This window comes from Homo sapiens, chromosome 20 (genome assembly GCF_000001405.40).
Source record: "Homo sapiens chromosome 20, GRCh38.p14 Primary Assembly".
In the NCBI taxonomy this organism is placed as follows: Eukaryota; Metazoa; Chordata; class Mammalia; order Primates; family Hominidae; genus Homo; species Homo sapiens.
The window spans coordinates 39340577-39628934 of NC_000020.11; the positions used below are offsets into that span (position 1 = coordinate 39340577).

The 288358-nt window shown below is 39.7% G+C and overlaps 1 pseudogene; it reads right to left on the reverse strand.

The window, feature by feature from the left end:
* Window positions 8518–8816, reverse strand: RN7SL680P (RNA, 7SL, cytoplasmic 680, pseudogene; annotated as a pseudogene).

A 288358-nucleotide genomic window follows, 5' to 3' on the forward strand; every position in this document is an offset into this window, starting at 1 on the left:
AGCAACATGGATGCAGCTGGAGGCCATTATTTTGAGTGAACTAATGCAGGAACAGAAAACCAATACCGCACGTTCTTACTTATAAGTGAGAGCTGAACATTGCATTGGGTACTCATGGACATAAAGGTGGAGGAAACAAGAAACACTGGAGACTACTAAAGGGTGCAGAGAAAAAGGAGGAAAGGGCCGAAAAACTACCTAGTGGATACTATGCTCACTACCTGCATGACGGGATCATTCATACCCCAAACCTCAGCATCACACAACATACCCATGTAACAAACCTGCACATGTACCCTTGAATCTAAAATAAAAGTGGAAATTATAAAAAACTTAAAAATTAAAACCTTCAGGCAAAAACTCTAGGGATAATGACACAGAAAAGGTTGCTGCCTGGGCATTAGAAGAACACCACACCCAAATAGCTCAAGCCTGTGGCCAAAGATAAGAACTTGGAGGCATCTCTCCTTCCTAGTAGGGCTCCTCACTTTCCCACCACTTCTTTTTAGGCATTTAGCTGAGAACTTAAAAGGACCCACACCATATTCCCTTATATATATTGTTAGTTGCCACGTGTGCTCTCTGTCTGCCTGGCTCTTCCTTCTTGCGTTGTGTGACCTGGGGATGGAGGAGGAATGCTGTGTGCTCCTCTCTGGCCACCTTGCATAGCTTTAGGATCCAAAAGTAATTTAGGAACAATGCTTGAATTTCACATTGTGGTTGTGTCATTGAAGCTGTGCTCACAATCTAACCCCTGATGGTGAGGTAAGGATCTCACATAGGTGGATTTGTTGCTGGGGCTCTTCTGTTTGGACCTCCGTCAGCTGCTGGAGATGGTAGCTACCAGCTAAGTAACAGAGAAACTCAAAGACTTTTGTCTAAAAGCCTACTGCAAAAAGAAAGTTTGATGATTTAAAAAATTATTTATTTATTTTTTGAGACAGAGTTTCACTCTTGTCGCCCAGGATGGGGTGCAATGGCGCGACCTTGGCTCATTGCAACCTCCGCCTCCCAGGTTCAAGCAATTCTCCTGCCTCAGCCTCCCAAGTAGATGGGATTACAGGTGCCTGCCACCATGCCTGGCTAATTTTTGTATTTTTAGTAGCGACGGGGTTTCACCATGTTGGCCAGGCTGGTCTCAAACTCTTGACCTCAGGTGATCTGCCCACCTCGACCTCCCAAAGTGCTGGGATTACAGGCATGAGCCACCCATGCCTGGCCTAAAAATTGTTTAATTTTAATCATACAAGTAAACATAAATATATTCTTATGGCCAAAAAAAAAATCATACTTTATGGATACTGTCAAAGTCCCCATTGACCATTCTTCCTAGTACCTTTCCTGAACAGAAATGACCATTGTCATTATTTTGGCATTTCTCTTTCCAGATACTTTCTATACATTCATGTGTGTGTGTACATGTGCAGCACCCCAACACTCAATCCACTCTACATTTTGACCCACAATGTACTTTTTTTTTTTTTTTTTTGAGAGTCTTGCTCTCTCACCTAGGCTGGAGTGCAGTGGCACGATATTGGCTCACTGCAACCTCCACTTCCCAGGTTCAAGCGATTCTCCTGCCTCAGCCTCCTGAGTAGCTGGGATAACAGGTGTGCACCATCATGCCTGGCTAATTTTTGTATTTTTAGTAGAGACGGGGTTTCACCATGTTGGTCAGGATGGTCTCGAACTGCTGACCTCATGATCCACCCACCTCGGCCTCCCAAAGTACTGGCTTCACAAGATATTTGAGAGTTCTTTCCATGTGAGTACATAAAATTTTACCTCACTTCTGTTAAATGCTGCATAATATTGCATTGTGTGAATTTAGTTTAGTTTAACTACTCCCCTACTGAAGGATATTTAGGTTGTTTCCAATCTATGATGGCTTCAGTTGTGGGGGCTTCCTCCTTTGAGCATGGGCTGTCTCCCTGAGGGTCAGTTCCCCCAAATTAAGGGCTCTCTTTGCAGTAACTTTCTTGTAAATCCTGAAACAGCCACAAGCTAGTTATAAAATGAAGATGTTATGAAAACCAGTTAGAATTGCTGGGGAATTCCAGACAACATCACGTGACTCCTCCAAGTCCCTAGAGAACTAGAATGAGACTCTGAAGAGGTGGGTTGGGACAGGATGCTGGAGAGAGAAGAGGGGCAGGGGAGAGAGCAGGGGGCATAAGGGCTGAGGAAGAGGAGTCTTTTTTGCTCCTAAACACTTGAGGTTCCATTTGCTAATTTATTGTCAGACCACAGAAAAATTGATCCCTCCTGCTCCAGCCAGATGTTGCTTTCTTGAGTTCTGGCCTTGCCCCCATAGCTCTCACCACATCAAGGAGAGGACTAGCAATAAGAAATATATTTTTCTTCAGTAGGATTGAAATCCCCCCTATTGTGTTCTTCTTCACCATCTCAGTCAGGGAGCCTGCTCTGGGAATCATAAATTATCAGGTTAAACCATGTGAAGGTAACACTTTTCAAAGTCAAAAATGGTCAAATACCATCAGTTTCATATGGTTCAACTGAATAAATTTTCGGAGCAATTCCAATTTATCTTTTAAGTGATGGGGTTAAGATGACAGTTTGGGGACTTTGCCTGTGACCCTTCAAAATTCCGGGGTAGGACTTAGGATGCTAATTGTTGCATAAGGTAGGGTTGCAATTTGAGATTAGGTTGGTTAGAGGTAAGGTTGGGAATAGATTTGACAAACATGTGATGTAATTTCTGCCCCTTGCCAATCCTTTTTCCATTGCAGCCGTCACTAATTGATTAAAGTAGTAATGCTTACTAAACCCAGATGTGAATATAAGATAACTTTCAATACATCACTCTAAATAGGCACAGCCTGTTGACCAGAACCAGTACTAATGATGGAGCCCACAGCCATCTGTCGTGGGAGGGAGAGCTTGGTTTGATGAAGGGATAGATTTAAGGTGATGTTTAGGTTTGCTTCGGGATTATGGCCAGTTTAAGTTTGTTTTGATTTTAGGATAAGCTTAGTCAAGGAAAACTCTTGACTCTGGCTTAGAAGCAAGATTAATTTTGAGTTTCGAGTATGAATGGTTTAGTACTATGTTTAGTTTGTTAATTTATAGTTAAGGTTAGGCTGGATTCAGAGTGATGCTCAGATTTGTGTTTCGTCTAACTTGGAGGTCAGGGTTGTGTTCAGAATTAGATTGAGTGAATTAGGAGAACTCAATATTCAGCCCTTAAAACTTCCACTTTTTTAACTGTCCTGTGGTGTTAAAAGTAGCAGCAGTAGTCCAAAAAGTATTATACTTGGATGATATCTCTAATATGCATGCAGACAGATAAGCAACTTTGGTAAATTACTTAGCAATTCTGGGAACATTTTTAGCATTTGGAAAGAGCAATATTAATGGTACTGCACTGTGTTTTATTTTAAATGAAACTTATGTAAAGTGTTTAGCCAGTGTTTGTTAGACAATAGGCAGTCAGTAAATAATAAGTCTCTTTATCTTTTTTTTTTTTGTGCTGGCATCTTATTGCTTCATAAAACTGATGACAATGGTAGTTACAATTTATTAAGCATTTACTGTGAGAGACACAATGATTTTAAGCCTTTGACACATATTACAGTCACACACTGCATAACAACATTTTGGTCAATAGCAGATGGCATATATGATGGCAGTCCCATAAGATTATAATAGAGCTGAAAAGTTCCTGTCACTTAGTGATGTTATAGCCATTGTAAGGTCATAGTGCAATGCATTGTTCATGTGTTTTTGGTGATATAAGAATAAACACACCTACTATGCTACCATTCATATAAAAGTACAACATATACAATTATGTACAGTACATAATACTTGATAGTGATAATAAATGATCATGTTACTGGTTTATGTATTTATTATACTATACATTTTATTATTTTAGAGTGTACTCCTATTTTAAAAAAATGTTGATTGGTGGCTCACGCCTGTAATCCGAGCCCTTTAGGAGGCCAGGTTGGGCAGATCACTTGAGGTCAGGAGTTCAAGACCAGCCTGGCCAACATAGTGAAACCCCGTCTCTACTAAAAATACAAAAATTAGCTGGGCATGGTGGCATGCACCTATAATCCCAGCTACTCAGGAGTCTGAGGCAGGAGAATTTTTGAACCCAAGAGGTGGGGGTTGCAGTGAGCCGAGATTACACCACTGCATTCCAGCCTGGGCGATGGAGTGAGACTATGTCTAAAAAAAAAAAAAAAAAATGTTGATTGTAAAACAGCCTCAGGCAGATCTTTCAGGTGGTATTCCAGAAGAAGGCATTGTTATCATAGCAGATGACAGCTTCAGGTGTGTTTTTGCCCCTGAATACCTTCTAGTAGGGCAAGATGTGGAGGTGGAAGACAGTGTTATTAAATGATCCTCACCCTGTGTAGGCCTAGGCTAATGTATGTTTCTTAGTTTTTAACAAAAAAGTTTAAAAAGTAAAACAAAATTAAAATTTTATAGAGTAAGAATATAAAGAAAGAAAATACTTTTGTACAGCTGTAAAAAAGTATTTGCTTTAATTCTAAGGGTATATACAAAAAAATAAAAAGCAAAAGGATACAATAACAAACCAGAAGATAATAACCGGGGTAATTATCCTTAGATAAAACAAAGCCTACTTTAAGAAAAGCAGGATTATCAGAGATAAAAATAGACATTTTATAATGATGAGAGGGTCAATCCACTAGGAATATGCAATAATTCTAAATTCATGTGTACCTAATTAACATAGTTTCAAAACTTATCAAGTAGATATATGGACAACCATAGTGGAGCTATAATTTTCTCAGAGCTGACAGAACAAACAGATAAAACGTCAGTAAAGATAGAGAAGATCTGGTTCCAATTGACGTAATTTTCATAAATAGATCTGATTTACTGAATTGAACAAAACTAGCTGACTTAATTGAATACTAATTTAGTGTTGATAAAATATTTTTTAACACCACACATGGACTATTAAGTAAAATTGATTATATTTTGGAAAAGAACTCAGGTTTCACCAAATTTAAAGCATTAAAACTGTTCAGCATATATTCTCTGACAGCCATGGAACTGAGAAACAAATAACAAAAATAAAATTAGAAATGCTTAAATATTTGGATATTAAACATTTCATTTCTAAATAACCTGTGAGTCAAAAATAAATTACAGTAAAAATTAGATAGCATTTTGGACGATAAAATCATGAAATATGAAAACATTCGGATGCAGCTAATGTTGTGTTAGAGGGAAATGTATAGTCCCATATTTTTATATGCATAAAGAAGAGAAGCTAGAAATTGACCACCTAAGTATTAATCTCAAGAAGTTAGAAAATATTAAACACAAAGAATATGCAAAGAATATGCAAACACAAAGAAATAAAATAACAAAAATCAATTAATAATACAAAATTAATAAATGATAAAACAAATATATGATAAAGACAAAAAAACCAAAATGTTGATTATTAGAGAGGCTAAATAAACATATAGCAAGACTAATCAGACAAAAATTAGAGATGGCAAAAATTACAAAATGAGAAAAGAGATTAATATAGATTATATAAATATCAAGGATATAATGTAAAATTTTACACTGATTCATTAAAAAATGAAGATTAATGATAAAAATTCCATAAAAAACATGATTTGTCAAATTTGACCTATAACAAGAAAGAGACTATCTGAATAGTCATATGTTACCAAATATATTAAACTGAAATTTATAATCCTCCCTCACAAAAATCTTTAGGTGCAAATTACTTTGCCAGTGAAATTTTAAAGAAATTTATGTAAGAAATAATACAAATATTATGCAAACTTTTAAAAAAATTACAAATAAAAAAATCAGGATACTATTCTTTGGTCAGTGAGTCCCAAACAAGGACATTACACAAAAGGAAACTTATAAAAACAGTCACATTATTTATTATATTGATGACATTAAAGAAAAAATGTCAACATCTCAATACATACAGTAAAAACATTGGAAAAATTCAAGACCTGATCATTGTAAAATTGTGAAGATATCTAAAAATAAAAGGAAATTTACTAAATCTGATAATATCTATGAAAAGTCACAGAGCAAGCATCACATAATATTTAATAGTGATATATTAAAAATTTTCTCTGAAGTTGGTAATGACCTAAGGATGACCACTATTGACATTTCTAATGAAAATTATAGTAGAGGACTTATCCAATGCAGTAAGTCAAGGAAAAAAAAATGAAATGCGTAAAGATTGAGTAGAAAGAAATAAAACTATCATTTTTTGTAAATGACATGAATGTATATGTAGAAAATTTATATATACTATAAAATTAATAGGGGAAATTTGCATGGCTCAGTAAGTTAACATGAAAATGAATTTTATTTCTATTATGAACAAGCAAGATATAAAAAATGATGTTATTATTTAAAATGCCATCAAACTTCTCAATTACCTAAGAATAAATTGAAAATGGCACAAGATGTATGCACAAAAAACCATTAAACGTTGTTGAGAAAAATTAAGATATAAAAATCCTGAGGGATATAGCATGTTCATACCTTGAAAGATTCAATATTGTAAAGATGCCAACCCTCTTCAAATCATTGAATGATTCAATGTGATCCCTTTCAAATATCAGCAGGTTTTTTGTGTATATCTACTTGTGTGTGTATTGTATGTGTGTATCCATGCAGACATAACATGTTTACCTGGAAATATAAAGGACCCATAATTGCCAAGATGATTTTTAAGAAGAGCAAAATTGGAGGACTTGCGCTTATGATATCATTTATTTTGAATGAGTGATATCAGCAATATCTCAGAATAGGACTTTCCAACACTTGTCTCCTTAGAGAAACATCAATCTGAACACCTATGCAAGCACAAAAGTATCTTCAGAAGAGTTAAGAAATCTAGGTGAGAGATTATGGCATCTGAGTGGAGCACAGAAGTAAGAAAAGATGCATTGAAAACGGTAGAAAGGACAGTTTTACATTACTTGCATCACCACTCCCCCAAGCCAAGGCAGTGCAATGTGGAGAGAGATTTCCTGTATATGAGAGAAGGAGAATGCAGTCAGCACCTGATTTCACAGTGGACACCAGCACTAGACCCATTTCAGTGAACTTCAGTGCCAAGCTAGCCTATATGGCTCCAGTTTCCAGGTTCAGCCCTGCAGACCCAGGCACCAGGCCTAGGCCTAAGGGCCCACGTGCTCGACCTACTCCAGTGAACACTGGCCTCAAGCCAACCCCTATGAACACAGGACCAAGAACATTCTCATGAACAAAGTACAAGCCTGCCCCAGCATCATTTAGTTCCTATGGACTCAGGCTCAAGGCCAATCCAATGTTGGCTCTCACATACCCAAGCTTCAGTCTAGGCCTTGTGGACGCAGACTCCAGGCCTGTCCAGTAGACTCAGTTCACCCCTGTGGACCTTGGCACCAAGCCGATCTCCGCAGACCCAGGATCCAGGTCCATCCTTGCCTAAGCATGAGGTTTATGTTTTAACTCCAATTGCTCTAACCCCAGTGGATCCAGGCTCCAGGATTGCTTTCATGTACTCAGGCACCAGTTCAGCCCCTGTGGGTCCAGATGTCAGGCCAGCCCACCTGCTGACCAAGACACCAGGTCAGCCTACCCAGGAACTCTAAGCAATAAGGCTGACTGTACTCTGCCACCAGATGGCCTGCACAGAATCTCTGGATAGGTTGACTGGTAAAGGGATTTCCTTGCCAAAGCCAGTCTGTAAAGAATGTAAGAGGCGCCTGCTTCAAATGCACAGACACCAATGCAAGGCCACAGGGATCATTAGTAATCAGTGAAATACGGCACCACTAAAGGAACGAAATAAAGCAAGAGTAAGTGACTCAAAGGAATGGAGATGGAGGAGCTGCCTGACAAAAAATTAAAAATAATGATCTTAAGCAAATTCAGTGAGCTACAAGAGAACACAGACAGCTGAACAAAATTAAGAAATACATTTACAAAATGAGAAGTTCAACACAGAGGTAGAAATTATAAAAAAGAACTAAGCAGAAATTCTGGAGCTGAAGAATACAATGACTAAACCGAAAAATTCCATAGACAGCTTCGATAGTAGACTTGCTCAAGCAAAATAAAGAATTAGTGAGCTTGAAGATAGATCATTTGAAATTAACCAGTTACCAATTACTCAAATTCAGAATATTGAAGAGAATCTAAAAGGAAAGATAATGAGAAAGAGTGAAGAAAGCCTGTGGAACTTCTCAAACACCATCAAGCAAACTGATATATGCAGTATGGGTGTCCTAGAAGGGGCAGAGAAAGAAAAAGAAGCAGAAAGCTTATCTAAAGAAATGATGACAGAAACTTTCCAAATCTGGAGAGGAAAATGAATGCTCAAATTTATGAATCCCAAATAACCTCAAATACATTAAACATAAAGAGGTTTCACTAAGATACATTATAATCATATTCTCAAAAGTAAAAGGCAAAGAGAATTTTAAAAGCAGCAAGAAGAAAGTTTCCTTAGGTGCAAGGAAACCTTTTTGGTTTTTTAGAGATGGATTCTTGTTAGGTTGCTCATGCTGGAATGCAGTGGCTATTCACAGGTGTGATTCCACTACTGATCAGCATGGGAATTTTGACCTGCTCTATTTCCAACCTGGGCCAGTTCACTCCTCTTTAGGCAACCTGGTGGTCCCCCACTTCCAGGAGGTCACCATATTGATGCCGTACTTAGTGCAGACACCTAATTGGCATATCATATAACACCCCAGAACTCCTTTGCTCAAGCGATCCTCCTACCTCAGCCTCTTGAGTAGCTGGAACTACGGGCATGCACCACCATGCCTAGCACATACAAGGGAACTTTTGCAAGACTATCAGTGGATTTCTCAGCAGAAACTTTGATGGCCAGGAGACAGTGGGATAATATATGCAAAGTGCTTAAAGAAAAAACCTGCCAGCTAAGAATACTATATCTGAAAGGCTGTCCTTCAGAAATGAAGCAAAATAAAGACTTCTCCAGAAAAACAAAAGCTGTGGGAATTCGTAGCCACTAGATTTTCCTTACAAGAAACACTGAATGGAATTCTTCAAGTCGAAACAAAAGGACATAACTAATGACATAAAATATGTGAAAGTGGCTGGGCGTGGTGGCTCCCTGTAACCCCCAGCACTTTGGGAGGCTGAGGTGGGTAGATTACAAGGTCAGGAGATCGAGACCATCCTGGCTAACATGGTGAAACCCCGTCTCTACACACCTAGCCAGGCGTGGTGGCACACGCCTGTAGTCCCAGCTACTGGAGAGGCTGAAGCAGGAGAATCACTTGAACCTGGGAGGCGGAGGTTACAGTGAGCCAAGATTGCACCACCATACTCCAGCCTGGGTGACAGAGCGAGACTCTGTCTCAAAAAAAAAAAAATAAATAAATGAAAAAAATAAATAACAAAACAAAAACAAGATGTGATAGTACAAAACTCACTGTAAATATAAGAAAATAGTCAAATTCAGAATACTCTAATATTGTAATGGTGGTGTGAAAGTCATTTTGAATTCTATATAAAGCTTACAAGATGAAAGTATTAAAACAACTAAAGCTATAATAATTTGTTAATGGATACACAATATACAAATGATATAATTTATAGCACCAATAACAAAATGTCAGAGGAGGGAAGTTAAAATGTAGAATTTTTGTACGTGGTCAAAGTTAAGTACTTAAACAGCTTAAAATAGACTGTTATAACTGTAAGATATTTTTTGTTAGACTCATGGTAATCACATAGAAAAAACATGTAGTAGATAAACAAAAAAATGAAGAGAAAGGAATCAAAATATACCACTACAAAAAAATCCCATCATAAAGGAAGACCACCAGGGAGGAAGAATGAAACAAAGAAACTACAAAACAGTCAGAAAATAATTAAAAATGGCAGTAGCCAGTCCTTAACCTGTCAATAATTCCTTTAAATATAAATGGATTAAATTCTCCAACAAAAGACATAGAGTTGATAAGTTGATGAAACCCACAATCCAACTATATGATAAGAGACTCATTTTAGCTGTAAAGACACACATAGGCTAAAAGTGAAGGGATGGAAAAAGATATCCCATGCAAATAGTAACCAAATGAGAGCAGGGTTGGCTACACTTACATCAGACGAAATACACTTTAAGTGAAAATTGTCATAAGAGACCAAAAAGGTCATTATGTAATAGTAAGGGGTTTAATATATCAAGAGGATATAACAACTGTAAAAATATGTGCACAAGCAATAGAGCTCTTAAATATATAAAGCAAATATTAACAGCTGAAACTAGAAATATACAGCAATACAATAATAATAAGAGGCTTCAATACTCCACTTTCAAAAATTGATAGATTATTCAGACAGAACATCAATAGGAAAACAGTGGACTTGAACATGATAGACCAAATGGACCTAACAGACATATAGCATATTCTGTTCAACAGTAGCAGAATACACAATCTTTTCAAGAACACATGGAACATTCTCCAGGACAGATCATACATTAGGCCACAAAACAAATCTTAACAAGTTTTAGAAGATTGAAATTATAGCAAGTGTCTTTTCTGACTACAGTGGAATAGAACTAGAAATCATTAACGGAGGAAAATTGGAAAATTTAGAAATATGTAGAAATTAAGTAATGCATTAATTTCCAAACAACTAATAGGTCAAAGAAGAAAAGTATCTCAAGCCAAATGAAAATAGAAACATATCATACTAAAATATATGGGATGCAACAAAAGCAGTCCTAAAAGTTTATAGCAGTAAAGTCTTACATTAAGATAAAAGAAAAATCTCAAATAAATTATGTAATTTTACACCTCAAGGAACTAGATAAAGAAGAGCAAACTAAGCCGAAGGTTAACACGAAAAGAAAGCAATAAAAATTAGAGTAGACATAAATGGAGACTAGAAAAACAATAAGACCAACAAAAATAAAAGTTTGTTTTTTGAATGCGATAAAATAGACAAGTCTTAAGCTAATCATAACTAAGAATAAAAGAGATAAAACAAATAAATAAAATTATAAGTGGAAGAGAAGACATAACTGATACCACAGAAATACAAATGATTGTGACACTATTTCCAGTAATTACATGCTAACAAACTGGCAAACCTAAAAGTAGTGGGTACATTCCTAGAAACATACAACCTTCTGAGATTTGATAATGAAGAAATAGAAAATCTAAATAGACCAATAACAAGTGACATGGTTTGGCTGTGTCCCCATCCAAATCTCATCTTGAATTGTCATTCCCATAATCCCCACGTGTTGTGGGAGAGACCCAGTGGGAGGTAATTTAATCATGGGGGCAGTTACCTTCATGCTATTCTCATGATAGTGAGTGAGTTCTTGCAAGATCTGATGGTTTTAGAAGGGCTTTTCCCCCTTCTGCTCGGCACTTCTCCTTGCTGCCTCCATGTGAAGGATGTGTTTGCTTCCTCTTCTGTCATGATTGTTAAGTTTCCTAAGGCCTCCCCAGCCATGCGGAACTGTGAATCAATTAAACCTCTTTCCTTTATAAATTACTCAGTCGGAGGTACGTCTATTAGCAGTGTGAGAAGGGACAAATACAACGAGTAACAAGATTGAATCAGTAATAAAAAATCTCCCAACAAAGGCAAGCTTGGGACCCAATGACTTTACTGATGAATTCCATCAAACACTTAAAGAGAAACTAATGCCAATCGTTTTCAAACTCTTCCAAAATGTTGAAGAGGAGGAAACACTTCCATACTTACTCTATGAGGCCAATATTACTCTGATATCCAAACCAGACAAGAATGCTTTAAGAAAATAAATTACAAGCCAATATTTCTGATGAACATAGGTGCAAGAATTCTCAACAACATATTAGCAAACTGAACTCAACAGCCCATTAAAAACATCACACACCATGATCAAGTGAGATTTATCAGTAGGTTGCAAGGATGGCTTAACATATGTAACTCAGTACATGTGATACATCATGTTAACAAAATGAAGGACAAAAACCACAATATCTTCTTAATAGATGCGGAGAAAGCATTTAACAAAATTAATCATCCATTCATGATAAAAACTCTCAAAAAATAAGTATAGAGAGAATGTACCTCAACCTAATTATTTTGATAAACCCATAGCTAACATCATATTCAGCAGTGAAAACCTGAAAGCTTTTCCTCTAAGATCAGGAACAAGACAGGAATGCTCATTCTTATCACTTCTATTCAATATAATACTGAAATTCCTAGACAGAGCAATTAGGTAAGACAAAAAAAAGGCATCCAGCCTGGAATGGTGTCTACACTAAGCTTGGCATCAATATGGTGACCTTCTGGAAGTGGAGTACCACCAGGTTGCCTAAGGAGGGGTGAACTGACCCGGGTTGGAAATCGAGCAGGTCATAACTCCCATGCTGATCAGTAGTAGAATCACTGCACTGTTCCTTTTTGCAGGTGACATAATTTTATATATCAAAAATCCTAAACACTTCATCAAAAAACTTTTAGAACTAATAAAGTCAGTAAATTTGCAGGACACAAAATCAAAGTGCAAAATCAGTAGCATTTCTATACACTGACAGTGAACTATCAGAACAAGAAATCAAGAAAATTATCTCTTGTACAATAGCATCAAAAAATTAAATACTTAAGAATAAACTTAAACAAGGAAGTGAAATATCTTTACACTGAAAATTATAAAACATTGATGAAAGTATAGAAGAATAAGTGGCAATATGTCCCACATTCATGGTTTGAAAAAAGTAATATCATTAAAATGTTCGTACTACACAAAACTATCTACAGATTCAATGTAATCCCTATCAAAATTACAATGACATTTTCACAAACATTAGAAAAAAATCCTAAAATTCATATAGAACTACAAAAGACCCTGAGTAGCCAAAGCAATCTTGAATAAAAATAACAAAGGTGGAGGCATCACTACCTGATTTCAAAATCTACTATGAAGTTATAGCAATATAAAAAGCACTGACAAAAAAAACAAACATGTGGACCAACGGAAGAGAACAGAGAGCCCAGAAATAAATCCAGACATTTACAGTCAATTGGTCTTTTACAAAGATGCTGAAAACCACCAATGGGAGAAATGACAGCCTCTTCAATAAATAGTGTTGGCAAAACTAGATGTGTTAGTTCATTTTGCATTGCTATAAAGGAATACCTAAGACTGGGTAATTTATAAAGAAAAAGGCTTACTTAGGTCATTATTCTGCAGGCTGTACAGGCATGGTGCCAGTATCTTCTTGACTTCTGTGAGATCTCAGGAAGTTTTAACTCATGATAGAAGGCATAAGGGGAGCAGGCATGTCACAGTGAAAGAGCAAGAGAGAGAGGGGAGAGGTTCCAGAGTCTTTCTAACAACCAGATTTTGCATGAACTCATTACCATGGGAGAGCACCAAGTCATTCATGAGGGATTTACCCCTCATGATCTGAACACCTCTCACTAAGCCCCACTTCCAACATTGCAAATCACATTTAAACATGAGGTTTGGAGGGGACTAACATCCAAACCATATTGCTAGATATCCACATGCAAGAGAATGGAATTGAACCCTTATCTTAAACCATATAAAAATCAACTCAAAATGGATGAAAGGCTTAAATAAAAGACCTGAAACTGTAAAACTACACATAGAAAACACAGGTAAAAGCATTTTGATATTGGACTGGGCAATGATTTTTTGGATATGATCACAAAAGCACAGGCAATGAAAGCAAAAATAGGCATTGCATCAAACTAAAATTTTTCTGCACAACAAAGGAAACAATCAGCAGAGTGAAGAGATAACCTACAGAATTGGAAAAATATCTGCAAACCATACATCTGATCAGGGGATCATATCCAAGATATGTAAGAAACTACAACAACTTAACAGAAAGGAAACAAAGAACCCAATTTAAGTGTGGGTGAAGGACCCAAATAGACATTTTTCAAAAAAAGAAATACAAATGGCCAAAATGTTCATGAAAAAAAGTCCAGCATCACTAATCTTTAGAGATATGCAAATCAAAAACACAACGAGAAATCACCTCACACCTGTTAAAATAGCTATAATCAAAAAGAGAAAAGACAAAAGTTGGCAAGACCGTGGAGGAAAAGGGAACATATACTGTTTGATGGGAATGTGAATTAGCACAGTCATTATGGAAAACATGAATGTTTCTCAAAAAATTAAAAATAAAACTACCATATCATCCCATAGTCTCACTTCTGGGTATATATCTAAAGGCAATGAAATTAATATCTGAAAAGATATCTTTACCCTCATGAATATTGTAGCATTATTTGCAATAGCCAAGAAATGGAATCAACCTAAGTGTCCATCAATGGATGATAAAAAATGAAAATGTGCAGGGTATGCGCACACACACACACACACACACACACACACACACACTCATATACACGATGAAATATTCAGCTTTAAAAAGAAAATATTTGTGACAATATGGATCTGGAAGGCATTATGCTAAGTGAAAGAAGCTAGCCACAGAAAGAAATATTGCATGATCTCACTTACATGTGGACTTTACAAATGTCAAACTCATAGAAACAGAGTAGAATGGTAATTTCGAGGGGTTGGATGTTGAAGGATATGGGGAGACTTGGTCAAAGGGTACAAAGTTTCAGTTTGGCAGGGTGAATATGTTCTGGAGATCTACTGTACAGCATGATAATTCTAGTTAACAATACTGTACTGTATGTTAAATTTGCTGAGAGAATAGATCATAAATATTCTATCACATACACATGCACACACGATAACTATGTCAGGTGATGGATATGTTAATTAGCTTGATTGTGGTAATTATTTCAAAATGTATACATAATATATAGCATGAAAGCATCATGTTGTATGCCATAAATATATACCTTTTTTTATCAATTATACCTCGAGACTGGAAGAAAGGGAAAAATATTTATTTCAAAGTTGTAATAATTAATACAGTATGATATTGGCACAAGACAAAATATGCATGGAACAAATAGAGAACCAGAAATAGATCCAAACGTGTGTATCCACTTGGCTTGTGACAATGGTGACACCGCATTGCAGTGCAGAGAGGTCATTCCTTCAATAAGAGGAAGTCATATTGGGTCGATTGGATAGTCACATGGAAAAAAACGAATCTGGAGCTGTATCACACATCCTACACAAAAATAAATTCCAGATACATTATAGTTTTAAATGTAAACAGTAAAAACAACAAAATGTTGTAAAGATAAATTTGGGAATATTTTCATTACTTTAGAGTAGTTTAATATTTCCCAGGAAAGATACAATACTGCCCATAAAAAGATTGTTAAGTTGATCTTAATTAAAATTAAGAATTTGTATTTATCAAAATACACCATTAGGAGAATAAAAATGCAAGCAACAGAGTGGGAGGTATTTAAGATACATTTATTCAACAAGGGGATATTATCCACAAAATATTTAGGAAGTGTTTCTACAAATCTGTAACAACCCAATTGGAGATGGGCTTAAAACCTGAATAGGCTCTTCACAAAAGAGGATAAAAATAGCCGATAAGCATATGAAACAATTTTAACCTCATTAGTAATTAGTAAAATGCAAATTGAAGTCACAATAAGGTGCCAAGTGTTGGTAAGAATGTATTTAGAACTTTCATACTCTTGCCTTATGCAATGAATCCCTCAATCATAATACTGAATGAAAGCAAACACAAAGATATCTTTTACATGAAGTTTTAAAACAGGTAAAACTAATGGTGGAATATGTAAAAATGGCTGTTAATTTTTATAGAGAGCTTGAGAGAGAACACAAAGAAGCTTCAGGGGTGCTGGCTATATTTTGTTTCTTGATCTGGATAGTAATTACATGGGTTTATATAATTTTTTTTTGCATGGTCACATTTTTACATGCTTGCTATTCTATATTAAGCGTTCATTTAAAATAAAATCACTGGCCCGGTATGGTGGCTCATGCCTGTAATCCTAGCACTTTGGAAGCCCAAGATGGGCAGATCACCTGAGGTCAGGAGTTTGAGACCAGCCTGGCCAACATGGCAAAACCTCTTCTCTACTAAAAATACAAAAATTAACCAGGTGTGGTGGCACACACCTGTAGTCCCAGCTACTTGGGAGGCTGAGGCAGGAAAATAGCTTAAACCCGGGAGGCAGAGGTTGCAGTGAGTGGAGATCACGCCACTGTACTCTAGCTTGGGCGACAGAGTGAGACTCTGTCTCAAAAAAACAAAAAATATATATGTATATATAATTAAATCACTATTAAGAACTTCAGACAGTTGTTGGGAGAAAACTGCCTTAGTCTTCCAAAGCTCAGGTTTTTGCCTAGTATGTGTAATCCAGGGGACATCCAACAGTGTGTCTGGGGAGGGACAGTCTTGTCCCCAGATCTGTCAACATTTTTTCATTATAACAAAGCCCATATGACTCATGTATAAAACTCTGAATGCAATGTTCTTGGAAATATGACAAGGTCCAACTGCCTAGTTCTCCCAAGCAGCAGCATTACTTGTGTATGTGAGAGAGGGATGAGGAAGTGGGGAGGAGGGAGATTCTGTTTGCCAATCTAGACCAGTGTTCCTCCAACTTTTTTGAAATAGAGTTTCACTCTTTTTGCCCAGGCTGCAGTGCAGTGATGCAATCTTGGCTCACTGCAACCTCCACCTCCCAGGTTCAAGTGATTCTCCTGTCTCAGCCTCCCGAGTAGCTGGGATTACAGGTGCACACCACTATGCCTGGCTAAATTTTGTATTTTTACTGGAGATAGGGTTTCACCATGTTGGCCAGGCTGGTCTCAAACTCCTGGCCTCAAGAGATCTGCCTGCCTCGGCCTCCCAAAGTGCTGGGATTGCAGGCGTGAGCCACTGTGCACAACTTTTTAGTATACAGTGCAGTCACATGGAGGGTTTGATAAGACAAATGGAGTGGAACCACTTTCAAAGTTTCTGATTCAGTAGGTTGAGATGGGCCCCCGAATTTTGCATCTCTACATTCCCAGGTGATGCTGATGAGAATGCTACTGGTATCATACTTTGAGATCAACTGATCTAGAGCACTTATTGATGAGCACTTTACGGAGACAGCAAGGTGGCACTGGTGGTGGGGTGATGGTAACTGGATCATAGGTCAGAGATTCAGCCATTAGGCTCAGATTTTATTGTTCACAGCAGGTTCTATGTAAAGACTCTCCTTTTCCCAGAACTGGATTTCATGAGTTTATTGCATGAGTTTTTACAAGAGAGTTCAATTACAATACACCAATGCCTTATTCTTGCACATGGCAAGTCAATATGGGCAATATGTTCATTGAACATCCTTCCCCACTCATGATCTCATTAGGACTTTGGCATTTTAAATAGTTCAGCTTGTAAACCCAGGGCCATCTGTGCAGGTGACCTAATCCATGTCTCTGATGATAACTAGCACCCATAGTAAAATGAATGCAAACTGATTTCAATTTCTGTTTAAAAAACAAACGAAACCTTACTTTATACTTGGCATTAGCACCAGTGTTGGAGGCAGGGAGTGTGGTGGAAATGGGGAGGGAACAAAGAAGCAGCAGATACAGCTGCCTGCTTTCCTGTCATGAGGTTTACTTTACAGTACATCATGTGTCTCAAGACCAGCTGAGTGTTACATTTTCCATCCTTAAATGACACTTGCTTTGCACATGTATTTCAAAGGCTTAGAGTTGTTTGCAGAACTCTGTCCCAACCACAGGACTTCCCATCCTGCAGCTGGAGAGTCTTACATGCAGAAGGGCCTGGGACTTTCCAAGTGTGGGGTGTCATATCTAGCAGCTCTCCTTTCTCATCTCTTGGGTTTGACTTGTCCTGAACTACCCCTTGCTATAGACTAGCCACAGTGGCGTCATCTGTTTAGTCTGGACACTGCTATCATCTTTGGCACCCCAGTGCTCCCTGGTCTGTTTACCTTAGGCAGTATTGCCAGCTAAAGAATTGCTTTCCCCTGCTCTCATATCCATCCACAGTCACCAATAGGGTTCGCTTTCCCATAGACCTGCTCTATGTTGGTTTTTATCAGCTAAGATAATCCACCTTACGGGCTGGCAGCAGAGGCCACTGGTGCCCTGGCTACATCCTCACCTTCCAGTGTGCTCTGACTGGTTTCCAGTTGCATCTGCATCTCTGTGCCTGAGGATTCCCCCATTTCAACCCTGAACCCTGAAAGATTGCTCTGCCTGTTTGTACAACAGGCCAGATGTTCCAGGAAGATCCCTTAATCAATGGCTTTCAGGCACTGATATATGAATATCCCAGATTATTTGCTTCTAGGCTGATGTAATTCTGGTATGATTAGCATTATTTCCCAGAATTTTCCCATGGTAGCTGGCTTAAAAACACATGTATTGGCTTCCTTCCAAGGAATTTTTATATTTGACAGCTATTTACTGAGTGCCTACTGTTTGCCAGGCACTGTGCTAGATTTGGGATATAAATGATGAGTAAAGCAGATGTGGATCTTGTGATATCGTGGGAGAAACAGATAATAAACAATCACTCACTCACAAATGTATCATTTTAAAATTGTGATAAGTGCCATTAGGACTCACACAAAGTATATGATGAAGGAACTGAGTGTCTTACCTACATGATGCAGTGACTGGGTAAGGCTGCATTGAGGAGGTGATTTGAACTGGAGGCCTAGAGGATGAAAATCAGCCATATGCAGAGCTGGGGAATAAAATGTGCAGATATTGGAACGGGAAATAATTTAGGATGTTCTTGGAATGGAAGGAGAGCTGACAGAAGAGGGGACAGTGGTACTCAGGTTGGATAGGCAGGTAGGCACCAGATCATCCATGGCCTTGTGAAGCGCCTAGGTGGGTGGTATGTGTGGGCATGTGTATATGTTTCTGTATGCGTGTGAATGCTGTAACATATATGTGCCTTCTTCTCTGTGTTTGTGTTCACCCAGTGGTATGTTAGTGAATGGGATGTGTTTGCATCTTGACTATGTGTGTATCTGTCCGACTGTGCCACTGCATGTGTGGGTTTTTGTGTGTATGAAGGCCTGTATATTGATGTTTTCAAATAGACTTTTTTGATATGTATCTATAAGTATGTATTAATATATTTTTACTATGGTGATATCTAGGTCTGTAGGCCTAATTATTTATGAGTATGTCTATAAAGATATATAGATAAATGTGTCATTGTGCATGAAAGCATGCACACTGATATGTATATTTGAGTGTAAATATATTTGTATTATGGTATTGTATAGGTGAATTTATAGGTGCCTGTATATGTGTGTTTTATGTGTATATGATTAAACTAGAACTAGATTGAACAATATTCTGAAATTAGTGTCTGTGTCTCTGTATGAAGCTCAGGAAATAGTCTTTCCCTCAACCAGACCACAAAAACTTGGAATTTTTATAGCTCACATTTGCTAGCAAGATGCAAACTTTACTTGCAGTTACAGTTATGGCTTGCTTTATTTTACATTTTCAATATTCCTGGCCTTTAAGAATCTGAATTCTAAATACTTTATGTGAATGAGTGAATATGTGTGCATGTGTTTAATTCTCTTGGTTTCAGTAAGTCAGCTTCAGTTAGGCCAAAATCCTTACCCTTGTCTTTATGCGTTAATATCTTTATTTAGAAATGAACTTTAGACCTGGAGTCGAGTGGTTGCCTCAGGCAGCTTTTTTTTTTTTCTCCATTAATATCTTAGTTGTAAGATGATCCAGCAGTTTGATTGTCGGGGAATCAAATACAAGGAGGCCATCCTTGAGCCCCATGGATGTTCTTATAGACTGATGTTGTCAGAGAAATGGAGACAGCAACTTCCAGGGAAAGACAATGAGCAGCTAGAGTCTGAGCTACTATCTCCATATAGAGTAAGTGGGCCCAGTCCTTTGAATAGATTTTCCTTCAATTCCCGATTCTGGCAGCACACAAAAAAAGATTGTTGCCTAGTCATGGGACACAGGCTTTGGCATGACTATTTTTATCCAGGCAATATCTCATGTTTGGTGCTCTATTTATTCTTCCAACTAGAATTGTGGTGTGTGATGATGCCCTTAAAGATCATCCATTCTAGTCTACTTTACAAACTCTTCTTTCATGGGTGGACATTAGGCTGCTCCTTCAACACCTCTGTGGTAGATTGTGTTGATGATAGGCCCAATTAATGGCCTCTCTGTATCCATGCTCATTGTATTTTAACTTTGTAGTTCCCTCCCACTTTGCCTCTGGGATTAGTTCTGTGACTTGCTTTGGCCAATACGATGTTAGCAAACTTGATGCAAGCAGAAGTGCGAAAAAACACCTGTGAGTTTTTACTTCCTCTCCCTCTCTTTTCTGTGATCACCCTAAAAATAAGCCCACACTAGCCTAGTGGAAGATATGAGACCACGTGGAGAAGAGCTGAGTTACCCCAGCTAAGGCCATCTTGGATTAGTTATCCTTTAGCAAGCCTAAAGGCTAAGGATAGATGCGTAGTGTGAGCACAGCCAAGGTCAATTCAACTAACCCATAGATTCAAAAGAGTTAATAAATGGTTGTTACTTTAAGCCACTCAGTTTGGAGATGGTTTGATATACAGCTGTAGCTAACTGATATAACCTCAATGGTAGGGTGCTTATTATCACTGGAGGCAGTCCATTTCATTGTGTATCAATTCTAATTGTTATGCGGTGGAGCTGGACTCTGCATTATAACTTCTGACTATGCCCTGTGAGTGTCAGTGGAAAAAGCTCGTATCTTCTCCCACAATGACCTTCAAGTATTTGATGATAGTGATCATGCCAGATGACTAGAGCAGCTTCCAAACTAAATTATCCACACAGAAGTTATCCTTGTTAAACAAACTGGATTATGTTATACCTTGCTAAAAACCTTTCCATAGTTTCTCATTACACTTAGATTAAAACCCAAACTTCTTTCCATTGTTCTGCATCATCCATATCTGTTTGTCTCAACCTCATCCTGAACCACTCTTGCCTTTGCTCATGATGCTCTCATCATATCGACATTCTTTATGTTGACAGTGCTAAGCTTTTTCTCACTTGATGGTCTTTTCTCATGCTATTCCCTCCTGCCTAGGAATAAATATGTGTTGACATTCCTGAATCTTCTCTTCTCTGAACCAAACATCTTCTGTGTCTGCCATTATTCTTCAATTGATATAAATGTAGGTCTTCTCACTAATCTGATTGCATGCTTTAGTGTCTTGTTGCCTCATTTTGAATATGATACCCAGAAATGACCATACTTCTTGGGCATGACTACAGCAAGAAAGTTATCTTGTTCTTTCTGAAAGAAGTCTACATGCACCCAAGGTATCGTGCCACCAGGATAGAAAGAACCATGCACATTCACTTATGATGGATTGGCTAGGTGGATAGGATGACGAATGCTTGGAAAACAGACTATCTGGCTTCTACCAGGTCAATGGCAAAGACCTTGTAGCCTCCTAATATATAAGAGGTTGATGTGTACACAGATTGACAGGACAGACAGGAATAGTCACCAAGGATTTGTCAGTGGTTTCCCTTGAGCCTTGCCCTAGAGATCAGCTCAATCTAGAGTGGGTTGGAGTAAGCTATTGTGTGTCTATTAGCACAGAGGCCAAAGCCCTTCTCAGCTCCTCAGTTCTATGTGAATCTCTCACCTTCAATCTCATCCTGAAATTAGTTTATCTTTAAGTCATAGATAAATACAAAGTCTAACAATAGGCTAGTAAAAGTCAAGTAATAGTAACTCATAATTGTGGAGCATGTACTCTGACACAGGTTCTTTCTAAGCACTTAATTTGCTTTAACCAATCAAATTCTTAAAACAACCCTTTTAGGTAGAACTAGATTAAACCAGTTGTTTCCTAACCAACTGCACAGTAGAATCACCAGAGGAGTTTGTTGAAAAATGGAAAAATAAAAACAAAGCAAGAAAAGATTACCTGACTCTACCCAATATTGTTTGCTAAATCACACTTTCTTGGGGTGGGGTGGGGGCAGGGGGCCAAGATAATCTGTGTTTTAAAAACAGCTCTCTGCTTGCTCCTTCAGCAATTAACCTGGCATCTGTGAGCTGGCATTTGGGAACTAATAAATTATGTCAGCCTTTCCCATAGTATGCCTCACAAGATGATCATAGGTGGCATACAGAACATTTTTTAATTAGATTTTAATAATTACATATTTATTTTTAAATATGTGCATGAGAAAAAGGTAGCATATTGAATCTGTGTTTTTATAGATATTGCTGAGGAAAGGCTTAAAGTGGGTATTTAAGTTAAAAAAAAAAAGTGAGTTGATTTAGAGAAAATTAAGTAGTGAAACAGGTATACTGATAAGGTTAACACTCAAAGGTGGCAAATGAATGGCCAAAGTTTAGGATACTCTGAGAAAATTCTGAGATCCCTTTGATTCAGTGATTCTTTCATTCTATGTGGCATGTGGCTTTGGGTAAATATGCAACTTTGCATTTGAATTTGCTTATATGAACACTTTATCAGTAGTTTTCAAACTTTCAGTAGCAGAACTTTTTCAAATGGAATCTCTCTTACCCCTGAACTCCCCAAGCTATCTCACCCCAAGATTTCCTTCAGTCTCAGCTCCTGAAACCTGACCTAAATTAAATCCTAGCTCTTGTCTTACACAAGGAAATGGAAGCAAGGGCTAACATTGATGCAGCTTTGCCATTCAAAATGTGCTCGACAGTAAATCAGCTTTCTAAGGGCATGAGCGCAGATTTGCATTTTGGATGTTGAAATGAAATGAAGATGACCTGTAGAAAGACAGGAATTGGAGTTCAGGTGGGGATAGGATGGGCCTAGAAGACTTTATTCTCTTTCTAATAGCAATTCACCTCTTTTTCTTCCAACCTTAGTCATGCGCTTCTAGTTCTACCTTTATCAGCAGTGAGATTTCCTCAACTTCCTTAATCTCAGTATGATTCCACCTATAAATAAACATTATTATGGGGGCCAGCTCATAGGGTTGCTGTGTGTATTAAATAATATATATTCTTACCTCCAGGTCTGGCATATGGTGTTTGCTAAGTACTAGTTACTACCATCTCCAAAGTCATTTTAGCATCAAAGATAAATGCATGTTAATTGTTTAACCTCCAGTAAATATAATTTAAAACAAGTAAAATATAATCAATTATCTATTTCATGTATAGCTTTGAGTGTTTCATTTTTTTGAATACAAAAATGTATATGACCTTCAATGGGTTTAATAATATTCTTACTTTCCTTAACTCCTTAACCTTATTTGCCTCATGAGGCATTCAGTTCTGTCATGAAATCTCTGACCACAGATATATTTCAGGAGGCCAATCTTAGCACTTGGAGAAAGCTTCTTTTAAAATTCATCACGTTTATTGAGCAATTTTCCATTCTCTCACAAAGCTCCCTACTACTTAATCTCACTTGAGCAAGAAAATATTCCTGTGAAGTGGGTAGGGCTGAACTTATTCCCATTTTACAGATGATTAAACTGAATAAGCTTTGGAACCATCTCCTTTGGAAGCAAAGTAACTCACTATGGTCTAAACACTTTGAGAAAAGAGAGAAGAAAATTGAGATGAATTCATGCTTTGCCTCAATTCCCTGTATCTTTCATGTTAAATTACCTTGCTTCATGTTATTGCTGCAAATTTGGCTTTGTTAGTGCAGACCTGACCTGGATCTGTCTATATTTCTGCATAGAGAGATGACCTTAATGTATTTGCAGAATCTACATGCTGTCCACTAAAGGCCACCCAGCAAATGCAAATGTAGCAAATGGAAAATGCATTTCAGGTGCAGGTCAAAAACTGTCCCAGCAAGAAAAATAACTGCAATGACGGGGACTCTGGCTGTCCAGATACCTTCTGAAAGTCTCTTTGAATTAAAAGCAGAGCGTCTGACAATTTCATGACTACCCCATCTGAAAATGCAGTCTTCCCTGAGGTGGAGGGGGTGATCTAGGTCACTGACTTGCCCTGCCAGAATCTTACCAACAAAAAGGTATCAGTTGACTGAGTGGAAGTGACAGGGACTTTGGGAAAGGTGACAGAGTGAGAAGTTAGGAACTGGGCACAGTTAGAAGACAGGAATATGGATTGCAAACAAGTGAAAGAAAAAACACAGCTCAAATTTGTAGGGTGGTGCTTCAAAAAGTAGTGTGACTATGACTGGAAATCTCCTCAAAGTGCCGTTCTGCCTGTGCATATTTTCCCAGTGACAAAGGTCATGGAGTGGTAACCAGAGAAATCCATGCAGTGAGCCAGGGAACTCTGTGATGAAAGTGAATGCAAAAATGGCACCTGAGAGATGGAAAGAAGGACTCAGAATTAAGAACAAAATAGAAGAGGTGGAAGGGACCAAGAAGACTGTGTCGTGGCAGGGGGTAAAGCTCACCCCTATGCTGAGGGTTAAAATATGTTAAGGAAAGAAAAACAAACAAGCTTCTAAAAATCATCCGGGTCCAGTGTGGTGACTCACACCTGTAATCCCAGCACTTTGGGAGGCCAAGGTGGTAGGATCACTTGAGCCCAGGAGCTTGAGACCAGCCTGGGCCGTATAACGAGACCCTGTCTCTATGAAAAATATAAAAAAAGCTGGGCATGGTGGTACATGCCTCTAGTTCCAGCTGCTAAGGAGGTCGAGGCTGCAGTGGGCCAAGATTGCACCACTGCACTCCAGGCCTGGGGAACAGAGTGAGACCGTGTCTCAAAAAATAAATAAAATGAAAGTCATGTGTCAGAGAAGCAGATCTAGATCTAGATCCTAGATCTCTGAAGGAATAAATAGGTTTTCTGGTACTGAGGAGGGAGCTGGAAAAAGAGAATTTAAGCCTGAAAAGTGTGGAGGGGGCTTTAATGAGGGAGAGGAGGTACAACCTCTCAATAGGAGGAAGAACTAGACGAGAGAATCTTACTTCTCTTGCGAGCTCACTTCTCATAGTCTCCTCAGGTTCTGAGAGGACTTAGGGTTGGGATCCTTGAGTATCGCTAACGAACTGACAGAATTGATGGAGAAGAGGTGAGAGTGGTAGAAGATGGGAGAAAAATGTCATCCCAAATTTCAACAGAGGAGGAACATAGCTTCCATGAACCACTAGGTGAGTAGTTTGCTGTAGATCCAAAAGGAGGTTATGGAATGGATTATTAAAGGAGTTTGTTTGTGAACACATGGAGAAGGAAATAATAATCACAGGGACTCAGCATGTGTTTTCCCAGAAGTCATATCAGGTCAATCTCATTTTTCCTTTTACCCCATTATGTAATGACAGACAGATTAAGGAAGTGAGACTGTTGCTAGGATCTAGGAGATCAGCTAGACATTTGACAAAGTATCACATAAAACCTTTTTGGACAACATGGATAAATATAGGTAAGAAGACAAATAGTAATAGTTATAGTAATAATAATAATAATAATAATAACAACAACAACAAACACTTACTGAGTTTTTACTATGTTAGACCATGTCAGGATTTTGGTATTCTTTGAACTATCAATCACAAAATAGGCTGCTGTCAACTAGAAGAGAGGTCTCCAGTGGTGAACCCAGCATTGTGTGTTTTTGATCCTATTCAGGTCAGCACATTGATTCCTCCCTCTTCTAATACCTTGGCCTTATCCATGGTTTCAATTTGGTTGATGAACATTTATTGCCAATCGAAAATAGTCAACTCCCACGGTACTCTTGGCACTCGGGTACAGTTGAGTGCTAGAGGTAGGCTGATAGGTTCAAATAACCAGTTTGGTTATTTACCGTCTATGTGACCTTAGTCAAGTTACTCATTGATATGGTTAGGTTTTGTGTTCCCACCCAAATCTTATCTTTAATTGTAACCCCCATACTCCCCATGTATCAAGGAAGAGAACAGGTGGAGGTAATTGAATGATGGGGGTAGTTCCCCCATGCTGTTTTCATGATAGTGAGTGATTTCTCACGAGATCTGATGGTTTTATAAGGGGCTCTTCCCTCTTCGCTCAGCACTCCTTTCCCTGCTGCCTTCACCTTCTACCATGATTATAAGTTTCCTGAGGCCTTCCCAGCCATGCAGAACTGTGAGTCAATTAAACCACTTTCCTTTGTAAATTACCCAGCTTCACGTATTTCCTTACAGCAGTGTGAGAATGTACTAATACACTCACTGTCTCCATTTTTTCATTTCCCTATCTGTATGATGTGTGAAGATATTAGAGATGTTATGAAAATTAAAGGAGACAACAAAAGGGAAGTAAGTGCCTGACAAGGGTAAGTGTGACAACTGGCATGGTGTTTGCCTTTTTGGAAAAATATAATATAACCTGGAGGTTGATCACCTGCAGAGAATACAGAGGACAATGAATGACAAATGGCTGGGAGGGAGGGAAAACAAACACAATGGGGACAGTCAGAAATGAACAAAGAGCTTGACAGGAAGGAATGGTGGGCTGAATCCAGTATGATAGAAAGTACCAGGAGACCAGCCTGACCAACATGGAGAAACCCTGTCTCTACTAAAAAAGAATACAAAATTAGCCGGGTGTGGTGGCATATGCCGGTAATCCCAGCTATTTGGAAGACTGAGGCAGGAGAATCACTTGAACCTGGGAGGCGGAGGTTGAGGTGAGCTGAGATGGCGCCATTTCACTCCAGCCTGGGCAACAAGAGCGAAACTCCATCTCAAAAAAACTACCAGGAATAAATGTTTAGCTAAAAAATTCCTTCCATTTCAAAGTAGAATATGGGAGATTGGTTAAGCAGTTACTCAGATAAAGAGGATTGTGATTTCAGAAGATGGCACAGTTTGAGTCAAAAATGAGAAATTCCCCTGGCCAAAATGTGGTAATGAGATTTCAGGTTATATTAATAGAAGTATGGTATCTTCACTGTGGAGGTGCTGGTCCTCTCTGGGGCACCAATCATCCCATAGCTAGAGTATTGTGTTTGGGTTTTAGTAACATTACAAATATGGGTGGGGTTATCATCTGTCCAAATCAGTTCTCTGGTGTCAGTTATTTAATGGTTTCCCATCACACTTAAAAATCATATCCAGGCTGGGCGCAGTGGCTCACGCCTGTTATCTCAGTGCTTTGAGAGGCCGAGGCGGGTGGATCACGAGGTCAGGAGATCGAGACCATCCTGGCTAACAGGGTGAAGCCCCGTCTCTACTAAAAATACAAAAAAAATTAGCCGGGTATGGTGGCGGGCACCTGTAGTCCCAGCTACTCGGGAGGCTGAGGCAGGAGAATGGTGTGAATCCGGGAGGCGGAGCTTGCAGTGAGTGGAGATCGCGCCACTGCACTCCAGCCTGGGTGACAGAGCGAGACTCCATCTCAAAAAAAAAAAAAAAAAAAAAAAATCATATCCAAAATCCTTTCCATGGTCTACAAGGTGCTTTTAGTCTCTCTCCTCCCCATCCCCCATCTGCTACCTCATTTCTTACTACTTCATCCATTAGCTTCTGTTGCTGATCTTCAAGCAGGCTAAGTGTGTTCTCATCTGAAGGCTTTCTCACTTACTGTCTCCTCTACCTAAACACATTTTCCCCAGAAAGTTCTTTGGCTTGATCCTTCACTTAATTCAGGTCTCTGTTCAATGCTACCTTCTCAAAAAGAGACATTTCTAATACTTTATCTAAAAAATGACTCAATCACTGTTTCTTCATGCTGTTTCATTTTTAAACAAAACGGTATTCTAGACGGCAGGGTACTCCAACAGACCTGCAGCTGAGGGTCCTCTCTGTTAGAAGGAAAACTAACAAACAGAAAGGACATCCACACCAAAAACCCATCTGTACATCACCATCATCAAAGACCAAAAGTAGATAAAAACCACAAAGATGGGGAAAAAACAGAACAGAAAAACTGGAAACTCTCAAAAGCAGAGCGCCTCTCCTCCTCCAAGGGAAGCAGTTCCTCACCAGCAACGGAACAAAGCTGGATGGAGAATGACTTTGACGAGCTGAGAGAAGAAGGCTTCAGACGATCAAATTACTCTGAGCTATGGGAGGACATTCAAACCAAAGGCGAAGAAGTTGAAAACTTTGAAAAAAATTTAGAAGAATGTATAACTAGAATAACCAATACAGAGAAGTGCTTAAAGGAGCTGATGGAGCTGAAAACCAAGGCTCGAGAACTACGTGAAGAATGCAGAAGCCTCAGGAGCCGATGCGATCAACTGGAAGAAAGGGTATCAGCGATAGAAGATGAAATGAATGAAATGAAGCGAGAAGGGAAGTCTAGAGAAAAAAGAATAAAAAGAAATGAGCAAAGCCTCCAAGAAATATGGGACTATGTGAAAAGACCAAATCTACGTCTGATTGGTGTACCTGAAAGTGATGGGGAGAATGGAACCAAGTTGGAAAACACTCTGCAGGATATTATCCAGGAGAACTTCCCCAATCTAGCAAGGCAGGCCAACGTTCAGATTCAGGAAATACAGAGAACGCCACAAAGATACTCCTCGAGAAGAGCAACTCCAAGACACATAATTGTCAGATTCACCAAAGTTGAAATGAAGGAAAAAATGTTAAGGGCAGCCAGAGAGAAAGGTCGGGTTACCCTCAAAGGGAAGCCCATCAGACTAACAGCGGATCTCTCGGCAGAAACCCTACAAGCCAGAAGAGAGTGGGGGCCAATATTCAACACTCTTAAAGAAAAGAATTTTCAACCCAGAATTTCATATCCAGCCAAACTAAGCTTCATAAGTGAAGGAGAAATAAAATACTTTACAGACAAGCAAATGCTGAGAGATTTTGTCACCACCAGGTCTGCCTTACAAGAGCTCCTGAAGGAAGCACTAAACATGGAAAGGAACAACTGGTACCAGCCGCTGCAAAATCATGCCAAAATGTAAAGACCATGGAGACTAGGAAGAAACTGCATCAACTAACGAGCAAAATAACCAGCTAACATCATAATGACAGGATCAAATTCACACATAACAATATTAACTTTAAATGTAAATGGACTGAATGCTCCAATTAAAAGACACAGACTGGCAAATTGGATAAAGAGTCAAGACCCATCAGTGTGCTGTATTCAGGAAACCCATCTCACGTGCAGAGACACACATAGGCTCAAAATAAAAGGATGGAGGAAGATCTACCAAGCCAATGGGAAACAAAAAAAGGCAGGGGTTGCAATCCTAGTCTCTGATAAAACAGACTTTAAACCAACAAAGATCAAAAGAGACAAAGAAGGACATTACATAATGGTAAAGGGATCAATTCAACAAGAAGAGCTAACTATCCTAAATATATATGCACCCAATACAGGAGCACCAAGATTCATAAAGCAAGTCCTGAGTGACCTACAAAGAGACTTAGACTCCCACACATTAATAATGGGAGACTTTAACACCCCACTGTCAACATTAGACAGATCAACGAGACAGAAAGTCAACAAGGATACCCAGGAATTGAACTCAGCTCTGCACCAAGCAGACCTAATAGACATCTACAGAACTCTCCACCCCAAATCAACGGAATATACATTTTTTTCAGCACCACACCACACCTATTCCAAAATTGACCACATACTGGGAAGTAAAGCTCTCCTCAGCAAATGTAAAAGAACAGAAATTATAACAAACTATCTCTCAGACCACAGTGCAATCAAACTAGAACTCAGGATTAAGAATCTCACTCAAAACCGCTCAACTACATGGAAACTGAACAACCTGCTCCTGAATGACTACTGGGTACATAACGAAATGAAGGCAGAAATAAAGATGTTCTTTGAAACCAACGAGAACAAAGACACAACATACCAGAATCTCTGGGACGCATTCAAAGCAGTGTGTAGAGGGAAATTTATAGCACTAAATGCCCACAAGAGAAAGCAGGAAAGATCCAAAATTGACACCCTAACATCACAATTGAAAGAACTAGAAAAGCAAGAGCAAACACATTCAAAAGCTAGCAGAAGGCAAGAAATAACTAAAATCAGAGCAGAACTGAAGGAAATAGAGACACAAAAAACCCTTCAAAAAATTAATGAATCCAGGAGCTGGTTTTTTGAAAGGATCAACAAAATTGATAGACCGCTAGCAAGACTAATAAAGAAAAAAAGAGAGAAGAATCAAATAGATGCAATAAAAAATGATAAAGGGGATATCACCACCGATCCCACAGAAATACAAACTACCATCAGGGAATACTACAAACACCTCTACGCAAATAAACTAGAAAATCTAAAAGAAATGGATAAATTCCTGGACACATACACTCTCCCAAGACTAAACCAGGAAGAAGTTGAATCTCTGAATAGACCAATAACAGGAGCTGAAATTGTGGCAATAATCAATAGCTTACCAACCAAAAAGAGTCCAGGACCAGATGGATTCACAGCCGAATTCTACCAGAGGTACAAGGAGGAACTGGTACCATTCCTTCTGAAACTATTCCAATCAATAGAAAAAGAGGGAATCCTCCCTAACTCATTTTATGAGGCCAGCATCATTCTGATACCAAAGCCAGGCAGAGACACAACCAAAAAAGAGAATTTTAGACCAATATCCTTGATGAATATTGATGCAAAAATCCTCAATAAAATACTGGCAAACCAAATCCAGCAGCACATCAAAAAGCTTATCCACCATGATCAAGTGGGCTTCATCCCTGGGATGCAAGGCTGGTTCAATATATGCAAATCAATAAATGTAATCCAGCATATAAACAGAGCCAAAGACAAAAACCACATGATTATCTCAATAGATGCAGAAAAAGCCTTTGACAAAATTCAACAACCCTTCATGCTAAAAACTCTCAATAAATTAGGTATTGATGGGACGTATTTCAAAATAATAAGAGCTATCTATGACAAACCCACAGCCAATATCATACTGAAGGGGCAAAAACTGGAAGCATTCCCTTTGAAAACTGGCACAAGACAGGGATGCCCTCTCTCACCACTCCTATTCAACATAGTGTTGGAAGTTCTGGCCAGGGCAATTAGGCAGGAGGAGGAAATAAAGGGTATTCAATTAGGAAAAGAGGAAGTCAAATTGTCCCTGTTTGCAGATGACATGATTGTATATCTAGAAAACCCCATTGTCTCAGCCCAAAATCTCCTTAAGCTGATAAGCAACTTCAGCAAAGTCTCAGGATACAAAATCAATGTACAAAAATCATAAGCATTCTTATACACCAACAACAGACAAACAGAGAGCCAAATCATGAGTGAACTCCCATTCACAAATGCTTCAAAGAGAATAAAATACCTAGGAATCCAACTTACAAGGGATGTGAAGGACCTCTTCAAGGAGAACTACAAACCACTGCTCAAGGAAATAAAAGAGGATACAAACAAATGGAAGAACATTCCATGCTCATGGGTAGGAAGAATCAATATCGTGAAAATGGCCATACTGCCCAAGGTAATTTACAGATTCAATGCCATCCCCATCAAGCTACCAATGACTTTCTTCACAGAATTGGAAAAAACTACTTTAAAGTTCATATGGAACCAAAAAAGAGCCCGCATCGCCAAGTCAATCCTCAGCCAAAAGAACAAAGCTGGAGGCATCACACTACCTGACTTCAAACTATACTACAAGGCTACAGTAACCAAAACAGCATGGTACTGGTACCAAAACAGAGAGATAGATCAATGGAACAGAACAGAGCCCTCAGAAATAATGCTGCATATCTACAACTATCTGATCTTTGACAAACCTGAGAAAAACAAGCAATGGGGAAAGCATTCCCTATTTAATAAATGGTGCTGGGAAAACTGGCTAGCCATATGTAGAAAGCTGAAACTGGATCCCTTCCTTACACCTTATACAAAAATCAATTCAAGATGGATTAAAGACTTAAATGTTAGACCTAAAACCATAAAAACCCTAGAAGAAAACCTAGGCATTACCATTCAGGACATAGGCATGGGCAAGGACTTCATGACTAAAACACCAAAAGCAATGGCAACAAAAGACAAAATTGACAAATGGGATCTAATTAAACTAAAGAGCTTCTGCACAGCAAAAGAAACTACCATCAGAGTGAACAGGCAACCTACAAAATGGGAGAAAATTTTCGCAACCTACTCATCTGACAAAGGGCTAATATCCAGAATCTACAATGAACTCAAACAAATTTACAAGAAAAAAACAACCCCATCAAAAAGTGGGCGAAGGACATGAACAGACACTTCAGAAGAAGACATTTATGCAGCCAAAAAACACATGAAAAAATGCTCATCATCACTGGCCATCAGAGAAATGCAAATCAAAACCACAATGAGATACCATCTCACACCAGTTAGAATGGCAATCGTTAAAAAGTCAGGAAACAACAGGTGCTGGAGAGGATGTGGAGAAATAGGAACACTTTTACACTGTTGGTGGGACTGTAAACTAGTTCAACCATGTGGAAGTCGGTGTGGCGACTCCTCAGGGATCTAGAACTGGAAATACCATTTGACCCAGCCATCCCATTACTGGGTATATACCCAAAGGACTATAAATCATGCTGCTATAAAGACACATGCACCCATATGTTTATTGCGGCATTATTCACAATAGCAAAGACTCGGAACCAACCCAAATGTCCAACAATGATAGACTGGATTAAGAAAATGTGGCACATATACACCATGGAATACTATGCAGCCATAAAAAATGATGAGTTCATGTCCTTTGTAGGGACATGGATGAAATTGGAAATCATCATTCTCAGTAAACTATCGCAAGAACAAAAAACCAAACACCGCATATTCTCACTCATAGGTGGGAACTGAACAATGAGATCACATGGACACAGGAAGGGGAATATCACACTCTGGGGACTGTTGTGGGGTGGTGGGAGGGGGGAGGGATAGCACTGGGAGATATACCTAATGCTAGATGACGAGTTAGTGGGTGCAGCGCACCAGCATGGTACATGTATACATATGTAACTAACCTGCACAATGTGCACATGTACCCTAAAACTTAAAAGTATAATAAAAAAAAAGTTGTATTTAGATATCATTACTGCTTTAATACCTAAAAAAAAAAAAAAAAACAACGGTATTCTACATATCTATGTGTCTTTTATTATCTGGTTCCCTCATTAGAGGAGGCACTATGAAGGGTAGGGACTTAACTGTTCCGGTCACAGTCTAGCACAGTATCTGGTACAAGGAAGGCTCATAGTAGGTGCTCAGTGAAAAAATTGTTGAACGATGAATGAATAATTAAATAAATGAATGAATTAATAAACACTCTGTAGAACTCACATTTCATAGAAGACATTTTGGCAAAAGTTATATGAAGTTTTTAACTTGTCTATTCTGGAAATAAGGCAGAAGAAAAAGTAGGGAAGTAGCAAAGATATGGGACATTTGTCTAAATTTTGTAATGGCTATAGTTTTTAATCTCTTTTTTTTAAGATGGAATCTCGCTCTGTCACCCAGGCTGGAGTGCAGGGGTGCGATCTCAGCTCACTGCAACCTCTGCCTCCTGGGTTCAAGTGATTCTTCTGCCTCAGCCTCTCAAGTAGCTAGGATTACAGGCGTACACCACCACGCCTGGCTAATTTTTTGTATTTTTAGTAGAGACGGGGTTTCACCATGTTACCCAGGATGGTCTCAAACTCCTGACCTTGTGATTCCCTGTCTTAAGATATTCCTAAAATTCCTCCTTCTTAGGAGTTCTCTTTCCTTGGAACCTAGAGATAAGTCGTCCTCTTATCTTTGGGACACTTCTAGGATGAAGACACTCTTATGTGATGTTGCTCACTTTCCTGCACCTCCTCTGAGCCCTGACCCCATAAGGCTGATTGTCCCCCACATCCCCTTCTCTCTGTTCTTTGGGGTTCTTCAGGATTGCATTTACTATCTGGTTGTCCTTTGGGAGAAGTGGCAGATTATTGTCTATCCACCCTTGCATATATGTCTCCCAGTTTTACAATGCCAATAAATTTCTTAAATACATTTTAAAATACAACTCTTTTATTGTAAGAATTATGGCTGTCTTGTGTGTGTGTGTGTGTGTGTGTGTATGTGTGCGTGTGTGCACACGCACATGTGTTTATCTCACAGCATTTAACACAAAGCCTGGACTGTAACAAGAACTGAGAATATATTTGAAGGTTTTAAGAATGGTTTGAGAAGACTTTTTGGTTAAAAAGGTAATTCAGATATACAGAAGTGTTTTTTTTTTTTTTTTGAGACACCCATTCACAAATGTGCCTTTCTTCCAGAGGCATTCATTTATTCATCCATCCGTTCATTTAACACATATTTACTGCATGTCCCTATGTGCTTTCATGCCCTGGTCTCAGCACATCCTGACTTGAGCCCTGCCCTCACACAGTTTCTTCACATCAGCTTGGCAAGAAAAAGGGGCAATTCTTGAAGAATCACATGTTTTACTCATTGTTCCATTGAACACTGCTCAGAGAAAGTGTGATTAGAATTATGGAGAAGGGGTAACTGAACTGAGCAAGTATTAAGTGTCTCCTCTTCTAATCCCTGGACCTCATCCATGGTTTCAATTTGGTTGATGAACATTTATTGCCAATCAAAAATAGTCAACTTCCACAGTGCTCTTGGCACTCAGGGTTAGAGTTGAGTGCTAGAGGTAGACTGATGGATTCAAATCCCAGTTTGTCTATTTACCGTCCTGTGACCTAAGTCGAGTTATTCACGTTCTCCAGTTTTTCATTTCTCTATCTATGCTCTGTTACCCCCACCCTCCAATCTTTGGGTCTAGCAACACCCCCCTTGAGGCTTTTTCTAATGCTCAATGAACAACAGAATTTCATGCCCTGACCCAACTCTCCCCTGCTCAAAATTAACTTAAATAATAAACAATCAAAAATCATAGACCATGAGAAAACAAGAAGTGGGAAGATGTTAGAGATGTTATGAAAATTAAAGGGGATAACATATGGGAAGTGCCTGACAAGAATAAGTGTGACAATTGGCATGGCTCTTGTCTGTTTGGAACAATATAATATAACCTGGAGGTTAGTCAGCTGCAGGTAGGAGATAATTTTGAATAGAAAAAAATCTTCAATGTATAGTAAATTTACTTTTTCATAGTCCTAAGTATAAAGGCACTCAGATGAAGGGTATTGAGAACTCTTTCTCCACCATCAAAACCCACAAGATCTGCTATCATTTTAACCAGTGTGTTTGTGTGTGTGTGTGCATGTGTGTGTGTGTAGAGGAGGAGGACAGTACTTTCTTAACCTCCTCATTCTTCAAAGTCTTTATCCAATTAATCCAGAAGGTATGTTGCTTCTATATAGCAGGCACATGTTGGAAACCAAGTCTCAAGAATTGGAAGGAATTCCTACATACTCAGTAATTCCTTCTCTTCCTTCCTTTCTTCCCTCCTTCTTTCCTCCTTTCCTTTGTCTCTCCCTTTCTCCCTTCTCTCATTATTTAATTAATGGTTAATGGATAACAACTTGGCAGCAGGCATCTTTACTGTCCTCCTTGGGCTCTTACGTTCATACATGTGGGTCATGGATTATCTAAAACAGCGTCCACAGGAGTGCTGCCTTTTTCCATATGACCGAATCCCTTGCCATCACCTCTTGCTCAGCACCTCAGCCCTTTCAGATGTGCAACCCTACTTTGAATTTCTATCCTTTGGGAAAGAGGAACCATTATGGATTTTAAGCAGAGGAGTTATTTCTGAAGATTAACTGGGGAAGGAAAGAGGACTAAGACAGGAGGCAGGAAGAGAGACCAGTCCAAGTTTCTAATCCTAGTTCTTTCCCTACACAGGTGTGTAGCCTTGGAGAAGTTACTTAACCTTACAACTTTATTTACTTATCTTTAAAATGGGGGGTAAGAAACCCCATCTCACAAAATTATTACCTGAGTTCAGTGCGAAAACAAGAAGGTGATTTTGGTGCCTAGTATGAATGGAGTGTTCAATAATGATTTCACAGTTCTTTCCTTTTCTAACACTTTGTCTTTAAGATGAGAAATGAGAATTGAGCCTCACTGTTGTTCACATAAGATCAAAATGGCTTTATTGCAAGTAAGCTTCTAACTAGATAGAACCCATTGTTTTCTCAGGGTCTATGATTCTTGGTTATTATTTGATTTAATTTCGAGCAGGGGAGAGTTGGGTCAGGACATGAAATTCTGTTGTTGAGCATTGGGAAAAGCCTCAAGGAGGGTGTTGCTAGACCTGAAGGTTGGAGAGTGAGGGCAAGAGAGCAGCTGAAACACAAGGAGAAGCTGGGTGCTCTGAACCCAGCAATTTCACTGTCAGTAATTCTAGCTGAAGCCCTGTTCTTGGCCTGGTCCCACCTGCCCATCTATAATTAAGGTCGTGTCTACAGTTATACAGATTATAAGGAAAGAGAAGAAGGATGTCATCAAGTCATAATTTCCAGAATCAAGGCTCCTATTTTCTCCATCTTTTTTTTTCCTCCCTATTTTGGATTTGGCAGCAGGTTTCCTAAAAAGTAGGCCATCATGTCCTTTTTTACAGTTCATTACGAGTGGGCAAGGAGGGCCCCCTCAGGCTGCCAAGGCCTTGATGCTGGTTTTCTCAGGCAGCGAGAAGGGAGCGTTTCCTGGATGCTCACCTCTGGCCAGGAGGCAAACATTGGTTATGGAAGAATTTTTCCTTTTATTTCTAAACAAGAGGTTGTAATAAATAAGGAATCATTTGCAAATGTTTGCATATCCAGCCCAATTTTATTTTTAATTCTACAGTGCATGTGTGCTGATGCATTTTTGATGTAGGAAATTGTTACAGATGTAAAGTTGGAAAATTTATTTGAGGGTCTTGGGATTTGAAGATTGCATTGGAACTGTCAGTGTCAGCCCTTTTGTGACAGAGTTCATAGAAGGAGAACATTTGAGAACAAAAGAGTAAATGAAAAGTATTTGATCTAGGCTGTGACTCTGTTGTTAACATTATTTTCATAAAAATAACCATAGACCTGACCTGGCAGTCTGTGAACACAGAATTGTTTCCTTGATGGAGGGTAGCACAGTTAAGAAAGAGGATGCCTAAATCGTGGGTCAAGGAGGTGAAAAATCAGTACCCCAGGTGACACAGTGCTGAGTGTGGATGCTATGTTGGCTATGTATTCCTGGTTTTGTTTGTGTTAAGACTCAGGCTTAAAAGTTATAAAGCAAGTTTTGAGCTATATATAGATGATAAGTAGATATTCCCTGAATTGTGAAGGTTTCCTTTATATAGCCCAATAATTGTATATTTGCGTTCTCTCCCATGTCCCCTTTGATTGACTAGTCTTGGCTGCCTGAAGGAGATCTTTTAGGGATGTCTGATTTGGAGATGGACAGGGACAGAAGTGGCTCATGTATTGTGTGCTTGACCTTCTAACCCAAGAGAGTCCTCAATTGCAGGCTTACATCCTTCTTGGTTCTTGTGGGGTCCCCACATCAACCAAAGGATGTTCTTTCTACTGCTGCCTCTTAGACATCTTCTTCTCCTCCTTCTCCTCCTCTTTTCTTTCCTCTTCCTCCTCCTTTTCTGTCATTTCCCCCTTTCTTTTCCTCTTTCACCTGCTTTTCCTTTTTCTCTACCCTCTCTTTCTCTTTCTCCTTTCCTCTCTTTCTTGTCCTAGAAAGGAAACTCACTTGTGCCAAACACCTGCTAAGTCCTTTTACATATGTATCATCTTATTTAATTCTCAACCAATTCTTATATTTAGAATTCCATTTGGTTACATGGATGAATTGTATAGTTGAGTCTAGGATTTTAGTGTACCTGTCACCTGAATAGTATACATTGAACCCAATAGGTAACTTTTCATTCCTCACTCACCCCTAGCCTCCCTGCTTCTGAGCCTCCAGTGTCCATTATGCCACTCTGTGTGCCTTTGCATACCCATAGCTTAGCTTCCACTTAAGTGAGAACATGTGATATTTGGTTGTTCCATTCCTGGGTTACTTCACTTAGGATAATGGCCTCCAGTTCCATCCAAGTTGCTACAGAAAAACATTATTTTATAGAATCCCACTTTTAGAGATTAGGGAACAGAAGCACAGAGAGACCCATCAAGGTGACACATCTCAGAGCAGGACGAGGACCCAAGACTCTCTGGAATGGTAGCTCCCGCCATCCACTGTGATGGCCTTGGTCCTGCCGGCTATCGTCTCCTCACCCCCACGGCTGCTCCTTTCCCCTGTCCCAGAGTTGTCAGTAGCGTCTTTTGGTGCTTGAGTGCCTTGGCTAATCATGAAAGACTGAATTGGCTAGTGAGAACTGTGGGAGTGAAGGTTTATTTCTTTTTTTAAATTAGAAAAAGAAGTCCCCTCTTGTATCATCTTTGCTTCTCTATAAACAGTCTTTGAAAGGTACAGTTTTGACCAAATAGCCCTCTGGTGGGAACTTCCAAGAAGAATATTCTGGAGCAGCATCTGAGTATCTGACAATTTCTCAGTTAGTGCAGCTGGATCATGACGTTAACCGGAACCACCAGAGCTCGGATTCCCAAAACCTAATCCTTGGGGAAGGTTGGGGGAGGTGTCTGGGACAGAGCCGACATTTGAGCTGATCTTTTGCAGGCACTGCTGATGGGGCAGAGACCTGCCCTTACTTAAGCTTGCTCAGTGTCAGGGTAAATGTGGGGCCAGGGTGTGAGGGCTCTGCCTGCCAGGAAGAGGAAGGGCAGATTGGCTGAGGCTCTGTAGAGGCTTCGTGGCAACAGCAGTTCCATCTCCCGGTTCTGCATTGGCCCATGGCAGCTTGATTTCCAGCTGCCCCAGGTGGAGCTAAGTTACTGCATGAGTTGAGTTTCCTCCAAGGGTAGAAAGGACACATCATGTCCTCCTTCTTCCCAGCATTCTGATTTTTAAGGGGCACTAACCCAGCATCTGAGCCATGTGCCATGTGCAAATACACACACACAAGTACATTTCCATGTCTACTTACTCAGTTGGCAGGACATCAAAGTTCCTTTCCAGAGGTTAGATAAAGGGGCTGCAGGACAAGAGGGCAGGAAGGATTTAAATAATTGATCAAGATGTGCATGTCAGAGCCTTGTCATTTATTTGCTTGTTTGTATGTTTGATTCTGTTGTTTTGATTTTTAACCACAAATCAATGGTTTCTTTGCCAACGCTCTTGCTCTAAGAAGGTAGACTAATAGAGAAGAAACTTTTAGAAACGAGTTTCCTGAGTCTATTTTAAGTGATTCTTAATCTTAGGTGCATATAGAAATTACCTGGGGAACTTTAAAGAATATTGATACTGGAGTCACATGCCTAGAGTTTCTGATTTAATTGTCTAGGTTGCAAAATGTACATAATAATATCTAAAAGCTCTATAGGTGATTATAAGTGTCAACTACGTTTGAGAATCACTGGCCTATCTGACACCTTATATTTGTATGCAGGCAGAAGGCTTTATTACCACGGCAAGATATTCCCATCTGTAATCATAACAAAACCTAAATAGCTAATCTTTGGGTACTCATGGGCTGGCCAGTGTGTGAGGTGTTTTGCCTCCATCAGCTCATTGAATCCTTATACAATGTATACCTGAATTACCTGGAGGACTGTTAAAACACAGGTGTCTGGTGTCCACCCCCAGCTTCTGATTCACTGGGTGTGGTAGCCGCCTCTAAGATGGTCCTTCCTCCTGCTGGCCATGATCTTGTGTAATGTCCTCCCCTTGAGTGTGAACTAGTCTTATTGGCTTAATTATAAATAATAGAATAGGGTGGAAGAGAGGGAATGTCATTTTTGACACCAAGTTATAGAAAATGGCATAATACTGTGGGCCGGGCATGGTGGCTCACACCTGTAATCCCAGCATTTTGGGAGGCAGAGGCGGGTGGATCTTTTGAGGTCAGGAGTTCGAGACCAGCCTGGCCAACATGGTGAAACCCCGTCTCTACTAAAAATACAAAAATTAGCTGGACATGGTAGTGGGCGCCTGTAATCCCAGCTACGCAGGAGGCTGAGGCAGGAGAGTCACTTGAACCTGGGAGGCAGAGGTTACAATGAGCTGAGATGGTGCCACCGCACTCCATCCTGGGCAAAAGAGCAAGACTGTGATTAAAAAAAAAAAAAAAGAAAAAGAAAAAAGTACTGTGGCTTCCATCTTGGGCACACTCTCTCTTGCTCTTTGTTGGATCATTTGCCCTGGGATAAGTAGCTGCCATGCCATGAGGCAGCCCTGCAGAGAGGCCCATACAGCAAAGAATGGAGGTGTGCCCACAGCCATGGGAATGAGCTTGGAGGCAGACCTTGCCCCGATTGAGACTTTACATGAGCCCACAGCCCCATCTGACTACTTGATAGCAGCCTCAGGAGAGACCTGGAGCCAAAGCCACTTAGCTAAGTAGTGTTCAAATTTCTAACATGGAAACTGAGATAACAAATGTTTGTTATTTTTAGCTGCTGCAATTTGAGATAATTTGTAATGCAGCAATAGATAATCCAGTAAATCTGGGGTGAGGCCTTAGAATCTGCATTTCTAACAAGTGCCTAAATAATGCTGATGATACTGGTCTGCTGCTTTGAAAACCACTGCTTTACCCTAATACTGAGAGGCTATCATTAGTATACCTTTACCCATTACACAGATGGAGAAACAGCTTTAGAAGTTTTAAGTACCTTTCTGAAGGTCACATACAAGGTGGGTGGTGCTGGGATTCAAACACAGGCAATCTGTTCCCCAGAGTTCATGCCCATAACTCCCTTGCTATGCTGCCTCTTCGTCTCATCATGAAGTGTGTCTATTCCTTCTGTGTTAGATTATGTTGATTGAATTGTATCTAATGGTGATGGCTGCTAATGAGGGATTTTGGTCTGGAACTTTATTGAGGATTATAATTGAAGTGGCTTTCCTCCATGACACAAATGCTCCCCCAAATTAGGATTACTACTGGGATAGTAATAATTTGTCTTTGGATATAGTGTTTTTCAAACCTTGGCATGCAGTAGAATTACTTGGAAGGCCTGTTAAAATACAGATTGATGGGACCCATCTTCAGTGTTTCTGATGTAGCAAGTTTGGGGTAGAACCTGAGAATTTGCATTTCTGACAATCTCCCAGTCAAGGCTGAGGGACCACACTTAGAGAACCACTGCTTTTGTCAAAGGGTTATGATGCTCATCCTATGTTGAGAAGTGCTATTTTGGCTGAATACTCTGAGCTGTTTAGTGCAGAGAGAAGCACAGGAAAATGAAGGGCCCTAATGCTCCTCCTGGTGCATATTTTTACCCCATGTGCCTTCCTGCTAGGGCTAGAACATATGGTTGGAGGAACCATGCAGCTGGGCTCTTTCTGCACGTCCCATGCATTCCAGGATGAGCTCAGATTCCATTCTAATTATCGAAGGCAGAGTGTGGTTGCAGGCACCCAACAGTGCTGCTTTGTGGGAGGTGTTGCTGTTTGTGTTAGATCTTGAGAAACTGAAATGGGAATGTTGACAAGCGACTGCTTGGGCAAGTCTATCTATATTATCAGTTGTACAAACAGAGTAAGGATGGGGCGCAGCCTTGACAGGTGGAGGTATGAATGAATACAGGTTAAGCCAAGGCTGGCCTTTTTTTTTTTTTCAAGCCAAACTATGGAAGAACTGTTTTACATTTTGGATGCCCAGCAACATTTCCCTTGCCAATGGAACCTGTGTTTTCTTTCTTTTTTTCTCCATCTCTGATCAACTCCTTCATTCAACCTGCAGCTGTATGGCCAATTCTTGCCTGGCCAGAATGGGCCTTGGTGTTGGCATATGGTGGTTGAGCCTTGGCCATATTGGAGAGTAGAGCTGGTTCGAAGCCTGGAGCAAGGACACCTTGCCTTCCTTTGCACCAGTACTGAATGTATGTAAGAACCACAGCTGGCAGATTAACTTGGGGTTGCCGACAGAAAGTTTGCCCTTTTCTACTGTCCAACACTTCCGGGAGACTCACAGTGGATATTAAGCTCAATTGTAGAACTATCTTTAACAAATATATACCCAACTCTACCTCTGTTTAGTAGCACTAAACAGATAGCACTAAACAGACCCATGGTCATGTGGTATGAGAGAAGAGGTGCTGTGGTAGAATCTATTTGCTTACAATTTTTCATTCCCTTTTTGCCCTTGTCATCCTTCCCTGTAGACAAAATACTCTCTTCATTCTACGGAGTTTGGGGCTATTTTGTGACTTGCTTTGCCTAGTGGCCTATTTGCCATACAAGCTTTTACAGATATTACAAGTTTCTATCATTCTCTTATTCTGATTCTCCATGATAAGATGAGCATGTTCCAACCCGATAGACATTGCTCCTCAGCCTGGTCATATAGTGATCAGACCTGCAATTCACCCACAACTTGAAGTAGTGTCTTAGAGCCACAGTTGACCTGTAGCTGATGTGTAATGTGCGTGACAAATAAATATGTGTTTTGTAAGCTAAGATTTGGGAGTTGTTTATCACACAGAAGAAGCTGCAAAAAGCTGACTAACACAGAGCTAGAGCCAAATCCTCATGTAGATTGCCTGATTTCTCAAGGAGGAGGTGTTTGACATACAGAGCCGAGCTTTGTTTCACAAATTCAGAAACTCTTACTAGAGTGGCCACTTGGAAATGTTGCCTAAATATTAAAAGCAAAATTTGTATATCTTCAAGAGAAAATACAGAACATCTGTATGAGCCAGCAGTAGAAAATATTTTTGTGAATAAAACATAAAAGATTGATAAGTTGAGTAAAATGAAATAAGATTTTTGTACAACAAAGGACTCATAAGCAAAAAGAAAAGAAACCTCAGAGGTGAAGATATATATGCACACAATGGTTGTGTAGTAAAATCAGAATATGTAATGAATTCCTACAAATCAGTAAGAAGACAAGGAAAGCAATAGGAAAAATGGCAAGGCTATTGTCAAAAATTCATAGAAGAGGTAACAAGAATGGCCAAAACCAGGTAGACTATCCTAGTAATTAGAGAAACATGAATTAAACAATGAGCCATTCTTTAACAAACATCAGACTTGCAAAATTTAGAAACTCTGCCAATATGAAGACTATGTTGGTGAAAATATACTCTGTGTCTGTGCTAAGAATGGCTGAGACACAAATCTTGTTCTTGGGGGACTTAGCATCTAATGGAGAAAGCAGACATGTGAAGAGGTAATTGTAAAACCTTACGATTAGGCATTGTAGTGATGAGGCATGCTCAGGGTAGAGTAGGATCTGAGGAGGGATCCTGACTCACTAAGCCCATGGGAGACAAGGAAGACCTCACAGAGAAAGTGACATGAAAGGGAAAAAGAGAATTCCAGACAGAGGGAGATGGAGGGATTGAAAGAGAATGGGTCTGATTAGGGAAAATGGCATAGAATTGAAAAATGTGCAATAGAAGAATTGACACAGAATAATTGATTCCATATTGTGAAGAAATGAGTCAGTGATATAGAGGAAAGGCTGGCAAAACTCTTTCATAATATGGGGGCAAAAGACAAAGAGATAAACATTTGCAGAGAGAAGATCGTGACTGTGGAGGAAATACAGTATTCATATAACTGATATTGCTGAAATAATGGAAATGATAATCAAATGGCTTGATTTAGCCATTCTAAAACACATACATATATTAAAACATCATGTTGTATACCATAAATAGATGTAATTTTTACCTGTCAACTAAAAATAAATTTTAAAAGGATATAATGGAAGAAAATTTGAGGAGGCGAAGAAATATTGAAGAAGTTCCATTTGGCAAATACTAGAAATAAAAAAAAAAGGGAAAACAACTAAAATCTAGACATATGCTGCTCTTTCAAAAAAATTTCAAGGACCTTTTTTTCCTAATTAGTAATGTTGTTTTTATCTTTTTAATTATAAAATTAATGTATATTTATTTTCAAAAATTAGAGAAATACACAATAAAAAATTACATGACATGATAATATTACTACCAAGAGGTGCCATTACTATTATTTATGTTCTTTAGTGATTCTCTTTGCTATTTATACAAAACAGCGATTGTATTGTGTGCATGTATATACTTTTATGCGTACATATATGTATACATGTAGGTATATACATGTACATGTGTATACACACAAGCATGTGTGCATATGTATATATATATTTGTACAAATAATTTATTTCTTTTTTAACTGAATTTTTAGATGTATATAGAAAGAAGGATCAATGGAACAGCATAGAAAACATAGGTAGTTGAAGTCTCAACATTTTTAGTTATTTTTGCAAGTTTTGTTATTTTCATTATGATGATTTTCAAAATATTCTGAATTTGCAGTTTTGATTTTTTTTACTCAACCTAATTATTACTTTGGAGAGGTTTTGTATATTATATATTCTCCTGAAAGATTTTACATTTTGCCTTTCATATTTAGGTCACATTTCCAAGTGGCTGTTTTCTTGGTTCATATTCTAGAAACAAATCCCTGGTTTTTCTCTGCTGTGGTCAGAGAATAGGCCTGAAGAGACTTTTCCTCTTTGGAACATTTTGAGGTTTTCATCAGGGCCTAATTATGTAATCATATTTTTGTAAATATTCTAGGGCTCTGGAAAAGAAGACTGTTTTTTTTTTGGTTTGTTTTTAAAGTAAAGCATCTTCACTAACACTTGGTTTTGGCAGACTTTTCTAATTTGTGTAAATCTGATAGTTGTAAAACAATATTTCGTTGTGGTTTATTTCACATTTCTCTAATGGCTTGAGGAATTGATCATCTTTTCATATTTTTTAGCCATTCTTGCTTTCTTGTCCTTGATTTTCTGATTATAGCCTTTGCCTTTTTCTTATTGGTTTATCTTTTATTGATTATTTTATAAGGATTTATTATATTTTCTAATATATGAGTTAGAAGTAACTTCTACATGTCTGTAGCTTCTCTTTTCTTTTGCTTATGTTGTCCTTTGTCATGCAAAAGACTTTTAATTTAATTTGTGTCAATTTTTGTTTTCGTGTTTTGTGCTTTTAATATTTTGCTTAAGAAAATCTTCCCCTATGTTAGATTATGAGGATATTTTCCTCTATGTTTCTCTTGAAGGATTTATAATTTTGCTTCTCACAATCAAGTTTTAAACTCATATGGAATTTCTCCATATATATAGTGAGAGGTAGGCAGTCTATTTATTTATTTTTTCACTTTATATGGCCAGTTGCTACAACATTATTAAATAAATTCTTTCTTCTCTAAGTTTTTATTGCCACCATATATTTGTAGACCTGTCTTGGAGCTTTTTACTTAGTGCTGCAGGTAAATTTATCTTTGCCTATACTGATGCCACACTGTTTTAGTTACTGTGGCTTCCTAATAATTTCAGACAAATAGTAGGGCAGATCACCCATCCTTATTCTTCAAAATTGTTTTGACTAATTTTGGCCCTTTACTCTTCCACATGAATTTTAACATCAGCTTATCAATTGCCATGGAATACCCTGTTATGATATTCAATGGAAACATGTATTTATATATGAATTTAGAAGCTCTTGCTTTATTTATGATACTGAGTTTTTTAAACCAGTGGCATGGTGTATCTATCTCTGTATTTAGAATTATGTTCTTACATATAGTTTTATAACTATCTTGATAAATTCCTGCCTGTTTGCATTTCCTTTTTGCATTTATTCTTAGATATTTTACACTTTGTGCTGTTCTTAACAATGAGATTTATAAATTTTATTATAGTTTACAGTTTTTATAGGAATAATATTGAATTTAATATACTGCTCTTATATTCAAAAATAATGGTAAATATTTTTTAGTAGTTCTAGCAACTTTCTATATTGTCTTTTATTTTCAGTATTGTCTATGGGACTAACAGTGATGATTTTTTCTTTCTAATCCTTCATACCTCTTCTTGCTTGCCCGCATTGACTAGGACCTATATGATGCAGAATAGGTGCAATGATAACAGCATTCCCTATTCTTTGTCCTGACTTTAAAGAGAATGCTGCTAAACTCTTACCATTTCACATAATGTGTGCTGGACCTTTTAGCTAAATATGCTGTATATATTGTATCAGGAAGTTCTCACTACTTTCCCCAGTTTGCTAAGACCATTTTTTTTCAAAATCAAGAAAGGTTATTAAATTTTATCAAATGCTTTTATTGGCATCTTTTGAGATGCTCATATGCTCGTATAATTTCTCTCCTTTAATATGTTAATAAGGTGAATTTCATTAATAGATTTTTTTTAACATTTAATTATGCTGGGATCCCTGGCATATTTCCGACTTGATCATTATGTGTTTGTGTGTGTGTGTGTGTGTGTGTGTGTGTATACACATATATATTTTACAAAATTATATATAATACATATATATTAAAAATACATATATATACATGAATCCGTATACTATATCTCCAGAATTTATTCATTCTGTAAAATTGAAACTTTGTACCTTTGACCAATATCTCCCCATTTCCCTCACCCCCTAAATTTTATACATATATTATATATAACATATATAATACATATATACACACATACACATATATAAACACATGTACATATACATACATTGTTGCATTCAGTTTGCTAATATTTTAATTAAGAGGCTATTGTAAAATTTGCTGTCTATATTTTTAAAACCTAGAGGTAAACTTGGAGGGAATTATGCTAAGTGAAATAAGCCAGGCAGAAGAAGACAAATACTGCACAATCTCACTTATATGTGGAATACAACAAAGTTGAACTCATAGAAGCAGGGAGTAGAATGATGGTTGCTAGTGGCTGGGGGTTGGGGGTGGAGAAAATTGGGAGATATTGGTCAAAGAGTACAAAGTTACAATTTTGCAGGATGAATAATTTCAGGAGATCTATTGTACAGTATGGTGACTACAGTTAATAAAAATTTATTGTATACTTGAAAATTGCTGAGAGTAGACCTTAAATATTCTTACCACAAAAATAATAAATACGTAAAGTGGTAAAAATGTTAATCATCTTTATTCAATCATTTCACAGTGTATGCACCTATCAAAAATCATGTTGTACACCCTAAATATATACAATTTTAATTTGTCAATTATACCTTAATAAAGCTGAGAAAAATTAAAAACATTCTAGAAGTATTTTTCAAATTTGCCTCCTCTATTTTTCATTACCATTTTCTTTAATCATTTTTAAAATCTCTTCCATAAATCAAGGTATTACTTCTTAATTTTCCTATTTGTTATGCCTGGTGACTCTCCATAGTTGTGGTTCATTTTCTTATTTGGTTTGTAATTTCTGATTCTGAACTCATCTTCAGCAGTGATTGATTGCTCTGGTAGAATCCAGTAGTTCTGTCTAGCAGAATCTTCTTTTGTGAATCTTCATGCTAATACCTGGGATTTTTCTGGTTCCCCTTCAAAGCCTAAACAGTTCTTTGAGGATTTCATGTTTATATACATTTCTAATTCGACCCTTGCTTTATACAGACCTTGGGTTGTATATTCCTATCCTTCTGTGGACAGTGAAACCCCTGCCATCTGTTCCTGACTCTGAAAGCATCCTGAACCATTGCAGTGTCAGCTCATACATTTCCTGCCTTTATCTTAGCATCTTGAGATATATTTTTCTTTCTTTCAAGAGCTTCTATGAATTTTTACATAAAAATTTATATCTTGGATTTTACTCAGGATTTCTGTCAGTTTGTTATGGGAGGGAGTACTTTTTTCAGAACTCCTGGTATGTCATTTTTCTAGAAATTCAAAATCTCTTCATTTTATTTTTAACTTTTATAATTATATTATCTCTGCAATTTTTCTTGATCTTAAATTACCTTTGTGTCTGACTGCAGTAGTTTTAGTAGTTTGATTCTTTTCCCTAATACTTTTTTGCCCTTTTACTTATTTAATCTGATTCTTCTGAATGCCCATTTTTTTTTTAATTGAAGTATCTCTTTTTAGATTCAGGGTCTTTTGACTCTTGACAAAACATAAAACCCTTTAGAGCAGTGCTTCTCAACCTGCTGTCTAGAGGCTACCAGCATTAGAACCATCTTGATTCTTTCTTAGAATTGAAAATTCCCTGGCGTTCCTCTCATTCAAGATGATCAAAATCATGGAGGCAGGATCCTAGAATCTATATTTCAAACAAAGATTCTATACACTTGGAGAATTGCTATTAAATGAAAAGATCAATCTTATCCAGTATCAGTTCATAGTTAAATAAGGTTTAAGTTTTCTTATTTGTGTTTCTACATGTTTTTACACAGTCCTCTAGCCCGAAAGTAGGAAGACAAATGTCCAGGTTTTCTCTGAATTCCAGTTCCCAACTTGGACATCCAGAAGCCTCTGGTGAGTCAGGAAGGAGCTAAGGCTAGAAACCCTGGTGGATCTGGTGGTGGCACAGAGGAGGCCTTCATCAGTGGGACATCCAACATCTTCTCCACATTTGACATGGTGTCCAGAATTGTCCCATTCTTTTTTTTTTTTTTCTGAGATGGAGTCTTGCTCTGTTGCCCAGGCTTCAGTAGAGTGGCACAATCTCAGCTCACTGCAACCTCTGCCTCCCGGGTTCAAATGATTGCTGGGCCTCAGCCTCCTGAGTAGCTGGGATTACAGGAGTACACCACCATGCTCGGCTAATTTTTGTATTTTTAGTAATGATGGAGTTTTGCTATGTTGGCCAGTCTGGTCTTGAAATTCTGACTTCAAGTGATTCTCCCACCTTGGCCTCCCAAAACGCTAGATTACAGGCATGAGTGAGCCACCGTACCTGGCCCAGGAGTGTCCCATTCTCAGGCCTTACATACTAGTAGGTCCTTTATCTGCCCTTGGTGGCTGATGAAGCTGGAAGATGTAGAGGACCACCAAGAGCCATGGTGGAAACAAGATGCTATTGACCTCCAGTGGTGAGATGGACCCCACATAGGCTGGCCCCATTGCCCTCAGATTGACTTATCAGCAGCTCAACCCTATGAGTCAATTTCTGCTGGGGGCCTTCTTCTCTCTCTCTAGACAGGCTATCCTTTAAAAGAGGAAGTCAGGCTTGTGCCATCCTTCTTTCCCCTCCCATCTGAATATTTTGGGGGGCTGGTCAAGATTTTGGTCCCTGTGTATGGTCTTTTGGGCATTTTAGTGGGACTCTGAGAAGGCAGAGGCTTTATCAGTTTCCTTTATGTATATTAATGAGTTTCTTGGAATATTTTCACAGCATGGGTGTGAGGATGAGCTACAAGAATTTTCAATGTGAAGTTGAGTGATTTTGCAGTTGAGTCGGACAACAACTCTGAAGGTTGCTCTTATTTCCCCATATTTATGGCCTCTCAAGTATTAGTAAATCTAAAGTATGTGATCCAATAATTTAGCAAAGTTTAACTTGATGGGTTCAATAATTTAAAAATTTTAAAGAAGCAATGGGTTAGTAAATTTGTAGTTATTTTCTAGGTAAAATAGTAAATGATATTATTTTAAGATTAAATAAAATTTTCACATTGTTTCATTTATACTGAAAAAAAGGATAGTAGAATTTCAAAAGACTGAAAAAATTTATCTATAGGTGGGTTGAAAAATAAATATTACAGCTATTTAATTTCCCAATTTCTTTTTTTGTGTGTGTATTTTTACTTCTTTTCTCATGGCATCAACATTTCTGAGCCTTTTGCTGCTAGTTGTCTAAAAGCCATTTGGCCTTTCAGCTCAAATCACAAACCCCAATCTCTAACTTCCTTGAGGTTGCAACTTGAGCACCTGAAAATGTGGCCAGCTTCAAGCCAGAGTGAAAATGTTTTTTTCTTTCATCCCTTTTGACAGCATCCCAACTAACACCACTGCAAGAGGGAAATGTCAAATTGAGGTGAACACCCAGCTCAGGTCTGATCTCTGAGCCATACTGCCTCGTTTGAATAGGGAAACTAGGAAAGGAGGGGTGATAACTCAGCCATTTCTAAAAAAGGAAAATGATAACAACCTTTGGAGGGCCAGCCATAGAAAACAGCCCTGTGAGTGCATGTCAAAGCAGCCAATCTGCTTCTGCTTAGGCAGATGTCATGGGCCTGGATCAAAGGAAGGCCTGCTCCGTGCCATGTGCTCCTATGAAAGAGAAAGTGGGTGGAAACTGGAGGCTTTTGTTGGTCTTTGGTGTTTTCTTAACAAGAGAACAGCCTCCTAGAGAAACAGCGAAAGAGCCAGGTTTCTGCAGGAGAGGATCCCACGGAGCAGCGTTGGCTGAGGTCCCTTCAGTGTGGCAAGATGCTGCTCTCTCTGGTGGAGGGATTTGGGTTCACTTCCTCGACGGAGGTGGTTCCCTGAGGCCACCCAACATTCACCAGGCTCACTGCCCCATCCTTGCTCTTCCATGCTGCCTCTGTGCTCCTGGTCAGGATGTTTGTCAGTGCTTGAGAAGGGAATTACCATGCCCATTTTAGAATGGAAGAAAATTAGGTTCAATAGAGTGCCCTAGGGCACAAAGCTTATATACCCGAGTCTGGATTAAAATTTAGGCCTGCCTGATGCTAAATAGCATGATGTTGGGCAATCCACTCACTGTCTCTGGTTCTTACTTTTCTCTCTGACATGGGTGATTGTTAAGGTCAGATGGCATTCATTCATTCAACAAACATTGTGTGCTAACTCTGTGCCAGAAACTCTTCCAGGTGCTACAGATGTAGCAACAAACATCCCTGCCTTCACGGAACTTCCCATTTGGTAAGGGAACACAGACAGTAAACAAAGATAATGTCATATGCAGTATTTCAGAGAGTGTCAGGTGCTACATGGGAGGCGGGTAGGGATGGAGGGGTAAAGAACGCTGGTGGGAGGTATAAGATTTTTAGCTGGGGACTTCAGGGGAAGCCTCATGGATAAAGTGACATTTGAGTAAGGAGATGGGAGACTGAGCTACATGGATAATTAGGGGACAATATTACAGGACGAGTGAGTATGTGCCAAGTCTCTGATGCAGGAGTGAATGTGGCACATGCAAGGAAAAACAAGAAGTCACTGTGGCTGGAGTGGATCGAAGGAGAGGGTGTCTTGGTCCTTTCGCGCTGTTTTAACAAAATACTGTAAGGTGCCAGCAGATCCAGTATCCGCTTTCTGGTTCAGAGACAGCACCTCCTTGCTATAATATCCTTATGTAGCAGAAGGGGCAAAGCAGCTCTATGTGGTCCCTTTTTTATAAGGGCACTTATTTCAGTTATTAGGACTCTTCCTTTATGACCTAATCATCTCCCAACAGTCCCATCTTCTAACAGCATCACGTTGGGGGTAAAGATTTCAACTTAGGTATTTTTGGAGACACAAATATTCAGACCATAGCAGAGGGAAAGTAGAACAGGATGCCATAGAGGTAATGTTGTGGTGCATGGGAGGGGGAAGGTTGTCACACACAGCAATCTGTAGGCCTTTATAAGAGATGATGTATATAAAAACATTTTTGATGGTCAAAGGGCTGTCTAAATATATATGCAATAATGTATACATATCTGTTTTGGGATTTGGGTTCTAGACTCAGTCTGCATAGTAGGTTTTAGTGTCTCACTCTCAGTTCTGAAATTCTGGCTCTTGGAAAGTCATTGTTCTCAAATGGGATGCCATGATTTGTAGGTGTAATCTATCCCATTGCAGGCATTAAATTCTTGATAAACACATAACATACGTTCTTTTCTGAAATTGAATTTGTGGCTACTATGGCTGTGCATGGATTTTTAAGTTGACTGGGGTTATTATGGGGTGCAATGTCTTAAGATTATAAAAGCTGAGTTGTAGCTTAATGCCAAGCCAATATCAAGTAAAGACCTAATTCTCCTGAAATGCATAAGAAGGTCACCTAGTGAGGATGGAAGTGAGGAAGATCAGAATGGTGAACTGACAACTCCATCAGCATCCCAGCAATAAAGGGAGAGAAAATGTATTATTCAGTAACTGTGGATGCTTTTATAGACACTGCAAGACATTGTTATTATATAGTAGTGCTTGTGCTTTCATTATGGTTGACCTGTTACAATCTGTTATTCGGATATTTTAATTCTGCTAAGCATGAACTTCAAATATTCAAAAACGTGTGGCAAAGATATACAAGTAAAAAAGAAGGTTGAGAATGAATATTTTAGAACTTAGAGACTGTACGTGCTGTGTTACTGTTGGGTGGATCACTTTTGGCTAATTATGAAATTTAGATACACTGATTAGTCAGGTTTGACTCTTGCATTAAATAAATTATTTTGCTTTGACATTGGGTACTTGGTTTACAAAGTACTCTACCTTTCATCATCAGATTTTATCCTCACAAAACTCTTGTGGAGGAGGTAGTATGGAATTGTCACCTTCATACTACAAATGAGAAAATAGGGAAATGGCATGGTTTTCCCAGTCACACTAGTATATAGTGGCAGCAAAGATGGAATGTGAGTTCAAAGGATCAACAAACTCATAGGTTCTTTCTGTCCTAGACTGACTTGTGAATAATAGCACAATAGAGGAAGACAGTTGGGTCAAATTAGTTATATGTTGTGTGTAGAAAAACAGCCTTCCAATAATGGCACTTCCCATGTTAATTATTTTGCATGGTGTGTAAAAAGAGCTTGACACCTATGTAGGAGGTTCAAAGCAGCTCCCAAACTATATTGTCTTCATGCAGCCCAGCTACCGACTGAGTATGGCTAGATTGTCAGTACACTGCTAACTTCTGTGTTCTCTCCTGTAATAGCAGACTGGACTCTGCAGGCCTGATCAAGTAGGAATGGGTGGGTTGAAAGTCGTGATCATTATAAATCAATTATCTGCAGTTTGCTCAAGTAAGGGTCCTTGTCATTATGCATTATAGCTTAATTTTCCCAACTAAATTGACCTTTCAGTGGCCCATGCCCATTATTGTTTATTTTAGAAAACTTCTACCATTGCCCATTCTTTAGAGCAGAGCTGCCCAATAGAACTTTATAGAATGATGGATATATTCTGTATCTGCACTGTCTCCTATAGTAGCCACTAGACATGCACAGCTATTGAGTGATTGAAATGTGGCTGGTGCAACTAAAGAACTGATTTGTTAATTTATTGGGAATTTTAATTAATTTAAATATATATAGCCATGTGTGGCTGGTATCGACTACATGGACAGTGCAGCTCTAGGAATGCTGTGATTCCCATGTCTCATTCTCACAGCTGCTGGGTGGCACTGGCAGTTGACAGCCCTCAAGAGAGTCCTCTGGAAATTTCTGTCAGCCAAAGAAAGCCCCTTGGCCCAGGGTCACACTTCTTTCTGGGACAGCCCACATTCAGTGACTGGTCTGGGCAGGATATAATGGTCTGGCCCCCTCATCCCAATTTGGAACAGCTCTGAAGGGATATTCTAACTTCAGAACTCCTTATGGGACTGGCAAGGCTTCTATTGCAACTGTATCCCAGTTCTGTTTCTCCCCTGCCTTGTGTTCTTCCTGCACCCCTCACAGATGTTGACCCCAAGAGCATGCCCCAGTAACTGGCTGCATGTGAATGTCTGTCTCAGAGTTGGCTTCTTGGGAGCCTGATTTATGACACTGTCCCTGGCCTCCCACCCAATTCTGCACATCTCAGATATAAACTGTTAAAACAAGAAAGCAAATGCATTGTTAATTTTTTCATAACTTGCATTTTACATCAGCCTGGGCCCATATCACACCGGGAAAAGGAAATAAAGTCATCTGAATAAAGGATACATTTCTGCAAGAAGTTCTCTGTCCAAGGAGTCAGTAGAAGGAAACACTATGAATGACACTGTATTCTAAATTTTGTCACTGTCACTTTCTCTTCCCCCCACAAGGTCATTTTCTTAATTCAACAAACACTGACTGTGCATGCACCTCCTATATTCTAGACCAACATTAGGGTTCTAGGTGCACAGAGATGACAAATGCAGTATGGTTCTTGTTCTCAGTGGCTCATTGTGTGGGTGCAGAAGGAGATGTTCAGGAGGCATTAGATAATCCAGTGCCAAAAGTGCCACATTTAAGGTACCAGGGTACACTGAAGATATGCAGGAGGAGGAGGGACTCTTCTGTGGGGATCAGGAAACTGTGACTCTCAGACTAGTTTTGTATGGGTCATGAGTTAAAAATGTTTTCCAAATTTTATATTGTTGAAAAATACTCAAAAGTAGAATCATATTTCATGATACATGGAAATCACATGAAATTCAAATTTCAGTGTCTATACAGAAAATCTTATTGGACCACAGCCATGCTCATTAGTTTACATATCATCTATGGCTGCTTTCACACACCACCACCAGGGTTGAGTAGTTGCAGCAGAAAGTGTATACCACCTGTAAGGCAGAAAGTAAGATATTTACTCTCTGGCCCTCTACAGGAAGTTTGCCGACTCTTGGGTTAGTGCAATCAAGGAGGTCTATCTGTAAAGAGTTGCCTCTGAACTGGGTTTTAAAGCATGAAAGGGAATTTTCCAGGCAGAAAAGGACCAGATGAAGGTAACTCTGGTAGAAGAAACAGCATGTGCGGAGGCATACAGGCAAGAGGCAGGAGGCAAGAAAGGAATAGTATGCATAAATAATAAGTATTTCAGGCTGGGAGAGGTGGCTTACACCGGTAATCTCAGAGATTTGGGAGGCCAAGATAGGAAGGTCACTTGAAGCTAGGAGTTAGAGACCAGACTGGGCAACAAAGTGAGACCCCATCGATAAAATAAATAAATAAATAAATTAGCTGTTTGGGAGGCTGAAGTTAGAGGATCACTTGAGCCCAGGAGTTCAAGGTTGTAGTAAGCTGTGAATGCACCACTACATTCCAGCTTGGGCAGCAGAGGGAAACCCTATCTCTTACAAAAAAAAAAAAAAAATGTTGGTGCATTTGGGACATTTTGTTTGGAGTGAGGTAGGAAGCAAGTATGAAAAACTGGATTTTCATGCTAAGGAATTTATTCTTCATTTCTTAAACAGTGAGGAGTCATTGAAGTGTTTTAAGCAGAGGAGTAGTTTGGCCAGTTTGGGGTTTCAAGGAGATCATTCTGGTGGCCCTTACGGAGGAAGCTTTGGAGGAGGCGAGACCAACGCAGGGAGTATTTCAACAATGAAGACACCAAGAGCTTGACGTGGAGTAGCAGCGGTGGGGATTCCAGTTCCTATGTGAGCTCAAGAACCCAGAGTGTAGGAAGTTCATTTTGACAGACTGGTGGGATGAAGCCAGGACATGGGGCGGGAAAAGGTTAGGAAAGGAAAGAGTGAATCAGAGGCGGGGGTTCTGTGGGTGGACAGGCAGCTGGACAGGCAGCAGCAGAAGCGATGTAGGACGCAGCTTGGGGGACAGCTGAAGGGCTTTGGGGTTACAGCAGCGGAAGTGACTTGAGCAGAGGAGGGACTCTGGACATCATGGACAATGGGGCACTGGGAAGTGAGGAGCTGGCGGCAGGGTGGGCACAGGATGATGACGATGATAACAGTAATGATGATAATAGCAATAATAACAGTGGAAGGTCAAAGGCAGCTTCCTCTGAGATGGCCAGATGAGGGAGGGGGCTAGTGTCCAGCTCACTTTCATAAGGTCGGGCTGTAAGTGGTGAAAAGCAAGCTTTGTGTGGTAGAAACAGAGGCCAGCTGCTGCCAGAGGGGAAAGGAAGGTGGAGGCTGAGGTGGGATATTTTCCAAACCCAAGAACCAAAGTAAATAGGAAATGGAATCTTTAATGCTATTTGAGCTCAAACAAAAGATCACCACAGCTACTTCAGTTGAGTTCCAGTGATCCCTTTCACTTGGCCAGGAATTAGCGAGAGGCCTCCCCAGCTGTGCATCTCTCCTCTAAGCCTTCACCTGAGAATGAGCTGAGGTTTGAATGAGGCCTTTATCCTGAGAGTTCAGGGGGCTGTTCTGGCTCCCTGATCAAATTCAAACCTCTGTTTTGGGAGACAGACATGGGAAAAATATTTACCCCTTTCATGTTGACACATGGATATACAGGGCAATTCTGTCAGAATCTACACGAAGCCAGAGCTGCATTTTAAGCCAGTATCAGGGGCCACTGTTTTTGGGGTTGCTTAGGTGACCGTGTTTGGGGTCAGTTGCCTGATATAGAGGGAGTGCTAAACAGGGGCTTGTACAGAAGATGACTTGGGGAGTTTGAGTCCACTTACCCTTCTCTACACTGTGAGAAGCAATAACATTCTTGTTAACCAGTAGTATATAACATTATCTCACTTAATCCTTCCAGCAACAGCTCTCTTAAGTTAAAACTAATATTAGCCTTATTGTACGGATGGAGAAACTGATACCAAGAGGAGGCTAGAATAGTTGTGCAAGTCAGAGTCAGTGGGAAAACCAGATTCAAGCTGAGCAACAAAACAGAAGAGACTCTGATCTTGTATATCACTGGAGGATTGAGGAATTGGAGGAGCATCTTCCAGGGAACGTCTCTGTTGACTGTGGACCAGAATGCTCTTCATCTGTCCTCCTGGCTATCTCCTTCTCAACTGTCATGTGTCCTCCCCAGGGTGGCCTTCTCTGATCACTCAAGCCAAAGGATATCTCAGCATCCTGTACGGTTTTTTCAAGGTACTGGATATAATTGTATTTATTTATTACCATGCCCCCTCATTTATTTTGCTTGTTTTCTTCAGTAGAATATAAGCTTTGTGTAGTCCAGGGCTGCGTCTGTATTGCTCACTCTTAAATCCTGGTACCAACTAAAGTGCTTGGTGCACAGTATGAATGATGCATATTCTGTTGAATGAATGACCATTTCAGCTCCCCAGGAATGGGGCCTGGCCAGGAGGCTGGGTTTCCTTGGGAGCCCGAGGTGGATAGTGTCCCTTTGGTAGGCTAGTTTGAAAGGCAGCAGGGTAGAAAATGACAGCTCAACTTGTGAAAGTAAAGAAGAAAATGTCTCACTTTTCCATTTATTTTCTGTATTTCAATATGGAAGAGTATAACTGGAGATGGGTGATGCAGTTGTAAGAGAAATGAACCGGTACCTGTTGTAGTGTTGAAAAACAGAATTAGATGCGGAGGTGAATATTTGTTGTGTATTAGCAGCTGTGATGGCTATCGGCTTTACAGACTTGATCTAATTTTTCCCTCACAATGATGCTGTAATGTAATGCTCTAATGCTTTTTGCAAGCTTTTCCATTTTACAGGTGATAAAATAGAGGCTCAAAAAGGGTAAATCAGCCACCATCTGTTCAACATTCAGACAGATGGTGAAGATGAGATTCTAATGCAGTTGTGTCAAACTTCATAACTCTTTTCATTAGTGATATGAGTGCAAGAACTTGAGACAGACTGCCTGGGTTCATATTCCTGGTCTGTCAATTACTGGGGTGTGTGATTTTAGGAAAATTTCTTACCATTTTGTGCCTTAGTTTCCTCATCTAAAAAATTAGGATAATACTGGTGCCTATCTTATAAGGTTGTAGGGGGACTAAATAGGTCAATACTGTTCAAGTAAAAAATCTAAAACAATACCTGGCGCTATTGTATATTATTTTATCATCATCATCATCATCATCATCATCATCATCAATTATCTTCCTCCTCCTCATCATCATTTTATTGGACTAAATACTCTGCTTTTGGCTTCCTACTTTATGATTAATTTTGTATGTCAATTTGACTGGGTAAAGTGATGGCTAGATAGCCAGTAAGACATTATTTCTGTGTGTTTCTATAAGGGTGTTTCTAGAAGAGATCGGCATTTGAATTAGTAGACTGAGTAACAAAGTTTACTCGCATCATGCTGGTGCGCCCCATTCAATCCATTGAGGGCCTGAATAGGACAAGAAGGCAGAGGAAAGGCAAAATAGTTCTCTGCTTGAACTGGGACGTCATCTTTTCTTATTACTAGACATTAGTGTTTCTAGTTCTTGGGGCTTTGGACTTGGACTTAGATTATTGGCTTCCCTGGTTCTCAGGCCATCACATTTGGAATGAAACTCTATCGCTGGATTCCTTGGGCCTTCAGCTTATAGATAGCAGATAGTGGGACTTCTCAGCTTCCATAATCATGTGAGCCAATCCCTAATCCCTCGTGAGAAATATCTTCCTATATATTTCTATTTATCCTATTAATTCTGTTTTTCTGAAGAACGCTGACTAATATACTCCTTCTAAGCTGAGGTTGTGCAGAGGCTGTAACTAGGAAGGGGAACCATCTAGGAAGATTTGAGTGAAAGTTCCAGTTCATGGGGGCCCTGGAAGCAGCAAGAAATAGATCATATCTGGTTCTTATGAAAATTATCTTTTTCCTCTGCTGCTTCTTTCAGAGGCTAAGAGGTTCCATTTCAGGTTTCCTGAGTTTCTGCACAGTGATTGTGACCTTTCTTTCCTTTCATCTTTCACTTCTGGTAGAAAGGGAGAGTAACGAGATGAAGACTTTATTAGGAAATGAACACAGCAAAGTAACACTACTTGGCCATTTGAGATAGCACATTGGCAAGAGTGTCAGGGATGCTGCTAAGGATGGTGCAAGGCCAGGCTGGACTCAGACCCTGAGCTCAGACACAGGAGTCTCAGGGTGATCTTTTAGAAGCTCCAGGGTCCCTCTAGGGGTAGTAGAGAAGACAGAAGGAGCTATGTGACGGAGGGAATTCCTAGGCATGTATCTGAAAGGTGTCTTTGAAAAAGTAATAATTTGTACCAACTGAGAGCATCATGGATGTTCCATGACTATCAACACAGGAATGTTTTTCTATTAATGGACTGGACTGGTATGTTTTCCATTTGGAGGATAACCCAGGGGTTCCACAGTGAGCTAATCATTCTTGAGAGGTTGGGATATATTTCTTTGATTTTGCCCCAAAGAAGAGGATGTTTTTAGGAGTCTTGAGAGCCCGTGCATCTATCACTGCAAGCTCTTTTCGTTCTAGGATGCTCAGTTCTCTCTTTAACTTGACCCCCATTGGGGCTGCCCCCCCATATCAGAAATGTAGACAGAGCTAGGTCCCTACTAGGCTGTAAGTACCATGACCAAAGGAGCCATGGCTCTAGATCTGGCCAAAGATGATTTGGGAAGTGTAATTATCTCTTGGCTTTCTCAGCTAACTTCGGACTCTGTGCTTCTCTAAGCTCAGGATGTCCTAAACCCATCTTCTCTGGAGAAATCAGGTAGACAAGAGATGAGAGGACTCTGGTCTCCCTACAAGTTTCCTTGGCCTCTCCCAGAACCCTCAAAAACCCAGAATGTGAGTTCCAGTGTAATCCATCAGTGCAGAAAAGAATGTGTGTGGTTTGTTTAAGAAGAAGCACACCCTATGTGGAAACACACATCTGCTGGGTTTTTGGTGGGATGTGCTCTGCTCAGCCTAGAGAGTCAGGCAGTGGAGAATGTGTCTGCCCATAGGTGGCAGTACCCAGGTGAGTTCTACAGAAACTAGAATGCAATGAGGTCCTAAACTTACAGCAAATCAATAAAAATCCTAAGTAGGCCCTGATCTATCTATGAAAATATCTCCCTCCCCTAATTTCCACTCTTTCACCTAACTGGGGACAAGGGAAGTAAAAACTCCTTAGGAAAATGGGAGAAATTTTGGCACTATATTCTAGTATAAATGGTTAATTTTCTGAAGTTCAAAAAATTGGTTAAAGGTCATAAAAGAAGAAGAGGATTCATTTGCTTGTTTAATAACTTACTAAACAACATCTTTGGCAAGAACTTATGCTCAGTTAAGGGAAATAACAACAGAGTCTCAATGCTAGCTTTGAGTTTGGAGTTTGCTCTGAAAGATAATACTTCCTGTTGCCTCTTTATTGTTATATCACAAGTGTATAACAAAGTGGTTGAACTTGATTAGGATGTTTATATAGCTGATTACAAAAAAAAGGAAATGGACATTTATTGAGTGTTTACTATGTGCCCAACACTTTCTCATCTAATAAATATTGTAGTGTAATGCTGGTCACACTCAAACACTCAGTGGATTGTAGCTGTCAATCCACTGATTATTGGATTGACAGTAATTGATAAATTACTGGATTGACAATCCACTGATCATTGGATGGACAACTACAAGCCAAAAAATGCCTGGAGCCACCAGAAGCTGGAAGAGGTGATGAGTTTTCTCCCAAAAGCCGTTAGAAGGAGCATGGTTCTGCAGACCCCTTGATTTCAAACTTCTGACTTCCAGACTAGTGAGGAAATAAATTTTTGTTGTTTTAAGCCACCAATTTTATAGTAGTTTTTTGTGGCAGGCCTAGAAAAGTAGTACAACCACCTAATATAAGTATGACCTTAAACTTATCCTCCCTCAGCTTGGATTCCCTGTATCAGAAAATTGGAAAAATACTAAGGGTTGTTGTAAAGGTTCCACAAGAAACACATTGGAATTATTGCTCATAGAATGGGAACTGGAGATAAAGGAGATTAATTAAACAATTATTGTCTTTGCCTGAACCAGTGACAATACCATGCTAGGAACTATATCTAAGGTTCAAAGACTGTGTGGGATCCAAATTTTGCCACTTAATGTCTGTGATCCTGGGAATCTTAGGTGGGTGTAAGTAAACTGTGACAGAATTTATCTATGAGGATAAAAATGGTGCTGGCTTATTGAGTGGTTGTGAGCTTTGAATAGATAATGCAAACACAATCAGTCCTTCTCTCGTGTTTATTTTGAAAATGGGATTTGTTCCAAAGTAATTGATATATTAGAGAATAATCTGAGCATAATGTGAATTCTGTGTCTGCTTATATTGAATTTCATCCACAAGAAACACTAGGTGAATACAGAAAATTATAACCCAATGAACTGAGCTGTGTAGGAATACAGAAAACACACGTTGATATGGTTTGGCTCCGTGTCCCCACCCAAATCTCATGTAGAATTGTAATCCTCAGTGTTGGAGGGGAGGGGTCGGGTGAGAGGTGTGGATCATGGAGGCAGACTTCCTCCTTGCTGTTCTCATAATAGTGAGTGAGTTCTCACGAGATCTGGTTAACAATGCCCTTTGTGCTCTCTCTCCTCCACCATGTAAAGAGGTACCTACTTCTCCTTCTCCTTCTACCATGATTGTAAGTTTCCTGAGGCCTCCCCAGCCATGCTTCCTGGAGAGCCTATGGAACTGTGAGCCAATTAAACTTATTTTGTTTATAAATTACCCAGTCTCAGGTAGTTCTTTATAGCAATGCGAAAATGGACTAATATGCACATGTACACATCTCAAACATCTACCATCTCCTCAGCCACATGTGTTAAGAGTCACATTCATCCACTCTTAGTGTTACAACCTTCCATCTGATTTCAGACGACTCTCCTTCATAACAACTGACAAGCTGCAACCCAATGCCCAGGAAACTTATTTCGCAAGTAATCCTCAGATCTATTTAAAGGTAAAGTGCCATATTTATGGTGATATTTATGTATGTCTGACCCTGGAAGCACTGACTGGAATCCCTGCTTCCATCTCCACATGACCTTCTTCCTTGGCTCTCTGTGTCTCAAATCTCTCTCTTCTCTCTCTTTTAAAATGACCTCATCTCCAGATTTATAACTTAGTTACATTTGCAGAGACTCTATTTCCAAATAAGGTCGCATTCACTGGTACCAGGGTTTGTATACAGGACACATATTTTTGGGGGGGACGTCCTTCAACCCAGTACAGTGGTATGATGGCCAGTTGTACCTTGGTCCTTTGAAAAGAAGCACATTGCTATTTCTGCTAGACCATAAAGCCACCCAGCATTTGAAGTGCAGAGACATATACTCCATTCCCTACAGATACAGTAAGATTTTAAAATACTGAAGCTGATAAGCTCTATCTTTGGCAGAACTTAGTTTTGCATCCTTCTGCCAATTGCCTTCCCCCACTCTTGGGGGATATCTATAGAGGATCACTTCAGTATCTAAGTGGAAAGCTTTATGGGAAGAGGATCTATAGGTTCTTCTAGGTGCTAGGAAGAGCTTTGTGTTGCAGGTGAGCACACCTGGGGCCTGTAGATGTGCTTGGGGGATAGAATTCAAGTCTTTCTGAAGCAGACCTTCCTTCTGGACTCAGGGATGAAACTCTTGCAGCCTCTAGTCAGGACACCAAATTACCTAGATCAGTGCTTCTCTGACTTTAATGTATGAAAGAATAACCTGGAATATTTGTTAAAATACAGAATCCTGGACTTTACCTGCAGAGATTCTCCTTTAGTAGGTCTGAGCTGGGCCCAAGATTTTGCATTTCTAACAAAGTTTTAGGTGATGCTTTTGCCACTGATTAGGAGAACCACTATCTGAGCAACACTGATCTAGGCGGATTGTACAAAAAGCCATGTGGGTCAGTCTTTGTATGTATCATAGTGAAAAATGGTACAAAAAGAGCAGTTCAAAGTATTTAAAAGTAATTCTTATTTGGACTCTTGCTTCTTAAGAAACATTAAAAAGGATTGAATTTATAAGCTAGAGCAATAGCTCTCAAAAACTTTTCTGTGCTTTCCCAATTCTTTCACCCCTATGGCAGAACAGATTTTTTTAATTCAAATCCTGAACTCTTCCTCATTAAGCTCTGGACTTTCCTCTTTTTCTGCCTCTTGAGTCCTCTGACTCTGATTCTCAAAATTCTAGAATCTAAGTTGTTAAAGAAAAAATTCTCCCAGAGGCAGAAGTGAAGGGTGGAGCTGGCAAGGCAGATAACACTCCCAAGTTGATAAATCTTGTATCTCCCAAAGTTATTAATATTTCACATCTAAACTCCAAAGGGAAACCTCACTGATCCAAAGTGACCTGCAACCACTCAAGATAATGTTTCTTTTTTAAATAATTTAACTTTTTGTGACAGAAAAGCAAGGGCAAGTGTGTCTTTAGTAGCTCCATTAACCTATAATTTTCCCTATAATGCCACTGAGATTGGAAGTGTTGTTACTTTAAAAAAAAGTCTACTTGAGACAAACTTGTTGATTATATTATCAGAATTTCTTTATACAGGCTGATTTTTGGTCTTCTGCAGAAAGTGGTATGTTAAATTTTTCCTTATAATTGTGTTTTCATCAAATCCTTTGTACATTTAGAACTATTTGCCTTATGTAACATGCTGCTATGTTGTTTGCAGCATAAACATTTTGGGTTGCTAAAAAGATGGATTTATATTTACCCATTTTCATCTGTCACTTATGTGAGGGATTAGTCTATAAATATTATTTTTAAAGCAATAGAACTCTTTTCTCAAAGTGAATCTAAAGCAAAACCCCAATATATAAAACATTAGCTGCTTAGACCTAGAGGAGATGGGTCTGGTCCAGCAGTTTTCAACCAGGCTCTGCAAATAAATAAATAAATAAATAAACCCCATGGATCACAATTTGAGTAAATATTTTCCAGGCTATCCTTAGGATAGTACATAGAAAATGGGTTAGGGCTGTAGGGCTTCCCTAGAACCTGGGTTGAGAGGGTTGTGAGGTCTGTGGCCTGGTAGAGAGGCACTTTCAACAAATTAGCGTTATTGTGCTTCCTTCAGACAATGCTTCCCCCAAAATGCATATGGTTAATTGGGATTATGCACTCTGATAGTGATTGAAAAAATCTCTCCATCCAGTCTATGGTTAGTGATGATCCCAGATACAGGTGAAAGAGGACAGGAGCCCAGCTACAGGAAAAGTCATCAGGTCAAGGAAATTCATGATGTATGCACAGAGTAATTATTAAGATATTTTTCTGATATTTCATATCTCTTTCCTTCTCCTTTTTTCTACCTCCACCGCCTCCTTTGGTGGGACTTACTAGAGTATGGAGTGAGAATTAGAGATGAAATGTGTCCCTCTCGCAGAATCCGCAGAATCTGCTTAGCTGGAAGTTAGCCCCTGGAGGGCAGCAACTTGTCTGACCTGCTCTCGGCTACATCCCTAGCACCTAGGATCGTTCCTTGGTGGGTGCATGAGTGGGTGACTGACTAGTGGGTGACTAGTCCTTGACAGAGTGGGTGTCATGGACTAATTGGAGAGACAGATATGAACAAATACTTTTGAAATGATATGATACATGATGACATAGATATACCCTGACTCCTAATGAAGCACAAGAGAAGGATGGATGAAACCTATGTGTGGAAATTAGACCAGGGAAAGTATCACGAAGGACAGATGTTATTACCTAGGACTCTTTCCCCATCTCTGAGTTGGCCATGCACAGGGGTAAATGGGACAGCTGGATGCTGCAACTGGTGGAGGAAGGCTAACACAGAGTTGCATGGTGTTATTAAATGTCCCAGTTTCCAGTCTGAGAGTCAGGATTAGTCTCATTTAAGAAACATGATCTGGCCGGATGCTGCAGTGGCTCACACCTGTAATCCCAGCAATTTGGGAGGGCGAGGTGGGTGGATCACTTGAGGCCAGGAGTTCAAGACCAGGCTGGCCAACATGATGAAACCCCATCTCCACTAAAAATAAGAAAATTAGCCAGGTGTGGTGGCACACACCTGTAATCCCAGTTACTCTGGAGGCTGAGGTAGAAGAATCGCTTGAACCCTGGGAGGTGGAGGTTGCAGTGAGCTGAGATCACACCACTGCACTCCAGCCTGAGTGACAGAGTGAGACCCTGTCTCAAAAAAAAAAATTATCCTTGTGACACAGGTATGATACTTCCTTTGTTATTGGTTGAGTAATCGATAGAGTTGAATAGTATGTTCATTTTAGGTCACTGGGGTCTGGCAGGCAATAAGTGGTCTAATGGGTTGCTGGCTCCTTTTTGCTGATCCACTAAGGCAGTGTTGTTACAGGATTTTTCAATGAAAAAAAGAATCCAATGGGAGGAAGGTCACTGAAGCTATACCTGCTTTGTTTCATGGGACAAATATTATGCCTTGCCTTACCCAGGAATTCTAATATGCACTCCTATCTTGTGGATCACATCTAAAAGTAGAAGTCACTGTATTTTTTTTCCTTATGAACCATCTTCAAGAAGATTTAGTTGAGCTTTACCTCTGAAAAGAATCAACATTTTTCAATTCCCAAATATAAAATTTCATTTGAAACTTCCATGTGCTTTTTTGAATGTACCCCACCCCTGAAAACCTGCTCGAGAGGCCAGTGCACCCCTCTAGATAGGGATTATTGGGTGAGATGATGGAAATAAAAAACGAAAATGGGTTCTTTTTCTCAGATAGCTACTGTCTTACTCAAAAGGAGATTAAAAGTAAATTAAGAAAAAATAAAAGTAACTTCAAGTATAAAACCATTAAGAACAATGCTTAAAGGAATTGCAGGAACAAAATCAAACAAAGCAAAACAGAAATGCCTACAAAAAAGAGCTGTAAATATTAGTCTCAAGGAAAAAATAAGAGCAAAAGTTATATATATTCTCTGTATATATATATGTATATGTATAGTATATATATATGTATATGTATATGTATAGTATATGTATATATTTCTATAGACTAATATATTACACATATATACATATATAGACTATATGTATACACACAAATACAATATACACACATACACATGTACACACACTAAGGTCTACTAAAACACACACAAGGCTTCCTATGCACCTGTCTGTGTCTCCCTGCCCAAGGACTTTACCTGGCCCCTTCAGCAGTGTGAGGTTACTGAAGTTCACTCTCCAGGAGCTCTATAACCAGTGATGGACAAGAGTTTCTGGAAAAATATCCAGCTTCCCATCTCTCCATGGGAGAACTCTAGGGTATGTTCAGCATTTTTTAGTGGGCCCCAGTGGGATCCAGCTCCAAGTGCTCACAGGGATAGCAGGTATATTATACCACCCTTTTGCTGGCTTTCTTCACTTCCACACTTTTTCACTCTGCTGCTCTGGATCCAGAATAATCATTTCTCACCTAAATCCTCAGGGGCTGCTTTTGGGAGAATTCAGACTAAGGCAGTACACCATAGACACACCTTTCAAGTTTGTCAAAAATTTATTCAGGTATTTTAAAAAAATGATGCAGTTCAAAGAGATACTTCTATTTCTTTATCTAGATATATCCTTCTTATTTATATTAATGTTATTAGATTTATCTACATCTCTATTCAGTGCTATTGAAATAAAATAATTGAAAATAATTTCTATGCTAAATTCCCATTTGTAATTATTTATAACTTTCAAGAGACTTTGAGTCCAATAGATTTTTAGTCACTTTATGTAAAATCTCACTTTTTTTTCTTTTAAATTTTATTTGGCAGAAGACTTGGCCTGTCCCATATGGTGAGTGCATGTGAAGTCCCTTGGTGGAAAGTGATTCTTTATATTTGTTTTCCTGAAAATTTATTGTCAGAACATTGTTTTGGAATATGTGTAATTCCTCTAGGGGGTTAAATGTGGGTGGTGAGCTGTGTAGAGAAATATTACTTATGACCCATCCTGGGCAGTGATATTCTCTTACATATTTAGTCTGGCTTTGAGTACCTAGTTGATGTTAAACAAATGCTAATTAATAATAACCTAATAGAAAATGGATTTAGGGCAAACAAATGCAATGCCTAATGACATCCTAGATTTTTCAAACAACATTCATCACATTTATTTTAGTCTTCTCAAACTGAAGCCATTATTTCAAGTCAGTTCTGCAGAAAAGAGGAGGTTAGGTTTGAGTGTGTTTTTTTTTTTTCCCAGAATATTCCATTCTGTAGGTGCCTGTAATTCCTGGGCTGAGATGAGGTAGCTGTGTGCAGTGGGGATGTATAGGATGAGCTGTAAGTTTCCTCTATAAGCCTGAGGTTCTTTCTTCTCCAAAGAGGACACTCACTGAAATTTAGTGCATCATCCAGGAAACTGTGTTATTCCAAAAGAAGATAAAAGTTTTATTTAATTAATAGCATGGCTGAAACCACAGACTCCCCCATTTATAACCTGGATTGGCGCCAAGATCAGGATCAATAAGAATGCAAATGTGGTGTTAACACCTTCTTCCTCTCAAGAACTGTTTTATCCCTCACTTATCCCCATTCTTCCATAGAGACCATCTAGAGTTAGTTATTCATGTTCTGGACCCACACGCTTTCCAACTTTTCTTCCTCATTCTGGACCTGCCATATCTTTCAGCCACGGTTCGTCCAAGATGAACAAATAAACACGTGATGAAATATTATTCCACCTTAAAAGTGAAGGGAGTCCTACTGTATGTAGGATGAACATGGATAAACCTGGAGGACATTAATCTAAGTGAATAAGCTAGTCACAGAATGACAAGTATTACGTGATTCCACTTACATGAGGTATACAAAATAGTCAGACACACAGAGAGTAAATAGTGGTTGCCAAAACCTGGAGGGAGGGGGAAATCGGGGAGTTGCTATTCAATCAGCTTTAAGTTATAGTTTTGAAAGATACTTCTAGAGATTTTCCTGTACAACACTATGTTTATAATTAACATTGCATTGTACACTTAAAATTTTAAGCAGATCTCATGTTAAGTGTTCTTACACAATAAAAAATAAGAATAATTAAGAAGACATATTTAGGTTTCCATTTCTACCACGTTCTTCTCTGAGCTTCAGTTTACTTCTCTGGAAGTAGTGATAATACCAACCTAGTGTCATTATGAGAACTAAATGTGATAATGTTTATTGGATGTCTGGCACGTCAGTGACAGAAAATGGATGCCAGTTTTATGCCCATTAGAGAGGTGTGCAAGGCTTAGTGTAAGCAAAGGCTCTAGAGCTGAATTCTGCCTTTGTTACTTGTGTGGTTTTGAGGAAGTCTTTTAATCTCTTGCTCTTTGACTCAGTTTCCCCATCAGTTAAATAGGGGCAATAATATTATCTAAAATAGAGGGTTATTTTGAGAATTAAATAAGGCAGTGTGTGTAAAGTGTTCTATGGATGTTTGCCATATTATTATTATTCGTTTCCTAGGGAAATGAGTAGTCCTTCTTCATTATCTCTTAATACAGTTCTATTATTCTGTGATTCTCCCTTCCTATGTAGGAAAAATGGGTTCTCATTGCTAAAACTTACTAAGGAAAATGCTGATCTCCCAAAATAGCTATTGAGCAGTAATTTTCAAAATACATAGTAAACCCAAGCTATACATGAAAGGCTCTTAAACTAGGTCATTGCCGCGGGCTGCTTAGAGAGGGTGCCACTGGGGTGATTTATGTCTGGGGGGATTATTAATTAAACAAGAGGGTCTGTGTTTTTGAAAAATGCCTCTGCCACAGAAGAACTGTGCCTGAAGAGACATAAAGGAAGAGATGTGATTAGAGTGTATCTGTATCTCTCTCTATCTCTATATATATTCAAAAGATTATGCATTAAACATATTTTTTTTTCCCTGCATTTAATGCTTTCAAAGTTTTCATACATCTCTGTCCTGAGTTTGGACTGCTTTGGCAAACTCGCTGCCTTAAAGGAAATGATATGTGCACATGAAATTGCTGTGTCAATAAGAGATCGGTTCTTGTTTCTGAGGAACAGATGAAGATATTGGTGTGTGCGATATGTGTGTGCCAGTTCTAGCAGTGTTTGTTTAAAGGCATATGACCACCTGGTATTTTTCTGTATCAGATTTATTTGGAGAAACTTTTTTTTTTCAGATGGAGTCTCGCTCTGTCACCCAAGCTGGAGTGCAGTGGCGCGATTTTGGCTCACTGCAACCTCTGCTTCCCGGATTCAAGCGATTCTCCCACCTCAGCCTGCCAAGTAGCTGGGACTACAGGCATGGGCTACCATGCCTGGCTAATTTTTGTATTTTTATTAGAGATGGAGTTTCGCCATGCTGGCCAGGCTAGTCTTGAACTCCTGACCTCAGGTGATCCAACTGCCTTGGCCTCCCAAAGTACTGGGATTATAGGTGTGAGCCACCATACCTGGCATATTTTGGGGAACTTGACAAGGACAGGGACTTGGAGGTTCACCTTCAGTAGGTGAAAGTCTCTTGTAAGAATGTTGAAGGTTTTTTTTGTTTGTTTTCTTTTTTTTTTTTTTTTTGAAAAATTATTGTCAAGGACTCTCCCTGCATTCCTTCCATCCTCTTTCTCAGTGACCTCTTCTTTGTCATTGCATTCTTGGGTTTTCTTTTACTTCATTACCCTAAAAAATTATCCTTCTTAATTTTGTCCTCTATTTGATGAAAATATCTTTGTTGATTTTTTTCTGGTTATAAAGCACAGGACAATGGAACAGAATAGGAAACGCAAAAATAAAGCTGCACACCTATAGCTATCTGATCCTTGACAAGGCTGAAAAAAAAAAAAAGCAATGGGAAAGGGCTCCCTATTCAATTAATGGTGTGTGATAACCTGCCTAGCCATATGTAGGATGAAACTGGATGCCCAACTTTCACCATATACAAAAATTAACTCACAATTAAATATTTTAATGTAAGACCTCAAACAGTAAGAATCCTAGAAGAAAACCTAGGAAATGGTATTCTGGACATCAACCTTGGGAAAGAATTTATGAGTAAGTCCTCAAAAGCAATTGCAACAAAAAACAGACTTGACAAGTGGAAACTAAACCAAAGAGCTTCTATACAGTAAAAGAAACTATCAACAGGGTAAACAGATATGCTACAGAATAGGAGAAAAGATTCACAAACGATGCAGCTGGAAAAGGTCTAATATCCAGAATGTATAAGAGAAACAAACAATTCAATAAACGAAAAGCAAATAACCCCATTAAAAACTGAGCAAAAGATATGAACAGACACTTCTCAAAAGAAGGTATACAAGCAGCCAACAAACATGAAAAAAATGCTCCACATCATTAATCATCAGAGAAATGCAAATCAAAACCACAATGAAATACCATCTCACACCAGTTAGAATGGCTACTATTAAAAGTCAAAACAACAATAGCAACAACAACAACAGATGCTGGGGAGGCTGTGGAGAAATGGTAGCACTTACACATTGTTGGTGGGAGAGTAAATGAGTTTAACCACTGTGGAAAGCAATTTGGAGATTTCTCAGAGAACTTAAAATGGAAGTACCATTTGACTCAGCAATCCCATTACTGGGTATATTCCCAAAGAGAAATAAAACATTTTGCCAAAAAGACACATGCACTCGTACGTTCATCATAGTATTACCCATAATAGCAAAGACACGCAGTCTATCTAGGTGACCATAAATGGTGTATTGGACTATCTCCTTGTTGGTCAACCTAAAATAAAAACCTTTTCTGTTCTCAAAAAACAAACAAACAAACAAACAAAAAAAAAGTTGCACATATACACCATGGAATACTATGTAGCCATAAAAAGAATGAAATCATGTCCTTTGCAGCAACATAAATGCAGCTAGAGGCCATTATCCTAAACTAATTAATGCAAGATCAGAAAACCAAATACTGCATGTTCTCACTTGTAAGTGGGAAATTAGCACTGGGTACACATGGACATAAAGATGAAAACAAGAGACACTGGGGACTACGGAGCAGGTAGAGAGAGCGGGGGACAAGGGCTTCAAATGATCTATTGGGTACTATGCTCACTACCCGGGTGACAGGATCATTTGTACCTCAAACCTCAGCACCATGCAATATACCCATGTAGCAAACCTGCATATGTAACCTCTGGATCTAAAATAAAAAGTTGAAATTATTTAAAAGGGCATAATTGTAAAAATTCAAGTAATACGGGTATGTAAAAATAATCACATCTAAGAGCAAAATGCCCTATTAATATTTTGGGATTCAGCCTTCCAGATTTTTTCTGTGCCTGCATATACATGCTCACATACATGAAGTGTTTTGTAACCGGACTATATTATTCATGGTACAACATTAATATAGCTCTGTGTCTATTTGTCTTTAAATACAGCTCTATTGCATTTGTTTTTAAAAGCTGCATAATATTTTTTAAATGTAGTAATTCATTTACCAGTTCTATAGGTAGGACCCCAGGTTTTTATCAACTTTGCTTAACAACCCTGATTCATGTATGTAATATCTTTACACAATTGCCTGGTCATTGCCTTAGAATGAAGTCCTAGAAGGTTAATGGCTGAAGTTAGGTATATGAACATTTAGTTTTGATGCATATTGATAAATTTTTCTCCAGAAAGATTGTTCAAGGCCAAATTCTCACAATAGTTTACGAGTGCATAGTTCTCCATGTCCCCAACAACAGGGGATAACATTGATCTTTATACTCTTTGACAATTTGATGGGCACAAAAAGACATATTGATGTTTAAATATGTATTTCTTTGAATATCTGAGGTTGAGCATCTTTTTCCTCTGTATATTATATCCCATTGTATATACCTTTTGAGAATTGCTTGTTCATGTTCTTTCCCATGTTTTCCATTGGAATTTTCATTTTAAGATTAATTTGTATGATCTGCATTGATTGAGAATATTAACCATTTTTATGTCATATATTGTGTAAAGATTACTCCAAGTTTTATTTAACACTGTATGTATCTTTGATTACAGTGTTTTTGTCCATATGAAGTTTTATTTTTTATGAATAAATTTGTTAATTATTTCCTTTAAGATTTTTGGCCTTGATGACAAGCTAATAATGGCCATCTTCACTCCATAATGGTAAAATTAAATATACACAAATTTGATATTACACATATAGGGAAAATATAAAGTTTACATTCATAAGTAATGTGTGAAGGAGAAGCATCTTGAGTTCAGCAGCTGGGAAGATATTTTAATATTTCAAGGTTTGGGGTGATAGTATCAGTTACCTATGTGATTGCCAGAGCAAGTACGAGTGTCAGAGAAAGTACTCTCAACCTTAGGATGCATTAATGAGGTGCAGAGGCTGGAGGGTGAGGGTAAGAGTTCAATTTTATTCTGGTGATTTGGGACACCGTCTATATTTAGATATGGTGGAGAACTTCAAAAATTAGGTTATGTGAGACTTGATTGAAAGAAACAGAGGACTTTTCCAGAAAATAAATTACTCTTTGGAAACATGATAATCACTTTTAAATTTTTTTTGAAAAATTTTTATGTGAAACACAGATCAGATTGATTCTAAATTTCCTCCAGGGATAAAATCAATGTGTCTAAGATATAGAGAGATAGGCTTCTATGCAATCTAAGGTAGACTTTTCTAACAGCAGAGGTCCCACTAGGCTGGGTTGGGTGTTGTCAGTCCTTTGTCACTGGGTGTATGTAAGTAAAGATTGAATTGCCTCTAAGATAGGTTACAACTTCATCATCTGTCACCTAGATTGGTTTAAAAAACAAGCCTTTTAATGGGATTCCCTTTCTCCAGTTCACCCTTCTTCAAACCTATCCTCTATACAGTTATCAGACAGATACAGTTAAAAAGCAAAACTACTTCTTCCACTTGTCTTCCTGAAATTATTCAATGGTTTTTCATAAATTTCAATCCAAACAGCCTAATCATGTCTCCAAAGCCTCCTGTGAACCACTGATGGTTTTCCCTTATCTCCCCAGTTCACTATTTATTCTCCTGCAACAATAAACTATCTATAGGTCATCCTGTACACCATGTTGTTTCTTATCTTGATGCTGGGATGCACTGCTTTGCTTCTTTACCTGGCTAATTTCTATTTTTCATTTAAGTGTTGGCATTAAACATTTAAGTTCCCTCTCCTCCAGGACTTTCTCCTTAATCACTACCCCTCCATTAAAAGAAGGGTTAGTATCAACATCTCCAGTGTGGTATGTAGTTTGAAAGGGATATTCTATATGCTTAATTGTTTTATTACACCTAATAAAAACAAAAGGAGAAAATATTTATACACCTATTCAATGTCTGTTTATTGAGAACCTACTAAATGCTATATGCTGTGTAAAGTGTATTTTATATGATTTTTAATTCTCCCAACAGTTCTATGAAGTGGTCATTGTTATTATCCACATTTTATAGGTGAGGAGATAGAGGTTTAGTAAAAGTAAGAAACTTGGTCAGTTAGGACCATATAGCTAATAAGTAGTGGATACAGTTTTCAAATCTAAGACTTTTCAACCTACTCTTCCTCCCTCTCTCTTTTGTCTTTCATAAACATTGCCCCTAACAACTGTTTTGCATGTCTGTCTGTGTTCGTTCTTAAGAGGACCTGAAATGCCGCAATTGGTACCAATACTGTGTGAAACAGTAAGAGGTAAGAAGTTTTGAGCCTGGGTTACTCATCACCAAGCTGTCAAGGAGGTGCACATGTCAAATGGAAAAAGGGGTGGGGAAGGGGTGTAGTCCCTGGAACAAGACGATGCTCTAGTCACTCACAGTCTCACTGGTGGTAACCTGGGAACATACTCTGTATGGTGGATCATTCTTGCTGGTGTAATAAATCAGGCATTTAAAAGTTGTGGGAGGAACAGTGTCTACAAAAATGTGGAGGGGAAAAAGCATCTCAAAGGGTGGGGCTTTGAATGGGAAGAGAAGTGGCCTGAGAGTATATACAGATTTCCGGAAATGGTCAGGGAGCTGACTCATAGGTGGGAATTGAACAATGAGAACACTTGGATACAAGAAGGGGAACATCACACACCGGGGCCTGTTGTGGGGTGGGGGGAGATGGGAGGGATAGCATTAGGAGATATACCTAATGTAAATGACGAGTTAATGGGTGCAGCACACCACCATGGCACATGTATATATATATGTAACAAACCTGCACGTTGTGCACATGTACCCTAGAACTTAAAGTATAAAAAAAAATCAGAGATGAAGACGTCTGGGATAGAGGCATGTAGGTGAATACAAGGCAGTGGGCACAAAGTTGAATATTTTTGCATCACATGCCAGTGTTCACATTTGTTAATGCATTCACCATGAGATAAGCTCTAAGCAGCCAAGTAGACAAAACAACTTGACCAGTTCGCATCAGCCAGCCTTCATCACTGGCCATCCCAGAACTGGCATAGATGTGAATAAGGGATCATGGTGGCACAGATGGAGGCTACACATTGGCTTAACGGTGTGGACTTTCAGTTATTAAGGCTGATCTGGCTACTGCCACCTCTGAATGCCCAACCTACCGGCAACCAAGATGAACACTGAGGACATATTATATCATTATCTATCATGGAACCTAACAGGCTTCTTTGTGCAAGTGTCCCCATGACCAGGAGACCCACTGGTCATATCACATACCACAGTATCCAGAATCAGTGATCGTATTTCACTTCTTACATCCTCCAGAGACTACAGTTCATCCTCAAGGGACAGATATTTATTTTGCGTATGGTTTTGACTTTTTAGTGTACAGAGCCTCGGTCAGCACCATTATCTTGGAGATTAGGGAATGTCTCATCCATGGTCATGGTGTTATTTTCTCCATGAAACTGAGACCTACAAAGGTTTCATAACTTGTTCAAGGTTGCACATCCATAAAGGCTGAGAACTGCAATTTCAACTCAGATCTTGGGTCTCCAAAGCCCATTCTTGCTCTACCCTAGCAGGGCCAGTATAGTTTTCTGCAGAAGGTACATTGACTCAGGTCCAGGGTACTTGATTTGGCCACTGTGTAAGTAAACCTGAACCTGAAGACCCTCATAAATCCTCCTTCTGAGACACAGGGGTATCTTGGGAAAAGCCTCCATAGATGTTTAGTTCAAAGCAAAACATGAAAATAAAGGAACATCCACTTTCACTACATCATGAATTTGAATTTCAATTGAATTCAATTGTGATGTTGGTGACTTTTTCTTCAACTGCTTCATGGGGGTTTGTCTTTAAGTTTTAGGCCAGAGATGGGTGATTAGGTGGAAAAATCTGTACCAGCGCCAGGCTTGGTCCAGCTCCCAAGCTTCTAATCACCTCTTTCAGGCCCAATCCTTATCTGAGAAATGAAGTTACAATTTAAACAGAGTCAGGTGTGTGTGTGTGTGTGTGTGTGTGTGTGTGTGTATCAACAAATCTCACTTCTTGTCTTTTCTTTCTAACCTCTGATGCTTATGTCTTAGAAACAGCCTTCTGTGCTGGGTCCTTTTGGGTCATCTGCCTTGAGTTCATCTTGTGTTAGGCTTGTATTAGAGGGCACTCTTTTTATGGTGACAGAAGCCCAGCTTAAACTGTCATAGAATTTACCAGCCTATATAAGTAAATATTCAACTAGATTCAGAGCCAGTAGGAATGAGAGTCTTGAATGCCACCAGGAATTCATTTCTTCATCTCTCTTCTCTGCTTCTTTCAGCCTGTCAGCTTTATTCTTTTAAGACTGGCTTCCTACATTTAGTTGGAATTACATTTCTTGATAGTTCTTATGCCTTACAACTTTTATCTTCATTTTTTTCTCCGATTTTCATTTGAAAGATCTCAAGGACAGGTTCTGATTGAGTAGCTTTGGCTAAGTGTCCATCCTAGGACCAATGAAATGTGGTCTGATGGGTGGAGGACTTTGATTATGCTCTCCCTGCAATGCGATAGTGGGAGTGTGAGGAGTAGGAACTCTCCAAAATAAGGAGGATGGTATTGCCATTCCAGAAGAAAGGATACTGAACAGACAAAACCATGACACCTATGATGGTGACCTGCCATAGGTAAGCTGAATCAATAATGCCAGGATCACCTGCTAAAATAATTATTATTTTTTTCTTCTCAAGGAAACATTAATTTTGGAGCATGGTTAATATTGTCAATGATGTCTTGCTCACCTTTGTACTTTTCACAATGATTAACATAGTGCCTTAAACAGAAGAAAAAAATAGGAAGAGAAAAAACAGGACAAATGATGGATTTCTCTTTGGGGACAATGACATTTATTCTAGCCATTAACCCCTTATTGGACATCTTCAGGTGTTTCTTGGTTGCACTTGCTCCCCTTTGCTCAATCCAGAAAACACAAAGAAGCCTTTTGCAGGCTATTTTAGCCGATAGGTCTCAGAAGTTGCCTATGCACTGCATCATGGGTAAAATTTGGGTTAAAGATAATTGTAAATACGGTATTGATATCAACTGATGTTTTCCCAACATTGCAATAATGCTTGTTTTGTTTGTTGGAGAGTTTATTACTTTTTGATCAATAGAATGTGAGATTTGTGGGTGAAATTAGCATAGTGAATAACAATTAGGCAAAAAATCAATGGGATTCAGACAAATATGGGACAATTTTCTCTCTCTGTCTCTCTCTCTGTCTCTCTCTCTGACACACACACACACACACATACACACACACACTTTAAAAACTGTAAGGCATCTTATTTACAATTCCAAAGCTCTAGGTGGGGATGGGAGTATATATGGTTCCCATGAACTAGAAACAAATAGGTACCAAGAAACCGTTTGCAGATTCTGTTTTCAGGACACTTAAGATCTTTGTATGCTGAAAAACCTGGAACATCAATATCCATTAATTCCTTTTGTACTCTCTTCATTTTTAGTTTAATTAAGAGTCACTGAATCCCTTATCTTTATCACCTCTCGCCTGGGTGCTGTGGCTAAGAGGTAAAGCAGATAGAACTCTAGTTCTCCCATAGTCTCACTTTTATTTCTTTTCTTCTTTCAACATTATTTCATTGGTGGCCAAAGCAAAGCATTTACATACTATGCCATTGAATCATAGGCAATGAAATTAAGAGAGACCCCAGCAATCACGATTCAAATCACTCCTAAGAATGGGACAGAAATCCCTGAAACTAGAGTTTGTCCTCAAGCATTCACTTGCGTATTTCTAATGACAGGGAACTCATTACCTCCCAAGGCAATCCATTGTAATGTGGCACAGCTCTGATGGCTAGAATGTGTTCCCTTATATTATATGGAAAACTGTTCCCTGAACATTCTCTTATTGGTCCTGGTTGTCCTCCAGAGTCAAAAAAAACAAAAGAGGAAAAAAGAAAACTGTGATTGATTTATTGCCTTGTGAGATTATAGGCCATTTCCTGTATTTTTTTCTTTAAGAAAAATGGTCAAGGCCAACTATTATATCAGTTTTTGAACATCACTGTATTCTAGGCACTGGAGTAAGAACTTTTCATACATGCATCATCTCATTCACTCTTACACCTTAGCACAGAAAGTAAAAATATGTACAGAACTCAAATACTTTTCAGTATCTGCATTTACATTGAAGTATCAGGATTTCCTCTGGCTGTTGGATGTGAACAGCCTTGAAGGGAACCACACTGAAACATGTTCCATTTCCCTTCCCTTCTGCTTGTTGGACAGAAGAAGCCACAGGAGTTTGGAGAATGGGAAGAAAAACTTCCATTTATTTTACAGATTTATTTTTCTCTGGAGATCAGATTAATGCCATGATTACTGCTCTGTGCACCTTGTATGTCCTCAAAGAGATGACCCCACATTTCTGTGAATGTCCAATCTGATGTGTGAGCCGTCTTTGACTCTTTGTTGAAAGATGGCAACCTATCTGCAAAGGAGAACCCTCTGATCCAGCATCCACATCCCGAGTATCCATCCATTCTGAGTGGAGGGCATTTTCAAGCTTCCTCAAGAAACGCATGTTGACTGTGAGCTCCTTAAAAACCATGTTTCTTCTTGTCTCCTGAGCCTCTGGAAAATGTGGTTCGGATAAGTTACTAAGTATATATTTGTTGGATTAAGTACGATGATTGGGATATAATACAGTTCTCAGCTCTTACATTTTGTGGTGTGTCTAAGAATTCCCTGAGAACATCAGTGAAGTGTATTTACAGCATTGGTTCAACTCCTGGTGGACTCTAACATCTGTGTATCATGGTATTTGAGGATTCCATGGGGTTCGTTGCCATGTCTGAGAATCCTAACTATATATCATCCTATCTGATAATTCCTTATGGAATATCTCTGTAGCTGAGAATTTCCTTCCACTGCATGCCTGCTCAGAAAACAGTGTTTAGAATAATGGTCCTGCTTGGCTCTGAATTGGGCTGGTTAATAATCATTGCTGGGGAAATCAATCAAATCTATGATATCTTATTACTTACACTAATTTAATCACAGGGAACGGATCACTGTTCCAGTTCAAAGGGCAAAAATTGTGTGTGTGTGGAGGGGGGGTGTATGGGGGAGAGAGAGAGAGAAGAGAGAGATTGAAGAGCAGAGGGTACGTTAAGCAAAGAAGGTAGTGAAACCCTGGAGGGAATGACCTAATCTCTACAACATATCATATGCCATATTCAGCTGAACTTTAATTTGTACCTGAAAGCATGTTACTTTTATTCCAATTGTATTCTGAGAATTGTGTTCTGAATAATTTTTGAGATCAGAGAAGGCAATTGCTAATTCCCTAATCATACAAATTAACTGAGTATGATTTTTAGTAAAATTGCTCACATGTGATTACTGCAGCCAACCAAGCTGGCTCCATCCTAGGCAAATGAGTAGATGACAGCCAGCCAGGATGGAGACCATGAATATGCAGGATCAATGATGGTCCAGTCTCTCCAGGTTTATGAGTTAGTCTGTGTCAATCTTGTACATTCCCTTTTATCACCTTTCTGTCCACCCTAATCTCAAATGCCACAGCCTCCATGAAGCCTTTTCTGAAGAGGCCCCCAATCAGGTGAGAGCTCTTCCTCTTCGGAATTTCACTCTCATTTTGTGGCTCCAGAGTGGGTGCTAATTACGTGGTCTACCCCATCTTTCTTTCTATTGAGCAATGCCACTCTCCTGGTCCATGGGGATTCTGGTGGAGGTTTTAGCCAAAGACCCCGCTCTTCTGGCCCAGACTGGCCAGTAAAAAACCCATGTTCTTGGACACAGAGGTTGGTCCGGGATGAGCTGATCAGAATCCTCTTTTGATTATCCTGTTGAGTTTGGAGGAGGAGACACTCTTGAGATTGCAAATAGCAAAGACCAAAAAGCTACAGTTTTCATCCTGGCATCCCTCCTGTTTTTGTATGGCTCTGCCTTAGTCCTTTGGTCCTGTTTTGTAAAATTTCCTATCTTCTCACTGGTTCTAATATAGAGATGATATTTTTTTTTTTCTCAAGACCCAAGCCTGATTGATTGGCAGAGACTGCTGCTGGAGTAATGTGTTAAGAAAGAGACCGGGTCATGCCTAGGGTCAAGGTAATATGTAGGGTCAGCAGGAAGAGATTGTGATCTATTAGTTATGTCTTACATGGGCACAGGAGTGGTTGTAAACAAACCAGGTGTTTGCCATCCTTTATCTAGTGACATATCCTATTTCTTCTCAGTGATTGGTATGAGTCCTGGATTTGGGCAACAACCTATTTCTATCACTTGTCAAATTTGTCACCAGGAAAGCCACAGTGGCCACCTCATGAACCAGGTCAACCAGACTTTTGCCCTTCAGACTTTAACATTAATTCTTTGGGTCCTCGAAGGCTGAAGTCAGTCAGAAGAATAAATGACGCTACATTCTGACAAATTCAAGGAGTGTGCAGCATAGGCTGGGAGGCCCAAGATTGTAGGCCCAGGGCAGTCCATGCAGCAAATTCACTTACATTAGCTTTCCAATTCAATGTTCAATTGATTACTTTTGTGTAATCATGGTCCACTGGGGATTTTGTATGATCATTTGTGACCAGAGACCATGCATGCGTTTTTTTTGCTATTGCATCTCCTATGCCTGGTACACAGTAAGTGCTCAATAATGTGTTGAATGAGGGAATAAATAAATCAGCAAATTAATGTACAAACTCTCTAGCTCATATCAGAAGTCAAAACTGATTCAGAATTGATATTTATGGAATACTATTTGAGCTGAAGTAGAAGGATCTAGAAAGGATACATTCAGTTTTTATATTTAGGATGTAGAACCAATAGGATTTGGTGGTAAAAAAAGATAATGCTAGGAGAAAGGGAAGAGGGCAAGAAGTCTCCCAGATTTATGACTGGAGCAATGAGTGGCTGGTAGTGGCATTCATTGAGATGCTCTTCCAAAGCACCTGTGTTGGCCTTGTCATAAGAACTTCTCATACTCTATTTTTATTGGCTGAGTATTTCTCTTCCTTTCAAGCCAGGTAGTACATTGAGGGAGGCACTGTGCCTATCTTGTATAGAATTGCATTCCCAGAACCTAGTTCAGTGCTGGGACATAGCAGGTCAGTAATAAATACTGAGTACCACACGTGTGTTGGTACCAAATAGCCATTGATGATGATGAACCACTTAATAAGTATATAATGACACTGTATTTCCATTTATTATGACAGGGGCACATGTTACCTAAAAGCAACTTCCAGTCACTTGTGAAAAGGATAAGGTGCAAACCTTGTTTCACATAGCTCAGAACTGTCCTCTGGTCTAGTGTAGACCTGCCAATCTACCATGGTATTAAAATGCAAATTTTGTATGAGCTTCAATTACTGAAAGTCTATATGAAGTTTATGAGGCTTAACCCATAGCTGGTTCCTGTTCACAGTCAAAGGCCAATGAATGGTCAATAAAAGCTGCAAACAGCTTTCCGTTATTCCTGATGGATTTCTCTGTAAGATGACAGAGTGTAACAATGATCAATAGTGGAACAACCATTTCTGAAGGCCTCTTGTGTCAGATAGAATATATTGATATGAAGGAGGGCAGCATCAAGTTTTGTTGGTATGTCAGCCTATGGTTTTGGGTAAACAGAGGATAGCTCCTCTTTAATAAAATAGGATAGATTATGTTTGAGTCCTTCCAATAGAACCTGGCACATAGTTGGGGCTCAACAAATGTGCCTGAGATAATCATCTCGGAAGAGTTGGTTTAAGAGAGACTTATTGAGTTGGTTAAGGGGAACATATTGGTGAGTATTGGAGCCCAGGGATTAGTTGTCACTATGTCCTCCTCCTGTCCAGGAAGAAAATGGATGGAAGTGGCATTTTCTACTAACTGAATGATGAAGATAGCTTCTTTTTTTGTATTTGTTACAGAAATGCCCAGTGCTGTCTGGTCTAGTCTGATTTTAGGAGGATCAGAATTGAAGATTTATCCAAGGATGCTGCTATGTGATGAACAGAGAATGTGAGGACTGCTATTCTAGGAGGGCACGCAGTATCATCTGATGTACAAATGTTTAATTTCTCAGTGCCTCAAGATTTTTTGCAGACAGTAATGATTGGGGAGCAAGTAAACAATGGCCCATTTATAGATATGAGAGGTCTGGTCTTCGCTGGTCTTCGCAGGTTTAGTAATCATGTGCTGTTAATAATCCTAACAACACAGTTACGATCATTTAGACAGTGGTTCTCAGTCCTGGCTGCACAGTAGAATCAGCTGGGAATCTTGGAAAGTACAAATGTGGGAGTCCCATTCTAGAATAAGAGCTCTGTGGGTGGGACTGGGTATCAGATTTTTTTTTTTTTTAAAGCTTCTCAGGTGATTGTAATGCACAGCCAGGGTTGAAAACCATCAATTGGCCCAATAGAGAAATAGTGAAATTCAGCAGACACTGTTATTTTCTGACTCTATTGAGGTATCATTGACAAATAAGAATTGTATCTATTTACAGTGTTTCATGTGATGTTTTGATATACATATATATGAAATAATTACTGTAGTCAAGTTAATTAACATATCAATCACCTCACATAGCTACCGTGTGTATGTGTGTGTGCATGCATAGTGAGATCTTCTCTCTTAGCAAATTTCAAGTATACAATGCAGTATAAATTAACTACAGTCATCACGCTGTACATCAGATACCTAGAGCTTAGTCATTGTGTGTAACTGAAACTTTGTAACCTCTGACCAATATCTCTCCATTTCCTTCAACCCCAGTCCCTGGCCAACTACTATTCTACCCTCTGCTTCTACGAGTTTGACTTTTTTAGGAACCACATATAAGTGAGATGATGCAGCGTTTGTCTTTCTGTGTCTGGCTTATTTCACTTGGCCTAATGTCCTCCAGGTTCATCCATGTTGCGCAAACACTTTTTTGATGGAGAAAAACTGTTTTATTTGATGACTAACTAGGCAGTGAATTCCTTTAAATGGGATTGGAAAATCTTTAGAATTAGATATTGTTAACTAAATAATAGGTAGCTGGACTTTGGGGTAGCTGATTTCATTGTTGTCTATGCCCTAGGAAGGGAACAATATAAAAATTAATTTGTCCCTTGTCCAGACACTGGTTGCAATCATTGCCTAGGATTTTCAAACTTTGAGGAAGGCTGACGAGCGTATGGTGATTAACTGGCATACTATAGATCTATTGAGAATGCTTCGAAGTATGTAGCTTCTCAAGGAATTCTACCCCAGCAAGACACAGGGGAAGGCTGTCCTTGGGTGTGGGAACAAGAAGTTGGACTTAGGAGTTAACACTTCAGATGGTAATTGGAGGGGTAGCTTTCAAAGCCTCTCGTTTTTCTGAATCAAAAAGAGAAATGGTTGGTGGGAGGAAATGGCCCTGTGCTGGTTGGCATACATAGGTTAAGAGAAAGAGGAGCTCTTGTTGCATGTGACTCCGTGGTTAACTTTTTATATGGATAATTGTTAGTGAAAACCCCCATGGGATGTTAGTAGCTATGACTTGATGCTGTGGACAGCCAGCCATCACAGATAGGTTCCTACAGGGCTTTGCTGTGGGATGAGGATGGCTCACCACCCTGTAACTGGCTCTTAAAAGGGAGCCACGTGTAACGGCTGATCAAAGTAGCACCAAGAAGGGCTGATATTTATTTGTTAAAGAGAGAACTAAAATTTTCCTTGTCATTTGTAGACCACATTTTTTTTTAAAGGCCTGCTGGATCTGAGAATATATTTTTTGGCTACTGGTTTTACTTAATATTATTATTAATGGGTATGATGGGAACTAAACTTGTTTCATTATTTTAAGTAATCAACTGGCCTATAATAAAGAGATATTACCAAGTAAGTATTATTCAATAAAGGAAAGGATTGTTTCTATTAAAAACATGAGTCTGTATATCCATGATCTTGTGTATGTGTCTGGGGTTATGCGTCTTTCAAGACTCTCAGAATGGGTCAGTTCATTCTTCTCGTTTGACTAATGAGTCTACTGAGACTTGATGGGAGTATCCAGAGAGCTATTAAATAATGTGGAAATTGAGCTGATTCATTTTCTTTCTTTCTTTCTTTCTTTCTTTCTTTCTTTCTTTCTTTCTTTCTTTCTTTCTTTCTCTTTCTTTCTTTTTTCAGACAGGGTCTCACACTGTAATTCATGCTGGAGTACAGTGGTGCAATCATGGCTCACTGCAGCCTCCACCTTCTGGGTTCAAGCAATCCTCCCGCCTCAGCCTCCTGAGTAGCTGGACCACAGGTGTGCATTGCCATACACAGCTAATTTTTAAAAAGTATTTTTGATAGAAGCAGAGTCTCACCATGTTGCCCAGGCTGGTCTCAAACTTTTGGCCTCAAGTGATTTTCTTGCTTTGGCCTCCCAAAGTGCTGGGATTACAGCTGTGAGCCACTGCGCCCAACTTCATTCCTTTTCCCTAGAGGATTCTTTGCAGGGAGGATAAGTGAAGGAAGAATCTTGCTGTGAAGCAGAACCTCTATGAGGTCACACGATGATGGCTCTCTGCAGTATGAACAGAGAGAGAGAGAGAGACGAAAGGGCAATCACTGTCCATTCTCCCTCCCATTGCTCCTGAGACCTCTTCTTTACAATCAGGCCTCCGTGCTGCTGCCCTCCTTGTGCTGTGTCTCTTTGTGTGAGTGGATGAAGTGACTGAAGGCAGATCCAGGGAGCAGAAAAGAAGTCATGAAAGGGAGGACCAGAGGGTGTCTAGAAGGGCATCTACTAGTCATTTGATGGCCTGTGCGTATTTGGATAGAATCCAGAGAACTATTAAAAGTGCTTCCCAAGAGAGCCAGATTGCCTGGGATCAGATCTCTGTTATGCCTCTTATTAGCCATGTAATCTCAACTCTTAGTTTTCCCATATGTATAATGGGATGGTGACAACAATAGTCAACCTCATAGGGCTATTTTGAGCGTGAAATGAGATATTACTTGAAAGTGTTTAGAATAGTTCCAGGCACATAGTAAGGGTTCAACATAAGCTAGTTATTATGGCTTTTATGAGATTAGCTGAGAAATTCAACATCTATGACTTCCTAAGGTGGATGGTCATTCGTTCGTTCAACAAATATTTGCTGAATATTACTGTGTGTCAGGTCTCATGCCAAATACTCACAAATGAATTACAAATGGCCTCTCTTTGAAGGAGCAAGAAGGACTGGTTTGTTGTTTATCCCAGGAATACTCCAGCAAGCTTGTACAACTTGCCTTATTTTGTTGTTGTAGTTGTTGTTTTGCTTTGTTTTGCTTTAGGCTTTTCACAGCCTGAAGCCATGGTTTTTAGTTTCTGTCTCTAGTGATAAGTGGAAATGGGGGATGAGAAAGGGCTTTACTGGCCCAACCAGAAAGAGAAACTAAGAACCCATAAGTGTATTCTCTCCCTTGGATACCCCTAAGGGGTAGACAATCAAAAAGAAAGAACGGCAAAAGAACAGTGTATTCAGCAGCCCAAATGCACATGGAAACCTCTCATTTTTAAAGAGGATGAAGCCGTGGAGGCCGGAGCTTCTCTGGGGTCTGGTGTCATGATGGTCACACCAGCAGTAGCAGCCTGTGGGTGGGGAGGGGACAGAATGACCCCAGGCCTTTCTCTTTCCTGTAATCTAGATGTGAGGCTTGTGAAGAAATTTCCTAAAAGCAGCCTATTGAACTCAAGTTCCCCATCTCAGTCTCAGAGAAGTGGGAAATAGGGCCTCCTTTCACAGACTCCAAGGGCAGGAATTTTCGCCTTTCTCATGCAACAAGCAGCCAGCTCCTTCAGGCCTCATAGAAGTTTCAGCTACTGACTGAGGCTGGTTTGGGATAAGAAAAACATCCTCTGCTGAGGTCTCATGGGGCCTGGGTCAATGGCTCTGAACTGCAGGGAGCTTCGTGGGGGCAGGCTGCTGTGGTCCTAGCTTGCTTTAGATTGTAATAATTAGAGAATCTATACTTGGCAGAGGTGAGCTGGATCATGGAGATAATTTCGTTCAATCCTATCATTTTGCAAAGATAATCCTTTACAACTAGAGAAGACCAAGTTATCCTTATTCTCTGCCCAGTTCTGTTCCTTACTCAGCAAAAATCTCTTCTCTCTACTAATAGTTCATAGGTCTTTGTCCACCAAAAGTCCATAAGGATTCTGCCTGATTCATTTGCATATGACTCATATGCTAAGAGCTTCGTACCAAAATGTTAAGTGTAACATATTTGAACTACACTGTGATATTTCATCAAGAGTTGCCAAACTATAGCATGGAATATACAAAAATGTTCACTTCAAGTTATTAAAAAATTTGTCCTTTATTACTTAACGTAAAGTTGGAGTCCATTATAGGAATCATCTCTATCATCACCATTGTACCCATCATCATCCTGGTGATCCCCACGGATCATCAGCAGCAGCATCTCTGTCATCATCATCATCATCATCATCATCATCATCACAACAGATAACATTGCTAGACCAGTGGTTCTTAAAGTGTGGTCCTACATCAAAAGCATTAGCATTACTTGGAAAGTTGTTAGAAATGCAAAATCTTAGAGCCCATTCTAGACTTAATAAATCAGAAATTCTGGAGTCAGGCCCGGAAATTTTTGCTTTAACAAGCCCTCCAGGTGATTGTGAGTTGGAGAACCATTGTGCTAGACTGTGCCAAGGGCTTTTAACACCTTATCTCACTTATTCCACAGAATAACCCACAGTGATAAGTACCATTGTTGTCTTCATTTTAAGAAAACTGAGACAGAGTGAAGTTGAGTAACTTGCCCAAGGTTCCACAGCTTGTGGCATGAGGCTTAGCTAGAGCCTGTAATGCATTTACTTTGTTGCACATAATACATTTTCTTCTTTTTAATTTAACTTTTAATTTATTTTATTTTATTTTTGAGACACAGTTTCACTCTGTTGCCCAGGCTAGAGTACAGTGGCATGATCTTGGCACACTGCAACTTCTGCATCCTGGGTTCAAGCAATTGTAGGGCCTCAGCCACCCGAGTAGCTGTGATTACAGGTGTGCGCCACAACACCCGGATAATTTTTGTATTATTAGTAGAGACAGGGTTTCACCATGTTGTCCAAGCTGGTCTCGAACTCCTGACCTCAAGTGATCCGCCTGCCTTGGCTTCCCAAAGTGCTGGGATTATAGGCGTGAGCCGTGCGCCCAGCCTAATTTAACTTTTAAGTTCAGGGATACATGTGCAGGTTTGAGAACACAATATATTTCCAGTGAAGTCAATATCTGTGACTCTGCTTATCCTAACCAATTCTATGAACTACAAAAAAGAAGAGTAGTAAATCCTTTAACAGCCAATCCCTAACAATATCATGGAATTGCAATTTATTTTTACTCAGCTTCATCTTATGCAGTCTATAACCACAGGCTTGAGGTGGTGACATGCCTTCAAATCCTGCTTCATCTTCCCTTGAAGTAAAGCCAAAGATGATTTCCTGGGCAGAATGTGGCCAATGAGGTCTGCAGCAGAGAGAACAGGAGTGGGCAGAGGGGGATAGGGTGGGACCAGCTGCAAAATACTTCCTGAGTACAGAAAGAAGGGATGAAGGAGAAATGAGGCCAGAAGAGAAAATAAGTTAATAAGCAGAGACCACTATTCGATGAAACAAATACTGTGATATCCATTGTACTGACAAACTAAAACCTGGGGAGGTTACATGACACATGCGATACCAGTAACGGGGAAACAGATGATCTGGGATTTGACATTGGTGTTTCGACTCTTAATCCAGTGCTTATTCTACTATAGCGCAACTGGAGCAACTGAAGATGAAAACCAGCCATATGAGGTTATGATGAGACACATGTGGGAACATATGCCCTTCTTGGAGTTCATAAAATTCCAGGAGTTGAATGAACCCACCGAAATTGAATGCAAAGTTATGATGTCGTGGTGTATGTGTTTATTTTATACTTATATACACATGTGTATGTGTGTATTTGTGTGTATATATGTACACACACAGGTATATACACATATATAAATCTGTATTAGTCAGTGCTCTCCAGAGAAATAGAACCAAGAGGTTCTATATATATATTTTTTGTTTGTTTGTTTGTTTGTTTGTTTTGTTTTCTGAAACGGTCTCACTCTGTCACTCAGGCTGGAGTTCAGTGGCCTGATCTTGGCCTACTGCAGCCTTGACCTTCCAGGCTCAAGCGACCCTCCTGTCTCAGCCTCCTGAGTAGTGCACCACCATGCCTGGCTAATTTTTAAATTTTTTCATAGAGATGAGGTCTCACTATGTGGCAGAGTGATAGATCTCATTATGTTGCCCAGTGGGCTTAAGCAATCCTCCTGCCTTGGCCTCCCAAAGTGTTGGAATTACAGTCATAAGCCACCACACCCAGCCTGTAATGAGATTGACAATAAGGAATTGGCTTATGCAATTATGGAGGCTGAGAAATCTCATGGTCTGCCATCTGCAAGGTGAAAACCCAGGTTAGCTGATGTGTAGTTCTAGTCTGAGTCTGAAGGCCTGGCAATCAGCAGAACTGATGGTGAAAGCTCCAGTCCACGTCCAAAGGCCTTAGAACCAGGTGAGCTGATGGTATGAGTTCCAGTCTAAGTGCTGCAGAAGACTGATATTTGGCTCATAAACAGTTGAGTGGAGAGAGTGAATTATCCCTTACTCTGTTTGTTTTTGTGCTATTTGGGCCTCTAATGGATTGGATGAGGCCCACCCACATTGGAGAGGGCAACTTGCTTTACTCAGAATACTGATTCTCATCCAGAAATATCCTCACAGACATTCCCAGAAATAATGTTTAACCAAATTATCTGGGCACCCTGTGGCCCAGTCAAGTTAATGCATAAAATTAACTATCTTTCTCTGTCTAGTGGAGAGAGAGAGAGAAAAAAAAAAGAGAGGGAGAGAATGACTTTCCTATTTCTATTCCCATATGGGTCGTGGTAGATTGCATTATTCCAAAGATGGCCGCTTGCGCGCGCGCTCTCTCTCTCTCTCTCTCTCTCTCTCTCTCTCTCTCTCTCTCTCTCCCCCCCCTCCCCCTCCCCCTCCCTTTCTCCCTCCCCCTCCACGCACTCCCCATCTCCCTCTCTGTCCCTTACAATCTAATCAGCAGTCTTCCTACTTAGAGGTGGGGTTTGTGTTGCTTTTTCCCTAATTTGGACAAGGGTTGATTAAAGCTCCAACAAGCAGATAATGGAGAAAAATGATATCCTGTGGCTTCCACGGCTGGGTCATCAAAAGGATACAGCTCCTTTTCTCTGCCTACACACTTGTCCTTGGAAACCAGCCACAGTGCTGCCGGGAAGCTTAAATGAGCCTGTTTGGAGGGACGACAGGAGAGGGGCTGAGATCTCCCCAGTCGACAGCGAGCATCAACTGCCCCTGTGTGAGTGAGCGTTTGAATGGTCCCAGCCTCCAGCCTTCAAGCCTGAGACCCCAGGGATGGTGCAGCAGAATCAAGCCATCCTTGCTGTCCCACTTGGACTCTGACCTACAGAATCTGAGAGCACAATGAATGGCTGTTTTATGCCACTGAATTTTGAGGTGATTTATTACACAACCCTAATAACAGGAGCACTACTTCCAATCTTTTTCCCACCCTGTAGCCCAGACGTTCTTTCTAAAATGTTACTGTGGCCCTTTCATGGCTCAGATCAAGGCTGTTCTGTGGATCCCTATTGGCCACAAGGTAAAGGTTTGTGAAAGGAAGCTCTCTGCCTATTTTCTCAGTCTTGGAACTTTGACTATATCTGGCCGCAACCACAAAACACCAATTCAGACCTATGGAGCTGCTTTGGGTTCCCTGAAGCCATTAGTTTCCCAAACCTGTGTCTGAGCAATAAAACACTTAGTCATGAAGCAGTTTTCACAGGTTTACAGCGAGAAAGGCTGAAAAAGTAGAATTTAATTTTTATGGTAAGATTTTCTTTTAGGTAAATCTATTAAGTTATTAGAATGGTTTCCATCCCCAACCTTCTTTTTTACTTCCTAAAATTCACGTTTTTTTCTAATTTTTTTGGTGCTAAAAATGTCCTCTCCTTAATGAAATAATGGGACTACCTTGTTTCCTGTCTCTGCTCCTGCTGTTTTTCTGTTAAAGTCCTTACTAGGCAAAATAAAAAGTTGGTCACTAAATGCTATTCCCTCAATTAAAAAAAAAAATCCTGTACTTGAAATAAAAGTCTGGGAACCACTGACCCACATAGTGTAGTCTAAACCACTTAGCATGGCATTAAATCCTTGATGCCATATTAGTTAAATTCTGTTCTAATTGTATGATAATTGGGTCCACCAACAATGTGATTCCACACTATGCCCCTCAGGTAAGTGATGAATGTCTGAGAAAATTGGGTGCTTGGTGGAGCATTATTTCTTTGAGAAATATGTCTGAAGGCACAAACCATTGACTTAGGTTAAGTTTTAAAACACTGCCTCCTCTGAAGTTAGGCGTTGCTAGCTCATAAATAATTAATACAAACCATATAGCCACTCAGACATACATGTGTGCATACCTACATCACACATGTCATCACTCCCACACTCATATTAACTTCATACACCCACACTGATGTTAAAATGCCTGCACACCCAGACAAACATGGCAGCTGGAGAGATACAGAGTTCTGCAAGTGATCCAGCGAGGTGACTAAGCTAAGCTGTGCTTCCCAGTTCCCATCCATTCCCATGGAGATCCATCAATCTCCACGTATCTGCTTTCAGGAGCTCTTTTCCCCAAAGTCCTTGAAATAAATTTGTAGCCTGATATTTGAGAATGGCCAGTCTGAGTTCTACTTACATAACTCACCCATGCCCTTGACATTCCCCCTTGGATTTGTCCATGCACAGCTGATCCATCCCCTGGACCAGGACAAGGCTACAGCTCAGAGGCCCTCTGGTGGAGAAAATACTTGTATTTTTTTTTTTTCCTGGACTTGCAGCTATCTGGTCTTGCTTCAGTTAATCAGTTTCCTGCCACCTAGCTGGGATAATAGTTCATCTTGGGTTTGTTGACCTCTGTCTCTTCCAGTTGCCTGGTGTTTGGTGATTCAAAGGGTGATAAATAAACAGGATTCATAATCATAGCATGCATGATTAGGAACACTTTCTGACCATTTCAATCCAATTTGCATTTAGGTCTGGTTAACCTGAGGGGCAGGCATGTTAATCTTTACACAATACGGATTGATTACTGACTTCTCAAATTTTTCCTCCTTCAGATGACAAGCCCCAGCAGCCTGAAATTTGTCAATTTAAGATAGCACCCAAGGAGCACAACAAACCTACTTTAGGAAAAAAAATTAACTTGGAATAAATACATTACTTCCGTGCAGAGCAAGAACATAAAGTTATACCCCAGGGACAGGCACCACCTATAACCTACTGCACCCCTGCAATATCTTGGTGCCTCATTAGATTTATTAATGAGGCTGGCACATCACTCTACCCAGCCCTATTGTTTAATAGGATCGGTGGACATTGACCAGCACAGATGATAAATTTGAGAGAGGCTCTATCAGCATAAGGTTTGGGACTGGGGAAGCAGATGGAAATGTTTTCCCTTGACCTCATAATCCTTTATGTGTCTTCCTTGTGATGACATTGTATTATTTAAAGTGCACAGGATCTATAGCACCTCCTTGGAAATGTCTAGGAATCTGGGGATGAGTCTGTGACCTCCATGGAAAATGTTAGGAATTCTATCCAGATGTGCAGGTTTCTTTGCTCTGGCCCATGCTTAACCATGGAACTGCAAAAACAGGAAAGCCTTAGAGGTGTTTGTGATATCATAAGGTACTTGCATTTTTCAAGAGCATAACTTGGACTTTACATGCCTCTAACCCTAACTGGCATCTCTTATGGTGCTTAGCAGGTGCCTACAGAATGTTTATTAAATAGATGGACTTTGGACTGTTCAGGGGCTTGATGAGTTCCTTGCTATCAGTTGAGCAAAAGTAGTAGAGGATGTTTTATTCCAAGAAGGGGAACCTGGGTGGTCTCTGTGTGTGTGTGTTTCTTTTCTATTTGCTTTTCCCTATCATATTGAACTCATTACCTTCATCGGGGCTGTTAGGACAGATTCCTGACTATTCCCCCTCTCCATTGGAGGTCACTTCTCATCTTGCTTCCTTGATTTCCACAAGAGGAAGTTAACATTATCCTGAGTGTGACTGTCCTGTGGCATTTGGAGCCATTCTTAAAGTACAACACTGGATTATTTCATCACAAGCATTTGCCAATGATTATAATCGAGGGATCATGACCCCTCAGTCTCTTTTACAATGCCTCTGGAGAGAGATAACATTCAAGGAGGATTGCTTGCTTCAAGGACCTGTAATCTACCTCTTCTTCCAAGTATTCCAAATTAAAAAAAAAAAAAAAAGGGAAATAGAGAGCTGAGTACTTGGACATTGTGCTGGTTCCCTTTAGATCTGCTTCCATGGAATGGTCCTTTGATAGAATATATTGAGGTTCTGATAAGAAACAGATCTATTAAGTTATAGTTAAGTCCATTTTAATGATACTATTAAGTGGTGTTTATTATAGCATACCTTGTATTCTTTATAAAGACTTCTGGGAGATATTTTTATCTGGTTTCAGTGCCATAAAAGGTTGGCTAATTAGCAAAGAGTAGGACCTTTACCTTTATGAGCTTCATAAACTTTCGTAAGCGTTTAGTTTGTGTGTGTGTGTATGTGGGCATGTGCATGTGCTTATTTCAAAAAATTTCCAAAGCAATGAAATGAAAGAGATTTTCCCTGAAAGAGGAACTATTATTCATCCTTGAAGGCCTATCTTAACTATATGGCCTTGAGACTTTCTCAGTGGCTGCTAGGGAGGTAGAAACTTCTGCCTCTGGGCCCCGGGACCACTCTGTTCTTTAAAGTCATCAGTTGCAATGTGCTTGGATTTGTGTGGCCATGGCTGTCAGCCCCACTCACCTGGGAGCTTGTAAAAGACAAGACAAGGCCTTCTGGGTAGCCCCCAGAACCTCAAACACGGGAAGGTGCATTGTCACTTAGACATTTTACCTCAGCCTCTTGATCTTCACTGACTTGTGGACTCTCAAGTATGCTTTGTCTATGTGTAATTTTGTAATAGAGCGTTGGAAGAGAGACTGGCATTTTTGGATAAATTAATCTCTTAGTGAAGACCTTGTAGTTCTATTTATTCTTTCTAGTGAAATGTGTGTGTGTGTGCGTGCATGCTTGAGAAGGAGAGAGAGAGAGAGAATTTGATTTATTAATCAAGACATGCTTCAGTTACTGAATGGGAAGAGGACCAAGAGTCTTTGGGCTTATAAGTTAGATTTGACCCACACATTTACAATGCTTCTGCTTCAAGAACAAGGTGCTCTTTTATATTCTTTTCTTAATGAATCTGTGACCAGGTCATTCTCATTTTTGGATTTTAGAACAGGTCTATTCGAGATAAAAACTGTGCCCCTGAGGTTTGCTTTCTAAAACACAGGTGTTTCAGATTTTTTTTTTTTTTTTTTTTTGCTGATTTGGTTTTAATTCCGTCCTTTCTTTAACCACATCTTTTTTCCTTTCTAGGAGCAATACAAAGTTCAGACACGTTCTGAGGTTGAGTTTTGGTGACTTTAGCAGAAAGTCAGAAGAAAGCTGACAATTTCCTTTTCTTCAGTGATGTGCATGGTTTCCAGGCCTTTCTCTGGACCTATGATTCACTGCCATGGAGTGGAACTTTAACACCCCTAGACTGTGGAAGCTCATCCAGCTTTCAACAGTATCACCTAGAGGCAATGAAAAGCAATCAGAATCACAGACCAACCTCATGCCAAGAGAATCTTCATTCAGTTGTGGTCTGCTTTGTACTGCTTGAGCATTTGGGGTTTGAAAAATTAAGGAAAAGAATAGGGGGAAGCCCCAAGATGAAAATACTGGTTTTCTTGCCAATGTTTTAAAAGCAGCTCAAGACTTAAATTTGAGTTGAAAATTTCTTATAGCAAATGTGACTTTTGGGCTTCTAAAAACAAGTCATCCTGGTTATGCCTGGTTGTTGAAAGTCTGCATAATTATGTTATCTTATGGACATGTTTGTATCTCTTCAAAATTCATATGTTGAAGCCCTAACTCAGTGTAACTATATTTGGAGATAGGGACTTAATGAAATAACGAAAGTTAAATGAGGTCATAAGAATGGGGCCCTGATTCAATAGGATTAGTGTCCTTTTAAGAAGAGATAAAAGAGAGAGCTTTCCACCCTGTCATCCCCCTTCCAGCTCCCATGCAGAGCATGCACAACAGAAGAGATCATGGGAGCACAGAGAGAGAGGGTGGCTGTCTACTTGTCAAGAAAAGAGGTCTCAGAACTCATCATTTTTTATGGCTGCATAGTATTCCATGGTGTATACGTGCCACATTTTCTTAATCCAGTCTATCATTGTTGGACATTTGGGTTGGTTCCTCACTTTTGTTGAATTTAATAAATTTGAATTTTAAAATCTAAAAAAAGAAAAGAAAAGAAAATAGGTCTCAGAATGCAACCCACATTGCTGCCATGTTGATACTGGACTTCTAGCATCTAGCAATGTGAGCAATACATTTCTGTTGCTTAAGCCATCCAGCCTGTAGTATTTACAGTACCCCATGCTGACTAATACATTAATCTTAGTTAGAGAATCTGCTATTTATAGGGCAATAAATGTGTCCAGGCTTGGTAATTAGAGAGACGGGGGTTAAAGTCTTGTCTCTGCCATTTGTTTGCTGTGAATTTTAGGTGCATTTTCTTGCTTCTGAGATTGTATTCCATCATATGTAAAATGGAGATTTTAATAAGACCTTCAGTGTAAAGATTAAATGAGATAATAGATAAAAATGCAAATATAAATGAGGGACTAGCATAGTTGATAATCTGACCAATACCATTTATCGAATGTCTGCCTGAGCATAGTAGTGCTATCAGGTTTATTTTGATGTGGCCACCTCCCAGACCCTCACCCCCACCCAGAATTGGAGGCAGGAGAATTGAAATGGGAAATATCTTTCTGATTACCCTTTTCCTCACAAATTGTAACCAAAAGGATTTTCAAAAATTTCCCCTAAATTGTTATGGTACTACCTTAGGGCAACATGCTTTATGGTCTAGCTGGGTTATTACGAAAAATATATTTAATTTTTTTCTCCAGATCCCTGGAGAAAGGAGATGGTACTTTCAAACAGAATAAGAGAACTTTGAAGAGACTTAACAAAGGGACTAGTTCCAAAAGTATGGTGTGGATTTAAGGAAATAACAAGAGATAGTGCAGTATTCTGAAGTATCCAATGAGGAGCTGTTACCACCCCGGGTCTAAAGGGTCAAGGGGAGGGACCAGCCACTAGAAGTAGATAGGATAACTGTACGAATAGGGAGGTTTGACTCGAGCTATGACTAGTAGTGGAAGAACACAACCAACTTAGGGGCACCCTGGCCATGAGGGAGCTGAGGAAACAAATATTCAACTTCACTCTTCTATCTTCTGATCTCTTCCTGTCCTCTCATTGGCTGAACCCAACCAGAAACCATGGACACTCTGGTTCATACACTGGTTGATGGACGCCATATGTGTTAGTCCCCTGGGGAATACCCAGCAAACTGGAGACAGTGGACAGTCTCCACTGAAATTGGGAGGTTAATGCAAGCTATCCAGGACAGGAGTCTTCTCAATACTTCTCAACTTCTCAGTATATATATAGAGAGAGCTCTATATTTGATTTCTCCATATTTGTTTCTTGATATGTTAAAGGAATATAGAACTATAGTCAATGATAATTGTACATTTAAAAATAACAGAGTGTGATTGGATTGTAACACACAGGATACTTGAGGGGATGGATGTCCCATTCTTAATGATGTGATTATTACATATTGCATGCCTGTATCAGAACATCTCATGTACCCCATAAATATATACACCTGATGTGAACCCACAAACATTAAAAATTACAAAAATTACAAAATAAAAGAATATAGAACATTTTCTTTGTTTCCCCCAAACAATTCTCAAGTTTAATATTTACCCTGGAGTGATACATTTCTACCTTGGAGCAGAAGGCTGCAAGGACACGTGATTTAAGAGAAGAATGTACAGACACAGTGTTTGAGAAATACTTTCTGCATTGCACTGACTTGTCCTGTTGACTCATCCATGGCTGTGGGTCCTTTAATCATAGTTCTCTGGGGCCATCCATATGGCCATATCTCTTTGTCACTGGAGACAAAAGACTATTTGGGCATGATCTCCCCCTCCTTTTTGAACTTTTTTTTTTTTTTTTTTTTTTTTTGAGATGGAGTCTCACACTGTCACCCAGGCTGGAGTACAGTGGTGTGATCTTGGCTCACTGCAAGCTCTGCCTCCCAGGTTCACGCCATTCTCCTGCCTCAGCCTCCCGAGTAGCTGGGACTACAGGTGCCCGCCACCATGCCCGGCTAATTTTTTGTATTTTTAGTAGAGACGGGGTTTCACCATGTTAGCCAGGATGTTCTCAATCTCCTGACCTCGTGATCCACCCACCTCGGCCTCCCAAAGTGCTGGGATTACAGGCGTGAGCCACCGCGCCTGGTCCCTTTTTAAACTTTTAAAGTTTCAGATAATTATATATTTACATGCAGTTGTGAGAAATAATATAGGAAGATCCCATGCATTCTTTACCCAGTTTCCTCAATGATAGCATATTGTCCAACTACAGTATAAATCACCATTGGGATATTGACAAAGGTACAATCCATTTATCTTATTCATTTTTTTTAGTTTTACTTGTACTTGTGTATATGTATACTTAGTTCTGTACAATTTTATCACGTGTGTAGGTTTGCATGTCTATCATCATAGTCAAAATACAGAATAGCTCAATCACTACAATGATTTCTTTTTAGTTATTTTAAAATGTACAATTAAGTTATTGACTATAGTCACCCTGTTGTGCAATCATGTATGTCTTATTCATTCTTTTTAACATTTTTGTAACCATTAACCATTTCCCCCTCTCCCCTCACCCCCCACTTCCCTTCCCAGCCTCTGGTAACCATCCTTCTACTCTCCATGCCCACGAGTAAACTGTTTTGATTTTTAGATCCTACAAATAAGTGAGAACATGTGATGTTTGTCTTTCTGTTAAATGAAATAATCCAGGTACCACAATGATCTTTCTTTTTTGTGGGGTGGCGGGGTGGGGTTTCACTGGTCACCCAACCTGGAGTGCAGTGCCCCATTCTGGGCTCACTGCAACCTCCGCCTGCTGGGTTCAAGTGATTTTCCAGCCTCAGCCTCCTGAGTAGCTGGGATTATAGGTGCCTGCCACCAGGCCTGGCTAATTTTTGTATTTTTAGTAAAGACGGGATTTCGCCATGTTGGCCAGACTGGTTTCTAACTCCTGACCTCAGGTGATCTGCCCGCCTCGGCCTCCCAAAGACCTGGGATTACTGGTGTGAGCCACCACAATGATCTTGATGTTCTTCTATCACATCTATTTCTTTCCTAACGCACCCCATTTTTCATCCTTAACCCCCCGGCAACTACCACTATTTCTATAATTTTGTCATTTCTAGAATGATACATGAATAGAATTATACAGTATGTAACCACTAGGATTGGCGTTATTTCACTCAGCGTGATTCTCAGGAAATTCATCCAAATTATTGTCTCTATCAACAGTTCATTCCTTTTTAGCTGAGTATTATTCCATGGTATGGATGTACCACTGTTTAACCATTCACCCATTGAAGGCCATCTGGGTTCTTTCCAGCTTTTTGCTGTTATGAAGAAAGCTGTTATGAATATTCATGTACAGGTTTTTATAGAAACATAAATTTCTATTTTTCTGAGATAAATATTTAAGAGCACAATTGCTGGGATGTATGGCAATTTTATGTTTGGATATATAAATAACTGTCAAATTATTTTCCAGAGTTACTATGTCATTTTACATCTGTAACAGCAGTGTATGAATGATCCTGTGTCTTTGCATCCTTTCCAAAGATCAAAGACAAGCATTTGGTCTTGTATCAAGTTTTTGAATTTTTTTTACTCATTCTGATAGGTATGCGTAATATATCACTGTGGTTTTAGTTTGCATTTCCCTAATGGCTAATAAAGTTGCATATCTTTAATTGTGCTTATATATCATTTGTATACCCTCTTCAGTGAAATGTCTGTTCATGTCTTTTGCCAATTTTTGAATTGAGTGTTGTTTTTTACTCTTTTGATAACTCTTTGTATATTCTAGATACTAATCCTTTGTCAGATACGTGATTTGCAAATACATTCTTTCAGTCAGTACCTTGTTTTCCTCTCAATAGAATATTTCACAGAGCAAAAGTTTTTAATTTTGATGAGGTCCAATTTATTATTTTCTTTTCTGGATCATGCTTTTGGTGTCAAACCTAAGAACTCTACCTAAGAACACTTTCCCTAACCCCAAATGCCTTAAAAGTTTTTCTATTTTCCCCCCAAAAGCATTATAATTTTATGTTTTACATTTATGTTTGTGAACAATTTTGAGTTAATTTTTAGATAAGGTATGAGGTTCAGGTTGATGATCATTTTCGTTTGTCTACTAATATCCAACTGCTTCAGTATAATTTGTTTAAAAGGCTATCCTTTATTTAATTGCTTTTACACCTTTGTCAAAAATTAATTGGGTACATTCATGCAGGTCTATTTCTGGGTTTTCTGTTCTTTCCCATTGGTCAGAATAAATTACTATAGCTATACAGGAAACCTTAATATTGGTAGAATAATAAAATGAAATGAAACAATTTATTCTTCTTTGTTCAAGATTGTTTTAGCTATTATAGGGCTTGTGCCTTTCCATATAAATTTTAGGATAAACTTGCCTTACTGTATACACACACATGCACCCCTTATGAGTACAGGCATATCTTGTTTTATTGTACTTTGATTTATTGTGCTTTACAGATATTGTGTTTTCTACAGATTGAAGGTTTGTGACAACCTTGTGTCAAGTAAGTCTCTTAGCGACATTTTTTCCAACAGTTTATGCTCATTTAATTAGCATTTTTAACAATAAAGCATCCTTAAAAATTAATGCATAATATGTGTACACATTTTGGGGGTACATGTGATATTTTGATACATGAATATAATATTTGGAATATTCATCTCTTTAAACATATATCTTTTCTTTATATTGAAAACATTCCAGTTCTTTTCTTCTAGCTATTTTGAATGGTACAATACATTATTCCGAACTATAGTCACTGTCCTGTACTATTGAACACCGAATCTTATTTCTTCTATCTAACTGTATTTCTGTACCTATTAACCATCCTCTCTTCATCCTCTCTCTTCGCTACCCTTCCCAGCCGAAAGTATTTTTTCACTAAGGTGAGTACATTGTTTTTAAGATATAATGCTATTAAGCACTTAATAGGTTGTAGTGTAAACATAACTTTTATACGCACTAGGAAGCTAAAAAATTTATCTGACTTGATTCATTGTGATACTCACTTTATCACAGTGGTCTAGGCCTGAATCTGTAATATCTCCAACATATGCCTGTATTTGATAAGAATTACATTAAGCCAACAGATCAATTTGGGGACAATTGATGTTTTTACTATGTAGTGTTTTCTAATCCATGGACATAAGTATGTTTCCCTGCTTATTTAGGTCTTACTTGATTTCCTTCATCACCATTTTCTAACTTCAGCATGTCTTAAGTTTATACCTGAATATTTAATTGCTTTGGAGTTTTTTATTTCAGTTTACACATGTTCATTGTCAACTTTATTGAGAAATAAGACTGATTTTTGTGTGTTGATCCCTTATCTTGTGATCTTGCTGAACTCATTTGTTAATTGTAGATTTTTTTTTGTAAATTCTTTGAGACTTTCTAGATTAAAAAAAAGTCATCTGTAAATAGAGACATTTTTATTTCTTCTTTCTCCAATCTGTATTCCTTTATTTCTTTCTCTTGCTTTATTGCAATGGCTAGAACTTCCAGCACTGTGTTGAGTAAGAATGATGAGAGTGGACATACTTGCCTTGTTCCTGATCTGAGGGAAAAAAGCATTTAATATTTTACTGTTGAGTATGATGTGATCTGTAGAATTTTCTGTGGATTCTTTTTATCAAGTAGAGGTCATTCTGTTCAATTCCTAGCTTGCCGAGAGATTTTCTTTTACATGGGTATTAAATGTTATCAAATGTCTTTTCTATGTCAGTTGATATGACCATCTACCTTTTCTCCTTTAGACTGTTGCCGATATTGTAAATTATATCGATTGCTTTTGGAATGCTGAACCAATCCTGTGTATCTAGAATACATTTCACTTGATTATAGTGTATAACTGTTTTTATAGATTGTTAGATTTGGTTTACTAATATTTTGTTGACGACGTTGGCATCTTCATGAGAGATATTAGTTTTCCCTTTGTACTGACCTTGTCTGATTTTGATATCAAGATAATATTGGCCTCAAAATGCATTGGAGACTATTCCCTCCTCTTTCATTTTCTGGAAGAGATTATGTAAAAGTGGTGTCAATTCTTCTTTAAATTTTTGATAAATTTCCCTAGTGACACCATCAGGGCCTGGGGATTTTTTTTAGAACATTTTAATTACAATGTCAATTACTTTAATGGTTATCTACTCTTGCAGATTATGTATCTATTCTTGGTTAAGTTTTGGCAGTTGGAGAAATTGGTCTGTTTCTTCTTGGTTGTTAAAGTTATGAACATAAAGTTGTTCTTAGTATTCCCTTATTAAGTTTTGAGAGCTTTCTTTAACCATCCTTTAAGGGTGAGACTGTTGGTAACAGATTCTTTCAAAGTTTTTTCATCTAAGAATGTCTTTTTTCCCCCTCTTATTCCTGAAGGTAGTTTCACTGGATATCAGATTCACAGTTGATAGTTCTTTTCTTCAACATAAAAAAGTGTTGTGACACTTTCCTCTGACCTCCATGGTTTCACATGCGAAACCTGCTATTATTTGAGTTGGTGTTCTCTTATATGTAATGCATAATTTCTTTCTGATTGCTTTTAAGATTTGTTCTTTGAACTTATTTTTCAGAAGTTTAACCATCATGTGCCTTGCCTTGAATTTCTTTGGGCTTATCATAATTGCGGTTAGCTCAGCTTCTTGAATGTTTATGGCTTTCATCCAGTTTGAGAAGTTTTTAGCTCTTATTTCTCTAAATACTTTTTCAGCTCCATATTCTCTCTCCTTTCCTTCTACAACCCTGATCATATAAATGTTAGATCTTTTGTTACTGCTCCATAGGTCTCTGAGTATCTGTTCATTTTTTCTCTATTTTCTCCTTTTTGTTCAAATTGAGTAAGTTCTATTTATTTCTTCAAGTTTACTGATTCTATCTCTGTCATATCCACTTAATACTTATGACTCTAGATATTCAGAGTGAGGTGTGGCGCACTTTGGTAGTGAAGGAGCTGAAGAATTGAAGTGGCCAAATTCACTGTCTTTTCAATTCCAGAGAAAATATCAATGGAGGAAGAGATTCTCCTACCTCCCTGGATACATAACACCTTTAGGATGTCAACAGACATTTTAAAAGCTGTTGGTGTCAGAGAGACTTATCCAGGAAGTGATAAAGGTGGCTTGTGAGATCTGGAAGCTGAATATTGTTAATGAAGGATAAAGTTCTATACGGAAACATACTTCCAAACACATTACTCATCTATTTATGTTCTCTTTGCTTGATAATTTGGAGCTTCAGTCATGTTTTTAGGGTGAATACTATTTACACATTATTTCCCATTGCTGCCATGGTTCTATTTTCAGGGCAAAGAAATTCCATAATTGGGATTATAGAAGAAGAACCAGCAGCCACTGGGAAAACCAGAATGTTCCTCAGATCAATAAATGAGCTAATATTTGAATGAGTGAGTTATATGGTTTGGCACTCGGTCCCAAGGCAAATCTCATCTTGAATTGTAATCCCCATATGTCAGAGGAGAGGCCTGGTGGGAGGTGGCTGTATCATGGCAGGAGATTTCCCCCTTGCTGTTCTCTTGATAGTGAGTGAGTTCTTATGAGATCTAACAGTTTAAAAGTGTAGCACTTTCCCCTTCGTGCTCTCTCACCTGCCACCATGTAAGACTTGCCTTGCTTCTCCTTCACTTTCTGCCATAATTGTAAGTTTCCTGAGGCCTCCTCTCCAGCCATGCAGAACTGTGAGTCAATTAAAACTCTTTTCTTTGTAAATTACCCAGTCTCAGGTATGTCTTTATAGTAGTATGAGAATGGACTAGTATAGTGGGCTAAGAGTGGCATAGAACACATGGATGTTTTGGGCATGTTTCTGAAGATATTTGATAGAGGGAATGGAAGGTGGATTTGATCAATCACTTGGGGCTTGGCAGATCATATATGTATTTATTTTAAATATACTGTACATGAAGCTTCTCTGACCAGAAAGACATATGCCGTCATTGAAGGTATTATGTGAGAACATGAGCTCTTAAGTTGAAATGGAAAATACAACATTTGAGCTTGCTTACTTTCAACAATCGAGAAAAGAATAGAGACTAATATTGATATTTCAAACGTTACGGAAGTGTGTGAAATTAAAAAAATAAACTTCTACTCACAGTTCCCATGTTGCTAATCTACTGTCATATAACCCTCTGTGGATCTTTTTTCAGCCTATTAATTTTATGTGATCCCAGTATGGATTAGCATTTCAGTTCATGATGGTTCAAGACTTATCTGATCTACAATTCCCAAAGCTACCTTCACTACTTATCCAGATAGAAAGAAATACATTATTATGCTTTATAGGTGTATTAGTCTGTTCACATGCTGCTGATAAATGCATACCTGAGACTGGATATTTATACAGAAAAAGAGGTTTAATGGACTCACAGGTCCATGTGGCTGGGGAGGGCTTGCAATCATGGCAGAACGCAAAAGTCACATCTTACATGACAGCAGGCAAGAGAGAATGAGACAACCAAGCAAAGGGGGTTTCCCCTTATAAAACCATATAAAACCATCAGCTCTCCTGAGACTTATTTACTACCTGGAGAACAGCATGGGGGAAATCACCCTGCCATGATTCAATTATCTTCCACTTGGTCCCTCCCACAACACGTGGGAATTATGGGAGCTAAAATTCAGTAGGAGATTTGGGTGGGGACACAGAGCCAAACCATATCAATACACAAGTATATAGCGGGGAAAAAACAGAACTCCTATAGACATAGACACAAAGAAATGCATAGCTCTGTGTCACAAACAAATAATACCTGAAAATGGAAACAGAACACTCACAAAGATATTGTGATATCAGATTATTATCTGAATATTCTAATCTTTAGGTCAGAGCTCTTTATCCCAGCAATCCTAGTATTGAGAATTTATCCTAAGAAAACAATCTTTTTTTTTTTTTTTTTTTTTTTGAGATGGAGTCTCGCTCTCTTTGTTGCTCAGGCTGGAGTGCAGTGGCTTGGTCTCGGCTCATTGAAAGCTCCGCCTCCTGGGTTCACACCATTCCCCTGCCTCAGCCTCCCGAGTAGCTGGGACTATAGGCACCCGCCACCACGCCCAGCTAATTTTTTTTTTTTTTTTGTATTTTTTTAGTAGAGACGGGGTTTCACCGTGTTATCCAGGATGGTCTCCATCTCCTGACCTTGTGATCCACCTGCCTTGGCCTCCCAAAGTGCTGGCATTACAGGTGTGAGCCACTGTGCCAGGCCAGAAAACAATCTTAAAGTAGAAAACACAACTTCATGCCTCAAGAAATTTATTGCAGATTATTAATAACAGCAGAGGGTAAGCTGTATCATACATGTACAGAAGTTGAATGCTTATGTCGAGTGCATTGTATTCATTTAATGATGTACTAGCAAATGATCTTAAGAGCATGCCTTACTCCATTTATGCTTCTATAACAGAATACTACAGACTGAGGAATGTATAAAGAACAGAAATTTATTTTACCACAGTTCTGGAGGCTGGGAAGTCCATGATCAAGGCACTAGCAGATTTGGTTGTCTGGTGAGGGTTGCTCTCTGCTTCCAAGATGGCACCTTATTGCTGCATCCTTCAGAGGGGAGAAACATTGTGTCCTCACATGGCAAAATGCAGAAGGGCAAGCAGGATAAAATCCCTCAGTCGAGCCCTCTCATGAGGGCATCTAATCCCATTCACTAGGGAGGAGCCCTCATGGCCAATTACCTCTTACAGGTCCCACCTGTTAACAGAAGCACATTAGGCACACCTGAGTTTTGGAAGAGACACATTCAAACCACAGCAGAGCACAAAATCAGATAGACCTGGGCTCAAATTCTGACTCCTGTACGTACCTGGGTAAGTTATAAATTTGTTAAGCATATTTCCTTTTGTATTATATAAAATAGAACTAATTATTCCTTCTTCACAAAGTTATTGTAAATAACTAATGAAATATACATATAAAGCAGATAGTACAATGTCTGGAAGAGAGGACACATTTGGAATAGGTGTTTGAAAAATACAGCTTTTGTCCTGCTGCTTCTTTTATAAATAAAGCTTTATTGAAACACAACCGTACCCATTTGATACCAATTGTCTATGGTTGCTTTTATGCTACAATAACAGAGTTGGGTGTTTGTTACAGAGAGAGCATGATCTGCAAAGCCTAAAACATCTATCAAATAGCTCCTTAAGAAAGTTTGCCAACTTCTGATTTAGTTCATAGTAATGATTTCACAACTATAAAAGGTGTTTTGTAAACAATAGCAAAATAAAAAATAAAAACTAGGTTATATGCTTAATGGAAAAAAATAACCTAAATCTATACTCATATTTGATAGTTAAAACTATGTTGACTTTATAACTGCTTATACAGCACTTAAAAGGAAGAGAAATAAAACCGATTCATTAGATTTAAGGAATTTTAAGAGATATTCCTCTTACAAATTTATTGTTTTTAAAAAAGTAGAAGTGCAATAACAATTATCATTGAAAAATCATGTCACCTCTTAAAGAGTTCAGGAATTCAAGTCCTCTCTGGGTGTGGTCATGAGTGTCTCTAGGGAAATATAGGCAACTTCAATTAGAAATTCTCTGGCCTATGTGGTTGTTCTCAAGGTTCAGGTGTCTACTGATCAGAGGGTAAAATGAAGTTCCTTCTTTACTCCCTTTCCAGCTCCTTCAGCCAGAGCCAAAGTATTTCTGGCTATAGGGCTTAGGCTTATTAGAAATGCAAAATAAGTATCTAATAGTAGGCTTTTTAATAGAACTGTTCTTAGCTGTCAAAAGCAAATTTATATTACCACATTGATTAGTTGCTGAAGACTTGCAAAGCTTCTATTTCTGATGGGATTGGGACTGACTATAGTTAATGTTTTTTTTTTCCTGTTGTGTTGCATATTCCTTGTTTCCTGCTCTGTGTGTATGTGTGTGTGTGCATATACATGTATATGTATATATGTAATAGTTCACACATATATAATACACATTGTATATATGGTATATATACACTTTTAAAGGGATTTTAAAGGCATTTTTATGGTTAGGCTAATTCTCTTTCCTCTTGAATTTTTTTCATAGCATGTTTTATATAAAGGTAAAACATCTAATTGACTTAATAGCAAGTTTATCTTTTTTTTTTTTTTTTTTTTTTTTTTGAGACAGAGTCTCACTCTCTGTCCCAGGCTGGAGTGCAGTGGTGCGATCTTGGATCTTCACTCACTGCAACCTCCATCTCCTGGGTTCAAGTGATTCTCCCACCTCAGCCTCCCGAGTAGCTGGGACTACAGGTGCAGGCCACCATGTCCAGCTAATTTTTGAATTTTTGTATTTTTAGTAGAGACAGGGTTTCATCATGTTGGCCAGGCTGGTCTTGAGCTCCTGATCTCAAGTGATCCACCTGCCTCAGCCTCCCAAAGTGCTGGGATTATAGGCGTGAGCCACCGTGCCAAGTTTCTTTCTTAAACCCATTTTCTTTTTGTTATCATTATCATGGCTCAGTTTTAGGTGTAACTTTTGATCTTTTCTGCCTAGACTATCCCTTTTACATTTATCAGAGTATTCTTTATTTAAAAAGTCCATTATTTCTTTAAATATATTTTATGCTTCTTTTTCTCTCTCCTGTCCCTCTTGAAATCCGGTTACACATGTGTTGGACAATTTCATATTGTCCTGTAGGTCACTGAAACTCTGATACATTTTTTGTTTAAAAAAGTAATTTCAACTTTCATTTTAGATCCAAGGGGTACATGTGTAGGTTTGTTACATGGGTATATTGCATAATGCTGAGGTTTGGGGTACAAATGATGTCATCACTTAGGTACTGAGCATACCCAGTAATTTTTCAAGCCTCACCCCTCACTGTTCCCCACTCCTATAGTCCCTAGTGTCTATTGTTGCTACCTTGATACATTTTTCAATCTTTTTTCTCCTCTTTAAATTGGATAATTTCTAAGAATTTGTCTTCAAGTTTACTGAGCCTTTTTTCTGTAATCTCCAGTTTGCTGATGAGCCCATCAAGTTATTTTTTTCATTTCAGATGAATTTTCTGCTTTTGGATCTCTATTTCATTCTGTTTCATAGTTTTCATTTTTCTTTCTCTGATGTTCCCCATTTGTTTCCTCGGTTTCCTTTAAATTATTGAATATATTTATGGATCTTTTCCTGCTAATGTTAGCATCTTAAATGAGGTCTTTTTGTATTTATTATTGTCTAGTATTGTCCAGCTTTCCTGCTTCTTCACATGTCTGGTAATTTTTTATTATATGCTGAATATTGTGGATTACTCAATAGAAGTTGGATCGTGTTGTCTTCCTTTAAAGAGGGTTGACTTTTGTTCTGGCAGGAAGTTAATGGACTGGTGGTTCTCCTTGATCTTACTGAGTCTTGGTTTTCAGCTTTATTAAGTGGGTCCAGAATAGCCCTTACTCTAGGGTAAGAGTTGGCAAGCTTCGGTAAAGGACCAGATAGTAAATATTTTAGGCTCTGTGGGCTACATATGGTATCTGCCACATATTCTTACTCATTTTATTTTATGATCCTTTAAAAATGTAAACTCCATTCTTAGCTTGTGGGCCATGCAAAAGGAGGCCATGGGCTTGTAGTCTTTCTGGTGTGTCAGTTAAATATCTAGGGTATTAATGAGGGCTCTGTACTCTGGCTGGACTGAAATACCATCTGTAAGCACTGGGTGAACTCTAGTATTTCTGTTCCACTCTCAACCCATTGGCAGCTACTTTCTGCTAGGTCCCATGGAGCCTTGCTCTGTACTTTTTCACCTGAACTCCTAGCCAAGGACCTGCAGGACACTCCCACTCAGACTTCTGGAGTTCCTTCACTCTATTACCATGCTGCACACAGTCTAACTGGTTCAGTTAATTTCAGTAGCTGCCTCTTTCTGAATTTCGGTGGCTGCCTCTCCCATTCAGTAGGACCATCCTGCTCTGCTAAAGCTTGCTACCTATGTGTGCCATGGTTAGGAAATTTTTCAAAGACAAGGATCAGAGATGGATTTAGACTTCTCTTCCTATGTTTCCCCTGCCTATAGGCCAATGTCTGGAAACAACTGCCTCAGCTATGCCTCCGTTTCATGCTTACTTATCACAAGAGGTCAAGTCTGGTACTGATTACTGTGTTAGGGCTGGAGAGGGAAATCCCACGGTGGTATTTTAGAAAACCATTTGACAATATCATTCTCATGCTTCAAGTCCTTGAATGACTCCTTTTCACACCAAGGATAAAAATACAAACTCCTAAACTTTGTGCCCAAGATTCTTCACAATCTTTTGCCTATTTACTTCCTTTGCCCCATCTTCTGCCATGAACCCTGTGCTTCAGGCATACTGAGCTTTGAACCAATGCCCCAACATATCTTTTATGCTTCTGTGAGTGTGTTCTACCTGTTAAGTCTTAATATCATTTATTCATTCTGGGCCTGATCAAATTCTTCTCATTCTTCACTTTCATGTCACTGCTTTTGGGTTGATTTCCTGAACTCCTCTAGGTAAGGTTAGATGGTAAATCTATGTATTCCCATATCAATTTGTACATCCTTTAAAATACTTATCATTTTGTTTTAATTACTTGCTATACGTCTTTCAGGTTCCAAATTCATATTCTTTCTGGTGAGAAGGGACATTGAATGGTGTTGTCCAGGGGTAAGACACGGAATATGGTGGAGACTGCTCACCTGGACCATGGATACCTTGTCTAGAGGGTACTATGGTTATTAGCATGAACTTATTCTTGATGTATGATAATACAAACCCAGTGTTGCCAAACTGCCTAATTTTTCAAGAGAAGCTGGAATTCAGGATTTATACATGTAATTTCCTGATTTTTAAGTGTACACACACACACACACACACACACACACACGGTAAAGGCCAAACAAAATTTCTGTGGGCTGAATATATCCCTCGAGCTGAAAGTTTTTTGCCTCTGCACTAGAAAATGGTTTGGAGTAAAATTTCCATTGTTACAACAATGCAGGCAGATGATATTTTTGGATCAGATGCAGTATTTTTTGCCACCAAATATGTTAAATATCCAACAAGCCATGGCTGAGACATTACACCAAGTCCATGCTGATAAGAACTTTTCATTTGTTTGCTTCATATGTGATCTGTAGATTCATGGCACTAACTACTATTTGTAGATCACATAACTTTGGAATTTGTAGGGGCCTGAGCAGTTATTCTCAGAGTCTATGCTGGAACTGCCTTTTCTCTATAACATCTTGGATAGATCGCAGTCCATCCGTAAATAGTGCACACCTAATATAGCAGAACTCTTACCTTGTAAGGTAATTTAGTTAATTATCAAGCACTTCACTTATCTAAGAGGTTTTCATTATATTAAACAAATCCAGTTTCCCCGTTAAGTAGTCTTATTGACCTTTTGGAATTCTATAGCAATATCTAATTCCTCTTCTGTTGGATGGTGCTAATTATCTCAATAAAGCTACCAAAAAAAAAACCAAAAAACTTCTGATCCTAAGTCTTATGAACTCCCTGTAAAACAGCAATGATTCCTTCTCTTATTTTCCTTTGTCATGGTTTCCTTCATCTACCCCAAACTGATTCTGGATGTTAGCAACAGCTCATGTGAAATGTGAATAGAATGCTCTAGGGCTTTCTGGTCAACACAAGATACTCGTCTCAAAGACATAGATGGCCACATAGCTGTAGACGCTGTAAATGCAGCAAGGTTGAATTTACTGTTCAGCTTCCTCATCATGTGGTTGTCCTACAGTGAGCTTACTATCAACTTAGGTTCCTCGGCTACTTTAGTCATATTTTTCTTTAGCCATGTTTTCCCATCCTGAAACTTCATAGCTGGCTTTATGGACTTAGGTGCAGTAATGTTCATTTCTATCATATTATTTTATTGTATTAGAGATGATCCATTCTCCATTTTTAGTGAGTTGGAAGAATAGATCATCTCTACTACAATAAAATTGAGACGAATGATTCATCTCAATTTTAATTTATTTGTTCATTCATTCATTCATTCATTCATTCAACTATGTATCAAGCACCCATTTATGTGCCAAGTACTAAAAGTACAATGATGAAGATACTCGGAGATTAATGCTAATTATTCACCTTGTTTACTGCTGCTTCAAATTTTGTATCACCTGTGAATGGGATGAGCACATTAAGGTGACAAAAATGGCCAACTAAGATTATATGCCAGATATAGAAAGATGTTTGAGAATGTCTCGATGTAATTTACTACATTAACACTTTAAAAAGGAGAAAAAAATTTTATAATAAAAATAAATGTAGAAATGGAATTTGATAAAATGATTCATCTTTTCTTTGTGTTAAGATAAAAACCCTGTAGATTAATATGGAAAATAATTTCTTAACTTGATAAAGAATATCTTCTGAAAAGTGACAGCAAGCATTATAATTAATTGAATAGACATAGAAGCATTTTTTAAGGTTAAGAATAAGGTATAGATGCCTATCATTGTCACTTTTGTCTAAAACTATATTGGAAGCTTCAACCAACACAATAACAGTATGTAAAGTAATCACAGGTATGAGGATTGAAAAGAAAAAGACAAAAGGTCATTATTTTTAAGCAATATGATTGTTCATATAGAAAGATAATCTACTTATAATCATTACAACTAATAAGAGAGATTAGTAATATTGCTGTATACAAAATCAGAGTATTAAAAAAGTTTATATACATCATGAACAATTAGAAAATGTAGTATAAAAATACATATTATCTGTAATATTAGCAAAACTATACATGGCTTAGGAATACAATGTGCAATACTTTAGGGAAAAATTATAATGCTTTACTAAAGGTCATAGAAGAAAATTCAAGAGAGAGACATGTGTTCATGGAGAGTAAGATCAATAGTGTAAAGATGTCAATTTTAAAGAACTTGAACCCTGTGGGAAAAGCACTGCAGGAGAAGTGTAAGTATTGGGTGATGGTTGAGGTCAGCCAAGCACAGCATCATGGTATCAGGAAATCAGCAACTGAGACTTCACATGCTAAGACTGCATGACAAAATGAGAAGATAGATGGCCCATGTTTGGTGGTGAAGGGGGTGAAGTTAGTGTTTATAATACAATTCTATTTCCAGTAGAAAAATTAAATAACTAAAAATAGTCTCCGTTATGTAGACTGTGTATATATGATGAAATGAGAAAGGCTACTACTCTGTGGCCCTTCTGTGTATAGTCCGTGTCCTTTTTGAAATGGATAGAATACTCAGATGGGGGTAGTAAGGGAGAGTTTAAAGAACTATTTATAGGACTATCAACAGGGGTGGGGGATACCTAAAATGATGGTAAAGCAGCTAGGGGCTGGCAATAGGTCGGAGTCACTGTGATCCCTAGGCTGAAGACGCACAGGGTTAATGGCTGTTAATGGAAATCAGAGACATAGTTGTAGCTGTAGGAGGATCAAGAGATGGCAATTGTTACTTTCTGTAGAGGAACACAGCCACTGCTAAACAATGGCCCAGCAGAGAGGACTTGGTGGAATAAATATCACAACCTCGCTCCTCTCCTACCCTCCATTTATCTGTTGGTGACCTCCATTGACCAACTCCTACTGAAAGTCAGAGAGAAAAAAAATCCCATTGGTGTAGTCCATAAAGGTCGACATCCCAGAGCACAGAGCAGGGCAAAGAAGAGCAAATAATGGATTTAGAGGGGAAAAGAGAGAATGTTCAGCGCACAAGAGTAGCTCTTCACCAAGCTTATATGTTACAAGTCTACTCACACTCCATTAACTGATGAGAATCAATGTTGAGGAGTGGATGATTTTTACACTTTCCAATCAGGACTAGACCAGAGCAGAGCCTTCTAAAGAAGGGTCTTCAGTGCCTATTTCTAAACTATGCTGGGGAAAGCAGGATCTGACTGGAGAATAAGTCCCTTGGTAAACAAATGTGAGTATTTGCCTTGTTCAGTCCAGCTTATGCTCTGAACAACTAAGGATCTTGTACTATATACCAATGTACCCAGGTAACTCCAATTATTAGGAGCCAGTGAATTGGATATATACTTTGTGCTCATTCCATTCTCCTTCCTACTGCTGAGTCAATCACCGGTGAAATGGAACTCACTGCTTGGATTGTCTTCATTTGGATCTCAGTTCCGTCATTAAACAAATATTTATTGAGTGCCTTCCATGTGCAAGACACTATTCGGGCACAGTGGGAATATCACAATGAGTAAGAGAGTCCTTGCCCTCCAGAGCTTCCAGGTTGGTAAGAAAAAGAAACTAAATTCATAGAAACCTACAATGAAAGGCTGAATTTGTTATCCTACTACCCCTGTTTTTTTCCCCAAACTGCTTCTCTTTATGGGCAGTGTGGTTGTCCTCCATCTTGTTTGTGTTGATGTCTCGATTCTTTTTTTTTTTTTTTTTTTTTTTTTTGAGATGGAATCTCACTCTGTCACCCAGGCTGGAGTGGAGTAGTGAGATCTTGGGGCACTGCAACCTCCACCTCCCAAGTTTAAGCAATTCTCCTGCCTCAGCCTCCTGAGTAGCTGGGATTACAGCCACATGCCACCATGCCCGGCTACTTTTTGTATTTTTAGTAGAGACGGGGTTTCACCATGTTGGCCACAGGCTGGTCTCAAACTCCTGACCTCAGGTGATCTGCCCGCCTTGGCCTCCCAAGGTGCTGGGATTACAGGTGTGAGCCACCACCCCAGGCCAGATGTCTTGATTCTTTTTGTCAAACCTGTCCTTAGAAATACTATGATTGTAGGACTTAGGAGGCTGTAAGCAAAATGTTTAAATAATAGCATGTTGGTGTTTACTAGGAGACCTCTTCCCTAAACACATCATGCTTTTGCTGGGGGTAGGATGGGACTCAGAATGTGGGCTTACTTCTTTGTGTCTCTATATTGAGTAGCTTCATGCCATAAGTGTTATTAGCACAACTAGAGAACTATGCATATTTATAAAGTGTGATCAGTGTTATTCTCTACACATTAGCTTGAGGGCACATGGCATTTAACTCTTGCAATTCCAGACTCATGCAGTGACCTGAGTCAGAGTCTGCAATTTTGTCTTCAGCCCTACCTTGATAGCAACAGAATCCACCCAATCAGAAAGGAAATGAAAAGGGGAAGAGTGGGTTTTTGGTGGGGAGGGGTGCCTTTGCAGTGAGCTCTGCTCTGTCTCAATCTTTCTTACAGGAGGCTAAGCATTAGTAGCCCCAAGTCCTATGGATATTGTGTGTAGATTCTCTTGTCTTAGAACCCAATGGCTGCAGCAAGGTACTCATAGCTACTTCTGTTTTCCCTAGAATTCTCTAGCCAGTTGTCCACCAACCCAAAGACTCAAGTAGAAAAAGTCCCAAGTATTTAAGGGCTCATCCCAACCTAAGAGGTCCACATGAGCTTCAGAATATAGCAGATTGGGTCTCACATTCATTGTTTTGTTGTTGTTTTTCGGTTTTACATAAACGTGAGTGCCAGTATCTTTGGGTTGAGACTGGGCCTCTAACAAGGCCCCTGAATTCCAGTCTGCTCTTACATCTGCCCTCTTGGTATAGTTCAAGATCCACTCAAAGTGGTCCTCAGAACAGCCTTCAACAGATTTTGGAAGAAAATAAAAGGAGGCCCATGGACAGAAAACTTAGGGAGATGGTGCATACCCTCTTCTCTTCTGAGGAACAAAAATGGTAATCATATATTAGAGGCTCTGAGAAGTCTTACAATCACCATAAGGAAAGAAAAACCCACTTTGATTAAACCCACATTTTACAAATGTATTTGCTCATACATTTCTCCTCTCCTTTAGGGAAAATCACAATATGTTGGATTGTCAAACTTTCAATAAATGTGAGTGGCTGTTGGCAATTGGAGGTCTGCGGAGAACTCTAAAGTTTCCAGGAATTGGAACTCTAAAGGCTACCTTCCGGGACTCTGCCGGCTACAGTCAGTCCCCACATCTTTGAGCTTCTGTGGATACCTGACCAGCGGTAGCTTCCCAGTGAATGCCCTTTATGAGCCAGCACTGGGCAGGGTATTGCAGTCAGAAGGCGTGAGACAAGCTTGAGGCAGTGCCTTAAAGGGTGGTTTCCATGGATGCCACCCAGACCCAGATCCCAGAGGCACACACACAAGCACTTGCATCTGTTTTTTCACTCGGCTGGCTTGCTTCCTCAGGCCCAGAGCTAGGGTCTGGGGATTCCCATCTGGGTTCTGCCGTTAATGGGTTGTGTGACCTTGGAGCAGTTACTTAACCTCGGGGTCCTGTTTCCTCAGCTGTAAAATGAGGGGGTTGCATTGTGTGGTCCCAAAGGGAGGCTTCCAGTTCCGCTACTCTGTGAATTTTGCAAGCACAAAATTGTGTGTCCCCTCTCCATGCCTCAATGCTTTTGTCTTGCAAACGAAATGAGTGTGAGCCTCAGAAAAAGTGGGGTGGCTTATAGAATTGATGAATGCATGGTGGTTTAAGCTGGAGTTCCAGTTCTTGCCTGCACTTGCACCTTGCATCCTGAGGCTGACATCTGCTTATTGTCAAACAACTGGAAGACGCACACATAAGCAAAATCAAAGATCCAAAATGGGAAGCTGGCCACAGGGAAGCTGGGCCCTTAAGCAGTGGTTACAAAATGAAGTATCAAGAGGTCGCCAGGAAAAGTGAAAGAGAATGGTCTGGTTTGAATCCTAGCACTAGCTGCTTAACCTCACTTGATCCGTTTCTTAATCCTTAACTCCTAGCTCTCTGGGTCATCCTAAGGGTTCAATGGGGAGCAAAGCTTTGGAATCAGACAACTTAGGTTGATGGCTTTGCTCTGCAACTCACTTACTGTGACCTCCAGTGGGGGTTGAGTAACTCTTATCTGAAATGCTTGGGACCAGAAGGGTTTCACATTTCATATTTTTGTCAGGTTTTAGAATATCTGCATGATATTAATACTTATGCTCCAATGAGCATTTCCTTTGAGTATCATGTTGGAGTTTGGAGCATTTTGGATTTCAGATTATTGGATTTGGGATGCTCAACTTGTAGTTTGTTTGCTATTGTTGGTTGCAGTCAGTTCTCAGTAAATATTGGCTCTCTCCATCCATATTTATTATGTTCTGTCCTTTTCCAGATTCATATGATATGAGACATCATTGTCCAATTTCTTCCTTACAACAGTATTATTCTTTTTTTGCTAGATGCAAAGGGAAGCCTTGACATAAACAAACAAAACACAACCTGATTTTTTGAGCCATTTGAAAGTTTCTTTTATAAACAAACTCATTTCTTGAATCATCTTTTGTCCCATTTAATTAGTATTTATTTGCCTCTGTGTTTTAGTCTCAGTAGGCAAACCAGGAAGTGGGAGCTGAGGTCAAGGAACTTTCTTCTTGTGGTTCTAAGCTCATGGCACACAGGGCTGAGCCTCCTGGGAAGCAGATGGAGAAACTCCAGATCCTGGAAAGGAGAGAGGGGGATGCCTGCATACTCTTCTGCCCCAGTGAGCAGGTGTGCCCCGCCCCTGTCTCTCAGCAAAGACCTGCCAAGTAACAATTGACACATTGTGTGGAAATAAAAGCAGTGGGCGAGTAGCTGCAGTTTCTAATGGCAGCGTGGGTAGTCGGGGGCGGGCCAGCCCCAGCAGTGACAGCTGTGGTACCCAACATTGTCAGTGCAGACGCTGATGGCCTCTGTTCCCCATGCCTGCCCACATTTGTGCACCCTGTCACTGCAGGGTGACAAGCCCAAACACAGGGAGCCTCCCTTTCTTATGCTAATGCTCTGTAATGACAGCTTCCCCAGCCCACCAGGTGTGACAGCCACCAGAGGCAGCCTCCACTCCCACTGCTGAGTTTCCCACCCCGAGTCCTGGACCTGATTCAGGATGGAGCCTGGAGAAGGACAGACACCCTCTGCCAGCCATGAAGATCCCAGGCCCACAAGTTGCTGGCCCTCTGTAGCCTAGATCTTGACTCTCTCCTGCTCATTAGGGCATCTTGTCACTGTCCACTGTCTTCATCTTCATCCACCCTACTCCTTGCTGTCTAACCACAAGCGTCTTCTTTATGTTCTTACATGCACTAAAACCTTCCTTGTTTTCTCTTGCTGTTCTTTCTTGCTTGGAGACCTTTGACACTTGCTCTTCCCTTCCTTGATTTATTCCTGTCCTTCAGGACTCTGCTAATGCTGCCGCTTCTCTGGCTTTCTTGTTCTATATCGATAGCCCTGTGTTTGTTCTTCAACATCACTGTTTATTTCCTAGATACTATTGATATTGATCTCAGTCTTTAATGTTCTTGTCTGATAATGTATTTATTTGCTTATTTGTCTCTTCTACTATAATATAAACTCAATAAAGGCAGGGACCTGGTCTGTCTTGTTCACAGCTCCATCCCTAGAGTCTATTCCCCATTGCCTGGAACATAGTAGCTACTCAATGAACACAAGTGGAATGAATAAATGAATAAAAATATGCATACAGGAAAACGCTCCCATAAGTAACTGTGGCTCATCAAGCAATGATCCCCAAATGGGGAGTCATGACCCCAAGGGCACACACTGTCTTAGAAAAGCTGCCCAGTGATCCTAGTGCTTGCTCTTTTGTAAGAGTAAGTGAACTCTGCTGCAAAGGCCTGTTCCTGTGCAGCCTTCTGCTTCTTTTGCTTTCCTAAATTTTATTTGTCTGATCCTTTAGCCATGTTCTATGCCAACTCTGGTTACAGCTAGTTAAATGATTAACATTTGCTCTCCCAAGCTAGTCCAGCCTGAGGGCTATGGGTAAAAATCATTTAAAAATCTTGTTTTCTTTCTGAAAACTTGTAAGGATCTCTCTTTACCTTTGAAGTTTGGAAATTTCACAAGATACCTAGGGTGTATGTCTTTTTTCATTAGTTCTGCCTGGGGCTCAGTGAACCCTTTCAATCTGAAGACCAAACCAGCCTGTCCTCTAATTCACAGTTTTCTTCTATTATTTGATTACTTTTCTCCCATTCATTTTCCTGTCTTCTTCTGGGTCTCCTAGTAATTACTTAAATCTCCTGAATTCATCCTTTAAGTCCCTTATTGGCTCACCCTTGAATCTCCTTTTAAAACTTTAATTCTTATGCATTTATGCATTTATGTTTGGACTGATTTGTAAGATGTTTCTTCTAATTGGTCTTTCCATCACTAACTCTCAGGAGTGACTCTTCACTTTTTCAAATTTTCTATTAAATTTTTAAATTTTGGAAACAATTTTCTTCCAGAAAGCCTGTTTCTTGCCTCAGTCACATCTCTTTGAGAGGGAATGTTACTTTTCTATCAAAGTTGTTTTTTGTTGTTTTTGTTTTTTGTTTTGTTTTTTCTGTTTATCACAATTTTTTGGCCTCAACAGGAGCCATCTGTCCCTATTTGTCAGCCTGGTCCCCTGTCTCAAGTTACTGAGTCTCTTTAAAATGGATGGAGGTTTCTTTGCCTTCTCATGGGTGTGGATGCCTCCGCATCCATAAATGTGGTAAGGACACTGAGGCTCTTGTTCTGGTGGGTTTGTGCTCTGTCCTTCTTAACCCCAATTCTGGCCTCTCTCCCTAGTCCACTGTCTCCTCCACAGAATCTCACATCCTAGATATGCTCAGGCTTGTCTCTGGATTTCATACTTTGGCCAGTTCAATTGTTTTGAGTCACCTAAATAGGAAATGTAGAAAGACTGAGCAGCCACCTTTCCAGAATGTCCAGTAGCAATACAAAATGCAGTGGGTAGGTGGTTTGGTTCTTAGCCTACCCCACTGTGATCACCGGGGACCCTCTTCCCTATCTATGGCCCCTCTGTTTTCCTGAGGATATGGTGGTTACCTCAGGTGCTCCCCTTGGTGGTCAATGAATTTCTCTAGCTTCAGCTTCATTCTCCCATCCTCATCCCTGCTTCCCCTCCCCAACCCCGCGTCGTCCTGTCACTGAAGACACTACCTATGTCTGCTAATCAGCCATCATGCACATGTTAAACCTGCCTTGACTGTCCTGGCTCTTCTTGCCACACTGATGTATGGATTCCTTTGTATCCTGCCTCAAAACAAATCTTCATTTGTTATGCTCTGGCAATCTGGAACATTGCTCAGAGCTGGCAGCCTCTGGGTGCTCGATTCAAAAGTAGCTCTTCCTGCAGGCAATGACCAGAGGATCCCCAGAACTATTTTGATCAAGTTGATCAAGTTTTATCCTTTTCTAGGCTGCTTATTTATTCTATCAGTTCTCAAAGTGTGGTCCAGACCCTTTCAGGAGTCTGTGCAGTCAAAACTAATTTCTTGAGGAGATTAGGGTGTTAATTTTCCCGTTCTTTCTTTCACAAACACGTAGTGGAGTTTCCAAAAGTTATCCCACATATCATGACATCATTGTTCTGGTGGTGAGTGGGATGTGTAAATGAATATTCTTGGGTTTAAAGCATTTATCAGTTCTAATTTTTAATATGGTACATATCAATAGCTATAATTCACGTAAACGCAAGCTCCTTGGAGTATTCAACACTTTTTAAAAGATGTTTACATCTTTTAAACAGTCCTGAAACTAAAAAGCTGAACAAATATTGATGTATTCATTTACTCAAAAAATATTATTGAGTCCCTGCTGTATACCAGACACTATTTTTTTGTGGATTATGAAGAAACACAAAGAATGAGACAGAGCCTTTGCTTTTATGGACATTCTAGCTGGGGAGGTAGACAACTACAAGTTAGTAATTAAGGATAGTATCTAATTTCAGGTGGTGATAAGTAAATGAAGAAAAAACAAAGCTGAGGAAAGAGTGCAAATGCCAAGGGTTGCAATTTTAGATGGGGGAGTCAGGGAGGCCTCTTTGCAGAAACCACACTGGATCAGAGACCTGAATGATGCCTAATTCTTTGTATCATTTCTCCCAGGAGGATAAGAGGCCCAAAGTGCACATGGACTCATGGTTGCCCATTAGGACATGACCGGGCTTTCTAGTGGGTGTGCAAAATTTGTCTCTCATGAAAGACATTACTACTTTAAATAGATCAATCCAAAGTTCAGTTCAAAATGTTTATCACAATCATATGAATCATTTATGAAATATTTAATAGCTGATAGTTACCACGTGCCAGGGATTGTGAAAATTATATCACATGCATTTCTCATTGAATCCTCATAATAACACACTAAGCTAAGGACTATTCATATCTCTACTTTGAAGATGGGGAATCAGAAGGCTAAAGATGAAGATGCAAAATCCATCATCAAAGCAGTTAGCAGCAAAACCAGGTTTCAAATCCTTGTTTTTCTGGTTCCAAAATTTATGCTCTTGACCATGAGGCAATTGTGAGAGGCCTGGGAATCTATAAATAAATTCACATTCCTTTCTTTGTAGAAGCTCATTGTATTATGGAAATAATAAATAGACAGTAAATTATTATACCATGTGGTAAATTCTGGGATTTAGAAAGGCATAGACTATAACAAGAAACCAAAAGAGGGTCATTTAACCCAACTGGTGGGAAAGCACCTATAGAAGCTTCTAGAAAGAGGTGATTCGAAATCTGAATCCTGAGAGTTGTGAGGACAATCAAGGGAAAAAAGAAGAGAAGTATGTTCCTGGTTAATAAATGAGCATAAACAAAGACACTGATGTATGAATACTATACAGTATCCAGAAAACTGGGAAGTTCAGTATTGCTGGAACATGAGAAATGGGAGAACCTTCAGCAAGAGGTCATGGAGTTAGAAGGTTTGTGATTATAGACAGCATTATGCAACATATTAAGAAGCTTGGAATTTGTTTTAGAAAAAAATAAGAAATCATTGGAAGTTTTTAGACAGTCAAATATCAAGGTAAGGATTATTTTAAGTAAAATGCTCTGATAACCACTCTGAGGATAGATGTGAAGAGGAAAGAGCAGTCCAGTTAGGAGAGAAATGTAGTGGTCCAGGGATGAGATAATGGTGGTTTCCTCTGAGGTAAAGAAGATGAGGATGGAGGAGAGGAGGGAGGTTGAGGGGTCATGTGGAAAAGTCAGCAGGGTGAGGTGACTGATTGAAGTTGAGATTCAGTGAAAGGGAAAATGAGGGTGATTCCCAGATTTTGGCTCAAATGACTAGATTGACTAGATAAATATTGGTTCCATTGGCTGATTTCAAGAACAAAGGAGGAGCAGCATGAGAGGGGAGGTTGGCAGAATGTGACATGATGGTGCACGTGCAGTGCATTTGAGGCACCAGTTGCTTGTTTTAGGAATCTGCAGCTCACCACAGAGATCTGGAGATTGGGATCTGGACATTCTCAGGAACTCAGTGAATGTTAAAATAGTAGGAATGGATGAGATCATCCAGGAGCAGGTGGTAGAACAGTGGTGAGGAAACAAAACAGAATAGCAACAGCATAATCTTTAAGAATATTTAGGCTCTGTAACCAAAGTTTTACCAAACCAGTTACAGAAACTCTAGCTAACAAGGTCTTTTTATCTGGTGGGGCTAGGAAGAAAATGGTGTAGGAAAGATTGCTATGAATGAAAGAAAGGAAGCAAGTGGGCAAATACTACAGTGAAAGCCCATGGAAGAGGGAGAAGAGCCATAGGCCAGGGAAGATCTATGGAGAAGAGACGACCAGGAAGTGGATAGGTCAGGGAGGGGTTAGGTTGTTGGTCCTTCCAAAATTTATGCTCTTTATATGTTTAACACAGACTACCTTCTCCATTCAAATCATGTCAGACCAAGTATCCAATAAAGACAAGATTGAGGTCCATACTACACTGGGCTTCCCTCTTGCTCTTATCTGAAGGTCAATCTTACCAATCCCTCTGTGCCATAATCCAGTAACCTAGGCCATCAGGTTATAGATCTCCTGGAAAATCTAAATCAAATGACAAGGAGAAAAGTTAGCTTTCCAACTCACATGGTCCTGTTGCTTTCTGGTTCCCTGGGAAGCTACATGGACAAAGATGTCTGTAGGGCTGAATTTAGTTGTCTTTTCTTCTTACATTGAAAATTTCATTTAGGCTTCTGAAAGCTGTGGAATTCATAGTCTTCTATGGAGACGGCCTCTTTTTTGGTGGTGTAATTGGAGTCAAGTACTTATTTGTTGCTTGCAAACTTTTAGTAGCGAAAATAACATTAATATGACGGGTAAGACAGGAGTTTTACTGAGAGATCAATGACAAGAACTGGCTCCAGAAAGACAAATAATCTTCATTTCACATGGCAACCTAATGATAGGTGAGGACAGATGGTGACAACCCTCAACCTGGAATTCTTCTTGAATCAATCAATCAATCAATCAATCAATCAGCAACTATTTATTGATCTGCTGTTTTGGCTAAAAACACAGACCTTGGAAGCAGAAGCCTGAATTCAAAACCCAAGTTTTCCATGTACCCGTGGCTTATTTTTGGGAGAGCTCCCGAACCCGTCTGAGCCTCAATTTCTTTCTCTGAATAGTAAGGAAAATAATTGTAGTTAACCCAATGGGTTCTTGTGGGGACCAGTTGAAATGTAAGGACCCAGTAACTGTCAGCTGCTATTATTGTTGTTTTTGATATTATTGTTGTGGTAGTTGTTGCCGTGATTGTTACAACTTCTGAGTGCTCTGGGCTACTGTATAGGCTTTCTTTTTTCCAGGCGGATTTTATGATGTTCCCTGGAAATGTGCCATGGGGGCTTCAAAGAAATTTCCAAGGTGGCCCTGGGCTTCCTGGATACTTAGCGTTTATAGTTTTCCGACCACTCAGAGAAACACATGGGTCTCAGCCCGTGAGGATCCCATGGGGAGAAAAGGGAAGGAAAGGACCATGGGGGTAAGAGGGAGGTGAAGAGAGGACACAGGCCGTCAGGAGAGAGAGAGAAAGAGATGGGGCATGGGGAGGGAAAAACTTTGTGGTGATAAAAGAAGAAACCCCCACGCTTGTAATCCCAGCACTTTGGGAGGCTGAGGGGGCGGATCACGAGGTCAGGAGTTCAAGACCATCCTGGCTAACACGGTGAAAACCCATCTCTGCAAAAAATTAGCTGGGCGTGGTGGCACACACCTGTAGTTCCACCTACTCAGGAGGCTGAGGCAGGAGAATACCTTGAATCTGGGAGGTGGAAGTTGCGGTGAGCCAAGATCACACCACTGCACTCCAGCCTGGGTGACAGAGCAAGTCTCCGTCTCAAAAAAAAAAAAAGAAACCACAAGTTTTTGCCATCATTCCTTCAATAAATTAATATCTCTAGAGTGCCTATTCTGTTCCAGATACTCTTCTAGGTGCTGAGGATACCACAGTGAGTAAGAGATATGAAGTCCATATCTTCACGAATATTACATTCTGTGTGGGATGGAAGGGAGCAGACATTAATACATCAAATAATTTCAGATAACAGGAAATACTTTAAAGAAGATTAAACTGCGTGAGTTGCTAGAGATTAGCTTAGGGAGGATGAGAGGACCTACTTCAAGTCATGTGTTCAGGAAGGACCTTTTTAATTACTAAAGAGAGATTCGCCTTGTTTGGGGGCACCAGGTTTTACCCAGTACTGAAGTCTCATTCCATGTGGTGGATCTAACTGGCCTGTTCTCTTCCCTTTCACTACCTTTTCACAAGCTCCTCTCCTCCTCATGGGCGACAGACAGCCTTTCTTATTAATGAATTTGGGAACAGGACCTAGGTATTCATAGCTCAGCCTATTTCCTCTCCTTTTTAGGGCAGAGTGAAGTGTTTGCAAATAACATGTAGTCTTCTATGCTTCTTCATGCTTTAGGTTTACCAGGGCAGAACTGCTTGTTGGGGGCAGCTGCAGTGGTTTGGCACATTCTTTTCTGGGGTTCAGGATTATATACCAGCCTTTATGATCTAAGGCAGTGGTTCTTAAAATGTGGTCCATGAATCAGCAGCATCAACATCATCTGGGCACCCATTAGAAATACAAATATCAGGCCCCATCCCAGACTTTCTGAATCAGGTGTTCTGGGGGTGGGGTCCAGCAATTCTTGTTTTAACCATTGCTTCAGTTGGTTCTTACGTGCACTCAAGTTTGAAACCACTGCTTAAGTGCAGTTTTACTTTCTCTAAAATGCGGTGTTCCAGGTGTTGAAAAGCTTTGCCATTCCAATCTGCTTGAAGTCAGTGGCAAAGAGCCTAAAACTTGAATGTCAAAAGCTTTTGCAGTTCTTTTGTGTATCTCAGGGTACCTCGTCAGCCTCAGCACTAATGACATTTGGGGTTGGTTAATTCTTGTTTTAGGGGGCCGCGGGGGTGTTGATCTTGGACGTTGTAGGGTGTTTAGCAGCATCCCTGGCCTTTACTCATTAGATGCTAGTAACGTTCCTTCCTAACTCCAGCTGTGACAATCAAAATGTCTCCATGCATTACTAAATATTCCCTTGAACACAAGATCATCCCTGGTTGAGGACCATTGATCTATCTGCATTAGTTGAGAGTATAGCTTGTGGTTTGTTCTCCAAAACCACTAAGTCAAATGTCCTGCTTAAAGAAATAATAATACCCACATCATAGATTGTTGAGATGATTAAATGTAAACATCTAAAAAACTGTTAGAACAGTATGTGTCTTATAAAAATGGTCACATAAATTAGGTATTAGTAATTCTTATTGTAATTAAATAATATATAGACTATCAAAGATCTATTTAAGATTAGTTGTTAGTATCATTATTACTTGAATTATTATTATTTCTCCTTATCTCCTGAAATGCCTATGCAGAAGTTAATTGTTGTTGTTAATTTTACTTCTTTATCTCATGAAAGACCTGAAATTGCCTTTATTTTGAATATGGCACTTCTAGATCTTTTATCTATTAAGAGAAAGGATCACAAAGACCTTTGTTCTTATTGGTTTTGCCTTTTACCCACTTATGCCTTTCAGTTAGAAAAATGTAGCAAACATGTGACTAAACCACTCATCTGTTTCCCCCACTCTCCTTGAGGAATGCTCAAACACATTTGGATAGTCTGTTTTCTCAGCCCTCGGAGTCTTGTCACTTACTCCGCCCACTTTTAAAAAGAAAAGCAGGTTCATTCCTTACCCCCACCCCTATCCCATGAACACTGTGATCCTCATATGTATGTAGAGACTCTTTTAAAATAAATTTTTCATAGTGTGCCAGGATTGACAGCTGCTGCCCACGTCCTTAATGCTGTAACAGCAAACATCTGAACAAAGAGGGGAAAAGTCAGTAAACCATCTGGATGTTTCGTTGATGTTTTGCCATGCAATAGAAGTTATGCAACATCTGGATGACAACCTAGTACTTTGCCTTTCTATTGGGCTGCTTGGGTATTGAGTAGACACAGATTTTATTGTAACATGGTCATAATGTACAAGTTCAGAATTTCAAATTCAACCCAAATCTTTTGGAGCCTGAATTCATTCACCCTTGGCAAAACGTGAGTATGTATTTTTAAAGCAATAAGACTTGGAAAGTTTATTAAAATGTCTCAAAAGGCATTTGGACGTCAAATAACTCTCAAACCCAATGTTTTTGCGATTCAAATGAATCAGAAACATATGGATTAAATTTCCTTTAAATTGCTCTCAAGATTAAAAATCAAGGGAAAAAGTGCCCAGGGCCAAATATGTTTTGGGTTTTGCAGGACAAAGTATGGTTGAAACTGAGCTGAAGATATGAATAGCACCCATACTGTCTTTTTGAAGGACCAGAGTTTTATTCACAGAGCATTTATTCTCACTCTGCCGAGCAACCACACAGACCACCAAACACAACCATAATAACAAACATCAACAGTTAAAATGTCTGCTAATTTGCAGTTAGCCAAAAACAAAAAACATACTTCAAAGTCAAACTAAAGACGTCTCTTTCTAAAGTTCCCCTGCAGGATCTGAAAATGATTAAAAAAGAAATTATGTCTGAAAAAGGAGCTGTTTCAAGCATTATTTAAAAGTGGGCAGAGATGGGCCTTCTAACAGCCAAGACACCTCAAGCAGCAACCAGCTCTGGACTAGTCATTCTTGGACTCAGATACCAATTTAAATTCAGCGCCAAGGGGTCTAAACTAAGCCAGAGGAAACCAATCTGGAAGACATGATATGGATGAGCATGGAAGCTTAGTTCTCCATAGGAGGGTTCTTTATTTGATTTCTGCTATTCCTACTATTCTCTACTCTTGCCAATGAAAGAACAGAATCAGACCTTATTGGTGACCAAAATACGTCTTAAAACATAAAACACATGTTTTAATCTGATTGTCTCATATCAACTTTTTTGGTCAAATTATTTGACCTTCCGTTTCTGCTTCTTCAGATTAAAATAATAGATCTCTTTTCCTAAGTTTACCATTCTTGACTTTGACCAGCCCCTGAAGGCAAAGAAATATTTGGAAGAAAGAGTAAGAGCACAGTCTGACCTTGCTTGCTTTATCTAGTTGGCTCTCCTGCAGAAATTTTCCACACCACCTCCCCTGTACCTCCTGTTCCCCCCTTCCCGGTATTAATTTCATGGCTTACATTTAGGAATTTTATTATAGTTAGGGGTTGTATTTATTATCCCCTTTTATCAAGTTTCACATCAGATCTCTGAAACTGTTATACATTTCAGAAAGCCATTTATTTGTTCAACAAATATTTATTAAGCTCATACTATGTGCCAGGTACATATTTACTGAAGATATATCTGTAAACAGGATAATTCAGAGTAGATGAGTACATAAATGGATAAATAAGATAATTGGAGATAGTGAAAAGGGTTATGGAGAATATAAAGCATGTTGATGTGATGAGAATATCAGTGAGTGCCTGCATATCAGGAGGGAGGGAGAGAGAAAGAGAGAGAGAGAAAGAGAAAGAGAGAATAGATATACCAGGGAGACTGGGAGGGAACTTAATGGCATGATCAGAAGAGGCTCTCTGAGTAGGTAATATTTGATTTAAGCCCTGTATGGGGAGAAGCAGCTTTGTGAAAAGCTGGGAAAGAATGCTCCTGGTGGAGGGGACAGCAAGAGCAAAGACCTTGAGGCAGGAACTCACTTGGCCCATTGAAGCAGAATGAGGACTGTGTGCCTGGAGTTTCTGGTATGAGTGAGAGATATTATCATGTGAAATTAGAAAGGTAAGCAGATTACATAGCTGCCTGTAAGCCACAGGAGGGTTGTGCATTTTATTGTGAGACGGGGAAGTTTTCAGCCTAGGCCAGCATGATCTCTTGGACTCATATTTTTAAAATATCATTTTGACTCCTATTTGTTGACTGGACTGTAGGGAGCAAGAGTTTATAACAAAGAAGACTGGCTGATCAATGTATGCCCCATCCTCAGTCTCTACTTTTGCTGAGACATTTTGAACACCAGTGATTCCCTTTTTTCCCCTCTACCCACAGGTGAGAAATTGAGTTCTGTTGCCCAGCATCTGAAGGGGTGTAAGCTCATTCCCTACCCTTCCTCAGATACTGGGCATTGGGATAATGGTATTTTAATGACTTTTTCATGATTGTTAAGACTTGGTGTTATATAGACAAGCCTCAAAACACACTACTAGTTGAACTCATGGTATGCTCCAAACACAATAAAACAATCCAAAAATCTTGTCAGAGTTGAATTTTAGTCTGCTGAGGTACTTCTCAATCTTTGAAATGGATATAACAATTGAATTTATAAGATTATTGTAAGCATTGAAGTCAACGCAGAGTGGCAAGCACTTAACACAGTGCTTGAAACATAATAAAAGACTTCTTGATATGTATTGGCTACTATTGTTACCTCCAAGATATTAAAATAATCTTTGAAATAACCTAGCCATGACAAAGGTATCACAAATAGAGACTGTAGTGTGTGGGCCAATATCATTTGTGACTATTGCTACAACTATCTTTAATATGACTCAATAGAATTGTGTATTAAAAGTGTAATATTCCATTACCAAATATGGTTTGTTTGGAAGGCAAGGGCAACATTAATATTAGAAATGCTATAAATACAGCACATTACAGCTCCCAGATTCTTTTTCTAACAATGCCAATCTTGGGTTACCTGTAAACATCTCACCATCTCACCCCTAGAGTATGTATGGGAGGCATTACAATTATTCCCCTAAAGGATTAATAACTACTTCAGATTAGAGTTCACAGCTTTTAATAACATTAAGAGGATAAAAATACTCCTATATACCCCTAAAAATAAGAAGAACATTTAACACGATTTTTAGGGTTAACAGTTGTTCTTTCTTGGTGGTAGGATCACGTGGTATACCTCAAATCAATTGCAGTGTACATCTATTACTTCTGTAATCAGAAAAATGTTGCAATTGTAATCTCAATATTAGATTCCCAGCTGCTGTAACAAATTGCCACAATCTTGGCAGTATAAAACAACAGACATTTCTCCTCTCACAGTTCTGGAGGCTAGAAGCCTGAAGCCAAGGTTTTAGCAGGTCCGTGCTTCCTCTGGAGGCTTGGGGAAATAATCCATCCTTGCCTCTTCTAGCTTGCTGTGGCTGTCGGCTTTCTTTGGCTTGCGGCTGCATCACTTCAATCCCTGCCTCTGTCGTCTTATCACTGTCTCCTCCTTATCTGTCTAATCTCCCTGTGCCTGTCTCTTATAAAGATACTTGTGATGGCAGTTGGCACCCACCAAGATAATCCAGGATAATCCTCTTATCTCAAAAGCCTTGATTTAATCACACCTGCAAAAACTTTAGCATAAAGGATAACATATAGGTTCCAAGGATTAGGATATGGACATATTTCTGGCAACCATTATCAGCCTGCCATAGTCTTGTAACAAAACATAAAACACACACACATATATATATATCTATATATATGTGAATATTATTTAAATATAATTTTTTAAAAATTGCTGAGCCAAAGCCAATGGAATGTTTAATAGTGACATTCCTATTTACTTGGGGCAATAATACAAAAATGAGGTTCAAAGTATTTATTTTATTTGACATATTCTGGACAAGGAGATGAGATAGGAAATAGACTATTGAATTAAAGGAAGTAAATGATGGTGGTTTTTGGAAAACACTATTTTCTATAAAAAAAAAACTGAAAAAGTATTAGTATTTAATGTAAAAATGACCAGATAAAACATTAGTTTAAGAAAGCCAATGACTGTCGTATATGTCTTGAAAAACTAGCTATTATTTAATATAACAATAAAAGACATTCTAATAATAAGAGCAGCATCAACATCCACAAACAATACCCGTCAAAATATGTTAATTTGGCACTTTAGCGATATTCTCTTTTTATCACAGTAATAGCATGCCCATAGTCATTGGGAGAAACTAGAATAAACTTGTAGGAAGACAGAGTCACCAGACTGGTCACCCGTATTTACCTGTCCCTCTGTGGTAGTTTTTTTTAGAGGAAGGGTCTGCATTAAGGACTAAGTGGAAAGTCAGTCCTTATTTTAGTTAGACTTGTGAGTGAGCTGAATGAGACTGATTCAAGGCAGCTGATAAAAGTTAATTGATTGATTGACGTATTTTCCTTTAAGGTGTGAATGGCTAATAGAACAGGCAAATAGCTTAAGTGTCCTTCTCCTCTTCCAACCCTAAGAATTATATATTTTCCTCAAACAAACCCTCAACTGGTAATATTTAACCAGCATGGGTAACTTTTAGGGGGTGGAGGAGGCTTTTTGTTAAGAAAACATCAACATCATTGCTTGTTATCTTGTGTTCTTCAATGAGCAGAGCTGACCCAGCCTCCTCTTCCTCCTCTCATATAAGAAAGTAACTCTATTCTATCTTAGCCTCCAGCTTTTTGGAGGTTCTTCCTTAAGAGCCTTTTTAGCAAATCTTCTCAGGGTCTGCCTCCATTTCGTTTATTTCCAGACTTGCTCATATTTTTCTTTTAGTGATTCAGCAGGGAATGGCATCAAGAAGGAGCCTGTTCTCAATTTGTTTCTTTTCCTTATGACCTAGGATTGACTGTCACATGTAAATTACCAGGCCTGTGAAAGCCATTCAAGGTGACATGCAGTGATCTTGGACCACAGGGCATCATCAGCCCTCAGTATTTAACAGAAAAAAAACTGATGAGCAGCCAGTGAAGGTCACTGGGCTTGAGGAGCACATAACCCTCACCATATTCTTTACTTTTAATTTTTCTTTTATTTGATTTACTAATATAACATTTATATACAGTGAAATATATAGATTTTAAGTGTACAATTCGCTAAGTATCAATGAATATATGATATACATATGTATTTATGTATACACCCATGTGACTACCACTCTGATCAAAATAAAGAACATTTCCATCACCCCAAAAGTTCTGTCAGCCCCTTTCAGTCAGTTTCTACCTTCACTCCACCCAATAGGCTATCACTGTTCGATTGCTATCATTATAGATCAATTGGCCTGTTCTTGACCTTCATGAAAATGGAGTTATATGGTAGGTAATTTTTATATCCGCCTCCTTTATTAAAAGGAATGTTTTTGAGAGTCATCCATTCTCTCTAAATTTTGTGTTTGTTCAACATTTAACAACATGGCAAGGAGGAATATGAAAGGTAAATGAAGAACAAAATCCTAAGCTCTTTGGAAAGACAAGCCATCGTAAACAAATTTGGTAAACATCCATATGAAGATTTAGAAACACTTGGTTACACTTGGTTAATGGTGTGGAGGATTTTCATTGTCATCTCCATGAATCAGAACTTGTGGAGGTAGTGGTAACATCAGTCTGCCATCACATGACCTGTAATGCTGTGGCCATGGGCATATTTTAAAAGCTCCACTTCTAAGTAACATAGTTCAGTTGAGAACCACTGCCCTGTAATGAATGTGAGATGGGCAATATGAATTTATTGTTCTTTTAGCAGGTTGCAATTCCTGCCTGCTTCTTTTACTATGAGAATCTTGCTGTGATTTTAGTATTTATAAATCATATATTCATGCACCATACTTTTAAAATGCAAGTTGACAATTCCATTTATTTCCTTTATGAAGAAACAGTGATCTGTTTTCAGTGCTGGAGGAAAAATGGGCTGTGCTGGTCACTCCACTGAGGAAAATTCCTGAAGGCATGCTAAAGGTAATTTTATCTTTATATGATTTTCACTACTTTAGACAGAATAGGAGAAACTATGCTGTCATAACAAATTAATTTTAAAATTAATAAAGATGCATTTTTTGTTTAGGTTACATGTCCAATATAGATTCACAAAGCACTCAGATTCCCAGTCTGTTCGTTTGCAGTATGTGGATTGACTGGACTCTAATGTCACCACAGAAAGGCACAGAAGGCAGAATATTTTCAAGGGCCAGGCCCAGGAATGGTTTACATCAGCTCTCAAGCTCTGCTGTACCTTAGAATCATCAGGGGAGCTTTTAACAATGTTAGTGCCCTGGCTGTACTCCATACCAATTAAATGAGAGTTTCTGGGGCTGAGACGATACATCACTGTGTTTTAAACTCTCCTAGGTGATTCCTATGTGTAGCTAGCTTGAAGAACCATTGGCTTGTATCACCTCTGTCCTTGCTTCTTTGGCTGGACTGAGTCACATGACCCTGACCTACACTAAGGGAGCCTGGGAAATGTAGTCTTCATGGGTGCCCAGGAAGAGGCCATTGAAAGAGAAGTTGGCAAACCTATGTCTTTGTGTCTCACACACTCATTTTTTAATGTTAACTTCAGAATGTACCTCCCTCAAACATACGCATGTCCTCCCACTCTAACAATATAAGCCTCACTATGGAATGGGGAGGAGATGTGGATTGTCTTGACATCTCAGAGATACTTGCTGTTCACTCTGGTCCCACTCACATTTGAAGCAGGGTCCTCAATAAAGGATTCTAATCTTTATTCTAAGAACATTGGGCACCTTTTAACAAAGGGACCAGTGAAACTAGATTTAATTGTTTGATCGATGATGTGGGGCAAGTGTGGATGGGAGCAGGCCAGTAACGAGGTCTGTGAGGTCATCCAGGATAAGACAATGGTGGCTTGCTTTCAAGTGACACAAATGGAGATGTATTTGAGACTGAAAAAATGAGATTATAGACCTCACTACAAGAATTGCATTAGTTGAGCAATGCAGGTGAGAGGTATCCATCAGGACTTATGTGTTTCCAGCACAATCAGCCAGATACAGACTGGTGGAGTGATGGGGAAGACACTTAATCCAAGTGTAAACAAAAGTAAAGTGAAGAAATGGAGACAATGCAGATAGATACTGCTTTGAAGAAACATGCCTCAGAATGATGGGGTAGCGGGAGAACTGAGGGAATTGCCTTGTCCAGCCATCAGTATCATGATATTTACTTCCCACTTAACTATTGATCTGCATATATAGCTTCTTGGGCTACCACTCAGAGAGGGAAGGTGGATTTTAATGTTAGGCACCAATGTCTCTCCTTATACTTGGCTTATGCCTCCTGGCCGATCCACCCTTCTGTGTGCCTGCCTGCTTGGTTTAAAATCCATATCATATCAAACAGCCAGTTAAGGAATAAAAAGTTTAGAATACTCAATAGAAGAGAGATTAGGAACCACACTGTACTTTTTTTCTTTTAAGTTCTTTTTTTTATTATTATACTTTAAGTTTTAGGGTACATGTGCACAATGTGCAGGTTAGTTACATATGTATACATGTGCCATGCTGGTGCGCTGCACCCACTAACTCGTCATCTAGCATTAGGTATATCTCCCAGTGCTATCCCTCCCCCCTCCCCCCACCCCACAACAGTCCCCAGAGTGTGATGTTCCCCTTCCTGTGTCCATGTGTTCTCATTGTTCAGTTCCCACCTATGAGTGAGAATATGCGGTGTTTGGTTTTTTGTTCTTGTGATAGTTTACTGAGAATGATGATTTCCAATTTCATCCATGTCCCTACAAAGGATGTGAACTCATCATTTTTTATGGCTGCATAGTATTCCATGGTGTATATGTGCCACATTTTCTTAATCCAGTCTATCATTGTTGGACATTTGGGCTGGTTGGTTCCAAGTCTTTGCTATTGTGAATAATGCCGCAATAAACATACGTGTGCATGTGTCTTTATAGCAGCATGATTTATAGTCCTTTGGGTATATACCCAGTAATGGGATGGCTGGGTCAAATGGTATTTCTAGTTCTAGATCCTTAAGGAATTGCCACACCGACTTCCACAATGGTTGAACTAGTTTACAGTCCCACCAACAGTGTAAAAGTGTTCCTATTTCTCCACATCCTCTCCAGCACCTGTTGTTTCCTGACTTTTTAATGATTGCCATTCTAACTGGTGTGAGATGGTATCTCATTGTGGTTTTGATTTGCATTTCTCTGATGGCCAGTGATGGTGAGCATTTTTTCATGTGTTTTTTGGCTGCATAAATGTCTTCTTTTGAGAAGTGTCTGTTCATGTCCTTTGCCCACTTTTTGATGGGGTTGTTTGTTTTTTTCTTGTAAATTTGTTTGAGTTCATTGTAGATTCTGGATATTAGCCCTTTGTCAGATGAATAGGTTGCGAAAATTTTCTCCCATTCTGTAGGTTGCCTGTTCACTCTGATGGTAGTTTCTTTTGCTGTGCAGAAGCTCTTTAGTTTAATTAGATCCCATTTGTCAATTTTGTCTTTTGTTGCCATTGCTTTTGGTGTTTTAGACATGAAGTCCTTTCCCATGCCTATGTCCTGAATGGTAATGCCTAGGTTTTCTTCTAGGGTTTTTATGGTTTTAGGTCTAACATTTAAGTCTTTAATCCATCTTGAATTGATTTTTGTATAAGGTGTAAGGAAGGGATCCAGTTTCAGCTTTCTACATATGGCTACATGATCGTATATCTAGAAAACCCCATTGTCTCAGCCCAAAATCTCCTTAAGCTGATAAGCAACTTCAGCTAAGTCTCAGGATACAAAATCAATGTACAAAAATCACAAGCATTCTTATACACCAACAACAGACAAACAGAGAGCCAAATCATGAGTGAACTCCCATTCACAATTGCTTCAAAGAGAATAAAATACCTAGGAATCCAACTTACAAGGGATGTGAAGGACCTCTTCAAGGAGAACTACAAACCACTGCTCAAGGAAATAAAAGAGGATACAAACAAATGGAAGAACATTCCATGCTCATGGGTAGGAAGAATCAATATCGTGAAAATGGCCATACTGCCCAAGGTAATTTATAGATTCAATGCCATCCCCATCAAGCTACCAATCACTTTCTTCACAGAATTGGAAAATAGTACTTTAAAGTTCACATGGAACCAAAAAAGAGCCCGCATCGCCAAGTCAATCCTAAACCAAAAGAACAAAGCTGGAGGCATCACGCTACCTGACTTCAAACTATACTACAAGGCTACCGTAACCAAAACAGCATGGTACTGGTACCAAAACAGAGATATAGATCAATGGAACAGAACAGAGCCCTCAGAAATAATGCCGCATATCTACAACTATCTGATCTTTGACAAACCTGACAAAAACAAGCAATGGGGAAAGGATTCCCTATTTAATAAATGGTGCTTGGAAAACTGGCTAGCCATATGTAGAAAGCTGAAACTGGATCCCTTCCTTACACACTGTACTTTTGACTGTGTTGGCTTACTCCTGGCTAAAGTGTTGTGGCTCAGGAAAATTCCCTTGGGAATCCTTGCTTTCCATTATGGTTTAAGAAAATGTTGTCATATTTGAGTCAAAATGTTGAATAGAAATTTGGAAATATTGACCCAGGGAATGGCCTACTTGTTTATTTACGCTTCCCCCACAACACATATACCTTACCCCCCGCCAACCACTAGATTAAAAAGGCAGCAAGTCTTTCTTCTCAAGTCTTTCCAGATAGTCTGGTATACAGTTGGTTGTTCAAGGGTTATTTTTGATGAATTAATGAATGCTTTGTGGCCTGAATCAAAGAAACTTTGAACACTCTCTCCCTGCTATACTTTTTGCTCAGGGGCTCTTGAATGGCCTGTGGATAAGTCGATGCAGTGGTGTCCTCACAGTGGCTCTGTCCATACCCAGTCTCCCAAAAGACAATTTTTCTCTACTCTAACAGTTTTTTTTAAGAGTTGAGATATAATTCACATACCACAAAATTCAACCTTTTAAAGTACACAATCTAGTGGTTTTAGTATATTCACAAGGATGTGCAACCATCTAATTCCACTAATCCCCAAATATTTTCATAAACCTAAGAAGAGCTCCAAATTCATTATCAGTCCCTCCTGATTCCCACTAATCTACTTTCTGTGTCTATCAGTTTGCCTCTCCTGAAAACTTAATGTAAATGGAATAATACCATATGTGGTCTTTTGTGTTTGGTTTCTTTCACTTAGCATAATGTTTTCAAGGTTCATCCATAGCATGTATAATAGTACTTTATTTCTTTTTATGGCTGAATATAATATGTTCTGCTGGGCGGCTATACCACATTTTTGTTTATTCATTCATGAGTTGATGGACCTTTGGGTTATTTTTACATTTTGGTTATTATGAATAATTCTGCACTGGCTAATAGGTTTAGACTAGTTAGAGTGAACAAGTGATCCTCAGTTTATCAAAGGCTCACAGGACAGCTGGGGTCACCAATCAGTGGTGTCTTATACCCACCAGTGAGTCACCTTTCCTTTTGATTTATTTTATAAACTTACAGATGTGCTGCTTCTAGGTAGAAAGGACTATCAGTGCAACAAAATCTCACTTAAAATACGGTGAACTTTTATTTTTAATCAACTCATTGCTAAAGGAAAACTAGAACAAATCCAATCAGACTGCATCTCATTTTGTGGACAGCTGCAATAAAAATTTCTGGATTTCCGGGTTTCCCTCAGCAGGGACAGGTGGGTAGGAATCTGCCCAACTCCAGTGGGAGGATTTGTTCTTTTTTTAGCAGGATACAGGAAGAGGGAAGAGAAAAATTGTTGATTGCACAAACGACTAAAATGGCACTTCAATTCCCCCATTCCATCTAGTTTCTGGTTTCAACTGACTCCCCAAGTCATTTCGGTAATACAAAAAGTTCTGCATTCTATGCCGATTCATTTTCAGATGGATCTCTCTTGAACCCAAATTATTAATGTTTAGGTCTTCCCAATGCTGGACACACCTTCCCCTTTGCCAGCCCAAGTTAGTACCTCATCTCTTTCCTTCCCTCCTCTGAAAAATATGAAAAGGTTTGTTTCTTCAGCCCGTGTGGCATTCTATGAGGCTTGATCTCAATCATTCCATCTTTTCTCTTCTTGAGGCTGCTGCCTCTGCACAGACCCAGAAGGCAGGCCCTATTAGCCATGCACAGAGACTGGTGGGTGGGTATCAGTTTGGAGCCAAGTTCCTGGGCATGCATCACTTTTGCACATTCCTTGTCTGAGGGTGCAAAATTGCACAAGCAAACTGAGCTGCCCACAACTGGCTAATTGCAGAGGCAATCATCGCCCCGGCTCCTTCCAAATGAGCAGGGAGCAGCTAATTGTGCTCACAATTGGCTGATTGAGCTCACAGTCAGTAAATTGCTGCTGCAACTGTTTGTGCATACAATTTTGCACCTGGGAGTAATCGTGGGCGATAGGGTCTAACACACTTTGAAAGAACATTAAACAGTACAACATCTGAGAAATCTAACACTGTCCAGCCTGCTTGGGGAATTTGAGCTGGGTAGGGGAGGCATACTTCTTAAATTGGAGTTGGGGTATCTCAGACCCTGAAGTAATGCCCCAGGGTGCATGTTATAACTCATAGCGCTAGTCATACCACATCATATATCTCTTACCTCACACATGAAGCTCACCGGTCAACCTGCAAAACATCTCAGCCACAGGAGAGGTGGTAGAGTATTTACCACATGAGCTCTGAACTCAGGCTACCTTGGTTCAGATTTGAGTTCTTCTGTTTCCTTGCTGGGTAACCTTTGCAAGCCTTGATTTTTTCTCATATGTAAGATGATGATGATGAAAAAATGTACCTGAGTCACAGCGTTGCTGTGTAGAAATGAGATAATGCTTGTAAAGAATGAGCACATAGTATTTACTCAATGAATGTTTCTAATTTTTAAAAAAACTCTTAGGTCAAAATTTGATCATGACTTTGACATCCAATGGAGTACCTCACACTCTAATTTTAGGATTATTGTTAATACGCTGGTGTTAGCATCAAAGAAATTTTTGTTTTCTCTGTACCAGCTATGTGACTGTGGCCAATTTGCTTTAACTTGTCTAAATCACAGTTTAGCAATCTGTAAAATGGGGGTAGAAATGTTATCTACCCCTCTAGGGCTGTTATGTAGATTAAATAAGACAACGTATGTGAAGGAGTTAGCACTTAATAAGCACTCTGTAAATGCTAGCTCTTGCTGTTGTCACTACTACTATTATTGTTATAAAGGCTCCTGTGAGTGGGGTGGGACCGGGCCTGGAGTACTGGGGACTTTGGAGCCAGAATACTATTATGTAACTCATGTCCACAGTGTGATTTGCTCCTACCCACTGCCCTGATAGAATGGATTCTTTTAGATAGAACAGAGGTGTGTGAGCTTTATAGCAAATTGTCTTGCTTGGGCCCTTCCCAAATCTACATGAGGGGAGACATTCAGCCCTGTGGCCCTGTTCCCTGTGCTTGCCTTGTCCTGGTTCATTTCTTGGTCTCTGATAGAGACAATTTTATAGGGTTCTTACTCTCAGCAAGAAAAAAGAGATAAGGACAAGCTTTGGCAGGATCCGGAAATTAATCCAGGGGAGGCAGACATTGTGTCTCTAAATGTAATTGAATCTTCCTGGAGTCTGATGGGGGTGGGGGATGGAGCATGGACCTTCTGACTTTTAAGTCTGTGAGGAGGTGTGGAGGAGGGAGGGCTGCTCTCCCTTCAAGTCCTTCTTTCCCATGGTCCCAACCTCCTTCCCTTTTCCCTTTATGACCACCACCACGTGTTCTGTCCCTTTGGGTGTTTCTGGCTCTTGCCTCAGCAGCAATGCAGGGTGCACACTCCCCATTCCTTGCTGTCTAAGAATCCGAGCATACAGGACTCTTCACAGTAAATGGGCTTTACTGCGATCCGGATGCAGACAGGGACAAATGGCAAAGATTTTAGAATCCCAGAGTTCTCACCAGCATTAGTCTTTGCTCCCAACTCTCATAGCATGGTTAGCTTGGGCTGCCATAACAAAATACCACATATTGGGTGGCTTAAACAACAGAAATGTCCTTCTCACAGTTCTGGAGGGTAGAAGCCCAAGGTCAAGGGATTGTGAAGTTTGGTTTCTCCTGAGGCCTCTCTCCCTGTCTTGCAGATGGCCACCTTTTCACTGAGTTCTCACATGGTCTTTTCTCCGTGTGCATGCATCCTTGGTTTCTCTCTATCCACTTTTCCTCTTCTTATAAGGACACCAGTCATGTTGGATTAGGGCCCACCCTAAAGTCCTCCTTTTAACTTCATCATCTCTATAAAGACCTTATCTTGGAATACAGTTACCTTGTGAGATACTAGGGGTTAGGACTTCAACGTATGACTTTTTTTGCAGGGGGACACAATTCAGTGCATAACACATGGGATTCTTAGAATTTTCAAGAAATATTTTCTCTTTAGGAATGTAACTTAATGAACCCAGAACCCAGCTCAATCATTAATTAGTTGTGTGACCTTAGGCAAGACAGGCACATGTCTCGATTTGCCTGGGAGTGTCCCATTTACCTCTGTTGTCCCAGTGTAGTTACAAGAGCACCCCCTTTCATTCTTAAATGTATCCTCGTTTAAATAATGAATCGTGTGGTCACTATTCATTAACTTTAGCTGTCAAAATGAAGTGAATGACACCTAATTCACAAAGGTGCTCAGGGTTTGCAGGGGATGATGGAGAAGTACCTATCACACTACCCAATGCTTGGTAAGTATGAATGTCTTTATACTACTTTCTTTTTTTTCATAAATAATATATTTGCAGCATTTATGATTCACAACCCTTCTGACACCAGACCTGTATGTGTTTTCTACATCAATAACTAGTTCTTCAACTTTCTGGACACCAACTGAGTGCCCTACAATTCAATTCAGATCTGACACTAACTACTTGGAGTTGCCCAGATCCCACAGGGTAAAGGCTCAGTCCCACAAGACTGACCCCCACTTCAGCTGCCAGTCCTGCAACACAGTCCTACCTCCCACCTGTACTTCTTACCAACTGGTATAAATTATGAGTTCTCATGACCCCCTTCCTCAGTTTTAATAATTTGCTAGAATGGTATCTTCTAAGAATAACTAATTCTTCAAGACCTTATAGAATTGTTGTCCAAAAGGAAGCTCACCATTTCTATTAGTTATCTGGCGATGGGCTCATGAGTCTGAAATTTAAGGAAAACAGTTTACTTACTGAAATTTCAGGAAAATAATTTATTTGCTAATGCTGGTATTAGTAAGTATTAGCCCAGGAACAGTCAAATGGAAGGGATGCACAGGAAAAGCTATGAAGGTGGAGCTTGGAGCTTCCATGTCCCCTCCAGGTGCACCATCCTCCCAACATCTCAATGTGTTCACCAGCTTGGAAGCTTAGTCATTTAAGGTTTTTTATGGAGGCTTCATACATAGGAATGTTTAAGTCATTGGCCATTGATGCTTAACTCAGTCTCCAGCTTCTCTCCCCTCCGCAGAAGACTAGGGTAAGGCTGAAAGTTCCAACCATCTAATTACATGGTTGGTCCTTCCAGCAACCAACTCCCATCCTAAAGCTATGTAGAGGCCCACTGAGACTCACCTTATTAGCAGAAAGTCAGGCACGATTGAAAGAGGCTTGTTTCAAATAGCAAAGGACAGTCCTGTTACGGCTGTCACTCAGGAAGTTCCAAGGTTTTGTTTTTGTTTTGAGAAGCTCTGCATCAGGGACCTGGGACAAATACCAAATACATATTTCTTATTATAATCTCTCCCTTGTACTTACACCTTTCTATTCCTCAATCCCAATTCCCTTGGTCAGGCAGGTTCATTTTTCATGAGGAACCGTCTGTTGAGACACGGCCTAGAGATGATGACAGTGTAGACTGGTTAGCCTGGATCAGTGGTCATACAGGCTCACCTGTGCCACAGTAAACTGGCATTTTAAGGGCCTCCAGATTCAGTGAGAGCCCAGGTAATGGCCCTCTTCCATCCTAGAAAATTGTTCGTGTCCACCATCAATAGCTGGTGGTGCACTTGGATGAATTAGGGCTCCTTGGCTGCAAGTAACAGAAATAAGCCTCTGGATTAAGTGAAATGAAACAGGGAAAGACCCTAATTATAAAGGTAGTTTATGGACTTAAAGGAAAAATGAAGTCACCAAGCCTCAAAAAGGAAAGGGACTAGAATGCTTCCTGTGATCTTTGGTTCAGGGATATATGTAAGCTCTTACTTTTTTAAGGGGAGAAATCAAAAAACAATATACAAAGAGAAATAATAAACTAAACATCAATTTTCCCTCCATCCAGAATCAATAGCAGTTATCATTCATTTTGATGTGTTTGTTTCTGGAGGAGTTTGTTTTTTGATCTTGTTTTGCTGAATGAATGAAATGAAACCAACTTAACTTCTCAGTCTCCAGTCCCACTTGCCTCCCCTCAGTCTGGAGATGAATGTTACTGTGAGTTTGTGCACCCTTTCAGGTTCAGAATCAAGAGATTCTGAACTTTGCTTGTTCAGGCTCTTGTCCCATACTCTAGGGACAGTTTTTAGAATAATTTCAGGTACCTCCTAAGAATAACTAATTATTTAAGACCTCATAGAACTGTTTCTAAAAAATAAACTCACCATCTCTATTAGAGTTATTGGGAGGTGAGCACAGGAATATGAAATTTAATTAGTTCACTGGGTCATTATTCAACACACTCAAGTTTGAAAACCAATGCTTTAGAGTGGTTTCTAATTTACGTGCATCTCTGTAACCAATATGGTGGGGCATTCTCTGTCTTAGGCCTTCTGTTAGCATGGCTCATCCCCAACCAGTCCCATATCTGGGGGAGTGTCTGATGTACATGGGTTGTGCCACAGGCCTGCTTTCAGGGCCCCATTATGATTTTAATGGACCTTGGACAATTTCGCCTTTGTAGGCCCCTTTTTCCCACAATAGATAAGGAAAATTATGTTTTATGATTGGGTTGGTATAAAGTTGTATTTAATTCAGGCTGGATTATATTCATTTTTTCCTTCTGGTTTTCAAATAAATCAAAACACTCCTGCTGGGCCCTAAAAGTATTGTGGGCCCAAGCCCCAGGCATGGTGTGCTTAATGGAGCACACTCCTGCAGTCATTCAAGGAAGAGGCAAGGCCCATGATTGGCATTCTCAGTCAAATCACACGAAGGGCTGCTTTTCTGATATAGTAACACCCAACAGATGAAATCAGGAGATTTCCTCTTCAAGCCCTTTACATTTCCATTGTGGCCAGAGTCTCAGATCTGGGTGCAGACACAACCCTGCTACACTACAGGCCTGTCCTTTGAAATTCCTCCACATCCATTCCTCAAGCAGTCTCCAGTCTGGGTCAAGCTCCTGGAGAGGCTCATCTTCCCACCTGAACTCTCAAACATCCTTGGTCACATAGGATTGATTAAGAATTCATTCCTGGAGCTCCTGCTGCAGAATTTCCTCCTCCCTGTTCACCTCTGTGCATCTCTTTACTTCCTTGTTTAAGAAACAAGGGCAGGCCGGGCATGGTGGCTCATGCTTGTAATCCCAGCACTTCGGGAGGCTGAGGCAGGTGTATCACCTGAGGTCAGGAGTTCGAGACCAGCCTGGCCAACATAGTGAAGCCCTGTCTCTACTAAAAGTACAAAAAATTAGCTGGGCGTGGTGGCACCCGCCTGTAATCCCAGCTACTCGGGAGGCTGAGGCGGGAGAATCGCTTGAACCTAGGAAGTGGAGGTTGTAGTGAGCCGAGATTGCACCATTGCACTCAAGCTTGGGCAACAAGAGCAAAACACCATAAAAAAAAAAAAAAAAAAAAAAAAAAAAAAAGAGAAGAAACAAGGGAACAAGGGCTGCTGTGTGCTGATTTCTAGGCACTCTGTTAGTTTTCTTAGAGCTCAGAGATGGATGAGGTCATGCCTATACCCTGAAAGATATCATGGTCTCAAGCAGAAACAGGTAATCTGATGATGTACGTCATGCACCCGGCGAAGTATGATGAGTACTGGAGATCTGGGAGCAGCTGGGGGCCATCCTTGGTTCTTGTCACAAGGAATAAGTTCTCTACCCTTCTGCTCCTCTAGCTAGTCCTGCCTCAACTCATTTGCAGGAGGCCATTTCCCTGGGTCTCAGCCTGTATCACTTGACTTCTTGTTCATCAAGCAATAAATCATATCTCATCAATTATATGATGCACATATTTTAAAAGCCATTTAACATTTCTGTAAATGGGTTATGATTGATTGCCTCTTACAAGCACTGTTGGCCAGGTGGCAGTTGTGACAAAGGTGCATTGCCTGAACATGCATGAGTTTGATCTGAAAAGTATTGATGCTTCTGATAAGATCAGGAGGATGTCTGCAAGTAACTTGCAGAGTGGGGATCAGCAACCTGGAAGGACACCCCAGAGACTGCAGCTCGTAACCAGTAATATTGCATATAATTTTTTATGTATGCCAAAAGTGATAGACATAAATCTAAAAGAGCTTTTTAATAATTAGAAAATAAAATTTCCAAGGCATAAGGAAATACTGTGTCATGATTTAATTTGTAGCATTTTTTTCCTTAATAGTGCTTAAAATAATGATGTCTTTAATCAATGGTGACACAGATTTGAGAAAGTAGGCTGTATGTACAAGTCTCACGGTGGCTCCATGGGGACAGAGACCACCATATTTTCAACACATAGCATAGTGCTGGCATGAAATAGATGCTTAATATGTATGTGCTGATTGTCTGGCATTCTTAGTTAAAATAACATGTACACAGAATAAGGGGAAAAATAACAATATGCCATGAATAGACTTAGAACATTTTCCTATTTCTCACTGTGTGCCTTAAGTGTACATATCATATGACATAACATTTTCTTTATAGCTGGGATTGGCAATATTTTTTCTGTAAAGGGCCAGATAGTAAAGATTGTAGGATCTGTGGGCCATACAGTCTCCGCTGCCACTACTCAACTCTGCTGTTTTAGCACAAAAGCAGCCACAGACACATTATGCTAACTAATGGGTGTGGCTTTATTTTAATAATACTTTATTTACAAAAACAGGCACATGGCAGGATTTAGTCAATGTGCCATAGCATGTCAACTGCTCTGAAGCATTTGTTTTCAAATTTGAGTGTGTATAATAATGACTCAGTGAACTTGTTAAAATTCAGATTCCTGAGCCCATCTCCAGATAACTTTAATAGATACAGTGAGCTTCTTTCTTTTTGAGCAACACATCTATAAGGTCTTGAAGAATTAGTTATTCTTAAAAGGTTTCTGCAATTCTTCTAGAAACTTTCTCTAGAGTATGAGGCAAGAGCCTGGACAAGCAAAGTACGGAATTTTTTAATGTCTTATCAAGATATCAAGATTTTTTTTCCCCTTTTATTTGTATGGTGATGTCATTTCCCTTTTTCTTTGTATGGTGTCAGGAGGCAGCCACATATTATTAGGGATTAAATAGGAGAGCTAGAGCATTTTTTTTTTTAAGAAGACAGATGTCTCATCACCCATCCAGGGTAAAGGACAAGTGTTCAAAAATGAAATTATACCCCTTCAATTTTATGGTCAAAAGGAGATTCCTCTCTCTAATGGACAACAGAAGTCCCAGTAGCCATGACTGAGTGCAGGCTGGGATTGTGCCCATAGGAGAAACCACTCCAGACCAAGCCTTGTCTACCAATACAGAGGCTGATGTGGTTGCCACATGTGCAGAGCTGTGCAGACCCACCTCAGGTAAACATTGGATTCAAAGAAACTATAAGGCATCGCTGCAATAAGCCTATTAGTATGGCTCTCTCCATGGGGTGATTTTCTTCTTTTTTAGAGAATGAAGTCCTCTTAGATTTGTTTGTTTGTTTAAGAGACAAGTAAATAGTTTTGAAATCTCTGCGTGAGATTTTAATCTGGTTAATTGTCTTTAAATACCTCTTGCCTGGGTATATAAACCTCTTTAGTACTGTATGTGGTCAGGATGATGCAGAGAGTGAGAAATTATGTGATAATATAGTAATGATAACATTTATCTGGTGGGCACGGGGCTAAGACCTTGAATACATTGACTCATTCTGTTCTGACAGCAACTCTCAAGGTAGGTTCTATAATTACCCTCATTTTTGCAGAGGAGGATGAGAGGCTCTGAATTTAGGTAGCTACTCAATGTCACTAGCTAGTAGACATTAGAGCCATGATTTAAGTCCAGGCATTATGACTCTTTATGTTGAACTCTTTACCTTTACTTAATGAGACATCTTACTGGGATAGCACAGCAAGGGTGTCCAAGAGGAGAAAAACAGAATTCTCAATATTGTGTTGACTAAAATTCGTGATCCATGTTGGATAAAACTTCCACCAGCACCTCACACCAAACTGACATCTACTCCGTTGGAAGATCCCAATGGGAGTTGCACAAGTTATTTTTTTGGAAAGTCGGCAGTATGGACTGAAGGTGGAAATAGGGTTAGGCAAGACTGATACTAGAGATACTAGACTCCAGTTCCAGAAATGGGACATAGGGTGGTCTTGTGAGCTGAGACTTTGTAAGGGCAGCCCCCATCCTGAAAAAGATCTGCAGTCAGGATGGGCACTGTGTATAGCCCTGGGAGTGCATCGTACTTCACAGGAATGTCCTCTTGCCCACATGTACACTTCCATTGCTGCTGTCTTCCTCCATCATAGTTGCCTGGTAAAACTCCAACCCTGGTTAAATCTAATGGTCTACTTTCTCTGAACCAGCACCCAAGCTTGTTGAAGGAAAACACAACCATGTTGACAGGCGATGCACTGTATGATTCCATTTATAGGACAGCCTGGTCAAGGCAAAGTTAGGGGACAAAAACAGATTAGTGGTTTCCAGGGGCAGGGAGTAGGGCTGTCTATAAAAGGCATGAGGGAATCTTGGTGGGTAATGGAGCTGTTCTGTGTCTTCATTATGGCAGTACTGGTTACATGACTGTCTGTCAAATTACATACATTAAAAAAGGTGGATATTACTGTATTTAAGTTATATCTTACTAAACTTAGCTAAAATGAAGTCTCAAGAAGCAGCTGGGATACAAGATGAAGAATCATATCCTGAGCTATAAGAAGAAGATGTTATCATCTTTAATATTAAAGAAAATATAATTTATATTAAAAAGAATCTTATATGGTAAATTATTGTCCTAAAGTAAATTAACTGATTGTTTAAAGAAAGGGATGTTTACTACAAGTCAGAAAGTTGAGGCATGTCAAAGATTGTCTGTGAAAGTTGTGAAAAATGTTATAAAAGGGAACTTAGGCAAGAAATATTGTGTAATTTAAAAGTAATTAGGCCTCCTGGATGCTTTATAAAATGTCACTATAACTCTTAGCTGTACGACTTGCCTGCCTTGCAGCTAGGAACAACCTAGTATACGTGGAGTTAACTGCTGGAACAAGCCAGACCTTATCTGCACTTCTGTCTAAGTCCTAGACTCTACACCTAGCACATAATTAAAATCCCAAACTTACCAAGGTTTTCAACAAAGGTAAAGGCTGCTAAAAGTTAACAGAATAACATGTATTTAAAACTATTGAAGAGACAGTTTATGTGCAAGGTGTGTAAGAAAAGTAAAATATACTTTTGGTAAAAAGATTATAAGGAGGCATGAGAATGTGGATTTTTACCTAGATTAAAAGCCTAAAGAATTGTTTTGAAGGTTTAAGCAAGTTTTAAAAGGTTAATTGTAAAGGAAATTCTGTGCGTAAACATATTGGCTAAAGTTGAAGGAGCATCATCCAGTTTTTCTGCAAATTGAGCATTCAAATAAAAGCACAATGTGTTCTCTTAAAGCACTAACCTGTTCTTTAACAAAAATTATAAAGGGTTAAAAAGAGTCTATAAAAATCTTACCTTATGGTCAAACATTAAAATTGGGTAAATATGTCTACCAGATTTTATTAAAATTGAGTTTAATAGCACACTAATATAAAGGTGAAATTTGGCTTATCTGGTATAAAATCATACAGGAAGCATTGTCAAATATCAAATGGTGTTTGGCTTTCTTTTGACTATATTTGTATAAATATGTTATTGGTATGTGTTCCAAAATTATGGGAGACTCCTATAATTCTGATAAATCTTATTGTACATTATCAGTAATAGTTATAATTGTTATGTTAAAATTATTATGTGCCACAGAGGTAACAGATATCCTTGTCAATTGTGTCTTTAACTATGGCTACCCTAAAACTTTTTGTTATCCATAAACAATTGTTGTCTTGTTTTGGTCCTCTTTAGAAGGTGTTTTTTTTTAAATTTTCTTATTATTATACTTTAAGTTTTAGGGTACATGTGCACAACGTGCAGGTTTGTTACATATGTATACATGTGCCATGTTGGTGTGCTGCACCCATTAACCTGTCATTTAGCATTAGGTATATCTCCTAATGCTATCCCTCCCCCCTCCCCTCACCCCACAACAGGCCCCAGTGTGTGATGTTCCCCTTCCTGTGTCCATGTGTTCTCATTGTTCAGTTCCCACCTATGAGTGAGAACATGCGGTGTTTGGTTTTTTGTCATTGCGATAGTTTGCTGAGAATGATGGTTTCCAATTTCATCCATGTCCCTACAAAGGACATGAACTCATCATTTTTTATGGCTGCATAGTATTCCATGGTGTATATGTGCCACATTTTCTTAATCCAGTCTATCGTTGTTGGACATTTGGGTTGGTTCCGAGTCTTTGCTATTCTGAATAATGCCGCAGTAAACATATGTGTGCATGTGTCTTTATAGCAGCATGATTTATAGTCCTTTGGGTATATACCCAGTAATGGGATGGCTGGGTCAAATGGTATTTCTAGTTCTACATCCCTGAGGAATCGCCACACTGACTTCCACAATGGTTGAACTAGTTTACAGTCCCACCAACAGTGTAAAAGTGTTCCTATTTCTCCACATCCTCTCCAGCACCTGTTGTTTCCTGACTTTTTAATGATCGCCATTCTAACTGGTGTGAGATGATATCTCATTGTGGTTTTGATTTGCATTTCTCTGATGGCCAGTGATGATGAGCATTTTTTCATGTGTTTTTTGGCTGCATAAATGTCTTCTTTTGAGAAGTGTCGGTTCATATCCTTTACCCACTTTTTGATGGGGTTGTTTTTTTTCTTGTAAATTTGTTTGAGTTCATTGTAGATTCTGGATATTAGCCCTTTGTCAGATGAGTAGATTGCAAAAATTTTCTCCCATTCTGTAGGTTGCCTGTTCACTCTGATGTTAGTTTCTTTTGCTGTGCAGAAGCTCTTTAGTTTAATTAGATCCCATTTGTCAATTTTGGCTTTTGTTGCCATTGCTTTTGGTGTTTTAGACATGAAGTCCTTTCCCATGCCTATGTCCTGAATGGTATTGCCTAGGTTTTCTTCTAGGGTTTTTATGGTTTTAGGTCTAACGTTTAAGTCTTTAATCCATCTTGAATTAATTTTTGTATAAAGTGTAAGGAAGGGTTCCAGTTTCAGCTTTCTATATATGGCTAGCCTGTTTTCCCAGCACCATTTATTAAATAGGGAATCCTTTCCCCATTTCTTGTTTTTGTCAGGTTTGTCAAAGATCAGATAGTTGTAGATATGTGGCATTATTTCTGAGGACTCTGTTCTGTTCCATTGGTCTATATCTCTGTTTTGGTACCAGTACCATGCTGTTTTGGTTACGGTAGCCTTGTAGTATAGTTTGAAGTCAGGTAGCGTGATGCCTCCAGCTTTGTTCTTTTGGCTTAGGATGGACTTGGTGATGTGGGCTCTTTTTTGGTTCCATATGAACTTTAAAGTAGTTTTTTCCAATTCTGTGAAGAAAGTCATTCGTAGCTTGATGGGGATGGCATTGAATCTATAAATTACCTTGGGCAGTATGGGCATTTTCATGATATTGATTCTTCCTACCCATGAGCATGGAATGTTCTTCCATTTGTTTGTATCCTCTTTTATTTCCTTGAGCAGTGGTTTGTAGTTCTCCTTGAAGAGGTCCTTCACATCCCTTGTAAGTTGGATTCCTAGGTATTTTATTCTCTTTGAAGCAATTGTGAATGGGAGTTCACTCATGATTTAGCTCTCTGTTTGTCTGTTATTGGTGTATAAGAATGCTTGTGATTTTTGTACATTGATTTTGCATCCTGAGACTTTGCTGAAGTTGCTTATCAGCTTGAGGAGATTTTGGGCTGAGATGATGGGGTTTTGTAGATATACAATCATGTCATCTGCAAACAGGGACAATTTGACTTCCTCTTTTCCTAATTGAATACCCTTTATTTCCTTCTCCTGCCTGATTGCCCTGGCCAGAACTTCCAACACTATGTTGAATAGGAGTGGTGAGAGAGGGCATCCCTGTCTTGTGCCAGTTTTCAAAGGGAATGCTTCCAGTTTTTGCCCATTCAGTATGATATTGGCTGTGGGTTTGTCATAGATAGCTCTTATTATTTTGAGATACGTCCCATCAACACCTAATTTATTGAGAGTTTTTAGCATGAAGGGTTGTTGAATTTTGTCAAAGGCCTTTTCTGCATCTATTGAGATAATCATGAGGTTTTTGTCTTTGGTTCTGTTTATATGCTGGATTACATTTATTGATTTGCGTATGTTGAACCAGCCTTGCATCCCAGGGATGAAACCCACTTGATCATGGTGGATAAGCTTTTTGATGTGCTGCTGGATTCGGTTTGCCAGGATTTTATTGAGGATTTTTCCATCGATGTTTATCAAGGATATTGGTTTAAAATTCTCTTTTTTTGGTTGTGTCTCTGCCAGGCTTTGGTATCAGGATGATGCTGGCCTCATAAAATGAGTTAGGGAGGATTCCCTCTTTGTCTATTGATTAGAATAGTTTCAGAAGGAATGGTACCAGCTCCTCTTTGTACCTCTGGTAGAATTCGGCTGTGAATCCATCTGGTCCTGGACTTTTTTTGGTTGGTAAGCTATTGATTATTGCCACAATTTCAGATCCTGTTATTGGTCTGTTCAGAGATTCAACTTATTCCCATGTAAAAGAACAGAAATTATAACAAACTGCCTCTCAGACCACAGTGCAATCAAACTAGAACTCAGGATTAAGAAACTCACTCAAAACCCCTCAACTACATGGAAACTGAACAACCTGCTCTTGAAAGACTACTGGGTAAATAATGAAATGCAGGCAGAAATAAAGATGTTCTTTGAAACCAATGAGAACAAAGACACAACATACCAGAATCTCTGGGATACATTCAAAGCAATGTGTAGAGGGAAATTTATAGCACTAAATGCCCACAAGAAAAAGCAGGAAAGATCTAAAATTGACACCCTAACATCACAATTAACTAGAAAACAAGAGGGTGGTTTTATAATCAGCTATAAAGCTCTAACAGGTGCTCTTGAATGAAGGTTTCTGTTAACTGGAGATTGTAACATCAAAATAGAGGAAAAACATTCAGGACCTTTGAAGAGCTAAAATGTTCATTAATGTCAAGCAGTACAGAAATTAACTGCATAAAATGAACTAATAGGAGACTGGAGTAATCTTTTTAGTGTTTTGCTTAAAACATTGCTAATCCTTTGTTTTGCTTTTCAAAGTCAAGTAAACTTTTCTTTTGAGCTATTAACAGCTTTTAACAATTTAGTATGCTCCCATAAACAAAATTTGGAGCATACTTGTCTCTCTCTTCCTGATTTTCTCCAGAATTTGGAAACTATCTGAATATTCTTAAGTTGTCTTGGGACCTCAAGAGGAGAGAGATTCATCAACTCATAGGTATTTGATGGTAAAAATCCATGGCTGGGCTTGGCTTTAAAAAGGTCTTATCTCAGATTCCTTCTACGGAACAAAATTCCATCAAAGCTAATTTAAAAGGCCTATGTAACAAATAATTATTCTTGCTGCACTGTATGCAAATAATTTAGCCAAGTATAACAAAGCAAACCTGTCCTACCATGATTTGTCTTTTAATAAAAATGGGAAACTAGAGAGAGAAAATTATGTTTCAAAAACTATGGCACTCCTGTTGTTAGATTCTAGTGTTTTTCAATTTTTATTATTTTGTACTGCTTAAATTAAATTCTAATTTTTCTGGCTACAAGTTTCCAAAATAAGCTGTGCTTTCTTAAAGCCCTATGAACGGAAAACTAGGTGTTTCAGGGGGTGCTGCCTCTAAGTGCCCCCGATCATCACAGGAGGAAATGTCTTCACTGTTGGTGCTGACAACTAATAACTGAAGGTTCCCAGAATCCTTCGTCCCCATGTCTAGCGAGTCCACGGAACCCAGGGTAATTAAAATGGCATCTGTTACAGGAATCAACTCCTAAATATATTGCACGCAAGTCAAAGCCTGGAAAGCTAAGGAAGCAACCCCTGACAGCCCCCAAAAACGTCCTAAATATCAATGTAAAGAAATAGGAAATCTTAAGCTGAAAATCATAAAAAAATAAGTAACTGAGTGAGAACTACTCATCTTACTCAGTCTCACCCCTACCTCTCCTTTTAAGCCAAATATTAAAACTTTTTAATGGCAATTATTTATTATGCCACCCTTGTGGGAATTGCCTTACTCATTCTACTATTTGCAGTAGGCCTATATACTGTAGCACCCTCAGGGTGAAATATCAGACAAAAAACGTCAATTACTCTAGTATTTTGCTTAATTATTATCCTCATAGCAGGAATAACGGTTACTAACAGAAAATAACATGTGTTATTGGGCCTTTCCTAGCAGCACCTCTGCCTGTCATTATGTAAAAAATGTTGTTTCTACCTCTACCAATTGGGCCTAGTAAGAAACACTGCTGAAAAAGTTAAAGAAAGGGCTAAAAAGCTAAGGAAATATCAAAACAACCAAATAAATTCTTGGTTTGAAAACAAAATCATAGCATGGGTCATCCCATTCCTGGGCCCTCTCCTAATAATATGCCTGGAACTAATGTTCTTTTCCTGCCTAATTAACCTTTTTCAAGATTTTTAACTGACAGAATCATGGCCATTTCATAGACAACTACCCCAAAACATCTACAAACGGCATTTCCCCTACAGTCAACCGGAGACCAGAAAACTCTCTGTCCCCTCGTCAGCAGGAAGTAGCCTAAAAGAACACGCTGTCCCTCCTCCTTTTTATAGCTATAGAGTCTGGATTGACAGAGCAGGAGCATTGCCATCTTGGACAAACCCCTCATTCTAAGTTTCACCTTAATAAAAAACTGCCTAAATCCACCAGCCTAATGGCTAAAGTCAGCATGACCATAAACCACAAATAACATCTCCAACCAGAAACATTCCAAACTCCTCCCCCACCAGAGACATCCTAGCCCCTAGATAAGTCCCCTCCAGCCGGGAAGATGCTAGCCCCGAGATAACCCCGCTCTGGGCCGGAAAGATGTCTGCCCCAAGATAACCTCCCCTCGTCCCAGAGAGATTCCAATCCCACCATAAACTTCTCCACACACATAATCATTCCAAGCTTGTGATAAGCCCCCTCACCCTAAACCCAATATATACTCTTAGTCTGTAAGAGTAAGTGCTCCTGACTGAAATTGGCTAGGAACACCTCTCAGGTTTTGTCCAAAGTAAACCTGTCTTTAACTGCCAGCTGTATTTCGTGTTTCTTTCCTCTTTCTTTAACTCTTACAGAAGAGCTTTAGCCATGAAGGACATTGATGTATTTGGGAGGGCAAACATGAACATGGTGATGTGAAGTGGGTCTGAGGTACACTTGCCAATCATACCTCATCCCTTTGTCATGGAGTCTTGAGCCTATGGGAGCAAGTTGAAGTCTGTACCTCATGTATGGTTGGTTGAGGTGTAGTCAGTGCTGATTTAGGAATTGTAAAAGGCTGAGTTCACAGATGGACAATGCAAAACAGTCCAGCTGAAGCAGTTTGGGAGAAGACAGAACCTGACTGAAGATTCCAAGCAAGGGCTTATATGACCCAGCCTCCCCGTATGAGACCCAGACAATTGTCATCAGATAAGGAACAAAGACTGCGTCAGTGATTCATGTAAAGGAGTAATTTAAGCAAGAGCTCTCACTGTTGGAGCAATATTTCTACAGGTCAACCAAGCGTGACCATTTCTAACTAGGAAAATGCCTTTGGATAATAAACTGTCTCCTATACGCACCATGCAGCGAACTTGCTTCATCTTCATCAATTAAACACTCCCAATTTTCTCTTCCCTGGTATCTGACAAGAATCTATTTTCTCTTTTTTCCATGTAAAGAGAGGGTTTTTGGAGGCTGAGAGTGGTATTAGTGGGATTTGATGTTGGCATCCCCATAATTCAAGTTCTCAATTGCTGTTCCCACTACTGCAGGGCCTCAGGCAAAACCTCTAACCTTGGTTTCCCCCAAATGCATAATAAAGAGAAGAGTCTTTACTTATTTATGATGGGCTCTGTTACTTGTATGAGAGATGTTCCAATGTAAGTATTATTACAAGGTCCAATTTACTGTCCAGAAAGAAGCAATCCTGATAGAAATCTTTCATTTAATTAAAATTGATTTTAAAATTGCCTGATCAATAATGAGTTAAAAATTCATCCTGGCTCAGTGGGAGGAGAGAGGCCTCCAAGCAATCCTCACTGGAGTGGGTTTTGGCTCAAGAGTGAGGTGGGCCTTGCCGGCCCTGCTTGACTGGCCAAAGTCTGATGATTTTTCTTGTGGTCCAGACAGCCAAGCCCTCCTTGAGAGCAGGAGGACATGCAAAAGAATCTACTCTTATTTCTTGCATTTTGAGCAGAAAAGTTTAAAAAAGGCAACTGACCTTGCTAGTTAAGCTTGAACCATTTAACTTACTGGAAACCAATAAAAACATTTACTTATTCATTTTGGGGGAATGGATGGTGCATTTGCTTGAAAGCTCCCTCCCCCAGCTACAGAGGCCCTTTTCCACATGTGCGGTCACTCCAGCTGGAAAAATTGAAGCTGTCTTCCCACCCTCCCATAGCCTACACTCCCACATGCAATCATTTGCTAAATTCTACCAGTTCAACCTCTGCATCTCTGGCTCTTTTCCATCCCCATTGCTCCTGCCCTGGGTCATACTGTCTTCACCTCTTACCTGGAATATTTAATAGCTGTCTCACTGGTTTCCTTGGCCCACTTGTCCACCTGTCTAATTCATTTTCCATGCTCTTACCTGAGAAATCTCCTTAAAAGGTAGGTCATCTTGGGTTACTGCTGCTCAAAAATCTTTGGTGATCCACATTTTAATAAGGAATTAAGTCCAAGTGCCTTGGTGGGCATTCCAAGACACCATAAATCAGACCTCTTGCCAGCAAGTAACATCCACTGTGTGTCTCCCAACAGGCTGCCAACTCTCTTCTTTCCTCCCATACTGTGCTACTCAGCACTCTGATAACATACAGAACTCTTCTAGGCCTCTGTGGCTGTGCTCACACGATTTCCAATTCCCCCTAATTAAAACACGGGTTTGTTCATTTGACAAATATTCATTTGGAAAAGGCTATGTGCCTGGCCTTGTGCAAGGCTAAAATGGAAGTTAGGGGGAAAAGATGTATTTGACAAAGCCCCTGCTCTCCTGGAGCTGACATTTCAATGGGGAGGTAAGCTATTAAAACAAACACCCAGCACTTTGGGAGGCTGAGGCTGGTGGATCACAAGGTTAGGAGTTCAAGACCAGCCTGGCCAAGATGGTGAAATCCCGTCTCTACTAAAAATACAAAAAAATTAGCCAGGCATGGTGGCAGGCGCCTGTAATCCCAGCTAGTCGGGAGGCTGAGGCAGAGAATTGCTTGAACCTGGGAGGCGGAGGTTGCAGTGAGCCGAGATCACACCACTGCACTCCAGCATGGATGACAGAGTGTGACTCCATCTCAAAACAAACAAACAAACAAAAAGATGAAAAAATAGAGATGACGGTAAGAGTTATGAAATAAATCAGTGGAGCCCTATGGTGAGTAACACAATCTGGGGCTGGGGGGATCCAACTAAATAGTTGGGGGCTGCCTTTCAGAGTAAGAGCCGTTTACACCGAGAAATGAAGGATGAGGATGGGGCAGACAGGTAAGACGTGGAAGAAGCATGGGGCAGAGGAGACAGTGATTCTAAGAAGTCGAGGTGGGAGGGACTTCGGTGCATTCTAGGAAAGCCAATGCTCTGGGAACATAAGGAGATTTTTTTTTTTTTTTTGAGAAATGTTAGGAGATAAAGGTAGAATGTCAGTGCCAGATCATCATGGCTTTGTGGCCATGTAAGGGGTTTCCACTGTTTTTCCAAGTGTGTTAGTTTCTTAGGGCTGTTGTAACAAAGTACCACAAACCGCATGCTTAAAACAACAGAGATTTATAGTCTCACAGCTCTGGAGGCCAGAATCCTGAAATCAAGGTAGGGCCATCCTCTTTCCCAAGTTTCTAAGGAGGATCCCTCCTTTTCCTTTTACAGTGTCTGGTGTCCTGATGTGCTTCTTGGCTTATTTTAGCTTATCTCCAATCTCTGTCTCTACATGCTGCTCTCCCAGTGTGGTGTCTGTGTCTGTGTCCAAACTTCCATCGTCTTATAAGGACATCAGTCATATTGCACTAAGGACCACCCTAATTACTTCATTTCAACTTGATTAAATCTGCAAAGAACTTGTTTCCAAATAAGGTGATGTCACAGTCACAGGTACTAGGAATTGAACTTGAACATATCTTTTTTGCTGGGGGAGTTGGGGGTGGGGGGGACTTACAGTCCAACCCATAATAACAAGTGACATGGGAAGCTTTTAAAGAGTTAGGCAACACTGTTGCCCAACTTAAAAATATAACTCCTTTGATGCCTGGTGAGAAATGGAGTGAAGGGTCAGATGGAACCTGGAGCCTAGTCTTCCCGATGTGGGATGTGTTGGCATCTGAGCCTGAGATAAAAGGGTGCATACGCATGTGTTTTGGCATGAGCACACACGGGTAGCCATCACATTCTAAAGGCAATTTCCATTCTGCACCCTCTGTGATGCCTTGCAAGGCATGCCTTTTCTTTGTGCTTTCATAGCCTTTGGCTTATACTTTTATTTGGCCTGTGTTTAGTTTTACCCTGTTTTAGAATTATATGTGTAGCAGGACTGTCAGGAGTGAAGACATGTCTTTTGTAGGAGGGCTTTTGTCTAAATAAGAAAGAGGAAAATGCTTGCACACACAGCTGTATTGAAGAGGGATTGAATAGTTTAGCGATTTCACAGAGAGTGACTCCCTGGGTCAGGCCCATGGATTCATTTCTGAGCATTGTGGAGAACGGGGAAAGAAGGGACTCAGGTTAAAGAGCAGAAAGAGCCGCAGTTCCATAGAAACCAGGGCACAGTCCTGGTGGTGTAGGGCTCAGGGAACACTGTTACTCAGAGGGGAAGAGAGAGGCATTCATCCCTGCTGTCAGCTGAATGTATGTGTCCCATCAAAATTCATATGTGGAGACTTAATCCCTAATGTGATGGAGTTAGGAGGTGATTAGGTAATGAAGGTGGAACCCTCTTGAATGGGATTAGTGCCCTTATAAAAGAGATCCCAGAGAGCTCATTTGCTCTTCTACCATGTGAGAACACAGTGAGAAGAGACAATCTATGAACCAGGAGGCATGTTCTTACAAAACACGGAATCTGCAAGTGCCTTGATCTGGGAGTTCCTAGCCTCTAGAATTGTAAGAAATAAATTTCTCTTGTTCATAAGCACCCCAGTGTATGGTGTTCTATTATAACAGCCCAAACAGACTAAGACAGTCCTCCTCTTGCTTATAGAATAGCTTGGCTGTAAGGACATCTAAGACTTCTCGGATGCATTGGTATCATGTGTTTGTGGTTTTGGGATCTTCAGAAGTCAAATGTCTAATCGATTCCAGCACTCTTTGAGTGGACGGTGGCCAGCGTGATTGTGGCAAGATGGTACCCTCATGCAAAATCATGAGATTCTGAAGTGCCATCAGCACAAAAGAATGGGAGAAATCAGCTTGTGAAATCATTCAAGAACCTCATGCATACCTGGAGAAAGATCTGGGAAAGTCTAGTGGAAGCTTGCTGTTTCCCATGTCTAGTACATGAACCTCTTCTGATGTTGGAGAAATTGCCCACTGTATGAGACTTCAGGAAAGGCCCTGCCTACCTCTGACCACAGAGCCACAAAGCAAGGCACAGGTACCCACTGTCCCTTCTTTCTTTGAGGTTAGTCCCTATGGTTGTATCATCTATGCTCAGCCAATCAGAAATACTGCTCCAGGACTTTGGAAGCTATAGAAGCAAAGAAGCAGTGACAGTGGAGAAACTCCTTCAGAGTGGGTGATGATAGCAAGGGCGGTGGCAGAAACACCCATTCCCATGAGCAGCGGTGGTAGTACCATGGGCCTTCATGTTTGGTACAGATGGAGTATGGCTGTGTGATGAACTGAAAAATGGGCCTCCAAAGATTGTGGCTGTTTCCTTATATGGTAAAATATCTGATAAAGTGAAGGATCTTGAGAGGAGGAGTTTATCCTACATTATCCATGTGGCCCCTAAATGCAATCTCATGCTTCCTTGTAAGAGACAGGCAGAGGGTGTTTTGAGAGAGATAGACAGAGGAGAAGGCAATGTGGCCAGGAGGCAGGATATGGCCACAAGCCAAAGAAGGCCTGGAGCCACCAGAAGTTGGAAGAGGCCAGGGAAGAATTCTTCCCTAAAACATTTGGAGAGAATATGGCTCTGCAACACACCCCAATTTTGAATTTCTGGCCTCCAGAACTATGAGAGAATACATTTCTGTTTTTGATCCACAGAGTTTGTGATAATTTGTTAAATCAGGTACAAAAAACAAATATATCTTCCTGTTTGTTTTCTGGGCCAGGTGATCCCAAATTCCTAGCAATTCTCTGAGCCATCCTTTCAACAAATTTTCTTTTCTGCCTAAATCAGAGGCAGTTTCTGTTGCTTGTCATTAAGAGCTGGGATTGCTAGAGTCAATCTTTCTTGGGAGGAGGGGATGACAATGTTCAGAGACAAAAAAAAAAATGCTGCCCCAGAACATAATCTACTTTGTACCCATTTTCTGCTGAGCCCTAGAGAAAACCAGCTTACAATGGCCATAATATTTCTGCCTCCTTCATCAGCCACTGCTGGTGCCACTCCTTCATCAGTCTATGTACATCATCCCAGGGAGATCAAAAGTACAGAACATTGGTTAACCTTAGCCTTCAGTAAGGATGTTAATTTTCTCAGATATGGGAGAGAAATAAGGAAGGGGAGAGATTTTGATGGGGAGAACACATTGAAGGTACTAACCCCATCTGGTGTAAGTCTTCTCAGAATGCTGAGCAGCTCCTTAGAATGTGAGTGTTGCAGGTTTGGGACCAAGATGGTGTGAATGAGTGGCTCACACACACCCTTTCTTACCCATGCCTGTGGCAGATACGACTAATCAATTCTTGTACTCTTTTTCTCACAATCCTTCTAAAACAGTGATCTGAATAGCTGTTCTCAATTGTTTGGATGTAGAATAGGATATAAAATCTATTGGCATTTTTAGTTTGTAGGCTTGAGGAAAGGAGAGACAGATAGCACAGAGTAAGCAACGGGAGCTGAATGCAGGAATGACTTAGCATCTGTGAAGGCCTGAGAGGAACATCAGGACATTGCAGTGAATCTAGTAGGTGTATAGTTATAACTTTCTCCTGCAGGTCTGTTGGGCCAAATATTGAGTCCGAGCATGGTCAATGGGTTTTGTTAAGAGGGGAAGGTAGAAGGACTAGAAGGTAAGGAGACACTTACAGTGCTCTTGATATGGTTCACCAGGAGTCTCCTGGACTTTCATGAAGTGGATGGAGAATGAGAGCACTTTAATATAGGTTTAATGATGCAATAATGAGAAAGCGTGCAGGGTCAATGGAGGCAAAATGATAAAAGGTAGAGTGCAGAAGGAAGTAACAGCCAGAACATGGGATTTCAAAACGTGCTATCAGAGGTGAAGTAGTTCTGAGGGATGGTTGCATATAGTCATGGCCCTGTGGAGGATGACTGGTGTGGGGTGGGGAATGGAAGATGTTGAACTTAGGAGATCAAGGGAATGCAAGTTCAATTTGCTGCATGGGTTTGCAAAGTGGACACTGAGATGAAGAGGATTTGTGTCAAAGAGGAAACCAATCACCAAAATATAAAAGAAACTCAAACAACTCAACAACAGTAACAACAAAACCCCAAATATCCTATTAAAAAGTGGGCAAAGAACATTTTTCAAAAGAAGATATGTAAACAATCAACAGACATATGAAAAAATGCTCAACATCACTAATCATCAGAAAAATGCAAATTGAAACCATAATGATGTATCATCCTACTCCAGAATGGCTATTATTAAAAAGATTTAAAAAGAAATGTTAGCAAGGATGTGCGGAAAAGGGAACTCTTATATACTGTTGGTGGGAATGTAAATTAGTGCAGCCTCTAAGGAAAACAGTATGGAGATTTCTCAAAAAACTAAAAGAGGACTACCATTGATCCAGCAATTCCACTCCTGGGTATCTACCCAAGGAAAATAAATCAATATATCAAAAAGGTACCTGTACTTGTATGTTTATCATAGCACTATTCACAATAGCAAAGATATGGAATCAAACTAAGTGTCCATCAACAGACAGATGGATTAAAAAATGTGGTAAATATACATAACAGAATACTAGTCAGCCATAAAAAAGAATAAAATCATCTTTTGCCACAACATGGATGGAACTGGTGGTCATTATCTTAAGTGAAGCAACCCAGGCCCATAAAGAAAAATATTACATGTTCTCAGTTTTCACTGGTTATTAAAAAATCTGTTCACATGACCATAGAGGTGGAATGATAGGTAACAGAGACTTGGAAGGGTGAGGGGGTGTGAAGGGAGAGGATGGTGAGAAATTACTTAATAGTATAATGTACATTATTTGAGTGATAGATACCACAAAAGTCCTGAGTTGGTTGCTATGCAGCCTATACATGTAGCAAAATCACACAGGTACCTCATAAATTTAAACACATTTATAGATATTTCAAAAAAACTACAGTTTTTATTCAAAATTCAGCATTGAATATTAAAACAAAGAATATGGCTAGGCGCAGTGGCTCAGGCCTGTAATCCCAGCACTTTGAGAGGCTGAGGTGGGTGGATCACCTGAGGTCAGGAGTTTGAGTCCTTCCAGTCTGGCCAACATGGTGAAACCCCATCTCTACAAAAATACAAAAATTAGCCAGGCATGGTGGCTCACACCTATAATCCCAGCTACTCGGGAGACTGAGGCACGAGAATTACTTGAACCTGGGAGGCAGAGGCTGCAGTGAGCTGAGATCGTTCCACTGCACGCTAGCCTGGGCGACAGAGTGAGACTTCGTCAAAAAAAAAAAAAAACAAACAAAAAAAACAAAACCCCAAAAGCAAACAAAACAAAACAAATAATATATAGTTTGAATACTTCTATGAGTATCAGTTTTTTATTCCTTGATTTTTCTTGGCCACGTTTATGATGATAAAGTATAACCGAGGTGTCAATATGCGTTGTGTTTTGTTTTCATTGAATTCTCCCCTCCTCCAGCTCTAAGAAGAAGGTAACCAGAACTCTGTATGCTTTGATTCTCTTTGTTGTTGGATAAGATGGGAAGATGCCTGGAAGTACTCTCCCAACCCATTCCCCATTCCATGTCAAAAACACATGCACTTGGTGTTTACGACTTCTGTTTCACAAACTATAACTCTTTGATGTGATTGTGCCAGGGAGAGGAGAAAAGGGAGCATTAGTGAGGGTCCCAACAGAAAACAGCACACGCACATGGGCTAGCTGAATGCATTTAATGAGGGAGCAATTTACAAAATTGTGGGAAAGGTTAAAAGAAACAAAGAATGGTGCAGCACTCCATGGCTAGGAACAGAGAGGAGCCTTTACCAGCTCTAGATCTGCAAGGTACGGAAGTGATTACTAAAACCAGAACCAGCCACCAGATAAGAGCTGTGGCCCCTGGTAGAGGGAGAAGCCCAATCTGTGATGACCGGACAGGAGAGAATCTGAGGAAATAAAACACCTACTTCACTCTATTCCTACCTTCCAATATGGCACCTTCCATTGGCTGAACTCGTAACCCCATTAACCAAACCCAAATCAAGGCCAGGAGGCAAGAGAGTTGGTTGATGTGGAACTTAAAGGTTAGTCTCCAAATACTGAGTAGGTGGTATGCGTAGCTCTGGAGGGGAAATGGAAAATATCTAGCTTAGGGGGTGAGTACCTTTTTGGGGTGGGAAGGAGACAAAAAAGGAATAAATTTCCCAAGACAGAGCAGCATAGTGGTTTTGGGCTTCAGGACCAGATTTAGCGGGATTATGTGCCTCAGCCCCTATTGTACCCAGGGGTGGGACAGGGTTTCACAGAGCACCCAGAGGCTGTATTCTCAGTGCCAGGTGTCCCAGCCTCAGACAACAGAACAGAAACATAGAACAAACCCAAAGCCAAGAGAGCTCCTGCAGGAGATTCTGTGTTGCAAAAACAATTAATTTATCTTTAGAGGAGAAAGACTCTATAATGTGTAAGGTCAAATTTCCCACATTCTCGCAGGATTGGGGTTAAGAATTAGAATGAATTTGCATTTAGAAAAACCAAGTAACTGTATTTCCTGCATGCTTAGGATCTGAGAGTGAAATTTGTATTGATTATGCTAATAAATGAATTCAAGTATAATAAAAAAGTCTTAACAGATAATTCAGACTAATCCAAGTGCTCCTTCATGTCTGAACCTCTCCAATGCCTCAGATATGTGTGAGTGAAAGAGGGTGCAGGCTTGGGTGCCCCTCCTAAGTCGGAATGGGCCTAAAAGCAGCAGAGTTCTTTCAGAATCTTACAGGACAATGAGACAACAAGTTATTTGGTGAGGAAAGGGTCAACACTGGTCTCAGATTCATCCAGAAATCAGACTACTCCAGATAGAGGCTCTGCCATCAAGCTGGTATTTTTGGTTAATCACCTGACACGCTCTTGATTCTGTCTTTCCCTGGTTTGAGCAGCGGCATCAACAGCCTCAAGACCTTGAAGTCAAATTGTGCCATTGGCTAAAAGTTTTGCAGAGCTCCACTGTGTTGTGGAGAGCTCACTGTCATCCCCTCCAGCTGGCAGCCCATTGTATGCCTCATGGAATGGCTTAGGTGTCACATACTGAGATGTGAGTGTCATTTAAGGATGCGAGGAGAGAAGGCTTGAATGTGCACAGAGACAGCCAAGAGGATAGCATTAGGGTGGGAAGAACTGGGCTTTGAATCAGAGTATGTGGGTGCAAGTCCATGCTCCAGTGCTCACCAGCTGTGTGACACTGGACGTATCACTTAAGCTTTCTGAGCCTCTACATCTATGAGAGATAGGTTATGGGACTTGTTCAAATGTACACAGATGGAAAGTGCAGCAATCCAAATTCTAACTTTGATCTGTCCAATTTATTATTCGTTCATCGAAAAATGTTTACTGAACAAGTCATTGTGCCAGATATGGGGAATATCTCCTGTCATTGAGCCATCAAGGAAGAAAGAGCTTAAACAAATAATAATGAGTGTGGTTAGTGCTATAGAGAAGCAGAGGGTCTATTAGAAGAATATAAAAGGAAGAACAGTAAATGGGGTAAAAAATGGTATAATTTATATTCTAGTAGAACACTCACTATTACAGCTATTATTATCTAAGATGCAGAAACATTTTATGCACAAATCTATTAGTTATAATATTATTCATAATAACAGGAAGTTGGAAACAACCTAAGTGTCCAACCATAGGGGACCAGTTAAATAAATTGTGCCAAATTGTTGTGTTATATAATAGAGTCACTTAAAATGATGCTTATTATAGTTTATGATGTTATGGGGGAAACATACCGTAAATGTGTGAAAAATACAGAGCATGAGGTTGTTTATACTGTATAATCTCATATATACTTGAGGAAAGAGCCTATGTATGTAATATATGTAAACTATATAATTCACATGTATTTGGGTGAAGAGTATGTGAAGGAAGAACCTAGATCATTCTGAGTAGTGGTGGAAATTATAAACAATTATTTTTATTTATTTTTTCATACATTTCATAAATTCCCTAGCGAACCAAAGGAAAATAATAAATAAAACCTCATGCAGCACTAATGTATTTGTTGAATACCTGCTCTAATGTCACAAGAATTTATGTGGCCCTTAGGAATACAGGAGATCATAAGGTATGTCAAGGATTCACCTAGGAGGAGCCCATATGCTTGCTGGGATACACAAAATAAACATATGCTGCAATAGAAAACAAGATGATGCTAAATAATAATAATTCAGGCAATTCACTGAGTGTTAGCATAACAGCAACTTGCCTTAAATGAGCATGTACTCTACCCGAGATACTGTTGTAAATACTTTCCACATGTCATCACCTTGCATGATGGGAACACACATTACTCCATTTTATGGATGTCATAATTGAGACTGAGAGAGTTACTTAGTAACTTTGCTAAGGTCACACAACTAATAAGTGATGAAGTCAGATTCCAACCCTTGCTTTTTTAATATTAAGGCTGGGCTCCTCATCATTATGCTGCAATGCCTATGAACAGCTTTCTAGGGAAGAGAAAAGTTGAAGTTGGCCTTAAAGAATGGTAGGATTTATAGAGACACAGGAACCACAGCAGGGAATGGAACATGGGGGACACATAATTTGATATTTTCTGAATACTTATTGGGTTCTTCTCTGAGCTAGACGTGGGGAGAATTGGGTGGCCTCAGCCCTGCTCACTGGGCACATTCATTCAATGCATGCTTGCTGAGCTCCTGCTGTATGCCCCCACACGATGTGCAAGGAGAACCATGGCCCCCACTCTTACGAAAAATGCAGGCTAGTGGCAGGTACTGACACTAAACATAAAGCAAAAACAATCTGTGAAGAAAAATAAAGCTCCAATTAAGAAAAGTGAAATGTCTATAAAAGAGTCAAAAGCAGATACGTGTGTCAAGGATGAACAGAAAGGCTGGGAGCTGGCTCTGGGATCTGAATTAAAAATGATTCTCAGCTTGGCTAAGGATATTTGGGGTCCATTCACAGGCAATTCTCAGAATAATAATTGTTAATAGGGACTGGAACTTAAAACTTATCTCATCAGGATATTGGCTTGACTTCATCTGAATCTCAGTTACCTAGTCTTTACAATGGGGATTATAATATCTAGGTTGCAGAGTTGTTGCGTGAATGAAAAGGATATGGCACATAAAGAGTTGACCACAATGCCTGCAGAAGGAAAGGAGCCAAAGCCATTGTTATTGCTTTAGGGGGCAAAGAGCAAAAAGATGGAGGTATTGTGACTTCAAAATCTAACTTTTCTTATATGAACATGAATTCTTTTCCATTGGTCTTTGGGTCCTACTGGAATGATATATGATGGATCCATTCTTTCACAGCCTATGCTCTGGGAAGTGCATATCCATTGAGAAGGATTTGTGCTGGTAACTGTTTTCTCTTTTTCCTCTTCTTCTTCCTCCACATCCTCTCCCTTATGTTATTATTATGTTTGCAAAGCTTTATCCCCTTCATATACTCTCTGTCCTTCTCTGTACCTTATAAAGTCAACCTCCATAGATCCCATCAACTGGCTCCCTTGCTATTGTCTCCAAATTGGGATTGGCCCGTGGGAGCTTCCAGCTGGTGATTGGAAGGAAGGAGTAGGGAGAGGTCAGAGTGTTTCTTCCCCACTCCCCCTTGGTGTCCTGTTTCTGGCAATAGCTTCCTCCCATTGTGACTACAGCTCTCACCTGTAGGACCCTTCTCCAATAATACATACTCCGATTATTCTTGCAGCCTAGGGATGGTAATAACTTTGCATTGCAAATCCTGAGTACCCCTTGCTTATTCCCTTAACTTTGGCCCCTGAACCTCCTATATTCTGGTGATGCTGAGGATCTCACCTGAGAGTGCTGCTCCAGGTTTGCCTGATGGTGGGCGTGGGCAGTGGGAGAGAAATCACAGCATTGACGGTCTTCTCTTCTCCAACTCAGCACCCTGAATCGAGTTCTGGTCTTGAGTGCTAATTGGTCTGCTCTCCTGCTGAAAAGTGGCCAAAGTGAATTTGTTTGCAATGTGAAGGGAACCTTGAGCTCTGGAGGCCCAGTATAATGCCAGTGCTTAATGGCTCTGTGGAGTTCTGCTGGATACAAAGGAGGGAGAAGAGAGGGCATCTCTTCTTCCCCCTAACATCTCAGCCTGTGGGAGTGATTGTATCCCTGCCACTTGTCTTTCTAAAGAGGCTGAGCCGCCTGAGGGCTCGAAGTCATGCCTGGTCAACTTCTTCCCTTCCAGGCAGAGCTTTGCCACCTCACTCCTCAAAAAGCCACATAAAAAGTGAGATGGGATTTTAAAGTGGTTTTATATCCCTTTGTATACGATATGGCACATCTGGAATAAGGAGTGACATGGAAATGGATGTTGGTGGGCCTGGTGTACTTCAACAGATCCAACAACTGGATAAGGGATGACATCACTGGTATTTTCCCAATATGCTCTGGAGTTGTAAAGAGGCTGCTACAGCAGCATTGCTGGGGGACTCTTTCTAAGGTCCAAGTGCTCTAAGAACTCTGAGTAGAATATGGAAAACTGTTCTTGACTGCCTGGCATGTTGACTCTTCCTGTTCTATAGACTCTGTGTTTCTGGTCATAGGCATAGTCATATGAAGCTCATTCCCCAGGACATGCAGATGAATCCTTGCATGGGCCTTTGATCCTAACAAGGCAAGTTAAATTCCTTCCCTAAATTGATGTTATGAAAGGAATGATCTCTCTGGTCTCAAGGAGGCATGGAAAAAGTCATTTGCAATGGGAAAGCCTGAGAATGACACATGGAGAAAAGTAGATTTGAACAATGGAAAAGGTGACTACATAGTGACCACACTGTTCAAGTGCCCTGATGCAGCTGTATCTTAACCCCTGGATTTTCTTTTTCTTTTTCTTCTCAAATCCTTAGCTTACTTGCTGGCTGTTTACCTACTCTGAGTTACAGTTCTAAGAGCTTTGACAGATACAGTGTTTCTACAAAAAATTCTATGGCTAGTGGAGCCTGTATAGACTTAGGTAACAGTGAATGAGCCCTGACTCCACCCATTTTATATCAGGATAAGTTCTCTAACTTATGTGACTCTGATCACGAAGAGCGTCCACTAGGAAAGACTTGATTATCTTCCAAAATTGTCTGCAAATAAAGGTACACAGGTAATCCCAAATTTATCAAAGTTGCTGTAGCCAGGGCAACACTCCTTGCCTTTGCCTGCCTCAAGCTAGGAGGTGATGGGGACTACAACCCCTAAGGTGTCATCTGCCTTTCAGGGGCACCAGGATCCTGGTTCAGCCAGGACGAGCATCAGGCCTGCCAAAGCAGGTATTCAACAAACTCTATAAGGTTTGATCACAACTAGATAAAACAAACTAACCAAAATATCTTACATAGAAAAAATACTAGGAGGAAATGCAGTGAAGTGATTACATATGTTTTCTTTTCTTTTCTTTCTTTTTTTTTTTTTTTTTTTTTTTTTGAGGCGGAGTCTCGCTCTGTCGCCCAGGCTGGAGTGCAATGGCACTATCTCGGCTCACTGCAAGCTCCGCCTCCCGGGTTCACGCCATTCTCCTGCCTCAGCCTCCTGAGTAGCTGGGACTACAGGCACCCGCCACCACGCCCAGCTAATTTTTTTTGTATTTTTAGTAGAGACAGGGTTTCACCCTGTTAGCCAGGATGGTCTTGATCTCCTGACCTCGTGATCCACCCGCCTCGGCCTCCCAAAGTGCTGGGATTACAGGCGTGAGCCACCGCGCCCGGCCATGTTTTCTTGTAACTAAGAATTTTTTCCAATCCCCTAACAATTTTTGATATTTTCTAAATGTTCTAAGGTGAACTTGTATTATATTTATAATATAGAAAAATTCTCTTATGTATAAAACAACATTTGTTAATTGAAGAAAGTGTGAATTGTCTTCCACTGCCCAGAGGAAAATGTGAGAAATCCCTGGAGGAAATAAGTAGAGAGAAGTAGAAGTCCCTGGTTATTTTTTGCTCTCAGAGCTTGATGTGTTGAGAATTTTGTGTCAAGGTCTTTGACCTATATCCTGAAGCCTTGCTCTCACCTCTCACCAGTAGGATTTAGGGGCAAATGGCAGAGAGTGCTTTGTGGATTAGCAAAATCCTAAGTGGATATTTTTGCACCACAAATTGCATCCATGCAGGTGTGAGGAGTTGGATTTCTCCCTGTGCCCACTTTTCTATTCTCCTTAAAGAAGATGAGCTGTTAACCAGAATTAGTCTCTGTTCTCCTGTACTCTTTCAGGTTTCTCTCATAGGGAAGGAGGAAGAGTCTGTAAGGAAGGACATCAGGAGACACTTTGCAATAAGGATCATGTCAGCGGTTGAAGCAAAGCAGCTGAAACGACTCAGCCTCTGATAACACATCTTCTATCAGCCTATTTACTTATCCTATGGACTACCCTGGGACAGCAGTTCTGATTCTAGGACTCCCATAAAACCCAGGGCAGATTCACTCAGTTCCTCCAAACCTCTGCCTGATCCTCTCCTCCCCCATTTCCATCACATAATTCCTCATGGTGAGAAAGCAGGTTGTGTTTATTTAGATAAAGATATATTACTGTAATAGAATTACTAATTATGTTAAACAACTTTTTCCTTAAACAAAACATTCCATGGTTGGGGATGGAAACCATTAGTGTGAGTAGGAGGAGGGAGGAGGAGAAGAGGGAAGTTGTGTTTTTCTTTCCCCCTGATTTATGAAGGTGTGATAATCTTGGACCGCTCACAAGTTGAGCTTTTCCGTGGATAACTGGATTCTGCTTTGCCAGCTATAATTTGAAGCAAATTTTGCTCTAACCAATCTCCTCCTCCACATTAATGTTTATTAAAAGTCAGCCACAGCACATACAGATGCCTCCAACACCATGGCCATGCCCCCAGGGCCAACTCCAGGTTATTGCAAGGGAGGTGGGAACTCCTACCTCTGCTTTGCTTTCACAAAGCATGAGCAAAATAGGAGGACTGGGGAGGGAATCTGTAGCTCCGTACTGAAGTCAGCAGACAATGCTGCTTTGGGGGTTGTTGGTATTACAAATGTTATGTAAGGACACAGCAATACTATGAGTCTTTAGTCTGGAATCCCTTAGGGGAATATGAGGAGAAGGGACTGATTACTATACACTCAACATATGAAGCTTTGGGAACCATTGTAAGCGTTTCCTTTTATTTCCTGCATGTGTCTTTCCTTAATTTTCTCCACTGAGAAGATCATCCTTACCATCTCTGCCTACTTCATTGAGCCAACAGACTTGGGTTGGATTCCCCCAAAAGCAAACTTGGAGACAAGGATGTGGGTGCAAGCAGTTGATTTAGGAGGGGGTCCAAGAAAACACTGTTAGGGGAGTAGGGAAGTGATATGGTTTGGCTGTGTTCCCACCCAGATCTCATCTGAATTCCCATGTGTTGTGGGAGGGACCTGGTGGGAGATAAGTGAATCATGGGGGCAGGTCTTAGGTCTTTCCCATGCTGTTCTCAGGATAGTGAATAAGTGTCATGAGATCTGATGGTTTTATAAGGGGGAGTTTCCCTGCACAAACTCTCTTTGCCTGCTGCCATCCATGAAAGACGTGACTTGTTCCTTCTTGCCTTCTGCCTTGATTGTGAGGCCTCCTTAGCCATGTGGAAGTCTAAGTCCATTAAGCCTTTTTCCTGTATAAATTACCCAGGTATGTCTTTATTAGCAGCATGAAAACAGGCTAATATAGGAAGTAAGAAGGAAAGAGAATGAGTCAACAGAGGGTCCACTGATGAACAGGTTTCTGCTATTGGTAACTGTGATTCATTCTCACTAGATATCTCAGAAAGTCTGTATAGTACAGGCCTTGGAGCTCCCAGGACTGAGGACTCTGGGGTATCAATCTACTAACTTCTGTCTATCACTGATTAAGGGCTGCTTCTGGAGTGTTAGTTTCTTGGCACCCCTGGTCTGTCCTGCACATGAGAACACTCCTGCAGTGAGAAGATGGGGTATATGTACTTTTCCCTGTTCTTCCCAGTAAGCACAACTAAAAATCCTGGATATTATGTGTAAAACAAATATACTAATATTCTGACAGGAGGAGAGAAGAAGGCAGACTGGCTAGGATCTCAACACCTGAGGAATGATATGATGGTGAATTCCTTTAAGCTTCCATTCTCCCAGCTGGGCACGGTGGCTCACGCCTGTAATCCCAGCACTTTGGGAGGCCGAGGCGGGCAGATCACGAGGTCAGGAGATCGAGACCATCCTGGCTAACACGGTGAAACCCTGTCTCTACTAAAAGTACAAAAAATTAGCCAGGCGTGGTGGTGGGCGCCTGTAGTCCCAGCTACTCGGGAAGCTGAGGCAGAAGAATTGCTTGAACCCGGTAGGTGGAGGTTGCAGTGAGCAGAGCTTGCGCCATTGCACTCCAGCCTGGGTGACAGAGTGAGACTCCATCTCAAAGAAAATAAAATAAGAAGATTCCGTTCTCACTCATATACCCAAGACACTGCACTGAAGAATCCAGAAACCTGGAAACACGAACGTGCAGATTTTTTTTTTAAACCATCACCAACAAGATTATTAATATGTTAAATGCATCTTATAAAGATGTTTAAAAATCCATAATAAAAATATTTCAACAAGCAAATATAAATGTGTCTAAAACAAATAAAAAATAAAAAGCCTCAGAAAGGAAAGTCACAGTTAGTAAATAAAAGATACAAATAACTGCCACATGAAAATTTTAGAACTGAAAAGTATCATACCAAAAGAAAAAGCTCAATATATGGATTCAACAGTAGAATTAAGGGAACAGAGGAAGGAATCAGTGAACTTGAAGACAGAACAATAGAGAATGCTGAATCTGAACATCAAAGACATAATAGACTGAAAAAAATTAACAGAGCCTTAGGCACCTATGACACTGTAACAAAAAGTCTAAGATTTGTATTATTAGATACCCAAAGGAGAGGAGAAAGAGAGCACAATTGAAAAAAAACTTGAATAAACAAATAGTGGCTGAAAACTTCCCAAACTTGCTAAGAGACGTAAACATACTTAAGAAACTGAGTGAATCCCAAGTAGGGTAAACCTAAAGAAATCTATGTCTAGACACACCAAAATTAAATTTCTGAAAACTAAAGACAAGAAAAAAACTCTTAAAAGCATTAAAAGCAGTCAGAGAAAACCAACAACTTGCCTATTAGGGAGAAACAATTTAAAAGATCATGGATTTTACATTAGAAAGCATGGAGGCCAGAAGAAAGTGACAGAGTACTTTCCAAGTGCTGCAGTGAAAGAACCATCAACTCGGACTCCTGTATCCAATGAAAACAACCTTCAGGAACGAAGGGAAAATCAAGACACTCTCAGATAAAGAAAAATCAAGATAATTTTTTACCCATAGATGTAATCTAAAATAAAGACAAAGGGAATTTGTCTAAACAAAAAAGAAAAGGATAAAAGAAAACAAAGACTGTATTAAGGTAAAAAATAAAAGAAAATGTAATAGATTTTCCTTCTCATCTTTGGTTTGTTGACTAAATTACATTTGTTGATTGAACAAAAGCTATGCTATCTGATGTTAATATGGTTCTCATGTATGTAAAGGAAACAGTTCAGACAATTATGTTGTAAATGGAAAAGGGCAAGACAACATAGAGGCAAGTTTTCTTCAATTCACTTGAACTCGTAAATTATCAACACCACTAGACTGTGATAAGCTATATATATGTTTAAGAAAGCTATTTTTAAAAGCTATTTAAAAAGATGCACCCAAAAACACTATGATTAAGTCGAAATAAAATGCTAAAAACTGTTCAAGTAACTCACAGAAAGGCATAGAGAAAAAATAAAACAGATAGAACAAAACAGACAACACAAAATAAAATGGCAGGCTTAAAGCCTAACCCATCAATAATCACATTAAATGTAGCTATTTCAACACACCAAGTATGAGACAAAGATTGGGTAAATGTAAATGCCTCAATATACCAATTAAGAGACAAAGATTGGGTTAGAAAACAAGACCAACTATGTGCTGTCTACAGGAAACTAATTTCAAATATAATAAAATAGGTAAGTTCAAAGTAAAAAAATTAAAAGAGGTCTATGTACTATATAAATATTAATCAAAAGAAAGCAGCAGTTATTATATTAATATCAGATAGACTTTTTAAATCAGGAAGTTTATCTCTATTATTATTATACTTTAAGTTTTAGGGTACATGTGTACGACGTGCAGGTTTGTTACGTATGTATACATGTGCCATGTTGGTGTGCTGCACCCATTAACTCGTCATTTAGCATTAGGTATATCTCCTAATGCTATCCCTCCCCTCTGCCCCCACCCCACAACAGTCACCAGTGTGTGATGTTCCCCTTCCTGTGTCCATGTGTTCTCATCGTTCAATTCCCATCTATAAGTGAGAACATGCGGTGTTTGTTTTTTTGTCCTTGCGATAGTTTGCTGAGAATGATGGTTTCCAATTTCATCCATGTCCCTACAAAGGACATGAACTCATCATTTTTTATGGCTGCATAGTATTCCATGGTGTATATGTGCCACATTTTCTGAATCCAGTCTATCGTTGTTGGACATTTAGGTTGGTTCCAAGTCTTTGCTATTGTGAATAATGCCGCAGTAAACATACGTGTGCATGTGTCTTTATAGCAGCATGATTTATAATCCTTTGGATATATACCCAGTAATGGGATGGCTGGGTCAAATGGTATTTCTAGTTCTCAGATAGACTTTAGACCAAAGAAAACTATCAGGGACGGAAAGGCACATCACATAATAATAAAAGGATCAGTGAATCAGGAAGACATAGCAAACCCAAATGTATATACAATGAAAAATAGAGACATAAAGTAAGGAAAGCAACAGTTGATCAAATTGAAAGAAGAAATAGACAAATTCACAATTAGAGTTGGGGACTTCAATACCCCTCTTTAACAAATGATAGAACAACTGGACATAAAATCGGGAAGGACATAGAATTCAAAAACATTAACAACCAACAAGATCTAATTGACATTTATAAAACATTCCATCCAACAATAGCACATTATACAGATGGTCCCCAAATTATAATGGCTTGACTCATGACTCATGGTGTAAAAGTGATATGTATTCAGTAGAAACCGTCCTTTGAATTTTGAATTTTGGTCTTTTCCTAGCCTAGTGATATGAAGTACAGTACTCTCTCATGATGCTGGTCAGCAAACCCCAGCTCCCAGTCAGCCAAATTATGTGGGTAAACAACTGATACTCTACAGCATGCTGTGTTGCCAGATGATTTTGCCCAACAATAGGGTAATATAAGGTGTTCTAAGCACATCTAAGGTAGGCTAGGCTAGGCTATAATTTTGATAGGTTAGGTGTATTAAATGCATTTTCAACTTAATATTTTCAACTTATGATAGATTTATCAGAATGTAATTCCATTGTAAGTAAAGGAGCATCTGTATACTTTTTTTAAATGCTCACATGAAATGTATATAAAGATAGAACATCTCTTGGATCATAGACAGAACTCAACAAGTTTAAAACAATTGAAATTACGTAGATTGTTTTTTTCTGACCACAGTGTAATCAACTGGAAATTAAAGAAAGAGATAACAAAGTATTCTCCAACCACTTAGAAACAAAACAGCATACTTCTAAATAATTTATGATTCAAAGAGGAAGTCTCAAGAAAAATTTAAAAATACATGGGAAATTTTAAATAAAAATATAATGTATCAAAACGTTTGGGACACAGCTAAAGCAATGCTGAGAGAAAAATTTACAGGACTAAACGTTTTATTTTGAAAAAAGGAAAGATTTCAAATAAATCATCTCAGTTGTCTTCTCAAGAAATTAGAAAATGAGGAATAAAATAAAACCAAGGTGAGCAGAAGAATTAAGAAATTACAAAGATCAGAGTAGAAATCAATAAAATTAAAAACAGAAAAGCAATAGAGACTATCGATGAAACAAAAAACTGGTTCTTTGAAAAGATCAGTAAAATTGACAAACTTCTAACAAGACTGATGGAGCAAAAAATAGACAAGACAAAATTACCAATATCAGGAATGAAACAGAGGGTATCTCTACAGACCATGCAGACAGCAAAAGAATAACAATGAAATATAATGAAGAACTTGACACACAAATTTGAGAACATAGATGAAATGGACCATTCCTTAGACAATACAAACTAACACAGCTCACCTAGTATGAAATAGATAATTTATATAGCCCAATAACCATTAAAAATTAAAGGTATATATAATTAAAGCCATCAGAAAGAAATCTTCAGGTTCAAGTGTTTTCACTGGAGAGTTCCACTAAATGTTTAAACAAGATTTAATGTCAATTCTATGCAGTCTCTTCCAGGAAATAAAAGAGAACTGTTCCCAAATAATTTTATAAAGCCAGTATTATCTGGATACCAAAACCAGACAAGAAAGGCAAAAAAGAAAAAAAAGTGTTGACCAATATCTCTCATGAATATAGAAACAAGTTATTATGAAATGTTGGCAAATGGAGCTCTGCAACATGTAAGAAGAATTATAAAACATGGCTAAGGGGGGGTTTATTCCAAGTATGCCAAGACTGTTTTAATATCCAAAAATCAATGTAATCCCCACATTAACATACTAAGATAAAAATTGTATGATAATATTAATGGCTGTAGAAAAAGCTTTGACAAAATTCAATAACCATTAATGATAAAAACTCTCAGAAAAACAGAAATAAAGTAGAACTTCCTTAACTTGCTAAAGAACACCTACAAAAAAATGTTTAATGTAATATTAGTGGTAAAAGATTAAACATTTTTCCTCCAAGAATGAAAGTGAGACAAGGAGTTTTCTTACCACTGCTATTCCACATAGTAGTGGAAGTCTTAGCCAGCTCAATAAATCAAGGAAATGTAATAAAGAGTACACAAATTAGAAATAGATGACATGATAATTGTCATAGAAAATCCCAAGTAATCGACAAAAAAACTGCTAGACATAAGCAAATTAAGCAAAGTTGCAGGGTCCAAGCTCAACATACAAAAGTTAATTATATTTTTGTATGTTAACAGTAAACATGTGAAAACAGAAGTTTCAAGTATCATTTAAATCATTAAAATATTGAAGTGCTTAGGTGTAAATCTAACAAAATATATACAGGACTTGTATGCTGAAAACTACACAATGCTGATTAAAGAAATCAGAGAAGATCTAAGTAAATGAAAAGACAGACCATGTTCATGGATTGGAAAACAATATAGTCAAGTAGTTACTACTCCTCCAGTTGATAAGTTAGTTTAACATTCTTATAAAAATCATAGCATTTTTGTATAGATATTGAAGAGATTATCCGAAAACTTAAATGGAAAGGGAGGGTAACTAGATAGCTAAAAAACAATTTTGATGAAGTAGAATAAAACTGTAGGACTTAATATACCCAATTTCAAGCCTTATTATATAGTTACATTAATCAAGACTCTATGATACTAGGTGGAGAGATAGATACAAAAAGCAGTGTAACAGAAAAGAGAAGTCAGAAAAAGGCCCACGCAAATACAGACAACAGTTTTCTTTTAATTAAAATTCTGATAAAGGTAGTTGTAGATTCACATGCATTTGTAAAACTAACATAGAGAGATCCTTTGTAAACTTTGCCCAGTTTCCCCCAATGATAACATTTGCAAAGCTATAGTATAATTTCACAACCAGGATATTAATATTGATACACTATATTAGCTTTATCCAGTTTTATTTACTCATTTCTATATATGTGTGTGTGTTACTAAGTTTCATACAATTTATCACCTGTGTAGGTCCTTGAACCCCCTATCACAATTAAAATTCTAAATAGTTCTAATGCCGCAAGAACCCCTTGGGTTGTTGTTTTATAACCACTTCCCTCCTGTTCCTTTGAAATTCCCTCTCTCCCATCCCTAACTCCTGGAAATTTAGAATATCTCCACTGTTTATAAAATGTCATCATTTTGAAAGTATTATAGAGATGGAATTATACAGTAAGTCACCTTTTGGAGAAATTCTTACTCAGCAGACTACCCAGAGTTGATGCATATAGCAACAATTCATTCTTTTTTCATTGCTAAACAGTATTCCATTGCATGCATGTATAACCATTCACCATTGAAGGGCATTTGGGCAGATTTCAGAGTTTGGCTGTTACAAATAAAGCTGCTGTGAACATGCCTGTACAGGTTTTTGTGTGTACAGAAATTTTCAGGGAAGCGCAAGTGAGATGTGGCACAAGACAGAAGGTGCTTGAGTAAAATTATTTGACCCTGAATCTAGCTATACCTGAGGTCATCAACATTCCCTTCAACTTCTTAATTGTGAGGGAGTTTATATCACTTGTTTTATATTACTAAAAAGCAGTCACTTATCAGGTATTCACAGTGGGTCATCTCTTATGTCTTTGCCCCAAAAAGTACAAATTACTTTTTAAAGAAGTTTGGCCCCTGGAGGCCAATGAAGAGTTTTAGCAACATAAGCCTGTTACATAGAACAGGGGAGAAAGGTTCCTAATGCATTTTGTACTTCATTCTATAGTTAGCTTTTGAAAATATTTGGCATAAAGTAAATACTTACTATAAATATTTGGTTCCAAGATAAATGCTCTTGGTATTCTCCAAAGTCTGTGGTGGCCAGTAGGGTTCAGGAACCCTGACATGACTCCACAGTGGCCCCTGGACCACGGAAAAGCTGCCGATGGCTGTGATGATCTGTGGTAGCTGATGGCTGGTCGTGGAGAGAGGATGCTGGGTGATGACAGCACTGTCAGGGGATGATAGACCAGGTCCAGGGCCCCATAGATTGCTATGTGAGATAGTGGTGTTGGCTGTCATCTGATTTGTCATTATTAAGAACTGACTTTTGGCCAGGCCTGGTGGCTCACTCCTGTAATCCCAGCATTTTGGGAGGCTGAGGCCGGCGAATCACCTAAGGTAGGGAGTTCGAGACCAGCCTGACCAACATAGAGAAACCCAGTCTCTACTGAAAATACAAAATTAGCCAGGTGTGGTGGCAAATGCCTGTAATTCCAGCTACTCAGGAGGCTGAGGCAGGAGAATTGCTTGAACCCGGGAGGCAGAGGTAGTGGTGAGCCGAGATGGTGCCATTGCACTCCAGCCTGGGCAACAAGAGTGAAACTCCATCTCAAAAAAAAAAAAAAAAAAAAAAAAAGAAAAGAACTGACTTTTTCAAGGTGTCAGTAGATTTGGTGAATAAAAAAAAGGACTGACTTCATTCAGGTAGAGATAAACTGGCACCTGAGCCTCTGTCCTTCTGGAAGAGAAATTACATATGTTTCGGAAGCTCAGAATAATTGAGAGCAAATTTGCATTTAACTTCAACAGAAGCCAGTTTGGACACTGAAGTATCAATATATAAAAACTGGAGATCATCAATAAAGAACTAGAAAGATAGACATCTTTATTTGCGTATGGAACAGACACTTTCCAACAAATACTAAAAGAAGATGAATCTCAACATTTAAAACAAGTTGATGAAAATAGATAAATTGGATGATATCAAAGGACACCATTACACCAGTCAGTAAAACACAGTAAAAACACAGTTTTACACCAGTAAAAACACAGTCCATGAAATAGGAGAAAATATTTGCAAGTCATATGTCTGAAAAGAAGTCAATATCTAGAAAATATAGAGAACTCTCACAACTCAACAACAAATAACCCAATTAAAAAAATTGGCAATGAACTTGAATAGAATTTTTTGTAAAAATGGCATATAAATGAACAATAAGCACATGAAAAGATCTTATCATCACTAATAATTAAGGAAATGCAAATCAAAACCCCAGTGAGATACCACTTCATACCCATTAGGATAGCTATTATCAAAACAATAAAACACACACACACATACACACACCACAAAATGACAAGTGTTGGCAAGGTTAAGAAAAAATCAGAACCCTTGACCACTGTTTTGAGCACTGTTTCTGGGAATGTAAAATATTATGTATGGAGGTTCCCTAAAAACTTAAAAATAGAATTGCCATGCGATTCAGTAATTCCACTTCTGAGTATATACTAAAAAGAATTGAAAGCAGGGGTTTGAACAGATATTTGTACATCTATGTTCAAAGCAGCATTGTTCGCAATAGCCAAAAGATGGAAGCAGTCCAAGTATTGATTGACAGATTAATGGATAAACAAAATGTGGTATGTTCATACAATGGAATATTATTTAGCCTCCAAGATGAAGGAAATTCTAACATGTGCTACAGCATGGAGGAATCTTGAGGGCATTTTGTTGAGTGAAATAAGCCCGTCACAAAAGGATAAATACTAATTCCACTTATATGGAATAGAGTAATCAAAATCATAGAAACAGAAAGAGAAATGTTGGTTGCCAGGGGCTGGAAGGAAGAGAAGTTATTGTTTAATATGTACAGAGTTTCAATTGGGGAAGATGAAGTTCTGTAGATAGATGGCAGTGACGGTTGCAGAACCATGTGAATGAACTTAAAATGATTAAAATGGTAACTTTTATGTTATTTATTTTACTACCAGAGAAAAATAGATTTTATAAGGTTGATATTTCCATAAAGTTACAGTTATTTCAAGACAAATCTGAAAAATGCAAAAGCAAGTAGTTCCCACCATGGCATTGTTCAAAATTCATCAGAAAAATGAAGAGCCGTTTCAGGCAGCTCTAAAAAAATTCTTTGAAGGTGAATTCCAGTCTTCAGGGAAATCTGAAGTGGCTTTCTCAAGATGCTGAGAGAACAAAAGGATGAGAGAGTAAACTTATTATTCAGAAGAGAAAAATATTAGGAAATAAGAAAGGCCACATCTCTGGGTGGACACCTGCAGGAGCTGAGTGATTGGGATCCTGCTTTGGTGGGGGCAGCATAAATGGTGCAAGGCTGGAAGCCACCAGAAAACAGAGACCATGAAAGTAAAAAAAGTCACAGGCACTGGCAAGGTTGTGGAGAGAAAGGAAGTCTTATACACTGTTGGTGGGAATGTAAATTAGTTCAGCCATTGTGGAGTACAGTGTGGTGATCCCTCAAAGACTTAAAGACAGAAGTACCATTCCACGCAGCAATTCCATTACTGGGTACACACCCAAAGGAATATAAATCATTCTATTATAAAGACTCACGCATGTGTATGTCCATTTCAGCACTATTCACAATAGCAAAGACATGGAATCAACCTAAATGCCCATCAATGATAGACTGGATAAAGAAAATGTGGTACATATACACCGTGGAATACTATACAGCCATAAAAATGAATGAGATCATGTCCTTCGCAGAGACTTGGGTGGAGCTGGAGGCCATTATCCTTAGCAAACTAACACAGGAACAGAAAACTGAATGCCACATGTTTTTACTTACAAGTGGGAGCTACATGATGAGAAAACATGGATACATAGAGGGAAACAACACACACTGGGGCCTTCTGGAAGATGGAGGGTAGGAGGAGGGAGAGGATCAGGAAAAATAACTAATGGATGTTAGGCCTAATATCTAGGGGATGAAATGATCTGTACAACAAACCCTCATGACACAAGTTTACCTATGTGACGAACCTGCACTTGTACCCCTGAACTTAAAAGTTGTTTTTTTTTTTTTGAAAGAAAACAGAGGCCATGTACAACATGAGTCCAAATGAGTTTTGAATGTAACAATTGATGTGATTGAGTTAAATACTTATTTAAGATCTCTTGAAGAATAAAGAAATTATAATTTACATGAAATTAACCAAAAAAGATTAAATAATTGTTGCACTTTAAGATCATTGAAAAGTCTCTAAACTAGTAAAGCTTTACTGAAGTCAAGAGAAACAAACAAACAAATAAACACAGGCAGAGGCAACTACTTCAGAGGAAGCTTCCAAGTTTTTTCAGAGTTGCATCAAGGGGAGAAAACAAATTTTCACTAAATGTACGATTTAGAGAGAATTTTTGTTTTTTTTTGAATTTACCCTGTAAAGATAGAAAGGAATCTTTCAAAAGCAGATGACAAGATCAGCCATGCATGTGATAAGCCAGGCACCTGTAAATGCAATCCAAAATTTTTCCAGAAAAATTCAAAAGAATATGCCGGCTATTATTGAAGCCAGCTTATTTCCTATGAGAGAAAAATCTCAAGAGGTGTTGAGAGTTCTGTTGCTTTAAAGACACCTTCATAAGTTAAGAGAATGCATCCCTGAGACAAAACAAATTGAGAAAGGTGGTATAAGTTTTGAAAAGCATCCTTAAGTCTCCATTGTTGCAAATGGGGCATTTATTAGAGTCCTGTGAGATCATGAGGGAATGCTCTGGAGGACCAGATCACTAAGGAAGGAGGATCATGGGCTGTGGAGGGATGGAGATCCAGGATCCAGTGCCCGCTGTGGGCAGATGCCATCCTCCCAGGAGAAGGAAACTTCTATCAGGTCAACTTTGTTCTGACACTGCAGCTCCTTTTCAAGAGCATGAGAGAGCAGTTCTGTTGCTCCTGGAACTGGTCATGGCCCAGAGTCTCCTTTCGATCCAGCCCTCCCACCAGAACAGTGTGCTGCTCACCCAGTCTTTGTTCTCTACCCAGTACCCTAGTCAGATGGTAGATGTCCCAGAGATATTCCAAGGTACATCTCCTGAGAAGGGGATACACTGAACTTCCCTCTATCCCAAGAAAGCTTGGAAGAAACTGCCTAGGGGTCTTCCCCACTGAGGGATTTCCCTGGCTGGGCACATTCTCCACTAGCCACAGGAAAGATCTCTGGACCAAACACTGCCCACATGGTCTGAAAGCAGAAGTGAGTCATCTCCAAGTTGACCCTATCCCCAATGAGTAGACTTCTGAAGATCCAGAACCACAAGATGTTTTTTTCTGTCAACTAAAATCATTTTAATTGTTTTTCTTTTACTTTTACTGCTATTAAGTAAATGGCTTAAATATAAACCAGGTAGAGCTAGAATTCTAAGGTAAAGTTCTACGACTGTGGATCATTTAAACATGACTCTTATGAGTTAGCTGCTTCCATTTTATTCTATTTTTAGGTAGTGTTATTACAGTAGTTTTCTTGTTAATAAATCCACAATATAATCTGAAACAGCAAGAAATTTGTCTTTTTTCTAATAATAAATTTATTTTTTTTCTCTTTTGGTTTTATTGCTATTATTTATATGTTTATATAATACCTTAAATGGAGATTTGATCAGATTATGACTTTTAAGATAGTATTTTATAAATGTAGATTCTATACATGTGAATCTTGGGATTGGAAATGACATCAGCAGCCACACTGACAAGCCTTGCTCTTCTCCATGGTGTCATCTCCATCCTCAGCCACTACCTAGCTATGTCCAGTGACAGCTGAAATTATCACAATGGATTAGAACTCTCCGTTCCTTCAGGGAAGGGTCATCTGGACCAGGAGAAACAAGGTCCTCTGTTAAGACCCAGCCCTGCCGCGGATTGACCTTGGACCCCTGACTGCTTTCTGGCTCAGTTTCCTCTTACCACTGTCTTGTGGCAGAGCTGCATGAGACTTAAACAAGGTCATGAGCATCCAGTTGTCCTTCAATCTGGAACCCACTGCAGGAAGCACAGCCAGACTTTTGAGAGTGCAAGAGTTTTCAGACAGCACCTCTCCATCCTGCTCTCTTTCTGATTCCCTTCATATCCTCCTCCTCCTCCCCCTTCTCCTCTTTACCACCACCAGCACTGTTATCATTGCCTTTATTTCACTTCCCCACATCTGTCTCTGCACTTACTTCCTTTTTTTCTCATGTTCAACACATGCACTGAGCAAATTTGTCCTCATCCCCTGGGTATTATTGCTGGATGTCTATCCTGCCTATATCTGGACGAATCTTATTGCTGGATGCCTGTCCTGCCTATATCTGGACGAATCTTATTGCTGGATGTCTGTCCTGCCTGTATCTGGACCAATCTACTGTGGCCTTGGGGTCTCATCAGGCCATCTCTCTAGGCCTGGAATCTGGACCATGAACCCCAGCAGTGCCTACTGCTAAGTTCCTACACAAATTCAGCTGCCTCTAGATGCCTTTGTGCAAACTCCCATCATCTCCCCTGCAATTATTTTTTACTTGAGATGGAGTCTCACTGACTTTGTCACCCAGGCTGGAGCGCAGTGGTGCAATCTTGGCTCACTGCAACCTGCACCTCCCTAGTTCAAGCGATTCTCCTGCCTCAGCCTCCCAAGTAGCTAGGACTATAGGCGTACGCCACCATGCCTGGCTAATTGTTGTGTTTTTAGTAGAGATGGGGTTTCACCTTGTTGGCCAGGCTTGGCTTGAACTTCTGACTGTGCCATCTGCCATGGCCTCCCGAAGTGCTGGGGTTACAGGTGTAAACCACCATGCCTGGCCTTCTCCTGCAATTCTGTTATAGCCTCCAGCTCCTTATCCCTCCCTGTCTACCTTCACAACGGTGAAGTCAGGGTAAACTTTTAGAAAATATAAAGGAGATCATGAGACTCTACTGCTCAAAGCCCTCCATGCCCCCAAATCACACTGAGGCTCAAATCTAAACATTCAACGAAGGTCCACCAGGCTATGGATAACCTGGTCTTTGCTTGTCTCTGTCTGGCCCCTCCAATCCGGCTTCTGACTTTCCTTCTGGACCAATAACATGTCACACTTACACTGCCTCAGAGCCTTTGCACTGGCTGTTTCCTCTGTCTAGAGTGCTTTCCACCAATTATGCATGTGGCTGCCTCCCTTTTCTCATTGACATCCCAGCTTATATTGAATGCCCTCCATCTCTGGCTTCCTCTCTGGTCCCCAGCCTTATTTATGGCTTCAGACTCTCATCCTCTCTTAAATCATTTAATTTCCATATTATTATAGTTTATATCATTTAGCCCTTCTTATGACAGTCCTCTAGGATAGAGGTTGTTGATTTTAGAAAAAAGGCAAAATTGTTGCTGTGTTTCTAAATCATTTTAGTAAACTTATTAAGGTAAATATTAGTAATATTAGTAAACTTATAGTTTACTAGTTATAGTAACTTATAGTTACTAATATGCTAATATTACTAATATTAGCATATTAGTAAACTTATTAAAATACCACTCATTGTTTGCACTCCCCTCTGGAAGGTAAGGAACAGAGAGTTTATCTTATTCACCACAGACACTGCCTTTGTATCTTGCACATGAGAGTCACTCACTTAAGATTTGGGAAGGAAGGGATACATAGAAGTGAATCCAGTGCAAAGACCTCCTGAGATCTCAGATCTGTCCACCTGTCAGGGCCTCCCAGAGCAGGTTCTGTACACCTGTGGGTGTCTTCATGAAATCTCACCTTGGATCCTGGTGCTCCTCACTGTCTGCACATTCTCGGAGCATCCTCGTGTGTGGGTTTCAACCAGCCCCCTTCTGACATTCCATGCCTGCGAGTGTTAAGTCTCCACATTAACGTGATTCATACAGATGGCTGGGGAATCCCAAGGTTGTGGGAACAGCAGAAGGAGATGCTATGGAAAAAGACATGGTACGGTGGCCACAGGCCTCCTCTACTACAGTATTGAGCAGCAAAAGGCTGGTGCTTTTGTGTTAAAGAGAAAGCCACTGGACTTCAGGGACCCAGTCCATTTCATTGTCTTGGAGAGAAGATGCAGAAATATGCAAGTACTTACAATCAACTGTTATCTGGATTTAGTAACTAATATTTATGGGGTACTCACTCATGATGCACAGAGTGCTGTATAAATGCCAGGCCATCTTCTAGTTGTGACTACCCTTATGGCTACTCTCTAAGATGGGGATGGCATTCAGAGAAGGAAACTGAGGTTCTAACAAGCTCCAAATCACACAATATAGACGGGCAGTTGACAGCTCAGAGTGCCTGGGAACTAATTTCACCTTCGTGGCTCTCCAGCGGTGAATTTTGGGTGTGTTACTTAATGCTTAGGTCTCTTGACTTTCTCATCTGTAAAACAGATGAGGGTTGCTGTACAAGTTAAATGAGTCCATGTGAAACACTCACTACACAGGAAGCCCTCCATAGATGTTGCTGTTTTTTTTGTTATTCTACTAGAAGTAAATGGCCTACTTGGTATTGAATCTGAGACCTCTGTCCCTAAATCCACTCACTTTCTACTCTTTGAATAACTGTTTTTGTTTAACTGTGTTTGGTTTGTTGATTGCTAAACCAGTGGAAGAACACACTTTCCTAATTGACCAGGTATGCAGATGAGATAGTTTTGGAACTTTTGACAAGCTCTGGCTCATTGCAGTGACATTATTTAAGTTCCAATTTCCAGCGAGGCTGGCTATTCTCAGAGAAATTTGATTCAATTCCACAAACACTTCTCCTAGTCATTAAGACACCTACCACCAGAAACATCTGGTCAATTAAATTTAAAACATTAGTCAAACAAGTTGTTGGTATTATATGGTCAGACATCTGGACAAATAAAATTTTAATTGAATGTTTTGATATCATGTGGTCTCAGTTTCAAAGCCAACCCCCAAATAGAAGGCACATACCTTTACTTTCTATGCCAAGTTGGGTGGGCTGGGTTTGGTATATCAATTCACTTTTAAAAAATTTACCAAATTGTAATGTTACAGATATAGCCACCACGCAATTGGGATTTTCTACAATAGTCCTGATTTTTAAAATATTCCATTCTTTTGCTGGCCAATTGACATGCCCCAGTTTTTTGGTAGACAATATGGTCCGTATTTGCCTGGAGTCATGAGTAGAATGCAGGAAGCCTACGTTGCAATTTTGGATCTGGTTCCATTTATTCTGAAATATTCAGTGACACATTTAACAACTTTTCCCCCTCAGGTTTCCCTTTGATAACATGGAGGAGTCACTTTGTATTTTCTAACTTAAAGGGAAGGCTTTCTGTAGAAACTTACGATGTTTTATACATTTGTGAGCACACATGTTTACATACATGTGTGAGGCACATGTAGACATACTATTATAATGAATCCTCAGGAAACCCTGTTTGCCAAGCCCTAGTGTAGATGAATGACAACAGTGGCATGGATTAGGGTTCCAGCAGTGGACATACAGAGTAGTGGGCAGATTTGAGAGGTGTTCAGGAGCCAAAATTGCTGGTGTCTATTAATGCACGAGCTAAGGGGGCGGATGGATTCTGAAGAAGTATTTCCACTACCAAGAAAGGCAATGTTGGGAAGAACCTTTTGGTCAACTTGGTCAACTTCTCCAGTTCCAGTAGAGCAATCCAGCTTCTTTTGTCATCTCCTCTTTATCTTTCATCCAGAGAGCCCACATAAGCACTGTTTAAATTTCTCTTGACTTGTCTTACTCCTTTGACTCATCGAAAACTATCCTCGCAAAAGAAATTTCTGGCAGGTCATGTAATGCAAAAAAAAAAAAAAAAAAAAAAAAAAAAAAAAAAAGAACTCAAAAACACCGAAAACAAAAAAACAAAATCAAAAACCACTTTTGGACATCTGTTCTGATACAGAAGCCAAGAGCAGGGTCCGCATGGTGCCAGCGTGGCAGCCGTGGCCGCATATTGCAGTCAGAATGTGCATGGTGCCAGGGCTAATGATCCGGGTTTCCTGCAGAGGGCCGCTCTGCCAGCCTTCTAATTAGGATCTGCTCAGAGCAGCCTGGGCAGGGATGATCACGCCTTTTCTCCTGCCCTCCTCTCCCTCGGTTGTCTTCCTCCTATGCAGCAATTTAGCATTGTGAGCATTTTTTTTTTTTTTAAATCCTGGGCCATTTAAACAAAGGGGGGAAGTAAAGCAGGTTTCTCCAGAGATGCTGGAAAAAGGGACGAGAAACCAAAGCTGATGGCGGTGGATGGATGAAGTCCCAGCCACCCTCCGTGGAAGGGTGCAGATCTCCTTTAAGACCTCTTTGGTGAAGAGTCAGCTGAAGGTCCTCCCCAGCATAAGGCCCAGAGATCCAGCTGCTGCTGTGGGAGGCTCAGCCTGGGCTCCTCATCAGTCCACTGGTCTCAGAGGGTCATCAGCGGGAAGTGATGAGCATCTTGGAGGTCAGGCCGGATGTGGCGAACACCCACTGGTGGTCAGGCTGTGGTATGTCAGGGAAGAGGATGTTCCTCTAACAGCCTAAACCAACCCATGGAGGAAGTTTGGGAAGTCATGGATTATTGTGTGTTGGTTTTGGTTTGGACCCATTAGGGGCACTGGCTTTTAGACAACAAGTATGGGGGCGGGGGAAGTGTGTTGCATGGAGGAGCTTTCAAAAGGTAATAGGTAAGAGTAGCCCTGGGCCACAGCCCAGAAGTCTTGAATCATGGAACCAAGACTGGAAGCTAAATTTCAGCAGAAATTGTATTTGCCTTGTTTACTGTGATGGCTCAGTGCTTAGCACAGAGCCTACCATATGGCAGGTGCTCAATAAATGAGTTAATCAACAAAAAGAGCATCATCATAGTGGCTACGTTCTAAGGATGTGGTGAAGATTCAGTGAGATACTGGGTATCAGGTGTTCAGCACCATGGCTGCACGTGGTCACTACCGCTAGTACAACTAAAGTCAAACACTAGTGCAGGGGTCAGGAAATATTTTCTGTAAAGGGCCAGATAGTACATATTTTGGACTTTGCAGGCCATACACTTCTGTGACATTTATGGAACTTTCCTGTTCTAGTGTGTAAGCAACCATAGAAAGTAAATAAATAAATTGATGTTGCTATATTCCAATAAAACTTTATTTATAAAAACAGACTGTGGGCTGAATTTGGCCTGTGGACCATAGTTGCCTGACTTCTGCCTTAGAAAATGACAAAGTCAAGGGATCTGTTCTTCACAGAGAGGGTACAAATGCAAATATGCCTAGATTCAGGGGAAGTTCATGGATATCCATGAGGAATAGCTCCAGCCCGAGTAAACCAGGTAAATGCAAACACAACTAACATAGCCCCTCACCTGGGAGACTGATGACAAGAAGGATGCAAAGAGCATCTGCTAGCCTCCTCCCCACAGCTTCTGAGTGCCAGAAACAGAATCTACACATACTTAGTTTTCACTAACCCACATCGGTTTCTATGAGTGAGTAGCATTCTTCTTCATGTGTACAGAACAGCAGAAGATGGAATAATTAGAAGCATGTATTTATCCCTGAGGTTCCCTCATTTGTATATTCACATCCCTGATGATGTTTAAGACCTCAGGTCACTCTAGTGAAAATTGAAAGTTGGGAGGCTTTGAAATAAGAGTAGGCCCATTAGTCACTCAACAAACCTTGTCTCCTATCTACTAGGTGCTAGGCATTGTGCCTAGTGGTGGAAATATATGGTTATGATCTTATCCCAGACTTGGATGAGCTCTTGGTCTAGTTGAGGAGGCAGGGATGAACAGAGAATTAATTGTAACACCATGCAACTAATGAGGCAGTAGGTGTTACTTACATTTACATGGCAGGGAGTGGCCATCTGGGCTCAGGGTGAGAATGTGTAAGGGACCGTTTCCCAGGAGGTGATCTTTGAGCCCCGTAATGGAGTCTCACTGCACTCATGTACACATACTGCTTTTAGAATTGATTTGTTTTTTCTTTGCAGGAAGGATGCACCCTAAAAAAATGTTGAGAAAACAGTCTAACCTAGTTCTCCCACTAGGACATTTTGGAGGTAAAGGAGAAATGCCAGAGAAATGCCTCTACTCTGGATTACACAGTTGGTCTGTCTCTACTCAGGCCTTGATGTGAAAAGGCAGGGACAGTGAAACACTGCGAGTAGAAACCAACTGTCCTCTTGACTCATAACTTTTATATTGACTTGTAAGTCAGTTCTTCCATGGTGGAAAAGTAATACAGACGTTGGGCAAAATATGTAATGGGATTTAAATTGTAGCCTTAAAGGTAGCTTAAATGTTCCATAGAAAATGCTCCAGGATAGGAAAAAAGGATCTTGTGATCGAAGGTTTATATTTATAAAATTTGTCCTTTTACAACAAAGGATAAACAGTATTTTCTAAGTTTTTTTTTTCATCTGCTTCCCTGGTTCCCCCTTCAGGCCCACTTTAACCTCACCATTCTTGATAACTATTTTCAACCTAAATATGAACAAGTCACTCCTTGGCTTAACACCATCAGTGGGAGCCTTTTGTCCACAGGACAAATCCTCACTCAAGGTGCTTTGTTCTGTTTCTTCTGCAGCTCCAGCCACATCAACCTAATAATAACAGGCACCAGCCCATGAATTCTACCATGGGTCATATTTCTCTTGGCTATTTGCTTATGTGACCATTTGATCCCTGCCATAATCCTAGGCAGCTGTTTTATAAAGGAGGAAGCTGAGATTCAGGGAGATGCAGTAACTTGCCCAAGATCAAGCAAGTTTTCGTGGAATTTAATCAAAGGTCTACCTGAATTGAACTTCTGGGACTCTTCTACAATATTCTTCTGCCTAGAACATTCTTCATCTCATTTTTTTTTCCTACAAAATCGGGCCCCTTTAGGGTTTGGTTCAGACATTCCTTCAACTATGAGCCATTCTCAGTCTCTCATACCTTCCTTTTGACTTTCAATACCATTTTGTTGAGGGGGCAGGTAATCCTCACAACACTGGCACCATTGTATTATTCCAATTTCTTTGCCTTTCTCTTCCATGTGATACATTGGGAGCATCCTGAAAGCAACTTCATTATGTAATCTATTTTTATATGCTCAGGCCTAGAATGGAGACAGAACTTTGAATATGTATCAAATGACTATATGACTAAAAAATAATATTCTAGGATATGTGTATTTGGGCCATACCTCTCAAATGCAGAAATAACAACCTTTAAAACTGTGTGCTGATGGAGACTGGATGCTGCATGTAGAATGAATGAGTATTCTTTTCTTGTTATGCTCTTTGAGTGGTGACTGGAGCGACCGACTGGTTGGGGCTGGTTGTCCTGTCCAGCATCTCAGAAATCTCTGAAATCCATCCTAAATGTCTAAATGAAGTAAAGTGGTTGGCTTTATAAGTAATAGAAGTCAATTGTGTTTGCAGTCTCTAATGCAAGAACGGCATTAGATGACTGAGATGGGGCTAGTGCCAAGAAGTGCTGAGTGGGCAGGAGGCCTGATTTTCAGCCTCCCTCTGCATCCATTTGTGATAATCTGAGTCTGGCGCTCAACCAGTCATCCTCCTAACGAGGCTTGCATGAGACAGCCTTTGCCCCCAGCACAGACATATACTGAATCAGGAGTTCCCTTATACAGACATTTAAAAACACCCACACATATGCACACACTCACTCACATTCTTTCCAAATACACATTTTATCTTCCTTGTTACAAACATTGTCCTAACAGGCTGGCAAACATTCAGACAGAAACTGAAATATTTAGATGAACTGGGGCACCTTAACTCCTCTGGAAAATGACTTTTAGCTGAAAGGCAGAAGGAAGCTGATATTCTGCCTTGATCCTGTGACTCTGAGTCATTGATGAACGCTTGCCTTTTGGCTTGAGGGTAGGGCATGAGAGCTGCAAGCAAAGATTGAAATAACACTCATGTTTGTTCTACATTTTACAGGGGAGCTGGTATTGTCTCCCAGCAGGAAATTAGATGATATTCACTCCTAGGATAATAATAAGGAAGACATTAACAATAAAGATGAACATTTATTTCCCACCACATTATTCTAAGCATTGACAGCATTAGGTGATATACCCATAATGATCATCTGAACATATAGGTGCTTTTATTATCTCCATTTCACAAAATGGAGAAGCCGAGGCTTAGAGGGGTTCACAATTTGCTCAAGATCACACAGTCAGTAAGGAGCCCAGCCTGAAGTAGCATATATATATATATATATATCTATATATATATATAGATATATATATATATATATCTCTCCACAGAACCTGTGTATTTTTTTTCCGTGCTCATCACCCAGGCTGGAGTGCAGTGGCACGATCTTGGCTCACTGCAACCTCCACGTCCTGGGTACAAGCGATTCTCCTGCGTCAGCCTCCTGAGTAGCTGGGACTACAGGTGTATAACACCACACTGGGCTAATTTTTGTATTTTTAGTAGAGACGGGGCTTCACCATGTTGGCTAGACTGGTCTCAAACTCCTGACCTCAGGTGATCTGCCCGCCTTGGCCTCCCGGAGTGTTGGGATTACAGGCGTGAGCCACCGTGCCCAGCCCTGGGTTCTTAAATGCTCTGTTTTACAGAGCAGGGAAGCTGGCCTGCTCAAATTTATTTGAACGAGATTGTGAGAAACCATCTGAGAGTGAACTCATTCCATGGAAACAGGATGTCAGGATTGTCAAGCTTTGCCCTACAAAACCCTTAGCAGTTTCAAGTAGGGGGATTATTTGAGGGTGCATCCTGGTGTTGGAATGTTAGATGAGCCTTTTGGATTATCTTTCTATAATCTTATGCTGGGAACCTATGAATGCCACAATGACAAGTATGACTAGAAAGAATTCATACTAGAGGCCGGGTGCGGTGGCTCACGCCTGTAATCCCAGCCCTTTGGGAGGCCGAGGCAGGCGGATCACAAAGTCAGGAGATCGAGACCATCCTGGCTAACATGGTGAAACCCCGTCCTACTAAAAATACAAAACATTAGCCGGGCGTGGTGGCAGGCACATGTAGTCCCAGCTACTCGGGAGGCTGAGGCAGGAGAATGGCATGAACCCGGGAGGCGGAGCTTGCAGTGAGCCGAGATTGCACCACTGCACTCCAGCCTGGGCAACAGAGCAAGACTCCGTCTCAAAAAAAAAAAGAATTCATACTAGAAAATGTCAGGAGACATACAGGATGCTGGCAAGGCTACTGTGGGGGCTCTGCTCCCCTGAAAGAAGTTGACAATAAAAAGAGGGGAGGGAAGGGAGTCATCCTAGAACAGTCTGCCCATAGCCAGACATATTTATGAAGCCATCCTAGATCAACCAGCTCCTGGCCTGTCCCCAAGCTAAGTCTAGACTGGAAGGATGGCGCAGCCAAACCACCAAGTTATTTATAAAATCACTGTTTTAAGACAGTAAGTTTTTGTAATGGTATGTTACATAGCAAAAGTTAACCGATACATCTCTTATTGCAACTCTACAGAATTAAAAAGGACAAGTATTATAAATCAGAAGAGGGAATTGAATATCTCAGAGGATTCAGTGACTTTCCTAAGGTGCTAAGGCCAATTAATGGCAGAATAATGACTAGCAGCTAGGGCAATTCACAAGAAGTCTTGCAAATAAAGGAAGGTAGCGTGTACTACTCCAAAACATGGTCTGAATCATTATCATCCCTATCCTTGTTTTAAACTTCTGTGGAGGAAAAAGTAGCCCCACCTTCCAGAAAACACAATGTAAATATAACTGCCATCATTGCCATCTTCATAACTAGGGAAGCCATAGGATTTGCCCTACAAATTGGACTCTTTGAGAATAACAGGGATGCTACTAATAACTATGCCAAAAATATTTATTTCCCACCACATTATTCTAAGCACTGACAACATTAGGTGATATACCCATAATGATCATCTGAACATATAAGTGCTTTTATTATCTCCATTTCACAGAATGGAGAAGATGAGGCTTATTTAAGCAAGCTGGCTCTATGGCCACCCTATCTCTAACTAATATGGAGAGAGCACTTTATGGGTTACAAACCCTTTTAAGATAATTATATTTCATTTTACAAAAAAAATCCTTCATTGTAATCACAACACCCTCATTTTGCTGAAGGAAACTCTTATTTTCAGAGAAATGAAGTAACTTTTCTATGGTTCTTGACAGTAGGTAGGCATTTAATAAATGTTTATGTTTATTAAACTGGATGAATAGCAGTTCAGTGGGTGGATGAATGCATGCATATGTAAGAATAAATGCAAGAAAAGGAAGCAGAAAGCCTGACCACATGGTGTTTTCAAGAAGGTGTAAAGAGAAGACAGTAAGTAGCTAAATGGATGACTCTCACACTGAGTTCCCCAGAACATCAATGCCCTCCATGACATTAGTAGGTGTTCTGGGACCATCATGTAAGCCCAAGGTCTTATGTTCAGTTTGCTCATCTATAAAACGGGAGTAAACTTTCATGAAATAGAGGTGGAAGGACAACAGATAATGCAAATAATGTGTTTAGCACAGTGAGTAGTACACTAAATAAGAAGACAAATAACAGCAAATATGTACTAATCATTTATGTTCCAGGCATCATGCAAATGCAGTGTGTGGATTAACCTCATTTTCTCCTCTGTGTCTCTCTCTAAGTCAGGTACCATTTATTATCCCCACTTCATGGATGAAGAAATTGGGGCTTACAGAGGAAAGATTTTGCCTAAAGTCACACAAGAGCCAATGGCAAGGTGACCCAGACCCTGGGTTGCCAGTTACACTGCTGACCTGTCTCCTGCCCAGTGAATGACACCTGTCCTTAGTTTTATTACTATGCTTTGTTAAGGAAACACTCCTCACTGTATCCACAGCACTTTAAATTTGGATGGGTCTCAACCCTTTTCAGTCATGTGACCCTTAACAAAATCAAAACTAAATCACATTTGAGAAGCCTAAAATGTAAAACAAAGTAAAACCAGAATTGCTGTGATTGAACCAGTTACAGAGCCCTAGAGCCCCCCTTCCTGTGACAACTGCATAAAAACCTTTGCCCTCTGTGGAGCACAGTAGGAAAATATTGGTCTGAAGCATAGTTGAGTGGATTTGCTGCCTGGCACATCTAGGCTTACTGTCTCCGGGGACCATAGCCTGCTGGTTCCCTACAGGATCTGAATGCATGTTTAAGCTCAGATAAAGAGACCCAGGAGGATCATGAGGGTTGGGACAGGATTGAATAGAGCAGTCATCTTTCTGAGCTTTTTTAGGTAAGACCCAGGCAATAGCCTAGGCTATGGTGGGGTTCCTGGAGAGTCTGTAAGAAAGATTTCCAAGAAAACTCATTCTTATGAAGCCAGGATTTCTAAAGATAGTGCTGGCTCAATGGCAATGAGGAATGACCTCCTCTTCCCTCCTCTCCCCCCAACTCCAATTAAGTCATTTTCTTTCTCTCCACCTGTACCTGGGGTTCTCTCCAGACTGCAGGCAAATGGTGCATTAATCACACAGATCAGCCAGTGCACAAGGATGGTGGGAAGTGGCTGATTTATGAACCAGCCCAAAGTGTGGGGAGGCTGGGAGTGGGTGAGGTGGGCCCAGCTCGGGGAGCATATGGGGGCTCCTTCTCTAGGACCAGACCCATATGCTCCGCTGCAGGTCCATATGCTGTGTGGGCTGGTCCCCCCTTTGCCAATGTCGAGGCTGCCTGTCTGCTGTAACGTGCAGGGAGCTAGATCTGCCACATGCCCTGCTGGCATTCAAACACACCCTTTCCAACTGTGTGAGACATGGGGGCTCTTCTTATAGACAAGAAGAGAGCTACACTTATGCCCTTGTCAATATGAGTTATTGTCATCAATCTTTTAGAAACAGTCCACAAGAAATGAGCAAGACCAGTTTTTTTTTCTATTTGTTAGAAAAGGGAATTGAGACATAATGCTAGAATCACCAACACTATGACTGGCAATAATAATAACCAACAACTATTGCATGTACATCAGGTCCTGAGCTCCATTCTGATCAGTTTTTACACATATTAATTAAAGACACAGAGTGGTTGCCCAAGGTCATGGTTTGAGCGTTAGAGTTACGAGTTGTATTCAGATCTATGTTTGCTGCCACTTCCTTTAAATTGTCATTCATAATTTAGTCTTTCCCTCACTCAATGAGCATTTATGGAGCCTCTACCACCGTTAGACCCTATAAAAAGGGCTTAGGATACCACTAAGAATAAAGCAGATATGATGCCATCTCTCTTGGGAGACACATTTTAGTGGAGCAAGACAGACAACAGCAAACATTTTTAAAAAAGTTAAACAAGAAAATGTGTAGTTACAAATTGCACTAACTTAAATGAAGGAAGTAAACAAAGGGCTTGGACAAGAATGGCAGGGTACCTAGAACAGCCAGGGCAGTCAGAAAAGCATGAAGCCTTCAGGGTGAGAGGGAGCTGCTGGAGGGGAAAGGAGCTCCAGGCTAAGAGGTTAATGTGTGCAAAGGCCCGGAGGAGTGAAGGAGCCCCAGTGCTCTAGGGACAAGTGCAGGAGGGACAGAACTAACAAGGGACAGCAGAGAGTGGTAAAAGATGGGATGGAAGGGGAGGTTTCAGGCAGATCATGAAGGGATTATATATGCACTGGGAAGTTGCTTCAGAGTTTTCAGTAGCTTTGCAGTACTCACTTATAGTTAATATTGGTGAGTAACAGCTTAGCTTGCTCATTAATAATGTGACATCCCCCAGCTCCCTAGCCGATCCCCTAGGGCCTTTCCCATCCCCAGATATTTTGTAGTGGCAGAAGCCAACTCAAGAAACAGTTATTTGGATAAAGATGTGTGCTCAACTGGTCTGTATATACCTCCAAGGGCAGGTATTATACTTAATGCCTAGCAATATATGGGAAAATATAGTAGAATTCACAGGATGTGGGTACATTTTTCAATTTAAAAACTATTACTGAATCTTTAAGACCATGTTTGCTTTTTAGTAAGCTCTAAAATAATATCATTACTCTACCCCATTAAGTTTTACTACACTAGGTTAGCATTCTATTTTTTTCCTTTGTACATTTTTTTTCTTTGAAGATATCAATAGCTTTGGAATGTTTTATTGTTTTATCATTTCTATCTTTTTTTAACTTTCCGTCGCAGCAAGCCTGACCTCAGGGAAAAGATCTATTAGACTGCCAAGATTAAATTTTATTTAACCAACATGTATATAGAGATCATTCTGTGTTCCTTATGATCTAAATGCCTTACAGGAATAAACACATTTAACCCTATAACAAGCCCATAAGATCGATACTGTTATTATCACCCCCATTTTGCAGATGAAGAAGCTGAAGCACAAAGAGATTAAGTAAAACAGCCCAAGTTCCTATTGCCAGGAAGTGGTAGAGCTGGGTTTGAGCCCTGGAAGTCTGTCCCCTGTGTCTCTGCTATTAGTCATTTCCATCCGATGGAAATTTCCTTGTGTAGAAACTGTGCTTACAGGCCATAATTTTTAACCCTATTGTGCTTCGTATGTTTCCCTTGCCCACTAAAGAGGATTCTGACTTGACATGTGGATCTTCCCTCATCCTCTGAGCTCTCAGGAGCCTCCTGTCAAGCAGGGCAGGGTTTGGGGTTTGTTACTTAGTGTCAGGAGAAAAGGGCAAAAGGAAAAGGTAGAGTGTGGGGAGGAGATTGTCAGGGATTGAGGAGATTGCTTAGAGAGACAGACTGCAGCTGCCATGTGTGAGGTCTGAGGATCTGTGAGACTCAAAGGGAAATTTTAAGAAGCATTGCGGAGAAGAGAAACTTCTTTTGCTGACAAGTGTGAGAAGTAAAGGCAAAAAGGCTTTCACAGTTCTGAACACTGTTTTATTGTTATCCTGCATTCTGCAATGGATATCACTCCATGCTGAGCCTGGTGAGCCACATGTTACAACAGCAAGGCAGCTAAAAACAATGCAATTTTATTTTCATTTTCTTTCTGCCCTCTTTCTTTCTCTTTTTCTCTAGCTTTCCCTTCCTCCTTTCCTCTTTCTCTTTCCCTCCCTCCATCCTTTTTCCCTTCCTTCCTTTCAGGATCCATTTTTGGAGCACCCATTCTGTGCCAGATCTTGTTCACACCCTCTGACCTTCAGAAGCTCAGTCTTAATATCATCGAGGAAAACATTTAGACTACATACACGTCTCCGGTAATGTGAGGACATTTGATCTCCTGCAGTCCCCTGGAGAGCTGCTACTCTTTTACTTGGTCTATGAGCAAAGCTTGCACTTTGTCATGCCTACGATTTGAGAATGTGAATTCTTCCACATGGCATCTCTCCTATAGGTTCTCATTCACTCCTTCTGAAGGCTTGGGTAAAAGACAAATTGAGAAACTGTTTCACAGTTTGCAGACTTCTTAAATATTTGTCTGTGAGTGCTGTTGGACTTAGTATAACAGGATTTAGCAAACTCTTTTCTGTAAAGAACCAGCTATTAAATATTTTAGGCTTTGTAGGTCATTCAGTCTCTGTCACAATATCTCCACTTTGCTGTTGTAGTGTGAAAGTAGCTTTATACAATATGTAAACAAATGTGCATGACTGCTTTCTGAAAAACTTCATTTACAGAAGCTGGCAGCAGGTGGATTTGGTCTGTGGGCTATAGACTGCTGATCCCTGTAGAGAAATTTGGATTCTTCCGTGCATAGACACTATCCCTTGTGGATGTTCTGATCCAACCAGAGGATCCCTAAGTGACTGCCGGGCTTGTGCAATGAGGTGGTGGTGTCTTTAAGCTTCCCACCGGCAGGCCTTTTCAGGTGTTTATGGTCAGGTGATAGGAGACGTTGCTCCAATCAGAACTGGAACACAGTTGCCCTAATCTTCATGGGCATCCAGTTTATGAAGGGAGCCAAGGAAAGTGTGATATTTAAAAAGGGATTTTGGGGACGATGCTGGGTGTGAACACACACCTATGTACAAACAATTTTTCAACATGTTTGATGTTTTGTGTGTCATGAGTGGGTAAATCTATGGTGATGGTGGTGTTGGCTGATCCATTTTCACTTGTTTACTTGATGGGGACAGAGAAGGAGAGGTGAAAATGGGGGCATCCCAGGGACCAGAGCCAAATAAGATGGATGGGTGGTTATTCAAGATGCAGGAAGGTGACTGCTACATCTCTCCTGGGAACATAGAAACCTTACTAAGAGAAATGCATCCTGCAAGGATAGCCACAAAGGGATAGCCTGTGCTGAATCTAGATGCTTTTATTTAATGCCTATGAATGCTTTTAGATGGAACATGTATTTCTAGATCTCCAAATTCTCTCCATTCTCTTATGATTCATCCCTGTGGTGTTTGAGTTTGCACTCTGTGAAGACCTTCTTTGCCACTTCCTGCACACTCTTTCTCCAGTGTGCTTTCCCTTCAAACAGCCACACCTGCAGGTGTTTCCCAAAGGAACGCCTTTGATCTATGGAACCCTATGCCCACATTGAGATGAGTGAGAAGTGCCTTGGAATTCACACCCTCCAGGGTGGCCCTTAACCAATGACTAAGGGGATGTAGGAGTTTAAAAGCTTCCTTGTGTGGGGTGTGGATGATGATGACAACTACTGGGGTAACTTACCCTCCAGAGTTCCCTGTGGGTCAGGCTGCTGGACTTGGCATGATAATGTACTCCTGTCTGACTTTGCTCACAACCCCTCTTTTCTTTCCTCCTTCCCTCTTCCCTGCCCAGTTTCTCCTGGGAGCATGTCCTTCATAAATCACTTGTGCACAAATCCTCATTTCAGGGGACAGTAATTTGAATAGTGAGGTGCGTGCAAGTAGTTTATCTATGCCTCCTGGGTAAGGTATTCGGTGCCTAGCACCATATTGGAAACTCAGTAGGATTTGTAAGATCTGGCTACATCTTTAAATTCTAAATCCACTACTGAGTCTTTAAGACCATGTTTGCCTTTTATAGTAAGCTCTAAAATGATTTCATTACTCCACCCCATTAAGTTTTGAGACCTGTCCCAAGACTCATTCCCTGAAGAAAAATATAAAGAGCTGCTAAGGAGAGGTAGAAGCCAGGCAGATACTTGGGCCAAAAAATGAAATGGTTCATTGATTACAGGAAAGGAAAGAGGAAAACAACTTAATTTAGATTGAAACTCCTCTCCCATTTTTTTCTCCATGTATTAGAGTTAATGAATTTGTGAAATAAGAAAGAGTGGATGAGGGGAATGCTATTCAAATGCCTGCAAATTAATCTTCCTGGATTCTTCCTGCTTCAGCCTCCCTATCTTCTCCTTCAGGCTGAGAGCTCAGAGGTGGTGGGCACATGGTGCCACCCACAAGTTATCATTTGCTAGCTAGTATCACAAACTAGTAAATGTTGTATCACCCTCCCTTTTTCTCTTTTGGGTATTTTTTTTCTGTTCTCCTCACTATGAAACATCATATTCAGGAGAAGAAAGAGAGAGTTTATAGAGTTTAATACTGATTCAAAAAGTCACTGAAAATCCCATTTAGTTATAGAGAGTGATATAAAAATATAGATAAATATGTATTTATATTTTTAAAATGGTATTTTATTGATATGTAGCATGTGTTTCACTGGGCCAATGATATTATATTTATTTATACTTTTATATATTTAAGGTGCACAATGTGATGTTTTGATATATATATATATACACATATGGTAAAATGATTGCTAGAGTCAAGCAAACTGACATATCCATGTATCCATCACCTCACATAGCTAAGTTCTGGTGTGTATAGGAAGAGTACCTAAAATCTACCCTCTTAGCTAATTTTCAGTATACAGTATGATATTATTAACAAAATCTGCATGCTATATGTTACATCTGTAGACTTAATCATTCTACATCACTGCAAATTTGGACTCTTTGACTCATATCTCCCCATTTTCTCCTCCTCCCTGCCCCTGGTAACCGTCATTCTAGTCTCTGTTTCTATGTATTCTCAATTTCTATGTATTCAACTTTTTTTAGATTCCACATAAGTGAGATCATGCAGTCTTTCTGTGCCCGGCCTGTATCACTCAGCCTATTTCTCTCCAGGCTCATTTGTGTGGTTTGCAAGTGGCAGTATCTCCCTTTTTATAAGCCAAATAAAATTTTATTATATATATGAAGATTATACACACATACACACATTTTCTTTGTTGATTCAAACACAGGTTAATTTGTTTATTGGGTTGTTTCCACATCTTAGCTATTGTGAATAATGCTGCAATAAACATAGGAACAAAGATATCTACAAGGTGCCAATTTCGTTTCCTTTGGGTATATGCCCATTGGAAGGATTGCTGGTCATACGGTAGTACAAGTTTTAATTTTTTGAGGAACCTCCATACTGTTTTCCATAATGACTGTACTAATTTACATTCCCACCAGCAGTTTGAAAAGATCCTCTTCTCTCTACATCCTTGCTAACACTTGTTTTCTCTTATCTTCTTGATAAGAAGCCATCCTAGCAGGTGGCTTCTCATTGTGGCTTTGACTTGCATTTCCCTGATGATTAGTGATGCTGAGTACATTTTCATACATCTATTGGCCATTTTCATGTGTGTGTTTTTTTTTTTTTTTGGAAAGTGCCTGTTCAGATCCTTTGCTCATTTTTAAATAAGGTTATTTGTTTTTTGCTTTTGAGCTGTGTGACAGTGGAGTCAATGATACTTGTGTGTATAAAAAGGTTCTGTAATGCTGACCTGGCTTATACAATTTAAAGAGAATTTCTAGAATCACATTTTGATGAATTCTTTATTCCCCAATAGTCCTAATCTTAAAAAAGTTGCCATGAAAGGGGTAGCAATACTCAGTGTGGCACAGGAGCTGGCTTATACCAGCTCACAAGAGCCTATTGTTAACTTTTCAGGAATTACGCAAACTCGTCAGTGTTACATTGGTGGCTTGAAAATGGCTGTGTTGGAAATATTTACACCATGAACATTGACAAAAGCTTTAAATCATGCCACACCTTTCCCACTCCTTCCCAGGAGATCTGACTGTCAAATGTTTACCAGAACACCACTGGTAGTGCCTGGACCTTTCCTCTGCCCACATGTGGTGACCTTTCCTCTGCCATGCCTGTGGACTGGCTGGGTTAACAGTGGGGTGTCTAGGTAAGCGTCTGGATCAGGATTGTTGCAAAGGGCTCCTTGCTTTCTCTCCATTGTGATCTGCATAACATTCATGAAAGTCTTTCCTCCTGCCAGCAGGTCTGTTCTTGCATTAGAAAAGGTTGTGTTCAGTTATCTTTCTGCACTTGGAAATACATATTTTGTGAGATAAATGAAGAAATATTTGCAGCTGGTATACTTTTCCTCCCAGGATATTTGAATATTTTGAAGCTATGGTCTCATTTTGCTGAGAAGAGAAAGAAAGTCAGCCTGATTCCTGGCTTGTATATGAGTGCTAGAACTCATGATCATGATGGACAGACTTAAACATGTTCTTTCTGCCAGAGCATGAACCTCATTCTATGATGAGAATAATAGGGGTGGTTTTGAATTAGGCTGTTATGAGTGAGCCTATGAATATATGTGAATGCAGCTAAGTAGCTTTAATATTCATTCATTCAACAGACATCAGCTTCATAGTGTAGATTCACAGCCCAGCAGGGAAGAGCTAGGATGTATATGCCTATTGTCTGAATGGTACATGGCGTGATAGAATGGAGTTGAGGTTTTAAGTCAAGCAGACCTGTGTGTGAATCTTAGCTCTGTAATTCTCTAGCTGTGTGAACTTAACCAAGCCATTTAACTTCAATTTTGTCATAAGTAGGATGACAATAATAATACTCACTTTTCCAAGAAAAAAAAAAACAGGAGCTTCCTAGGCAAAGTGGGATGAACTCATCCACAAACAAGGAACAGCTTATACAAAGGTGTGGAAGAATGCAATGTGACAGGAATATTAAAACTGGCAACTAGTTAGGAGACAGAATATCTGATGTTATTTTTTCTTTAAAAAATAAATGACTTCTGGCCGGGCGCGGTGGCTCTCGCCTGTAATCCCAGCCCTTTGGGAGGCCGAGGTGGGCGGATCACGAGGCCAGGAGATCGAGACCATCCTGGCTAACATGGTGAAACCCAGTTTCTACTAAAAATACAAAAAATTGGCCTGTCGTGGTGGCGGATGCCTGTAGTCCCAGCTACTCGGGAGGCTGAGGCAGGAGAATGGCTTGAACCTGGGAGGCAGAGCTTGCAGTGAGCCGAGATCGCACCACTGCACTCCAGCCTGGGCAACAGAGCGAGACTCCGTCTAAATAAATAAATAAATAAACAAATAATTTCTCTGTGCTTCCTGAATCTTAAGGCCACAGGCTGAGAAGAGCCAGATTTTAATTTCTCTAACTGTAAATGCTTAGACTTTTTCCTCACCCACTCAGGCTTAAGCCTTTTGTGCAAAGGGAAGGTGGCATCCACCATTCTCTCAAAGTTTGCTCCACATCCACTCCTTTAAGGTATAGGCATAAGAATGAGTAAATGCCAAGAGAACACTGGATCCTTCCTTCTCTTGGGCAAATGGTAATGCTCCCAGAGGCAGAAATGGGCCTTGCTTTGCATTCCAGACTTGCCCTCTGTGAACAGGCTTTGCATAAAGTGAATGCAATGATAGAAGATTACAGACCTGCAGCCAGAGGTAGAAGATCAGGAGGGGACTGGATTATTGGAGAGCTGTTCTCAAGTTCAGGGACTGGGGTCCAGAATCTCCAGTGGCTGGAGGGATAGGCCTCTGTGTTTATTCAAAAGCTCCCTGGGAGATTCAGACACATCCTTTCACTCCCCACCTCTCTAGGTCCCTTTTCTTGTTCACTGAACGCACTGATGTGGAGTGTACTGCAGGGAAACCTTGTGCTGTAGTATTTGGGAATGCTGTCTTGAAGGGGCAAACCTGGGGTTCTTCTTTAGACTTTTTATTCACTATTCTAAACGTGATCCGTTCTCCCAAATGTAATATTTTCCCCCGAGAATAAAAACACTGAAGAAGTACGCAAAATAAATGTGTCCCTCCCCTGAAAATTGCCTCATTGTTGAGTTCTTTTTCCTTTTACAAATTCTGTATTTGCTGAGCAACAGAATTACAATGACAATAACAAAACCCCCAAATAAAGCTGTTTCCATTTTTCATATTTACCGCAGGCCTTGTCCATATGTAGACATAATTTTTCCAGTGTTACTCATAGTGTCATATAATTTTATATTTTGCTTGATTCACTTAACATTATATTATAAACAAATGTTGAGTTTCTTTGTCGTATTCCTAACAGACATTTTGACTGGCTGCATACTATTCCATCAAGTGGATGTAATTTTATTTACTTAACCATTTCTCTATTATTAGGTATTTATGGTATTTACAATTGTTTTTAATAATACATTAAACTATCACAGAAATAAACATCTTCTGTAATCCCAGCACTTTGGGAGGCTGAGGTGGGCAGATCTTGAGGTCAGGAGTTCAAGACCAGCCTGGCCTACATGGTGAAACCCCATCTATACTAAAAATACAAAAATTAGCTGGGCGTGGTGGCACGTGCCTGTAATCCCAGCTACTCAGGAGGCTGAGGCAGGAGAATTGCTTGAACCCGGGAGATAGAGATTGCAGTGAGCTGAGATCTCACCATTGCACTCCAGCCTGGGTAACAAGAGCAAAACTTCGTCTAGAAAAGAAAAAAAAAAAGAAAATAAATAAACATCTTCAACATGGCACTTTTATAATTTTTTGTCTTGTTTTAAAATGATTATATTGAGTACAATTTTCATAGGTGGCAAAATGACCTAAAAACATTTCCAGGTACAAGTTTACAGGGCAACCAGCTTTCAAACAGAGATGTTTACCAGCTTTGTCAAGATATTCATCCCTTTTGGATTTTTGCTCATGTCAAGAGATGTTATTGCTAACTGCAATTGAACTAGAAAGGAGATCACAGGGCAATGGAAAACATGCTGGGCCAGGCATTTAAACACATATAGCAAACTCTCCCCTGCAGAACAGAGGTGTGGCACTCGTTATAGATATCCATTTAATGGATATGACAATTTGAACGTAGCTTTGGGAAAATCAAGAGAAGCCATTAGGGTCCATTCCTGAGGAAGCAGCCCGAATGTCTATATTTGGGAGGTCTGTGAAGCTCTCTAGAGTGTAACAATCACAGCACTCCTATGTTGTCCAGATAGAACACAAAGGAGGTCACAGGAGGCAATGCACAATGGGAAGGCACCCCAGAACTGAAAAGGGACTGGCAGGCCTAAGAAGGGAGTTTCAGGCTAGCAATTGGGGTAGCACCTCTCCTATGGGACCAGGCAAGAACAGGTAAAAACTGCAGCCATCCCTGATCCTCCAGCTGTACTGACTCCTTTGTACATCAACCCTTCAGTGCAGATCAGAAAAATGATTCCCTCCAAACCTGGTTAGGTTAGGAAGGAGCTGCTAATTTTTTTGCTGGCTTGTGATCTCAGTCCTTCTGGTCCTGTGAGAATTTGAGTGCAAATGGCTGAACTCTTATAAGTCTGGGGCTGGTTTTATAATTATAGCTCATCTTGTGTGTATCTTACCTTCCTCTTTCTCTTGCACCTGCTTCTTCCTCATTGTCTATTAATTTGCTTATGCTTCTCTAACCCTGCAAGATTAAAAAAATGACCTTACTTCTCTGTTTCTTTGCCTTTAGCTTCAAAAATGTCAACATTTAGATTTTTTTTTCTATTTGTGTTCCATGAGATACTGTGCAAAAATGAACAATTAAAATGCCTTCTGACAGAGTTGCCTAATTAGATAGTAGATAAAGTGTGCAAATTCTATTTCTCATAGCAGAGATCTCAGATGATCTTTTTCTTTCCTCTCTTCTCTCCCATGTCAGAAGGGTTTAATATATTGTTTTCTCTCTTCTCTTTCTGACCCTATAGTGGCTTTCTTCCAAGCAGAATAGCACCACATGAGTGCCTTGTTACAGTGGACAGGAACATGCATTATTTACAAACTCTATGCTGCTCCCACAAGCAGCAGTTCTCAAAAGAATTTACATTTATTTCAAACTATTTTGTGAATCAATAGAACATATTTCCTTCTGATCTTTTAGCAAATTTAGCTGAATGAAACATTTTAAAAATAGAGTGGTTTCCACCAGGGCCTGTCGGGGAGTGGGGGGCTAGGGGAGGGATAGCATTAGGAGAAATACCTAATGTAGATGACGGGTTGATGGGTGCAGCAAACCACCAAGGCAGGTGTATACCTATGTGACAAACCTGCTCATTCTGCACATGTATCCCAGAACTTAAAGTATAATAAAAAAATTAAAAAAAAATTAGAGTGGTTTCTTCACACCTATGCATAAAGATAGGAATTTTTTCAGAAAAATTTCAGCTTTGTCATTATTTAAAATTTGTTTCAAGTTGCCATTTCACTTTTGAAAATATTTACATTTTGAAAAATTGCAAAAATGGTAGAGTTTCTGTATACCCTTCACTCAGCTACTCTTCATGTTGATATCTTGAGTAACCATAGTACAATAAATCAAAACCGGAAAAATAACTTGGTACAATACTATAATACTGTCTTCTATGGTTTGGTTTGTCCCTGTCAAAGCTTAAAAATTGACCAAAATTGAAAGTTGATGCCCAATATGGCAGCATTGGAGGGTGGGGCCTAATGAGAGGTATTTGGGTCATGAGGGTAGATCCCTCAAGGATAGATTAATGGCCTACAACCTGGGTGAATGAGTTCTCACTCTTGCAGAAGTGAGTTAGTTCCTGAGAGTGCAGGTTGTAAAAACAGCCTGGCTTCCTCAGTTTTGCTCTCTTGCTTCCTCTCTCACTGTGTGGCCTCTGCACACATCCACTCTCCTTCTGCTTTCCACCTTGAGTGGAAGCAGCTTGAGGCACCTGCCCAGATGCAGCTGTTCAATCCTGGACTTTTCACCCACAAGAATCAAGTGTTGAATAAACCTCTTCTCTTTATAAATGACCCAGTCTTAGGTATTCTGTTATAGCAAAACAAGACAGATTAAGACACTGTTCCTATAGTACAATAATTGTATTGTATTGTAAAGTAACTAAACTACAGACCTTATTTGAATTTCAGCAGTTTTTCTACTTATGTTCTTTATCTATTCCAGGATCCCATCCAGGACCCCACATTGCTTTTACTTGTTGTGTCCCTTTGGTCTTCTCTGATCTTTAATGATTTCTTAGTCTTTCCTTGTCTTCATGACCTGACACTTTTGAAACGTATTGGTTGGTTATTTTGTAGAATGCCCTTCAGCTTGGGTTTATCTGATTTTCCCCCTTCCTGATTAGATTGAGGTTAGGCATTTTCGGCATGCATACCACAGAAGTTCTGGCCCTTTTTGTATCAGGAGGTGCATAACGTTAACATAGCCTATCACTGGTGATGTTGACTTTGGACCACTTGGTGAAGATGATGACCAACTACTATGTTTCTACAATAGTATTTTTATCTGTTTAATTAATAAACATCTTGGGGAGAAGGGAAGAACCCTGTTTAATTTCGTTTTTATTAATATTAAATTCTTTCCTTTGCCTGTTTTTCCTTTTCTTTTCTTCTTTTTTTTTTTTTTTTGAGATGGAGTCTCACTCTGTCTCCCAGGCTGAAATGCAGTGGCACGATCTCCACTCACTGCAAGCTCCGCCTTCCGGGTTCATGCCATTCTCCTGCCTCAGCCTCCCGAGTAGCTGGGACTACAGGCGTGTGCCACCATGCCTGGCTAATTTTTTGTATTTTTAGTAGAGACAGGGTTTCACCGTGTTAGCCAGGATGGTCTTGATCTCTTGACTTCATGATCTGCCTGCCTCGGCCTCTCAAAGTGCTGGGATTACAGGCGTGAGCCACCGCGCCCGGCCATCCTTTGCCTGTTTTTCTTATCTTCTGAATCTTATTGATGTCCATTTGATGGTTTGAAAATTTAAGAGATAGGAGCATATTTAGTTACTATTTGGAAAGTTTTCATGGATGAGGACACAGTCCATAGGGGATATGTGAAAATTGGGGGTAAGGACACCCAAAGGCACCCCTTGGGAGCATTCTGGAAGAAGTCTTGGAATGAGGAAGCCAAACTTTGTTTCTACAGAAATTCTTAACCTCTCTAAGCATCAATTTCCTTGAGTGTAAAATAGGGATAATAATGTCCCTGCAGAGGTATGGTAAAGATTAACATCAAGTACTCCCTGGATGTTTCCTGGTACAATACCTGGTGCAAAGTCAGTCTCATTACATAGTAATTCCCCTGACTCCAGGGAGTCATGTGCTCAAATACCAACCCCTACTCTCTAATTCTGTTGTGCATGGGAATTCTTTGCTTCTGTAGGCCTCTTGCCAGTTCATAGACCTAAACTGTGAACTACACAGAGAGGAAATTGTAGTCTGCCTCCTGCAGCATGCAGCCCTGACTCAAACTTGTTTTAAATTCACATTGGTGAAAAATGGGCTTGCATCCCACTGTGAATTTAAATACTTACAACCCAGGAAGAAACGGATCGCATGGCTCATTTATCTTGCAGCCATTAATTAATGGTGGTTAATTGTAGTTATGAGCTGTTGAATTCCAGGCTCTTGCACCCACACATTTTCTTTAATGTGTTCAGAAAACCATGGAGGCAGTGAGTTGGGGACTGAAAGAAAGACTGTCCCAGAGAGGATAGGCTCACAACCCCACCCCTGCTCACTTGTTTGTTAAGAGAGGGCCTACTGCTGCACCAACCTTCTAGGCAGGGGGCTGTGATCCCACAACACACTGCTTTCTGGGCCACTTCCCCACATATTTATTGTCCCCTAAGTTCCTGGGAGGGATCTTCTTAGACAAACCCTCTTTGTATTTCTTCTGCAAATGAGAAGTAAATTAACTTGCAACAAAGAGGAAAGAACTTTAATAAATCTGGCAGCTTGAAAGAGATTGTGATATGAAGAATCAGGACTTGGGCAAGAATGAAAATTATGTTTTTGAATATTTCTGTTGTACTCTCTGGGGAGAAGACTGCTAAGGGGTGGGACATAACCTGGGACAAGATGAATATGGATGTTTCAGAAGAGAAGAGCCCTTGTGACCACCTTTTAGACTTCATCAGATGAAACTTCTGTAGACATCTCTGACCTCACAGCTCAGGAGTTATCACTGGATTTATGAATGCGATAGGCACAATTCTAAGATGGTTCCCATGATTCCTATCTTTTGGGGTGTAGGCCCTGTACAATTCTCTCCCCTTGAGTGTGGTGGGCCTCATCAAGTTAAGTGAACCCTTTTTAAAAAGGGTCTAGAGCTCCAAGACAAAATCATAGAGATTTGAAACTACAGCAAATGCTCCCCTTGTTGGCCTTGGAGAAAGAAGTGACCAAATTGTGGAGACAGAGATGTGACCAGAACTTGCAGGTGTCCCCTAGGAGCTGAAATGGTCTCCAGCTGGGTGCTGGCAAGAAGACACCTCAGTCCTACAACCATAATGAAGTGAATTCTTCCAATGACCTGAGGGAGCTTGGAAGTCCAGCTGTACCTCCAGATGAGGATGCAGCATGCTGGCACCTTGACCTCCAGCCTTGTGAGCCTCTGAGCAGAGGACTCAACCAAAATGTGCCAAGCTATTCATGAAAATTATAAAATGATAAATTTGTGTTATTCTAAGCTACTAAGTTTGCAGTAATTTGTTATATTGCAATAAATAACAAATACATGGAATTTATTTCCTCATCTCACCTGGGCTATTATCAGTCTTTATTTTTTTCCATTTGTGTCTTTCCTCCTTCACAGCACAGAGCTTGTGAAGATAGATTTGTCTTCTTAAAGACCTTGAATTATATTATCTCATGCTTTAAAATTGTCAGTGGCTTCACAATGTCTACAGCAAAAAGCAAGTCCTGGTTAATCTGAATTTCATGGTTCCTAAGTGCCTTTGAGCCTAATTTCACACTGGGTCAGTTCTCTCATCCTACATTCCAGCCTAAAGAAACTGCTCATGGCCACCTTCCACAATTTCTGCTCACACTGTGCCTTTGCCTATGCTAATTTCTCTGCTGAGTGCTTTGATTCCCAAGGCCATGTACTCAACTCCCTATTCTTCAAGTCCTAGCTCCCCCTTGGCTACTGTCACGTATCACTCGCCCTTTGAACCTCCCAGCACCACATTATACCCCCAGTAGTTCGGACTAATATCTTCATAGTTTGTGATCTTTTTGTTATGCAGAAAATTCTGTGAATAAATGAGGGTTTAACTAACCAGGCTCTGTCCTCAAGATGATCACAGTTAGTTCCTTTTTCCTTTTCTTTTCTTTCTTTTTTTTTTTTTTTTTTATTTGAGACAGATCTCTTTCTGTCACCCAGGCTGGAGTGCAGTGGCAGGATCTTGGCTCACTGCAACTCTGCCTCCTGGGTTCAAGCAATTCTCCTGCCTCAGCCTCCTGAGTAGCTGGAATTATAGGTATGCGCCACCACGCCTGGCTAGTTTTTTTATTTTTAGTAGAGACAAGGTTTCACCATGTTAGCCAGACTGGTCTCAAACTCCTGATCTCAGATGATAGGTCTTTAAGAGGCTCAGATTATGCATTCCTCCAACATGTAAAAGCTCATTTTTGCCTCAAGGACTTTGCAGCTTCGATTCCCTCTGCCTGGAATGTCTTTACCTAAGATTCTCACATGGTTGGTGCCTTCTTATCACTTAGCACCTAAAAATATTGTTCTCCTAGGAGGCCTTCTCTGGGCACTCTATGGAAGGCAGCCTATCCTTCCCATCACCTATCCAATTGCTCTGCTTTATTAACTTCAAAGCAGTTATTGCTATTTGAAATTATCTCACTTACTGATATGTGGTTTGTTCATTTCCTGTTTTCTCTTGATGGTCAGCAACTTTCTTATCTTGCTCTCTGTTTTATCTACAGTATCTGGATTATTGTAGTCTCTCATTCAAAAATTGTTGAATGAATGAATTCAAAAACATGTCACATAACAAATATTCTGTGTCCTCTCAGTTTTTTTCTGCTTAAGTTCAATTTGTAATTCTTCATCCTTAATCCATCATAGTGAGTTCTCACCCACAGAAGACACATATTTTGGGAGATTATGTAACATTTAATAATTTAATAAGACATTCATAATGTAATTATTATCTTTGTGGAATGTCTCCTACAGTTTGCATCCATGTGCACATTGTAGTGGATACTGTCATATGCTGCCTAGCTTGCTCCTTCACAGATGAAACATTCAGATTCCTAGCTGCTGAAGATTCGTTGCTGATGCCTCATAGATGATTCCTTCTTAGGGAATTTCCTTTGGCCAAAGGTAGTTGCCTTGCTCTAGGAAGGGACATTTACATCCAATAACTTGTCAATGTGGAGGTACAAAGATCTTGCCTAAATAGGAAACAATTCTAAAAGTCCATCCCAGCTCCAGAGGTCCCTGTGAAAAGTCAGCTGAGGACTTTACTGTAACTGTACCATGATCTAATCCACCTTTTCCTTCTGCCCAATTCTGCTTCTTACATTCTCCAAACAATGTTGTTCCTAAGGGCACTTCCTAATCTGCATGCAAATCCTCATCTCAAAGTCGATTTCCCAGTTAACCCAACCTAAGACAGTTGGGGCCAGAAATGGCTAAGGAAGAAGACTCTGAAATGGGATTTTGGAGCTGGATTACCCACTAGCCAACCATCAACATCAGTGAGGTAGGGGAAGTACCGACTATCCCTAGAAAGAAATAGTGGTGCGAGAGTTAAAATGTGCCAGTGAAGAACTGTGATGTGATACTGGTAGACGATAAAACACTGGTGAATGCAACACCTCCGGATTTTAAGACATTCAAGGGATGCAATAATTTATAAGGACAATGGAATAGGATGACTGTTGCTGCGGCAATCAGTGCATTAAAAAGAGACTTTAAATGCCTGAGTGTGACTAGTCGCCAATATAACATGAAGTGCAAAAGTCAGAGGGCCTCCTTGGCACACATGAAATAAACCTCTCAGCTCCTACAGCTTGTAGGCAGAAAAGGCTGAAAATCAGGTCCAGAATATTAGGGTTGTAGATCTTCAAAGAAGGCTAAATTCTCAACCCTAGCATATTTACCATGCCAAGTTAGGACCCTGGTTTGTTTTAATTTTTGGTGTTGATGTTTGTTTTTAACAACATCATTGGGATCTTGAGACTTGAAATAAGAACAACTGAGTTGACACACTTGAAAACCTAAAAACTCCAGACCTACTGGAACCCACTGGCCTCACAGAAGTGCTCTACTTCTCCTTCTTGAAATCTAGTGCTTCCCTATGCTTGAAGATGATTCAGAGGCCTTTTTGTCTTGCAAGATAACATACACCACCTACAGAATCTACCCCCACCACTTTTTCTTGCTATCACATGAGTAACTATGTTCAAATTACAACTGAACAGGGAAATTCTGATCCTGCTAAGGGAGGGAATGTCAAAAGGGCTACAGGACCCAACCAATGCTTATCAGCAGGATCTTAGAAGACATGCATGGGACTGGATCCTAAGGGTGCTGCCTCAAGTAAGGGAAACATAAAGTTGAATATGGGAGATTTTATTGAGATAGAGCACATGCCTATGATACAGGATTTAACACCTTACCAAGGACCCCAGGAGAGGGTCCTAACACACTGCTGGGATGGTTCTTGGAAACATGGAAAAAGCCATGGCCATTCTAAGTAAACCAGAGATGCTAGAGCTGCCATGACAAGTATTCGAAGAAGAAAGCAAAAGATCATGCTAGAGGGAGTATACTAAATAAGGCTGGAAAACTCATCAGCTAATCCTGTTCCACGGGAGGATCCAAAGGACACTCCAGTTACCAAATCAATAATGTATATGCTGGTGACAGGAGCACCAGTGTTGTTGAGAAGAAACAGAGGTGGGTGCAATGATCACAAAGAGTGGCAAAGTTAGAGTGGCAGCTGGAGGAGCCTGGTTTGCAGAGAGTTAGGGGATGGTTCATAGAACAAGGTGACCCTAGGGGAAAGATTGATGGGCAGCTAACAACTCTAATACTCAACGTATAAATCAAGAGATGTCAAGAATAGATGGCCAAGAGGCTGAGGGCAACAATTCCAATTAAAAGTTATGATCACTTACCTAGTTTCTGGAAATGAACCAGTTTTAGATGCTAAACCCACTGATGGAAGCCAGTCCTCAGTTGGAAGTTCTCTGCAACCCTATAGCAAGTATCAGTAGTGAAGATGCCTCCAGTGCCTTCTCAAAGGGATCTATGGGTACTTACATAGATTACTGTGCTCTGGGAAGCAGGGGAACAGAGACATTTGAAAGGTACTAGGACACGGGTGGGGCGCAGTGGCTCACGCCTGTAATCCCAGCACTTTGGGAGGCTGAAGAAGGTGCATCACGAGGTCAGGAGATTGAGACCATCCTGGCTAACACAGTGAAACCCCGTCTCTACTAAAAATACAAAAAATCAGCCAGGCGTGGTGGCGGGTGCCTGTAGCCCCAGCTACTAGGGAGGCTGAGGCAGGAGTATGGCGTGAACCCGGGAGGCAGAGCTTGCAGTGAGCCGTGATCGCGCCACTGCACTACAGACTGGGCGACAGAGCAAGACTCTGCTAAAAGAAATAAATAAATAAATAAAAATAAAAAAAGATACTTGGACACAGGGTATGAGTTGACATTGATACCAGAGATTCAAGGCATTATTATGGCTCTCTGCCTGTCACAAGTAGGGCATATGAGAATCAGGTAATAAATAAAGACCTGGCCAACGTTTATCTCACAGTGGGTCCATAGTGACCATATACCTATCCAGAGGTCATTCCTGAGATTCCTGCATATGTAGCTGAGATGGACATACTTGGTAAGTGGTGGAACTCTGCATTGGTTTCTGGGAAGCCACTTAAACTTCCCTCAGCCCCTTGATGAATATAATACATAAAGGAACATATTACATTGTGGCAGGAATGACCTATATTAATGTCACCCTTTTCTTGGTATCCCCAAGCCTCTGAATCACTCAAAGGCTTCTCCTAGGCTGTAGCCAGGCCAGGGGCACGAGCTCTCATGCAATGCAGACTATGGGCCAGGAAAGCAGCCTGGGACAGTCAGGTTTCTGGGCTTTGCATTGAATGAATCATATTTTCCAGTCTTTCAAGGAATGGTGCTTGCAATGGGAACCAACGTTTCTCTCAACTGACTCTTCCACTGACTTCAAGAATGCTTGTCCTGAATGGGGTGTGGGAACTGACCCACAAAATCCACCTATTTTTTTTTTTTTTCCAGATGAGAAGTTGCATTAGGAATAGGGAAGTGACTTTGACCAGCCAGACTCCATCTATAAGGACTTGCAGAGTCAGGCAGGAATTGACTTCCTCTACTATCTCACTCTTTCCTTGAGTCATCACTTTCCCCCCTTCTTTTACTTACACAAAGCTAAATAGGCACAGTGACTTTACTTTAAACAAGTCATTCACCCATTATTAGACAATTTTTGTTTGTTTTAATTGTTGGTGTTGATGTTTGTTTCTAATCCCTTTGAAACAAAAGTTCGCTTCTGTGAGCTCTTATTTCCTCCCTGGAACCCTCATTATTTTGTTTTCTGTTGTAAAACAAACTAAGGACTTTTAATCTAGACTTCACAGATGTTTGGTATTGTCCTGGGTATTTTACATATTCATTTTCATTTACTTCTCCCCCTAGAGTTATGAGTCAGAAATTACAGCCATTTTACAATGAAAGACACTGAAGCTCAGAGATGGTAAGGACTTTATATGGAGTCACACAGCACTCTATAGTGGTGCAGAACTCAAAGCCACATCTACCTCATTTCAGGCCTTATCCACTGCCTACCACCAGCCCTGCTTATCCCATACTCTTCTGTAGATTGAAGAGTCCAACGACAGAGATTACACCTTACATATCTTGGAGGTCCTGCTCACTCTACCCCTGCCTTGCTGCCAATAGAGAGTCTCATATATCCAATAAAAGCTTGTTGAATGGATGCCTGCGTGAATGAGTTATGCAATAAATCCATGAGTGTGTGGTAACAAACTTCAAAGAAGCTGCACGATTGAAGTGAGATATATCTCACTTGAGCAAAGAGCTCAAGAAAACCAATCTGAACAGGTTGGGTCACAGAAGGCATCAAAGCTAAAATCACCAGCAGCAGGAGAATAGAAAAAGAAAGCTACTGAAAAGGAAACAAACTGACAAGAAGTTGAGGGGCAGCTTCTTGAGGGGATAGACTGCTATGCTGCATTCCTAAGGAATGCTGAGCATTGGCCAGTGAAGAGCAGGCACATTTCCAGGCTGATGGGACCACACAGGCAAAGGCTAGGAGAGAGAGGGCAGAAGACAGGAAACAGATCGAGAAGCGTTTAGTGTGGCCAGTGTGAAGAATGCTCAGTGGAGAGAGAAAAGACCAGGCTACGGGGCATGGAAGGTTCAGATTTTACCCCAAGGGCAATGGAGCATTATTGAAGGATTTTCAATGTGGAAAGCACCTGAGAATATATATTTTAGTTAGATCATTTAACTTCCATATGAGTAAGAGATTAGATTGGGGTAATATTGGAGCATATGACCCTGGCCTCAAGAACTAGTTGTTCTATACTCAGACCATAATAGACTTGGGTATTTGCCCACAGGAAGTGAAGGTGAAGTAGGAGGTGGGACTTGACGCCAGCAGCAGGGCTCAGACAGGGACCAAATTAAGGACTAGCTAAAACAGGGATGGGGCAGAAGTCACTTTCCAAAAGACACACCCATCAGCGTGCCATGTCAGTTTACCATTGCCATGGCAACACCCAGGAGTTCCCGCCCCTTTCCATGGCAATGACCCAAGGACCCAAAAGTTATCACACATTTCCTAGAAATTTCTGCATAAATTGCCCGTTAAACTACACGTAACTAAAAGTAGGTATAACCCCCATTTTGGGACTCACCTGCCCTGCATCAAGGGTACATGCACAAAAAATTTCGCAGAGATAATTTTAATAGTGATAGCCCCAAACTGCAACATCCATCCTCAGTAGAATGAATTCAGTTATTGTCCAGATATTGAAATGCTATATAGCAATGAGAAAGAGGGAACTATTGCTACATTCAGTTATTGTCCAGATATTGAAATGCTATATAGCAATGAGAAAGAGGGAACTATTGCTACATACCACCACATAGCTAGATCTCCAGACATGTTGAAAACAGCAAACCACCCCAAAAGAGCATGCGATTCTGCTTATGTGTAACTCAGAAAGAGGCAAAACTAATCCATGGAGATTAATCAGACTACCTGTTGCCTTTAAGGTGGATATTGACCGGGAAAAGACATGATGAAGGTTTTTGGGATCTGGTCATATTCATAGTCTGATCTCTGTAGTAGTTACATGGGTGTAAAAATATGTAAAACTTTATTAAGATGTACATTGAAGATGTGTGTGCTTTATTACTGTATTTGTGTAAGTATAAAATACTTATCCCTTTGGAATTTCCTCTATAATTACTCTTGGATACTATGGCATTGTAGAAAACAGTGAACTATATCAGTAACCAAAAACCATATAGAATTTTCCTGAGTTTGTGCTTAGTCTATGTGTGGTGGTGCTCAGATTAAAAGCAAATTTAGCATTTAGTGGGAACTGAATCAGAACGCTAAATATATCTGCCAGCTTTTGCTATTTCCTCAGAAAAGCTCACTGTAATTTGTGTGTGTGTGTGTGTGTGTGTGTGTGTATACTACAGCTACATGTATGGAACATCCCCTCTGAGTTCTTCTCAAAGTTCCTCAGAGGGCAGGACCTTTTTGCAGCTGGGCGTGCGGTAGATAATAGCCCAGTGCCTGAGTTTCTAAGTGCTGTGAGGGATGTCAGAGTCTCAACCGAGAATTATTTCCTTGGTGTCTCACCCTGCCCTGCCTGGCTCTTCCCACTCAGTTCCTGGAGGGCTTTTTTCAGCTCAGTCTGAAAGAGCACCCAGCTCCCCAGAGGAGGGGCAGCATCTTGCTGTGATGTGAGTCTAATTGTTTCTAGATTGAGCGTTTCCGTGGGACAACAGTCCCAGCCGGTGTTCCCTGAATTAACATGCTCACTGAAGGATTGAAGATGGTGATTAGGCCCGACAGCATCAGTTTCGGTGGGACAGTCGCAGTGCCACAGAGCTGCATGGGACCGCAAGGAGATTTATTTGTGTGGAATGGAGACATATGGCCGGAATCATCTGCTCCCTTTCCTCTGTAATTAAAACATCTGGGAGCAGCAAAGGGCTGGAAAATGAGGAGAAAGCAGTGAACATCTCTTCCTGCTCAGCTTTGAATAATCCAGCCATGGGGCTGGGGCATCAGGGGGTACAAGCCACCTGGTATAGGCTGGTCCAGGAGTTGCAATGGCCCAAAGGCCAGGTAACTTGTAAATGTGACTTGGGGGTTTTGTTTTTGGTGCTTTATTTTATTTTTTCCTGAAAGCATGTAGAATTGGTTTCTTTCTGAAGCTGTTTCTAAAATGTTTTACAAAAAAAAAAAAAAAGGCTAAATGACAACGAAAGTGTAGGGCTCATTGTTGGAGCCTGATACAGGCTATGACCTTCATCTAAGAGCTATACCTCCAATGGATCCAATCAAGCCAGTATCAAGACCCTTAGCAAAGACATCAAGCTTGGAAGGAATGGTGCCTAAGGGTGTCCTTTACTTTTCTTAGAAGGACTGGGAGTGACAATTTAGAGAGAACCTTCTTAGGAAGAGTATTGACACTATAGACCAATTCTTTCTCTGTTGGTTCACTCATTAACTTACCCACCTTCCCATCTATCAGCCCACTTATTGCTCCCTCTACCCATTCATTCAAGCAATGAGATTTCACTGAGGTTCTGCACTTGGTTCTGGGAAAACAGTAGTAAGAACCCTCATATAGTTCACCTTGCTTTGAATGGGACATTTATAAACGCACAAAAATAATCCCACATGACCCCTGCTATGTAGCCAGGTATTTCATGTCTTGTGAGCATGCAAGGGAGAAGACCGGCTCCTGCCTGCTCCATTCTGCTCCTTGAATCCAATAACATCTGTTGCTCAAGTCTCTGTTCCACACATCACATAAGAGCCCAGTGCCATCAGTGGAAAAGTAAAGAGGCCCGCATTTATTGAGCACTTACTATGTGCCTAGCACTTTACATACTTGAACTCTTTGAAGTGGGCATTATTCTGTCCATTACACAGGTCAGCTAACTGAGATTCTAAGTGAGAAAGGGCCAAGTTGGCATTTGGGCCTTAAGGGTCTAAATTGAATGCACATATTTTTCTATTTTATCGAGCTGCATGCTTCCAGGGCTTCACTATTACTGCTAATAAATACTCAGCCTTCTGTGAATCCTGTGACAGTTCAGTGCCTCCCTGCAGTCCTTCTTGCCCAGGATGTTGACTCAGCTATATAAACCTGGTGTTGCCTCAAATCCTTTTCTAAGAATCCGGATTCCTGCACTCTACCCAGCTTATGCTAGCCGCTCTACCTGCTAGGTGGGATTCTTTTCCATCTGTCTAGACTCCCCTAGACTGGGAGTAAATCAAAGCTATGGGTCATGTCTACTTAATGTCTTTATTATCAACATTGAGCACAGGACTTGACAGACAATTTCCACACCTGCAAAATGGATCCAATTCTAGGATCTGCTTCCTTGACGTTCTTGTCAGGATTAAAGGAGAAAGAATGTGTAAGACACCTGAAATAGTACCTGACCTATTTTAAGAGTCCAGTGAATGTTAGCTAGCACCGTTATCACAGTTTACATGCACAACGACCTTGTGAAGAGAACGGAGGCTCAACTCTATGGGGAAGAGAACTGAGGCTAAAGAGACTGAGTGACCTGTCTGACAACACACAGCTAAAAAGTCATAGAGCTGGGGTCTGAACTCAGGCTGTCTGGCTCCAGAGTCTGAGTTCATAATGCATCCACTTCTCTGAGTCCTTAACAAAAGGTCATACTGAATGGTCCACATATCCAGAATCACAAGGGTGTCATACACGTGACTGAGAGTCAACGGCTTTGTGGATTCTCCCCACCATAGCCCCTTTTCATCAGTATATTTATTTATTCCACACATGTTGTGGGGTCCACCCATTTCAGGAAATAGACCAGACAGACAATGAAAGGACAGTAGTCACAGAACACGCTCTAAGTCTTTATGGAGTTTACAGCCTTGTGCCTGCTTGAAATGAGTTCTATTTGTACCATGCCTTTGGGCAGCAGCCTGTAGACAAGGGACATTTTCTTTATTCACTCCCATAAAGCCCTGGCAGTCTCCTCCAAAGTACCACTCTTCAACACAGCTAAGGTCCCAGCACCTGGTAAGAGGTAATCTACCTGCTCATATGACAGAGGCTCCTGTTTCAGGAATCCTAGGAATAGACCAAGAGAGCCCTGCTCGCATAGAGCAAAAAGCCGCACAATCCATGTTGAGCCTAAATTTGTCTCCAAGATTCAATTAAGACCAATCCAGTTCCTGATTAAAGAATCTGACATCCATCCAAGCATAAATATTTATGCCTGATAGGCTTTCTCCTTAACAGCAAAACAATCTACAGTGACAACATTAGAAATATGAATACATTCCTGGTGATGACTCTATTATCAGCACTAATAATAACTTAACAGTTTCAGCATGTGGCATGCTGAGATGTATGCAAATGGGGGGCACCTCTGTCAGAAGCACTTGGGAGTGGACCGGAGGGTCTGTCACATGCCTTAGTTGCAGCTGGTGAGACCTCATTTCGAGTACACCGGTGCCTTGTACTCATTTGCCGGTATAACGCTCTGTGCTCATGTATCACTCTTCACTCAAAGATCACAAATCAGCTTGGCAGGCCCTGCTAGTGCCTCCGTGAAGCCAAAACATCTGGATAAGAAGTGAAAAAATCCAGTCTTTCAGCAAGTCAGCCAGCCAGCCATTTTTCAGCACATATTTGTTTAGTGCCTACTGTCTTAGTGGGTGTTTCATCTACATGCTGTCAAACATCCAGATGAAAGACACATTCCTTTTCATAATTCATCTAGAAATTTGGGTACCAGAAAGATGCAATGCTTTTATAACATCTGCAACATCTGTTATTTGTTTAAATGTTTTGGTTTTCTTGTGGGCACTTTTTCTTGGAATCAGGCTAAGTATGTGCCAGAAGGTTGGAGATATCTGGTTCTGTCCTCATGTTTCTAACCTCCAGGATTTCTGAAGGTATAGATAACAGGATAACACCTCATTTTTCTGAATTATGCTCCCCAAACTATAAAGATTAAATATAAGTTGAGATTTGTGGATAAATGACACTGTGAGCATGCATAGCTCATGACAATACCCATAACCCTCTTACTTAACTAGCAGGATACAACGACACATTGTGTGTCAGCAATGGAAATGAGGGAAAGATGCTATTTATATGTCAGAATTGTCAAAGAGTTCCTGACAGATATAGTTCAGAGGAGAATGGATTAAAGAAGGAACCACAGGTAAGGCAGGAATTTGCTTAAGAAGGACCTGGAAAAGAAACTAGCAGAAAAACAGTATCAATGAACAGGGATGATTCGAAGGGAAGACCACAGATATTTAGGGAGGCACACCCAGGCCCCAGCAATCCCCTGGGTGGTCATGCCAACCACTATATATTTATTCTTGGAAAGGGGGCTGGGCAGAGTATGTTGCCAATCCCAGAGCTGACTTCCAATTGTGTAACTGTGCCTGTCAAAGAGGGTGGGCATTGTGTAATTAACTCTTGGCTGCTTTCAAATGGAAGAGGAGAACTGTTCACCTTGATGGTGAAATAAAGAAATTTGTCTAACTTGAACCCCCATTTCCACTTGTACCAGGCTACTGGACTTTTGAACTGACAATGTTAAAGAAAAGTAAATCTAAACATGAAGAAAGAGAGATACACACTGTCTTTGCCAAAATCGATCTCAACTCCAATCTGGTACTTGAGATGAGCAAAGAGGAAATTCTCCAAGCATATAAAAAGATAAAGAATGTCAAAAGAAGGGGGCCCATTTGAATCATTAGAGCAGATTTCTTCATGTTAAACAGTTAAGGAAGAGAAAAGTTCTGAAAAGTTAGTGTGCATCCTTAACATTCTAGAAGCTAGTTTTCTGAAATGTGTGAGGAAGCAGGAAATAATATAAGACAAGTAAAGGCTAGAGGTAGATGAAAATATAAGATTTCTGACTTTAAAACTGCAATTGATCATTAACTAGACAATTAAATACTCAGAGCATTGTCTAATATAAATTTCTGCAATGGTGGCAATGTTCCTCTATATTAAGGGTCAGCAAACTTTTTCTGTAAAGGGCTCAGTAGTAAATATGCTAGGCTTTGAGGGCCACATACAGTCTTATTTTTTTAAACAAACCTTGAAATATGTAAAAAGAAATCCTTAGCCCATGGACGGTACAAAAACAGTTTGTGGATATCACTTACCACTTATACGCCTGCTAGGTTGGCTATAATTTTTTAAAAAAGGAAAATAGAGAGTTGGTGAGAATGTGGAGAAATTGGAACTCTCATACACTACTGGTGAGAATGTAAAATGGCATGTCCTTTATGGAAAATAGTTTGGCAGTTCCTCCAGAAATTAACATAGAATTACCATGTTACCCAGCAATTCTACGTGCAATAGGAATATGTGCAAAAGAATTGAGAACAGATGTTCAAACAAAAGCTTGTCCATGAATGTTCACAGTAGCACTGCTCACAATAGCCAAAAGGTGAAGCAAACCCGAGTGTTCATCAACAAATGAATAAACAAAATGTGGTATTTCTGTGTAATGGAATATTACACAGCCATAGAAAGAAAGGAATGAAATAGTGATTCATCTTACAACATGGATAAACCTGGAAAATATTATGTTAAGTGAAAGAAGCCACACACAAAACAATGGTTCGCATTTATATGAAATATCCAGAATAGGCACATCCACAGAGACAGAAGCAGGTCGGTGGTTGCCAGAGGTTGGAGGGAGCACAGAACAGAGAGTGATTGCTTAATAGATATGGAGTTTTCTTTAAATATGGAACTAGACAGTGATGATTGTGGTACAACACTGGGAATGTACTAAATGTCACTGAATTATACAGCTTAAAATAGTTAAGGTGGCAAATTTTATGTTTTGTGTATTTGACCACAATTAAAATAAACAAAGAGAAAATATAATATTTTTAAAAGGCCATGGGATGCATTTGACTAATGTGTTGTAGTTTAACAATGCTGTTCTCTATCTTCACCATCCACTAGTAGCCAACTCTTGCTCCATGTACTGTTGATCACTTGAAAACTGTGACCAAGCCACGCTTGGTGGCTCGTGCCTGTAATCTCAATACTTTGGGAGGCAGAGGTGGGTGGATCACTTGAAGTCAGGAGTTCAAGACCAGGCTGGCCAACATGGCAAAAACCTGTCTCTACAAAAAATACAAAAATTAGCCGGTGTGGTGGCGCATGCTTGTAATCCCAGCTACTTGGTAGGCTGAGGCAGGAGAATCACTTGAACCCAGGAACCAGAGGTTGCAGTGAGCTGAAATTGTGCCGTTGTACTCCAGCCTGGGCAACGAGAGTGAAACACCATCAAAAAAAATTAAATTTAAATTTAAATAGCCATATGTGGCTAGTGACTAGTGTATTGGATAGCATGACTGCAGAAAACTGAATAACTGAAAGAGAGTAAGAGTTTGATAAATTCTCTTAAAACTCAGAGGAAAGATACATTAAAAAAAATAGTGATGAAGTGAAAAAGGACAGATCCAGGAGGAATCCAAGGAGGATGGAAAGAGAAGACAGAAGAGAGACAATGTCAACAAAGAAAGGAAAAAACCTTTTACGTATGAAGAAATACCTTGGTTAGTTGGATGGACTTACCATGTTAGCATTATCAACACATAATAAAAAGACAGCTATGCTAAGACATAGCCTGGTAAAATTATTCTGAATTTTAAAATTAAAATAGATTTTGCTATGAGCATCCAATGCATGGAAATAAATAGATTATTTAGAAAGAAACACACAGGAGAATGATCTCATACTTTTTTGGGGAATCCAAATGATTTAGAAAAATGATTATATAGTTTTGTTGGAGAAAATACTGAGATTTAAAAGTTTTTTATCTAGCTAAGATGGGTGTGTCTGTTCAAAAGCAGAAGAAAGACATTTTCTGAAATACAGATGCTCAGAAAGTCAACATTCACTGAAAAGAAAAAAAATTTATGTAAGTGACCTGTAGAGAAAGTTTAACATCAATTTAACATAAAACCCATGAATGGGAAATCATGCTGCTAAATAATTGGAGGAAAATCACTAAAACTGTAAAACACAAAGTTTAGTATAAATAATTCCTGTTACTATGTTTATGATACAATGTACATGTAAAGATAAATAATGTAAAAATTATTTTATATTAATAATCTAAAAATCTCAGATTACTTCAAACTTGGATATGGAGAAGAAAATAATGTAAACTCAGCCAGGCTGTCTCAAATGTGTATGTTTTGATGTAGACTTATTTAGGTCACAAGAAACTGTTTTTCCAGTGCTATGATATGCTCCTAATATAGGCCTCTTCACACCAACATTTTATATCAGTTTTATGACGGTGTTACAGGTGAACTTATCTGGAGATACTAGCAGAGGTGGCAGCTTTCTCCCTGAATTTGGGGATGTTTATTCTATCTTACCACAAGTTTCTGAGAGTTACCACAACCTCATGAACCAAAGTGTTCTGATTTTATGAGACACCTCATAGAAATTATCTGGCTTTGATTATTTCTCATGTTCTCTACTCATCAGGCTAATTCTCAAATTATATATGTTTTCATGTCTTCAGGGGAAAGTTAAAAGCACTATGCTCTATTAATTGATCTTCACTTTTTAATAGGTGGCCTCATCCAATTGATACAGAAAACCCAAGAGCCACGGAAATAGAACAGAGACCAAAGCTTTTTTAACCCAAAAAATGACAAGAAGAAATTTTAACCACAGCAGGTCTGTCATTGTGTAAGCTAACATCTTCATCCTTCAACTTCCCTAACATAAAAAGAAAAAAATCATTAAAAAAGAGAATAGATGTATCAATTATCACAATAAATGCAAATGGTTTAAATTATTTTATTAAATGAAAAATTAAATTGAGTTAAAAATAATTCAACTTTGTACGGTTTCTAAGAGTTATATCTAAAAGTTCATGGAGAAAGATTAAAACTGAAAGTATTAAAAAACATTTCAGGCATATGCAAACAAATAGAAAACAGAGGCAGGGAGTTAATACCACAATTTAAAGTACAACACAGTAAATAGGACAAAGAATGGTTTAGGTTGATAAAAGTTATGATTTGAAAGTATGCTATAATAGTCTTGATTCATAATATTTTATATGTATTATTATCTAGTGATATAAAGCAAATGCTTTAAAAATAAAGAATTTTAAAAAAATTACATGGGAGACGAAACAAATACTTTCATTCTTTCATAGATAATGAAGACAAAAATCTATATTTTTATGAAATTTTGCATTACAATTTATTAGGCTGAATATATGAATATATAACATTGGATTCTATAACAGAAGAAATATTCCTTTGCAATGTCTACGGAATATTTACTAAAATTTAACATAGTCTTGGACATAAAGAAATCCTCAATAATTTCAAATGGGTAGAAATTAAACAACTCATCTTCTTTTGCCAGAGTACAAATTCTAGAAGTTAAAAAGAACAGGTTTAAATAAAAACCACTTGGAAATTGCTGCAAGATAGAAAATATCCTTCCTCAATTAATTGTATGAATAATTAAAAGCTAACATTTAGAAAATAATAGACTAAGTGCATATCAATTCTCATAGGATATAGTGCTAGGCAACACAATCATAGCATTAGTATTGAATAACAAAGGATGAAAATAAAGAATTTAACTTAAGAAGTTAAAGATTAGTAAAATAAGCACAAGAATAGCATAAGAAGAGAAATGAAAAAAAAATTCTGAAAAACCAAATCCAAGAAACAATATAATTTTTAGATTGTGCATAAGCCTAATTAAGAAGAGTCAAACACGAACTTGGAAAACTACGATTGAGATTTATATCATAGGGCAGCCACACATTGAATTTTTTTTTTTTTTTTCTTTTCTGAAACCAAGTCTCACTCTGTTGCCCAGGCTGGAGTGCTCTGGCGCGATCTCGGCTCACTGCAACCTCTGCCTCCTGGGTTCCAGCGATTCTCCTGCCTCGGCCTTTCGAGTAGCTGGGATTACAGGTGCCCACTACCACCCCCAGCTAATTTTTGTATTTTTAGTAGAGATGGGGTTTCGCCATGTTGGCCAGGCTGGTCTTGAACTAGTGACCTCATGTGATCTGCCTGCCTCGGCCTCCCGAAGTGCACATTGATGTTTAAAAGAATGAATACAATTTACATTTTTCTGAACAGATTAAAAAATCTTAATTAAAACCGTGATTAGGTTCTGGGCGAGGTGCTCATGCCTGTAATCCCAGCACTTTGGATGGCCGAGGCAGGCAGATCACCTGAGGTTGGGAGTTCGAGACCAGCCTGGCCAACATGTTGAAACCCCGTTTCTACTAAAAATACAAAAATTAGCCAGGCCTGGTGGCACACGTCTGTAATCCCCGCTACTTGGAAGGCTGACACACGAGGATCACTTGAACCTGGAAGGCAGAGGTTCTAGTGAGCTGAGATCATGCCACTGCACTCCAGCCTGCGTGACAGAGTGAGACTCGGTCTTAAAAAAAAAAAACAGTGATTGGGGTAGGGTAGGGGATATGAATAATAATATTGATTGAAGAATAATTAAACAGAATGGACACATATTAGGTGGCAAGATAAAGAAATGTTTTCAAAGCATTTCTTCTACATAAGCTCTTGGCTCAGAATATAGTATAGGTAAGGTCACAGAAAACTCATTGCGCAGTGTCACATTCTTTTTATGTCCTGAAATGTGAATTTTTTGAGATATGACATTTGAGCTATATATTTTGGATCCCTACTGCTAGGCTTGGCATACATTAAGTCCTCAGTGAATACTTGTTGAATGAGTGAAGTAATCAGTGGAGGCCTGCTACTGATAAATATTACTTCGAAAAATTTTTGGACAGCTGTTGCCAATCTTTGAACCATTGTCATTTACTTTCATGTATCTTCCTCCTTTCTTTGTTCATGTTATTCCTCTGTTGGTACAGCCTTCCTTTGGAAGGGTAAATTTTGCTTGTCCCTCACTACTTGGTTTAGACATCACTTTATTTTAGAAAGGTCCCTTTTCCAAATCTTCTTCCACACTAACCTCGCCAGGTATCCTTTCTCTATATCCCAATAGTATCCTGCACTTGACTGTATAACACAGATACTATTTGTGCAATTAGTTTTCTTCCTAATGAGACCATATGGTTCTTGGAGGACCATGACTATGTTATATTAATCTTCCAACTCCCAGCATAAACAATGAAATCTAGGAATTTGGAAGGACTCAAAATTGTTTAACACTGCATAATTGATAGGTCCATTTTGTTATAATAGCCATCTCCCCTCTACCATGTTTTGCAAGATTCTGTGTAACAAAACAAGCTATGCTGATTATGAAATAGTAATTTTATTCTTCATTTTTTATCAACTAAAATATACGTAACTATCAGAGTTTTTGATAAGGATAGGAAATCAGAAATTCCAAAGGATGTGATAAAAATCTTGCCTGTGCAGCTTTGTAGTGGGGAATGCACAAATTTTGCAACATTTTTTTCTGAAACGTTGACTCAAGGGAATATGACTTGATAGATATTAGGTTGGTGCAAACACAATTGTGGTTTTTGCCATTAAAAGTAATGGCAAAAGCCACAACTACATTTGCACCAACCTAATAGAGTTGTAGGCTCTAGATTTAGAGTTTCTTTTTCTTTTCTTTGTAATTTTTGTTGCTTGTATTAGGAAACAAAATATGCAAAAGTAGAGAAAATACTATACAGACACCAGCATTTTGCCTTTTTTTTTTTTTTCCTGCAGAGTTCTCTTTATTTTCAGAAATGAAGTCATTATGGTTTGTCTTGTCTTTCACGTCTTCCCTTCCCTGCCTCAGTCTCCAGTATGGCTAGGCATGACAGTGGTACTAATCTTGTCTTTGGTTAAATTTTGATTTTTTGTTCATCCTGGATCTTTTTGTGCCTTAATATTGATTTGTGAAACTTTAGTTTCTGATTGATCCATGTTTTCTACTCATTAGCTGTTTAACCATTGGATTACTTATACTTTAGGCAGCGTTATCACCCAAAAAAATCTAGCCAAGAAAAGCAAACTGTGAGGTATTTCCAAGGCATGGTAATCATGACGTTCTCTTAAAGCATCAGGCCTGAATCCATGGCCTGGCTGCATATGTTAAAGTGCTGAGGTATGTTTTCTGTCTGTTCCCACATCTCAAGAGAGAACTCCCAGCCACAGACAGTGCCTGGATCCCTTTTCTAAGGAAACTTTTTCCTTTCCTTCATCAAAGTTTCCTATACATTAAGCTGCATATACCCCATTGTTCTGGAAAAGACAAGCCAAAAAAAAAAAGATTATTTCTTGGAAGATGCTCTGAACTTCTAGAGAATCAGTTCTTTCCATTTGGAGCTGACCTTCAGGTCTCAGCCTCTGTTTCTTTTCATGTGCCTCTTTTCTCCTGAGTTCTAGAGATTTCTTGGGTAACGACCCTATATAAAGAAACACAGTAAGTGTATTTAGTTGTTGCTGTGGGACAGTCACTGTGGCAGGCAATTTTCATATCTTATGTTATTTACTCCCTGTAAGGAGGTAGTGCTTATAACTTCCATTTTTGGGTTTGGGGAAACTGGATTTCACAGTGGTTAAGTAATATGTTAAATATTGCACAGGGAGGAACAGAACTGGAAGGCCAAAGTATTTTAACATTTTGCTCCTTTTTGCAGATACTTGAGATCCATTAAAGAATCTAGAGAGTGAAATAACAGAACTGGAGCTCTTGTTTAGAAAGATGATTCTGGTGGAATATGGAGGATGGATTGGTGGAGACAAGGGTGTTATGATTCACACAAGAGATCATGACCACTGAATTAAGTCAGCAGCAGTAAGACAGTGGATAAGAGATATGTGAAGGTGGAGGATATAGATTCATGCAGCATCTTTTTGGAGAAGCTGGTTGATTCTTTGGTCATTGCCAGCAAAGTCATTTGAATAGGAAAGGCCTTGGAATCACAAAGACCTGGGCACAAATCTTCCCCTCTTCAACTTCCTTGCTGTAGGACCTCAGACAAGTTATATATTTTTTTTCTGAATATCAATTTCATTCTTTGTAAAAATAAGGATAATAATAATTTTGTTTCCTCATGACGTGGTGAAAATTAAACAAGATGGATAATACATGTAAATTCTTTACATAATTGATCTCTGGTAAGCTATTGCTATTATAATTACTTTATTATTATTAGTGGAAGAATTGAAGGAGGGTTAGGTTGATGGCAACCACAGGGAGGGAAGGCCAGAACTTGATGGGATACTTGATGTTTTCTTCTCTTAGGCAACAGTTATGGGAAATAGGGAAGAAGAAGTTATACAGAGAATGCAGCAGAGACAGGATAAACTGAAGGAGAACAAGCTGGTGACCTGGCTGGTTCCACTGTCTAGGGCAAGGCAATCAGCAGGTGTTCTAGGCAGTCTTTCCTGACCACTGGTTTGAATCCTCCATACTCCTGCATTTAGCTTTCCTCCTCTCCTTACTTTTGGAGATCTGATGCCCAAGTTTCAGATTTTTCTTTTTCCTGGACTCCCAATGCTGTTTTTCCTTCTCCCCACCCAGTTTCTTCCCTCAGTTCTCCTGAAGTCTTCAAGGCCCATCCACCTGGTTTTCTTTGTTCAACATTTCACTGGCATTCAATCCAAAGATATTTAAGAGGCATCAACTGCGTTGCAGGCAGGAGGAAGGAATTCTCTGAGCCCCATGGAGCTCACTTTCTCTAGAAAGATATGTCACATTCTCTCCACTATGCTCAACATTGCCTGGTGTCTGTTTCAAAAACTGCCAGAGCCACTGATTTCAGAAGTAGGGGATCTTCAGAGGAGGGAAGGGAAATGAAAAGTAGAAACTTCTATTCATAGGCTTAACAAGACTTTGTTACTGCACACTATATACCAGGCACCCTGCTAGGAAGCAGAGGCCTAGAGATGAAATAAAGTAGCTGTAAGTTTGCTGCTCTCAGAAAATCACATTCTATTGGAAGAAACAGACAAATATTAATAAACAGATTAATAAAGTAATTACAAACTGTGGAGCATATAAAAGGCTGGGGCAAAGAGAATAAAAGGGGTCAGGGTTTGCAATCTGCTCTCCTTACACTGGGTGGTAGCTGTGAGAGTTTGGCCAAATGCAAATATTTGCTTTCCAGGTCTTCATACCAAAGAATAGGTGGGAAACACTAGACCAATGGACTTTAGTATTTTTTAATACACCTTTTATTTTTGAATTACTTTATTTTATTTATTATTTTCTTTTAGACAGAGTCTCACTCTGTTGCCCAGGCTGGAGTGCAATGACTTGATCTCGGCTCACTGCAACCTCTGCCTCCCAGGTTCAAGCAATGCTCCTGCCTCAGCCTCCCAAGTAGCTGGGATTACAGGCGCATGCCACCATGCTTGGCTAATGTTTTGGATTTTTAGTAGATACGGGGTTTCACCATGTTGGCCAGACTGGGCTCGAACACCTGACCTCAGGTGATCTACCCACCTCAGCCTCCCAAAGTGCTGGAATTACAAGCATGAGCCACTGTGCCCAGCCTGGAATAATTTTAGATTTACAAAAAAGTAGCAAAGACAAAGGACATAGAGAGGTCTTGTATATCATTTACCCCATTTCTCCAAATGTTAACGTCTTGCATAACCATAGTACTCTGCTAAAACTATGAGATTCACATTGGTACGTTACTAGTAGTTAAACTCCAGGCTTTGTATTTCACCATCTTTCCTTGTATTGTACATTTTATTGTTATTGTTGTTGTTCCAGGACCCAGTTAGGGATATCACATTGCAGTTAGTCTGGCATCTTTTTGAACCTCAAGTATTCATGCCTCTCTGAGCTTATTTAACACACAGATATAAAAGCAGACACAAAAGTTGAAGTATTGCTTGCATAAGATAGTCTGCAAACACGTATGCAAAGAGGATCAAAAAAATCCTTGGGAAACTGGGTAGCCATCACTGCCCCAGCCATTGATGTCAGCCAAGCCTTTTGCATTTTTCAATTCATCTCTCCTGGGCATCTGGGAAAGCTCCTGCATCTCAAAGATGTCTCTCTCAAAATTAAGTTCTTTAAGCAAAATGGGACCTGGAATGCAGCATTTATAAATTACCTATGAGGGCCTGTAAACATCAGATTGTTTTTTTTAATTTAATTGTCCTTTTAAATATTTAATTCAAAGACAGGGCTGGGGGACGGTCATGGAGGAGGTTTACAGGATGACTCAAGAAATGTTTCCTGTCTATCAAATGGACAGCCCGCCCAGAAAGATTAACCCAGATTCCCCCAAAGAAATCTGTGTCAAATTGATGCTGAGTTGGTCTGGCATCTGAGGGGAATCTTGACATGACAAGATTAACCCTCTCAGTGCCCCCGGGCTCTGAGAGAAAGACTTTCAAAGGTTTACCTGTGCATAGCTCAGCAGAAGGTCACATAGCACTGAGTTCTCTGCGTGAGGAGTGTGACACAGGAGGAAGCTGGGAATGAGTGATGAGGAGGTGTTATAACTCAGGGGGTATTTCCCACCTGATTGCACTGGATTGTCACTGATGTTTTATCACACTGTATGCTTGCTGTGAATTTGCCGTAGAGAAAGCTGCTACTGGCTTATTACAGACCTTGCAGTCCACAATGGTGGGATTGTGACACTTCACCTGCTACCAGATGAATAATCTGGGGTTTGGGTCCTTAGCTCATGAAGGGACCCTTATCCACTGCTAAGTAACCTCTTTTCTCCTTGGACTTTTGAGTCTTGATTCATGTCTTTGTAAACATTTTCACTCCAAAGTGTGACCTCCTTTCCTAATTTTTGCAGAACCATTAAACCTTCTTCTGTTTTTTAATTGTTAACCTACTCCCTTTTCTCTAGACTGTATGAATTGGCTTATCTTCTTAGGGCTTCCCTAGAAGCAACATGGATACCAACCGCTTGTTACTAAACAGAGGCTTAGGGAGAAGGACATAAGGAGATGTGAGACTGAGAGATACATAGAGAGAGGCCTATGGGTCCAGGAGCTCACTATTTTTTGGTTGTCAAACAAAAGTTCTCAAATTACTCCTTCTTACATTGAGGCCAGTATTGAGGGTCCAGGATCTGGCCATCAGAACTCACCCAAGAAAAGCAGCCCTGAGATTGAGTTCTGATGGTGCAGTGACAAAGGTAGTTCTTGTTCAGGCCACTCCTTTGGGTTTTGTTTGTTTGTTTGAGTGAAATTTACGGTTTGTGCACAATTGGAATGGTCTTTAACCACTTACTCATTTGTTACTCTGCATAAGTGATAAAATCTCTCTCCAAGTTTCTACCATGGACCAGATGAAGTTAGTTTTGACCTGAACATCAAGCGTGAAGAAAAGTAAGCATCTTTAGCTCCCATAGCAATTGTAGTTGGCATCTCAAGCTTTCACTATGATGTAACGATTAAGGTGTCACCTATGAAAAGAAATATCCAGGATTGTTCTTAAGCTCTACACTGGGCACCCATGGACCATATGTGAGCTCTAGGTTTGTTTTGTTTGACCACACAGGTGAACGTGAATCACTCTGCATGGGACACCACAGCCCCCACCTCTCCTATTGTTTTATGCCCAATCTGCTTCATGTATTTGCCTCACATGTAGTGGGTTGGATAGTGGATCCCAAAAAGTTATGTCCAAGTCCTAATCCCTGGAACCTGTGAATGTGACTTTATTTAGAAAAAAGGTCTTTGCAGATGTAATTAAGTTAAATATCTCAAGGTAACATCATCCTCGTTTTAGGGTTGGTCCTAAATCCAACGACAGGTGTACTTATAAGAGAAAGGTAGAGAAGTTTAAGTGGAGATGGAGACAGAGATCAGAGTGATGCTGCCACAAGTTAAGGAAGGCCTGGGACCACCAGAAGCTTAAAAAGGCAAGGAAGGATTCTTCTCCCCTAGAGACCTTAGATGGAGTATAGCTCTACCAAGACTTCGATTTTGGACTCTTGACCTCCAGAACTGTTAGAGAATAAATTGTTATTTTAAGCACCATGTTTATGTTAATTTGATATGGCAGCCATAGGAAATGAATACACTCCTGCAGTCATAACACATCTGTATTTGTTTACCTTTTAATCTCTGTGTGCTTGTGTATGTATATTTGTGTCTCTGTGTATATGATATATGTGAGTATGTGTTTATCAAGTGTTGAAGGCCGTTTAGACTCACACAACTGCTGGTCACTATTCTCCTATGCTCGTGTCTTCCTTCTCTGGCCATCTTTTTCTTGTGGCTTTCTCTGAATCTTTGTGGTACCTGTAGTTTTTGTGCATCTGGTACCCCTTCTTCTTTATTCTGGTGACAGAAGCCACCACTCTGATGATAATAATTAATTTATGCTTTGAGTAATTAATTAGCTAAACTACAATGATTTTGAACACCTGATAAATATGCCATGCTCTGCTAGGGACTGTAGTTATAGTGGTGACCAAAACCAGGCAGTCTTTTATGATTTTTTGACTTATCCTCTGTAGTGGGCATGGTAGACACGTTGATGCACCATTGAGATTCTCCCAAGGAAACAGAGAAGCATGGTGAGCAGACAACACCTGGCTTAAGGTCTAACTCAGCTGCACAGAACAGCCTCACCTAAGGCCACATATTTCCTGGGGCAGCTTACCTCCAGCATGAGTGAGGCAGAAGGCAAATAATATTGTTCTGGAGCTCTCTGCCCAAGAGAGGCTTCTGGGGGCCTGAATCACAATTTGACTTCTTTCTCAGCCCAATCTTCCTTTCTGCCCGTGCCTTCCACAGGTGTTAATTCCTATGCCCTGATAAATATCTTGCACTCCAACCTTCATCTTAGCATCTGCTTTCAGAGAATCCAACCTGGACACTGGGTCAGAGGGCAACTGAAGCAATGCTTATTCAAAGAAATGGGACATTGTAGTGTGATAAATGCTCCAAAGGAAAGTTCCCTGGTTTCTTGTTCTCATGTCTACACTTGGAGATTGTCCCTCTATCTCCTACCTGGATGGTGGCCTAAATGTGGGACTCAATTCCTTTCTTTTATTTACATACACGCCTATACATAGCCACACAGACAAAGCTGCTCATATGCACCAAAATTCACCGCAACAATGCCTTGCACAGATAGAAGGTATTTCTGAAGATTTGGTAAAATGGAAGAGTTGTACAATGAGAAAAGGCAAATGGCTTAAAATTTAAAAATAGATATTCCAGTTCTTTAAAAAGTCCTCTTATTATTTCTTCCAACAGGGGCTTAGTCTATTATATTCACAAGTTCCTTTGATTTTGTGGCTTCAACACTGTACATTATTATGCCAAGCAAAATCTCTTCTTGCCTCCATTTTTACTTCTCAACCCTTTAAAATTACAGCCCCTTTTCTTACACAGGTGTATTCATTTGAAAAACCTCACAGAACTATACGCTTAACATCTGTATATTGTATTGTATGCAGTTATAATACTCCATTAAAAAAACCTGTGCCTCCTCAGGCCCATAGAAATAAGTGGCTATGCAACCTACTATTAATTATACCTTTACTATCCAATGGTCTAGCAAGGCTTTCGAGATTGATTTCTCTTTATTGATATCTGATTACATTCTTGGGGAAGATGGCATTCTTTTCCCTCATTTGACTCATGGCTCATGGGGTGAGGTGGGTTATTTCTTCTGGCAATATTTGCTTATTTCAGAGCAATTTTTGCTACACTGTGAGCTCTTTGAGGGGAGGAGCTATGTGTCCTTGTTTCTGTGTCACCTACACCTTGCATCAAGCCTGAACCAAAGAACAGTCTCAGTGGACACTGAACGCAAAAACTAATCAATTGATAAATAGAGGAAGGAATGAGTCCTAAAAAAATGTGTAGGCCATGGGACCATGAATGGAGACATAGCCAGGAATTTGTATAGCTGTGGCTTGGGTCTTGAGTACCATTAGGGTCCAGATGATTTGGGTTGGAACATGAGCCACACTAGAAACACTCAGAGTTTGACCCATATCACGCGGCCTTCTAATGGTGATCCCTGTTGCTCCCTATAGTCAAAAGATTCACCTTCATATTCAGAACTCTTCTTCATCAACTTCATAGTCTCTATGCAGGTTATTAACATTCATAAACCATTCAGACAATTGCTCATTCATTCCTTAATAAACTTTTTTAAAGCTAAACATACTAAGAACTTTTATGACCTTGTGTCTTTATTCACATTGTGCTCTTTATGCAAAATTCCCCTTTCCTATGTATTTCCTACAAATGGTTGTTGCAAAGCACATGGGTGTTGAAGTCCTGAAGATCTAGGTTCAAATTCTAAGTTGGCCACTCATGAGCTGGGTGACCTTGAGCAAATCACCTTAACCTTTCTGAAACTCAAATTCCTCATCTATAGAAGGCATAGTAGTGGTATGAATGATAATTATTTCACATGGTTGTTATGAGGATGAGATCAGGCAACAGATTTAAACATATTTGAGACCCTGGCACCAGAATTCTACAAGTTCAGGGTTCTGAGAGTGAATATCTTCATAAATCTTGCATCCTAGTCACCTGTCTTACCTCAGTCTAGACTGGGACCTGCCTGGAACATAATAGTTGCTGATTTCTTCCCCCCTCTCTCTCTTTTTTCTGTTTCCTCCAGCATAAATAATTATTACAAATTATATTGTTATTAGTCTAGACCAGGGATTAAAAACTGTGGCCCAAGGGTCAAATCCAGCCTGGTTATGTAAATAAAGTTTTACTGGAACACAGTTATGCCCATTTATATGTGTTAAAACTTATTGCTTTGTGTCATATACTTATTATGGTTTCCTGGCTTATGCGCCTAATGGTGACTACAGATGTTCTTTTCATTTTGTTATGGAATGTTTCAAGCAACTATACTTTTGCTTAAGTTGAACCCACGGTGGGAAACATTTATGCTCCTTTCATATCAGCAAGAGCAGCCTCCTTTCCCTTTTCTCTTTTAAATTCAAATTTATCAACCACCTAAATCTAGTCACCAGATTTGTCATAGAGAGGCTTCCTATAGGTTTGGGACCTTTGCTCAAATCAGTACTTTTAAGCCATTATTAGATTGTGATAAAAAGGGAGATAACACAGGGCCTGATGCACTGACAATGAGCAGAGCAGCAGAAATGTGAGATGCCTTCTGGTTGGCTTCCTGCTGCTTACTTGGCCCGCTTGCCTCAAGGGAATCATTCTCAAACTTTCTGTTTCACCATGTGATAGAAATCTCATTACATCTCAAGAGCCTATTTTGAAACTTAAATCATAAGGGAGAATTTTAATGAGCTGAGCTTTGCTTAAGCTGCAGAGTTGAGTTTGGCAATATGTTGGTTGAGATTGTCATGGGGAGTTATCTTTCTGGTTTCAACAATCAGAAAATTATTGGGTCATGGTTCTGGGAGCTTCTGGCTTCTTTCTTACATAATATTGACAAGCTACACTTTGATTAGCATTCACAAAAGCATCACAAAACCAAATCTGTATAAGTAGGCTGTCCTTTTACATCCTCAGGTGAGGAAAAGCCTAAACATTTCCTTCTGTTTTTTAGTCTTCCTTCATAGGTCCTTTATGATTTTTGTTTATTTTTGATAAGAATTAAATTATTTACTAAAGTTTCAAAGAGCTGGATTCATAGAATAGGGCCTGAGTGCTTCTTTTCTTGTGTCTGAAGGCAGAGATGAATTTCTCATGTTGTAGCTAGCAACAACAATTTGCTAGCTGACTATATTTCAGGAAGGCTTTGAACCAACAAGCAAAGACTAGCTAGCTTTGAGTCCAGGGGATTAGAGCAGTTGAAAATAATTTTTCCACTGGAGGGGAAAGTCAGTGACTTACTCTTACAACTGTTTTAACTCAGGTTTATTGAGTTTGTTAATAAATCTAGTTGAAAAGCCCACATTCTCTATCTTAGTGTTTCTCAGTGTGCTCTGCAGATTAGCTATACTGGAATATTCTAGAGGGAACTTGTTAAATAAGCAGATCCTATGGACCTACTCCTTACTCAGTGAACCAAAATCCTGTGATGAAGTTAGGGGAGGGGATGTTGAAAAGCGGTATAATTCTATAAGTTAAACAAGATCTCTGGGTCATTCTTCTATTTATTAATGTTTGAGAACCAATGATGAGTAAAATATTCTCTTTTTATTGCTCACAGTGGAGTTTCTAAAGGCAATATGTACAAAGTGCTGCAGCATAGGACTATGCGAGATGGCATAAAAAGACAGAAGATGGACCACTGAGATGACCTGTCAATTCATTGATTGTCTTACTACAGTTGGCTGAATTGACTGAAACTCCATCTGCTTTGTTGGCACATAGACAAGACTTTATTGGTAGAACGTTGAGAGTAATTGGTTTCATATGATTTTTAGATACCATCACTAAGGACTTTTGAGTACGTTTTGTAAGAGACTTTCAGGAGTTGATACAAGAAGGGAAAATGAGCTCCTGGGCACCTCTTTCACATGTAGTGAAGTAACTCACTCCAGCCTTCTCCTGACTTTCACTGAACCCCTGAAGGAGTCGACTGCTTTGCTATGGGGCTGAAAGCTGGTATTCATGTATATTAGGCAATTCTTGCCCCAGAGAACTTTCAATTCAGCTGCATAAATAAAGTAACTACAATTTGTAAAACCTAAAACCTATTATATGTTAGTCAATGCAAAATGCCAGATGAGTAGAATAGATTATGAATTTAGGGGCCCAGTGAAAGGTGACATTCCTGTTTTCCTGAGGACAAGAGGTTGTAGGAAAAAGGTCAAAGGATTTAAGAAATATTTTTTGGATAGTACCTTAGTTATAGTTCTCCAAAGAAACAGAACTAATAGGAAATTGGAAACCAATAGAAAATATATATATATAGGTGTGTGTATATATGTGTGTGTGTATATATAGAAAACATATATACTATATATGTTAATATATATGATATATATGGTATATAAATATATAGTATATATAGTATATATAAATATATAGTATATATAGTATATATAAATATATAGTATATATAGTATATATTAATATATACTATATATAGTATATATAGTATATATTAATATATATGTAGTATATATATTTTCTATATGCTTGTGTGTGTGTGTGTATATATATATATATATATATATATATACACACACACGTATACATATTTTCTATTGGTTTCCCATTTCCTATTAGTTCTGTTTCTCTAGAGAATTGTAACTAATGTACTAATACTATCCAAAAAACAATTCTTAATCCTTTGACATATATATATATATGTCATGTGTGTGTGTGTATATATATATATACACACACATACATATATGTAATATATATAATACATATATATTATATATAATATAATATAGAAACCTTGGAGCTTCCTGGATCTGAATGTAGATATCTCTCCCTAGACTTTGGAGGTTTTCAGCTATATTTTGAGAAATAATTTTTCTTTAACTTTCTCTATCTCTTCTTTCTCTAGTAATCCTATAATACAAATATTTGTTCACTTAATGGTATCCCATAAGTTCTGCAGGCTTTCTTATTTTTTTAAATTGTTTTACCACCATTTGACTGGGATATTTTGAAACACCTCTTGACTGGGGTATTTTGAAACACCTGTCTCCAAGTTCAGAAATTCTTTCTTTTGCTTGACCTAGTCCGTTTTTGAAGTGCTCAGTTGTATTTTTTTATTTCTTTCATTGAATTCTTACCTCCAAGATTTTTGTTTGGTTCTTTTAATGCTGTCTATCTTTTTGTTGAATTTTTCATTCAGATCATGAATTGTTTTACTGATTTCATTGAAGTGTTTCTCTGTATTCTCTTATATCTCGTTGAGTTTCCTTAATATTATTTTGAATTCCTTTTCAGGCATTTTGTACATTTATTTTTCTTTGCAGTCTGTTACTGCAGAATTATTGTGATTCTTTGGAGGTGTCATGTTTTCATCTCTCTCATGTTTCTCTCTCTCTCTCTCTCTGTCTCTCTTCAGAGCACATATGTGTAGCCAACCACGATCCCTGGTGGACTGAACAAAGGGGGCCAACGTGGGAATAAAAGACAAGAGAGTATATTTGGAAGAAGGGGTCGGGGGCTTCTTGCCTATAGTGGACAAAGGCCCTGAGCTTTTTCAGCCCTCTGAATTTATTAGGTAAAAGAGATAATGAGAAAGGTGGGGGGTGATTTTTGGGTAATTGTCAGTCAGCCATTTGGTTCACAGCAGGCTTGCGAGACTGCATCCTCTGAACAACAGGCACTAGATTTCCCAGTAGATAACTTCAAGAAGCCTGGCGCCAGGGAGTAATGGCCCTCAGCAAACCTCCTGGCAGCAGGTGCAGTCGTGAGTTTGCTCACATCCTGCATTTATGATAAACAGTTTGCTGTTTGATCATATAGCCTCCAGTGGAATGTGGAGTTGGTCACAATCCCTTTGGCCTTTTTGGCTCCCAACACATATGGCCCATCAAACTTTTCCCATGGGGGGCTGAAACTATACCTCCTATAATTATTTACTGGCTGTGGGCTGGCATAGGAAGAATGTGCCCCAGATATGCAGCTTTGTGCAGTTGAGGCAAATGCTAAAGGAGCCACTTCCAAGGGCGGGGGCAATGAGTCCTTCTTTGCAGAGGGATCTGGGAAGCTCATCTTTCTGTCCCCTCACTATAATTTTAGTTCACTGCTACTGTATAGAGCAGTGGTCCCCAAGCTTTTTGGCACCAGGGACCAGTTTCATGGAAGACAGTTTTTCCACAGGTCGGGGTCGGGTGGTAGGATGGTTTCAGGATAAAATGGTTCTACCTGAGATCATCAAGCATTAGTTAGATTCTCATAAGGAGCACTCAACCTAGATCCCTGGCATGTGCAGTTCACAGTAGGGTTTGCAATCCTGTAAGAATCTAATGCCACCACTGATCTGACAGGAGGCAGAGTGCAGGTGATAATGCTTGCTCATCTGCTGCTCACTTCTTGCTTGGAGGTTCAGTTCCTAATGGGCCACAGACAGCACCAGCTTGCAGCCTGGGGATTGGGGAACCCTGGTCTATAGTAATGCAAAACATATTGCTTCCATGTTTCTGAGGACTGACCATCAGGTATTTACAGGCAGTCAACTTGCCTACTACATTTTATTTGTAATCACACCTGGATGCCATTTACACATACTTAGTTTAGTTTAAGCATGTGCAGATATGTTACCTCTTCCTCCTTGAAAGGCTTCCTGGTTACCCTATGTGGCTGTTTGTTCACCATCTTTGTATGGGACTTTGAAGCTGAGGACTTGGACAGTTCCTAGTGTGCAAGTGGTCAGAAGCCCTCTCCCTCCAAACCCAGTGACAATGTCCCTTTAGTAGGATTAAGGTGCCCTGAGGACCTTTGCTTTTTAAATTAGGCTGACACGGAGCTTAGCAACTATAAGTTCCCCCTTATCCTCCCTCTATTTATCATTAATATGTTGAACTTCTCAGCTGGCGAAGGATAAAATAGTTGATAGCAAATGAATTAGATATCAATTAATTTCTAAAGCAAACCTAATGGGCATTTAAGAAGAGAATTTAATGTCTCATTTACTCTCTATAGCTATCTTGTTAAATGCCAATTAAGTATCTAAATATTTCCTACAAGCTTAATGAATTATAATAAGTAAAAAGTGATTACCACTTTTTTCTAGGATCTTGGCACTCTCGACTTCCAGTGCAATGATACTAGACTTTTTTTCTCATCCTATTTAGGATACAGATAAAATAGACTAAAACCTTCCTAATTAACATTAGCTACCTTATTTAGCAATAAAGTACTAAATTTATAGTCAATTCTGAATATAAAAAATATCAGAATGCATGCAGCTAGAGAATATATGAGTAATAGGATTTTTACTTGAAAATAAAGTGAGCACTACTAAAGCATTACCTATAATGAACGCCTAATGTTTCACCTTCTCAATGCCTGCCTCACCTCACCCCCTCACTGAAACCATTTCTAGACACCAAGGCAGAGAGCATATTAGCAGACTCACACATGAATTAATGGGGTGTGTGTTTGTGATTGGCATGGTACACAAAAACCTAAAGGCAGCAGGGGCCAGGACAGTGGACTCCATCATACAAAATGGGGAAGGTTAAGGAGGCTTGGCCTGGGATCTAGCCCTTCAAGGTTTTCTCTGCCACTCTGGGAGAATAGAGTGATCCTTAGGTTTGCTTATCCAGGCTTTGATATCTAACAGTGCACTGTGGGATTGGAGAGATTAGCAGTCAATATTCAGGTGGCAGGCTTAATGAACTACTGTTTCACTCTAAGGAGGGCTCTGGTCCTCAGTGGGAGATGCAGACGGCAAAGAAGCAGCCCCTGAAAGTGAGGGTTTGGGTGGGACTGCAGTGGAAAGAGGTGGAGAATACCTGCCAGACAGGAGTAACACAGTGCTCCTGAGCAGTCAGCTCTGGTAACGTAACTCAGTTACATCATGAGTTATGTATGGATGTCATTCAGTTCAGACCATGGAGTGGAGGTCAAGGGTATGAAATTTGGGATCAAATAGACCTGAGCTTGAGGCCCAACATGGCTCATACTTGTCCTATGAGCTTGTTTATTTTGAAGATTAAAAGAGAGAATTTGCTTAAAGCATGCAATACAATGCTTACCAAATAGCACACATTCAGTAAGTGCACTTATTATTAGAGTGAATAATAATGGTAATAAAAATATTAAGGATGATGAAGTCACTTTGTTTCTGAGAGTGTATCTGATTTGTAGACTATCCGTTTGATAGCTCTTCCTTCCTTAGGAAAGTTAGTTAAGTCATGATTCAGTTCCTTCCTAATGAAAGTTAGTTCAGTACAACCTGAAGCATGTAAAATTTCCACGCAGAGTGTTGGTGTGCCTGTTCCAATGATGTCGCCACTGCATGCAACATTCATATAATGACCTCAAGTGACAAAAAAAATCCATTATTTTTTTCTTCCAGAGAATGAAGGGAACACTAGGTCATTGTTACATGGCAACAGCTACTTCTCAAACACCTTGTTCAGGAAATACCTTGTTCCAAATACATGCTGCAAGGCTGAGAAGGACTCTTGCAACTGGGCACAGGGGTACAAACACCACCTCATTTCCCAAGGACAGCTCCGCTCTTCAATGAGGCCATTCATCCTGGCCCTACACAATTACTGTCGCTTACACAAACAGTTATGGAGCATTCAAATGACAAATGCTAGGCAGCCATCCAAGTCACATTTCTGAAAAATATTTTTATTACAGGAAAATGCTCATGATGTAGCATTAAAAAGGGGGAGGAAAGCAGGAAACCAATCAAAAGCAGCAGAGAAAATAACTAGTATAGATCCCTGAGTTAAACTCAGCCTCCTTTCTCTCACCTCCAGGCTGGCCTCAGGAAAATACCAGACAGAAATCAAAAGGAGACAAAGATCTAACTAACTTCATATGCATCAACAGGCAATACTGGTCTTTACTGTGATGGTTCCTTTTGGATACCAAGGCGGGAGTTTTGCTAATCATGGGAAAAGTTCCTAAAATTCCCTTCTCAATAGCCTTCTCCTAAAGTCCAAACCCTCCAGTAGCTGGCCAAATTTTTGCTCTCCTCTCTCTCTTTTTGCCTCCAAAATATTCTCATTCCTGAGTTTTTTTGTTCATGCTACTATCCATTCTCTGTCTAACCTCCTCCATCTTCCTCACCTCTATTTTTTTCTTCTTTTGGTTATCTCTATGTGTAAGTCAGGACATGAGAAAATGAACATTTGAGCCACAAAGCCTGGGTTTGAAGCCTGCCTCTGAAATTGCCTAGCTGGATAATCTTGGGTGAATTTCTTAATCTCTCTGTGCCTCAGTTCCAACCTGTATAATGGGGATGATAACACTAACACACAGTCTCTTGGGGTGCTTTTCATGATTAAGTAAGTGAGTTTATATGAATTACCTAGAACATTGTTTGGCTTAAGAACTGAATAAATGTTCAGCACTATCATCATCATCATCATCATGTGGATTAATTGACCTTCCCTCCAGCTTCTTCAAGCTTTTTCTCCACCCATTATAATGGCTTTTCTCCCAAAAAAAAGGGGAGGAAGGATTTGCAAATAATTCTTACTTAACATATATTTAAACCCTGTCATATTATTCAAAAAAATGCCTGCATGGAAATGAATCTGTGTTAAGCAGAATAATGGTCCCCCAAAGATGTCCATGTCTTATATCAGGAAGCTTTGAATATGTTACCTTACATGGCAAAAGAGTCTTGGCATAGATGGTGAATTTAAGGATCTACAGTTGGGGAGGTTATCCTGTGGCCCAGTGTAATCACAGGGGTCCTTATAAGTGAAAGAGGGAAGTAGGAGATTCAGACAAGGAAACAGAGATCTAGTGCTGTCATTGCTGAAAGGGGCCACAAGCCAAGGGATGTGGGCAGCCTCTAGAAGTTGGAAAAGGCCAAGAACAGGTCTTCCCCTGGAGCCTCCAGAAGGAATGCAACCCTGCTAACACCTTGACTTTAGCCACATAAGACCCATTTTTAGACTTCTTACCTCTAGAAATATAAGATAAATTGCTGTATGGTAATTTGTTACAGCAGTAATAAGAAATCAGTAAAGTGTCAAAACTATAGCTAAAAATATTATGTATACAAAGATAGATTTCTGAGAAGTTTTCCTTTTCTTTTTATTTGAACTGTCTCTGTCTTCTAAAATAAGAAGGCAAATGCTAGGCTAAGAAATGATAAATTACAGATGCCTGACACATGCCAGGACTGTTGTTATGCTGCTATAGAAAGAACCCAAGCATGTGGATTTGGAGTTACTACAAATGCATGGTCATTACCCATCACTGAGCTTAACCATGGTTCCTGGCTGTTACACCAACTCCACCATCCACTTAAGCAGATGGATGGTGGAGACTTCTCCATCTGCTTAAGTTCTTTTTACCGATGCATTGCAAACTTTACTGTGTATATAAAGAATGTGGGGATCTTGTTAAAATGCAGATTCTCTCAATATCATTAGACATCGGGAAAATGCAAACTGAAATCTCAAACAGGTACCACCATATACCACTGGAATAACTAAGATGAAAATGACTAGCAAGTCACCAATAACACCAAGTATTATTGAGAATGTGGTTCAACTTGACCTCATGTATATTACTAGTGGGAATATAGAATGTATTTGGAAAACTGTTTGGCAGTTTCTTAAATAGTTAAACATATATATAGCATGAGATCCAGCCATCCCACTCCCAGATGTGTACCCAAAAGAAATGAAATATGTCCTCACAAAAACCCAATTATGAATATTCAGGCTGGGCGCGGTGGCTCATGCCTGTAATCCTAGCACTTTGGGTGGCCAAAGAGGGCGCATTATTTGAGGTCAGGGGTTCGAGACCAGCCTGACCAACATAGTGAAACCCCGTCTCTACTAAAAATACAAAAATTAGCCAGGCATGGTGGTGGGCACCTGTAGTCCCAGCTACTCTGGAGGCTGAGGCAGGAGAATCACTGGAATCCAGGAGGCGGAAGTTACAGTGAGCTGAGATTGCACAACTGCTCTCCAGCCTGGGCAACAGAGCAAGACTTCATCTCAAAAAATAAAAAAGAAAAAAGAATATCTGCAGCAGCTTTATTCATAGTAGTTAAAATCTAGAAACAATGCAAACAGCTATAAACTGGTGAATGCAGAAACAGAAGGTAGCACTCACACACAGTGAACCATTACTCAGCAACGGAAAGGAGCTACTGACATACCCAACAACACGGGTGAATCTCAGAAGCATTATTCTGAGTCAAAGAAGCCAGACCCAAAGACAGCATACTATATGATTCCATTTATAGAAAATGTAAGCTAATCTCTAGTGACACAAAACAAATTAGTCATTTCCTGGGGCTGGGGCAGAGGGAAGGAGTGAATGTGAAGAGGAGCGAGGGATCTTTGGGAGCGATTGAGCTTTTCCGTGTTTTGATGGCCATGGTGGTTTAATGGGTATAGATGACTATCAAACTTCATCAGATTTTACACTTTAAATGGATGTGGTTTATTATATATAGATTATTCCTCAGTTAAGTAGATAAAGAAAAAATAAAGCAGATTCTGATTTATAGCTCTGGGCTGGGCAGGCAAGTTAACATTTCTAGCAATTCCTCAGTTGCTGCCGATGTACTGGGTCCCAAAGGCTCCAGAATATCTTCTCTTCACCTTTTGCACTTGCAGGAGACACATTTGTGTCCAATTTTGCTAAGAAAATCAAGGACTTGGGTAAGGAAATCCCTTGAATGTCTTTTCCCTACCCCCTATGAATATAAATCCACTTGTGCAACAATTTGAATATATGCAAGAAAAAATACTTCAAAAGGTACTTCTGCTTTAATTGTAGCCTTACCAATGCCACCATTCACCTTTTAATGATGACCTTGGCCTGAGCTTTAAATTGAAGCACGTGTGATTAGCAACCAAAAATTGCATTGGGATTATAGTACTTTCACTCTAAGTCTTTGAGCAAATTTCTAGGCTTTGCTTAAAACATCCATTTTCAGGCATGATTAGAAGACAATTAAAATAGAGGGGTAACAGAAACAATAAAATTAATACTTTTTGACCCATGAGGGATTAGAAATAGTTCAAGACAAAAGCAGAAAGGATATTGGCCACCTCGTGCCCTTGCTTAGTGATATTCATCTGCCATTGGACAAACCTGGGTTTCTCTGTAAGATGTAAGGTATCCATATGTAAAAGAATCCCTTGACATTGGTACAAATCCTTCGCAAATCTTCACATACTTAAAAAGCACTCTGTGAAGAACAAAGCTTTGTTGAGAAGCTGTTTCTAGGCAGTCTTCAATGCTGTCTCTCTAGTGACAGAATTTGTTTCAATTGGAGTCCATGTGCAATCCACGCCCATGTCTCAATAAAATAATCAATTAAAATAATTTGGGGTCTTTAGAATAATGGTAATTGAAATGATGGGTGCTGTATAAATTCCAAATTCCTTGTGTACTGGCCAAAACAAAATAAAACGAACAAACAGAAACACTAGAGAAAGCGATGGGTATGGCTATGGTAGCTATAATGTTTTGTAGATTTTATTAACTGTCTATGCTTTCAATATCTCTAAGATACCATTCAAGCATTGAGAAGGGAGCTTTAATTGCTGTCTTTCCATCTGCATTTACTCAAAACTTACACCATAAAGAAATGTTCTGTCTCAAGTATCAATATTGCATCAATTGTGTTTCTGTTCCTCTAGCTATTTGCCCCTATGGTGTCATTTCATACATTCATAGAAACATGGAGAATTTAGAAATTATGGCCCTTCTCCAGTACAGTTGAGTTTTATCTGTCTATATTACTTGGTGTTTAGCACATTGTAGCTGTTCAATAAATGTTTGATTTCTTACAGAATAATAGTTTGACTTTCAAAGATTTTAAAAACAATCTTTTTAATCTGGTGCAAGCTTGGACAGGAAGACTGCTAAGGCCTAGTTAGCTCAGAGGCAGAACAACTGAACCAACCTTTCTATGTGTGTCAGACACAATTTTGTTTTCCTGTTTGAAAAGGTAAAAACAGAGTCACCTGGCTAAATGGTTTCCTAAATGTTCCCCCTCCTCTGATCCTCATGACTTTATAAAACAAGCCACCACAAAACTTCTCTAAAGCTAAACTAACGTGAAATAACCCAGGGCTTGAACTTGTCGCATGACGTTGCTTTAAATTTTAATACGAGCTTGGGAATAGATTTGTGAACAGCAAGGTAAAGCAAAGCCCATGAAATATTGATTCTGTACATTTTCTTATGCATTTTTATTCTCCAATTTAGTAAATTTTTCATCTTGCCTGCACTTAAAGGTTGGCTATGAAGTCGTTACTACCAATTGTATTAGCTGTTGTAAATAAATAATTGTCGCTAAAGCTGTTTGCATGACGAGAGGTGGACAGGGCCTGCTCCTTGTGAGCACTGACTTTCCACAGCCCAGCCTAGAAGGATGAAAGAGATGACCACATTTTGCCTAACAGCACAGTAGCAGACACTTTCTAAGGGAAGGAGGGTTTTAAATAAAGCAACAATGAAGAGCTCTAATGTTTCAGTAGGGACTAAACCACCATTCTGACAATCATCCATTTTGGTCAAAAAGAAGGCAGAATTTTTTTTTTAATTACAGGACATCAGGATAGAATTTCATAACATGCATGCTTCTTGGAGATACCCTAATTTCATGGCTCTATGTTAGAGAAATTAAAAGTGCTAGTCTTTCATTACTAGCCCTCATCCTTGTATATGCATAAAAAGTCATATTTTATCAGTCACGTGAAAGACAACTCCATTACATAGTTCTCACTGTCCTCATTCTGTAATGTACTCTTCTTCCCTAGAATAAACATGTATGCTTCTGTATTCAACATATCTAACAGGAGGTGAGAGCCAAAAGAAAGATGGAAACCAATACAGACAACAAATGGCACATCCCTTGGTAAACAATGCATAGAGGATCCAGTGTGGTTCTGCCACTGTGGCAATCATTCTGATTCTTTGTACAGATTTCATACATTAACTCATTACTTCTCTGTTAAGACTGACTTCAGTTTCTCTAGAATCCTGGTCAAATTGACCAAAGAAAAGACTTCCCCTGAGTTCCAAATTTCTTATTCCATGTGTCCAGAACATAACAGGAAAGGAGAGAGGATAAAATCAGGCTAATATTTAGCTTTGAAATAGCTAAATATATCTCCTTTTTATTTTATCAGGAATTTTGTCACCCTGTTAGGCAAATAATAGGATGCCTCATTTCCAGATTTCCCCATTTTATATTTATTAAAGTTATATATGCTTGCTTATTGTAGAAAGATTTTAAACTGTAAAAACAATGTAGATGAGTTTAACTCTGTTTCTGATGTCTCTACTTGCCAAGAAAGAAGCAATATGGGAGGAGAATAAAGACTTCCAATAGGTTGTTACCTGCATTTTTGGCAGGTAAAATTGGCATACATTTTAAGTGTTTAAATAATTTTAAATCCATCACTAGTATGTTTCTCTGCTTACTTTTAATTCCTGAAACACTTGATTTATATGTTATCTAAGAAAGAAAAAAAACCTACATAGAGTCCAAGTGGGATTTTCCCCCCTAAGTTTGGTAAGTTTTGTGTTTGTTCAGTAAGTCTGTATACGGGGGTTATGGGACAATCTTAAATTTGTTCATTGAAAACCACTGAATATTGTTGACTTGAGCCATATATTTTGCACAAATAAGTCTTCACCTGCAAATACTTGTACCTCAAGACAGATATGGCACAAGAAAAAGTATAGCAAGATGTATCAAGTAAATACAACTCCCAGATGCTTGGATTAAACATCAGTATGAGCACAGACATCTTTCTCCTCTTAAACTCTCCACTCCATCCCTAGCCAAATGTCTATTAAAGAATTAACAAAGGTACAGCATAGGCAGAGATGACCTTAGAACAAGGGAATGGACCAATCAAATTATGGATGGCTTAGAGAAAGTTTTGGTAGATATAGTGCACAAGGCAACAAACAGGAATATAGAAAGAGTTCAACTTAAAACTCTTTCCTCAGAAAAGGCATTATTACCCTGAAGAAGATACAGGGGCTCAGGCACTTATCTGGAGGGGTAAGAATTGGGTACATGGGTAGGCCATGTGGTAGATGGTGACCTCATAATTTGGGCTTCATTTGACCTTCAAGAATCAGCATCATTTGTAACAGCAAGACTTTGAGTGTCCAGGATTAGAAAGGCAGCCACTTGAAGAAGAAAGGGGCAAAAATGGTGAGGACCTGTACAAAAAGAAAGAACTTAGAGCTTAGCCTGAGGGAAATCATTAAGTCTTCCCAATTTGGGGTAGAATGTGAGGAGAGCTCCTGTGGTTGATGCCCTGATTCTGTGACCAGCACTAACAAGATCAGAAGCGTCTGAAACCAGAGGCTTTAGGGAGACATAGTATTCAAGTTGCTGTTACATCAAAGAAAACCCTTTCAGGGTTACAGAGGCATTTCCTCCATGTATCAAGCAAGAGAACCAGGAAGGAGCCTGGGCATAGCCAAAGTTTATATTGGAGTACAGGTTGTGCCAAATACCAAGTGAATACAAAACATTGAGCTGAGAGCAATAGCTTCACCATGCATGGAAAGAATTGCTGCAGAGATAAATATTCCTGTGAATGCTACTCAGAGCCCAGACTTCCTCCCAACTCCCCTCTGGCTGCTCAATAACAATGAGAGTGTTGTAAATTTACACCAAAGAAGCCCTCCAGTTTGAGATCTGAGAAGCCAAGAACAACCAAGGGGAACCAGAAGGGGAAGGAAAGACAATTTACTCAAAATGTTTATGGAAAAACACCAGCTCTGCTTACATATCTCATCACTTAAAGATGAACAACTAAAACAACACCAACACCAGCTCTATGAAAAATCTCAAAATATGAAATATTGAGAAAATGCATGCAATATGCAAAAGACATAATACAAAAAAGAGACAATGTCAAGAATGTCTTCTTGTGCCTTTAATACTATTTGAGAAATTAGGGGCTCTGTGAAACCAGTGATGAGAAATGGGATAAAAATATTTAAACAGAAGAGAGATAGGCAAACCATAGGCAGTTTTCAATAGAAAGCTAAACAATATAAGGGAGAGGAATGCAAGGACTGAGTTCAGTACCTATTTTAGGAACCTTAAAATGAAGAGAGGATACTGCAAGAGTCAAATAAGTGATGTGGAGTACAAATCAATCAGGCTTGCCTGGAGTAGAGAGGAAAAAGTCAGGTGATGAGAAAGAAGACGCTAGGAATGGGAAACTAGAACTTAGATAGAAGAGACCTAATTTGTCTCTGGAAAAGATCCCAAAAGAAAAGGAAGGAAGCAGAAATCAGAGATATAACAGAAGAAACTTTCCTGAGTAAAAAAACTGATTCCATGGAAACACCACCATGTGCCATAGAGCATTCATGAATACAAAGGAACACCTAGATACATATTGTCAATTTCTTTTTAATCTTAAGGAAAAAGAAAGAATATGTCAAACATAAAAGGAAGAGGGGGTTGCTAAACAGGAAGAATGGGACATCCATCTAACTCAAGACTCCTTTTATACCACAAGAGATGTTAGGAAAAAATGAAGCAATGTCTATGGAACTGAGAGTAAGAAGCTGGAATCTAGGAATTCTAAACTCAGGCCAGATTCTGTTCATATATAAAAACAAGAATAAAAACAAAGAGAAGTAAGAGAGAGAGAGAGAGGTCTTTTTCAGATATGTAAGGGCTCCAAAACCCAAGCAAGTCTTATATTTTCTTAAAAGTTGTAGCAAGTTTGCTTTATACAGGAATTGGTTTTGGTGGATGATGAGAGACAGGAATTCAGAATTCTTTTTTCTCATTTGGATAACCACACTATTGCTGACTTGGTCCCATTTATGACATTTTCCATCCTTTTCACAATGATTTAATAATTTTTAATGCCCCTTATGCTATATACAAAGTTCCCTTATATGTATGAGACTACAGTTATGCTATCCATTTTGTTTCATTAATCAATTCATTCATCACTGTACTAAGACTACATTAAATATTAATAAAGCATTAGAATAAATTCTGATATTTGATAAACCTAGGCATCCTTCATTTTTTTCTTTTCAATTTCAGTATTTTATTTTTGTTGGTCAATAAGAAAGGATGTTTTAGCCTGCTATTTGTAAAACTTCTGCAAATTTTTTTTTAATTTTTAATTTTTATGGGTACATGCTAGGTGTATGTATTTATGGGGTATATGGGATAGATATTTTGATACAGGCATACACTTTATAATAATCACATAAGAGTAAATAGGATATCCATTCTTTTTCTTCCAAATTGTCGTGGCAATTTAAGAATTGATTTATCAAGACTCATAAAAACTAAGTTTTTGGCTTTTGATTGGAATTAACAATTAAGGTGGAGATGTTTTCATGATATTGAGTACTCCTGGGACATATTCCATTTGTTCAGTTTTTTTTTTATGTTCTAATAACTGTTTATAATTTTCTCCATGAATATTTTCCACATCTTTGTTAGGTTCCTACTAGATATCTAATTGTTGGTTGTAATTGTAAATGCTGTAGTTTTTCTAACTTATTTTCTATTTGATTTTGCTGATATACAAGAGGAGTATTGAATTTTTGGTTTGTATTAAACAGATTTGGTGAATTATTTTAGTGATAAATGTGGTTTATGGATTTTTATGAATTTTCTATATGTGCAACTATATTACCTACAAATAATGACACTTTTGACTCTTGGTTTCCATTTTTCCACCTCTCTTGTTTTCATGCTTTGTTGCATTGGTTATGGCCTCCAGTGGAATTTTGAAGGGTGGGGTGATTTCTGCACTGACTTTGTGATTTCTGTTTAACATGTTTCTTTCTTGGATCCTCGAATTTAGATTTAAGGCCTGGACAAGTTGTCTTTTTTCCCCTAAGTCTCTAACTTCCTGAGCTCCAGAGTTTTCTTATGAAAAGAGAGAGAAAAGAAAAAAGAAGAAAGGAAGCAGGAGAAGGAGAAGAAGAAGAAAGGGAAGAGGAAAGGGGAAGGGGGAAGGAGAATAGGTGACAAAGAAGGGGAGGAGGGGCCAGGGGATGGGAGGGAGAGGGGGAAGATTCTAACCAATGTTCTTTTTTTTTATTTTTTTATTTTTTATTTTTTATTTTTTTTTATTATTATACTTTAAGTTTTAGGGTACATGTGCACAATGTGCCGGTTAGTTACATATGTATACATGTGCCATGCTGGTGCGTTGCACCCACTAACTCGTCATCTAGCATTAGGTATATCTCCCAATGCTATCCCTCACCCCTCCCCACACCCCACAACAGTCCCCAGAGTGTGATGTTCCCCTTCCTGTGTCCATATGTTCTCATTGTTCAATTCCCACCTATGAGTGAGAATATGCGGTGTTTGGTTTTTTGTTCTTGCGATAGTTTACTGAGAATGATGATTTCCAATTTCATCCATGTCCCTACAAAGGACATGAACTCATCATTTTTTATGGCTGCATAGTATTCCATGGTGTATATGTGCCACATTTTCTTAATCCAGTCTATCATTGTTGGACATTAGGGTTGGTTCCAAGTCTTTGCTATTGTGAATAGTGCTGCAATAAACATACGTGTGCATGTGTCTTTATAGCAGCATGATTTGTAGTCCTTTGGGTATATACCCAGTAATGGGATGGCTGGGTCAAATGGTATTTCTAGTTCTAGATCCCTGAGGAATCGCCACACTGACTTCCACAATGGTTGAACTAGTCTACAGTCCCACAAACAGTGTAAAAGTGTTCCTATTTCTCCAAATCCTCTCCAGTATCTGTTGTTTCCTGACTTTTTAATGATTGCCATTCTAACTGGTGTGAGATGATATCTCATTGTGGTTTTGATTTGCATTTCTCTGATGGCCAGTGATGGTGAGCATTTTTTCATGTATTTTTGGCTGCATAAATGTCTTCTTTTGAGAAGTGTCTGTTCATGTCCTTCGCCCACTTTTTGATGGGGTTGTTTGTTTTTTCTTGTAAATTTGTTGGAGTTCATTGTAGATTCTGGATATTAGCCCTTTGTCAGATGAGTAGGTTGTGAAAATTTTCTCTCATTTTGTGGGTTGCCTGTTCACTCTGATGGTAGTTTCTTTTGCTGTGCAGAAGCTCTTTAGTTTAATTAGATCCCATTTGTCAATTTTGGCTTTTGTTGCCATTGCTTTTGGTGTTTTAGACATGAAGTCCTTGCCCATGCCTATGTCCTGAATGGTAATGCCTAGAATCCAGCAGAACATCAAAAAGCTTATCCACCATGATCAAGTGGGCTTCATCCCTGGGATGCAAGGCTGGTTCAATATACGCAAATCCATAAATGTAATCCAGCACATAAACAGAACCAAAGACAAAAACCTCATGATTATCTCAATAGATGCAGAAAAGGCCTTTGACAAAATTCAACAACTCTTCATGCTAAAAACTCTCAATAAATTAGGTATTGATGGGATGTATCTCAAAATAATAAGAGCTATCTATGACAAACCCACAGCCAATATCATACTGAATGGGCAAAAACTAGAAGCATTCCCTTTGAAAGCGGGCACAAGACTGGGATGCCCTCTCTCACCACTCCTATTCAACATAGTGTTGTAAGTTCTGGCCAGGGCAATCAGGCAGGAGAAGGAAATAAAGGGTATTCAATTAGGAAAAGAGGAAGTCAAATTGTCCCTGTTTGCAGATGACATGATTGTATATCTAGAAAACCCCATCGTCTCAGCCCAAAATCTCCTTAAGCTGATAAGCAACTTCAGCTAAGTCTCAGGATACAAGATCAATATACAGAAATCACAAGCATTCTTATACACCAATAACAGACAAGCAGAGAGCCGAATCATGAGTGAACTCCCATTCACAATTGCTTCAAAGAGAATAAAATACCTAGGAATCCACCTTACAAGGGATGTGAAGGACCTCTTCAAGGAGAACTACAAACCACTGCTCAATGAAATAAAAGTGGATACAAACAAATGGAAGAACATTCCATGCTCATGGGTAGGAAGACTCAATATCGTGAAAATGGCCATACTGCCCAAGGTAATTTATAGATTCAATGCCATCCCCATCAAGCTACCAATCACTTTCTTCACAGAATTGGAAAAAACTACTTTAAAGTTCATACGGAACTGAAAAAGAGCCCGCATCACCAAGTCCATCCTAAGCCAAAAGAACAAAGCTGGAGGCATCACACTACCTGACTTCAAACTATACTACAAGGCTACAGTAACCAAAACAGCATGGTACTGGTACCAAAGCAGAGATATAGATCAATGGAACAGAACAGAGCCCTCAGAAATAACGCCGCATATCTACAACTATCTGATCTTTGACAAACCTGAGAAAAACAAGCAATGGGGAAAGGATTCCCTATTTAATAAATGGTGCTGGGAAAACTGGCTAGCCATATGTAGAAAGCTGAAACTGGATCCCTTCCTTACACCTTATACAAAAATCAATTCAAGATGGATTAAAGACTTAAACGTTAGACCTAAAAACATAAAAACCCTAACCAATGTTCTGATACCACTGCTTCTGTTTTCTTCCAACCCATTCTTCTCAAAGCAGCCAGCAAAGAAAAATAAAAAAAAATGTAAATTAGATTATGTCACTTCTTTTTGCAATGTCCAACAATGCTAAAAGACACACGCGCGCGCACACATACACACACACACACCACACACACACCCCAGAATGCCTATAAAGATCTGCTCCTGCCTACCTGCCCAGTCTCATCCCAAGCCACAGTTTCCTTTGGTCTCTGTATTCCAGGCACCCTGCTTCCTTCCCATTCTCAAATGTGCCAAGCTCTTTCTCACCTTATTGCTTTCATGGGCATTATTCACGCTGTCTGGAGCCTACTGCCCTCCACTGTTCCCCTTACTAGCTTCACTTCCTTCAAGTTTTATATACAATGTCATTTACCTAGTTTAAATTAGGTCACCCTGTAACATTCCAGTGTTTTAGAACAAACATCTGTTTTTCAACTGAAGCAAATTCCCATAGCCAAAACCTTTTAAAGTGAGCAATTCAGCAGCATTTGGTACATTCACAATATTATGCAACAATCACCTCTGTCTACTCCCAAAACATTTTCATCACCCCAGAAGGAAACATTGCACCCACTAAGCAGTTACTCCCCACTGCTCACTCCCCTCAGCCCAGAGCGATCACCACTCTGTGTCTAGTCTCTGTGGATTTACTTATTCTAGATATTCATATAAATGGAATTCTATAATGTGACCTTTTATGTCAGGCTTCTTTTGCCTAGCATTATGTCTTTGAGGTTCATCCATGATGTAGTAACGTATAAGTACTTCAGTCCTTTACGAGGCTGAATAGTATTTCCTTGTGTGTGTGTGTGTGTGTGTGTGTGTGTGTGTGTATATATATGTATATATATATATACATATATATGTGTATATATGTGTGTATATATATATACATAACTCATTTTGTTTATCCATTCATCAACTGATGGACACTTGGATTGTTTCTGCCTTTTGGCCATTGTGAATAGTGCAGCTATAAACATTCATGTACAAATACCTTTTTGAGTCCCTGTTTTCAAGGCTTTTGGGACACCATGCTCTTTTAGGTTGTTGCATGTATCTATGCTTCTAGTGTGGTACCTATGTGTATGATTCTTTGTTTAGTGTCTGCTTGTCCACACTATTTGCTGAACTCCATAGCTGCAAGGGACACTTGTTTTTTTCACCATTGTAGCATCTGACATGAAGCTGAACCATAGGAGATATTTGACAAATATGTGTGAATGAATGAATGAGAAAGCAAGTTGCCCAGATTGACGACCAAGCTAAAGGATGAGACTTGGGGATAAACTTTTGAGGTATCTGGAATGAGATAAGGTGAGGTTTTCATGTGGTTCAATAGCAGCCTCTTCCTGTCACTAGAAAGACTTGGTCACTATCTTCAGTGACCAAGCATCATTATATCTGACACATTCCAAACTTTGAAAACCCCACATAGTACAAGTTTAGGGAAAAGAGTTTTAGTCATACTTTGCCTGTTCCACCGAGGCCTTAGTTGGTGATGTCCACAGCAAAAACTCAGATTTTTGCTCAGAATTCCAGCTAGGGCTCTCCAGAGACCACAACTCCCAGGGCAGAGCTCATTCTGCATTTCCAAGCTTTTCTTTCTGGATATCTTCAGCAAGGCAGAACTGGACAAAGGTGAATGACATTCAAGGTTAATCATGCTGGCGTTCGTGATTCCAGTGACTGTATTTGAGTTTGTTTTTCAATTGTTCTTTTGATGGCTATTCTACTTCTGCGTGCCAACATTCTCAGTTTGTAATGCCAACTGTGCTCTGTAGTGAACAAGAACAAGCCTGCTGCGTAGTGTGAGGGTGGCAGCAGCTTGAGCATTTTTATCGTCTACTCATTGTCTCTGCTGCTGTGTCTTTCAGTCCTCCTCTGATTCTATCAATGAGTCTCTCTCCCTCTACCTTTGCTCTGTCTCTGTTTTCTGTCTGTGTTTCACTCTGCTCTGCTTCATGTTTCTCTGCTCTTCTTCCCGTTCTCTCTCTGTCTTCACCTTTCCTTGTCCTTCTATGCCTCTCCTAGGGGAGGGGATCATGTGCTGCACAAACCATGTGTGTATATTGTTCTGTCTCTTCAGGCTGTTGTTATCCCTGTCAATAAACTTCTTCCTGTCTCCAAGTGACTGGTCCTATCTCCTTTACAATCAGGGGAGACCGGAACTGGCTGCAATGAATGTGAGGAAGTCTTTATAATTAACAGGATCTCTCTGCCATTTACACAAACACTTTAAACTACATAGGGAGCCAAGCATACCGTTTGCACGTCTGATGAGAAGGTAATAAATGTGGGGGAGTGAGTGGAAAAGGGGAGGGCAGACTGAGGTTAAGTAACAGGGAGAGGGTGCTGGGAGGCATCAGATTAACACAGGGTGGGGTGGGTATGGGACGTTTGTATTTAGCTAGGCTCCATAATTATGCTCTGACACTTTCTAGGTGCCAGGCACTGAGCTAGGCTTTAGGAATAGAAAGCTCTAGGGGTAGAGACTCCACCTTAGGTGAATTTAGTTTAAGAAGAGGATGTATTAACAAGAAGACACAATGTCTGAGTGCAGTAGAGAAGCAGATGGTGACTTGTGGATGCTCTCAGAAGGAGAGAAGGAGATGTTAGAGGTGCAGTGATGTTTCAGTGGAGCCTTGAAGGAAGAAAATGATTTGGGTAGAGAGAAGCTGCAGAAGGCAAGACATTCTTGGCTATAGGAAACATCTGAGCCAATGCTCAGGGTTGGGAAGTCAAAGGTATTTGAGGAAGAATGAGAATGTCCTGGTTTTAACAGATTGGGGTTGGGAGAATGGGGAGAGAAATGGATAGGCAGGGGCTGTGATGTCAGAAGCACCAAGTGTCCCATAGGATTCTGGGCCATTACTCCGTGGGGAGCTAGACAATGTCATGAAACTCTATGACAGCAGTGTCCAATAGAACCTCCTGCATGGCAGAAATGCTTCTAACATGGTAAGCTGCACAGGGATATCAAGAATTGAGTCCTTGAAACGTGGCTGATATGACAGGGGAGCTGAATTTTTATTTTTTTTAAATTCTAATTTATTGAAATATAAATGTAAATGGCCCAGATGGCTGATAGCTGCTATGTAAGACAACACACCCCTGAGATGTCATGACCAGCATCTCTGAGATGTCATGACCGTATTGTCAGGTAGGCAGTCTGGCCACAGTGTGACAAAGGGACTGGAGGGCCTGATACTTCAGAGAGAGCAATCGGGACATTCATGGAAGGAGGGGCAGGTAAGGACATAAACCAGGTGAGGACCAGGGACACTCAGGATTGAGCACCTTGGCTGGGGGATGTCATACTGGGGAGTAAAGCCCAGGGATGGGCCTCTGGGAGGTGCTGGCCCATGCAACTGGAGGCCAGCAGCAAGCTGCCACAGTGTTCATACACCCAAGGGTATACATCAGGCCTGGGATCCAGGTTGGGAATATGATAATGAGATTGTGAAGGTCTTTGATGGTAATTTAGCTGTGAATCTTGGAATATCTAAAGCTTGTCTTTGATAAGCCATCCCTTCCCTGGGATCTCTAAGAATATATTATGTGGCCGGGAAACACAGCAAGCCAAAAACACCTCCTGGCTCAAAGGTCCTAAAACTCAAAGGTGCCATAGGGCCTCCTCTGCTTCCTTTTCCTAATGCTGCATTTCATCTTCTGATGAAAAATGAATTTAATTTAAAGCAAAGCAAATTTAATAAAAATCCAGACAGGTATTTTTTTTTTATTTGTTTTGGTGGAACTTGATAAAATTGGTCCTAAAATATTCATGCAAAAATTAAGGCTCAGGGATAGCTAAGATACTTGTGAAGAAGGAGCAAAGGAGTCTTGTTCTTTCATACAGCAAGATTTATTTCAAAGATATGATAATTGAAGCAGTGTAAATTTGGTCCACAGATAGACAAGTAAATCACAGCAACAAACTAGGCAGTGTAGGAAAAGCTCTTAAACACACATGGAAACTTATAAAAGATGGCAGTGGCTTGAACATAGGTGATGAGAGGGATAGTTCTAGTCAATAAATGTTGTGGGAAGAACGGTGATCCTCAAAGAAAAAAAGAACATCTGATCCCTGCTTTAGACCATATGTAAGCATCAAATCTAGAAGGAATAAGCAGTAAAATAATAGAACTTTTAGAAGGAAATTAGGATAACATATTTATGACCTTGGGGTAGATAGGTTTTTTTAAACCATAAACAAAAAGCAAAAATTATAAGGGATAAGATGGATAAATTTGGCTAATGAGATAGTCTCTCATATAACAACACCCATCTGTACAAATAACTGCCAAAAGGTTACTATCTGGAATATATAAAGCACTACTATAAATCAATAATATAAAGACAAACATTTCACCAGAAAAAGTGAACTAAAGATTCATACAAACAAGGGAAAAACCGAATATGGAAACCAAATAGCCAAGCTGTATATAGGAAAAAGTGTTCAACCATATTAATAAGTCATAGATACACAAGTTAAAATACAACAGCATTCCCCACCCATTTTGTGATGCTGATTTTTGCTGAATAGGTGGAGAAAGGCATACTCTCACATACTGCTGGAGTGACTGTAAGTTGGTGTGATTCACTTGAAGATCAATGTAGCAACAACAAATGAAATTGAAGATGTACACACTTTATGACCTAGCACTTCAATTGCTGGGTATTTACCCTCAATAATCTCTCCTACATGTGCACAAACACACTCATGGCAGTGCTACTTGCGCATAAGGGAAATTGGACACACATTCCATGACAACCAGTGAGGGGTAAACACATAAACGGTGGTATAGTTACATAACAAAATACTATATAGAAAAATAAGTTATTGAATTTAGTTTGAATAAACTGAATGGACCAAATCTACACATATCAGCATGGATAATTCTCAAAACCTGATAGCTTGAAACCTTTTTTTGAAAATACTTCAATAGTGTCTGAGACTTTTTATTCCCCTACATCAGATAATCCTGTTAAGTTATTGTAATTAAATCGATGGTGGTTGCACAATTTATAGGTCCTTCAGATCGTAATTTTAATAATGTTATTTTTAACATTATTAAAGAATAATAATAATAAGTGACATTCATTAAGAATTGGCCAATAGATAGTATGTTAAATGTATTTCAGGCATTACCTAATTTAATCCTATAATAATCCCTTGGTTATTATAATATAATTATAGATGCGATTATTATTCCCAATTTACAGATGAGAAAAATGAATTAGGAAAATGGTATTAAATAACTTGTTCAAGGTCATATAAAAAATAAGTGATAGAGGAACAAATATTCAAGGTCAAGATAGGGGCGTAATATAAAATCTAATACAAGGCTTCTGATATTAAGTCCATTGGACAATGTGTTCACCAGAGTATTATTTTAATGAGATTTTTCTGATAATAAAAAATAATTTGGAAGTCACAGATAAGCACAAAAAAATGTAAAGAAACCATAACTCTACCACTTGGACAATACATTTTAATATTTATGTGTTTGCTTTTAATTTTTTAATTTTAGCACTATGTGCAAGTAGTGGTAGGGAAAATTTCTACCCCAAGAAATAACTTAATTATTGACCTATTCTGATCTATTTCTGGAGTTTTTGGAAAAGTTTGAACTCTTCATATGCTGGTCTTGGGAGAATATGAAGGCATGATGGTAAACAGACCTTCACTGAAGTTCTAGCCATCTCCCCGGAAGAAGCCACATTGCTGCTGTCTTCCCAAGTTATTAAAAGTATGGCTGTTAAACCCAATGGGTTCCCAATGAACTCCATCTTATACTTCTCTTAGATAGGGGGAGGCTTTTAATACCTTTCTCATCCTCCCCCTACCATCCTCATACCAACCTAGGGGAGTGAAGTTACCCATCAGGGCATAAGTCTCGGTGTGTCCCATACAGCACATAAATACAGGACATCTGCTCAGAGATGGGGTCACTGCATGATAAAATTCCATGCATGCACCTATGATTCTTTCATTTCTTCTTCTACATGGTCATATTGTTAGGTGTATTCACCCGCCTTGTCTAGAAAACACTTCCAGGCATTATCTAGTGGCAAATGATGCCCTGCAAGGGGACATTTCCACCAACTGGGTCTGTTCACAAATGTGCCACAAATTCCACCTACAACTCCAAAATAGGAGTCCAAAAATAGTTGAAACATTGGCAGCCTCACTGAGAAGGAGAGTGGCTTCCCGCAGGGGCCGCTTCTGAGAAGACAACTTCATTTTGACAGATTTGTGCTGGTGTGTCTGTTAACAACATAGTCTTCTCACTTTTCAAGCTTCTCCAGGATTTCCCAGGGCTTGGAGAGATGTTTGCACAAACTAGCTTCCCGAGATAAATCCCAAGTCACGTAGCCAGGGCTTGGCATCAAATTGAAAGACAGTGCAAAGGAAATTAATTAAAATCTGGCCGGAGGGATCCAACAGAAGCAGACATTTCAAGTGGAATCAATACAAATGTAAGCGCCACAAAGGCTGTGACTTTTTGCCTATTTTATTCACGGCTAAATCTCCAAAGCTAGAAACATTCCTGGCACACAGAATGTGATTAATAAATATTTGAATGAATGAGCTAGATTCAGTTCATTCTGCATTTGTTGAACTGCTACTGTGTGAGGATTTGGGAGCTGGATTTACAAAGGTCCCAGACTGGTGGAGGAAAGAAATTTAAAACAAAAAACAACAACAAATAACTATATAGGATATGTTAAATACTGTGATAAAATGTGTAAAGTCTCTGGGGGAAACGTGACCAAGATATAATTAATTGTACTGGCAAAGGATGGAGTAGCTGCAGAATGAAGGTAACATTCTAGGACTTGGTAGTGTTAGCAGGTAGTAGGAGCAAAAGGGCTTTCCAGGTGGAAAGAGGATCACAGACAAAAATATGGAGGTGTGAAAATGAGTGGTGTATTTAGGGATCACCTCATGGAGTTAAAAAAGCAGCTACCAAGAGCAAGGGCAAGGGGGGCCCTCCCTCAACAGCATGCAGAGACACCGTTTGTTTTGTTTTGTTTTGTTTTTAAGAGCATCTACCAACTTCCAGGCACTGTGCATGTTTAGTAGTAGAGACACAAAGCAAACAGCATAGATGTGCCCTTGGCCACAAACTATTTACAATCTGATAATCTGCAGTGAGACATGCATGGCCAAGGCTGCTATCTTATTCTTCTTTGTATTTCTGAGGTTTCAAATGGATTTGGCACAAAGCAAATACTCAGTAAATGTTGGATGAACAAATGAACAATTCAGAGCAGTTTGCTAAATTGGAATGACAAATAAAAATGAGAGGCAGGCTTAGGCTATACTTTAATGCAAAGCAAAAAAGCAGAGAAAGAAAGAGAAGTAGCATGAGTTTGAAGTTAACTAGCTCAGGTTCAAATTCTGGTCCTACTAAGTGTAGATGACCTATAAGAAAATACTTGAAATCTGTGAGCCTCAGTTTCCTCATCTGTACCTGGATCATCAAGGCCAGAACAGCCAGACACATAGGCAAAGCTCTACCTAATCTGTTATTAGGGGCACACACTCTGCAGAGAGGTTTTAGCACTCTGAGGCACTCAGTGCTTAAGAACATCTTTGGAGATAGACAAACTCAGTTTGAAGTAAAGCTCAACCACTGTCAGACTGCACAACATCAGGAAAGCTATTTAAGTTCCTTGCAGCTCAGTCTTCTCATCTGTGAAATGGGAATAATAATAGTATCTACCTCACAGGGCTTTGAGGAGGATTAGAAAATATAAAGTTGGTGCCTAGTACAAACCAAACTTTCTAACTAAATGGAGCTTAAATTACAGTTGATTCTAGGTGGGCTTGATATTTGATATTTTGACCACTAAATGGTAATACCCCTACAACAAAATTCTAGGTGGGCTTGATATTTGATATTTTGACCACTAAATGGTAATACCCCTACAACAAAGTAAGCTACACAAACATTGTGTTTTGTATTGTTATGTATCAAGCTATAGCAACTTAGCATCTTAGAACAATAGACAAATATTATCTTACAGTTCTGTGAGTCCAGAGTCTGGGCTGAGTTCAGCTGGGTCCAGGTTGCAATCAAGGTCAGTCAGGGCTGAGATTTCATCTGAGGCTGGACTGGAGAAGAATCCATTTATGTAGTTGTTGGCAGAATTCGGTTTCTTGCTGGCTGTTGGCCAACAGCTGCCCTTAGTTTCTCAGCTTCTGGCTTTCTCCATAGGGCAGCTCACATGGATGAGAATCTCTAAGCAAGATGGGCCTGACAATCCTATGTATCAAGTCATGAGAGTGACATCCCACTAACCTTGCAGTATTCTGTGGGTTAAAAGCAAGTCACAGGTCCCGTCCACACCAAGGGGAAGGGATGGCACAGGGCGTGAATGCCAGGAGGTGAGGTTCATTAGGAGTCACCTTAGTCTGCCCACAACAAGTGCAGAGTGTCTTTCTCTCTTGTTCCTCACTGGATTATCAGCCCCTAGAACAGTGCCTGCCGCATGGCGTGTCCTCAGTAAGTAAATGTATTGGATAAAAGAATGGGAAGATCATAAATGTGGTTTCTATAGTGGTGTGTGTGTGTGTGTGTGTGTTTGGGGAAAAAGAAAGGAGTGGATGACTGCTACATTCTGAATTAAGCTGAGAGCAGAGGTGATGAAGAAAATGTCCAGGCAACTAAGGAGTGGTGTTGAAGTTGCCCACTCCTACCTTTGGCTGATATGAGTAGCCACACTGAACAGACTGAGACAGAGCCAAATTGCAACTCCTACCTTTCCCTGGGACCTCTGGGGTGTTCAGTAGCATACACCAAAAGGAAAATAAGATCCTCATTGTGGACAAGTGCTCACAACCTTTACCATGATCAACTGTCACTCTCCTTCCTTGGGGTATGATCAGCAGCTAATGCTACCCTACAGCACATCATTCGACCTTCTCCTGATACACAAGGCAAATACTTTCATTAACAAAATTAAAAAAGAGTAAATGAAAATATCTCAAACTAAAGGAAGAGAAAAAATATAATAAAAATAAAAGGAAGTCACCTGAATTAGGTTTTCAGACCCTCAAAGGAAACCTTTGTTGTGAGGAAAGACTCAGCCTCTAGGACTGGATCTCGGGCAGGTCAGGGGGAAGATGGAGCTCGGAGCCAGAATCCCTGTGGGTTTGGTTGTGGGCTCCTGGGCTCCTGCTCCATACTCATGTTAACTGTGTCTGAGGACAGAGTGGGTTGCCATATAAGCTGGTAGGAGGCCTGTAAAGAGAGGCAGCATTTAAGTTTATGGACAAATAAACTTTATCATGAAATGAACATGTGCCTGAAGGTGGCAAAAGCTCTGCTTTTCTTTCTGTTGGCTGGGATTTGAGGGAAGGGCTTTGCGGATGAATGGATTTAGGAGGCAGCCAGATCCACATAGCCCCGAAGAGGTGCAGATACTGCCCAAACTGCACCTCTCTGCGCTCTGAGTGCACCCAAAGCCCAGACAATGGCAGGCAGGGCCGACCAGCTCCTTACACCACACACATGTTTCAAAGGACCTTGGGAGCAGGTTTTCATGGGAGGGGCAACAGCAATGCTTGGATGGAAGAAGCCGATTGAAATCAATGAGAATTGATTTAGAGTGTGGGGGCCACCGTGTTAAAATCTCCTCCCTCTTGATAGCGCTTCATGAATATTAACAAGGTTAAGATCAATAATGAGCTGATTTTCAGATGCAAACCTGACTTCATCTGCAGATTAAAGGAACGGAATGATGGTGTTTCTTCTTGCACTGCTCCCACCCATATCTTAGTGGATCTAAGACCCCAAAACCCAAATGAAACCTGCAAGGTGCAGGTCACTTCATGCATTGTCACATAAAAGTTTGTTGTACATCTGTTCTCTCTGTGCTTAGATTGGAGGATGTTGGATGTTCTGTGTTCAAAGCCTGTATACAAATGCATGTGTGTGTTTACATGCATTCATTCATTTATTCATAAATTTTGTTTCCATCAGTTTTCTTCAACCCTATTCTTGATCTTTGTCATATCTCAGCTTTTCCCATGGACTCGTAATTGGTTTCCTGGATTTCAGTATTGTTCTTTTTCAAATCACCCTACAAAACTCTATAAAAATGGTTTATCTGAAGATCTGATTCAAACAAGTCTTTCTTCGGCTGAAAAATCTGTCCAATGTTCCCCATTGCCTGCAGGATGATGTCCTAACTCCCTAGTAGAGACATGTCAAAACTGGGGTTTAGCCTCAAACTGCATGTACACTCCCACAATGTGTGAAATGTCTGCATTTCAGCTGGGGCCTAAAGGATGAGAATAGACTAGTTCCAAGAAGACACAGAGGAAGAACATTCTGGACGGACATTACAGAAAATTTAAAGGCCCAAGATAGAAAAGATCACAGTATTTTAGAGAACAGAAAGGGACCAAGGGTATGTGTGTGTGTATGCGTGTGTATGTGCGTGTATGCATGTGTGTATGTGTGTGCATGTGTGTGTGTATGTATACGTATGCATGCACATGTGTGTATATGTGTTTGTGTGTGTGCACACGTGTGTGTGGGTGGGTGGGAACTGATCATTTAGTTATAAATCACCCTTCACCCTTTCCTATTTGGCTGTTGCCTGAACACTCTTCCAGGATAGACTGGGTTAGGAAAGAAGATTCTAGGCATTTCGTGGGAGGTATTAATCAGTGTAATAATTGTGGTGCATGTTGCATACTGGGATTAGATATTTTTAATAGCATAACTAGGTTCCCTCAGTGTAGAGGGAACCTGGGCAGAAGCTAGGAGCCCACCTTAGCTCACGGGGAGTGGCAGCAAGAATTCTGAGAGTGACTTTCCTCCCTGGTGTAGACTCTCAGACTTCACTCTTAAACCTGCGCTAAGACTTGGCTGAGGGTTCACTGACTTCCTCTGTCCTGTTAGAGAGCCTAGGACCAGTGCTCCTCCCCGTATTTTTGAGGAGTCACCTTCTCTGGTGCCTTTGAGTGAGGTCAGACACTTCTCGGAACACCACTTATCGAGAATTTCCCCTGCCCTGAGTGCAGACAGGGTCATGCCCATTTAGCTGTTTCCATTACCGCCTGGCCCTTCCTATCTTCCACTGAGATTTATTAGGACCTCAGAGGCATGAGCCATGACCTGGGCCTGATGCTTTAGATACACACAGTACATTTACGCCACTCCAAGTTCTTTCCCCTCTGCTGTCGTTTTTGGTTCCCTCAAAGTTCAAAAGTGTGGCAGGATGTGTCCTACCAACCCCCTTTTGCAGATGTTGAAACCAAGGCCTAGGCATCCTAAATGATGCCCCCAGTCCCACCCACTGTGAATGGAAGGTGGAAGTATGCTGGATTCTTCTGCCTAATTAACCCACCTGTTTCCTTTCTTTGTGCCTCTACATGGTCCCAGAATTGGAAAAGTTTATGGATCATGGAAAATTGGTTTTCATGTAAATCCGTGTTCCATAACTCAGACTGGACCTAACTCTCCCCTGCAGTTTTACAGTGGGTTGGCCCATACTCCCATTCTTCCCAAGGGCTACTTCAAATCTTTTTTACTTTCCCAAAACCATGCATCCTGCTTCTTGCCCCTTACTGTCAGCAAATGACCTCAGCTCCCTACTTGCAAATGGAAGCTCCCCTCACCATTCAGTTAGAGAACAAGCCAACAGGTCTGCCGATGCCACCCCTCCCCTGCCTTCCTGCCTTCCACAGCAGGGCAGCTGCCGCACCTGAGCTTCAGGTCCCAGCCCTTCCCACCCTGAGACCTTTCACCTTTTCATTCCTTGTCTTTCTTGTAAATTCAATCTCCACCTCTAACCAGAAAATTCTCTATTGAATTCTAAAAATGCTCAAGTCTCTCCTATTAAAAACAAGAAAACAACAACAAAAGTCCCACCTCATTAGACCTCTTCCTCTCTCAGCTTCTGTCCTACCTCTACCACTTCCATCATAGTCACGTTTCTCTAGAGGGTTGTATGTGCTTACTGGCTCCATTTTTTTTTCACCTCCCATCCACTTCTCAGTTCACACTAATCTGGTTTCTGTTCTCATCACTCACTGAAAAAGTCACGATGACCTTCCAAGTCGCTAAATCCAATAGACCTTTATCTGTCATTGTCTTCCTTGAACCCTTCATGGCATTCAATTCCAGAGCACGCTCCCTCTCTCTTTCTTGAAATACTCTTCCACTGGCTTCTGTGGCAGCACATTCCCTTGGTTTTTCTATCTCTCTGGAAGCTTTCTCTCCGTCTCCTTTTCATGAGTCTCCTGAATACTGCCATTAAATGTCATAGTTGCTCAAGGCTCAGCTTGAGACTCTTTCCCTTCTTAGGTGAACTCATCTCATATGACCTTAATTTCCGACTATCAGGAAGATAGAAATATATTTATTTGAGGAAAAAAAAGAATGATACATGTTCTCTATATACGAAACTGCCCAGTTGACATTCTCTTTTGAATGTCTTAAGGGCACCAAATACTCAACTTCTAGAAAAATAATGTCACCATCTTTTGCCTCAGCTTCAAATCTGGTTCCCTTACAGAATCCCCTTCTCACACTGGTTGCCATCCTCCAGCCAGGAGTGCAGGCCAGAAACCCAGGAAGTCATTTTCAACACCTTTATTCCTTACCCCATCCAATTCATTACCCAGTCCTGTAATATACATTTTAAGTATTTTGCTAACTATATCCCTTACTACTATTTTGGACCTAGAAAGCATACTGAACTGAAAGAGCAGACCTGGCACAACCAGTGACAATCTATATGATCCTGAGCTAAGCTAGGCACGTGGTGCAGAGACCAGTGAGGGCTATTGTGAATAGAAGCTCCTGCAGGTGAACAGGGCCAAGCAGGAGATTATGAAATCTCAATAATTTCCAATAATTCTTTAACCCTAATGATGGACTTAGTTTCCTAATGTAGTTTAAGGGCTTTAAAGCTAAACTGTCCAGTCCAGATTTCTGCAAGTAAAACTCAGAAATGGGTAACACTGGTCCTTATTGGAGGCTATTAAGAGAAGGAAAGCAGCTGCCTTCGACAGAAACATATTGACAGAAGGAGTGGGAGTGTGGACCTGTAAGAGGTTTCCAGGCATGGTTTACAAAGTCTATCCAAAGGTCTTGTTTCACCTCAAGTTCATCAATGCTTGCAGGGTATCTTTCTGTGGCTGTAAATACTCCTCTGAATCTTGCTCATTCCTAACCTGGAGTTCTAAATTCAAAGCAGTTAACCCTTCAGGAGGATCTGAGATTTACATGCAAGGAGATTTACTGGTGAGTGCTCACAGGAATATCAGCACAGAAGACAGCAGCAGGATTGGGCAGATGGAGGAGCTGAACGGTGCTGTCATTGCAAGAGCACTTCAGCCAAACACACAGGGATGCTGTGATGAACCCCAGAGACTTCCTGAATTGGAGCAAGGGACCAAGCCTTTGTACCTGCTGCTTTGGCTATTAATGGAGGTTAATAAAGGTTGACTCTGGGGAAGGGGCTTAGTGTTGAGTTGGGCAGGTTCCTTTAGTCAATGGCAATTTCCACAGAAGGATGAAGGTATGTGAGCAGTCGGGAGCCTCACACCTGGAAGCTGGGTGAAGGACTGCCTTGGTCCTTGTCCTGAAGAAGGATCTGAGTGCTGCAGCACAGCATCCACTGTACTCACTTGGCCAGGTGTATCATGATCTGCTGCTGTTCCCTACCCTGTCTTTCCTTCTTTCCTTCTCCTCTCTTATGAGGTGATTCATAAGGAGGCTCCAGACCTTGCTTTTGCCTTTTTTTTCCAATTAGAATTGCTTCCCTTCCCAACCTGTAGCTTCCTCTTCTTCTTCACTCTCTTATCTTACACCCTTAACCAAACTCCAGATCCAACCTGAACACACCTGGCACATCACTCATGGACTCCCACACTTCTCTCTCACTTTCTTCCTTTCCATGCCCCTCTAACTGTCTCTATCTCTCTATCTATCATATCTATCTATCTATCTATCTATCATATCTATCATATTTATCTATCATATCTATCAATCGTCTTCTCTATCTATGTATCTATCTATCTCTGTCACATCTATCCATCATCTATCTGTCTATCTGATCTATCATATCTATCATCTCTATTATCTCTATCTATCATCCATCTGTCATATCTATCCTATCTATTTATCATCTATCTATCTATCTATCTATCTATCTATCTATCTATCTATCTATCTATCTATCTATCCATCCATTATCTCTATCTATCTATCTATCATCATATCTATCTATCTATCTATCTATCTATCTATCTATCTATCTATCTATCATCTATCAATCTAGGTATCTATCATCTATCCTCTCTCTCTCTCTCTGTAAATATATCTAACTTCAAGCCTATCTCAGGCCACTTTATTAAAATATCAGTGTTGTAGCTGAGATCTGAGTGAAGATCCTACTGTCTTCACTCAGCTGTGGTGGTATTCCTAAGAGCAGTCACCAAATAAACCTTGCATGTAAATATCATGGTATATGTAATTGTCATTATTCTTTTAAATTTAGTTTAATCACACAGCTGATAGGCTTTCAGTTTAAAACTCTTCAAATGATACACAGCAAAATTCACCACTTAATATCCCCTCCACTTCTTGCCCCAGAAGTGATTCACTTATCAATTTTTTCATACATAAATATATATAAAAATGCATATAGATGTGTGGTTTACTTCTGTATTACATTGGACATATGCCTTGCTACATTCTTTACTCACTTAACAATATATTGACAATGTATGTTGGGGCTGACTAGTACCAGCTTGTGAGAGCCGACTGTGTGGATCTCTTCCCAACTCCACTTTCAGTATCATCACATGGGTAGCCTGTGATTGGCCATGGTGGGAGTATTTACACCACAGAAGGCAGAAGGCAGCAAACCCTGCCAACCAGTGTCTGTCCTGGAGAGCCGGTTGTTAAACATATACTAGTTCACTGCTGATTGTAGAATCGTTTAATGTCCATTTGTATACATTTATTTTGTCTTAATTCTTGCAAAATTTTTAACATTATGAATAAATACAGTTTAGCCAGTCCCTGAATGAACGGTTTTCAGATTATACCCACATTTTCACTTGCACACACAATGCTTCACTGAATGATATTTTCATTTTTGGACAAGTCTGTATTTTTCTCGTAAAGTTACTTAGCAGTTGTACTCTTGGGTTGAAGCAAATATGGGTTTTATATCATAATAGACAAGGCTAACCTGTCTTTCAAAATAGCCACTAATTTACACCTTATCGATAGTATGTATCAGTACCATTGTGATACTTTTGTGATACTGCCAGTCTTTTTAATAATTGCACATAGCCAATCTTCCAACTTGTAGATTCCTTAGGCAGATAAAGGGAAAACTGCTATTGTACTGAAGTATTGCTATTAGTAAAAATATCATGATAATGGCGATAACAAAGATGATAATGGTAAAATAGTTTTAAAAGTAGTCATGCATAATTATGTTTTCAAATATGGCTGCTAATTGCGCAAAAAAACTGATATTCTAAGTTTTTATCTTCTTTTTGCAGGAGATGTGGCTCCTAAAATCATGGAAAAAATTAACTTGGAGTTTAGGCTTGTGCCACTACCCTGAGTGATTCAAACTATTATTGTGCGGTATATAATTTTTTGACCAAAAAATGTTAACTATAACTTTTTACACAGGGCATTTAATTTAATCACGGCGACCTGAAATCATAGTCTTTCCCTGTAATGGTTTTAAAGTACCATTCCAGCCACTCAGGATGAAGTGCTCAGGAATAATTCAGGTGCCTCATCTAATGCCCTCACTTATAGACCTCCGGCAGAAAATGGGGATTCTGCAGTTTGTTTTTACTGGCTGTATTGATCTGATCTGAAGAATTTCTTCCTCCACAGCTAAATCAGTAAATTCCACACTTAGCTGGCATTTTGCTCCAGTACTTATACGGAGAGTTGAATTTGGAGTCATGAAACAATATATTGTCACTGTTACTGATCCTGGCGCATTGCTATTAAGGGGAGTCTATAAAATTCTTGCCTGTGTGTGGAAAATCACTATTGCCAAACATCAGGGATGAGATAAGCCTCTTGAAAATAAGATATGCCTGCTTATATTCCATTGTATATCTCTCTAGTAGCCTTTGGTGTGAATCATGTTATTTGAGGGCATATTTGGCTTTTTCAAATTGTTAATGCTCGTGGAATCTTTCTTCAGAGATCAAGTTTTAGGCTTTTTGCTTCCTTTTCAAAATCAGGGGCTACTAATGTTAAATGGACTTTATATCATAAGAGCTAAACATGATTGAGCTCTTCCTGTGTGCCCTAGTGTGTGGTAGGCACTTTTTCATCATTATCCAATTTAGTCTTCACAACTACCTTGTGGAGTAGATATTATTATTACTCCCATTTTACAGATGATGCCACTGGAGCTTAGTGGATTAATAAAATCACACAGCTAGTAAATGATAGAGCTCAGAGAGTCAAATTCAGGGCTCTTTTCTTTAGAAACCCAGCCCTTTCCTGAGGTGATATCCTCGAATTAAATTCTTTTTTTGGGGAGGGCCCTGATTGGTCAACACATCCTTTGATGGGCAGCCAGCTGGGCAGTGATCAAGAGTGGAAGCAAGAGGCCAGAGCCTTAAGTTGGTAGACCACAAGCCCGGGAATGTGTTTCCTCTTCCTTTGTATTTCAGTTAGGAGACTGTAAGGCTGGCCCACTCCTCATCCCTTCCAAGACTCCACAAAAACTAGCTCACTGATCATGTCTGATTTTTCACCTTAGGTAGGCAAAAATAAATTTTTAGAGAGGAAAAAGAAAAAAAAATACACACACACACACACACACACACACACACACACACACATCCCCAATAAGCATTAAAAAATAGCATCTCAGGGAACAAAGGATATGCTTGATTCTACAGGCATTCCAGCTTAAAGGAGGTCTTGTTCTGTTAAAGCTTGCAGAAAACAAAAGGGCTGCAGCTTTCCTGGATTTGATGTTTCTCTCTAGAGGAGCAGTGCCATTCAAACTAATCAAAGTTTTACTGGGTTCAGAAATGCCAAACCAGCACATTTTGTATTCCTATTCCCCCAAAAACACTGTCTGCAAGTGAAAAACATCTGCATCTAAAACAAGACAATTAACAAGAAGACACGCGCGAGGCTGATGCTAATGCTGCGGTCTATTTTTGGTTGCCAGCTAAGTGAGGTGCAGAAGCAGAGAAGGAGAGCGTGCCTCCCTCTTTTTTTATTTTTTTCATTTTTATTTTTTAAACTGCGGTCAAATGTACATAACATAAGATTTACCATTTGCACCATCTTTTAAATGTACAGTTCAGTGGCATTAAGCACATTGACATTGTTGTGCAACCGTCACCACCATCTGTCTCCAGAACTTTTTAATCCTCCCAAACCGAAACTCCATACTCATGAAGCATTAACTAACTCCCAACTCCTCCCTACCCCCCAACTCCCAGCAACCACCCTTCCACTTTCTGTCTCTGAATTTGGCTACTTTAGGTATTTCCTCTAAGAATCATACAATGTTTGTCCTCTTCTGGCTGGCTTATTTCACTTAGCATAATGTCCTCAAAGTTCAACCATGTTGTAGCACGTGTCCGAATTTTGTTCTTTTAAAGGCTGAATGATATTCCATCCTATATATGTACCACATTTTATTTATCCATTCATTCGTCCATGGGCACGTGGGTTCCATCCACCTTTTCACTATTCTGAATAACGCTGCTATGAACTTAATTGTACAAATATCCATTGTGTCCCATTGTTTCCCTGCTTTCAGTTCTTTTGATGTCAAGAAGTGGAATTGCTGGATCATAGAGTAATTCTGTGTTTAATTTTTTTTTTAGGACCGGCCACACCAGTGAGTGAGTCTCTTAACCTTTCTTAAGCCTCTCTCTGGCTAAGCTCAACTCCCTTGGGGAGACTCTAGGGGATGCCACCTGGGAGGGCATTGTGGTGGAGGGGGTGACACTCCAAGGAGTCTTCTTGGGGAAGGAGCTGAGTGAGAGGTGGTCCTCATGCACCTCATGCAGAAGATACCTTTAGGGAAAGAGAATGGCTATCCCTGGAGACAGGGATTGAGCAGCAACTGAATTCATAGACAATTTTTGGAAGCCTGATAAATGCCAATGCTAAAGATGTCAAACAGGAAGAAAAAAATTTTGTTTAAAACAAAGGTTATTGCATTATATTTAAGGACAGATGCTGCTTTTATTTTAGGAAACTCAAGGATGATGGCTGTAATAGGAGTATGTTTATTTTAGTTAGGTTCCCTGGGCAAAGCCTACATGGGTGGGGATAATTTTTTATATTTCTACAGGTCAACGAGGAGAAAAGAGTTAATGAGGGCAGGAAGAGGGAAAAGAGGAGATGTGAGAAAGATTGAGCAAGTGGAGAAAGCCCAAGAAGAGGCCAGGAGGTGAGAGTCTCAGGAGAGAAAGTGGGCCATTGAGAAGTCCCTGAGTCAGGGGTAGCTAAGGAATGCTGCTGGGTCAGTAAGAACCAACCTTTGACGTATTGTTTCCTGCAACTATATCATCTCCTTGCTTTCACTGTAAACCTTAAGTGAATGCTTGCTACCGCAAATGAGCATCGTGTTACTAACATTATCAGGATTTCATGAAGGAAGGGGTTGGTGTTTGGCTTAGGTGAGCTTCCCCCAGAAGGAGATGCTGTAACATGCGTTTCAGTGAAGTAGATCATCTGGGATTTGGGGAGCACCTATAAGGGAGCATAGAAGTGAGATAAAGGGAAGAAAACGATTCAATATGAGTTCATGAACAGGTTACCTCTGTGAACAACTAGGGCTCAGTCTCCCTGGAACTCTCTGCAAGGCTGTGTAGAACAAGACTCAGAATTATCCCTGGGGCAGGAAACGGAGGGCGATAACTACTTAAAGTCTAGGTCTCATTGCTTTTTAGAATGAGGGCAATTACTGATGCTCTGATGGGTGCCTTGGAGCAACTTTGTGAGCAAATGTGCAAAGAGTAAATGTTGCTGGGGCCTAAAGATGAGCAAGGTGAATGCATCCTTTTCCTGTATACCCCACTGGCAGACAATCATGGGCTGAGCTTTCCTGTTTGTCTCCCTAAGCCAGCTCCCACCTCTGATCTTTCAACCATTGGACAGAAACATAGCAACAGGAAGGAGGAATATAGCAATAAGAATTTGTTCTAATTCTTCTCTCTCAAGAAGTATTTTCCATAAGATAGAACGCTATTGACATTTTTAGACTTTTATTTATTGGATTAATCTCTGATTTATCATTCAGTGTACTTTTCTGTCTGCTATGGAAATGATGAATGATGTCATAATTATAATTTTAAACACTTCAAAAAACATCTCAAAAAATCCACCTTTCCTCTCCATCGCAAACAACATTCTAGTTTTTGTACATTCCTTTTAGCTCTAGCACTGTGGATAAATTTTACATAATATTAATTATGGCCTGCAAGGAATTTTATATTCTGCTTTCATCAATTATCTTTTATCATTTAGATTTAATTTATATTTTCTTCAGTCTTTATAGATAATGTTTGAATAGCAACAAAGTATTTCATCCAGCGGCTGGACAATAATACATTTCACTAGTCCCCCATTTCTAGAAATGGATGATTATCCCAGATTGGGTTCCAAAGGAAGTGGGCTCCAAAACAGACACTTGCAGGGAGATCTATTACAGCGTGCTCTTGAGGATCAATACCTGTGGAAGTCAGGTACAGACAGCACAGGGCAAGAGGGAAGTTGATCTCTCATGCAGTTATTATGAAGGTGTTAGCTCAGCCCAGGAAGAGCTTTGAAGCAGGGAGGGTCTTGCGAAATTGTGTCAAGTTTGGGCAAGCAGACAGGGCCTTAACACCATCACATTGATTAGTCACTGGATATGGGCTATAACCTCAGGCAAGGCAGTTTTCTTCAGGCCAGGAAATTTCCAAAGAGGTAGATAGCTGAGGGCTGTCTTACAGGTCCCTCAGAGCAATGTGGGTAGTGCATCAGTGCCCAGCCCAAGGGCATTTTCCAGTTTTTCTAATTAAATATCACAGCGATGAGCAACTTTGGACAGAATGTATTTTCCACTACTTCTTTCTGGAGATTCTGGACAAAATTCAAAAGTTGAAACTTATGTGTTTCCAGCTCTGGGAATTTTGCCTCTAAAATATTTTCTGACACTGACACAGTTGCTCAAGCTCTTTTGTTTCCCTGATTTCTAAAATGGTGACACCAACTCCAGCTAATTAAAAATATAGTGGGAAGAAAAGTAACATCATATGTGTGAGGCATTTTGAATATTACAAATGTTTTTCTCAAACTTACATTGGATAATGGTTGTAAAATACAGATTCTCAGGTTCATTCCCTAGATATTCCAACTGACAACATTTCAGGGGGCCTAGAAACCTGTATTATGAAACAATATACCACACAATTCTTATCCCTGGGAAAACTGAGAATTGCTGCTTTAGAATATAAAACTTGATGAATCCAGCATATTTGGGTATTACTCTGCTGCTCTTTTAGAAGGAAAACAATTTGCATCCTGTCTCCTTTGCCTGCACCCTTCATCAAGTCCACTCTAGTTTCAGCACACTCTTTTGTTATCCTGTCACTTAACCATCTTCTTGAAATAATTACAGTCCAAACTACAAATGTATTTTCACATGAGCTCTTAAGTAAACATCCCCCACTTATGACTCCCTGCTGGACATTCACTGAGACCCGAAATTGTGGAGGCCACTGTGTCAGGCATTTTCTATACATGATGCCATTTAATTCTTTTAGCAACACCTAAGGTAGATTTTATCATCTCTACTTTTCCATGGGAAGAAAAGGACTGTTTTGGAGGTTGAAGAGAGTGTCCAAAGGCTCGATGAGCTATTAACTCCTCCAAGGTGTTAGGTTTGGCAGTCACTCTTAAAAGTTGTAAAGCCAAACTCTCAAACATTCCTCATAAACTCATGGGTATCTGTAACAGAAGACTTTTTCAGTTGTAAGTCACACAAAACCCAATCCAAACTGGCTTAAGCAAAAAGGGAATTTATTGGCTCATGTAACTAAAAACTCTATGAGTAACTGGCCTTCAGATGTGGCTCTTTGCAGGGGGTCAAATGATGTCATCAAGATTTTTTTTTTGCCTCTCGACTTGAGTAACTGTGTCTTCTCCATTGTTTCCATTCCCAGAGAGACTCACCTCCTCTTGTAAAGTGGCTGCTATCAACTCCTTCCAGCTTTATCTCCAATGGAAAAGAGTCTTAGGCAGTCATAGTCACAAGGTCTGGAGAATTTCCATGATTGGAGATACTTCAGACATGTACCTAATATTAACTGTTGCCTGGAAAAAAGACAACTTGGGTCATGTGCTCACTCCCTGTTCCTCCAAAAACTTGAAAACTGAGTGGTGGAGGGGCAAATCTCCAAACTAAAATTTGGGCTGTTACACAAAAAACAAAGAATAGATGCTGAGGAGCCAATAGGTAAATTTCTACTGCTATATCATCAGCTTTTTCTTCACTTTCCTTTTGTATTGAGTCTTGTTAAATATCCTCTAACAGCCTGCCTAGAGAATTCAAGAACTGTTCCAAAGACTTCATACACTAACTTAGCAATGACTTATTAGACACGTACTGTTATTGTCTCTATACCTACACACAGATGAGGAGGCAGGAGCCTTTGTTAAAGGTGAAATTGGAACACAGGCCAACTGGCTCCCAGATCCATTCTTTTTCCCACCACCGTCTATGGCCTTTAAAAATCATACGTCTTCGTTGTCTAGAGTCAGTGTAATGCCATGGGCTTCACATGATCTCTTTCTGAACCACTCCTAGATAGCATCCAGCCTCAGGTCTCTTCCCCTCCATCTATCTAACCTACACATCTTCCTAGAGAATCACACCCACGCTCTCTCACCCACACATCATCTGTAGACACCAGCCACATGCCTCGCTCTACTCTAGATACTTGGGAGTGGGAATGAGGAGTATGTGTTCAAGAAGACAGTCTTGATTCTTGCTCAGGCAGAGACCATGGAAAATTAAACAGGGAATTATGAAATAATTCACATGCCTTCATATTTTACCTAGGGACAAAGCATCAAATGAATAAACACACATAGTTATGTACTTTGAGTGTCCTTCTGTCAGTGTTATTCATATACTTTAAGATGAGCTGGCTGAGGGATTAAGAGGCAGCTTTTATTTCTGGTAGCTTATAGATACAAGTTCTCAGCTGCAAAGTTCTGGCTTGGGCCCCTTGTGAGTTCTTGGACTGCATGAAACTTAAAGCATGATGGTTTTTCCCAGTGGTCCCCCAGATGTGCTAGAGCATCTCTAAGGTATATATGTTAGGTCTTTTCCTAGGGGATCCCACTATGGTTATGAGAGTGAAAATATGTACAGTATGTCACAAACACCAGCTGTTACCTTGCAATAATGGCATTTCTCTCTGGAGCTGATCCTGGAAGCAGAGAAGTAACATAAATCACACTGGGAAGAGCCTTGGACTAGGAGTCAGGAGGTCAGCATTACAGCTCTCCTATTGCCCTATGTCTGGGTGGTCTCTATAAAAGTCTCTTCTCTTAAAAACCACATGATTACCTCAATAGGTGCAGAAAAGGCCTTTGATAAAATTCAACATCCTTCATGTAAAAATTCTCAGTAAACTAGGTACTGATGGACCATATCTCAAAATAGTAACAGCTATTTATGACAAGCCCACAGCCAATATCATATCGAATGGGCAAAAGCTGGAAGCATTCCCTTTGAAAACCGGTACAAGACAAGGATGCTCCCTCTTGCCACTCCTATTCAACATAGTATTGGAAGTTCTGGCTAAGATAATCAGGCAAGAGAAAGAAATAAAGGGTATTCAAATAGGAAGAGAGGAAGTCAAGTTGTCTCTGTTTGCAGATGACGTGATTTTATATTTAGAAACCCCATCATCTCAGCCCAAAACTCCTTGAACTGATAAGCAACTTCAGCAAAGTCTCGGGATACAAAATCAGTGTGCAAAAATCACAAACATTCCTTTACACCAACAATAGAAAAGCAGAGAGCCAAATCATGAATGAACTCCCATTCACAATTGCTACAAAAAGAATAAAATACCTAGCAATACAACAAACAAGGGATGTGAAGGACCTCTTCAAGGAGAACTACAAACCACTGCTCAAGGAAATAAGAGAGGGCATAGGAACAAATGGAAAACATTCCATCCTCATAAATAGGAAGAAACAATATCGTGAAAATGACCATACTGCCCAAAGTAATTTATAGATCCAATGCAATTCCCATCAACTACCTTTGACATTCTCAACAGAATTAGAAAAAACAATTTTAAATTTCGTATGGAACCAAAGAAGATCCCGTATAGCCAAGATAATCCTAAGCAAAAAGAACAAAGCTGGAGGCATCATACTACCTCACTTCAAACTATACTACAAGGCTACAGTAACCAAAACAGCATGGTACTAGTACCAAAACAGACATATAGAGCAATGGAGCAGAAGAGAGACCTCAGAAATAACACCACACGTCTACAACCATCTGATCTTCGACAAACCTGACAAAACACGCAATGGGGAAAGGATCTCCTATTCAGTAAATGGTGCTGGGAAAACTGGCTTGCCATATGGAGAAAACAAACTGGATCCCTTCCTTACACCTTATACAAAAATTAACTCAAGATGGATTAAAGCCTTAAATGTAAAACCCAAAATCATAAAAACCCTAGAAGAAAACCTGGGCAATATCATCGAGGACATAGGCATGAGCAAGGACTTCATGACAAAAATGACAAAAGAAATTGCAACAAAAGCCAAAATTGACAAATGGGATCTAATTAAACTAAAGAGCTTCTGCACAGCAAAAGAAACTATCATCAGAGTGAGTAGGCATCCTACAGAATGGGAGAAAGTTTTTGCAATCTGCCCATCTGACAAAGGTCTAATACCCAGAATCTGCAAGGAACTTAAACTTATTTATAAGAAAAAAACAAAAAACCCCATCAAAAATTGGGCAAAGGATATGAACAGACACTTCTCAAAAGACAACATTTATGTGGCCAACAAATATATGAAAAAAGTTCAACATCACTGATCATCAGAGAAATGCAAATCAAAACCACAATGAGATACCCATCTCACACCAGTCAGAATGGCGATTATTACAAAGTCAGGAAACAACAGATGCTGGCAAGGCTGTGGAGAAACAGTAACACTTTTACGCTGTTGGTGGGAATGTAAATTAGTTCAACCATTGTAGAAGACAGTAGGGCAATTCCTCAATAACCTAGAACCAGAAATACCATTTGACCCAGCAATCCCATTACTGGGCATATACCCAAAAGAATATATATCATTCTTCTATAATGACACATGCACACATATGTTTATTGCAATGCTATTTACAATAGCAAAGACATGGAAACAAACCAAATGCTCATCAATGATAGACTGGATAAAGAAAATGTGGTACGTATACACCATGGAATACTATGCAGCCATAAAAAGGAATGAGATCATGTCCTTTGCAGGGACATGGATAAAGCTGGAAACCATCATCCTCAGCAAACTAAAACAGGAACAGAAAACCAAACACCGCATGTTCTCACTCATAAGTGGGGGCTGAACATTGAGAACTCATGGGCACAGAGAGGGGAACAACACACACCAGGGCCTGTTGTGGGGAAGGGGGTTGGAAGAGGGAACTTAGAGGACAGGTCAGTAGGTGCAGCAAACCACCATGGTACGTGTATATCTTTGTAACAAACCTGCACATTCTGCACATGTATCCCATTTTTTTAGAAGAAATAAAGAAAAAAATTCTTCAATTAAAAAAATCTGTGATTAATATGAAAAAAAACTCTTGTCTTTTCTACATCTCAGGCCTCCCTTTTGCAGAGTGAAGGGATTGAAATAGATAAACATGAAGTGATATTACCCACTGTGCCAAGATTGGAGGACAAAGAGGCACTGGAGAACATTTTCTAGGTTCTTAGACAAGTTGTATTCTGATCAGGGCGTGGAAAGTTATGACAGAATTTTGTTAGGAATGTGCATAGAAAGACATCAGGACAGGTGCCAAATCTAGGAACCAGGTGTTCAGAACAGACTCAACTATCCATGTCTCAGGACTGATCAGGGATGAGAGGACATTAGAGAGACCATATGATGGCATCGAAGTGTGGCCAGAAGCCATATGCGTCTTCATGAGCCTGCATCTCAGGGTTAATTCTTCCAAGTCCTGCCCTTAGTCTGCTTCCTACTAAGGACTCTTCCTCCTCCTTTCTCTTTCTTGGAATAGTCCCAGGACTTTATTGTCTCACGAGACAGAGACTTTGCCTTCTTCATAGCTTTGCCACAGGCAGTTGATCAAATTGCATGGATGGGGAATTCTGGTCCTTATTAGAAAAACAGAGAACTTCTCCCAGATGTGACAAATGTTACACACACTTGCTCTCATTCCTTCTCCCTGTGTCTATAAAAACATCACTAACCAATTACTGCTTCTTTCCCCTTGGGCTTGGGCATAGCTTTAGGGTCTTCAGCACAGTCTTCCAAACAGCTAGTACCAATCCACTAAAGATGGCACTTAAGATGAAACTGATTGCTCAAACTAGCCTCCAGGTTGTCTCATCGATAGTTCTTTTGAGAATATAACCTTAGTATCCTCCCATGGTAAGTGGCAACGTGGTTTGAAGCTTAATTTTCAGATAAATAATGAAATAATAGGAGCTGTAAAGACAGATAGAGATAGACAGAAAAGTTTTAGGTACACTGCCTACAGAAGAGTTGGGTAACTGAGCCTATTTAAGGCTGGAACTCTGGGTCATAGACTGTGAGCATAGGCAGCTGAGCAGATGTGGCCAGGGGGTTCCCCATTTGTATCTGTCTGGGCTTAGTACAAATGGACTTCCACATGTCTCCTAGAGTGTCTGGTGTCTCCTAGAGTATCGTTTCAACTTGTTGGCTTTCATTCAGATTGGATTTTAGGTACAGACAGGATCGTGTCTACCCATCCTATCATTATTATATTCTACCAGTCTATTAAGAATTGATAAGTAATGGGCTGGTCCTGTTTCCAGCCCACTTCAATCATGTCTTAGTAATGGGGGTTTCCAAGGAAAGAATTACAATTGAGTAAGCACGTGACCTCCACATTCATATTTAATCAGATGCCAGAGGACCTTGGGCAGATCTCAGGTTGCCAGGGGTTCTACAAGAAACTGTAGGGTCTTGACTCTTAAAGGGACAAGTTTCGTCCTTTGTTGGAAATACAATAATAACAATAAATGCAAGAAAAGAAGATACAGAAGATAAGACATTGGCCTGATGTTTTAGTAGAGATCTGGCTTAAGGTGAAAGCAGTACAGACTGAAAACTTTGGTGTGAAGTTAATCCTTTAGTTTCATGTATCTTTGAAATAACATGGAAAATGTGAGCCTCAACAGAGAACCCTGAGTTGTCACCATGGCTGTATTTTAGAGTGGACTATTAATTTTCCTAATTAGAGACAGTGCAGTGCAGTAGAAAAAGATGTAGGGTCTGACATACCTGGATTTTAAACTTAACTCCATCCCTTACAATCTATCAACTTGGAACATGAACTTACTCCTCCTAACCTTCAGTTTTCTATCTACAGAAAATGGAGCAAATTGTAATTGTTTGTACTGTTTAAATGGCATTTCTCTAGGAAGATGGAAGAACCACAGTATTATATATGAGCGTATAGAGATCTGTCCATAGGCATCAGGCACTTTTAGGTCACCTGTCTTTAGCCCTGTTAGAACAGCATCTTAGACCAGCAAAATCCCAGACACTGTTCCCACCTGGGAGTCTCACTTATTCCCCCTTGTGAAGGGTAATTGTGCTTGTACAGCCGGTTCAGCCTTTTTCTATTTAGCCAGCACTCAAGTCTCACCAGTGATTCTCAGGAGGCCAGCAATGAATATTGTTTAAATAGAAAATGTTGTTTGTGCATGCAGTGTCAATGAAGATGTTATTAATACAGCTCCAGGAAAGCAGCTGCTGCCAACCGGCTGGAGAAGCCACAGCCCCATACAGAGCCTGTCCCACAATTTCAGGGCTGAGAGGCACTTAAAAGGCATCAGGTCTAACCTCTGTCCTATGACCATCTGACCTAGATAGGCTCCAGCAGTTCCAAGGGAAGGACACCTACCAACCATCTTAACCCATAATGTGGTTTTTCCATCTCTGGATAAATCTGTTCATTACAACTTTTGTGTTTGTTTTCCAGCATTGGCCTCAAATTTGCTTTTTAAGAATATTCTCTCATTGATGATAATTCAGATCCTTGTGACTACACGGTACAAATAAAATATCCCTTCCTTGTGACAGTTGTGGCTTCAGGGAGGTGTCTCTACTTGCAGGTTAAGCCTTCCCAGTTTTCCCAAGGATCCTTCAGATATCGTGGCTACTGACCTCTATTGCGTCAGACCCATGTCCCAGCTCCACCTTGGACTAGCTGGCTGTGCAGTCTTAGGCAAGCATCCTTATCTCACCCAAACCCCAGTTTCCTCATGTGTGAAGCAAGAAACACGCATGGGTATACATTTACTTAAAATAGTATGGGGCTTGAGGGATGTGAAATTTAAATGAGAACAGTTATAATATGCTTGACACAGTGCCTGGCACATAGTAGGCACTCAGTAATTATGAGTGATCATTATTGTTGTTTTATCATTCAGCTTGGAGCACAGTACCCTAGGTGCGCTCTAATTAACCCATAATTGATCAGAACAATTAGGTTTCATCAGAGCCTATAAAACTATTAAATGAGCTAGGTCCTACTTACTTTTCCACTCTCACCTCTCACTTGTCATTTTCTGTGTTGGCCATACCCCATCTGCATTGGTCTCCTTCCATTTCTTTGCATAAGCCAGAATCTGTCATATCTTGAGGTCTTCACACATGCTGTCCTCTCCTCGGGGCATGCTTTCTCTTTCCATCTGGATGCACACACTTTTCACGATTTCCCTCTTTTCAAGGTCATCTAGTTTTTCAAAACGTTACTTCCCAAAAGAAACTTTCCTTGATCACTCATCTAAACAGCCTTCCCCAATACATCTTTCACACTATTCCCTGTCTTTGCTGCTCATAACATTCACCAAAATATGCAATTATATATTGACCTGTGTGTTCACCTTCTATAATGTTTATCTTTGCTGCTAGACTTAGAACATCAACACAGGGAAACAGTCTTTTTTGTTTTTTAAAAACTGTTTTTCTCTACATGTTATAATGGTAAATGGTAAACATATAGAACAGTTGAAAGGATTGTAAGGCAAACTCTTATGTACATATTCCCTGTATTAAACAACTAACACTTTGCTGTATTATCTTTATTGCACATTTATTCATCTATCCATCCCTCTTTCTGTCTGTTCATCCATTCATTCTTTTATCTTATTTCCTAATGCATTTCAAACTGAGTTGAAGACATAAGTACACTTCACCCCTAAGCACTTCAGCATGTATATCATTATTAACCAGGGATCAATATTCATTTATGATTCTTCTTTCTTGGGTTAAAATGGACATGTAGTAAAATGCACAAGCGTTAAGTGTACAATTTGGTGAGTTTTGAAAACACATACACCTGTCTAACCCAAACCCCTATCAAGATGGAAAACATTATTGTCACTCCAATGCGTTTTCTTATGCCCTTTCTTAGTGAAACTCCAACTCCACTGACCCCAGAGGCAACTACTGTTTTGATGTTTTTCAACATCGATTTGTTTTTCCTTTTCTAAAATTGTATATAAATGGAATTATAGAACATGCATTCCTTTTTTGTAAAACTTCTTTCACTCAACATAGTATTTTTGAGATTCTTCCAAGTCTCAGCATATATCAATAGATCATTCCTTTTATTGCTGAGTAGTGTTCCATTGTATGGATATACCACAGTTTGTTTATTTGTTCCTCTGTTGATGCATCCCTAGGCTATTTTCTATTTTTGGCTATTATAGATAAAGAGATTATGAGCATTCTGTGACATTCTGTTACATTCATTTATCTTGTTTTTTGGCTACCATGAATAAAGAGGCCATGAGCATTATATTACATATTAGTATATTCTTTTATCTTATGTAAATACCTAGGAGTGGAATGTGGGTCATAGGGTAGGTATAAACTTATTTTTATAAAAAGCTGCTGGACCTTTCTTCAACATAGGTGTAGAAAGAGTCTGTTTTCTTTAGTAACATCAACCAGATAGTATGTGAATTTGGCACAAAGTAAGTGCTTAATAAATATTTGTTAAATTAATACACAGAGAAAATAAATAGAAATATAGTGACTGTTCTAATCCTTTCCTACTGTTTACTAGTGAAGTGTGACTGTTTACGAATCATTTAAGTTCCATGAGCCTTCAATATCCTTTTATGTGGGAATAATAAAATGTGCCTTAGATGCCTGAAAAGGTTAGTGCTGAAGGGCCAGGGGCATGGGGGGAGATTTTAGGAGGTGAGGGACACCATTCATTTAATACAAGCGTGCCCTTCCTTCTCTCCCTGACCTCCCCAGTCTGCAAGATTTCGGCCTGCAGCTGTCAGGGAATATGCCAAAGCCTAGGCCCAGGAGGGGTCAGGGTAGGTGAAAGGGGAAGAGGCACTTGGATCAACCATTGGTTGCTCTCAAATGTCTAAAGTTGGCATTTATATACTTGACTTCTCTCACAGTTTCTCTCCTTCAGATTTAACGTCTAGGTTTCTCTGATTTTAAAACTGGGTTATTTGAATGTCAAACTTTCGATAACCCTTTAATAGAGGTGTCCATTAACCTGTGCTAAATTAGAGCCCAGCGTCCCTGGAAATACATGTGACACCCACATGAATACCAAATGCCTTCATTAGGCACAGCACTTACATGATGAATACCAAATGCAGAGCCCAACGCAGGGACACAGATTTCGCTTCGAGGACTTGCCAACACATCTTTGCGTTTCCTCAGCGGTACCGGTCAGCCCTGTTTGCTGTTTATTTCCAGGTGATGAGATGTGGCAATTGTGGCATTGGCTGAAATAAATAAATGGCATCCTAATCACCAAGTTCAGAGATGGAGCAGCAAAGGAGGCTATAGCTGATCACTCAGGAGTCAGCAAAAGGATGCCCACTTAGTATGCAAGACGACTTCCAAACACTTCATAAAAGGCGATAACTTTCTTTGACCAAAGAATATATTATTTATAAGTGATTCCAATGCCTTCTTCTCTCCCTCCTTCACTGCCATCCTCCTGCCCCCCATTTTCACTGTATGTTGTAGCACTTGTTCAGTGATGAAGCCCCTCGTAATAAATAATTTATAAAGCAATTTACAAGTACATTATTCTTAGCAATAAGATAAGACCTGGAAGAAAGTGTTTTACTGATACACACACACACACACACACACGCCCCTTGGCTTATAAGTAGCAAGCTATCAGAACACCAATAACTAAGGTCCATGGGCTTGGGGTGAAGGGTGTTATAAGCCATAGTGCTGGAGCCCTTATACATAAGCCATGTAAAGTGTCTGAAGTGTATTTGCATAATAAATAAGAGAAAACTCACTAAAAACAGCCTTTTCTCTTAATCCTTGTACACAGCTGCCATGGCTTTGTCCACATGGCGTGATACTAAGTGAAGACAATTTTCCCTTAATGGCTAACTTCTCTTGAGTACATCCATTGAGCCAGGCCCAGTGTTAAGAGTTCTCAATAAATTGTCTTATTTTATCTTCCCTATCTCTATGAGATATGTTTTATTAGTATTCCTGTTACTGGACAAAGTAACAGAGGCTGCCTCCCAGTCTTCAACATTCAGTCTTTGAATTCCCAATCCAGTTAAAGTCACTCACTCAAGTATTCATTCAATGCTAATATCCTACAGGCATTTGATAAGCATCTGTCATTCTTTATTCTGGGAGCTAGGATGCATAGACAGATGATGCATCTATAGCAGTACTGCCTAATAGAAATACAATGTAAATCACAAAGGCAAGCTGCATATAAAATTTCAACTTTCCTTTTTTAAAAAAAATTAGTTTTTTGGTTAAATTAAATTTAACCAAAAATTTGGTTTTGGTCTGTTGCACAGGCTGCGGTGCAGTGGCACCTTCATAGCCTCAAACTCTTGGGCTCAAGTCATCCTCCACCTTAAGCTCCCAAGTAGCTGAGACTACAGGCGTGTGCCACCTTCCTGGCAATATATGTATGTGTGTGTGTGTATATATATATATATATATATATATATATATATATATATATATATAGAGAGAGAGAGAGAGAGAGAGAGAGAGAGAGAGAGAGAGAGAGAGAGAGATAGATAGATATGGGGGTTTCTTTTGTTGTCCAGGCTGGTCTCAAACTCCTGGCTTCAAGCAATCCTTCCACCTTGGTCTCCCAAAGTACTGGGGCTATAGGCATATGTCACCACATCTGGATATTTTTTTATTCTTTATTTTTATTTATTTTATTTTATTTCTTTATTTTTGAGACAGAGTCTCTCTCTGTTGCTGAGGCTGGAGTGCAGTGGTGTGATCTCAGCTCACTGCAACCACTGCCTCCAAGGTTCAGGCGATTCTCATGTCTCACCCTCCCAAGTAGCTGGGACCACACCCATGAACCACCATGCCCAGCTAGTTTTTGTATTTTTAGTAGAGGCAGGGCTTCACCATGTTGGCCAGGCTGGTCTCAAACTCCTGGCCTCAAGTGATCTGCCTGCCTTGGCCTCCTAAAGTGCTGGGATTACAGGCGTGAGCCACTGCGCCTGGCCAGTATGTATACTGTTTTTGTTAGAGATGGGGTCTCACTTTGTTGCTCAAGCTGGTCTAAAACTCCTGGCTTCAAGTGATCCTCCTACCTCAGTCTCCCAAAGTGATAGGATTACAGTTGTGAACCACCATGCCTGGTTATAATTTCAAAATTTCTGGTAGTCACCTTATTAAAAAAAGGTAAAGAAAAGGTTCAAATTAATTTTAATGGTATAATTTATTTCATCAAATATATCTTACATTCTTCTTTCAACATGTACTCAATAAAAACATTATTGATGAGATACTTTAAATTCCTTTTCATCCTGTCTTCAAAATCCAGTGTGTATTTTTCACCCTGTCTTCTAAATCCAGTGGGTATTTTTCACTTATGACATATCTGAAGTCAGACTAGCCACATTTCAGGGACTCAATATCCACCTGTAGCTAGTGGCTACTGAACTAGATGGCCCAGGTTTATAGGAAAGCGAAGGAGGCAGATGCCTGGGATGACATATCACTAGACTATGACAATTGCGATTAGAGAAATCAGCTTAAGCTGGGGACAAAGGTAATGAAAAAGGCCACTCAAAGACTAGGAAGGAGGAATCCACCTGAAAAAGAGTAGACCAGGCTGGGGTTCAGGTTGGAAAGCTTGGGCCAAAAGACCAGCATTCTCCTAACTTCAGTCATTCCCTCACTCCCCTAGCAAAAGTTATTTGCTTTCTCTGCTTAGTATTTGTCCTCCTGTTTACTTACTTTTTTTTTTTTTTTTTTTTGGTAAATTGATTTACTTTTTAAACTTAAACAAATTTATTTAACAATGGGACTTTTTGGTACTTCCGTTAATGGGAAAGCAAAATTGACTGTTATAAATAAATTAGCCACAAAACAAATACCAAGCAAACAAAGCAAAGTTATTGAATTCTAGCCATATTTACTTGCCTGTGCAAAGCTTTGGGTTTCTGCTTTATCTTGTTTTTGTTTGAAGAGAAAGAGGAGAGAGAATCTCTGTTTTGGGCTTAGATGTATTAAGGGCTGCATTTATTCTTTCTACTAAAACAACCCCCATAAAACCCAAACAAAATATATGAAGTAATGGTTTAAAAGACATGGAAAAGCAATAACAAAAGCCTAATCCCTGGTGGTAACAAACAAGACCAGGCTTACAATTCTAGCTTCCTGTCTAGTGAATAATCAGCCCTATAGTAAGTACTACTCTAATCGTAACTAACAATAGAATCAAAACCCAATAGGACTAAATTGTTTTCAAGAAATTTAACTACATTCCAGAACAAAGATAAAGAATATTTATGAAAATATTTTTTAAAATTACCAGGCTATAGTGCAGAGAAAGGGAATCCAAGTGGAGCCTGACAGGCCCCTGAAGCCAAGGAAACAGATCTGAGAGATCCATGCAGATGAAGGCAGCTGGTATTGGCAGAACAGAGTACTGGGGAGGCAAAAGCTGCAGAGAGTGAGAGAACATTGAATATCTGCAGAGGGCTTCTGTCAAGCTTTCAGCTAACAGGGATTACTACATGTGCTTGTGAAGAGGACTTAGAGTTAGGAGTGTCCTGTGCTCACACAGTGTTGGGAATAATGCCTGCTCCAACCAGTAAGACTGGAAAACCTCATGATTCATGGGGCATTAGGTAAAGTACCCAAAAGGGTCTTGCCTCAGTAGTGGGGAATAATTAGCCCTATAATGACTACTGCTTTGATTCTACCTAACACTTCTTAGAAGCAAGACCCAAACGGACCAAATTGTTTCCAAGTAACTTAACTGTATCTCAGAACAAAACTAAAGAATATTTATACCCAACAAGGTAAAAGTGACAACGCTATACATTAAATCAGAGATTACCACAAATGCAAAGTGCAAAATAAGATCCATGATTAGGAGAAAATCAATCAACTGAAACTGTACCAGAACTGATACATGTTAAAATAAGCGTAAACATTAAAACAGTTATGATAATTGTATTCCATATGTTTTCAAAGATAAGTAGAGGCATGGAAGATTTTAAAAAAGTGAACCAAATTGGAGTTCTATAGATAACAACTATAATTTAGGAATTGAAATTATACTGGATGAGATTAATAGTAGATTAGATATTGCAGAAGAAAATTTTAGCGAGCATTTACACATAGCAATAGAAACTATCCAAAGTGAAACATACAGAGAGAAAATAATTAAATTCTAAAATTATCAGTGAGCTGTGAGACAACTTCAAGTAGCCTACTCCAGACATGTGAAGAGGAAGGCGTGTTTCTCAACTGATTCTATGAGGCCAGCATTATTCTGATATCAAAACTAGACAAAGACATTACAAGAAAAACTACACACCAATCTCCCTCATAAATATAGATTTTAAAATTATCAACAAAATTTTATCTAACTGAATTGAACTCTCTCTCTCTCTCTATATATAAATAGTTGGAGGGAGATATATACACACATTAAATTTATATTGGATATACTATATCTAACTATATACATATTTATTTAATAGATATAGTATATCCAATATAAATAGTTGGCTATACTATATCCAATTTTACACACACACACACACACACACACAGACATATATATATATATATATACACACACACACAGAAGTCCAAGAGGAGTTTATCCCAGAAATGTAACATTGGTTTAAAATTTGAAAGCCAACCTCTGCAATTCGCTATATTAACAAACTAAGACAGAGAAAAGTCATATGATCATCTCAATAGACATAAAAAATATTTGACAAAATGCAATGGTCATCCTTGTTAAAAACTCTTAGCAAACTGGAAATAGAAGAGAAATTCCAAGACCTAATAAACAACATCTATTCAAAATCTACAGGTGACATCATATTTAATGGTACAAGACTGAATGTTTTTTGCTGAGAGCTGGAGCAAGGCAAAGACGTTTGCTCTCCCCCTTTTTTCAGCATTAGCTTAGAGGTTCTTGTCTTGACAACTAGGCGAGAAAGAGAAAATGCATCCAAATTGGAGAGGGAGAATCAAAACTATCATTATTTGCAGATTACTTAATCCTAAGGAACCCACAAAAATACTAGAACTCATAAACAAGTTCAGCAAAGTTTCAGGAAACAAGTCAATATATAAAAATAAATTTTATTTAATATAAAACTGTTAAGCTTATGGAAAAAATAAAGGAATATCTGCATGACCCTGGATTAGTCAAATATTTCATAGATATGACATCAAGTACATGATGTATAGAGCATATTGACAAATTAGACTTTATGAAAATAAAAAAAAACTTCTCTCCAAAAAACACTGTTAATATAGAATCAACAAATAAGCCACAGACTGGAAAAAATAAGTTTGCAAATGACTAAGGATGTTAAGCACCTTTTCATGAGCTTACTTCCCATCCATATATCTTCTTTAATAAAGGGTCTGTTCAAATATGGCTCTCTTTTTTACTAAGCTGTTTGTTTTTCCCCTCCTTTTATTTTCCTTTCCCTCTTCCTCCTCCTTCTTCTTCTCTTCCTCATTATTATTTCTTTATTATATATTCTAGATAAATTTCATTATCAGTTATATTATTTGCAAACTTGGCTGGGCGGGGTGGTTCACGCCTGTAACCCCAGCACTTTGGGAGGCTGAGGTGGGTGGATCATGAGTTCAGGCGTTCAAGATCAGCCTGGCCAACATAGTGAAAACCTCTCTCTACTAAAACTACAAAAAATTAGCCGGGCGTGGTGGCAGGCGCCTGTAATCCCAGCTACTCGGGAGGCTGAGACAGGATAATTGCTTGAATCTGGGAGGCAGAGGTTGCAGTCAGCCGAGATCATACCACTGCATTCCAGCCTGGGTGACAGTGCGAGACTCTGTCCCCCTGCCAAAAAAAAAAAAAAAAAAAAAAAGAGAAAATTGCAAATTAAAACCACAGTACCACTACACTTTTATTAAATGGCTAACCTGAAAATTACCCTATCAAGAGTTGGTGAGAACACAGAGGTACTGGAACTCTCATACACCACTAGTAGTGGTGTAAATTGGTACAACCCCTTTAGAAAATGGTTTGGCAATTTCTTAAAAAGTTAAAAATATGTTATCATATGATCCAGCCGTTTCACTCCTAAACATTTTCCCATGGGAAATAAAATCTTAAGTCTTTACAAAGGTGTGTACACAAATGTTGACATAAGCTTAACTTGTAACCACCAAAAATAAGAAATAATCTAAAAGCCCATCAAGAGACAAATAAACAAAGTGATAAATTAATATAATGGCATACTACTCATTAATAACAAGGAATAAACTTGATACATGTGACAACAACCATGAATGCCAAAGTAATTGTACTGGATGAAAGAAGCCAGCCCTCCCCCTCAGACAAAACAAACAAAAGAGGCCAGGCGCTGTGGCTTATGCCTGTAATCCCAGCACTTAGGGAGGCCAAGGCGGGTAGATCACTTGAGGTAAGGAGTTCGAGAACAGCCTGGGCAACATGGCAAAAGCCTGTCTGTACAAAAATACAAAAAAGTATACAAAAAATCAGCTGGGCATGGTGGCACATGCCTGTGGTCCCAGCTAATCGGGAGGCTGAGGCAGGAGGTGGAGGTTCCAGTGAGCTGTGGTTGTGCCATTGCACTCCAGCCCGGGTGACAGAGTGAGACGCTCTCTCAAAAACAACAACAACAATAAACATAAGAAAGTGATTTGGCTGTAACATGCATGCAAGGGAAGGATCAGGAAGAATGGACTCACAAAGTATTTTGGGGGCTTGGCTAAAATGTTTTTACTCAATTTTGGCATAAGTTAGGTTAGCAGATGATATGGTTTTGCTGTGTCTCTACTTAAATCTTATCTTGAATTGTACTTCCCATAATGCCCATGTGTCATGGACAGTAATTGAATTATGGGGGTGGTTTCCCCCATCATGCTGTTCTCGTGATAGTGAGTGAGTCTCATGAGATCTGATGATTTTATAAGTGTCTGCATTTCCCCTGCTTGCACTCACTCAGTCCTGCTACCCTGTGAAGAAGAGGCCTGCTTTTTCTTTGCCTTCCACCATGATTATAAGTTTCCTGAGACCTCCCCAGCCATGCAGAACTGTGACTCAATTAAACCTCTTTTCTTTATAAATTAACAGTCTTGGGTATTTCTTCATGGAAGTGTGAAAATTGACTAATATAGCATATTAGCTCAAATATTAGTTTATGTTCAAAAGTTTTGATGTCATGTTGGGAGCAACTGGAACTTGGGCAAGTTAACCTTTTCGAACATCCTTTCCCTCATTACTTTAGGCAAATGCTAACATGGAAATATTAGCATTTGCCTAAGGTAATGATTTGAAAGCTTAAATTTGAGAACATGAGTCATTTCTCATTCTTTCACTTTCCTCATAGCACATAACATGATTTGAAATTATTGTACTTTAGTTTTAGTTTGATAGTGCTGATCTCCACTCCTTACCTTCCCATCACCAAGAGTAGAGGTCTTGACGGCTGTTTTCATGGTTTTATCTATAGCACTTGATACAGCATTGGACACCTAGGAGATCCTCAGCCAAAGAAAGATTAAGAAACTCAGGGAGCATAACACTACATCTGAAACACTTAGATGATCAGCATTTTAAAAAAATGTCTATTTAGGTTCTTAGAACAAGGCTATGGCATCAAATATATGAATTGGCTTTTCTACCAAGTTCTTGCCAACTGATCAGATGATGAGGAAAGCACATGTGGCCAGTAGTCTAACTCTGAGTTCTCCCAAAGTTCACTGTTTCAATCAAGGTCAAATAAACTTTTTCTGCCTTGGGCCAGGTTGAGTCATGATAGCTTTAAGGAAAGAAGCAAGTAAATAAAATGTTCTGTCTGATCTGCCTGGATGAACCACAGTCTTGGCACCAGGACCTGACCCCCTGGAAGGGTCAGCAGACAATGGCACAGAAGAGATTGTTAATAATAAATTATAAACATGGCTGCAGCTACCATGGGGAGACCCTATATCCCCTCCCCAGCCCACACATTCACTCCCTGGCCTGTTCTGCCCCATGGGCTTAATCCACATCAGAGTGAAACAAATCCAATAAAACGTTTCCCTGAGCTAAGAGGGAGTTCAATGATTCATTCTCATTCATTCTCTCTCTTCCTGCCAAACATCTAATCCTAGATGACGAAAGAACAAAGGAAGAGGCATTTCAAAGAAGTCATCCTCATGTGTCTCCCTGCTGCTTTGGTGTCTCACAAGAATCAAGACCCTGCCCTGAGGCTTACCAGGACTTAGCAGTAAATGTCATTTGGATATGGTGCCATTAGTGTCCTCTCAATGATAGGACACGAATGTGGCACCTTGTCATACCTCTTTGCTGCAGTCTCACTCACTGGGGACTACCATACTGCTGGCAAAGAGGATATTATCAGAGATGGTATGTGGGGACAGACATAGTCTCTGGCATAAGTTGGCAGCACAATTGCTGAAGATCTCAAGTGGTGACCTGGGAAATAGTGTCTTAGTGGAAGGAACACTCTTGCAGTGCCATGATTTACATGTTGTAAAAATGTCAAGGGAATGATTCTACACAGATGGTAGAAAGGGAAAAAATCTTCCCAGTAGGTGGAGATTGAAGCAGTTGGCATTAATTCCTAGGGCTCTCATTGCAAAACGCCTCAGACTAGGTGGCTTAAACAACATAAATTTATTTCCTCACAGTTTTGGAGGCCAGAAGTCCAAGATCAAGGTGTGGTATTGACAGGTTTATTTTTTTTCTGAGACATCTCCTCTTGGCTTACAGACCCCCCCCTTCTGTGTCCTCACATGGTTTTTCCTCCATGTGCACATTCCTGTTATCTCTCTACACGTCTAAATGTCTTCTTCTTATAAAGACATCAGTCATTTTGGATTTGAGTTCACCCTAAATACTCTATTGTAACTTAATTACCTTGTTAAAGACCTTATCTCCAAATATGACAGCATTCTGAGGAACTTTTGGCTGGGACTTCAACATATGAATTTTGTGGGAACACAATTTAGCCCATAACATGATTATCCAATAGTTTACTTTGTGTGGAAAGAGAAGTATCCCAAGGTGAGACTATATCTTGATTCTGAGGCTGTGGTCGATGGCTTGGCCATGTGGTCAGCAGCCTAGAAGGAAAAAGACTGGAAGATTGGGGCAAGAAAGTCAGAGGTAGAAGTACATGGATAGACATGTGGGAATAGCAGGAAAGGGAATAACATTTGTTTCATTCCTCATCTCACTAGAAAATGTTACTGTGAAAGAGGCACTGAACAACCAAGTAGACAGAATGACTCAGTGACATTAGGTAGCTTTCATCGTGAGCCACCCCAGGACTGATACAATGAGCACATGGGCAGAGTGGCCATAGTGCAGAGATGGAGGCTACTATGGGCCCAATGGCATGGGCTTTCACTTTTTCCAGCCAATTCAAATGCTGCTGTCCCTGGATAGTTAGCATGTTCGCAATAGTAATCAACAATAAGCACCTAATATGGCACTATTTCTTGGAGAGTCCAACCAGTCATTTGGTAGCAAGTCCACCTCAAGTGGCTTCTTGCACCTTGGAAAGGTCAGCCAATAGTCCTTGTGGGGACAGACACCTACTCTGAATATGAGTTTGCCTTTCCTGCCTGCAGAGCTTGAGCCAGCACCACTCTGCAGGGGCAGAGTATGTAATGGCTGATCCAAAGGCATGGAATTCCATGCAACACGGCATCCACACAGCATTATGAAGAGACCAACTTCTCATGGTGAAGAGGGTGTTGGAATGGATTCTTGTTCTTGTAATCTATGAATTTAAGTGGAATTCTCCTAGAATTGTTCAGCAGTATGAGATCCTTGTGACCTAAGCCTCCCTTCTTCCTACAATCTTTCATAGGTATCAGACCAGCATTACAGTCTGAAAGCTCTTTCCACCTTCCCTAACCCACTCTCCTTTACTACTGATAAAGCTGTTGCATTTCTAGTCCTATATTGGTACTTGCTTCTCTGAAGACTGGAGCAAATACAAATTCCTTCTCAAGGAAACGATTCTCCTTCCCTCTTGCCTATAATATTGGTCAGCTTTCATGGGTGAATTCATTCTATGTCCTTCTACCACCCCATATAATCCTACTAACAAGTTCTAATTTAACTATGACTGTGTGAAATGTATTAGGAGAGTTTTTTCACCTTTTCTTTAGAAAACAATAAAATAAAATGAAATATTGGCTCAAATCACTTAATCACTTAATAAAATCACAGAACTCTTCCGTTAATGCATTATGCATAATTATATTTGAACTTTCTGCCTTAGGAGGAAATTAAAATTTGTACTAATGGAAACATTCAAATTATTTTTAAAACTTACCTTTGCAATAGTGGTAGTTAGAGATTTAGCCATTAATCTTCCATGGCATTGTATTTGAAGGATTTTGTCATGTTATGCGACTTGAATTTCAGTGACGTCTAATCTGATTTTACCATCTAGGAAAACCAGAATATGAAAATTTTTATTAATTTAACATTTTATGTTTTAAATATATTTCACTTTTAGGACAATATATACCCAGAAGTATCAAACATCAATCTATGGATTCATAAAACTTGTGTATAATTGCTTTATTTACTATACTTACAAATTTTCAATTAATTTAAATTTAGCCAACCTCCATATTTTGAGGGTTTCCAAAATAAAGTATTTTGCCCAAGTCATCATAGCAAACAATTGACTTATTTTTTCTAATTTAAAAATAACTCCTGATTTTCCTTAAATTACTTTGTAAATATTTCCAATACTACAGACAATAACAAATCAAAGAAATAAACAAATAATAAAATTAAGCATTTATTTAAAAAAAATCCTTGAAAGCATGCATTCTCTAATGTTTACATTTTTAAAGCAACTTTTGAAGCTTCCAGAGAATTGTGAGGTTCTTGGGGACAGAGGCTGGGTCATTCCTCTTGTGTTTCTGTGATCCCTAGAAAGGCAGTAGGCAGGTAGTTAGTTTTCAATAACTGTTTCCTGTTTCTGTCAGATGCTCCCCATCCCTCTTTGAGAAAAATCTTGCTCTAAGGAGCAAGGACAATAGAGATGGACCTGTGTTTCCTGTATGGGTCTTGCACAAAGAGGGAATGAGAAGAATTTTAAAGTACTTGCTGAAAAAGGCTCCAAGCTTTTGATTTTTCAAAATTTTTACTGCTCCGGAGCTAAAGCACAATATTCAGAAAATCATAATGCCTGCTTCACTATATTTGCCTGTGAAGTCCCCATTTGATCAAAATAATGCTAGACAGTTTCTCTCTTGATCTGTTTAGAATCAAGATAAGGTCAGGTGTTAATTAATGTTGAATTACCAAAAATTCCCATGGAAATGCATATGACATCTACATTATAACCATAATTAGCTAATTAACCAATCAATTATAATGATTAATGTGATCATAATGAATGTATGGCAAATGGTTATTAATTCTTAGAGTTTCCAAAGTAAATGCATTAATCACAGTTGAACCTGTGGTAAAATGTGGGTGCCTAATTATCTTTCTGAACTCTGGGTGTGATATAATAATTTTCATCTGCTTAGAACTTTTGCCACACATTGTCTTATTATTTTCCTCACAACAAACTTGTGAAGCAGTTGAAGGAAAGTTGTACTTTTATTGTTGTTGTTTCCATTTCACAGGTGGTTAAACTAAATTTTAGAGGGGCAGGTGATTTTCCCAATATCTCATATCTTCATATTTCTTCCTTCAAATAGATCTTCCAATGATCTTAGTTGATACTTGGAGTTCTAAGCTTGAACATTTAGACAAGGCTTTCCCCATACCTTCCCAGATGTTCTGCTACATAATACTATGTGGTGTTTACTTAGAAAACTAGTCAACTTGTCATCATATTACAGATATAAGGGAGAAGAGTATTTCACCTTACCACTGAGGGAGAGAAATTGTGAGTCATCTACAAAAGAAAAGGGACTTTGGGAGCTGGGGTTCTGGTGCAACTACTGTGTCGTTGTATGTGAGAGGTGGAGGGCATGTGTGTAAAGAACCATTGCATAATTTTTTGGGAATTTTCCTCTAGTACAAATCTCATAGCACTGAGCACAGTTCCAAGTACACAGCAGCAATGAACAAATGTGCTTGCTGAATTAAAGATACTTAACTGGAAGAGGAGCTGAAAACAAAACCAACTAACCAACCAAAACAAAACACTGAAGGGTCTTTGGAATCAGATACCAAGCCTTAGAATGAAAAGAAGACCCTTAGAGCTTTACATTCATTTATTCTCTGATTTTCCCTGGGGAAATTGTGTGACTTTGGAATACGTGATCACTATATATATATATGGAGCAAGTCAACAAAGGAATGCTGTAGGAGATAAACCTGGAGCTTGCTCCAGCGTAAGGCTTGGAATGGGATGAGGAAGATGGAGGACATTCTAGGTCAGAGCAAACACATCTATCCAGGGCAGAAGTGGGAGCAAAAACACTAAGGAGAAAGGCCTTGCAGAGGTCAGGATAGTGCCAGGAAGAAGAGGAGACATGAAGGGGCAGGTGACCATTTGAGGGAGAGTCCATCATGGAAGAACTTGAATACCAAAGAAGGAGTGGAGGCAGCACATGGTAGAAGAAAATCCTAGAATAGCTTCAGCTAGGGGTCACTTTTAATAGCACTATACAGGAAATGCTTTCACATTAAAAGGTTTTGGGGTAGTGGATGAACTTTTTGAGGTCTTGCTCTACTTCAAAGCCAATTACTCTTAAACACTTCAGAGGCATTTTGAAACTGACTCTGAACCTGGCACATATGTTAATGAGGATTTTGGTAAGTGACATCAGCAGTTTCATTCCAGTGAGAGGGGCTACCCAGAGGATGATCAGCAAGTCAGGATGATGCCCATGTTCACCTGTGCCCTGCCTGACTAGGGAGGGCAGCTCTTGCCAACTGAAGGGCTGGAGGTTAATATC